Source organism: Poecilia reticulata, chromosome 19 (assembly GCF_904066995.2).
Source record: "Poecilia reticulata chromosome 19, P_reticulata-male-v2, whole genome shotgun sequence".
NCBI classification, from domain to species: Eukaryota; Metazoa; Chordata; class Actinopteri; order Cyprinodontiformes; family Poeciliidae; genus Poecilia; species Poecilia reticulata.
The window spans coordinates 5,975,726-6,220,905 of NC_088848.1; the positions used below are offsets into that span (position 1 = coordinate 5,975,726).

At 37.6% G+C, this 245,180-nt stretch overlaps 14 protein-coding genes and 1 long non-coding RNA gene across 25 annotated transcripts in view; 4 read left to right on the plus strand and 11 right to left on the minus strand.

Moving 5' to 3' along the window:
* Positions 1–2,447, minus strand: part of LOC145549189 (alpha-tectorin-like) — a 23,136-nt gene extending 20,689 nt beyond the window's left edge. The window contains exons 1-2 of the mRNA XM_081601015.1: positions 2,418–2,447; positions 2,151–2,212 (exon numbers count right to left, since the gene is read on the minus strand). Coding sequence (XP_081457141.1) covers positions 2,151–2,196 — 46 coding nt within the window. The 5' untranslated portion in view covers positions 2,197–2,212; positions 2,418–2,447. The remainder of the gene's footprint in view (positions 1–2,150; positions 2,213–2,417) is intronic.
* A 6,269-nt stretch (positions 2,448–8,716) lies between these two features.
* Positions 8,717–23,319, minus strand: LOC103481802 (alpha-tectorin-like). The gene is made up of 24 exons (XM_008437563.2): positions 23,245–23,319; positions 21,002–21,025; positions 20,360–20,475; positions 19,957–20,235; positions 19,744–19,839; positions 19,453–19,618; positions 18,066–18,466; positions 17,405–17,981; positions 16,742–17,325; positions 15,443–15,995; positions 14,754–15,352; positions 14,390–14,544; positions 13,822–14,222; positions 13,508–13,704; positions 12,046–12,441; positions 11,680–11,963; positions 11,296–11,573; positions 11,069–11,188; positions 10,685–10,869; positions 10,436–10,596; positions 10,006–10,257; positions 9,763–9,922; positions 9,570–9,675; positions 8,717–9,479 (listed from the first exon to the last, which is right to left on the minus strand). Exons 1-24 carry the CDS (start codon positions 23,288–23,290, stop codon positions 9,358–9,360), a joined length of 6,258 nt encoding a protein of 2,085 aa, XP_008435785.2. The 5' UTR covers positions 23,291–23,319; the 3' UTR covers positions 8,717–9,357.
* A 12,211-nt stretch (positions 23,320–35,530) lies between these two features.
* Positions 35,531–39,613, plus strand: LOC103481351 (neurexophilin-1-like). The gene is made up of 2 exons (XM_008436755.3): positions 35,531–35,929; positions 37,704–39,613. The coding sequence occupies exons 1-2, from the start codon at positions 35,879–35,881 to the stop codon at positions 38,433–38,435; spliced, it is 783 nt and encodes a 260-aa protein (XP_008434977.1). The 5' UTR covers positions 35,531–35,878; the 3' UTR covers positions 38,436–39,613.
* A 2,063-nt stretch (positions 39,614–41,676) lies between these two features.
* LOC103481352 (speckle-type POZ protein) lies at positions 41,677–59,260 on the minus strand. The gene is made up of 10 exons (XM_008436756.3): positions 59,048–59,260; positions 51,858–52,082; positions 51,423–51,544; positions 48,636–48,787; positions 47,826–47,953; positions 47,574–47,751; positions 47,096–47,151; positions 45,976–46,098; positions 44,661–44,803; positions 41,677–43,239 (listed from the first exon to the last, which is right to left on the minus strand). Exons 2-10 carry the CDS (start codon positions 51,933–51,935, stop codon positions 43,095–43,097), a joined length of 1,125 nt encoding a protein of 374 aa, XP_008434978.1. The 5' UTR covers positions 51,936–52,082; positions 59,048–59,260; the 3' UTR covers positions 41,677–43,094.
* A 1,402-nt stretch (positions 59,261–60,662) lies between these two features.
* LOC145549052 (uncharacterized) lies at positions 60,663–70,938 on the minus strand. Of its 3 annotated transcripts, none has more exons than XM_081600235.1 (13): positions 70,852–70,938; positions 67,322–67,442; positions 67,106–67,241; positions 66,921–67,014; positions 66,685–66,821; positions 66,507–66,564; positions 66,285–66,421; positions 65,125–66,099; positions 63,421–63,714; positions 63,243–63,342; positions 62,983–63,150; positions 62,722–62,826; positions 60,663–61,076 (listed from the first exon to the last, which is right to left on the minus strand). In XM_081600235.1, exons 3-13 carry the CDS (start codon positions 67,161–67,163, stop codon positions 60,947–60,949), a joined length of 2,256 nt encoding a protein of 751 aa, XP_081456361.1. In that variant the 5' UTR covers positions 67,164–67,241; positions 67,322–67,442; positions 70,852–70,938; the 3' UTR covers positions 60,663–60,946. The 3 variants fall into 3 exon arrangements, with proteins under 3 accessions (XP_081456361.1, XP_081456360.1, XP_081456359.1); XM_081600234.1 differs by lacking the exon at positions 70,852–70,938 and adding an exon at positions 70,076–70,832 and having other exon boundaries at positions 66,694–66,821; XM_081600233.1 differs by lacking the exon at positions 70,852–70,938 and adding an exon at positions 70,076–70,831.
* Positions 70,939–71,697: 759 nt separating this feature from the next.
* On the minus strand, positions 71,698–80,382 carry LOC145549053 (uncharacterized). Of its 2 annotated transcripts, none has more exons than XM_081600237.1 (12): positions 80,225–80,382; positions 76,917–77,037; positions 76,701–76,836; positions 76,516–76,609; positions 76,289–76,416; positions 76,095–76,152; positions 75,869–76,005; positions 74,757–75,683; positions 74,581–74,680; positions 74,321–74,488; positions 74,056–74,160; positions 71,698–72,412 (listed from the first exon to the last, which is right to left on the minus strand). In XM_081600237.1, the coding sequence occupies exons 1-12, from the start codon at positions 80,290–80,292 to the stop codon at positions 72,283–72,285; spliced, it is 2,172 nt and encodes a 723-aa protein (XP_081456363.1). In that variant the 5' UTR covers positions 80,293–80,382; the 3' UTR covers positions 71,698–72,282. The 2 variants fall into 2 exon arrangements, with proteins under 2 accessions (XP_081456363.1, XP_081456362.1); XM_081600236.1 differs by having other exon boundaries at positions 76,280–76,416.
* Positions 80,383–81,639: 1,257 nt separating this feature from the next.
* On the minus strand, positions 81,640–85,466 carry LOC103481803 (cytochrome c oxidase subunit FA4-like). The gene is made up of 4 exons (XM_081600238.1): positions 85,279–85,466; positions 83,274–83,362; positions 82,072–82,132; positions 81,640–81,912 (listed from the first exon to the last, which is right to left on the minus strand). Exons 1-4 carry the CDS (start codon positions 85,324–85,326, stop codon positions 81,856–81,858), a joined length of 255 nt encoding a protein of 84 aa, XP_081456364.1. The 5' UTR covers positions 85,327–85,466; the 3' UTR covers positions 81,640–81,855.
* Positions 85,467–86,920: 1,454 nt separating this feature from the next.
* On the minus strand, positions 86,921–100,257 carry LOC103481353 (glucocorticoid-induced transcript 1 protein-like). Its single transcript, XM_008436757.3, has 8 exons — positions 99,555–100,257; positions 97,875–98,020; positions 96,132–96,233; positions 95,748–95,864; positions 93,328–93,456; positions 93,084–93,252; positions 92,008–92,170; positions 86,921–89,590 (listed from the first exon to the last, which is right to left on the minus strand). Exons 1-8 carry the CDS (start codon positions 99,676–99,678, stop codon positions 89,314–89,316), a joined length of 1,227 nt encoding a protein of 408 aa, XP_008434979.2. The 5' UTR covers positions 99,679–100,257; the 3' UTR covers positions 86,921–89,313.
* A 4,322-nt stretch (positions 100,258–104,579) lies between these two features.
* Positions 104,580–131,463, minus strand: LOC103481354 (RUN domain-containing protein 3A). Its single transcript, XM_081600640.1, has 11 exons — positions 131,064–131,463; positions 129,115–129,230; positions 128,139–128,266; positions 127,904–127,989; positions 118,558–118,647; positions 118,385–118,465; positions 118,027–118,189; positions 117,136–117,293; positions 108,432–108,551; positions 107,064–107,164; positions 104,580–106,971 (listed from the first exon to the last, which is right to left on the minus strand). Exons 1-11 carry the CDS (start codon positions 131,168–131,170, stop codon positions 106,829–106,831), a joined length of 1,293 nt encoding a protein of 430 aa, XP_081456766.1. The 5' UTR covers positions 131,171–131,463; the 3' UTR covers positions 104,580–106,828.
* Positions 131,464–132,308: 845 nt separating this feature from the next.
* Positions 132,309–138,608, plus strand: LOC145549127 (uncharacterized). Its single transcript, XR_014085090.1, has 2 exons — positions 132,309–132,397; positions 137,968–138,608. It is a non-coding gene; the product is annotated as an uncharacterized LOC145549127 (long non-coding RNA).
* pth3r (parathyroid hormone 3 receptor) lies at positions 134,709–155,867 on the minus strand. 2 transcript variants are annotated; one of them, XM_081600748.1, is made up of 13 exons: positions 155,242–155,867; positions 148,146–148,251; positions 145,555–145,665; positions 144,557–144,681; positions 143,675–143,766; positions 143,413–143,566; positions 142,148–142,301; positions 141,688–141,748; positions 140,900–140,966; positions 140,721–140,815; positions 139,929–140,070; positions 139,803–139,844; positions 134,709–138,533 (listed from the first exon to the last, which is right to left on the minus strand). In XM_081600748.1, exons 1-13 carry the CDS (start codon positions 155,305–155,307, stop codon positions 138,093–138,095), a joined length of 1,656 nt encoding a protein of 551 aa, XP_081456874.1. In that variant the 5' UTR covers positions 155,308–155,867; the 3' UTR covers positions 134,709–138,092. The 2 variants fall into 2 exon arrangements, with proteins under 2 accessions (XP_081456874.1, XP_081456873.1); XM_081600747.1 differs by having other exon boundaries at positions 143,675–143,769; positions 155,242–155,865.
* A 3,534-nt stretch (positions 155,868–159,401) lies between these two features.
* taco1 (translational activator of mitochondrially encoded cytochrome c oxidase I) lies at positions 159,402–165,193 on the plus strand. The gene is made up of 5 exons (XM_008436762.3): positions 159,402–159,935; positions 160,017–160,123; positions 161,536–161,669; positions 163,017–163,179; positions 164,828–165,193. Exons 1-5 carry the CDS (start codon positions 159,665–159,667, stop codon positions 165,035–165,037), a joined length of 885 nt encoding a protein of 294 aa, XP_008434984.2. The 5' UTR covers positions 159,402–159,664; the 3' UTR covers positions 165,038–165,193.
* A 136-nt stretch (positions 165,194–165,329) lies between these two features.
* kcnh6b (potassium voltage-gated channel, subfamily H (eag-related), member 6b) lies at positions 165,330–187,381 on the plus strand. Of its 4 annotated transcripts, XM_081600632.1 has the most exons (13): positions 165,330–167,153; positions 168,458–168,571; positions 171,325–171,750; positions 172,873–173,266; positions 175,043–175,257; positions 175,347–175,599; positions 176,415–176,608; positions 177,268–177,373; positions 177,452–177,769; positions 178,715–178,892; positions 179,118–179,322; positions 180,107–180,445; positions 187,225–187,381. In XM_081600632.1, the coding sequence occupies exons 1-12, from the start codon at positions 167,118–167,120 to the stop codon at positions 180,404–180,406; spliced, it is 2,739 nt and encodes a 912-aa protein (XP_081456758.1). In that variant the 5' UTR covers positions 165,330–167,117; the 3' UTR covers positions 180,407–180,445; positions 187,225–187,381. The 4 variants fall into 4 exon arrangements, with proteins under 4 accessions (XP_081456758.1, XP_008434981.2, XP_008434982.2 ...); XM_008436759.3 differs by lacking the exon at positions 187,225–187,381 and having other exon boundaries at positions 180,107–180,858; XM_008436760.3 differs by lacking the exon at positions 187,225–187,381 and having other exon boundaries at positions 175,043–175,242; positions 180,107–180,858.
* Positions 187,382–195,559: 8,178 nt separating this feature from the next.
* Positions 195,560–231,180, minus strand: erbb2 (erb-b2 receptor tyrosine kinase 2). 4 transcript variants are annotated; one of them, XM_081600519.1, is made up of 28 exons: positions 226,346–226,816; positions 226,166–226,261; positions 219,301–219,452; positions 217,461–217,629; positions 217,211–217,345; positions 216,337–216,402; positions 215,653–215,768; positions 215,431–215,572; positions 215,221–215,349; positions 214,116–214,257; positions 212,275–212,348; positions 212,096–212,186; positions 208,385–208,587; positions 207,897–208,023; positions 207,592–207,682; positions 206,209–206,363; positions 206,072–206,119; positions 205,234–205,372; positions 205,015–205,137; positions 204,828–204,926; positions 203,557–203,742; positions 203,317–203,472; positions 203,162–203,237; positions 201,858–202,004; positions 201,659–201,756; positions 200,606–200,794; positions 199,973–200,348; positions 195,560–199,708 (listed from the first exon to the last, which is right to left on the minus strand). In XM_081600519.1, exons 3-28 carry the CDS (start codon positions 219,433–219,435, stop codon positions 199,350–199,352), a joined length of 3,771 nt encoding a protein of 1,256 aa, XP_081456645.1. In that variant the 5' UTR covers positions 219,436–219,452; positions 226,166–226,261; positions 226,346–226,816; the 3' UTR covers positions 195,560–199,349. The 4 variants fall into 4 exon arrangements, with proteins under 4 accessions (XP_081456645.1, XP_081456641.1, XP_081456642.1 ...); XM_081600515.1 differs by lacking the exons at positions 226,166–226,261; positions 226,346–226,816 and adding an exon at positions 230,720–231,180; XM_081600516.1 differs by lacking the exons at positions 226,166–226,261; positions 226,346–226,816 and adding an exon at positions 230,720–231,179 and having other exon boundaries at positions 199,973–200,345.
* Positions 231,181–234,382: 3,202 nt separating this feature from the next.
* On the minus strand, positions 234,383–244,016 carry pgap3 (post-GPI attachment to proteins phospholipase 3). The gene is made up of 8 exons (XM_081600751.1): positions 243,521–244,016; positions 242,419–242,516; positions 241,557–241,709; positions 240,636–240,698; positions 240,338–240,399; positions 239,519–239,655; positions 238,380–238,584; positions 234,383–237,807 (listed from the first exon to the last, which is right to left on the minus strand). The coding sequence occupies exons 1-8, from the start codon at positions 243,732–243,734 to the stop codon at positions 237,744–237,746; spliced, it is 996 nt and encodes a 331-aa protein (XP_081456877.1). The 5' UTR covers positions 243,735–244,016; the 3' UTR covers positions 234,383–237,743.
* Positions 244,017–245,180: the final 1,164 nt, after the last annotated feature.

The window sequence follows — 245,180 nt, forward strand, 5'->3', positions numbered from 1 at the left end:
CCACCTAGTGCTACCTAGTGCCACCTAGTGCCACCTAGTGCTACCTAGTGCCACCTAGTGCCACCTAGTGCTACCTAGTGCCACCTAGTGCCATCTAGTGCTACCTAGTGCCACCTAGTGCTACCTAGTGCTACCTTGTGCCACCTAGTACTACCTAGTGCTACCTAGTGCCACCTAGTGCCACCTAGTGCCACCTAGTGCTACCTTGTGCCACCTAGTGCCACCTAGTGCTACCTAGTGCCACCTAGTGCCACCTAGTGCTACCTAGTGCCACCTAGTGCTACCTAGTGCCACCTAGTGCTACCTTGTGCCACCTAGTGCCACCTAGTGCTACCTAGTGCCACCTAGTGCCACCTAGTGCCACCTAGTGCTACCTTGTGCCACCTAGTGCCACCTAGTGCTACCTAGTGCCACCTAGTGCCACCTAGTGCTACCTAGTGCCACCTAGTGCCACCTAGTGCTACCTAGTGCCACCTAGTGCCACCTAGTGCCACCTAGTGCTACCTAGTGCCACCTAGTGCTACCTTGTGCCACCTAGTGCCATGCTCCCTTCATAATCATATTAAAATTTTCACCTTGAAAAAACTTGTTGATTAGAGAAGCTTATTCTCTAATCAACAAGTTTGTTCTTGTTGATTAGAAAATAAACTTTTGGGTGTAAGCATGGCAAAAGTTTGTTCTCTAATCATGAAATGTTGTGGAGATATATATGTTTGGTTTTGCTGCACATTCACAATTTTTATCCATAGCCCAATATTTTACTTTATTTTCATTTTGTTGGCTCAGTCACTACATGTTCCAAAATTCAAGTAGATCCACTTTCTAGTATAGGAGGAGGACATACATATTTGTAGTCTGACTAGTCATTAGGCTTATATACTTATCAGATTGTTTCCATCATTTCCTGGTTCTTCCACTCTAAGTGTTTTAGCAGAGGAGAATAGGCCTTCGCTTGGAAGCTTAATCATATAATAATATACTGAGGTAAAGTCAGAGATTATATTATTACTTTGAGTTTTAGAAAAAAGTAACATAACATTGTGCTTAATTAACATATGATTGCAACATGCAGACGCATAGATACTCGCAGCTTACTCAAGAGTTTGAGTTGTCACTCCAGCTATAAAAATACAAAGATATAATTGAACATAAAATTAAAATAACTAATATCAATAAATAATCCTTTTTGTCCTTTGTGTGGCAATGTTCAGGCCACTACTTGCATTGGAATAACATAACATTTTTCAAATGTCATATACACAAACACTTATGGATTAACTATGTGTTTTATTTTCATAATAATACAAATAACAATGTATTATATTATTATAAATGTTTAAAAACATCTAAGAGATTTATTTCATCGGCTGTTTCACTTTTGTGAGTATTAGGATATGATTGTTCTAAAAATCACTTCCTTAGATGTTTTTCATTAATACATGTTTGCTCCTTGTTGTTCTCTAATGTATTTACTAGATTTTTATTATGTATTTTCTTTCCTTTGTTCTGCTGTATATGGAGACATAACATCAAGCAACTTTTGAGGGGAATTTTGTGGGCTTTCTAAAAAACATACATCTTTAGTCTTAGTGAGGAAAATGCTCTAACAGAACGAAAATTATATATTTATAGCTGCTGAGACGATAATAGTTCAAATGTATATTTTCATGTCTACTCCTTAAATGTAAATGTAATAACAATATCCAAACACTGCAATGCTGGTATTTATGCTCAGAGGTTTTGTGTTTCACATCTCTGGATAAATTAATATAGATGCATTGATTTGAGTTTGACCAAATCCCAAGAAAAAAAAAAACCCAGTTATAGCAAAATCTAGATTTATTTCACATGATTGAGGTCAAACTGTTGTGTTCACAGCCAAATAGACTTTAAAAAGAAACTGGAAGAAGTTCAAAGAAATTAAACAGTACAAAAAAATCCTAAGAAAGAAGTGGCAACAATTTATCCAGAAGTTAATATAAACAAACCACTATTATTATAATTATTATTCTTAAAAAAAAAAACAAAGAAAATGTCACATCCAAAAATCTGAGTAACCAGAAAACTGAAAAATTAAGTCTAATTTACGTTCAATAGTCCAAATAAATTGTTTTTTCTCTTCCTTTCGTTCAACAGAAACAGTTACTTACCGATAGCTGACAGCAGCAGGACCAGCAGTATGACTTGGCCTGCCATTTTTCAAATGTCAAACCTGGTTTAAGAATGTAAAAATAAACTATTACAACATTTGAAAATATATAGATCAAGATATGCATCAAAATTTCCAGTCAAAACAATGTTTTTTTTCTTACCCACAGATTTATATGAAGTAAAACATTACTGATAGCAATTTCTCCTCTTTTTACTCAACCAAAAGTTTAGATAGTATTATTATTATCGGCGATAAATAGACCTACCTTGTCTAGTTGCCTCTCTGGTTTGGAAACATCTCGAGTGACAGAACTGGGCTGCAACAAGGCTTTGTACTGCAACAGCTGGCACAAGTCCAATATTCTTGTTTTTCTGGTTTGTGGTACTGAAATCACATCCCACATACATCATCACAATACATCTGCAAGTTCAAGTTAAATAGATTTGTCTGTTTCTCTGTAATGACTGAGGACATGTGTTGTATTTTATGTTATATATTATGGTTCAAGAGTTTCTGACAGTTACCTGGCGACTCCTGGTGACATCGTGACAGGGTGGTTCTGGTAGCTAATTGCTTTTCTTTTTATAACTTCAGTTAGCAGAGTAGTGTAGATATTAGGAGTGAGGAGTCCCAGGACTGAACCTTGTGGTACCCCACATGTGATTCTCCCTGTTCTGGTGAGAAATTCTCTGTTGGCACCAAAACGTCAGTCAAGGTATAGTTCAAATCAGTTTAGTAGTGAACCGTACATCGTAGTCAACAAAGTCTAATGGTCGACGTTGATCTCAAAGTTCTGCTTGAAGTCTTTCATGTTGCTGTTTCCAGCCTGCTTCACACAGGTGAGCCACAGCTGCTGGTTGTAGGTGGTGAGAGTTGGAGAATCTAAACCCTCTATTGTTAACCCTCAATTAACCCTCTATTGTTTTTTTTTTGTTTTTGTTTTTTTTTCTCTTTTAAAAAGTTGGCGCATTCATTGCAGGTCCTTGTTGAGTGACGATCTGTTGCTACAGTTACTGGAGGATTTGTCAACCTGTTAACTGTTCCAAACAAAGCACAAGCATTTTTGATGTTCTTGTTTATGATTTCCGTGAGAATATTTCCCTTAGGGGTTTTAATGTTGAACAGTAGCTTTTCAGGGTCGACGTCAAATTTTATTCAATTTGTGTTCAGCTATTTGACAGAGGCTTCTTTCACTTCTTTCTACTGGAGCATTTTTACGCACAGATTCCTTCTTACCAGACACGATCTTTGCTTTTAGGCCAGGTCGAAAAGTATATTTGGTTAAAAGTTTCAGCTGTGTTGTCTGTAAAGGAACGCTTTGTACTATTTGTTTTGCTAAGTGAGTTAACAGAGTGTCCTTTCATAGATAACAGAGAAATGATCAGACAGGGTGACATGAGTTACAGAGAACTTGGAAATATTGACACCTTTGCTTAATGAAGTCCACAGTATATTTGATTGTTTGTCTGTTTACCATGTTGAATCATCACACAGTTTTTTGATCACTATGTTTTGGGATTCGTCAACATGGGTGTTTAAGTCTCACAATTATTAAATAGTTATAATCAATGCATTTTGAAGTCATTAAAAACATTTGTCACATAAAGTTAATGTCAGTTAATGTTTATTATGAGGCTGGCGGGCCACCAGGCTTTACTTGTGCCCCCACCAGACTTAGCATTTCTTATTTATTTAAGTCTTTTTAAAATGTTTGCATTTTTTTAATACTTTATAGTTGGTGCTCAAGTATGAATCCTCCAATCTTTCAATAACACATAATTATCAAGTGATATTTTCAAATTTCATGTCAACTTTAAATATTTTTTAACTCAAAAACACGACAGGCTGCTGGATGAATGGCTACCCTGGCACCCAACCACCAGGCTTAGCAAGTTTTGTCGGGGAAACCTTGAAATCTTAAACCTGTTTCCCTTTAAGTTCGGCTTTTGATTCAGAACGTCCTCTAATTAACATGCTGAATCATTGGAAAGGCATTCAGTGTATTGTTTCTTTAAAAAAGAAAGTAGATTCATCATGAAGCAGGCTTGTCCCCTCTGTGCCGTGACAACCTGACTGTGTCATACTTTACAGCTCTGGCAGCAAAGCACATAACCAGGTAGAAATATTTTGTTTTTGCAAAAAAGAATAAGGAATCTGGTATTGCAGTTTCAATCTATGTTTACAAGAATTAAAATACAATATTTTATTTGTTTTAGTTTAAAATAATATAACTCTGCTGTGAGGAAAAATAAGAAATAGGAAATAAGATGTGATAAGAGATCAATCTTAGAGCATGTTAGTTTTCTACTTAAGCAAAAAACTATTTCTGCTATGCTGGGTAGCTACTTTAGAGATTTGTATCATAAAATAATAACTAGGTAAAGTTTTTAAAAATGTGGTACATCCATGCAAATTTGTGATAAACAAAATCAAAATACACAACATCCTGTTAAAACTAAAATCTTTGAAATTCATCAGATAAGCTTATCTTATCGGAGAAATGGGAGGAACATTTTTCATACAGCTTGGAGAGCTTTTGCTTTCGGTTGTATTTTTCCACAGTCATGGGACAAACTCAAACATGAGTTTTTCAGTGTCATGAGAGCAAAAAATGTTGCTGCTGTTTGTTTGATTTGGTTCAAATCTCAAAACTTCAAAGCTGTGCAGCGAGTTCAACCAGCTGTTGGCAACTACGTGCTGACATGAATCTCTGCAATGAATCCTGCAGATATATATATATATATATATATATATATATATATATATATATATATATATATATATATATTTTACATCATTCGTTTCCTTTTAACTCTTCCTCCAGTTTCTCTTTAAATCAGGGGTGTCCAAAGTGCAGCCCAGGGGCCATTTGTGGCCCTCCGACTGATTCTGTGTGGCCCTCAACTGGAATTCAAAAATTATGCAAATCTTGAATGCAAATGCAGATGGAGACTTTTAGAGTCGCACAAACAAGGCAGACCTCAGAAAAAATAAAAAGAATTTAAAAAACAAGTCAGCTAACAACAGAAGATAAGTTCATTACAATTGATCTTATTTCTCAACCAGAGGTGGGTAGAGAACCCAGAAATTGTACTCAAGTAAAAGTAAAAAGTGGCAGAAATTACTCAAAACTAAGAAAGTATTTGGTAAAACGTTTACTCAAGTACTAAGTAACTGATCAAATAATTAATCATTTAATTATAAAAAAAATACATCATGTGACAGACGAAAATATAAAGTTAGGTGGAAATTTGGTATTTTAAGGACAATAATTAATATAAGTAACAAAAAATAATAAAATCAGGCAGAAGAAAATGTTTCCAAATCAGTTTTTTTTTTCAATATAAAGTTTATAAAATTTTAACAAAAACTGCAGGTCTGTGTCTGAACGGTGAAAAAAAAAAAAAACATTTTGGTTTTTTAATCCAGAAATTTTACTCGAGTAAAAGCGGCAATGCATCATAATAAAGTCAAATAAAAGCGTAATAAAAATACTCTTAAAATTTCCAAAAAAAACTTACTCAAGTTGATGTAACTGAGTAAATGTAACTAGTTACGACCCAACTCTGTTTTTAAGCAGTACAGTATCCTCCACTAGTTATTCAAATCAATCCAAGACTGATTGAACGCAGTATTTTGCTTTAAAATAAATGCACTTATACTACCAAGTTGTTGCTGACTTTTGTTGTTATTTAATAGTGTTTGCTTTATAGTTGATTCTCAAACTATATGTTCAGTCTTTTGAGCCACCACATCTGATTTGATGTAGTCAGACTCCTGCCAATCAGTTAAGAAAAAGCATTTAATACCAAAATAACAGAGACGTGCTCCATTTGCTGCCATGTTTCAAAGACTGTCTCTTACCCTCAGGCGATAGACAGTCCCACCTGATTCACCTGAACTTTGGCTTCCTGGTTGAACATATTTGAACGAGGCGTGTAGTGTTTCCTTTGAAACGAAAGTATGTGTTAACCAGATGAACAAAACGTAAATCCCATTTAAGATAACAATGTGATTTTCAATCACGCATGCATTACCCACATGCCTCAATGTGACAGACTGACGTCTCTTTGCTTTTTCTTTGCACGCACACAGTTTCAGACATAGATCAGTCAGAATGAAGTTTAGGTTTTTTTTAACCATTTGATCTTGATCAAAATTGACTCTTGTCTTTGTGAATAATACTGAACTTTTCAATGCGGTTATGCAGTTTGGATGCAGTTATGCAGTTTCTTCTAATCTAATAAAGACTTGTTGTTGAATGAACCATTATTAAATGATCTAACCTCTACAACAGCTGACAGTAGATGTATATTTGCAATATGTTGCTGTACGAATGAGTCTAATGTCCCGTGGGTGTAAAATATGTTAAATCATTGCTGCTCCGCTTTTGTTCTGCCTGCAGGTGCAAAATAAACACAAGAATGCTGTGACTCAAAGTGTGGCTTGTGGAGCCCGTGGCCTGACTTTGTGCAGTCCCTGGCTGCAACTCTACTTGATATCTGAATCCATCCATCCATCCATTTTCTAACACCCTTGTCCATAGTGGGGTCAGGAGGGTTGCTGGTGTCCATCTCCAGCGAACGTTTCGGGCGAGAGGCGGGGTCACCCTGGACAGGTCGCCAGTTTGTCGCAGGGCTGATATTAGAATTATTTTATTAAATCTTGGAAAATACAACAAGTGTTTTCAAATAAAAACTTACCAAATTGCTGTTTTTAATGCTGGGAAAAGACTAAATATTGCTTTCAGTCTTCTTTCAAAGCCTTTTTTTGTTAGAGAAACTCCTATAGTTTTGGATTTATAATGACGAACGCATCCCTTTCCTACAAACACAAAATATCAGTTAAATAAAAAACTGGTGAGACTTTATTTAAAGCAGTAAAGCAGTGGGTACACTGCACACCTTAAAGCAGTGTGCTTTAAGGTGTGCAGTGCCTCCATAGGATTCACTGAAGAGATTCACGTCAGCACCTAGTTACCAACAGCTGGTTGAACTCGCTGCACAGCTTTGAAGTTTTGAAATTTGAACCTTAAAGCAGTGTGCAGTGTATTCATGAATACAAAGGAGTCTTCATAAATGTTTATGACGATTGTCATGAATGTCATTTGGTAAACAAAGACAATTTTAATGCAAAGTTCCATTAAAACTTACATTAATAGTGCCACTTTGCATTATTTGGTAAACAATGACACTTTTAATGCAAATTTCCACTAAAGGTGCATTAAATGTCCATTAAAAGTGTCAACATTGCATTATTTGGTAAATAATAATACTCTTCCTGAAGCTACTGCAGCACTGCTCAAATTTAGCAAATCTTCTCTAGAGAATCACTGAAGATTTGTTGAAAGTTGGATGATGTAGACGAGGGGTGCAAACCTTTTGACACATGGGCCAAATTTGTTCAGTTAATAGGCCTGGTGAGCCGAGAAAATAAAAATAAAACCGAAATCACACAAAGTTGTATTGCCAAAGAGCATAAACAAGAAATTTGAATCCATTTTTCTTGTTGTTGTTTGTTTTAAAAAGTATTGGGATTTCAATTTATTCCTGGGTGAGGGGGAAAATGCATATTTTGAAGTAGGAAAAGGACTGTAGTAGACATGAAAACTGACTCATTTGGCCGCTGTCGTCTTAAACTGTTATGCCTCTGTGCAGTCTGAACTCAGCTCGCATTTTTTTTCTTATGGTCACAAGACGGCACAATTTTATTACCTGTTGTTGGTCTCCTCCTCATTTTAAATGTAAATATATTAAGTGTACTTAGATTTTAATACAGTTACAAACTGTTTATTACAAACACAATGCCAAATGTGTTTGTAATAATAAAGTAATGCCAAATGTTTAACACATTTGGCATTACTTTAAGGTGAAACAGAGGTTGATGTTAAAATCTGTTGTCGATATTTCAACACAGAAATGAGAAATTGTAAGTCTAATTTCTGTCGGCTGCAACACTGGCTGTGTTTTGCTAGATGTAAAGAATCTCTTTCAAACTCTCGATGCTCTTGTTTAAATTGGGAGTGAAACGGCGCCATCTGCTGTCGCTGATACCGTATAGCAGTCCTGGGAACTGTGGGTCTGCTCTGCACAGGACTGCTCGAAACCAGGTAAAATATAATATTTGAGTCATGTCAGAGTACTTCAGAACTAAAAGCTATCTATAATATGTTGTGTTTTATGCTTCTTGGTCTGTCTGTTTTAGTCATGCTTCGCTCTTACTTAGTGTTGTATTTTATTGAATATGGCGCAATTTTATATCTATGCATTCTGTTAAGCTATCAGCTAACTGCAGTACTGTTTTCAAATCAAAATGGAGCGCATGCTAATTGCTCCATTTTGATCTCTATCTCAATCTACAACGACTGAATTGTTGGTATTTTGTGCAGCTATGTTACTGTGTACAATTTGGGATGTTATGCAAATGTAATGTGATAATTTTTATAAAGTTTTATTCTTTTGTTCACATGTTTGTTGCACATAGTTTGACATGAAAAACACTATAAAAATGACAAAAATAGATTTTTTTTGGTTTACATTTTAAAATAATTTTGTAGACTTTTGTATTTTGTTTTGTTACTAAAGATTTTATTTTTTTCAAAACACATACACAACTGGCTGATTACCGATCTTTTAAAAGCTCCAAGGATATTATTGGTAATTATTTACTAACCAAATTTTACAACTGCTGAGGTTGAAAGCCATACCATAAAAACAAAATGTTAAGATCCTAAACTGGGGAACATCTAATACAGAACATGTCATACACAAAACAGACAACTTAAGGCTCTTATCATCAGGAAAAAACATTAGAAAATATGAAAACTAGAACATATATCTTCCACCACATACAACAAAAATTAGACAATGACAAAATCATACTTCATTTCATTCAGTTTGACACTTCAAGATCATTCCTTCAAACATTAACTTCACATACTTATATGTAACCTTATGTCCAACAGAGTTAATATTTCATATCCTTTGATATTACCAAAAATGATCTTAAAAAATACCACAAAACAACTGAACATTATATTATTCCCACAAATGGTCTAAACACAACAGTGCTAGATGTTAGAAAAGCAAAATTACTTCTGTTTCTCACCTAATTATGAGTACAAACCAAAACCCAGAAAACACCCCATACTAACATGAATAATAAGTAACATTTATTGGATTTTAAAATCTGACTATTCTTTGATCTCAATTGACCATAATTCTGGTCATCAGCAAACTGACAATCAGGGTAACAATTGATGCCAGGTGGCCTGTACCATCTGACTTCAACATCTTTGGATTAACACCATTTCTTTGGATTAGTCCACCTATGACAAAAAGAGATGCATAAATGTTGTCATTCAATTGGAATATAATCTTTGTAATTACAAAATAATAAAGATGTGATAGAACTTTACCAGTGTTTGGTTGTGCCACAAGCACCAGTGGTCCAATCGACAGAGCTGCAGAGTCATGGTAAGATATGTCCCTCTTGAATAGAGTGTGGTGACCTGGGTAGCAATGCTGGGAAAAAAAGGAAAACAGCAACATTAAAGGTGTGCAACTTAAGTATGTACAATATAGCCACAAAAAGCACACAATAAAACTCACAGCTCTGCAGTTGTTGCTGCTCAAAAGACACAAGTGGACACTGCAGTGCAAGTAAATCTCTGTGTGGTTGGTGAAGGTGAACATCCTGAAGGAGAAACGAGACACAGTGGAGACACCGTTCTGAATCACCTCTACGGTTCCATCTTCTGGATTAGGACACCTGTGAAGCAGACGCATTAGTTAGACTGTCAACAAGAAGACACTGAATTAAATTATGAAGAATGACAAGATGGTCTCATTTACTGCGAAGCAATGAGATCCCAGCGGACAGGGTAGTTTGCTTGGTTGACTGGCGTGGCCCAGCAAGAGTCCAGAACGGTGGCAAATTGGCGCTGATCCACCCCTTCTGTTCGCACCTCCACGTAAAATATCTGATCAACTTCCAGTTCTATGTTTCCATTAGTGCTGAAGGGGGAGAGGAAATCTTCATCCTCATAGGGGATCATCCTCACACTATACGACCCAATGCCAACAGGAAGCTTCTTCCTCAAAATGCTGCAAAATAAACATTTATTTATATTTATTTAAGTGGTACCAACCACTTGAATGAAACTGATAATCTCACAAAGTCACCCAATTTGCCTACAGGACTCCATTGTAAAGAAAAAACAGCCAATAACTGGTTATAGACATAATGGTCAAAGAAACCACAGGGAGAAACTGGTATGATCACCTCTCCACAGGATTGATGCCCACAGCCATTGACAGAGCTTGAGCCAGAGGATAAACACAGCAGAAACGCAGATGAAGATTCCTCTGACGGCTGATCAAACCTCCATGAGGATCCACATTCCCCTGAATAGTGTTCTCATACATGAAGTGAGTTCCATTGCTCTAAACAGTGAAATGACAGAATGCTATCAATCAAGTTAAGTAACATATTGGAAGCTTTAAAGAAGATGTTCCAGTTCATGAACTTTACCCTAAGTGCTGTCCCACACAGATGGTTGTCATTGTCAAAATGGAAGACGAGTCGTCCGTCCTGAAGAGTCCCGTTGCAGAAGTTGTCTTGGAGATGGAGAGCACTGGAGTGGAAGCCCGCTTCAAACAGCTGGCAGCGAGATACTGACATGGTGCCAGAACTGCTGGAACATTCAATGTTTGAGTCTGCTCACCAGAGAGAGAAACATATTCAAATTTAATGACCAACTACACAAACTGATGCAGAAAAGCAGTGTTCAAGTTTGTCTGTGTTCAAAGTTGAACACTGACAGTAAAGCACTGGCGAACAAATCATGTTTGGAACGTGACTATAATTACAGTTCTTCATTTGAAAAACAGAAGGTTTAAAAGGTGTTGCACTTACCGTAGCTCTCATTGTTGGGTCGATGATGGTGCTCGTCACAGAAGCAGCCATACACTCCATTTTTCTTACCACACCACTCATACTCTGCACAGTCCAGCTGTTCACAAGGGTCCGTCTCAGCTGAGTCAAATATATCAGAAAAGGCCAAGAAAGTTAAAAAACAAACATTGCATAAAATCAATCAATAACTCATTGTTGTGATAATTTATTGAGCAAAACAAACATACCACAACGCAAAGGAGAACGCCAGTCGGAAATGCTTAGACCCAAATTGGTGCAGGTTTTCTCATAAGCAGAGATGGCAGAACACAGCATGCCATTGGCTGGCGTATAGAGGCAGAGATCGTAAACACAGGAAGTGAAGAATGGTTGTGGGTCAGAATGCAGGTGACAAGAACTGAATGGGCCGCTGGTGTTGGTGATGACTCTGCACAGTTCTGTGTATTCTTCTATGAAGCGGCAGTCACTTAGTCCATCACCACTTCTCTCATCAGTGGATCCGCATCTAGACAAGTCATTAGACATTTTAAAGATTTTAAAAACAGCAGACATGTGCACAAACATTTGCAATTGTTTAAATTTTATCAGGTAAAAGTGCAGCATGAGCTCACCCTGCTTGGCTTGTCTCTGATCTCCAGCTGTGGCCAAACTGGTTGTCGTTCTGGGCTAAAGTACCATTGGGCAAAACTTTGTCATCAGTGGGATCACCATTGAAGTTCCCACACATCCCACTGACTCTGTTCCGATAGTTTCGGGCCATCCTGACCAGTAAAGTACTGGAGCCATCAAACTGGACTACAACATCAACAGCATCAAACACTATGTAACTTCCCTGCCTCATCACCTGACCAAAAGTTCCTGCAGTGGTGGGAAGAGAAACCTCATCTCCATTTACCTGTTATGATGAGAGTTCAGAGAGTAAGACCAAAGGTTTTAAAACAAAAGGTTTTTCATTTTGAACCTAAAATAAAGTTTACCTTCACTCTCTTGTTAGGTCCGAGCCTGACATTAACTCTCTGATGAGGATTTGAGAGGTATATATCCACTGATGACACAAAAGACACAAGGTTGTTTCCTCTGTGTTTGTTGGTGGCCACGACTTTGTACTGAGTTTCATTGTTACTATGGCTCAAACTCTCAGTGATGATGTAAGAGCATGATCCCTGAAAATGAGCCAGGGCTCCATCGAAGGTGATGTAATGTGGATCACCCCATACAGTACAGGTAGACATGGCATCATAACAGCCCAGATGGCCATCTCTGATGGTGCACTCTTGTGCAGGAGTGCATGATGAGGGACTGCAGATCAGGACATTGGGCGCTTGACATTCACACCGTTGGGAGCAACCGTCTGTCCAGAAGGACTCACCAGCCTGCAAGATGAGAAACAAGTGAAAATATTATGTTGTGTGACAACATTAAGAATATATGAACCTTGAGGTAATTAGGAAAGTACTACAGCAATGCTTCTTTGTCTGAAAGTTGTAAAACTACATCATGTAGAACCTGATTACCAATTTACCCTTGCCAAGTTTCCACTCCTTCCTGTCAGTTAAGGCTTTTGTTAATTAATGGAAGAATTTCCAAACTGGGTGGCCCACAAAAGATTGAGACGATATATATATAGCCTATTCTCATACTTGAGTTTTGACTGGAAAGCACATACCACCCAGTATAGCTACAGAGTACTTAAAGGAAATGTTCTAATGCTAATTTCTGCAAATCTATGAAAACTTCAAAAGGTAAATAGAAAATGACTGAATTGTAGTGTTTCTCTAGTCATAGGGAGCACTCAGAGAGCTTTGCACTATAGCTACATTCATCCAATCACACTAACTAATGTGCATACATTCATGCACCAATTCGAAGATCAGTAAACAACTAACGATCCAGGAGCACATTGATGTGTAAAAGGTGGAAGCTAGAATTGAACCCACAACCTTAAAACCTTCTGGCTGATGTCTGAAAATATATGTTAATTCCACACAAGATCATTTTATTTGGTGAAAGGCACCTGTCATTTCTCATTTGCTTTCCTTTGTTGGGTTGCATTTGAAAACTATATTCTGTCCTTAAGGCCTGGACTATTTGGACTATTGGCTGCTTCTTATCTGTGTGTCTTTAAGCCCATCTTCAGCCAGCATTTTCTTTTGTCTTTGTGAGACAGAACCGTCCTTGCCTATAATTTTGAGAATAGGTGAAAATGATACTTTAAGATATCAAGAAATTTTATCCAAGGAGATTTGTGAAGGTCTACTAAACTCTCTTTTTGAAATGTTGTCTTTTGGTTTTGCTGTGATGTCATACAAGGTGGCATCATGTGTGAGTTGTTTTCTTGAAATGCAACACCTCAATGATGTTTAATTCTTCAAAGCCATTCAGCAAGTGTCTTGACTCTCAGCTAATTTATCAAGAATAAAGTTAACTAAAATGACCTACATTGAAGTAGAATCCATCATGCTGGCAGCCACAACTTTCCACAGGGACACAGCTTGTTCCACTCCTGGAAAAACCTTCATCACAGAAACATCCCTCAGAGCAAACATGGTCACAGGCAGCATCGATGCTGCTGGCACAGGTGTGGCCACAGTCTGTTCCACAGAGCTCATAATGGCTGTTGGCTGGGCAGTCCATTCCTGAGGAAAAAAGGGTGACAAGTGGGTTAAAACAAGTTCAAACATATTTTGAGAGAAATTTGAGGAAGATGCTTGTTTGATTGAATACTTTAATAGCACACTGCCTTCCATACTCACTGCAAGTGGTGTTTTGCCTCCAAGGATAGACTCGGACATTAGCAGACTGACAGGCACTGACATATGTCTCTAGAGCCCTGCACAGAAGATCACTGCCTCGATTTTCTGACACGCAGACATCAAAGACGCAGTCTCTAAAATACGGTGCTGGATCCACCTCCTCATGGCAGAAGCTGAAGGGGCCGTCAGCTGCCTGAATCACCTCACACTGGGCTCTGGCAGATCGATCATCGTTGCATTGTGCGCATGAAGAGCCACAGCCGTCACTACAGGTGTAGTTCCCAGGAACCTTCCAAGCTGCCCCAAAAACATCTGCTGAGTTGGACGATGCTCCACTTGGAGTGTGGAAGTCATCATTTGGATTTCCATTGAAGTTTCCACAAAGTCCACACATGTTTCCTCTGTTCAAGATAAGATAGACTGAATGAAAATGTTGAACACTTAAATAACAATAAAACAGACAATGATGGAATACTATTTTTAACCATCCTAAAAAGGCATTAATACGATAACTATAGGATTGAAGACAATGAAATTTAAATTAAAGCTTTGTTGAAGAGTAGGCTACCTGTAGCTTGGCGGGACAGAAATGGACACTGTGCTACTTCCATCATACATGACACTCAGTCCAAACTCTGTGTTGACAAATGTTTGAGATCCACTTCCAAAAATTGACAGGCTTCCATTGAAGACAATTGGCAGGTGTCTTGTGATTCCATTCACCTGTGAAAAAGAAGAAAAGTATTTCATGGGAGACACATAACTGATATGTTTGGATTATTACTGATGTATATATTTAAGAACTTAATGGTGTTTGTTTGTGATGCACCCAGTTATTTTGGCTTCTAAAAAGTACTGAGTAAAATTTCCAAACTACTGCAGATGATTTTAAATATCTTCAGCAATCTTCTATCAGAGAAAGCTTCACTTACCTCCACGGTCCCCCAGTTGCCTCTCGACATACGCACTTTATAGCCAAAGACATCAACAGCAACTTCAGCCGTGATAGAAACTGGCAGTCCAAACCACGGTTCATTCTTTGCTTTCACAGAAAACTGGTGAAGGTCCACAGTGTCATTGCAAACTGTTGCCAGAACATAGCGGCAGGTTCCCTGGAAGTCGTAGGCCTTGCCATCAAAGGTCAGGTAGTGAGGGTCTCCAGAGGCAGAGCAGGTACCATGAGGATTGGGATGGCAGCCAAACTCACCCCCCACAATATGGCAGGACTCCTGAGGTCCACATGCATTTGGGGAACACTGGACTATACCAGTGACACCATTACAGGTGCAAAAGCTCTGACATTCTTCCCCGTCCCAGAATTGTTCACCAGCTTGCCGGTAGCGTCCATCATGAAAGCATCCACAGGATGTTGGAGGCACACACTGGTTACCACTGAGGACAAACCCATCATTACACTGGCACCCCTCCTGGCACTGAGTGTCACAGGTGAAGGGGAAGGAGAGGCTGGGGCAGGAAGATGGACATGAACTTCCACAGAGTTCATAATGGCTGTTTGATGGACAGGTTAGTTCTGTTGAGAGGCACAAAGGTGAAAGAAGTAAAAAGTAATGCATATGTTCATTTCAAAGGCATCTTTATCAAATGTGGTTCTAGAACTTACCACAGCCTGTTGCATTCCTCCACTGTCCCAGGGATACACCGTTATGTTGGCACATCAGTGCATAATCTCGTAGGACCTCACATAATGTTGATGTTGGATCTCTGGAGCCTTGAAGGATTCCTACACATGCATCTACCTGTTGCCATGGGTTCACTGCAGCCCAACATGATCTAAATGGTCCAGTGTGTGAAGTAAGAACTCCACAGTACTCAGTGGAATTGAAATTAGTGGCAGAGTTACGAGGTCTGCTTTCCACGCAGTGATCTGCCAGGGAGCCATCTCGCCAACTGTCCCCAAACACCTGGGAGTCACTGACCAGAGAGCCATTGGGTGTACGGAAATCATCATGCTGGTCAGCATTGTAGTTTCCACAAAGTCCACCTAATGAACCACTGTAGACACCTGGTGCAGTGACACGGACAAAGTGAGGCCAGACAGTCTGCAGAGTTACACCAAAGTCTGTGCGAAGGAAGACGCTGTGAGTGCTGCTTTGGAAAATGCGGATTCTGTTGGACCCAGAGCTGAATGGCAGTCTGATCAGCTGTCCATCAACCTATAATACATTTTAAAAAAACTTTAGACGTTTTTTGCAGTAGATGTTCAAACATTACAAATGCATGGAGAAATCAAATTTTGCATTGTTTCTCACTAGAGAATGCTTGCATAAATAGTTTTTACTCATAAAAAATGTTTTCAATGAATTCAATGTTTGTAGGATAGCAGAGCTATAAAATCTTGCTAACTTTCTTTCTTACTTTTAACATACATTTGTTTTGTTTTTTTATTAAACAGAGGCTCAAGATGAGTCCACTAAGGGTCACCTCACTATATGCAATATGTACACTAAGTTTGATCAAGAGGTTTTGATAACATAGTTAAATCAAGGATCTTATTCACTCTTCTTTATTAGTTTTTCTTTTCAGACACTCTTGCACAGGCTGACTATCATCATTGTCTGTGAATATTCCATTTAGGATCAAATGCTTTCTCTAAAAATTATTAGCAAAATCTGAAACTTAAACTATGAAGCAAAATTTTGAATATGGCTGAAGTAAAATACAATTTACCTTAATTATGCATAAAAGTTGTGAAAATTATGATAATTGTAATATCCCCGTGTCCTGGTTGTAATGTATTGCAGACTAACTCTAAAAGTTATGCTTTTTATGACATTTGTTTAGTGTTTGAAATTTTATCAAACAATAGTTTGTTGTAATAGTCTTCAAACAAATCTGTTATTACACTTCATTGTATGTTATCTATTTGTTTTATTGGCAGAAAATGATTTCTATCACTCACCTTAACAGTGCTACTACTTGCCATCTCAATAGTAACTTGTGTTCCCTCTGCCTCAAACTTTAGCACATTGGAGAAACCCTGCAGCCCCTGTGGAACCTTTTCCACAGTAACCATGAAGTGCGAATGATTAGAGGATCCCATAACTTTGGCAAGGGTCAGGCGACATGCTCCTGGGTACTGGTACATCACTCCATCAAATGTATGATATGATCCTGGGCCTCTGATCCAACATGTTGCAAAGCTGTTTGGTGTACATCCTCTTACTCCATTCTCCACCCTGCAGGATTCATGTTGACCACAGCTGTGAGAGCTGCAAGTCATGGAGCCATAGCTACATGTACAGCGCCTCCCACAGTCTGCATCCAGTATGACAGTTTCTCCTGAGTGGTAGTAGTGACCCTCAAAGCTGCAGCCACAGTCAGCATGAGGGACACAGACCCCTCCACTCAGGAGGTAGCCATAATTGCAGACACAGCTCTCCTGATTAGGCAGGGGGCAGTTGTCAGTGGAATTGGGGTTGACACATGTAGGTGGACATCCTGTACCCTGGGCTTCATAGTGGCTATTGGCTGGGCAGGGGATTTCTAAACACAAGAAACATTTATTCTCAAACTTTGAATATTTAACACCACTTACTTTTAAAATTGAGTCTGACAGACATACCACAGAAGCCAGAACTTCGCCAGCTTTGTGGCTGGATCCCATTTTGTTGACACTGACTTGAGTAGACATTTAGGGCTTGGCAGAGAATGGGCTGATACCCTCCACTGACACAGAGATCATACACACAACTATCTACAAAAGATCTTGGAGGGAGTTGTTGATGGCATGCAGCAAACGGTCCTGTGCTGTTCTCCAGAATACCACAGTGGGCAGAGTTTCTGTACAGTGTTGTCTGAGCTGCTGTGCAGCCGGCACAGGCCAGACCTGCACAATGAACTTCACAGCCGGGCTCATCATCACCAGATGCTTTCCAGCTGTTGGCAAAAACTACATCAGAGTTCACCACTTCACCTTGACGGGTTCGAAAGTCATCTCCAGGGTGATTGTTGAAGTTTCCACAGAGTCCACATGTGCTATTTTGGTAAGTGTAGGGCACACTGATCTGGACATATGAATACATGTCATAAGACACCATCAGGCCAAAGTCAGTGCTGACGATCACAGAGAAACCTGACTGATAAACCTGGATAGAGCCATTTCTGAGGGAAAATGGAACTGTTGCAAAACTTCCATTAACCTGTAAGGATGGCAACAAAAATAGTTACAAATATGAACAAAGGAAAAATACATGGCATATAAGTAACTAAGAGACTCTTGTTACCTTAGCCTCTCCATAATGCCCTTTAACCAGCTCTACAGTTTGATCATGAACAAAGACTTTGACCAATCTTGTCCATGAAACATGAGTGCTGCCGCGATGCTCATTTTTCCCCTCCACTCTATAGTAGGGCAGTCCGTTCTGACACTGCTCTGACAGAACGTAAGTGCATGTGCCTTGAAAGTGAAACACTGAGTTGTCAAAGGTGTAGTAATGTGGATCTCCACTGATGCTGCAGGTTCGTCTTTGCACTGTCTGGCAAGAGTACTGAAAGGCAGCTGGCCGACAGATTTTGGAAAAGGAGCACCGATTGTTGGAGCATTGCAGCCCTGCTCTGGTGCAGGTGCACTTCTGTGCACAGGTGCTGTCACTCCAGAAAGAGTCACCAAGTTGAACAGGCTGACCTTTGAGCAAAAAGAAAAGAGCAGAGGTCATTTAAAGGCTGCTTAATAAGTTAGTTTTCAATGTTTCAAACATTGCAATTCTAATTATTATAAAAATGAAGAGGTTACACAGTGTTTCTCAACGGGGGCGGTACCGCCCCCCGAGGGGCGTTCAGAGGACAGCAGGGGGCGCTGGTGGAAATTTTTACAAAAGGAGGGCACTGGGATTCCTTTGGGGGGGCTTTTGCTCGAAGGTAAACCTTACTTCTTAAATGCACAACAATACCAGTTTAGACTTTGAGCAACTTGCTAAAACTGTATTGTGTAACATTAAATGATGCCAGGCTACAACTGTATCGATGGCAGCTCTTCTTCTCTTCAGTGTTTGTTAGCTTTTGGCGCAGCTTCGCTCCTGCTATTCTAACTTCACCGCATCAGTTCAGCGTTACACCGGCTGATGACGTCGCTGTGATTCACTTATCTGGTGTCTGATTTTCAAATATTTTATGTTTTGTTGAGGATTTCTTTACATATGTTTTCTTCCAGTGCTGTGTTCATGTCAAAGCATCCACTTACATTAGAGTGTTTTAATGTTCGTCTGGATGCTGCATTCTTCAGAAAATCGCTCTTATAAACATGTCATAACACCCTCACTGTGTATCCGTCAGAAATGAACCCATTTAAATAAAGAAATCCCTCCATGGGTGGTATAGAGAGCGTTCATTTTATAGAGTTAACATCGGTTCTGTAAGTGATCTGGTATGAAACGTAGCACCACAGTGTAGCAGTGTGATGTTTTTACACTCGATTGTCAAGTGATAAGCGGTAGGAACTCATATGAGCGCTGGCAGCTTTTATTTTGAAAATACGACAGATCCATTGCAACAACACACTTATTTTAAGAGCCGTATTGTTCGACCAGGAGACAGATTGAAGTTTTCCCTTATTTCCATGATACATGGGCTCATTTTTACAAAGAAGTACCCTCAGTGAATCTGTTCTCTTACCATTAAAATGACATACTAATGATCCATGATCGACTCGGAAGGCCCAGCGACCGGGTACGTTGACATTACTGCCGAGACTAAAAGCTGAGTTAGGTCCAGTTGCGTTACTAGAGAATGATCCAGGGATGGTGAAGTGGTGAGAGGAACTGACTGTATCATATCCAGCCTAGAAATTAAATGTGCATAGATGAATAAAATTTGTTTATTTTTCAGAGAAATATACACTTGCTGGGACCAAGACAAGGCAAATAAAATATATATTTATAGCAAGCATTTATTTGAATATCTAACCTGTATAGATCTTGATGTGGAGGCTATTGACCCATAATTCATCAGCACAAATGAATACTGGCCATTGGTAGTCAAGACTGCCTGAATGGTTGTTCGCTGGGAAAAATAAAAATAAAAATGTATTTATTGAGAATGAATTTAAAGATTAAACAAAGTTCATTTTATCTCCACACTGCTTAAATATGTTTCAGCAGTTAAAAACAGATCACTTACTGTTCCAGTTGTTGGAAAATAGGCAACTTCATACCATGTTGCTATAAAGATCCAGTTGGCCTGAAAGTTAAGAGCTGGGAAGTACGTGTTGATGTCCTGTGTAACTCGTTGGAGAAGAGAGCCGTTGGTGTACTGAACATAGTAGATATCACCATTGCCTCTGTTGTCTAAATCAGTCCAGAACGGAGCAATGATGTCTATGGTTCCATACATTGGAAATTGCTGAGGAGAAAAACTTGACCATGGATAATCAAAGGTCAGATGTCCGTTGTGGTTCACCTGAGAAAAAGAGCTCTAAATTAGGTATGACTATTAACACACTTTTTATTAATGTTTTCTTTTTGTCTTCATGACAACAGTAAAAATCAATGTGATTGGAAGTACAAGACGTCAAATAACATACGTAAATCTGAGAGTACGACCGTCCGAAATAGTTAAAGGTCCGTAGGAGTGAAATTGCAGGTGAGCTTCCATCATCTGAATGAGAGCTTGTTGTTCCAGCAATTGGGTAGAGGGGTCCTAGAAAGAGATTTTTCCTGATTAAATTAGACTCTTTTTGTGGATAACATCAAACTATATATTTGTCTGTTGAGAAATATATATTTTCTATACAGACAGACAGGCTGACAGACAGATGCCAGATGCCAGATGATTCATCGATCTAAACTTTCAACTTACCCAGATTCTGAAACAAAGATATTTGGACATTAATTTAAGAAAATTAATGTCAATAAATTAGAAATGTTTAAGGTTTAGGACATTATTTTCATTGGAATGATAAACAGTTTTCCAATGTAATGTGCAGGTACACTTGTCCAATAAATAATTAACTTATTAATACAAACAAACAAAATCGTGCATATATAAACACATATATTACACACAGAGGTATATACACACACATTGACATATATTTAAATATACACACAAGGACAAAATTTATTGGTTCCACTCAGTTAATGAAAGAAAAGCCCACGTGAAAGTGGACAAAATTTTAATATAATAATTTCTTGAAAAAGAGCTTAGTCCTAAACTTTCAGCTCACCTTGACTTTGAGTTGATACTCCACCTTTAAAAACACACAGATATCATTAAACATGAAATTGACTTTAATGTTACTACCAATTAAAAATGACTTATTTTGTGTAGCGAGGCTTAAACCACTACTTTCATTGGAACAACTAACATTTTTCAAATAAAATATGAAGTTCTTATTATCTACCATTATATATGTAATAATAATAATAACACATAGATATCATTAATATTAAATTAATATTAATAATATCAATTAATATCATCGATCTATTAAGTTTTAAATCATTACTTTTATTGGAATAACTTCATTATTCCAATAAAATAATGAAACGACTTAGACATTTATGCTAAGTCGTTTTGGTGCATTTCTCCAATCATCCTTGACATTTGCAAAACGGCAAATGCATTTCTCAAAGCAATTCATGCACAGAGCAAAACACCATGAATTATCTGCAAAAATCAATTTATTTCTCAGAGAAAACTGGTTGAGCCAGTGGTTCACAAATATACCTGCCCTGGAGAAACTTAGCATTTATCTGGGCAAAATTCACCAGTTGAGCACAAATTTTGATCAAACATCTAACAGAAATGTATAAAAATATACTCGAGATATTATGACAAGTTATTCAAGCATTCTGTATGTAAAGACTTTACATAATGAACTTATGCTCTGATCAACATGACAAAACCGGTTAAAATGTCGGAAAAAGCAGATACTTGAACATTCTCTCTTGCATGATGAAGAGAGAATGTTATATATCGTAATAATGTTGACAAAAATCCTGCAACTCCTCCGGAGAGTTTTCCTTTTAGTGACCGGGTGTTAAGCCACTTATCCATCATTATTTTTAACCACAATTCTTTGGTTTGCTGACTGTAGCGTCACAATTTGAGCTCAACTCACAGCAAATAAACCGTTGTTTACATGCAGTACCGCGCGGACCACCAGGGGGCGCGCATGGACCACTGATGGTCCCGGGACACAGTTTGATAAAAACAGATGCAAAGACGATGTCGGAGGTTATTTTGTTACTTTGTGTTTTGGAAATTCGAATATTAGAGTAAAATATTGTTATGTTTAGACAATATTTTGCTTTTTGTGAAAACATTCCTGCAGTATTCTGGAACAATTAAAAGATTAGATGGATGGACAAGACAGTCTAATTTTTTAACCTATAACTCCGGCTAAGAATTCTGTAAATTTCAAATTATTCCGGCTTGTTTTCCAGACACATAAAACCCCTTTAACTAACTGCTAGAAAACTGATTTGTTTTTGTTTTTTAAGCACCTGGACGGTTTCTAGAAGCAGCACAGACCCAGATGGACGTATAAAAATCCACAATGAGTCAATTTAAAATAACACCCTGGAAAACTTCTGTCTAAACTCATAAAATTAACCTAATTCTAGGTTAGGATTATCTTCTTAAAAATAAATAACAACAGAGTTTCTGCTCCACTGCATTGCTTCTGCAGAGTTGATAACAAAAAAACGACAAATGTGTATAAATGTGTATAATTCCAGAGCAGGGATTACGTTTCCCTGCTCTGTTTGGAAACGTAATCATGTAATAATATCTAGAGATAAAGTCAGAGATTATATATATTTATATACAGAGAGACAGAAACTTTCAGGTTACATGTAGTTGTTTGTATTGTCACTACACTATAAAACAAATATCATTTAACATAAAATTAAAAATGTCAATAAATAAAAACATTCTTGGTTTGTGTTTCAGGATTGGAATGTAATTACACGTGTACCTAATTATCAATTAACAACGTATAATATAAAATTAGGATATAATTGTTCTATAATTTATTACTTTGGGCTCTTAGTAATACAAGCTTTCGTTTTGTTTTTCTCATGTATTTAGTATGTTTTTATTTGTTTTGTTGTTTTTTAAAAAAGAGAATATAATATATTTATAGCTGTTCAGGATATAATACTTCAGTTGTATATTTTACACCATTATAAATGTCACTTTTAAAGATAAACCCTTTTATAAAGAAAGTTCAAAATTAGCTCTTTTTTCTCTGCAGCAAAAATCATGTTGCGATTACATGATAATATTTAAACTGCTTTATTTGTTATAGTGATGTTCATGAGATCATCAATTGGGTTTAGTAATATAGTAAATGTGTAGACTAGTAATAATAACTAAATACTGTAACACTGATGCTTAGAGTTCTCATCTTTCACATCTCTGAGTAAATTAAACGGATTTCAGTTTTACAGTGTAGTTACTTACCTGTAGCTGACAGCAGCAGTAAAGGCAGGAGGAGTCGACCTGCCATTTTTCAAAAATTCATCAAATCTGTTTTAAAAATACAAAAATAAAAGATTATTACAGCATCTGAATGCATGTCGACCAAGAAATGCATCAAAATTTCCAGTCAAAACTATGTTGTTATTTTTCACTCACAGACTAAATAAAAACATCAATTTGAAGCTTTTACCTGTCTAAGCGCCTCTCTGGTGTAAAAACATCTCGAGTGACAGATCTGCACTGCAACAAAGCTTTAAATACTGACAGCTGGCACAAGTCCAGTTTTCTTTGTTTTCCAGTAAGCTGCATTGAAAGAGTAAAGCACAGCTGCTTCCTCATATTTTAGCACAATATGGTCATCATTGTTACCTCACAGCTTTCAGGTTAAACGTTAATATGAATCTGTTTATTACTTGGTCTTTTCTTCCTCTTTATCTGTGATCTCTGCTATTATAAACTAAATGAATTATCACAAAGTATCTTAGAGTTTGCAGCTGAAAATTAATCACATGTTAAGATAAGATGTGCAAACATATTATGCAGCATAATGTGAGTTATATCTACATAAAGGAGAAAAAAGGTTTTTTGCAATTTGGAAGTAGATTGACTAGAGTTAATATAACGGTGCTAAAAATAAAGTTTAAGCTACACTCAACAGGCTAATCATGTGACCAGATGACTAAATAAGTTTTTGCCCAATATTCATTGTAATCGCTTAAAGCGGGGGTGTCCAAAGTGTGGCCCGGGGGCCATTTCTGGCCCTTGGACTGATTCTGTGCGGCCCCCAATTGGAATTAAAAAATGGTACAAACCTTGCCTGAGATGTTTAATTTATAATGAGGGTAAAAATTGTAGCCAACATAATACAAGACAAAGTATTTGTGTTTTTTTTTTTTTAACAAAAGGTAAAACAAAGAAACTTTTACTGAAAAGCCAACTTGCTGCATCCAGATCAGCTTTTACTCTTAATTAAAGTTCACTAAATATAGCAAATGTTTTGAAACAATGTGAGCCAAATCCTCTTATTACTGAGGATAAATGTATTAAATGGAACCAAAAGAAACTGAAAACTAAACATCTTTCTTTTAATACAGCAAACATGCTACATCTGGCATATTAAGGCCATTGTAAAAAAAAAAAAAAAAAAAAAGTACATTTCTGTCAAAAAAACTCAGAAATTGTCTAGAAAAAACAAGGAAATTACTAAATTTCAAATGTCAAAAATGTTCTTTTGAAAATTTTCTACAAAATTTCTGAGATTTTGGCAGAAACATGCTAAATCAGCTATGGCATATTAGGGCCATTGTAGGGGGGAAAAAAGTAAATTTCTGTGACAAAATCTCAGTAATCTAGAAAAACAAGAAATTTTCAGAATTTCAAATGTCAAAAAATGTATTTTGAAATGTCAATGTTTTTTTTTTTAGAAAATTCCTGAAATTAATCACAAAATTAGATTTGTTTCTATTTTTCTATCTACAGAAACCCTGTTGTAATACTAATACACTGATATACACTGTTGTAAAAATCCCTTTCAAGTTCAGAATCTACCATAAATATTGTAGATTCAAGCAAATATAGATATTTGTTTGTTTTTAGGTCGATACTTGTGAGTCTAAAGTTTTGGTCACGTGGCAACACGTTTGGACACCGGTGACCAAAATGATGCGTCAGTGATTTAAACTCTGTTCAGGTAAAAGTCGAGGAAAAATAATTGTTGAGAAACTTTGACTTGGAAGACAAAGTTACACAATGCAGTGAATATTTAGCTGTTCTTAAATGTTTAAATGATCAAATCTCCACAAAGCTTCTCCCCTAAAGTTCAAAGTACTTCGTCTGTGCCAGGATAATTTTCTATGATAAATTTTAACCTGGGAAATTTGTTTCACACATGAAGCTGGACTATTTCCTGGAAAGGTTTCCTGTAGTGAATCAACATGACTTGGCTAAAATTGATCCTTTAATGGAAAAGAAAAGTTTCTTCATTTATGTTTTTGTGAAATATCTAAATAAAAACTGACATATCACTATAGGTGGTGATTTAAAAGTCAGCAATAAAACAGCAGATGTTTACTCCAAAACGCAGGTGTGGAGCGAATGTCAGACATCAGATACGCAGAGTGGAGATGGTTCTGGAGAACCGGATCCAGGTGGTTCTGATGAAGTATCGCCTGTTTTTGGGTAATCAAAAGAGAACATTTTAGACTCAAAAGTAGACGCGGGTCAAAAAATAACAAACTAAAAATCACACAAATAAAGTTTCTCGAAATTTATTGTAGATTTGAAACCTGAAAGGGATTTTTACAACAATATATCAGTGAGAAAAAAAAGAGTAAATTTCTGCCAAAAACTTTTTGAACTTTATACACTGTAGCTAATTTTGCATGTTTGCAGTGTTAAAAGAAAGACGTCCAGTTTTCAGTTTCTTTTGGTTCCATTTGTTGAGTAACAAGAACAAGATTTAAGTCACTTTGTTTCAAAACGTTTGCTATATTTAGTGAAGTTTAAGAAGGAATAAAAGCTGATCTGGGTGCTGGTTTAATGGAAGCAGAGTGGGAACAAAGCGGCTTACATTATGAACAGTTCCTTAAACAGTTCCCCAGTTCTTCTGTCTTTAAGAACAAAAACAAACATGTTTGTTAGCAGTTTTGATTTTTTTCACATTGAACAATTTACAACAGGTGCAGAAAATATAAACTGTGAAAAAAGAGTTGTGGTATGTTAAACTTCTCAGTTCCTTTAATTTGATCCTTTTATTTTAGAACGATCTCTAGTTAACATGCAGACTCATTGAAACACACCTGATGTCAATCATTTAACGTTTTGTTTCTTCAAAAGTGAAACTGCAGAGTTAAATATGCAACTGTAAACTGACAGCAGAATTATCACCTGAAATGCGATGACATATTAAGGAGTGGCGTGAAAACCTGGCAACGTCAGTGAAGCACATGGACAGTTGGAATATTTTTATTCCGTTTTTAGTAAAGAATAAGGAATCAGTTATTGCAATTTCTATCTACGCTGTGAAGAATTAAAATAAGATGTTTGAATTGTTTTAGTTTAAAATAAAACAGGAATACGAGATAAGAAAACATGCGATGACAGATGAAAGTCTTTGCTTCATGTCCGGGTGACTGCTTTAGAGATTTGTAACATAAAGCTAAATTTAGCTCAGATCGAAAGTTTTTTACATTATGCAAATTTGTGACGAATCAAATAAAAAAATAAACAGCAACATCCTGTTAAAACTAAGAGAAAAAGATTCAAATTGGTCAAGAAATACTACAGTTGTTTTTGTTTTTAGTGTTTTGCTTTCTGTTGCGTTTTTTCCAGAGCCGTGGGAGAAACTCAAACATGAGTTTTTCAGTGTCGTGAGACCAAAACAAAATGTTGCTGCTGTTTGTTTGATTTGGTTGAAAACATCTCAAAACTTCAAAGCTGTGCAGCGAGTTTAACCTGTAACTGCTCAGCTGTTGGTAACTCTTCAGTGAATCCTACAGAGAAAATGCAAAGCAAACAGGGAGAAAAAGAAAATATGAATTAATATCATCAATGACCTGGTAGCACTATAGGTAGCACAGTGAGTCCAGTTCAGCTGTTCTTTTATTAGAGTAAAATAATATTTATTTATTTATTTATTTATTTATTTATTTATTTATTTATAGTAGTTTGCAAACCAGTGATGTGGTTTGCAGTGTTGACTGGTCACTGCATTTCCTTGTACCGGCCCAGAGCAGCTTAGCAGGAGGCATTAGCACTGGCTTATCTGACTAAATGAGCTTTTACTTTAATATAAGTATACAGAAATCCTCATGTAAACTTTCAAATAAAAATAACCATGTTTATTAGTACAAAATAAACAATAAAGATGAAAACAGTAACATGTTTAAAATGTTGACTAATTATGCTCACATTTGCATGAACAGCAGCTCAATCTCTGAAATCTACTCCTTTAAATGCTAAATCAATCTAAGAGAAGAAATTATTACTCAATGAAAGACAAAAGTGCAATGCAGGGAAATTCTTTTAAGTACCTTTCTTCACAAAACGTTACCATATTTTCCGGACTATAGAGCGCACCATACCATAAGCAGCATCTAAATTATTATTTTTTAAAGCTTGCGTGCAGCGGCTCTGCGTTCTGCCAGATCGACAGCCCTCAACTTAAAAGAGGCATCATATGAGTTTGAAAACATCTCTCCGTCGTGCCTGCTGCTAGCATGTCCTTGTTCTAAAATAATTTGCACTTTCTTCTTTGATTTCCAATTTTGACTTCCATTTATTCACTTCCTGCTGAAGAGCCCCCTGGTGGTTGAAGAAAAAATCCACAGAAAAGTCGCACCGGGCTGTAAGCCACATTGTTCGAAGCGTGGGGGGGAATAGTAGCGGTTCATAGTCCGATAAATCCGGTACTCGAGTAAATGTAACCAGTACCACCACTTTTCAACATGAATAACAATACTAGTAGCCTATTCTTGCTAGCAAGCTTAACGTGAAATATTGGCATTAGCTAGTCATCATTTGCCTGCATCCAACAGCATTAATCAGCTCACTCAGCTAGTTTTTTTTGGGGGGGGGAAACTGTGCAAACGTTTTGTGTCTTTGGCCGATTTGCTGCCATGATTGTAAGACACACCCGCGCAGCTCTGAACAGCAGCAGCAGGTCTCCGTCGCTTTTCCTACAGGTGTTAAAATCGGTGGAGCATCTTAGCGCTTGTGTTGGGAAAAAACTGGTTACGTCATGTTAACAATTGACAAAAACAGTTGTAACTAAAAAAAAAAGAGCGTTTATGAAATTGACATAGGAAAGACGGAAAGTTTGCCTCTTTAGATAGAAAGAAAAAGAAAAAGCCTTGCTGTCATATGGTGTGAAGGTAGAGATAAAATAGATCCAGGCTCCTGTTACAAACTGGTGGGAAAATACAACACAATAAAACCAAAGTTGCTGAAGCTGCAGAAATAATAGGGAGAAAAGGATTTAAACAGTAATACAGAGATATGTGCACAAACTAAGATAAGTTTTTTATTTAAGAAATAAACGTATGGGTCAGTAAGGAACAAAAGTATGTTAATGTTTGTCAAAATGTAAAAACAAGCATTATAATGCAGTAATATATTACTGCAGGTCAGAGGCTTCCAGCCGTGGCACTCTGGATCCACTGTCCTGATCGGTTTAACTGTTTCTCACTCCAACTTAATAAAAACTAAAACAGAAGAACCAAAACCAAGACGGCTAACACCTGAAGGTCAGGCAAGTTCAGCCACACAGCAGGTTATTCAAGATGCATTCCAGAAGTAAGTAAGTAAGTAAGTAAGCTTTATTTCTATAGCACTTTTCACAGACCAGAGTCACAAAGTGCTGCACAATTTATAAAAATAAAAACAATTGAAAACAAATTAAAACAAACATACCAACATTAAAACACAATATTACATTAAAAAGCAAGTTTAAAAAAGTGGGTCTTAAGTTGTTTCCTAAAAGTGTCTATACAATGTAGAGATCGAATGGTGCAAGGTAGCTCATTCCATAGGCGGGGCGCCACAGCTTTAAAAGATCTGTCTCCACGAGTCTTAAGAAAGGTCCGAGGAAACGTCAACAAGTTCAGGTTCGACGACCTGAGACTCCTAATCGAAACATAAGGCTGTAGGAAGGCTGTAGAAGGAATCAGAGATTAAAAAATAGATGAAAGATCAAAAAGACATTGTTTCTAAAAGCTTTTTCTTGGTTCTGGTCCCAGAACGAAAGAGTTTGTGAAGAATATTCAGACCCAGGAGGGGCGAGTATATTTAACAAAAATCAGGGAAGTTGCATGAGGACGGCTGAAATGTATGTCAGTTTAATCTGTGACTGGTGGAAGGTGTGAACTATTTGTATTAGACTTGAATCTTATACAAACATTATTTTATTTTAGGTTTGTTCCTCTTGTAGTTTATCCTGAAACTATATGTTCAGTCTTTACACCTGATCTGATGTAGTCAGACTCCTGCCAGTCGAGTTAATGCCAAATTACCAGACGTTCTCCTTTTGCCGCCATGTTTCAAAGAGGATGTAGAAACCACCAGGTGAGAGACAGCCCCACCTGATTCACCTGAAGTTTGATTCCTGGTTGAATGCGTTCGAACGAGGTGGTTAGTGTTTTCTTTAAAACAAAAGTAGGTGTTAACCAGATGAAGAAAATGCAAATCTCTTAAAATAACAATGTGCATTTCAATCAGGCCTTCAGATGAGGGAGCCGAGCTTCAATGTGACAGATTGACATCTTCGTCTCTTGGCTTTCAGTTTGCACGCGCACACAGAGTGTGAGGACGCTTTTTATCTCATGAAGGAATGTTACATATCAGATTTAGATCAATCAGAATGACATTTGCTAAATCATTGCTGCTCCACCTTCATTCTGCCTGCAGGTGCAAAATAAGCTCAGGAATGGTGTGACTCAAAGTGTGGCTTGGGGGCCGTTTGCGGCACGTGGCCTGACTTTGTGCGGTCCCTACTTAATATCAGAATTATTTCATTAATCTTGGAAAATACAGCAAATGTCTTCAAATAAAGTTACCGAATTGCTGTTTTTAATGCTGAGAAAAGACTGAATATTTCTTTATTTTAATAGAAAAAACATGCAAAACTATTACAGTTTTGGATTTATAATGAATCACACCCATTTCCTGCAAGAAAATACTTTTTTAAAAATGAAATATTGGTGACATTTTATTTAAATCGGCGAGCCTAAGACAGAAATGACACTGATGAATACCAAGAAGTAGAGGTGTGCCGATCGATCGGTCACCAATCATAATCGGCCGATTTTCGTGAAAAAGTGCATGATCGGTGATCACCGATCATTGGCTCTTGTTGCCGATACCGATCACCTGCATCTCATTTCGCAGCCTGCCTGTGCTGCTGGTCTCCTCTTTCCTTCACACTGTGCAAACGCACAGCAACAAATCCTAAGCGATGTGGAACTATAACGCACTGAGTGAATAATAAAATAAATAAATAAATAAATAAATATGTTATCGGTATCGGTGATCGGCCCTCATGGGTGATCGGTATCGGTATTGGCAGGAAAAAACCTGATCGGCACATCTCTACCAAGAAGTCTTCATAAATGTTTACGACTGTCGTCATGGAGTTTCATTCAGAAAATAAAGGCAATTTTAATGTAAAGTCGCATAAAAACTTGCATTGAAACTCCATTAAAAGTGTCATTCTTTATCAAATTTAAACACTTCACAACAGTCGTAAACATTCATGACGACTCATTCAGTGTCATGTCAGTCATGTCTGCACACCCTTTCAACCAAAAAAACTATTTTTTTTAATAAAAAAAAAATGTCATGTAAGTTTACTGTATTGTGCACCAGTTTGACTTAAAGCAGTCTTTGGCTGCAGAAACCTCCAGCTGTGAGACATTCCCAGACATTGCACGTTTATTATTGTAGCTCACTTCTCAACATATTTGAAGGAGGTGTGTAGTGTTTTCCTGTAAAGCGAAACTATGTGTTAAAGGGAAGAACAAAACCTTAACATATAAAGTGTGAACAGTATTTAACTAAGCTCTTAAAATAGCAATGTCAGCCCAGCATGCATCATCGGATCGTTTGACGTGGCGTCTACCCACATCTTCGTCGCTCTGCTTTGACTTCGCACACACACTGACGGCGAAAACCTCATGAAGAAATGAGATTAATCAGGCCAATCAGAACGTTTAATACGTTCTCTGTGCATTCACTGCGAAAACATAAAATCTTACCAAGTATTTTTGTCTCATTTCTGGTGTAAATGTATTAGTAAACTTTAAAACAAAACTACCTTACAAGTAACGTTTCAGTAAAAACTGAAGAAATTAAGAAATTATTTCCTTGTTTTAAGGAAATAATTTCTTAACATTGGCTCAAAAGTTCTTGTTCTATTATCACATTATTTCACTTGTAACATGGGGAAATTGCACTGTAAAAAGTAAACTCATCTGCCAATAGAACAAGGACTTTTTCACCAAAATTAAGGAATTATTTACTTAAAACAAGCTCCTGAAAAGATACTTGCAAGCTGGTTTTGTCTTATTTAAAGTGCACAAAGACATTTGCACTAGACACTGGACTAAAAATACTTGGTAAGATTTTGTGTTTTTGCAGTGTTGTGATATTTAGACTGTACTTACGTTTTTAGAGCAGTTTAGACATCATGTGTTGCTGCCAGGGTGAAAAATATGCTAAACCATCCTGGCTCCACCTAATTATTCTGCATTTGGGCCTAATTGAGAGTATTTAGTTTACTGTTGTAGTCATTCACTCCAACTATCACATGCAAAGGCAATTTAACTATTTCCTTTTATTAGTTTGTTTGTTTTGTTTGCTGCAGTCCTAATTTAACACTAAGAGCAGAGAATGTCAGAGGACGGGTTCCCAAACAATTAGAATCAGGTCAGAAAGGATTAAACCAACATGTAGAGCAGACAGAAAATGTTTAAACAACATAAAATTCACAATGTATTTTATAAACTTGTTCAAGTTGTTAACACACACAGGGCATCAGCCAATCAAATGGTAGCAAATGGAAAAAGACAGAGTTGAGTAGTAACTAGTTACATTTACTCATTTATTTTAATAACTATGTTAGAAAAAGATTACTTTTAGGATAATTGTTATTTCTCTGTACTTTTGAGTAATTTTACAAAGTATTTATACTCTTACTTTAGTACTTTATATTTTGGTCCATCTGTTTATGTATTTAAAAAAATATTAAATGATTGATAGTTTGATCGGTTACTCAGTACTTGTATAATTTCTTGGCTGGCTACTTTTTACTTTTGAGTAAAAACACATTGAGTTAGTTATATTCTTACTTGTTATTGGGTTCTCTACCAATAGAAAATCATGGATTCATCCATTGAATCAACAGTCTGGGCTGCAGGTGGAGGTACAGTGATATGGGAGGAACAATAGTTTCTGTCACAAATCTCAGATAATCTCCATCTAGTTCCCCGAACACGATAAGTAGTTTAGTTTTCCAGTAAACTCCAGTTCACGACAGAGCAGGCGTGGCGTGTGGAGGAACAAATCTACAGTAAATGGGAGATGTCATTATTTTAATAAGGACTAATGAGGAATGTTAATGTTAAGCCTTACTGAATCTATGAAAGAAATAATTAAATCAGATCAAAGAAGGTTGGCACAATCTAGGTCAAGCTCTAAGGTGTGTGAAGTTTGATGAAACTGCAAGAATCGATGGCTTGGGGCAATTGAAGATAGAAAAAAAAATGTAACATGTATGTCATTAATCTCAGAAATTTTCTAGAAAAAACGTTGAAATTTCCGAGTCTTGAAAGTAGAAAATTTGCAAGAGAAATTTTAAAAATTTGAATCTCAGACATTTTCTAGGAAAAACTTTAACATTTCTTAGTTTCAAAACCTAATCATTCGAGAGGACAAAAAAACTCATAAATTTTGAGATTAATCTCAGAAATTCTGTAGAAAAAAATATGAATATTTTAGACTAATCTCTGAAATGTTCTACTTTATGAGCTCAGAAAATTTCAATGATTTATTTTAGAAAATTTCTGAGATTAATCTAAAACTGTCCACACATTTTTCCAGCTAATTTTTGACAATCCAGAGCTCAAAAATGTCCAAGTTTTTTCTATATTTCTGAGATTATTGTCAACATTTTGCACATTTTTGGCATTTATTTACCAAAAATATTTTTTGGCACATATTCAGTTACATTTACTTGAGTACATTGTTTCCTAAAATAGTTCCTCAAGTAAATGTAACTGAGTATTTTGACGTGCATTTTCAGCGGCCCTAATACACCATCATATCTTCCAAGTGACTCACCTTCAAGCTTTATTGGTGCAAATAAAAACGATAGAAATTATGAGGCAGTTTTGGCGTTTTTGTAAAAAAAAAAAAAAAAAAAATCTTTCCGCAAATATCAGGTTTTCATGCAGTTGGTTCAACAGCTGAGGAGCATAGAAACCAAAACCTGCAACCTCAATTTGTTCAAACTTTTAAATCTTGATGGTTCGTCCCATTTTTATTTTCCGTTTTGATTTTGATTTTTTCCCACACAGTGTTTTCTGTTCAGCAGGAAAACATCCAGTTCGACCTGAACGACGAGGTGAAGGTGAGTCAGCTGCAAGAAGCTTTTCCAGGTGAGACCTGTAATGGCTGCAATGACCAAGAAATGGAGTCAGATTGCAGTAAATCCTCAAAACAATGCAGCCAGTTTGGATGCGAAACAATCGCTTCATCACGAACGTTGATAAAACGATTCTTTTCCTCCACGAACTCTGAATGATTTTCAGTAAGAGCAGCAGCTTTGGGTGAACCGGGAAATCTCTGTATTGTGGCTGAGAATAAAGGTGGAACCCTTAGTTTCTTTTCTCTTGTGTTTTTTTTTTTTTTTTAAATACAGTACATTCATGAACACGTGGAAAAACGTTCCAGTTCAGAGAAACGCCACTGTCTCAATCACGTTAGTGTTCATTGCTTGTGTTGGCTCACTGCTGAACCGTAACTCTTTATTGTTTGGACTGGAATGAGAAAAAAAACAAACACCTCCAACGCTGCTATCACATGACAAACTGTGAGCGACTGAACTGACAGATGGGCCGTCAAATCCGTCTGGGATCATTTTTACCGCCGTCATTCCTAAATTACGTAACTTTACTGGTGTGAAAACACAACAAATCTATATAGATGTAAATAAAACCTTTACTGTAAACAACATAGCATTGAAATAAACACAAAATCTTACCAAGGCGTTTTGCCTAGTTTATGGTGCAAATATCTTAGTAACTTAAAAATTCCTTTTCAGCAAAATATACCAGCTGGTTTAAAGTAGATCATTCATTTTTGATGAAAAAGTACTACTAGTTTCACCGGAATCAACTGCCGCTTCACTGTTACCTAGCAACACCTCCCAAGCCCAGCCTGTTGCCTAGCAACCGAATTCTAGGTCCGTTGGCAGATTATTTCACTGAAAACATTTTCCTCATGTTTTTAGTGAAATAATCTGCCAGTGAAACTAGTAAACTAGCTGCTACATCTGCTGGTAAGAAACTTGTAATAATAATAACAGATAATAGTTACTGTTATTACAGATTTTATTTTTCATGCCCTTTATATCTTTAACTCTCAAAGGGTAAAAAGAAAACAACCCCAAAGCAAAACAAACAATTTTAGTGGATAAAAATAAATAAATAAACAAATATTTAAGAAATATTGGTTTTGCTAAAAAGAAATGTCTTCAGGCTTTTTTTTAAAACAGCAAGTGGACTGTTTTGCCCTCAGCACCTGTGTAAGTTAGTTTTCTCTCATTTCAAGTGTATTAAAATATTTGCACTAAAACCTACTTGGTTAAGATGTTGTGTTTTTGCAGTGCAGGAGCTCCATCAGAGACCAAAAAGGCCTGCTGTGTTTAAAGTTCATGTCAGGAGAATCAGAAATGAACAAGTACGACTTGTTCAAAAGGGCTGTCGGGAAAAAGGTTCCTCACTCTGAAAAGAATGCAGCAGCTCTGCTTTGCTTTGCAAAACCTGCACCAAAATGAACCAAAACATCTTTGGAACGCAGCCACAAAACAGAGACGTTTCACAAATCCCTCACACTCATTGTGACGTAAGGCAGTGGAGGAGTGATGGTTTGGGCTTGATTTTGTAGGATTTGTGCACTTTACATCAAAAATACAAAATCTTACAAAGTATTTTTGGTCCAGTTTCTAATGCAAATATCTTAATACTATTGAAACAAGACAAAACTAACTTAATAAACATTTTCAGCAAGATATACAAGCTTGTTTTATGTCAATAATTCCTTAATATTGACTAAAAAGTGATAGTTTCACTTATAACGAGGTATTTTCCCCATGTTTTTAGTGAAATATGACAGTGAAACTAGAACTTTTACATCAATATTAAGAAATTATTCACTTAAAATCAGGTCCTTGTAAGTTACTTTAAGCTAGTTTTCTCTTATTTCACGTATATGAATATTTGCACAATAAATTAAACCAAAAATACTTTGTAGGATTTTGTGTTTTTGAAGTGTTTCAATTTTCTCAACCACAAACCCTTCTTTAGTTTACAACAGTAAACAAAGTACATGAAACATAAAAAAAATAAATACAAAAATCCAGCTGTATTGATTGTTTTATTTAAATATTGCAAGTTTAATTCATTCCTGAGCATGGCAACAAATGAAGTTGTGTATTTTTAAATAATTGACCAATTTTGTACTTTTAATACGTTTTCTTCGAGCTCAGATTGCATTCTTTCTTCTGGCCACAAGATGGCAGAATTTCACCACATCTGATCGGATTCCTTCTCATTTAAGATGCAAATAAATTCAAATTTTAATCGACTAATTCATTTCAAACACAGTGGATATTTCAGTATTCAGCTGAAACAGAAGCCAACAGTAAAATCTGTGTGTTTTGGGGATTTCAAGAAAGAGAAGTGTGTGAGCGATGAAGAGGGGGAGGTGAGGAAGAGGGAGAGAAACGTCCAGACCTGAGAGGTTCTCTCAGTCAGAGGCAGCAGCTCGCCGAAGGTTTCCTGCTCCAGAGGTGATCACGTTACGCGTGGCTCGTCCTGAATGAAGCTCAGGTAGATGAGGAACGATGGAGACGTTCTCCTGCCGCTGGATTCTCCTGACTGGAAGCTTTTATTTGGTGAGTAAAAGTCTAATTTTACACATTTAAACAGCTGTGAAGGGAACTTGAGCAGTAAATTGAAATAGACTGGTGATAAAATGCTGAAAAGTAACGAGAATGCCCTTTTTTTTTCACAAACTAGAAAGAAATGTGATGATTAATTTATGTTTAAAATATTTTTTGTAGTGTGTTTTCAGTAGAGGATAAACTGAAAGAAGTTGGCATGAATGTCATTTTAAAATCGAGCTTTTAATGATACTTTTTTACAGATTTTGTTCTTGAGCAACTAATAAAATTTAAATAAGAACTAGGTGCAGGACACTGCAAAAAAGAAACAAATCAGACCAGATATTTTTACTCTAGTTTCTAGTGAAAACAAATTAAAACACTTTAATTAAGACAAAGCCAACTTACAAGTAACTTTTCAGCAAGACATAAAGAGCTCCTTTCAAGTCAATAATTCCTTAATTTTGGTTGAAAATGTTCTAGTTTTACTACAGATTATTTCACTTTAAACACAAAAAAATATTTTTGCTATAAGTGAAATAATTTGCCAATTGGAACTAGCAAATTTTGACCAATATTAAAGAATTATCGACTTAAAACAAGCTCCTATCTTGGTGAAAAGTCATTTCTCATTTAGTTTTGTTTTATTTAAGGTGTACCAAGACATTTGCACTAGAAACGAGGCAAAATGATTGGCCCATTTTTTCTGTGTGGCAAAAATGGATAAAATAATGAAGGAAATCCAACTCCAAATTATTAAACTTCACTACTAATTCAAGCTGATTAATATACAGAAATAATGTACTTGTACTTTTGACTTTTACTTTTGTCATTTTATTATGAGGTATTTCTACTCTTACTTGAGTAAAATTTATGGATTACCACTGAATGAAAAACAAACATTTTTTAACCAAAAATTCACCAGACACAGACACACAGCTGCAGTTTCTGTTAGTTTCATAAGTTTTTTACTGAAATAAACTTTTTTCCTGATTTTATTTTTTGTTATCGATATGGATTATTGTCATTTTGATCCTTAACATACCAAACTTTCCACTTAACTTTATATCTTGGTCCATCTAATGATGCAATTTTTAAATATTAAATGATTGATAATTTGATCAGTTACTCAGTACTTGAAAAGATTTTTTTTTACCAAATATTTTTTCACTCTTACTTGAGTTATTTCTTGGATGGTTACTTTTCACTTTTGAATAAAAATATGTTGTTGTTGAAGTAGTACTACTCTTACTTGAGGACTTTTTTGGGGTTCTCTACCCTCCTCTGTTGCAATCAAAAAGAACTGGCTGGATACAAATATTGATTTTGTGAATTTGTGAGCACAAATCATGAGTAGTTGATTTAGCATTTCTTGGTATCAAAACTTGAAAAGTGGATTAATATTAAGTTTCTGGATTAACATTAAAATCTTTAGCCAATAATTAACCTGTTTAAATTAACTTTACCAAATCTGACAAAAACTGAGCTCAAATATCTGGCTAGAATAATGTCAGAAGTTTTCTCACGGCTACAAATACTGTGTGGTTTCTCTGTATCCAGGAAACATTTATTCAGGTATTGGGAAGCAAAGATATCTTTGTATAATTGGATTCCCACTATAAATTCAAACCAGATTTAAAAGTAAAACTCAAAACTACAAAGAACAGAATTGGTAGACACTGTAGTTTGAAAAGGTTGCTAAAAAAGTCTAGTTTGAATCTAGTAATGCTCTTTGAAACTTCCTCTGAGGCTCATTGTTTGTATTTTCTCATCATTTCCCAACTAGCTGGTTCTCTGTCAACATGAGACTCAGAGCAACTTCACCTTCAGGAACTCATCATCACCTCAACCCCACAGAGACCAAGAGGAGCATCTCCAGAAAACCTGGGGCCTTCAGTCCAGGACTGCCGTCCAGAACTCCCAAGTCCTCAACAATCCCTCGGTTCCTCTATCAAAGCAGAAGCTTTGGGAAATCCTCAAGTCCAACTCCAACCCATCGGTTAAAATTAAGCTCCAGCCCATCATGAAAGTTCAAGGACTCTCCAAACTATCGAGGTTGTTCAGCTGGGGCGACTTTTACTCCAACATCAAAACCGTAAAGCTGAATTTGCTGATAATGGGGAAGATTGTAGATCACGGCAACGGCTCTCTCGGCGTCTACTTCCGTCACAACTCCACGGGTGTTGGCAACGTGTCGGTCAGCCTGGTCCCGCCCAGGAAGGAGGTGGAGTTCGACCTGGAGCGCCAGAGCGTGGTCCACCCCAAGGAGTCGAAGACGTTCAACTGCAGGGTGGACTACGAGAAAACCGAACGCAGCAAGAAGGTGATGCTGTGCAACTACGACCCGTCGAAGACGTGCGACCAAGAGCAAACCCAGAGCCACATCACCTGGATGTGCTCCAAACCTTTCCAGGTCATCTGCGTCTACATGTCGTTCTACAGCACGGACTACCGGCTGGTCCAGAAAGTCTGTCCAGACTACAGCTCCCAGATCCCCCCCTACCTGCCCACAGGGTAAACATGGGGCCAGGTGAGGAGGATGAAGGGAAGATGCAGTTTGAGACTTTCAAAACTTTGTCCTAAAATATATGGAATGCTGTTTGTACCGTAAGTGAGTCAAATATTTACAGCAATAATTTGGATTATTTAGCCTTTTATAAGCGGGAAAAATAGGGTTCATTTTCATATTCACACCAAATTATTCATTCACTTATAAATGTTCCAGTTTCAAATTAAATATTTATTTAACAAGTTGAATATTTAGTTTACTAACAAGAAATTTAGCCCCAAACTAAAGATTTAGCTTGCTAACATTTTAATATTTTGTTTGGAACAAAATCTTAAATCCTAAATATAAATTAAATATATAGCTTGCAAGTTAAATATTTAGCTAAATAGTTTGTAAACTACATATTTAGCATGCCAACTTGCTAAAATTTTGTTTGCCAACTTGTTATATGTAGTTTTGAGCTAACTATATAGCTTGGGAGCTAAATATTTAGCTAGCTAACGTACGAGTACTTAGTTTTGAGCTAAATATTTAGATCCAAATTAAATATTTAGCTAAACTAAACAGTTTGTGAAGAACATATTTAGCTTGTTAACTTGCTAATATTTAGCTCGGAGAAAATATTTCACTGGTAAGCTAAATATTTAGCTTACTAGCTTAATAGTAAGCTAAATAATTAGTACATTTTAGTAAGCTAAAAGTTGGCAATATTGAGAGATGTAAATATTACTGAATATTTAGCTTACCAACTAAATTGAGCTAAATATTTAGGTTAATGTTAAATATTTAGCTTGCTAGCTGAGCTTAGTTTGGATCTGTAAACTTTATAAATGAATGAACATGGTGAAAATGTGACTTTGAGAAATTAATATAATTCCCTCTTATGACAAACTAAATGTAAACTTTTTGCTTTTAACTTTGATTTTGAGAACATGCTTTATTAAACATAGTAAAATATATGTTTAGGTGATGTCTCCTGTTTGTATTATTTTTCAATAATGTATCAAAAATGGTCAAACTGGAAGGAACCAGAATGATCCGGAGTTGAAGATGTACAAATATAACCTTCATAATAACGCTTTTTTTTTTTTCAAACTTTTGCAGTTTAAGTTGTCTGGTGACAGATATTTTTTGGAATAATTTGTCTTTTTTGTGATTTTAAAATAAATTTCTACCATCTGCTCATAGTGTACAATAAGAAAATGTTGTATAATTCTCTGGAGTCATATTTGCAATCAGAGTTATTGTGGTTTTAATTAAGAGTTCATAATGTCTGATTCAAACGGAAACCATAAATCAACACACATTCAGTGCACATAAACCTTAAATGTCAAAGATAACCAGAGCAAAAAGCTGTTTTTTAACACTGATTTCATTTAATACAAGGGGGAAAAAACTTTAAAACTAACATAGTATTATGTAAAAAAGTTATTTGTTATTTAATTTCCCTTTGGGAGTCAAAATATTTTTTGTTTTAACTTAAAATTAACATTTTATGCAAGAAAATGAAAAATAATAGTAATATTTCAGCATTATTAAGGAGTAAGGAGATGCTAAATACATAATGGTTAATCTTTCTTACAGTCCAAGATAAAAGGTTTAGAAAAAGTAGCTATTTACTGAAACTGAAAGAACATCTTTAAATAAACTCGTCAGCTCTAAAAGCTCTGAATTAAATATTCACACAGAATCGGAGGGAAGTGTGAAGCAACAAACTCAATGACCTTTCACCCCAAGTCAATGGAAATCCTCCAATTAGCACCTCGGCTCACTGATGTTTTTTAGAAGGAAAAAGAGAGAAACTCTCAGGCTGCAGTGGATGTGAGAAAACAGTTAGTCAGGGTTGCAGAGTTGACACATTTCCTGCTGAGAACCTGCCCACAGCGACACTTTTCTGCACGAGTTCCCCGCAGAAAACGCCAAAGTAAGGAGCTTTATGTTATTTTATTTCAGCACGTTCAACGCTTTTTTTCCCCCCCACTATTTTCTCAAACCTCACGTGGGATCAGATCAAGTTCCAGGTTCAAAATCTAAGGTGTTTTTGTTTTAGATCTTTAAACTTTTACTCAAGTAAAAATAAAAAATAAAAAAAAGAGTAAAAAATATGGTAAATCGTCGACTCAAAATCTGAGCAACTGATCAAAACATCAATTAATTAATATTTAAAAATTGCATCATAAGACGGACCAAAATACAGTTATGTTGAAATTTTGGTATGTTAAAGATCAGAATGCAAACAATATATTAATAAATACAAAATAAGGCAAAATAAAAAAAAAAATACTAATTAGTTTCTTTCAATAAAAAAAATTAACAAAAACTGCCGGTGTGTGTCTAGTGAATTCTGTTTTTCATTCAGTGGGTTGAAAATCCAGAAATTTTACTTAAAATGTTTTTAATCCCAAAACGACATTAGATGTTGTAGCTCATTTTATCCAAGTTTTTTTCTTTTTAAAAGAAACATTGTATGGTAGAAATGATCTACTGTAGCAGTCAGTGTTACAGCGAGATCAGATGAAGCCTCTGACTGAACTCTGTTGGATAAATATTAATCCCTCCAGTTTTTTTTATTCTATAATCATGGGAATTCAAGAAATTTTTAAAAGATTGCCTACTTTTTTGTGCTAATGCATAATTGTGACTTTATTGCAAATTTTTTGCAAAAAATTGTCCAAAACATTATTCAGGTGATGCCGACTCCCACCAGCAGGTGGCAGTACTTCTTAATTCTACTCCACTGCTGCTTTTGCAGCAGTGGATCATGTCGATCAAGACTTTGATCGACATGATCAAAGTCTTGATCATGTCGATCAAGACTTTCATGTCTTGATCGACATGAAAGTTACTGTTAAGCATAAACTTAATTTCCATGCAAATATTTCTAAAACAGAACCACAAATGAGTCATTTTTGAAAACAAATTCCAAAAACAATCAAAATCCTGAAGGGATTGAACAGTTTGATGAAGAGGGTGCTAAAGGTCTTCATTTTATTACCACTTCCCATGCTGCGTTCATGGAAGGTGCAAATAAATAGAAATGTGACCTTTGTTAATAAATTAACTGTTGTAATGCACTACCTAAGGTTTTTGGCAGGAATGTGATGCCATAGAACGTCCCTAATTCTTTGGTAAAACATTAAAATGCATTTAAGGATTTGCAGGCTCTATACCAGGCGTTCTGATAAGCAACAATCAGAATATTTTACATCATTTTTGTTCATAAAAACACTCAGACGACGTCAGGACGGCGTTCAATACAAAATAGTTGTGGTTTATTTTTTTCTGGGAACAAAAAAATGGCAACAACTAAGTGTCACTTCTCAAAATCAGAAATATCTACAGGAAAAGAAACAACGGTTCCTTCTATCATTACAATTTTCCAACAGTTTGAAATGAACACTTCAAATGTACAGTCATGGCTAAAAACAAAAAGAAAAGAAAAACAAAGTACAACCCCTTAAATTCGAGGGTTTTACCCATTTTGTACATAGGGGGTGTACTTAATTTTTTGTACCAAACTTTTTCCATTTTAATAAATAGTGGTGGAATCTGTGGTTTGGTTTAAATAATTTCTTAGCCTGTTAAAAACAGGACATTTAAACATTAAAACCCAGGAACTGGCAGAGGGTGTACTTTCTTTTCACAATGACTGTATTTTCTGTGGTTCAGGACGTCCTTTTTGTTTTGTTTTTTTGTCTACAATTGATATATTCTGAACATTAAAACGTGTTCATTGTAATCTCATTTCCCTTTAGTCTTTATGCTGCAAAGAAAAACGCTCTCGGTCCTGAAACACAAATATATATCTGCGCTATTTCCTATGGAAGCGAAAAAACTAAACAGCGTGTCTGATCGAACCCTTCGTTGTTTTTAAATATCCGTAACCATTTCCAGACGCTGTTCTCAGACGTCACCAGAAATACCAACGACATCTAGTTGTGCGTTGCTCTCATTTCTTTATGCTTCCTGGCGTTTAGAAGACAGAAAAATGGACGCCGGTTTGTTTGAGTCACTTGCAGGCAGATTTTCTTAAAGGGAACTTGTTGTTGTTGGTTGTGGTCCAGCTGGGTCCATTGTGTGCTTGCCTACAGTATTTCTAGGTTGCCGCTGGTTACGGGTTGGCGAGGGCTGATCTGTGGCGTTAGTGCAATTTTTTTTCTCCCACGTTTAACTGGGAACTTTTCGATTTTGACTAGCCCTTGGTTCTCTTTTCGGGGCTTCCGGTTTGAAACCAGATCCTTCCCTTCAGAGTCCTTGAGGTGGATGGCGCTATTCGCTTTACGATAAAACAGACACTTTATTTGCCGCCGCGCTCCAAATCTGCTAATTTTGAGGCGGCGCTCCGCTCTTCCTCGGATACACGGGAAAAAAATAAAAATTAAAAAAAATTAAAAAATTAAAAAAGGAGAACAACGTCAGAACCGGGGAGCAAGAAGAAGAACAAGGTGCTGCGGGTTTTATTGTAAACTAAAAGATCCACGTTACAATGCCCTCCTCCTCCTCTTCTTCTTCTACTTCTTTAAAAAGACGGGATACAGCAGGTTCTGGGTGGTAGTGTTGTAGGTAACAGCAAGGGGAACGGTTATCCCTGTGTGTCTGGGAGCTTTTGTTTGTGCGTGTGTGTGTGTGAGAGAGAGAGAGAGCGAGCGAGGGTGTGTTTTGTTGCGTTTAGGACTGTTTGAGGCGCTTGCGGGGCGGTCCGAGGAAGGGGCACTGGGCGGACGCCAGCGAGCGGTAAGCTTCGGCCACCAGGTGCGGATGGGAGGCGACCATCGACTTCCAGCCGGCGGTTTCCATCACCTCCGCTGCGTGGCTGGAGGGGCGAGAGACAGAGGTCACCAGAGGTCAAACTAAACTGCCTGGCACATGGAGGAAAAATGGTTTTCATAGCTGGACGTTCAGTTCAGATTAAAAAATACTTTATTGATCCCAAAAGGAAGTTAAATGCTGTTTATTATAATCATAATAATAAGTTAAATTTTTTTTTATTCTGTTCATCTTAAAAGTTTGCAATAAAATCCAGATTCCTGATTTCTGTAACTTACGAAAAAATCAGGAAAAAACAATTTTGTAAAAAATGTAAATAAAAAATAAAAAAATCAATAAATAAGAGAATTTAAAAGAAAAACAGTTGGAATACCAAAAAACGCAGGATGAACCGATCGATATCAATATTGATAACTGATAACTGATTTTTCTGAGTTCAGCTTTTTCCATTCCATCATAAATATGGTTTTGGAGCGAATGAAAACATCCACAGATAAATGTTACTATTACTAACAAACAGATCCGGCAGAACATTGAATGTTTTCTTTTAAATAATTTATTTAAATAAATAACTATAAAAAATAAAAAACTAGAAATTTTACACAAAATTCAAATTGAAAATAAAAAAAAGTAAAAATCAATAAATAAGAGAAATTAAGAAAGGAAATGGGAAGTAAAGTTGCGGTAATCCCACTTTCAAACATTCGTTTTTCCATTATTGAATTTCCAGAGAATATCAACATATTAATAAATATCCTCCCCAAAGTTTACCTGAAAAGGTCACTTGAGTAGTTTTGGGTAGAACATATTTACAGACAAATGTTTGGGTTTTTTATCCTAAATGCAAAATATTTTAATTTTTTGAAGTTTTGGCTTAATTGCTGTGATGTCCTTTCAGAAATGTGTCTCTGCTTTGAGTTCTCCATTTCTCAATTAATCGATTACTAAACGAATTCAGTTACTTCAGCAATCGATTAATCGCAATTAATCATTTCACCCGTATGTGAATCCTCACAAAAAACAAACATTTTCATGATGAATCAGTAAAAACTTCTAAAACATTCAGTATTGAGGAAGAGGTAGTGCGTTTCTTCATCATATTTTGTCTCTTTGTGTTTCATTTTTGTGACCCATCATCGGCTCCTACACAAAGTCTGTGAGAGCCAGAAATCTGGAAACACGTGATCGATCTCTATCACACGTCCCGTCTCTGCGGCAACAGAGGAGGTGCCAACGGGGCGCGGCGAGGAGTCAGGATGCCCCGATCCTTCAGGAACATTCGGCACGCTTTAATCACATCCAACCCGCCACTTCACCGAGACACATGTGAAATTAAATCAGCAGCTCTAACAAACCTGAGTCCTGGTGCCGTCTGGGGAAAGAAACGAGATTAAAGGAGCCGACGCGACGCGAACACGGCGGACCTGTGAGGCGCGACGGAGAGCGGCCGCCTGTGTGTGAACTCACTAGTTGATGAAGTCGACCGCCTGCGTTTTGAGCTGGTCGGCGCTGTGCAGGTCGGCCAGGATGAGGATCTCGGCGGCGTTCTCCACGGACAGGCTGGTGCACAGCGCGTCTTCGCACATGACCTTGAGTCTCTCCAGAGCGTACTGAAAGAAGACAGAGGCTTCAGTGTTCCCGTAACTCCATTTATAGCAGCAACATTTAAAATCTAACATCTGACAGAGATAACAGGTTATAAGAGGAGGAAGAGTAGCTAAAAAAAATGTACTCAGGTAAAAGTAGCACTACTTGAACTGGAGGTGCAACCCTGTGAATTATGAATCAACTTTAAAGTGTGTTTAAACTGAGCGTCTCCTATTTGAATGCTGCATGTTCTTGTTTACATTTTAAAATTTCATAAAATTGGAGGGAAAAAAGACGATTCTTTTGCTTCCCATCCATTAACGCACTGCGGCGATGAAACAGCTCCGTTAGCAAAACGACCCCTGGAGGTCCGGGTATTATTATTAGTTTAGTGCAAAAGGAAACAAGAAGAACACAGAAAACCACTGAAGAATAACTCAAATCACTCATGATCTTCTTTTTTCTCGCTTTTTGTGCCGACTTTGCTACTCGCAAACTTGTTGCCGTAGCAACTGACAACAACCCCACTTAATGTTTCAGGATTCACCAAAAACCACTAACATTTCCCACATGAAGAACCGAACATTCAGTCCGTTACAGTTTTATGTTTTCAGGCTCGATGTTTGTCTTCAGATTATTAACATCAAAGAGGTCGCCTTTTTTTTGTTTTTCATCTGAAACGAAACACGCCGAATTCCACAGCACATCTACATGTTACGGTTTTCAAAGTCAAGCTAGCATAGCTGAACTGCTTCCCTCTCCCTATATATTTTTCTCTTTAATAAACTTTTTCCTGGCCTTTATATCTAGTTGTTGCAGTGTTGACAATTAGTAGCAAAGCACTGCGTCCCTCTTTCATTTTATATTCAGGCGTACAATTAAGATTTACCGCGTTATTGTGACAACTTGACAGCTAAAACCAAAGCTAGTCATTGTCAGCTAACAGCTGGGTGGCCGTTTTCCCCATGGTATATATTTTTAACAATAGCCAGGCAGAAAATCATAAACAACTGGATATAATAAACATTGCATTTCGAAATGCTCTAACTGATATATGTGACCCGAATCACACTGGAAATATTTACAAACGACATGTTTTCTACCTGCTTAATGAAGAATATAATAAAATACCAACTGCTGAAATGTCTTCATTCCAACCTACAATGAACCCATGAACAGGAAGTGAGTGCATTACCTTATCGGCTGCTGCTAGCAGATCGTCGGCCATCTTGTCCAGGTTGGGAGCCTTGTCTGTGTAAATGAAGCACATCATCTCCTTGAAAACTTCTGGCTCCACGTCGTTGATCTCCACACGATTCTGACGACGGAGGAGGAGGAGGAGGAGGAGGAGGAGGAGGAGGAGGAGGAGGAGGGTTCATTAATGGGATTTATTAAAACACAGCTTGTGATCTGTAAAATTTTCATTATTCCAGCGAATAAGGGGATTTCATTTTTTCACAGCTATGCAACCTTGACTTTTACTACTTTTCACTGATAACAGATGCTTGAAACACAGTTTGTGAAACATTCACTTAAAATGTTAATTTTGTTCTTGTGTTCAGACTTTTTACACATTTTCCACTTTGAAATTTCATCCTTTTCCAGATTTTTCCCCATCAGTTTAAACAACAAAAGAAAAAACAACATTTACCCGCTTAGTTTTTACCTATAATTTCTGCAGCAAATCATGCGGGAACACCGTACTAAAGAAAAGGAGGTGAGGAGCTAATTTGCAGGGGTTTTTCTTTTCCTTTTTCTGGTATTTTTTAAATTCAAAACTGGTTCATTTCAAAATGTGTTATTAAATCTTCACTTAAATTATCCTAAATATACAATAAATCAATTAAAACAAACGTTGGGACATGTCAGCCCTATTATTGTATTTGTAAAGAAATCAAGTTATGAGGTGCATCAAAGATAAATTATGCCACTTTAGTGAAAACCAATGTAAATACGATCTAATTGTAAATTTTTTTCAAATTGATTCAAACTAATAAATTTACATTTAAAATTTAAAGCATCTCTGCAGGTCTGACTTTAAACAAAATCTCAGTGTGGCTGTAATTTCATCTCGTCGTCAACAGAAGGGCAGAAAAAGCAATTCTCTGTTTGTGTGGCTCTGACAGTGAGGGATGAGTCCCGACCCCCGACTGAAAGCGGGACAATTGCGTTTGGGTTTCGCTATCATCCAGTTTCTGCAAACACCTTTGTGTTGCAGCTGTTCGGCGGCACGCAATCCTTCAAAAATTGGAAAATTACAGCCATCAAGGAACAAAACAAATACATTTTTTAGGAGAGGGGCGGTTCGGACTCACCTTTTTGCTCTCCTCCATCTCGTGCTCAAACATGGCACTGAATACAGGGGATCGCGCTGAAACAGAGAAAACAACATCAAGTACTTTTAAACACATGCAAGCTGGTTTTAAGTCAATTATTCCTTAACCAGACCGAACAGCTCAGCAACGACGCAGATAAATTTCCTCCAGACTTTGTGTCATCTTAAAAATTCTAACGGTTTTTGAAAGGGGAGACGTTGCGCTTTCCAGCCAGTATCGGGTTATTACGGTAATTTCACTCCCACTGTAGCAGGAAGTGAAATTAATCTGAGGTAAATTGCAAAAATAACTTCATAGATATTGAAAGTTCTAGTCATTATGGATAAATGGGCAAATATATTTACTCACAGGACATTTAAAGAACTTTGTAAAATCAAAATAAGCAAAAATATCCAGGAGATTTGAAACTTAGGACTTAAAGGGTTTCAGGGTTAACCTGATAGGTGTGTTTGTTTACCTGCCAGGATGGCTTTGTGGGCCTGAAACTCCTGTCCAGCCACACACAGGGAGCAGTCCGTGAAGCGCGAGTTCTCCCACAGGCCGCCCAGCTCGTCCGCTAGCCGACAGTCCGGCACCTTCACCATGTTCATCGTGTTCTGACCCGATATGTTGACCGAGTCCTGCACAACGCTCACCTGAAGGAAGCAAAGCCACCGCTGAAACACAGCACAGTAAACACTCCACCGCGATGGAGAAACATCGGCGTTACCTCGCAGAACAGCGTTAGCTTATCGTCAGGTAGGAGACCGTTAGCCTCGTCCAGGAGGAAGTCTCTCCGGATGAACTTCTTAAAGCCCCAATCTTTTCCCTGGACGAAGCGGTACGCCCTCTGGCTTTCTGTAGACGGACGAAGAAATGGTTCAACATTTAAAAGAGATGCACTGTAAAAAAAGATACCATTCTAAAATATCACCAGAGCTGGGAGGATTACCCAAAGATGGTACTCAAGTAGGAGCAGCACTATGTCAACATATTTCTACTCGAGTAAAAAGTAGCTGTCCAAGAAATCACTCAAGTAAAAAGGTACTTGAGTACCTTTTTACTTTACTTCATCAGTTTTTACTTAACTGATGAAATCATAAATCATTAAATTTTTTTAAATTACATCATCAGACGAACCAAAACAAAGTGGAAATTTTAGTATTTTAAAGATGAAAATGACAAGTAACAAAAATAACGAAATCAGGCAAAAGAAAAAGAAAGAAAACTTATAAAACTTTAACAGAAACTGTAGGTGTGAGTCTGATTCTGGTTAATTTCTGGTTACAACATGTTTGTTTTTCACTCACTGGGAAGAAAATCCAGACATTTCACTCCAGTAAGGGTAGAGATACTTCATAAAAAAATTACAGTATAGTAAACAAAAAAGTTACTCAAGTTAATGTAACTAGTTTCTACCCAGCTCTGAATGCTCCATAATGTTAATTAAATTTCTTGTTTTCTTCTTGTTTCCTGCCCTTTGATATAAAGGAGTTTATAACTAAAATATATTATTATTATTATTAATGTTTTGGCTCACCCATGGCTTTGGTCTCCTCTCCCTTGGCGTTGAGGATGGAGAACTTGAACTTTGCTCGCACCTCTGCTTTTGGACAGCTGACTAGCAGCAGGTACAGCGACAGGTAATCTTTGCTTTCCTCATCCAGGCCTTTGGGATTCACTCGCAAACACCTGAGGTCAAAAAAACAACAACAACAAAAAAAAAACTGTTAAAATCTGCCGTTAACACTAACCAACCCAAAATGTTCTACTGGAAAAATACTTCACCTATAAAATGGGAAAATGTCTTAGTGTAAGTCAGTGTTTTTCAACCACTGTTCCGCGGCACGAGTGATCGTCAGGTGTGCCGTGGCAATTATTCAATTTCACTACGGTACCGTATTTTCCGGACTAAAAGCTGCTACTTTTTTCCTTAACTTTGTGAAGCCCGCTGTGGCTTTTCTGTGGATTTTTCTTCAACCACCAGGGGGCTCTCTAGCAGGAAGTGAACTGAAAATTGTAAATCAAAGAAGAACGCGCTAATTTTAATTTAGAACAGCCACATGCTAGCAGCCATGCTAGCAGCAGGCACGACGGAGAAATGTTTTCAAACTCGTATGATGCAGCTTTTAAGTTGAGGGCTGTCGATCTGGCACTACAGGAGGGAAATAGAGCCGCTGCATTTAAGCTCGGTGTGAACGAAACCATGGTTCGGCTTTGGAGACGGAGTGCTGCGTCCAGCAGATTTATTAGGACGAGGCATTCTGCTGGGTCCTTATGAAAAACCGAGAGCAGCTTCCAGTTTTTATTTTATTTTATTTTATTGAGGGTGCTAGTATGGTGCGCTCTATAGTCCGAAAAATACGGTAATTGATTTTAAAAGATTTTTTGAAAATGAATTATCTGCAAATAATGCCATCTTCGAGTATCTGCTGTAGCAGTGACTGGCGGCGTAATCATGTAATGTTCTTACCACTAGATGGCAGCAGGTACAGAGCATTTTACATTAAAACGAGAATTAGTGATGCATGAATGTTACAGGTAGCGGTGAGAGCATTTTATCTAGCAATACTGTGATGGAAAAGACAGTGAAGCTCAACAGTAGTTGGAAAGAGCATGGGTCCATTTCCCACAACATATCTGTGTGAAGTGAGCTTCTCTAGCCTGGTTACTATAAAAACTAAAAACAGAGAGAGACTGAGATGTTGAGGAAGAGCTTTGTCTTTCTTCAATTTCTGCCAGGAAATCAGATCTGTTTTCATCCAAACATGCTCAGGTTTCACACCAGGTGGGTAAAATATACAGATATTGACATTTTGTACATGCAACTCTTCATATTGTAACAGTGAATATGAAGTGAAATGTTTCCCAAATATTATTGCTTCTTTCAGAATAAGAATTATTTTCTGTATTCTGGCTATAAGATGCTTGTGGATTAGTTTGTAAAACACTTTGAAGTTTTCTACAACTTCTTTAAATTTAACACCACAGTGTTGTGGCTGTTCAGGTGTATTTTTGAAGTGGACATGTTAAGTGCAATTTGAAATAAGAAATGTAAAATGTGATAATACATTTTTGTGTTTATTTGATTCCTATTCAAGAGACTTTGATAAGAATGACTATATATAGGCGGCTACAGAGTATCTTTATTTCCATTTTTAGTTGGTGGTGTGCCTCGGGATTTTTTCAATTAAAACAGTGTACCTTGACTCAAAAATGGTTGAAAAACACTGGTGTAAGTGAAAAAATCTGTTAGCGGAACTAGAACTTGGTTGCTAGGTGACGGGCTAGGCTTGGCAGGCGTTGCTAGGTAACAGTTGTGAAATAAACTGCCAGTGGAACTGGCACTTTTTCATCAATATTAAGGAATTATTGGCGTAGAAAAAGCTCCTATTTCCTGCTGGAAAGCTACTTGTACTTTATTTTTGTTTCATTTCAACTGTGCCAAGATATAGTCAGAAGAAATTAAGAGCAAAAAAAACTTGGTAAGATTTGTATTTTTTTGCACTACGGAGAATGGTTTAGCTCAAAGCTCAATTCTAATTCATAATTTCTAGAATGGCGCCATTCATGGAGCAGCTCCATCATGTTTGCTGTTTTTTTTTTTTTTTTTACTTCTGATGGTTTGTTGCATGTTTGGACAATTATTCCCTCAGGTTTTGGATGCTGTTCGCATCTCATCACCATTCTTTGAGGATACTTCAATGATACGAGTTACGACAACATTTAGTTTCTCTTTGGGGTGGATACGGTAATTTTGAAGTGAATACTCTTATATTAGAACTGCCTAGTCAAAGTCCTGACTTAAATCCAACTGCCAATCGCTGGCAAGATTCGAAATCCAGCTAAATTTAGCAAAGAATTGGAAAAGAAATTCCAGACCTAAATACTTGTAGATTAAATTACAGCAAAATATAAATTTAAGGGATTAAACACAACAGCAGAGATATGCAGGTTCAGGGTTTCACCCAGGAAACTATCCAAACGCGGTGTTAGGGTTGTCCTACGATGTTTTTATGTTTAAAAAAAGTTGACAGGATATTTTGGAAATAAAACATCAACAACAAAGAAAATACATTAATAGGTTCTCCCATTATCGTTTTAAATAGGTAATTGTCTACTAAAGATTTATATTGCTATTACTGCTACTGTTGTACATATTTAAAAAAATTATGATTTAAAATAAACAGGTAACACTCAGCCTGGCGGGGGAGGAAGTAAAGCCTGGTGGCCCGCCATGCTTACAATACACTGGGGAATAAAAATAAGAGGTTTGATTTCAAGCCTGTATTTAGTGTTTTTGTACATTGTTTCCTGTGATTCTCACCATTTGAGTTTGTCGTTGGCCCCAGAAGAGAAGGTCGAACTCTTGATGACCTCGCCCATTTCCTCACGACAGAAGCTGAAGTTGTTGATGGTCCACATGTAGGAAAACTTCACCACTTTGATCTGTTAAAGAGACGACGCAGCAGAAGATGGTTTATGACGGATAAACGCCTGAATTTATTTAGTCAAGAACTTTTTCCTTTCTTAAGGTAAGTTTTCAAACTTTTCATATACAACACATTTATCAATAAGCTCCTTTTAAAACTATTTTCCGAAGTTTTATCTTTGCATTGAAAGTTTCATGTTAGTCTTTTGCACAACCCTTCAAATAAAGTATTTCTGTCTCTTTTTATTTGGGGTAAATAACGTTTAAAAGCGACGTCACAGAATTTGAAATCGTCTGATTGGAACCGAAGCGTTTTTTTATGCATCTTACCTGCGTGTAGCACCAGCTCTCGGCCACGGGCCCGCTGGACATTTCCGCGGGGGGCGGCGGACTCGGGACCCTGGACATTGCCAGTGTGGCAGAGGGAGGAGTGGGACGCGAGGGTGAAGAAGAAGAAAGAGAAGAAGAAGAGTTGGAATGTGACACTTCCTCTAGTCAGCGTCGGTCCCGACGTCCATCTGCATCGGTGAACAGCAGAGGGAAGCAGGGCGCCCCCTACAGGCAGAGCCAGACAGAGCAGAGTGAATATTATTAATTATTATTATTATTCAGTTCATGTTGCAGGATGAGATAAACTGCCTCTGCGTATCGTTTTAATGTCGGGATGTAAATAAACGAGGATCCTGGTTCACCTGAATAGAAAGAATCGAGCTTAAAATTAATTTATTTATACAATATATATTAATAATATAATTAAATAAAACTGAGAACAAGTTTTACCAAGAAAACAGAAGAAAGAAAGAAACAACAAAGAAAGAAAGTTGCTCTTATTTGTTCTGTGCGATCAGGAAATCTTCATTATTTAAAACTGATAATTTAAAACCGATATTGTTTCAATATTAATTTTTAGCTTTTTTTCTTTTATCATGCTGCCTTAATCTGGGGTCATAATCTGTCATCAATATTTTATATTTCACTTTAACGGGATTAAAGTGAAATATAAAATATTCAACAAAAAATAAATTAGATTCAAAGTTTGTAGAACAAATATATAATTAGACTTTTAAATCAAAGTTATTCAGAAAACCCTGAAATACTGAGGAACAAATTAATCAATCCAGATTTCCATCCATCACTGAACCTCAAACCATCATAAATCATCAGCAGCAGGTTTTCTTATCCTCCACCAGGTGAGATGAAGAGAGAAGATGACCAGCGGAGAAAGCGCAGAGGGACACGATTAAAGGAAAAGTGAAATGAAAAATCAAGCGGCGGATGAAGGATGGAGCCGCATCTGTGGAACCATTCACCAGGATAAATTGGAAGAAAAAGAAGTTAGATGGAGGCGCCAGAAAATCAAAGAAACGCATGAAAGAGAAATCAAATCCAGATCAGGAAATTGGAGAGGAAACTTTAAACCTGCAGGTGGGAAACGACACGCAGAGCTGGTAAAAAATACTCAGGTTAGAAAGTCCTGAGTAACTGACCAAGTTATCAATCATTTAATGTTTAAAAACTACATAATCATATAAAGTTAAGAGGAAATTTTGGTATTTTAAGGGTTAAATTGACAATAATTCATAAAAGTAACAAAGTCAGGTAAAATAATTTTTTACAAATCAGTTTCTTTCAATAAAAAAAACTCTTAAAAAATTTATAAAAACTGAAAGGGTGTGTCTGTGTCTGGTGAATTTTTGGTTTGTTTTTCATTCAGTTTGTAGAAAGTCCAGAAATTTTACTCAGGTAGGAGTAGAAATACTTTAGAATAAAATTACTCAAGTAAATTATAGTAAAAGTACATTTACTACCCAACACCTGACAATGAAATAAGTAAGATGTTTTAAAAAAGCTCAACAAAATAGTAAATCGAGACTCAAAAACTTTGAAATAATAAAAAATAAACATAAAATATCCAGAAAAGTTATGAAACAGAATCGGTTTCATTTGCTGCACAGAGCAGATAAACAATTATGATAAACAAATAGGTCTGTCATAATAAACAATAAATCAATTAATCACACAGTAAATTAAAACAAGATCATTAAATTTCCATTTAATTTATCATATCAACAAACACTACAAATTTACAAAGTACTACACAAAGTACTACACTGGACTCTTTTCCAATTCCAACACCTGTATTTTTTTATTTATTATATCACAATATTTTACATTTAAAAATATTTAAATGTAAAGAAGATAATTCTGCTCTTGATACCAACAAACATCCATAAAAGATGATTCTGTAAACTTTGGTTCCCAAAATAAAAGGAACCGTGAAATTCAAACACATGTTCCACATTAAATCAGAATATTGATGAAATGAAACTTTAAATTGCTAAAATTCACCCTGAAATATTTGCTTTATGCACCAAGATATTATAATTTATCAGCACATTTTGTTGAGAGCAAATATCCACAACAGTCAGTCTTCTGACCCGAAGGTGAAAAAAGTGTGAAATTTGAAAACATGTGGGACAGAAAGCTGCGGTTATGTCCTTTTCATCGACATTTCACATAAGAAAGAAGAAATCAATCTCCGCTCCAAATTAAAGACTGAAAGTATGAAGGCATTTCACAGCGCAATTTCCAAGAGAGATGAAAAAACTGCAGCGCTTGTCAAAGTGTCAGCGAACACAACGTCTGTTTCCAAAGCGCCGGCCTGTGAGGACGGCGGCGAGCCAGAGACGAACCTTAAAGCTGTAATTGGTACAGGAGCCCGGATCGATTGCAACGAGCGCGCTCGGCCTCAGTGGAAGCGATTTCATATTCTGCCCTCGGTCACGGCGCTTCTCCTTCCCTAAAAACTCAATCTCAGTGAGGTATGAACTATTGATTCTGCTGCAGCGACCGGCTCGCCTCGCTTTCATCCCCCCACCAACAACAGCCCTCCGACTTTGTGCGGACCCGCAATTACAGCGAAGGGCAAAAAAAAAGAAAGAAAGAAAGAAAGAAAGCATTAGCAGCCGGCCTTCACCTCCTCCCATCTGCGGTTCCCAACAAAAACTCTGCTGTTTTCTCCTCACCTGGGAGGTTAAACACAGGAGGGACCCCAATGCATAACTAATGCGTCCGCTCACCTCGTTCAGACAATTCAAGAGCTACACTTCATTTATTTTACATTGAAACCTGGCCTGCAACTAACAATTATTCTGACGATTAATAGAATAATCAAATAAAAAAAATTACCACATTCTGCAGATTCAATAAAAGATGCAAATAAATAAATATTCGATTTCTTTTAAACATTTTAAAATGAAATAACAGCGTTTAGTGAACGCTGAATCATTTGTAACATAAGATACATCAGCTCAGCCTTTTCTTGACTTCTCATAAACAGTTTATTATCTCTTGACTTTTATATTTGTTTTTTTTATTAACCAATTAATACCTGGATAACAAAAGTACTCAATAGGTGATTTTGTACAAAATTTAAACCAGGTGCAGCTAAAACTGTCACGTGAGGAAATCTTGATAAAAATATTTACCGACAAATGTGTTCTTTTTATATCTTAAATGCAAAATGTCTATATCTGTGTTATGTTTTTATATATTTATACTCCAGTCAATTATTACATTAGTTGGCTATTATTGATAATTGTATTGGGGTTCATTTTTGGATTAACCAATTAGTAAAATTACATTTTGTCTTATATGCAGAATGTATAGAGTCTGCATGCTTAATAAATGATCAATCATTTACTACAATGGTTGCTGATTATTTCAATAATTGCTGAATCACAATTAATCAATTCAGCTCAAATTTCTGTATGAAAATTTGAGAGCAGATGAAATTTTCCTTTTTCTCCACATTCATGCATTTTGTGTTGATCCATCCCATAAAATCCCAATAAAAAGCTTTAAAGGTTTATGGCTGTAAAGTGACAAAATGTGAAAAAGTTCAACAGGTTTAAATAAGAGAAACAGATGAGCCTGTTCTTCCAGTCACGGCTGACTGTAGCTGACATGTTAGCTTCTGGCTAAGGGTTTAAACCTTTAAATAACTACTGCAGCAAACACTGCCGCAAAGCAAGACCCTGACACCGGGGCAAAATTTACATTTTCAGTTATAATAAATAGAAACTCTGATTTACTGTGTGTCACATTTAGGTGAGCCCATTTATTCCTTACAAGCCGCTTCAGATCCAAGGCTGGGAAGGTGAAGGATGACTGAAAAGTCCAACTGAGAGCAAAATACATTTCACTGCTGTTTGCATAAAAACACTACAATGTTTTTAACGTGGTAAACTGTTTAGCTGAGAAGATAACAACAGACTGCTGCGTTGCCAAAAAGCACAGCAAGTCGACATGAAAGCTATTAGCCTCTGTGTCCGGACAATGTTTATACCAACCGAGAAAAAGACATTAAATTTCACTTTGTTTTAGAAGTATTTTAATATTATGTAACTGAAACAGGTGATATGCATTGATAAGTTCTGCTAAATAAAAAAAAAAAGACTTTCAAGACATTAAATAAGCTTAAACGTGTAAATTTGACTTAATATTTTAAGGAGACTGAAAGAAAGGCTCACCAAAACATACAAAAACAAGAGTAACTCAAACACAATGTCGTTTCCTAAAAGCAGGTTGAAAACAAGCAAAACATCAGTTAAATAAAACTCTTACAAACTTTAAGTTTGTGAAGGAATGATACACATTTTTTCTTCAGAAATGTTGATTCACTTCTTTGTTTTTCGTCAAACTTTACCAACAATAAAAACAAGTAGTGATGGGTCCAGCAACACCGATGCGTCGGCGCATGCATCAAGCCCACAGACCAAAACCCGTGTCGGTGCGCGTCTTGGTTTCAGCAAGTCACGTGACCAATACAGGAACTGTTTCGAAATGACATTAACGCGCCAAACTGTGTTTATAAGGAAGCGGATCTATCAATCTGTCAAATGCATTTGCCAAACGAATTCTTGATCTTTTACAGCGTCAACTATGGAGCAGCTTCAAAGGAAAGGTTTCCTCAGTGTGGGACCATTTTGATCTTATATTGGAAAAGAAATTTGGTTTTCATTTTTGTCATTTCATCCGGTTCTTGTCAGTTTCTACTTGATCAATCTGAATCCAAATTTAGCTGAAACTGACTCTTAGTTTACTTTCATATTATGTTCTGCAGGTTAAGTGTCACATATGTTTAACTAAACCGTCTTATTCAAATAAATCCACCTTTTCAATGCTGAGGCATTATGAGGCCAGGCATGAGAATGAAGTCCCAGATTCACCCAGATAAACTCAAATATGCAGCCATTCCACAAATTACTCAGTTGCTTTTTATAAATTATTTCATATACAGTGAACCCTCGCTGTAACGGGGTTCACTTTTCACGGTATCGCTGCTGCTTTGCAGATTTTTTTGTTCAGTTTTTTTTCCACAGTGTTCTTCGTCCTAATTGACCATATGATTGGTCAAAACAGTCTCTGCGCTTCTTCTCTACCAGAGTACCAATAACGTTACGGTGTTTAATACAGATTGGCCATTCAGGAGATGGAAACTGAAACTTTCAATGTCTGCTGGAAAAAAATAAAAACTGTGGCCAGAGGCAGCAGAACCCGACCGGAGGCTCGCTTGACGAGATCCATCGCTTTGCCGTAGATACAGCTGTGAATCTCTGGGGGCAGGTTGGAGGAGATGCTTTAAATGATATGACTGCGGATCACATTAAGGCCCGATTGATGCACACGCAAATCCGCTGACCTGAAAACAGGTTTTGTTCTTTGGTTTCAATGTAGAGTATTTATTTATGCTGTGTAATAACTGTAAAAAATAAAGGTAACTACTTCACGGATTTTGCCTATCATGGGTTATTTTTAACGCCACCCCTAAGAAAAACAAGGGTTCGCTGTAAATGTAGTGTTTACTTAATTTTTTTCTACAGCAGGAGAAGTTTTGTCAAAAAAGCATAACAGACTAAATTTCAAAATGTTGTAAAAACTTTTTTTTACATTTGTGGAAAAAGAAACAGTCCATGCATCTTCATTCCAAACACATTCACTTAAATTTTCACTTTATGGTACATGTTCACATTCTTTATTGACTGTATATCAAATATATTTTAAATTTAACTGAAGATATGACATAATACAATATATAATATTCAATAAAATACCAAGACTTATTGCATAGACTAGGTCATCAAATCACTACGTAGCCTGTAGGAATTTTTAATGTCCAGCAGGTGTCAGTATTGAGTGACACAGTGTCGACACAGAATCGACACAGTTTTGCTATGTGTCGAAACGACATGACGCCTCATCTACCCATCACTAAAAACAAGTCTTAAGAGTTTATGTGGATATTTTTCCATTCAGTCTACTTTTGTCAATGCAGGTAAATCTTATAGAGAAACGAGGTGAGACACATCAAATAAAAGCAACAAAATGTCAACAACAAGAATGATTATCATGATTAATGCAACAACCATTTCTACAACTTAACAAATGTAAAGTTATTCTAGGTAAATAACTTACACTGGGTTCCAAAACAAAGCTTTGTTTGTTGTAATGCTGTTTTCATGTTTTATATTGAAAATAATTATTTGAAAAAGTGTTTTTTCTGTTTATTTTTTCTTTATTTTGTAAATATACCAATTACTAGTTTTTGTTTTCAATCATTTTAGTCTTAAAAATACCTGAACTAGAATATTACTTCATATTTTTGACATATGACATTTTAAAAAATAAGTCAGATGTACTTGAGTAGCTTTTGTACGGAATACTTTTTACTCGAGTAATTTCTTGGCTGCTACTTTTTACTGTAGAGGAACAATATGTTGAAGTAGTGCTACTCGTGTTTGTCTGGTTTGGTGGTGTATCAGTAATATCTTACTTAACTTTATCATGCCATCTTTGAAACAACAATAAAACCAGACAGCTGGTGAGCCTGTCAGTATCTGAGCTGCTTCGTTAAACATTACTCAGGAGGTGAAACAATACAAGCCCCAACATAAACCACTAACAAATATGCTGTAATGAATTGAGTAAAAGGTCGTAAACGATACGTATAAAAGGGACACGACACAAAAAGTCATATTCTATATTTTAAATATGAACCGCAAATTTACTTTCATTTCAAAATGACCAATTTTGCATAAAGTCAAAAACTCTTTAGATGCTGTGTGTAAACTGAAACACTTTAGAGTTAGTCATTGTAGGCGGAGCAGGTAGTTAACCTGCTAACAACACACACAGCCTGCACCTGACTTCATTTAAATTTAAAACACTCAGGAAGACGAAAAGGACTCTTTAACATGACGAATGACGGCGTCCGACCCTGCTAAAACTACAGAAAGCCCATCAATAATCCATGGTAATCTAACGGTAACATGGCAGCTAATTCCACCAAGCTGGTCTCGGTTAGCTTCACTCCTGTAGCAGCTAACCCGAGACAAACAAATAACACCGGGAATTTAACGCCAATTGATAAATAAAAGCGACACAACTGTCCCCATCGTCGGGTTACAAGTTATTAATCCTAATATTATTCTTTTTTGGTTCATATGCGACAAACTCACCTATATGTCGGGTCCAATTAAAACGTTTGCCGACCGGGATTTTCTGTTGTTGTTAGCTAGTGACAGCTCTCCATAGTCACGTCACATGAACAGCGACCCTGGTGTCATGGCGTGGAATTACAGCCCAGTTACAATATAAGCTTTTCTCATATTAGAAAAGCTTATAAATTGGTTAGTGACTGGTTAATAACCAATTCATGTAACCAATATAAGTTGGTTATATTTCCATCCTACTGTATTAAAAAAACTTAAATTTAATACCTGTTGTAGTTAGTTGCAATCAGTGAGCAATCATGGACATATTGCACATTAATTAGCAGAAAGCATTTCCAATTGGACTTCAGCGTGCAATAAAACAAAAGGACAAATATACATTAGTTTTGGGACTTAATTTCAGTTCCTTTAATTGAAGAGAAGAAAGCTGTTGAGCTGGACTAGTTCAGGTGATTTGCGCCATCTAGTGGATGGTGAAAAAATCTGATAACGTTCAACCTAAAATCCCCCCCAAATAAAAACCAAAAAAAAATGTAAAACCAGTTTTAAGTTCAGCTACAGCTGCAAGTTGCTTCATTATACCTAGCAGGTAATTTAAAGTCTAAAATGATTTCTGTCATGAAGGTAAATCTTTATTAATCGTTGAAACTATTCCTATTTTTGTTTACAATATTTTAGCCACGCCTAGATGCTTTCTCTGGAAGAAAAGGCAAACCTTTTTCTTAGTACATATACAGTGAATATAAGTGATTCCTGTTCCATCAAAAACAAAGTATGTAGTTGCTCTCCTGTTATAAGCCGTTTCTATTACAAATGTGCACAAAACGTTGATATTCCATCCCATTTTCTTTCACCCTTGTCCCTTAATGGGGTCAGGGGGGTTGCTGGTCCCCATCTCCAGCTAACGTTCCGGGCGAGGGGCGGGGTCACCCTGGACAGGTCGCCAGTCTGTCGCAGGGCAGAGCCCACACATGCACGGGAAGAACATGCAAACTCCATGCAGAAAGACCAGGGCCGGGAATCGAACCCAGAGCTTTCTTGCTGCAAGGCAACAGCTCTACCAACTGTGCCACTGTGCAGCCCTCTGTTGATATTTCGCAACTGCAGTGTTTCTACTAAATGAATAATACAGTTAAAGTAAGTTTGTTCACGCTATAAGACATTAAAAAACATGCTCATCAATCAATCATCCTCCCAACACTTCCTGTAGTTTTCGTCATTTCCGCCAGTAGCAACATCCGGTTGTTGATCACGACTCGTGACGGAGACACTTCTTTTGATTCAGCCGGAAAACCACCTCGTTTTTATAAACAAACATTCCCTTTTTCGAAATCAGCGTTTCGAAAAACTCAAATTATCGTTAAATAAACCCAATTTATTTTCTTAAACGCTAATGTCGCTGTTTAGCGAAGAGAAGAACGTTGAGCTGGACTAGTTCAGGTGATATGCGCCATCTAGTGGGAAGTGAAGAAATCTGACAACTTTCAACCAAAAATCCCCCCGAAATAAAAACCAAAAAAAAAAAAGTAAACCAGTTTTTAGTTCAGCTACAGCTGCAAGTTGCTTCATTATACCTAGCAGTTCATAATACCTGGCAGGTAAAATAATTTAAAGTCTAAAATGATTTGTCATGCAGTAAATCTTTATTAATGGTTGAAACTATTCCTCTTTTGGTTTTCAATCAGAAAAGAGAATGAAAAAAATATTCATACAATCCCACTTAGAGCACAACCCTATCAACATTTACATATACACAAGAAAAAAAACAATACAATGATAGAAAGAATATCTTGTCAGAAACATTTACATATGTACAAAAACCTTTGTACTATGATTAACAGATCCATATAGAAATCACATTTATTAAAAAAGGTTAATAGAAAAAAAAAGGTGCTTTAACAGTATTCACTTCCGTATTTTAGGGGTCACAACGTTTCCACTGGTTGCGATGGGGATTAGCATCTTTCGCTGGTCCAGGCGGAGATACTTTTCAATGAGAACCTCCACTGGCACCTTGTCGTTTATGTATCCCTGCCTGCAGAATGCAAGAAAAAAAAACAACAAACATGAGTTAAAAACTGACACAGTAATGCATGCAAACTGTGAATGTTTACTTATAAAGAATCAATTCATAAATGTTGCGTTCCCTGGCCTTTTCTTAAGCACAAACGTAAAACTCAACCATGTATGACTGAGCTTTTCAGTCAGGAAAATTTTATTTTCCAACAAAGAAATGGACGGTCAGAAGAAATCAAGAAAAAAAGAATAAAATGTGATGGGATTAATATAAAAATATTGCATATTTTATTATCAAAAGAGGTGGAAAATTTTATCTAGTAAAAGGGTTGAGAAACACTGGTTTGATGCAACACTCTACTTTTAAATGTAAAGTTTTTATTCACTATAAATGGAAAATCATCATGACAGAAATAAAGGTTTTCACACATCCATCTGTGTATAACTAATCTACATAATGTTTTCACAGAATGATAAAATAAATGGACTTTTCAATAGTATTCTAATTTATTGAATATGTCAGGATTCCTTTGAAGATGGTGGTTAAGTTTTATGTCAAATCAGATCAAAAAACAATCTAAAAGTTATAAAAACTGGACGATTCTCCCCGATTCTTAGGGGAAAAAAACAGAAAAACATTTTGTGAACACAGCAAGCAGCATGTAATCCAGTAAAGTTTGGTGAAAATCAGACACATTTTGATAAATAAATTGACAGAATAAAGCACATCCTTTAAAATGTTTGCCTCCATCAGGAAGTTGTGTTTAATGTGTCACATTTAGCCGCGTAGTGAATACAGAGATCCAAAGAACCAGTAGAACCGGTAACCAGTATCAGCCTGCAGTAGCTGATCGGTGCGTCTCCAACTATAATCTCTGGAATCAACATGAGGAAATCTGTCTGAATATGAATGTTTTAAATCACTTTTTTTCCATCTAAAAATATAAGAAAACCCGTAAATTAACATTAAAAACTCAACAGAATCTGCACTGGAACAGAACACTAAATCCTGTTACCATAGCGATTAATCAAGATTTGAATAAACCAAGGGGTTAATCCCACTTTCCTTCATAATTAGAAAAATGAATGACTAAATCAGGAGCATCAAATTCATTTAATTTTGGGAAATAAAAAATCTGAATGTTCTTAAGGGGCCAGAACGTGTTGATTAAACCCATTAAACTGTTGAAATGTCAGTAAACAGCTGCTTGTTTCAGCATTCGGTGGGTGTTTCTTAAAATAATATTAAAACATCTTTTCACCAGGATTTTGTGATTAATTTTGTGCTCTTTTGCAATAAAAATCAACAATTTCATAATTTAGAAATATTTGTAAGGAATTTATACGACTCTTGTGCTAATGTATGACATTAAATGTGACTTTTTTCTTTAATTAATCGCCATACAGATCACGGACTATTATTATTACAAAGTGAGGCAGCAGTCACTTAAACCCAATGTTTTTGGCCAATTTTGAGAAAAAATTACAGTAAAATCTGAAAAAATGTGGGGAATCTGTTGATTTTGTGTGAATTGTGCAGATTTGTGAAAAACTGGAGGAACTTATTGGTGTAATTTGGAGTCCAGGGCCACATAAAAAGCTGCGACGGGCCAGATTTAGCCCCCGGGCCTCGAGTTTGACACGTGCGGTAAAATCAAACGTACCGTCTCAACAGAAGCTTAACATCTTCCACTGTGATAGTTTTTCTCTTTGCGTGGGCCGCGTACGTCTCCAGGTCCTCAGCAACACGGTCGAAGAACTTATCCAATCTGCCACAAAGTCGATAAGCATCAATTACAAAAGTGAAAAAACGTTTGTGGTTATTTCTGCAGGATCAAAATCTAAAAGAATGGGAGTAAAAACATTTTTCAGAATGAAGTCACTAATTTTTCTTGTATAAACAAAACAAGTATAATTTTTGTTACGTCTCATTTAGGACGGGGAAGACATCTGCAGAGACTTTTGTTTTGGCGAAGTGCTTGAAGACACTCATCACGTAGGACTTTGGTAGGACCGTTTTCGTCTTGGGCACCCCAGTTCGCCGCCGTCTCGCCTGCTTTGGTTTAGCTGCAGGTAAAGCTTCGCTTGCACTACTGCAAGGATAAAAAACCAGCAGTAAGTAGGAGAAACGTTAGATTTCACCGGGGAACGCTTGTTCAACGCTGCAGAAAGAAATGCAACTTGCCTTGCTGGGAGATTTTTAGAAACTGAAGGCAATGCTGGAGGACTGGAGGTAAAAAACTTTATTTTCTCTCTGACAAAAGCTGGCATCTTTCCTGGGAAATCTGGATTTTAAAGAATCCCAATTATGATCACTTTTTAAGTATGAAGAATCACACAAACTAAAAGGTACGAGCCTTCACCTTCATCATCCTCCTCCTCCTCCTGATTCGACTTTTCCTCCTGTTCTCCGGCTTCCTCTGAAGCAGCTTCAGCATCCTCCTGCTGCTTGCTGACCTCTGCATCATGGCTGACATGGAGGAGGTGGAACGAGGCGTTTTTTCTGTCCGTCCGATCGTTTTCATCCCCGAAATCTTCGTCCAGATGTTGGAGCGAAGATTTAGTCCAGTCTGGTTTTCCAGTCTGATTCTGAATTCTTTCCAAACTGGTGTTCAAACCCAGAGCGCTGTAGCTTTTGGACTTCATGAATGAGTGAGCTGTAAAAATAAAACGGCAGAAATTTGGTTTTTAAAAAGAAAAACACATTTGATTCTCCTTTCTTCATCTCTTTTCATCCAGATCCATAAGCACCTGTTCTAAAAGATGTTTTCATAAAGTTATGGAGCAATACGACTAATTCTCTATTAATGGTATATTAGATTAAAATTAGTTCCAATCTTTTGACCAATAACGTCGGCTTTGACCTTCTTTTAGTGTTGTAGTTTGACCGCCATCTGGCAGAGGGCGCCGCTGGTACAGAATCAAAGATGGCGCCCATAAGGGAATGGTAGAGTAACGGTCCAGACAGTCCGGTACAGGATGCAAAGTACACTTTCTATGGGTCGGCTTTGAAATAAAAACACACAAACTCCTTGAGTTGTTTTGAAATATAATCACTCCACAAAATCCTTTAGTTTTCACCTTAATAGCGCTCATTTAGCCGAGCTGTGTCAATTACTTATTCAAAACTGATCGACGTGCTACGAAGGGAAAGGCGGAGGATCCAACAGAAAAATGTATATTCATCAACAAAAATCCTAACATCCAACTGTCACCTTGCTCACTCACTGCTTGCATCGCAGGGAGAGTGATTAGGTCATCAGGCTTAGAAAGATTCCTTCAGATGTTAAGTGTCGAGGTTAAAAAGGTATCAAACTATTCAGAGCAGGTACTTGGTGCACTTTATTTACTTTACAAATGCATGTAAGCTACAGTTTGTACTGTTTCAATTAAAAGAAACATGTTTTCTCACCACTTCTTTGAATCATTTTGTCCAGCTGTCGATTTTAAGTCTGTGTCCAACCAGAGCCACATATTGTGTAGTTGGTCCTTTTAATCAGTTTTCAGTTAAATTAATTAAATCCAACTCTATAACAGTCAAAAAATGTCACCAAAATCACTCTGCCCCTCTAAAATCTTTCAGAAAATCGCAAAAGTTTATTGAATTGTATAGTTCGCTGAATATCGCAATATATATTGTATCGTGAGCAGAATATCGCGCATCGTATTGAGAGATTATTGTATCACTACAGCCCTACTTTGGTGACCGTATCTCTGTTAATGGGGGCTTTAATGTTTAACATATTTAATTTTGCTATTTAGCAACCTAAGAGGTTCCTGTTTAGTTATTTTATAAATATGCTTAAGTTTAATAATGTGAAAACAAAATTTTCAGTTTATTCCGTCAGTATTTAATACAGCTGACACAAAATAATGTTAAATTAAGTACATTAAGAAAGATTTAGGAAAGAGTCATCCCTGTTGATACCAGAGGTTTTTAAGAAAATGGCCGCCTATCGATAAATCAATATTCGATCGATAATATCAACTTTAGATAAATTCGTAAACTGATAACTTGGGTAAGAATCTGAGTTTGGGTTGTAAAGGTTACAGATGAGTAGCTGTACCTTCCGTCGCCGTGACGACGGGCAGAACGAGGCCGCCCTCTGAGCGAAAAGCCCTGCGACTGATGTGTTGCTCTTCCTCCCGATTCCTCTCTTCATCGTTATCGTCTTCGTCAGTCTGACAATCGGCTCCGTCCGACTTTTCCTCGTCGTCACTTTGGAGTTGATAAACTTCTTCTGATCCACCTTCATCCTCGGGATGGGAGCCAGCCGCAGCCTCCTCTTCCTCAGATGAAGAAGCTGCTGCAGTGTCTTCAGGAGGACAGTCCTCTTCCTCAGTCTGAGATTGCTCCACATCTTCATCCTCGGCTTGAGAACTCGTTGCAGCCTCATCTTCCTCAGACTGAGAATTGGCTGCAGTCTCTTCCTGAGTTGGGGATTGCTCCACACCTTCATCCTCCTCAGCTGCACCCTCCTCTTCCTCTTCTTCAAAACGTCCTTCGACATCTTCAGACTGAGTATCGGCTGCAGTCTCTTCCTGAGTTGGGGATTGCTCCACACCTTCCTCCTCAGCTAGAGAACCCACTGTGGCCTCCTCTTCCTCAGATCCTCCTTCGACGTCTTCAGACTGAGAGTCGGCTGCAGCCTCAACTCCATCATCCAGATCAAAAGTCTGGAATCCAACTGCATTGTCCTTTTCCTCAGGTTTTGATGAAACATCTTGTGTTTCATCAACATTTTCTTTGCCTTCATCTTCCTCCATGTTGGTCACAACTTCTTCTTCAGCTGATTTCTGCTCCTCCTCCTCCTGTATGTCTCTCTGGAGCTGAGTCGCCATGACGGTGGGTTTGTCCTCAGTGGCTGTGATGGAGAAGTTGGAGGTCATGGCGTCATGATGGTCGTACAGAGCCGTCTGGCAGTTCACGATGTCGACCGTGAAATCAGGCTCGCTCAGTTTGCTCAGACCCAACGTGATTCCCGCCAGGTTTGTATCTTCGCCGCCGACCTCTCGCCCCTGCAGCGCCTCACGGTTCACATCTGGAACACAAAAAGAGCCGAAATAAAAAGGGAAGTTATTGTATTAAGACTAGAGATGCAAAAAAAAAAAAAGAAAATCTACGACCGACCAGATTTGGTCCCCGGGCCTCAGGTTTGACAGTTTTGCTGGAAAGAATCAGAAAAATGAAACGGTTGCTTTAGTTGCAGTGAAAAGACAGAATCACCTCCCATCTGCTGCTTGCTGAGGGCAGCACTAAACTCTTCCTCTGTGATCTTTCTGCGGTTTGAAACCCGTCTCTGAAGGCCTCTCTTCTCAGTGTGAACGTCAACAAACGGGGTTTTCAGACTCAGGGAGGAGGAGCTGAGAGGCAGAAGGAACATGCAGATAATTTTTTACTAAATAAATACAGGTATTTCACTTGGAAGTTTGTTTTTTTTTTATTTACCTTGAGAGGGAAAGAGATGAATGATCACCCATTGAATTTTCTGGTTCTTCTTCAGCATCTATAAACATGAAAATCCCCAAAACACATAAATATGATGACTGTTAACTCTAGAGTCTGTATCAGCACTGGGTAAAAATGCGTACAATCTTTCACAGAAAAATATAAAGCTTAACTTTACCGTTTTCACCTTTAAGTCGTTTTTCAAAAGCGGTGACGTTGAGGCTCCGACGCGGTCTCTTCCTGCTCAGGCCCTTAGGGGCGCTCATAATGTTCCCCATCGTTACATCTGGCAGATCCAAACCCGACAGCTCAAAACTGGACACAAAAATAAACACATAAATGTACAGTCAACATAAAGGTGCTGAGAAACAGAAAAAAGTTAGATTTTACACCAAACAGTCATCTTGAACACACCTAGAGTCACTTCTAGTAGCTGTATTGTCTTCTGAAGGAGGCTGCAGCTCTGCAGGGGCGACTTTGTCATGAACCACTGGGGACTTCACAGGCTCTGAAAAGCAGAACCAAACGACATGGATGTAGAAAGGAAAACAAAAACAACAGCCTCACTGAGAACCAGAGAGGCAGATAAATCCACTCACCTGTCTGCAGGATCTTCCTGAGTAAATGTCTGGGAGTTTCTCCATCGTCAAACATCATGGAGGAGGAGGGAGCTTGCTGTCTGAGAACAGCGGAGGCGGTTCTTCGCTTGAGAGGCAGGGATTTCCTGGTTATGTTCTGAAAACAAAAACACGGTCAGATTTAGTGGGTTAAACTGACGCCACCTTACACAGCCGAGTCGTTTCTGTTCTTCTCACCTCCTGGACTTTGTTCCTCAGGCTGCGTCGCAGGATGTTTTGTGGAGTTTGGGGTTCAGCATCTCTCTTGCTACGCCTGCTGCTGCGCCGCAACTCGCTGCTACCTGCTGCCTGAGGCTCACTGACATGCAGACAGAAGAAGAATATTATCAGTTTTCAAATCAAAATTCTTTTTTTTTTTTTTTGCACCTTTCAATTCTTAAATTTAAGTGACTTCTGAGATGTTTGCACACTCATAAATAAATACACTGGATTGGAGTCGATGTCGCTTCACTAGTCAAGACATATGAAATGCTTTTCATACAGCAATACATGGATACAATCCGTCTCTGGATGTTGTCTGCTCTCCACAACAACATGCACACTTGCATACAGAGTCTTTTTCCTGGTGCGTTCACTGACAGTCTGTAACATAAATGTACAGGCACTGCTGTATACATTACAACTTCCCATTTATTAACACAACTAACGCATCTATTTCTATTATGTCTTTATAAGACTGGATATGGCGACAAAACAAACAAACTCTTAGCAAATTGCAGCAAAGTGTAACATCTTAAAGTCAAAGTGTTTTTTTACACAACATGTCTGTCATAATAAATTAACCACATAAATTAAAAACTCAAAATTTCTATTTGTAAAATTAATTATTTTCCTGTTTTTCTACCAAAAACTGGAAGACAAAAGTCTTCAGTCTGCTGCTTTGGTCTCAACCAGCTGTTTTGTTTTGGGGTTTTTTTGAAGGACAATTTTGTTTACGGAGACTGTATAATTTATTTTATTTGCAGTTTCTGTTTTCTTTATTTTGGATACTTCAAATTTATTAGAATTTAAAGTTTATTGGTGTTTTGAGAATGTGTTCTTGCGTTATTATGCAATTTTCTTAATACTTGAAAATGGTCTCAAAACAAAGTTATCGTTTACCGCAAAAAATTCTAGTACAATTTCTCGTGTAGTAAATGAACATTGTTGTCAGACTTTTTTCAATAAATGAGAAAATACAGAAATAAAGTCTATACTGCCTCTTAAATTTAAAGACTCTGTAAAATACCAAAAGGGTTTATTACAAGCTCATGGCGACGAAGCTGAAGTTGGTTTCCAATAGCTAAAGGGCGATTCCACTTAATTTTTCACTACTTTCAGCATCTCGAATCAACTCTAGTTTAAAAACTACTACACCTAGACACTTGAAACTTGGACTGGATTATTCTCCTCTTCAAGCTGGATATTTAAATCCATGTTTGGGATTTGTGAAAACTCAGTAAAGTCAGATTTCACCATTTGCTCTAATTAAAAAACTACTACAGCTAGACACTTCAAATCTGTACTAGATTATTCTTCTCTAGTAACAGAATATTTAGACATAACACTGGACCTGAAAAACTAAATAAACAAAACAACCAAAAAGAAAAATAAAATGGATTCTCAGTCTCAATTAACAAAAAAACGTACTTGAATAAAAACTAAGCAACATAAAGCCAAAGTGGAAATAAATACTGCATTCAACCAAAAAAGTGCAGATTATTAAGTCTGTATGTATATTGCCCTTCAGTAATCACTAGATTTAAATGGAGAACATGGGCACATCCGACTACCTAATGCAGTAATCAGTGGCAGAAAGAAACGGGGCAGAGTTTCATTCAGTCAGGACTTTACTGACTCTAGCCACATGCACAACAGGTACATTCTAGTAAAGCATTGATTAATGCCTCGTTTTAAAATTAGTTAACTGGACTTGTAGCCATTATTTTGTGCCCATGTGGTTGGACACCACACGGCACGACGAACGCGATCGAACCGTTATACCTAGGATTTCTGTGGTCTCTCATAGTTTTGTGTGGTCTCTCAAGAGTTTGGGCCGACAGTCGGCGACAACTCGTGTAAAGTGCGCTGGACATTAGACTAAGGAAAGAAGGAAGGGAGGGTCAGTGGAGAGCACCAGAGCTGAACCTTTTTTCATTCAGTGTCATCAACAGAAAGAATAAGAGACGATAATTAAAATGAGGTCGATAGGTTTAATTTATCGTGCTATTAATTGATTTATCGTTTATCGCGACAGGCCTAGATCTATGGCAGGGGTGTCCAAAGTCGGTCCTCGAGGGCCGGCATCCTGCATGTTTTAGTTCTCTCCCTAGTGTTTGTAACAACCTCCTCAGCAAGTCAATGTTCTCCTTACGCCTCTAATGAGCCATCATTTGATGCAGATGTGTCAAACCAGGGAGAACTAAAACATGCAGGATGAGGGCCGACTTTGGACACCCCTGGTCTATGGTGATCCAGATGCCAAAAAAATGGTGAAAATTGAACTTCATTGAGTTTTCACAAATCAGATAAAAGTTTCACAAATCCCAAACATGGTTTTAAATATTCAGCTTGAAGAGGAGAATAATCTAGTCCAGGTTTGAAGAGTCTATGTGTAGTAGTTTTTTAATTAGAGCAGTTCCAGTGTGATCCAGATGCCAAAAAATAGTGATTATCGAACTTTATTGAGTTTTCACAAATCAGAAAAATGTTTCTCAAATCAAACATGATTCAAAATATTTAGCTTGAATAAGAGAATAATCCAATTATAGTACAATGCTTTCCTGGCAAAAAAAGGGTACAAATAAAAGGACATAGTAACGATAATAGGAGTCCCAATAATTGTGGTCATTTGTTTACAAGGCAGGGTGTTGTGACGGGGTTTTTTGTCATTTATACTTTGAAACTGTATTTTAAAAAAACACTATTTCTCCCTGAAAGAGAAGACAGTACCTGCTGCCGACCGGAGTCCTGGGCGGCTCGGTGATCAGAATTTGCTTGAGGAGAGTTCGAGGGGATAAATCCTCCGTAGAATCCATTAGCCTGCCGAGCTAAAACCAGCTAACAAACCTCAGAGAAACTCCGTCTGACAACAAGCTGAAGCCACAGACAAACTGTCACGACAGCGCGAAGTTTTACCAACCACAGAGAGCCAAAAACGGCGTAAATTACTGTCGCTAGCCTCTAAATTACCATGATATTCGTATAAGTGTTTTCTGGTTCAACATCAATGTTTTACCAACGGTCCCGCGTTATATTTGAGTGAAGTCTCGCGATAAGAAAGTTTTACCTTGCTTCTTCTTCAATGTGGCGTGCTTCGATTGGTGTGTTGCTGCCCTCTAGCGACTGAACTGAAAAAATTAGCTTTTTTTTTTCTCTTGCATATTCGTCATGCCAGAAATATATTCTAATGAGACTACACTTTTCAATTATTCCTCATTAAAATTAGTTATTAAACCTACAACATACTGTTCAATCTAATTTAATTGAACTTGTTTTTAATTGTATTTGTGTTGCATTATTTATAGTTATAGTGTCCATTCTTTTTAAACTTTAATTAGCACTTTTTGATTAGTTTTAGGGAATTATTGACTTAAACCAAGCTCCTATATTTTGCTAAAAAGATACTTGTAAGTTAATTTTGTCTTATTTCAAGTGTACTAAGATATTTGCATAAGAAACTAAACTGAAAACACTTGGTAAGTTTTGTGTTTTTGCAGTGCAGATACTTGCGAGACGTCGGGATTCTTCAGAGCCAGTCTGGCCAAGTACAACATGCTCATCGCCGCTCCGCCACCGATGAAGATGGGAATCAGCTGTAGGAAACAAACAAGCATAAGCAGATATGATAATAAATCTGTATTACATTGAATAACAGATAACATAAACCCATATTATTTCACATATACAGTCTTTGCGACGTAAAACAATAAAAAAATGTATGTTTTCCACCTTTAATAATACATACAATTAAACTTAAAAAACATTGAAAATCCCAGATCATAATAACACCCCCACCATGTTTTACTGTCAAATTGAAGAAATGGTAAATGGCTTTTACTTGTATGTTTTACCAAGTCAAAGGACTCCAAAGCACTTTAATCTACATTTAGTAATTTATAAATTTACACAGAGGCTGAACGGATCAGGGATTCAAACCAGCAACCCAACGGTGCCAGTGGCAATTTCAGCCCATAAAATATGTTTGGTTTCATCCAACAAAGCTTTTACAATATTTTAGCCACGCCTAGATGCTTTCTCTGGAAGAAAAGGCAAACATTTTTCTTAGTACAAATAAACAGTGAATATAAGTGATTCCTGTTCCATCGAAAACAAAGTATGTAGTTGCTCCCCTGTTATAAGCCGTTTCTATTACAAATGTGCACAAAACGTGATATTCCACCAACATAAAAAAATAAAATTCGCAACTGCAGTGTTTCTATTAAATACAGTTAAAGTTAGTTCACGCTATAAGACATTAAAAAACATGATCAATCATCCTCCTAACACTTCCTGTAGTCTGTCATTTCCGCCAGTAGCAACATCCGGTTGATCACGACTCATGGTGACGCGGAAAGACACTTGATTCAGCCGGAAAACCACCTCTTTTTTATAAACATTCCCTTTTTCGAAATCAGCGTTTCGAAAAACTAATTTTTGAATTATCGTTAAATAAACCCAATTTATTTTCTTAAACGCTAATGTCGCTGTTTAGCGAAGAGAAGCTGTTGAGCTGGACTAGTTCAGGTGATATGCGCCATCTAGTGGGAAGTGAAGAAATCTTACAACTTTCAACCAAAAATCCCCCCCCAAATAAAAGCCAAAAATATTTAAACCAGTTTTTAGTTCAGCTACAGCTGCAAGTTGCTTCATTATACCTTGCAGTTCATAATACCTGGCAGGTAAAATAATTTAAAGTCTAAAATGATTTGTCATGCAGTAAATCTTTATTAATGGTTGAAACTATTCCTCTTTTGGTTTTCAATCAGAAAAAAAATTCATACAATCCCACTTATCAGAGCACAACCCTATCAGACTTAAGAATGAAGGGACACCAAGGCTTTTAGAAACTTTTAAACCGCGGCAATTTATCAGATCCATATAGAAATCACATTTATTAACAGAGATAAATAGGAAAAAAAAAGGTGCTTTAACAGTATTCACTTCCGTATTTTAGGGGTCACAACGTTTCCACTGGTTGCGATGGGGATTAGCATCTTTCGCTGGTCCAGGCGGAGATACTTTTCAATGAGAATCTCCACTGGCACCTTGTCGTTTATGTATCCCTGCCTGCAGAAGGCAAGAAAAAAAACAACAAACATGAGTTAAAAACTGACAGTAATGCATGCAAACTGTGAATGTTTATTTATAAAGAATCAATTCATAAATGTTGCGTTCCCTGGCCTTTTCTTAAGCACAAACGTGGTAAAATATGGTAAAACTCAACCATGTATGACTGAGCTTTTCAGTCAGGAAAATTTTATTTTCCAACAAAGAAATGGACGGTCAGAAGAAATCAAGAAAAAAAGAATAAAATGTGATGGGATTAATATAAAAATATTGCATATTTTATTATCAAAAGAGGGGATTGTGGTGGAAAATTTTATCTAGTAAAAGGGTTGAGAAACACTGGTTTGATGCAACACTCTACTTTTAAATGTAAAGTTTTTATTCACTATAAATGGAAAATCATCATGACAGAAATAAAGGTTTTCACACATCCATCTGCGTATAACTAATCTACATAATGTTTTCACTGAATGATAAAATAAATGGACTTTTCAATAGTATTCTAATTTATTGAATATGTCAGGATTCCTTTGAAGATGGTGGTTAAGTTTTATGTCAAATCAGATCAAAAAACAATCTAAAAGTTATAAAAACTGGACGATTCTCCCCGATTCTTAGGGGAAAAAAACAGAAAAACATTTTGTGAACACAGCAAGCAGCATGTAATCCAGTAAAGTTTGGTGAAAATCAGACACATTTTGATAAATAAATTGACAGAATAAAGCACATCCTTTAAAATGTTTGCCTCCATCAGGAAGTTGTGTTTAATGTGTCACATTTAGCCGCGTAGTGAATACAGAGATCCAAAGAACCAGTATCAGCCTGCAGTAGCTGATTGGTGCGTCTCCAACTATAATCTCTGGAATCAACATGAGGAAATCTGTCTGAATATGAATGTTTTAAATCACTTTTTTTCCATCTAAAAATATAAGAAAACCCGTAAATTAACATTAAAAACTCAACAGAATCTGCACTGGAACAGTACACTAAATCCTGTTACCATAGCGATTAATCAGGCTTTGAATAAACCAAGGGGTTAATCCCACTTTCCTTCATAAATTAGAAAAATGAATGACTAAATCAGGAGCATCAAATTCATTTAATTTTGGGAAATAAAAAATCTGAATGTTCTTAAAGGGCCAGAACGTGTTGATTAAACCCATTAAACTGTTGAAATGTCAGTAAACAGCTGCTTGTTTCAGCATTCGGTGGGTGTTTCTTAAAATAATATTAAAACATCTTTTCACCAGGATTTTGTGATTATTTTTGTGCTCTTTTGCAATCAAAATCAACAATTTCATAATTTAGAAATATTTGTAAGGAATTTATACGATACTTGTGCTAATGTATGACATTAAATGTGACTTTTTTCTTTAATTAATCGCCATATCGATCACAGACTATTACAAAGTGAGGCAGCAGTCACTTAAACCCAATGTTTTTGGCCAATTTTGAGAAAAAATTACAGTAAAATCTGAAAAAATGTGGGGAATCTGTTGATTTTGTGTGAATTGTGCAGATTTGTGAAAAACTGGAGGAACTTATTGGTGTAATTTGGAGTCCAGGGCCACATAAAAAGCTGCGACGGGCCAGATTTGGCCCCCGGGCCTCGAGTTTGACACGTGCGGTAAAATCAAACGTACCGTCTCAACAGAAGCTTAACATCTTCCACTGTGATAGTTTTTCTCTTTGCGTGGGCCGCGTACGTCTCCAGGTCCTCAGCAACACGGTCGAAGAACTTATCCAATCTGCCACAAAGTCGATAAGCATCAATTACAAAAGTGAAAAAACGTTTGTGGTAATTTCTGCAGGATCAAAATCTAACAAAGAATGGGAGTAAAAAAATGTTTTTCAGAATGAAGTCACCAATTTTTCTTGTATAAACAAAACAAGTATAATTTTTGTTACGTCTCATTTAGGACGGGGAAGACATCTGCAGAGACTTTTGTTTTGGCGAAGTGCTTGAAGACACTCATCACGTAGGACTTTGGTAGGACCGTTTTCGTCTTGGGCACCCCAGTTCGCCGCCGTCTCGCCTGCTTTGGTTTAGCTGCAGGTAAAGCTTCGCTTGCACTACTGCAAGGATAAAAAACCAGCAGTAAGTAGGAGAAACGTTAGATTTCACCGGGGAACGCTTGTTCAACGCTGCAGAAAGAAATGCAACTTGCCTTGCTGGGAGATTTTTAGAAACTGAAGGCAATGCTGGAGGACTGGAGGTAAAAAACTTTATTTTCTCTCTGACAAAAGCTGGCATCTTTCCTGGGAAATCTGGATTTTAAAGAATCCCAATTATGATCACTTTTTAAGTATGAAGAATCACACAAACTAAGGTACAAGCCTTCACCTTCATCATCATCCTCCTCCTCCTCCTCCTCATCCGACTCTTCCTCCTGTTCTCCGGCTTCCTCTGAAGCAGCTTCAGCTCCGTCCGACTTTTCCTCGTCGTCACTTTGGAGTTGATAAACTTCTTTTGATCCACCTTCATCCTCGGGATGGGAGCCAGCCGCAGCCTCCTCTTCCTCAGATGAAGAAGCTGCTGCAGTGTCTTCAGGAGGACCGTCCTCTTCCTCAGTCTGAGATTGCTCCACATCTTCATCCTCGGCTTGAGAGCTCGTTGCAGCCTCCTCTTCCTCAGACTGAGAATTGGCTGCAGTCTCTTCCTGAGTTGGGGATTGCTCCACACCTTCCTCCTCCTCAGCTGCACCCTCCTCTTCCTCTTCTTCAAAACGTCCTTCGACATCTTCAGACTGAGAATTGGCTGCAGTCTCTTCCTGAGTTGGGGATTGCTCCACACCTTCCTCCTCAGCTAGAGAACCCACTGTGGCCTCCTCTTCCTCAGATCCTCCTTCGACGTCTTCAGACTGAGAGTCGGCTGCAGCCTCAACTCCATCATCCAGATCAAAAGTCTGGAATCCAACTGCATTGTCCTTTTCCTCAGGTTTTGATGAAACATCTTGTGTTTCATCAACATTTTCTTTGCCTTCATCTTCCTCCATGCCGGTCACAACTTCTTCTTCAGCTGATTTCTGCTCCTCCTCCTCCTGTATGTCTCTCTGGAGCCGAGTCACCATGACGGTGGGTTTGTCCTCAGTGGCTGTGATGGAGAAGTTGGAGGTCATGGCGTCATGATGGTCGTACAGAGCCGTCTGGCAGTTCACGATGTCGACCGTGAAATCAGGCTCGCTCAGTTTGCTCAGACCCAACGTGATTCCCGCCAGGTTTGTGTCTTCGCCGCCGACCTCTCGCCCCTGCAGCGCCTCACGGTTCACATCTGGAACACAAAAAGAGCCGAAATAAAAAGGGAAGTTATTGTATTGAGACTAGAGATGCAAAAAAAATAAAATAAAATCTACGACAGACCAGATTTGGTCCCCAGGCCTCAGGTTTGACAGTTTTGCTGGAAAGAATCAGAAAAATGAAACGGTTGCTTTAGTTGCAGTGAAAAGACAGAATCACCTCCCATCTGCTGCTTGCTGAGGGCAGCACTAAACTCTTCCTCTGTGATCTTTCTGCGGTTTGAAACCCGTCTCTGAAGGCCTCTCTTCTCAGTGTGAACGTCAACAAACGGGGTTTTCAGACTCAGGGAGGAGGAGCTGAGAGGCAGAAGGAACATGCAGATAATTTTTTACTAAAGAAATACAGATATTTCACTTGGAAGTTTTTTTTTTTTTTTTAAATTTACCTTGAGAGGGAAAGAGATGAATGATCACCCATTGAATTTTCTGGTTCTTCTTCAGCATCTATAAACATGAAAATCCCCAAAACACATAAATATGATGACTGTTAACTCTAGAGTCTGTATCAGCACTGGGTAAAAAGTAAAAATGCGTACAATCTTTCACAGAAAAATATAAAGCTTAACTTTACCGTTTTCACCTTTAAGTCGTTTTTCAAAAGCGGTGACGTTGAGGCTCCGACGCGGTCTCTTCCTGCTCAGGCCCTTAGGGGCGCTCATAATGTTCCCCATCGTTACATCTGGCAGATCCAAACCCGACAGCTCAAAACTGGATACAAAAATAAACACATAAGTGTACAGTCAACATAAAGGTGCTGAGAAACAGAAAAAAGTTAGATTTTACACCAAACAGTCATCTTGAACACACCTAGAGTCACTTCTAGTAGCTGTATTGTCTTCTGAAGGAGGCCGCAGCTCTGCAGAGGCAACTTTGTCATGAACCACTGGGGACTTCACAGGCTCTGAAAAGCAGAACCAAACGACATGGATGTAGAAAGGAAAACAAAAACAACAGCCTCACTGAGAACCAGAGAGGCAGATAAATCCACTCACCTGTCTGCAGGATCTTCCTGAGTAAATGCCTGGGAGTTTCTCCATCGTCAAACATCATGGAGGAGGAGGGAGCTTGCTGTCTGAGCACAGCGGAGGCGGTTCTTCGCTTGAGAGGCAGGGATTTCCTGGTTATGTTCTGAAAACAAAAACACGGTCAGATTTAGTGGGTTAAACTGACGCCACCTTACACAGCCGAGTCGTTTCTGTTCTTCTCACCTCCTGGACTTTGTTCCTCAGGCTGCGTCGCAGGATGTTTTGTGGAGTTTGGGGTTCAGCATCTCTCTTGCTGCGTCTGCTGCTGCGCCGCAACTCGCTGCTACCTGCTGCCTGAGGCTCACTGACATGCAGACAGAAGAAGAAAATTATCCGTTTTCAAATCAAAATTCCTTTTTTTTTGCACCTTTCAATTCTTAAATTTAAGTGACTTCTGAGATGTTTGCACACTCATAAATAAATACACTGGATTGGAGTCGATGTCGCTTCACTAGTCAAGACATATGAAATGCTTTTCATACAGCAATACATGGATACAATCCGTCTCTGGATGTTGTCTGCTCTCCACAACAACATGCACACTTGCATACAGAGTCTTTTTCCTGGTGCGTTCACTGACAGTCTGTAACATAAATGTACAGGCACTGCTGTATACATTACAACTTCCCATTTATTAACACAACTAACGCATCTATTTCTATTATGTCTTTATAAGACTGGATATGGCTACAAAACAAACAAACTCTTAGCAAATTGCAGCAAAGTGTAACATCTTAAAGTCAAAGTGTCTTTTTACACAACATGTCTGTCATAATAAATTAACCACATAAATTAAAAACTCAAAATTTCTATTTGTAAAATTAATTATTTTCCTGTTTTTCTACCAAAAACTGGAAGACAAAAGTCTTCAGTCTGCTGCTTTGGTCTCAACCAGCTGTTTTGTTTTGGGGTTTTTTTAAGGACAATTTTGTTTACGGACACTTTATAATTTATTTTATTTGCCGTTTCTGTTTTGTTTATTTTGGATACTTCAAATTTATTAGAATTTAAAGTTTATTGGTGTTTTGAGAATGTGTTCTTGCGTTATTATGCAATTTCCTTAATAATACTTGAAAATGGTCTCAAAACAAAGTTATCGTTTACCGCAAAAAATTCTAGTACAATTTCTCGTGTAGTAAATGAACATTGTTGTCAGACTTTTTTCAATAAATGAGAAAATACAGAGATAAAGTCTATACTGCCTCTTAAATTTAAAGACTCTGTAAAATACCAAAAGGGTTTATTACAAGCTCATGGCGACAAAGCTGAAGTTGGTTTCCAATAGCTAAAGGGCGATTCCACTTAATTTTTCACATCTTGAATCAACTCTAGTTTAAAAACTACTACACTTAAGACACTTGAAACTTGGACTGGATTATTCACCTCTTCAAGTTGAATATATAAAACCTTGTTTGTGATTTGAGAAACCTTTTACCGATTTGTGAAAACTCAAAGCTTGATAATCACTATTTTTTGGCATCTGGATCACCATAGATCTACTCTAATTAATAAACTACAACTCCTAGACACTTCAAATCTGGACTAGATTATTCTCCTCTTCAAGCTGGAAATTAAAACCATGTTTGGGATTTGTGAAACATTTTTCTGATTTGTGAAAACTCAGTAAAGTTAGATTTACCTTTTTTTTTCATCTGGATCATTTGCTCTAATTAAAAAACTACTACAGCTAGACACTTCAAATCTGTACTAGATTATTCTGCTCTAATAGCAGAATATTTAGACATAACACTGGAACTGAAAAACTAAATAAACAAAACAACCAAAAACAAAATGGATTCTCAGTCTCCATTAACAAAAAACGTACTTGAATAAAAACTAAGCAACATAAAGCCAAAGTGGAAATAAATACTGCATTCAACCAAAAGAGTGCAGATTATTAAGTCTGTATGTATATTGCCCTTCAGTAATCACTAGATTTAAATAGAGAACATGGGCACATCCGACTACCTAATGCAGTAGTCCACAGGTGTCAAACTCCAGTCCAGGAGGGCCACTGCCCTGCAGCTTTTAGATGTGCCTCTGCTGCACCACACCTGAATAGAATAATTAGGTCATGAGCAAGGCTCTGGAGAACATATCTATACAAGAAGGAGGTAATTAAGCCATTTCATTCCAGTGTTTTGTAGCTGTGGCACATCTAAAAACTGCAGGACAGCGGCCCTTGAGGACTGGAGTTTGACACCCCTGGTGTCCAAAGTCGGTCCTCGAGGGCCAGCATCCTGCATGTTTTAGTTCTCTCCCTAGTGTTTGTAACAACCTCCTCAGCAAGTCAATGTTCTCCTTACGCCTCTAATGAGCCATCATTTGATGCAGATGTGTCAAACCAGGGAGAACTAAAACATGCAGGATGAGGGCCGACTTTGGACACCCCTGGTCTATGGTGATCCAGATTCCAAAAAAATTGTGAAAATTGAACTTCATTGAGTTTTCACAAATCAGATAAAAGTTTCACAAATCCCAAACATGGTTCTAAATGTTCTGTTCTTAGTTGAGAATAATCCAGTTGAGGTTTGGATAGTCTAGGTGTCGTAGTTTTGGAAATAGAGCAGTTCTCGTGTGACCAAGATTAAAAAAAAAAAAAGTGGTGAAATCCCCCTTTTTTCAAGTTTCACAAATCAGAAAAAAGTTTCACAAATACCAAACATGGTTTTAAATATTCAGCTTGAAGAGGAGAATAATTCAGTCCAAGTTTCAAGTGTCTAGGAGTTGTTTTTTTAATTAGAGCAGTTCTAGTATGAAAGAGATGCCAAAAAATTTTAATTATCAAACTGAGTTTTCACAAATAAGGAAAAGGATTCACAAATCACAAACAAGGTTTTAAATATTCAGCTTGAAGAGGAGAATAATCTAGTCCAGGTTTGAAGAGTCTATGTGTAGTAGTTTTTTTAATTAGAGCAGTTCCAGTGTGATCCAGATGCCAAAAAATAGTGATTATCGAACTTTATTGAGTTTTCACAAATCAGAAAAATGTTTCTCAAATCAAACATAATTCAAAATATTTAGCTTGAATAAGAGAATAAGCCAGTCCAAGTGTCAAGTGTCTAGGTGTAGTAGTTTTTAAACTAGAGTTGATTAAAGATGCGGAAGGTAGTGAAACATTTAGCTATTGGAAGCTGGAATTGGAAACAAACTTCAGCTTCGTCTTATGACGTTTGTTAGAGAAGTGAAAATAGGTCGTATTTATCAAAGATAATTGTCCAAATAAACACAGGAACATACATAAATCTATATTTTTTACTACTTAAACTACACAGAAAATCTGTGTCTAAGCTGTAGAAAAGAAAAAATTATAGTACAATGCTTTCCTGGCAAAAAAGGGTACAAATAAAAGGACATAGTAACGATAATAGGAGTCCAATAATTGTGGTCATTTGTTTAGAAGGCAGGGTGTTGTGACATGGTTTGTCATTTATACTTTGAAACTGTATTTTTAAAAAAACACTATTTCTCCCTGAAAGAGAGGACAGTACCTGCTGCCGACCGGAGTCCTGGGCGGCTCGGTGATCAGCCGAGAGGAAAAATCCTCCGTAGAATCCATCACGACAACGCAAAGCTTTCTGGTTCAACATCAATGTTTTACCAACGGTCCCGCGTTATAGTTAATTGAAGTCTCGCGGTAAGAAAGTTTTACCTTGCTTCTTTTTCAACTTGGCGTGCTTCGATTGGTGTGTTGCTGACCTCTAGCGGCTGAACGCTGAACTGAAAAATTTTGTTTTTTATTTTTCTCTTTCATGTTCGTCATGCCAGAAATATATTCTAATGAGACAACACTTTTCAATTATTCCTCATTAAAATTAGTTATTAAACCTACACATACTGTTCAATCTAATTTAATTGAACTTGTTTGTTTTTAATTGTATTTGTGTTGCATTATTTATAGTTATAGTGTCCATTCCTCGTGTAAAATACATTTTTATTAATCTGTGTGGGAGGTCCATTGTGTACACCTACTTACTTATTTATACAGAGTCAATGACTCCATGTAAAATAAAATAAAAAATATGATATGACAAAAGAACCAAACTCTATTTCAGCTCAATAACTGTGTTTAATTTTTCTTTATTTGCAACCCTGCAGTTTTTCAGTAGAGGTAAATTTTGCCGCAGATAGGAGATGAAGCTCTGTCTCACAGGTTGTTTTTCCTATAACCGTCACGTCTTGCTTCACTTCCAGTTGCTCTTTGCTCCACTTTTGAGTGATATTTCCCAACTCCTGCAAGTCTTCCAGGCGGGTTCAGTTTCCTGTTCACTACTGATAATGTTTTATACTAGTAATATAAATCCTCTGCTTCTGACAGGTCAAAGTTTGCTTTAAAAGTCACAGCTTCCACTGGGCTGGCAACGCTGTAGTGCAGCTCACTGCTGAAATGTAAATATTAGTGTGAAAGCAGAAGCAGTGACATTTTAACTTGGAGAAGAAACAGCTCCATGGTTAAATACTCAACCTTAATGTTAGGTAAAAACCAAGTGATGTCAATATTGTTAGCCTTTAATGGTTAGATGGGAATTTTTAATGACAAAATCTGTCCAGTTCTATGTGATTTACTAAGAGCTGCAGTTTTAGCTCAAAGGTTTTGCTGAAGCAAATGCAATTTAACACATTTGAAGGAAGAAATCATTTAAAAAGGATGCAGGTAATCAAAATACAAGAAGAAGAGTCTAAATATCTCTGATTCGTTGCCTTTTGTGATTTAAACTTGCTTTGGGGAGGGACTTATTTTTAATGTTGATTAGATAATTATTTACAACAAAATGCAAGACAAACTGACCGTGACGTTTTCTGTCTGAGAAAAACTAATTGAGAATTCAAGTATAAAAGTTTGAATAGTCGCCCGACTACAGTTGTGATTATAAAATCTTTGGTTATGTAAAAGAAAACATACCAGTGAGGTTAATCATTTTAATTGTTTTAATAATTTACAACACATAAAAGAAAAAAACTGAATTTCTCAATAAAAAACAGGTGGTAGCCTGCTTTTATTCAAACTTGTATAGGTTTATGATCCCTTTCATGATAATCAACTGTTAAATGACCAACATTCAACTTGTACTTTGGCGAAACAAAAAAGTGCATAAACTCGGCATCCCAGTTGTGAAAGGACTTAGAAATCTGGCCGGTCCTTCTTCAGTTTGGAGTAATCCATGTTGACTCTGAAAAACTGGAAGAGTGAGAAAAAGAGACGTGAAAGGACACAGTCAGGGTGAGGAAGGCAACATGGACTTTGACACATGATAAGACCACAAGTTGTGCTTTAACCTGATATGATATGAAGAAATAACAGCTATTAACGAGCATGTGTTTTATTTTAATGTCTTACTTTGTACTGCTCGTTGGGCTCCAGCTTGTTCCAGGGCTCTGGGTTGTTTGTGCGATCCCACCTGAAGATGACATATTAGAGGTTAAAATATGATGATTTACAGAACAAAAAAATCTTAAAGTCACACTACATATGGTGTTACACTGCAAAAACACAAAATCTTACCAAGTATTTTTGTCTTGTCTCTCGAAATAAGACAAAACTAACTTACAAGTAACTTTTCAGCAAGACATAGGAGCTTTTTATAAGTAAAAACTTCAACTAATAAGTTTGGAAAAATGTATTGCTATACATGAAATAATCTGCCAGAGGATTTAGTATTTTGTCATCAATATTAAAGAAATATTTACATAAAACAAGCCTCCATATCTTTGCACTACTAACATATTTGCTCTAGAAACTAGATAAAAAAAACTTGGTAAGATTTGTATTTATGCTGTTTTGCAGGGTATCTTTAATGCATAAACATGACATTACCAAGTATTTTTACAGTGGAAATATTTTTTTACACTTGAATTAAGACAAAACTAACTTACATGTAACTTTTCAGAGCTTGCTTTGTGTCAATAATTCCTTAATATTAATGAAAAAGTGGGAAAATGTCTTGCTATGAGTGAAATAATCTGCCAATAGAACAAATAATTTTGATCAATATTAAGAAATTATTTACTTAAACAAGCTGCTATATCTTGCGGAAAAGTTATTTGTAAGTTTGTTTTTTTATTTCAAGAATACTAAGAGAATAAACTAGGCCAAAACTACTTGGTAAAATTTAGTGTTTTTGCAGTGTAGAGACGATTCTTCCTGGGCTTCACAGCAGAAAAAATAAATAAATAAAACCACAAAAAAGACATTTCAAAATACCGCAAAACATACAAACTATATCAAAACACAAAAGTACAAAACAACAGCCTCAACACTTTCAAAAATAAGTCAAATACAAACCATATATAATTTCCCATCCAATCAACTCAAAATTATTTCATTATCTATTATAGATTTTAAATTTTCTTTTTAAACTTTAATTAGCACTTTTTGATTAGTTTTAGGGAATTATTGACTTAAACCAAGCTCCTATATTTTGCTAAAAAGATACTTGTAGTTAATTTTGTCTTATTTCAAGTGTACTAAGATATTTGCATAAGAAACTAAACTGAAAACACTTGGTAATTTTTGTGGTTTTGCAGTGCAGAGATGCTTACGAGACGTCGGGATTCTTCAGAGCCAGTCTGGCCAAGTACAACATGCTCATCGCCGCTCCGCCACCGATGAAGACGAAGAGGGGAATCAGCTGTAGGAAACAAACAAACATAAGCAGATAATATGATAATAAAGATTTATTACATTGAATAACAGATAACAACATAAACCCATGTTATTTCACATATACAGTCTTTATGTGACGTAAAACAATATAAAAAAATTCATGTTTTCCATCTTTAAAAGTACATACAATTAAACTTAAAAAAGCATTGAAAATCCCAGATCATAATACCACCCCCACCATGTTTTACTGTAAAATTGAAGAAATGGTAAATGGCTTTTACTTGTATGTTTTACCAAGTCAAAGGACTCCAAAGCACTTTAATCTACATTTAGTAATTTATACATTTACACAGAGGCTGAACGGATCAGGGATTCAAACCAGCAATCCAACTTCAGCCCATAAAATATGTTTGGTTTCATCCAACAAAGCTTTTACAATATTTTAGCCACGCCTAGATGCTTTCTCTGGAAGAAAAGGCAAACCTTTTTCTTAGTACAAATAAACAGTGAATATAAGTGATTCCTACTCCATCGAAAACAAAGTATGTAGTTGCTCCCCTGTTATAAGCTGTTTCTATTACAAATGTGCACAAAACATTGATATTCCACAAAGGTAAAATAAAAAATAAAAAATTTCGCAATTGCAGTGTTTCTATTAAATAAATAATACAGTTAAAGTAAGTTTGTTCACGCTATAAGACATTAAAAACGTGCTCAGCAATCATCCTCCTAACACTTCCTGTAGTCTTAGTCATTTCTGCCAGTAGCAACATCCGGTTGTTGATCACGCGTGACTCGTGAGATGCGGAAAAAAGAGACTTCTTTTGATTGATTCAGCCTGAAAACCACATCTTTTATATATATATATATATATATATATATATATATATATATATATATATATATATAAAAATAAACATTCCCTTTTTCAAAATCAGCGTTTTGAAAAACTCAAATTTTCGAATTATCCTTACATAAAGCTAATTTATTTTCTTAATTAAAAGCTATTGTCGCCGTTTAGCTAAGTTATGCAAATTGAGGGCTGAGTTTTATTTTTGGTATTTTGGGGTATTTAATAAGTATCCAAAAAGTTATTGAAATTGTATCAAAAGGTTCACAAAAACAAAATATATTAATCAGTTCAAGTGGGTGGAATAAGGGGTTTTGAAATAATTTATTCGTGAATTTTCTGGGGGGGTTATTCTTCTGAAGTCGATTGAATTTTATTTCCAGGTTGGAGATTTGGTGTGATAATCAAACATTTCACGACAAAATGCCCCAACCAGCTAAACAAACTGGCAAATGAGTCACCGACCAGCAGAGGATATAAACATATCAGTGGTCTATTTATATGGTCTCTGCCGTAAAGCAGACCGTTTCACCCCGTCGTCCTTGGAAAAATAGACTTCAGTCAGGCCTGTATGGATATCATACGTGCTTTGGCGACCACCATGCATGGCTGCGGTATAAATCCCCTCATCTGGATCTTTTCTGGCTGGGATCTCCAGAATAAATCTGGCAGATGTGGCTCCTGAGTGTGAAGTGCAGCAACTCCCAGCAGGTGAAAGGAAAACAGCAAGAAAAATCAGCGCAATTTGTTTGTTTTTACTAAAGAAATTAACCCAATTTAGGGGCGGTCGTGTTTTAATCATTCATTCTTTTCATTTCTTGGTTTTTGTATATAAAAAATGAGCCATTTAGGTCTAATTTTAGGATTTAAGGTTATTGTGAGGGAAAAACCTCTCAAACATTTGGGTTCAAATTCCAATAATGTGGATACGTTTTTATTTTTATAATAGTATTTAATAAGTGATCGCCCTTTTCTTTGTAATTTACGGAATGTTTCAGCAATCGGGAGCGCGCCTCCCCCTCAGCGCGCACTTCAATGTCAAATAAGGATAAGCACAGATAAAAAAATTAATCACAGCATTTGAGACTTACAGAGGGGTGACTCTTCATTTGCTTCCGGACGACCGAGAACATGGACATGGTGGCGGGTCTTAGGCAAAAACAACTGGCGTCTGTTGGGTTTTTAGGAATCTGCGGACAAACAGGCAGCACTGCTGCGGATCTTCTTTCTGCAGGCCTGGAGGCACGCAGCGCTGCTGAACACCCTCCTCTGCTGCCAGCCAATCCCAGCCGGGGACGAGAACCCCGGTTACACCGCGAGGCTGTGGACCTCTTAAAGAAAAATCACCTGCTGCCGCCCGTCACTGCCTTCACGATCACATTCTCACATTTTGCCCGTTACAAACAACAAGTTCGATGCATTTTAATAAAAAAATACTTGGTTTTTATTTTCAAATTAAATCACAAAGAATTGAGCCAAAACTCCCATCAAAGTACTCCTTTATATTTGTGCACCTTTTCCTTCCACTCAACTTTCCATTCATACACTTGGACATAAAAATCTCTTTATTGTACTTGTACAACATTCTAATTTCTATGATGATAAATACATGAAATATACCAATTTGGTCAACTGAATTACTAATAGAAATTAACTTTTAACTATATTATGATTTACACTTAGTAACGTCAGGGTGATGTTTAACATTTTCTTTACATACAACTGGAAGGGAATGTTATTACTCGTATTTACTTAGAAGGAAAAAAGCTCAGACTAAATTTTATAAACCCTCAAAACGCCCGCATGGGTCACGCACCGGCAGAGGGCGCTAAAGAGTCGGAGTTTGCATTTGCGCTGGTCAGATCTGAAAACTTTGGATTCAACATGAAATGCAGAAGTTTTAATAACAGCTTTTTTATTTTTTACATCTGTACATTAGAGACCCAGTCAGGGGTGTCCAAAGTGTTGCGCGGGGGCCTTTTGTGGCCCTTGGACTGATTTTGTGCAGCCCCCTCAAACTGCAATTCAAAAGTGATGCAAGTTTTTAAATAAAGGGTTAAATAATTACCAACATAATTTTCTGACAAAGTATTCATCGTCCTATAGATGAATACTTTAAACTTTAAAAGAGAATGAAAATCTACAGTTATCCAGAGACCTTTCCTGAAAAAACTAATTAGCTTTTCTTTGCTAAATTTAGCAAGTTTTTTAAAGTCACCAAAATTGTGTTATTAGTGAAAATAAAGTCAATCAAGCCAAAAAAGAGAAAAGTCAAACCCTACAAGACTTTCTTTTAATACAACAAATGTGCAAAATCTACAATCATGTAATCGTAAAGAGAGAAAAAAGTAGGAAGTAGTAAATTTCTGCCAAAAGAGTCCAATTTTAAATTAATCTCAGAAAATTTCTTCGAAAAAAATTAGGAAATTTCTGAGTTTCAAGTGTTGAAAATGTTTGACTTTTGAAAGTGTTTGTCTAGAAAATTTCTGAGATGAATCACTAAACTTCTGAAGATTTTGGCAGAAATTTATTTTTACTTTATTATTAAAGTAAAAGGCGGCGTATTTTATTTGCAACTTCCCTAATCCCTCTTAACTTTTGGATCGACAATAAATATCCATTTTGAAAAATGAAAAAAAATGGGCTACTTTATTTGCTTGATTCTAGCTTGCTTTTCTTTTGACAGATGTGGTAAAAAATTTGAGCGAAGTGGAGAAATGACAGAAACCAGAGTTTATCGTCACACTGTTTATGTGGACAGAACACAGAACCTGAGAAAACAGCAAATTCCCAACATCCAAACAGAAAGGAAGCATTTTGTATCAAATGGGAAACAACAACTCTATTCTGTATTTTTAATAATAATAAAAAACCTACAAGTTAGTCAAAAGATCAATCAAGTTTCCATCACCATGCTCACACTCTCACACACACACACACACACACACACACACACACACACACACACACACACACACACACACACACACACACACACACACACACACACACACACACAAATCTGTCAGACACTTTACCCAGAAATATGTAAAAAGTGGGGAAAAAAACAAACATCCTCTCCTGGAAGTGCATAAAACTCCACCCGATGATGAAAAACCTGCCACAAACGAACATCAACAAAACTAGAAATAACAGGAGATTTTTTTTTTTTCCTTTTAGCTTATGCTGCAGGTAACTGATAAAGACGTACAAAATACACTTTACTACTCTTAAGATTTACAATGAAGTACAAAAAGTATGAATGTAAATAAAAAAAAAAAAAAGAATTGCAACTCGAAGGTAGCAGTTCAATCTGTGCAAACATGTCTACCGGAAATAAAACTAGTTGATCGACTTGTCAGCTTGGCAGAACGAAAACATATCAAAGCAAACATGAAAGGCGACACATCTATACCACTAAAACTGGTTAGGTAGTCAACTAGGCCGTAAAACCTCAAAACTATCAACATGGCGTCAAAAACACACCTACCTGGTGTGTTCTCGATACACCAACATCGAAAAACAACATCTTTAACTACCAACTCATACATATTTCTACAAAAACAACAAACTACCTTAAAGCAGGAAGCTGAAGCTCTTGGGTATAAATTCTACCCAACTCCAACAAACGGAAATTTCCCTTCAGCTAAATATAATAATAAAAGGGATTTCATTGTCTTCTCTTGAGTCAAGCAAAGATTACCAGCTGATTTGTCATGCACTAGCAACATCCAGTTACACATAAATATCTTAGAATACCTAGAAAAAGGAAGAAAATTCAATTTAATAATAGGTGAGTGTTCTCAGAAGACCTAGACTCCTGATATTTTGGACAAACGTAAAAAAAGAGGAGGATCTAGGCAGGAAGTGAAGTCAGTAAAGTCAAAGCTCTGTTCTATGTTTCGTTTTTGGCCACAAATTTCTTTGGAAAATAAAACTGATTGACCCAAATTTAAACGTTTTGAGTTCTTGGATGCAAGTTGTAGCTTATTAAGTCTTTCCTTTGGGTTTCGACTGAGCTCAGAAGTGTTCATACCCCTGGTAAAATGTCGTTTTTTTAAAGGAAATCCTGATAAATAACCAAAACTTTCCACTTTTAGAGCAACAAATTCTGAACTGATCTGTTAAAGAGAAAAGATTTTGGGGGAAAAAGCAGCAGTGACCTCTTGTTTTGATTACGTTCAGATTTTCTACCATCTTTCTAGTGAATCTGTTAGCTCATTGTTTAAAGGTACCAGTCATAAGAAGGCTACAAATAAAATTCCTCAGCATTATTTTCCATAACATTTCACCAGGAGAAAGTTATCCAAAAACAATAAAGCCAAAACAAGAATAAAGCAAAAATGTGAACCCGTCAGGAAGGCAACAGCAGCACTGATTCTGTATCAGACGATATATTCTATTATCCATATATCTAGACTAAGAAGAAGGGAATCAAGACATGGTGGTGGTATCATTATGCTGTGGGTTTGGTTTCATTTTTATGATAATGGTTGATACATTTCTGACAACTTTCATGAATTTTTACGCAATAAAAATTAGAAGTCCAAACATACAGTTAAGCACAAAATTATTGCATCAAATTATATTATTTAAATTTTACTGGGATGTGAATGTAATTTGAATGTTTGTGAAGCTCAGCCAGACTCTCAAACCGATTACTGATATAAATAATTTGCAACACCATTTTTTATGGAAATGTAAATAAATACAGCGATATTATATTTTTAATATAAAAGTATTTTTACAGTTTTATCTTGAGAAATAACTTTTTGGTTTAAGGTGAGATTTAAATTCAAATGTGTCAGGAAATATTAATAATTCGGGGCTTAAATGTAGATTTACAAACACGAATGAATTTGGATTAAATTAAATTTGACTGAAAGTGCATTGGACTTAAAGAAGAAGTCACAATAAAAGGTGGAAAGAGTTGATTTATCAGGAAAAACACCTAAAATTTCACCAGGGGTGTTTTACACTACCACGTAATTTATCTGCCCTCCTCCAGAGTTATTCATAAATCAGATTATTTTATATCTAAAGAAGAAGAGCAGTCCAAACACACCTGTCCTGGTCCAGGTAAACATTTGCATCATCATTTTCACAGAAAAGAGCTGCAGCTGCGATCAGAAGGCGAGCGCCTCTCCCGAAGCGTCTCCCAGCACGGTGGAGGCGGCGGCCGGATCCGGGGAGGCGCCGCGGTTCCCGGCGGACGGCGCTCCCTGGCTGGAGCAGTTCCCGACGGGAGAGACTGTGAGGCTGCGGATCAGCAGGTCCATGGAGGGGAACAGGGGCTTCAGCAGGCTGACGGGGCAGAAGGCCGAGCCGCCGTGGGGCGTGAAGTTCACCTTGTTGGGGTCGGGGCAGGAGGAGACCGGGGCCTCCTTGTGGTGGTGTGGGATACTGCAGGAGAGAGCAGGACTTGGAGTTGGATCGAGGTCATCATCGTTAACTAAAATATTTAACTGAAACATACTGAAATTATAGCGATAACATGTTTATTAATATATTCATTAACCTTCAAACTGATGTGAAATTCATTTTAGTTTACGTTTAGTAAACATTTTCCTCCTGGTGGCAAAACGATGACAGCAAAAGTTGAGAGAAAACACCAGAGTTGGGAAGTAACTAGTTAAATTTACTTGAGTACTTGAGTATTATAAAGTATCTCTACTCTTATTTCAGTAAAATTTCAGGATTTTCTTCCCATTGAATGAAAAACAAACATGTTTTAACCAGACACAGACACACAGCTGCAGTTTTTGCTAAAGTTTATAAGTTTTTTATTGAAAGAAACCGATTTGGAAACTTTTGCTTGATTTTGTTAATTATGTAAATTAGTGTCATTTGTGTCCTTAAAATACCAACATTTCCACTTATCATTTTTAAATATTAAATGATTAATAATCTGATTAGTAACTTGGTACTTGAATAAATTTTTTAACAAATACTCTTTAACTTGAGTAATTTCTTGGATGTATATTTTTAATTTTACTTGAAGTAAAAGTAAATGTTGAAGCAGTGCTGCTCTTACCTGGACAATTGATTAGCAATAAATCAATAAAATTTTTTAAAAATTAGTATTTTCTGTTCAGTATTCGTTACCCAATCACAATAACAAACTTCGACATTTTTGAATTTTGCACCTAAAATTAGACCAAAGTATGAAAAAACTAAAACTATCACTATAACTACTGAAAACTAAACAATATTTAACAAATAAACAGAATCACAATCAAAACTAAACCTCAATGAAAAACCTAAAACTTTTATAATTCTGGTTTAGAGTCATGAATGTTCAGATTACCAACAGATTATCAAATTATGTGCAATGTGCCTGAGAAAGGAGCTAAATGTTGTCACTGTAAACCAGAAGCTGTTAGTTTAACTCATGAGTCAGAGGGAGTGAGAGACTAAAACCAAGACAAACAGGAATAAAGACGCAGCTTCACTTCCTATTAGTGATTTTACACTTAATAAGTTTCAACAGTTCAGCTCATTTTCAGTCAATAATGCAAAACAATTTCCACACATAATGAAAAGTGGAAATGAAACCAGATATTCTCCCAGGCTGAGCAGGAACTACGATAAAAACATTTTTTTCAGTTTATTTAAATAAATAACTAAAAAATAATCCAATTTTACGCTGCTCATCAGAAAAGATTGATGTGTCAGACTCATCTGAACCTAAACCGTTTCTGTTAAAGGATCAAATAATAATCCTGCTGTTATTTGGACATTTTGTTCATTTCATGTAAACATTCAGTTGTTTTTTATGCACAAATATTCATATCAATCACTTTATATATATATATATATATATATATATATATATATATTTTTTTTTTTAAATCAACATACGAGTCATACAAGTCAATGTTAGAAGTATTTTTAGATGCAGATTAATCCTTTGCTACATTTCAGGCAAAATAATGTTTATTTTCCTATTTAAAACATTTATTTTTTTATTTGGATGTTTTAAGCTTAAAAGAAAAATCTACAGAATGTGCCATTTTAAAAAGGATTAAACGTCACAATAATCAATAGATTAATCGATAACTAAAATTAATCATTAGCTACAATCAGAGTAGGGCAGTAACTTGTCACATTTACTCAGTTACATTTACTTGATTAAAATATTTTTTTAAATGTACCTTTAAGAGTATTTTTACTACAATTTACTTTTTACATTTACTTGAGTAAAATTTCTGGATTTTCTACCCACTGAATGAAAAGCAAACATGTTTAAGCCAAAAATTCACCAGACAGACACCTGCAGTTTTTGGTAAAGTTTTTTATTGAAAGAAACTAATTTGAAAAAAATCTCTTTTGTCTTATTTTGTTATTTTTTGTTAATTGTATGAATTATTGTCATTTTTGTCCTTAAAATACCTACATTTCCACTTAACTTTATATTATTATGTAATTTTTAAATATTAAATGACTCAGTACTTGACTAAACCTTTTATCAAATACTATCTACTTTTACTTGAATAAAGATACTTTGAAGTAACACTACTCTTACTTGAGTATAACTTTGTTTGCAACCCTAAAACTTTAGATTTACTTTACCCGTTTCCTTTTCTAATTAAAATTTATGAGCTTAAATATAATTTTATCAGTCAAATCAAAACATTTTAACTGTATAACTGCCAAATAAACAACATAAGCAGATATTTATTAATTATTTCTACAAATATTTTGTTAACCGGTGGTTTTATCAATGCATTTTGCTACAAGCAGCCCTTTCAGGACATCTATGGTCTTGTTGCTGCCTAAACTCAGATTCTCTGGATGTCCCTGCGGCAGCAGAACGGTACCTGAACTCCTCCCAGACTCGGACCTTCTCGCAGCCCTCTGGAGGTTCTCGCTGGAAGCAGAAGCTTTTGTTGAGTCCTGGAGAGGAGGAGATTTGTGGCGGCTGGTTGAGCTCGGCCTCACTGTGGGAGGACACTGGAGACAGCGGACACTTCTCTACTGAGCCTGAAACAAAAGGAAAAAAATGGAAATGACGTATTTGTTTGCTGCTTCATTAAAGGAGTCACATTACTCTTCCTTTACCAGGTTAGGATGAGTTTATACAAAACAGTTTCATCATATTTTTTAGTCAAAATCATTCTTAGATAATGAGAATTTAGTCCATTCAGTGAATGAGCCGTTTTAGGGCTCTGTCACTTTAAATCCAAACAAACAGCTTCTGGCCACATGAAAATGGCTGCAAACTGATGCATAATTATACAATCGTGCATCTTTGAAAAGCAGAAGTGGAACCTCCTGCACAACCAACAAGAGTACAAGGAGTATTTTCTGGATGAAAAGTCAACAACAAAGCCCTTTTCTTTTCCAGCAGCCATTGTACAGCACATACGGCAGTAAAACAGATAACCAAACGTGACAAAATTAAAATGTATTGGTTTTGTCTACCAAAAACTGGATGCCAAAAGTCTTCAGTTTGGTGCTTTTGTCTCAATTATCCCTTTATTTGAAGGAATATTTTGTTTAAAGATACTTCAAAAATAATTTTACTTGATGTTTATTTTGAACATTTAAAATGTCTTCCGTTTCCAGTGTTAAATGTTCATTACAGTTTAAAGTTCATTGATCTTTGAGAATGTATTCTTGATTTATTTACTTGAAAATATTCTCAAAACAACAATATTATCATTTATCGCGACAAGTTCTGCATCAATTTATTGTCCAGTAAAATTAGTGGTTGCAACAGACAGGCTTAGTGAGCGTTGAATGAGAGCTAAGGTTTTTGAAACGGCTCGTTTTCCAGACACCAAAAACACATTAACTTATTTTTAAGCACTTGGGCTGATTTTAAAAGCCAAATGCAAGTGTAAAAACATCCCAAATTTTGATTTATTTTGCATAATAAACTATATAAACTAGCCTTGGTGAGGGTCCAGAGGAGCATCTAGAGCATTAGATGGAGGTGAGGTGCATGGGGAGGAGCAGTTGGAGGAGGAGGAGAAGGGTGTGGTGGCGCGGTCGCTCTGCGAACCGCTGCTGCAGCTGTGCAGAGGCACCGGAGCGCGGTGACCGTCTGGAACTTCAAGCAGCTGACGAGAAGGAGAACAAAATAAGTCAGGCATCACTGTGATTTTCTGAGGACAGGAGACATGAGAGACACCTACCCTGTGCTGTGGGGGAGGAGACTGGCTGATGAACATGCCCTCCAGCTCCTGGTTGAGGCCCTCCACGCTGCAGCGCAGGCGGGGAACCAGAGTAGAGAGAGGGGAGAGGGGGATGGGAACCGGCTGGGTCTGTGGACACAAACACAAATCCACTTAACTTTTAGTAAAGGCAGCTCTTGACTTCAGCTCAACAACCACACAAATTACCAGTTCAGCTATTTGATATAGATTAATCAATCAAGTTTATTTGCAAAACACATTTCAGCAACAAGGCAGTTCAAACGCGTTACATCGTAAAAACACACAAAAAAACACAGTTATAAAACACAGCCAATTGTCAAGTTTCGATTCTACACAGGTGGCTTCTTAGTCTCGATTTAAAGGAACTCATCTGCAGATGTGGCTCCACCCACTAGCCTCTTAGCTCCACCCACTAGCCTCTTAGCTCCACCCACTTTGTGCATTTGGATATGCAGAAAAACCATTTTTGTCTTTTTTGTCTTACTCAATATATCATAATGTAATTTATCCATTTAGTTTCACTATTTAATTAATTGTAACCGGTCGTTTCAGTAAATGTCATTTTTAAAGTATATGTGCAATTGCGTAAAAATGTAATGTATGATAGCTGTCATTTAATTCATGTGGATTTTACATAAAAACTCAAAGGATTTCACGTATCGATACTTGCAGATGAAAAATCGATACTTTGAGGAAAAAAATCAATATCGTAGAATTGATAAAATTACACAGCCCTAATAACATATTCTAGAACAATCAACTGCTATAAAAAGGGATTGGAAACAAAAAATGGAGAAAAGGTTGTACTGTAGCAGTTTAAAAAAAAAAGTAAACATTTAAATATATGAGATGAGAGTATTTTAACTTCTACTCATATCTAGAAATTATAAAAATACTTGCTACAAACTAAACTTAACTAAACCTAATCCTGCTGCATCCTTCTGTACACAGAAGTTGGGCCAGAACTGGGTCATCACCAGGACAATGAAGCCATGTCTTTCTGCTGAAATGTAACCGAGTTGTAAAGAAGAATGGGACAAAATTCCTTCACAACATTGTAAACGACTGAAGCATCCAGAACACCAGCTAATGTTTCTAGTGGTGGTTTTGAATGCACGTCATTTTCCCCGTGTCGAAAAAGATCATTCTTTCATCTTTCAAGAAAAGAAAATGAAAGGTTCACACGAAAATGTCCAAATCCAATAAGGTCAAAAGTCCAGAAAAAGAAAAACTCAATGCATGTAGCCAATATCTGATATTAAACTGTAGGAAATTGTTCCAATTTTATCAGAAATTTAGCTTGAAACAATGATTAGCTTAATAGTTTTTCATGCAATTAAGCTAATTTCTTCAGTGTAAATAAAATTTTATGATTTGCACTAAAAAAAAATACAGATTACAATGGAAGGGGTGAGAAACGGCTGCAGAATGAATGTGACATTTTATTGAGCAAAGACTGGATTTCTAAGCCACGCCTCTTTGGTTCCACAATCCCAGCTTCTCATTATCGAGTGCTTGGTCTCAGTATACTCAAACGATGTGAGAAAAAAACAACATCAGAAAAACGGATTTGCAATGGCCGTTGCTGCACATTGCAAAACTTTGCAATATAGGAATGAAAAACTTTAAAAACCCAGAGAACTGAGTTTGAGAAAGCTGTTACGTTTCAATTATACTTCCCCTAAAAAAAAACAACTTGTTGCTTAATTTTTCTAACAGATTAACTGACTCGGCTAGAAAAACTCTTCAGTAAACAAGCATCCAACTCTGCTAAGAATCTTTGCACAGGAAGGAGTTTGCTGAGATGCTAGGCTAATGCTAGCTTGTTTGCTCTCGGTTCTGATACAACTTGTTGATAATTCAGCTCATATCGATGTTTCCTTGTGGGTTTAAACCATTATTAGCAGACAGAATTTAAAGAAACAACACTTTTGTTGCATCAGGAAGTAAAAGCTATGGTTTAATTTACTAATTGTTGTTATGAAAGTGTGACGTGATGCATTTTTAAGTCTTTCCCACAACAATAAATCATGAAATGAGCCTAGAATGCTCATGACTGCCTTTGTTACGCTAAAACAGCCAGTAAATACTATGAATTGACTTTATTTTAAACAATTGTGACCACAAGCCTCAAAAACCAAATCAAGCATGCAATTACCAAACACTACAAAATGACCAGCTGTGCTCAAAAGCAGAACTATGCCTTTCTTCCTAAGAAGAAGAAGCACATGTGATGTAGTGATCTTCCTGTTGCTTCAGTGTTTTAATTCAGTCACTTCCTGTAAATAGTTGCACACTCAACGTATAAATTCAAAAATTGGACACAGCAGACAGTCGTAGTAGAAGACTGTGCAGTCTCAGAGGGCCGCTGTGTTTGTTTGGTGATGATGGTAAAGTACCTGAGTTGCTCCTAGGCTGCAGCTCCCATGAGGATAACAACACTGACGATCTTTGTCATGCACCCCAGAGGCTGCAGGTTTGCTGCCCTGCTGCAGTTGTTGTTTCAGTTTGGCAATCTGCAAAATAACACAGGTTACAGCCAATCACATTTGTGCATTCGTCGGCATTGATAGCTTTAGTCATGCATATTAAAAAAAATAAAAATCATCTGCAAATAACAGTTGAAATATGCTGAAACCAGACTTTTATGTGCATGTAGGTGAGAAAACAGGAAGTTTCCGAGCAGCAGATGAGATCACTGCTCAGAAAAGTGTTTTTTTAATGAGCCTGGCCACTTGAATCCAGAGTTATAAACCTGCTGAGGAATAAAAGCAGAGACTGACCTCTCGAAGATGCTCAGCGCTGCCCCACGATGCCGAGCGTCTGTGGCTGCCACTGGTGCTAGCTCGCCTGCTCCTGGACTTCTCCACCCATGACTCCGGAGTCTACAGATAAAACACACACAAAAAAGTTTTTTTTTATGTGAATTTTTAACTCAGATTATCACATCATCCGAGTCTGGTCAAAAAACAGCGACAAGAATAAACCTCACGTTACATCAAAACCTCTGGTCTGGATCACACAGATAAGGTGGTTTTATCGTGTTCTTGACTTGATATTTTAAACAGTTAACACCCACAGACATGCTCTTCACACTTCTAGAAGAGCAAAAGAGCAGGAGAAACTGAAAAACAGAGCGGGTGGAGGATGTGGGCAACCGAAGAGCAGTGGCGAGGGCCTGCACACACAGAGCAGAGAGGATGGGTGCAGCCAGAACAGCCTCATCAGCTGACTTCAGTCACCGTTCTCATGGCTGTGGTTCACACTATGTAATAGCTGTGCAAGCACCGGACACTGCCTCCCCCTCTCTCGCTCTCCCTCCCCTCCTTCTGCTCACCGTCTCACTTCTATCTTTGCAGAAAACTGCAAGGTAATAAATAGACACCATGACTCAAACCTATCTGTCCATTTAAATTAAACTAAACTGTAAATCCATGCAGAGCTTTAACAAAATAAACTCAAAGTTGTGACAAACTTATTCCTCTTACTCACTTTTAAACTCCTACAATAACAAATTCTGCAGAAGTTGTTGCGGTAAATGATAATATTGTCATTCTGAGACCATTTTCAACTAGAAATAAAAACATGTTGATGCAGGTACAACATCTCAAATGTACATTTCTACAGAACATTTAACACTGGAACTGGAAAATATGTTAAATGTACAAAAGGAACAAACAAAACAACAATAATTAAAATGGATTATTAAGTCTCAATAACCAAAACTGCATTTCAAACAATTATAATTCAGGCAAAAGTGGCAGAAAGTGCAAACTAGCTACTTCTCACTGAGTGTCAAATGTAGCAAAAAATCAATTAATCACATTATAAATTAAAACAAGATCAATAATTTCCATTATTTGTTTTTTTTATTTTCTCTCTCTGTATGAGAAAAGTTTTCATTCGGGTGCTTTGGTCTCAGACAGCCCGTCTTTTGAAGGATAATTTTGTTTACAGAGATTATATTTGTTGTTTATTTTGGATATTTAAAATGACTTCCAGTTCCAGAGTTAAACGTTCTCTAGATTTTAAAGTTTATCGATCTTTGAGAATGTGTCATTATCATTATATTAATTGAAAATGATCTCAAAAACAACAATATTGTTTATTGCAATAACCTCCGGGACGATTTATCGTCCAGTAAGATTTATCGAGTTTCAAAATGGAGCATTTCCGTTGATATTAAAGGGAAGCTTCTCTTTAACGAATGGAAATGATCACATTGTTAATTTACTATGAGACTAGTCCAGAGGTGGGCAACTCCAGGCCTCGAGGGCCGGTCTCCTGCAACTTTTAGGTGCATTTCTACTTCAACACACCTGAGTCAAATAATGAGGTCATTAGCTGGACTCTGGAGAACCTGGCTGCACTGAGGAGGTGATTCAGCTACTGGATCCAGGTGTGTTGGACCAGGGAGACATCTAAGAGTTGCAGGACACCGGAGGTCGAGGACCAGGATTGCCCACCCCTGGACTAGTCAATTTATTGCTGATTAACTCTCACACTAATCTCCATCTAGAGCACACCTGGGTTGATTTGTCCTTGCAAGACGGACCGCAGTGGACTTCGGGTTCTTTCGGCCAATGTCCCTGTAGGTACGGCCCGATGATGGCGTCCAGCGACATCGTCCGTCTCATCCCCGAGCTCAGCTGGTGCAGCCTGGGCTTTCCAGCTACAAACATTGCAGATAAACGTAATGTATTTTTTTAAAAAGGCAAGCAAGTTAGACATTTTACCTCAGAAATTCATGTTTTCGTTTAAACATCCGGTTTTGTAAGGGAATCTGAATATTTTGGAATCATTCTGGACAATGAAAAGATAAATATTTAAGTTCCTTCTATGAAAATCTGCATCTCAATTTCCTCATCAAATCTTAAGATGACCAGTGTTCAATAAGGACATCAGAACTTTTCACAGAAACATCGCCAATATTTAATCAATTATTTTGTAGATATATGGATGTTGTACATGGTTTTACAACACTGCCCCTCCCCTACCTGTTGCTGTAAAAATCTACTCAACTTCACTGCCCAGAAACAGACGATAAACCTAGACAGTCATGGTGTGAAAACTGAACGAACCACACCCATTGAGGTTACACAGGCTGACTAATTACCCAGCAAATATCAGTTTGTTACATTCATAATGTTACACTATAAAAAAACACAACAGCTCCTATTTTAAATTCATGCGTACAAAAGAATAAATCAATGTTTAAGACTGTACTAACAGGCTATGTACAAATATTGTTTTCCCGTTTCAAATAAGAGCAGTTTTTTAAAAGCTAGTTTGATGAAACTAGTTATTCTGGTGGTCGTATCTAAATATAGTGCTACTGGGTTAAAAACCAATAACTTTTTTAAACCACCTGATGAATACATTCAATACGACAGGAAAAGGGTTTGGTTTGTGAAACTGCAGTAACCTTTAAGCTACTTCTGCCCTTTTGGAGGAGAATGAAACTTCTCCAGATCAGAAAAGAAATTAAAACTTATTTTGCAAATAGAAAAATCACATCCAGACTCTCAGTACATGTTACTCACTTCCTATTTGTTTACCTAACATTTAATGCAACATGAAGAGTCTAAATTAAAAGCCCATTAGTGTTTGATTATTGATATAATCTTATTTATTCCTATGCAAGGTGTTTGTTAACAGTAGTGTGCAATAAACTTTCATAATAAACAACTTAAACTAATAATAAACAAGTTAAAAAAAATTTATCTCAGTGCATTTCCACAATAAAATGATAAATAGCAATAGTTTTTAGATCAATATTTTCCACAAATATCAACCTTCTTGACTTCTTTTTCTTCACTTTAAAGCGTAAAAATAGATATAAAATGGTTGTTTAAAAAGTGTAACATATTTCCTCCAGTAGACATTTATTCAAATTATAAGTCGCCCTTTTTCTAAACATTTGCAGCTCTTGACGAGTTTTATTCAGCTGTACTGAGAGCAAATATGGCTCTGATCTAGAATTACAGATCATGTCCAGATTACAGTTAAATAAGTCAAAAATATTTTGCATTTAAAGCATTAATTGTCTGGAGTAATTTTCCTATTAAAAAATAGTTTAGGGGGGATAAATGTGACACCTTTCCGGAGTAAAAGTTGTGTAAAAAATCCTCGTCATCCTTGACTGATGTGATGTTATACAAGTTTCTGTTTCCAGTCAGAGCTTAACAGGTGTTTTGAGTCCATACCTGACTTCCCATCCCTCCGGTTCGGTCGCGGTTTGCTGGCCAGCCTGAAGGGAACAGTCGCCTTGAGGGGCTGCGGACCCAGAGAGCCAGGCCGGGGATGTCCAGCTCCACTTCGGCCGGACATGTCTGCGGGAACCAGCTTGAACTAATCACCTAAAAACTGGCAGCCCAGCTTCAGATGTATGAGTTGGGCTGCTGCTCGTAGCTTGGCTAAAGTTACCCACTGCAGCTCTTCCTCCTGTAGTGATGATGATGATTACTCGAAACCGTTACAAACTTCTCCCCTGAACCGCACACATAACACTTTCACAGTGAATTAAAGAAGTTAACGTCACTCAGCTCGACATATAAACGTTTTATTGTGCAAGCGCCGTCGCTAGTGATACTTTTTTTTGTTGACTTGGTCGTTTTCGAGTTAGCAGCCTAGCAAAGCAAAGTTTCTTTGTGAGGATGTTGAGATGTTTCACCCCTCTGTCGAACGAGGAAGCAGCTCCAGCTTCAAAAAAAGTCACTCTAACGTCAACTCCTCCGTCTTCAGAGCTCATTTAGAGGCCTGTTTCATTATGTGTTTTTCGGGCCGAAGTGTGTTTTTGACGGCCTTGAAAGTTGCGAAAGTAGACGTGGTTGTCTTCCCCCTCCAGTGTTCTGGCTTTAATGGCAAACTCAAAACACTTCCACCGCAACCACGCTGGAGTGGATTTAATTATGCCAAACTTAGACGCAGCTCTGACTTCTGATTGGCTGGTGGGGACTCGCTCTTGAACCCTATTGGTCAATGCCCCATCAATCCGTCAAATCTCAAACAATAAAATTTTCTGTCTCCGCCCCCATTCATACGTCGCATTAACAGATTTACTACGTTTAAAATCATCCTAAATGCTAAATTTAATGTTGTTGGGGCTGTAAATTCTCATTTTTATTGATGCCCACCTCATTATAAATGAACAGGCTGCTTTCAAAAAAGGAAATAATTATGACAGTAAATAACTTCTGGCAAGTTTTTAAAGCTACTAGCCAAACTCCTCTGTAAAACCAAACATTGAAAGGAATAAACAAGTTACAATTGTGATGGTTTGCATCTCATTAAATCAGTTGCAGACATTGAACTATAAAATTTCTACTTGTCAACATATTCCTTTCATAAAAAACATAAAATTGAGAGAATTGTTATCATATTTAATTGCTAACAATAGTTAGCTCCAGACAGTCCAATTAGCAGATCCCAGAGTGAATGATAAAGAGCAGATCCTCATATTTGAAAGTTGTTGATTTGTTGTGCCTCAAAATGTTTGCTGCAACCCTAATTTGAGGTTTTGTTCAGGTGAATTTTCTGTCACAATGAAGGGTGGAAATTTCTTGCAGACCAACTAAACAAGAGCAAAGTGAAACCATTGTCACACTCAATTTCCATTTCATTTTATACATTTCCTTCTTGTTTTTATTCATTTAAAATACATTTTATTGTTAATTCGTTGCATAGAACAAAAGGCAGAGAAGTGAGAAACATAATAAAACACAAATATATGGAAACATACAATTGATAAACACATGTACAATAAATTGGTAATATGAAGAACACTATCTTTTAACAGCTTAATGCAGAAACCTGTATTAACCTGTCTGGTTGTTGTGCATTTCATGTTAACTTTCAAACAGTTCACAAAGATGTGAGGAGTCTCTCATGGTCCAGTGCTCTGTACTTTCTCAGACGCCCTCCCTAGATTCTGCAGGGCCGTCAAGGTTCAGTTGTTTATCTACTACTACTGATTCTGGTCTCTTAGGAAAAAGAGGGCACAGCTGGATTTTTAAAAAGTCTATAAATCAAAGCAAAAGGAGAGAAAAAAATCAAAAGGACATCATAAATCTGCAGGATTACTTGAGTACATTTTAGAGTACTTTTACCCTAAGGTGTGTAGAGTATCCAAACATTGTCCTCATGTAAGAGTAGCACTACTTCAACATATTTTTACTCAGGTAAAATGTAAAAAGTAACTGTCTAAAAGAGTGAAAAGTATTTGGTAACAAATCTATCTACTCAAGTACTGAGTAAATGATCAAATTATCAATCATTAATATTTAAAAATAACACAATGAGACAGACCAAAATATAAAGTTAGGTGGAAATGTGTGTATTTTAAGGAAGAAAATGACAATAATTCATATAAGTAACAAAAAATAACAAAATCAGGCAAAAGAAAATATTCCCAAATCAGTTTCTTTCAATAACTGCAGATGTGTGTCTGTCTGGTGAATTTGTTTGTGTTTTATTCAGTGGGCAGAGAATCGAGACATTTTATTCAAGTAAGAGTAACAATACTTCATAGTAAAATTACTCCAAGGTACAGCGTAGTAGAAATACTCCTAAAAGTACATTTTTCCAAAAAAGTTACTTAAGTAAATGTAACACCCAACTGTGCTTTTACCTATACAAAGTTTGACTTTCTCCAAGATAACATATAATCAAAATATGTCTCCATCGTCGTCATTTGTTCAACCAATAACTGCCAGCTGGGTGGTGTTGGTGGGTGTGCACGCGCGTGTGTGTGTTAGTGGGACAGCGTGCTTTGTATGAGATAAATGTCCTGCCTCTGTGTGAAAGGGAGTGCCATCGGTGGGGACAGGGGAAGAGGTCAAAAGATAACGTGACACCGCTTTCTCAAGCTGATCCCAGACCAGCGCCAAACCTCAATGTTTCCCCTCATGAAAACCACACAGATCCAAAATTGTGCCCTCCTCGAATGGATCCATGCCCCCTAACACAGCGATAATATGTTTCCATATGGCTTCAGGTGCTTGTTAGGGTATTATAATTAACTACAACTAGCAAAACTGAAATGGAGAAAACATTTTTGTTTATTGAAATAAATTAAAACGGTAATTCGTGAGATAAAAATATAACCAACTGGAACTACATTGCGCGTTTATGTAGCTAAAGCATACTGATATTATAGCTATAATACCCTTTGTTTTTGTGTTTTCCTCCAAATTACTCTTTACGTCATTTGTCGGCATTTTACGACACTCCATACCCCTCCTGGTAGCATTTAAGCTAGTCCAATAAAATGGCAACAGCTAAAGCTAGGTTAAAACGCCACAGTTTATCCTGAATAACTGAATAACTAAATTCTGTTTTAGAAAAGTATACCTTCTGTTGAGTATTCATTACCTAATTATAAAAATCTTCCACTTTTTAAATTCTGCCTCTAAAAATTAACCAAAGTAAATAAAAAAGTATAACTATAACTAACAATATCCATCCATCCATTTTCTTTACACACTTGTCCCTTAGTGGGGTCGGGAGGGTTGCTGGTGCCTATCTCCAGCTAACGTTCTGGGCGGGTACACCCTGAACAGGTCACCAGTCTGTCGCAGGACTAACAATAATTAACTAATCGTTATAAAAACTAGCAAGCACACAAAAAATTTAACTAATTGAATTAGCCACAATGAAATAAACAAAACTAAACTATAATGAAAACACTATCCAAGAAATGATGTCACACATGCAAAGAAACTCTTCACAAAACCCACTGGCATCCATTCATTTACAGCCAGGGAGCTAATTGGACAGTACGTCAATCAGGAATGCATGCCCCACATAAAGCATTTCCAACATTTACCAAAGGACCTTCAGCTAATGTTTGCTTAGCTTTGTCTATTTGTCCGAGGTAATGGATAGATGAGCCTAACCTTTGACCTCACATGAACTATTTCAAACCTATCTGAACCGAGAAGATGTCATGCAAGACAAAGTTAGCTTTGCAAAGGGAAACAGTGAAAACAAAGTGGAGCAGGGGGGGAAGAGGGTGGCTTGGTGGGTTTCTTAGTATTACAGTAAATGACACTGAAGTCAGCAGATTCTGTGGTGTGGCTTTCTTCTGGTGTTAAATCGACAGAATAACTTGTCAGTGTTGTGAAAAGGAAGTTGAATGTCAGAGCAGTAAGATAAAAATTAACACTAAAGTCTCCTGTGCAACAAGTAACCTTCATAATAATGAAGATTTTAGTCAAAATGAAAAAGTTAAAACTTATAGTCATTTTGGGGGTGGGAACACCCCCAGATACACTGCAAAAACACAAAATCTTACCAAGTATTTTGGTATAGTTTGAAAGCCCATCCAGTGAGGCTAAATTAAACAAATTTTGCAAAAAAAAAAAAAGGACCAGAATTTCTTCATTGTGACACAAGAGTAATTTTCAGTTGTCATAAATGCTTCAGTTTCTCCAAGGGTTGGATGACTTTTCCTCATTTCATAAATAAAACCCAACATCTAGTGAACTGAAAAACACAAAAATGTACAAAGTAATGTCTAATTACTAGTGTAATTCTCTCAAATTAAGAAAAAACTAACACATAAGTAACATTTCAGCAAAATATGAGCTTTAAGTCAATAATTCCTTAATGTACATCAGACCAATTTCTAATGTGGGAAACATTTGTCATGTTCATATTTGGTAGTTATTTACAGAAAAGAAATAGTAATAGGTGGTGAGTCAGGAATTAACATCCTGAATGAAACATGTGCTAACTGCCTACAATGCAAAAAATACAAATCTTACTCAGCATTTTTAGTCTAGTTTCTATCTTAGTACACTTGAATTAAGACAAAGTTAACATATAAGTAACTTTTCAACAAGATATAGGAGTTTGTTGTAAGTCAATAATTCCTTAATATTGATGAAAAATGTGGTAGTTCACCTGTAAAATGAAAAAAAAAGTTTTATAAGTGAAATAATCTGCCAGCGGAACTTAAACTGGGTTGCTAGGAGACAGGTGGGCCTGGCAGGTGTTGCTAGGTAACGGCAAAGTGCCAGTTGATTGTCAAATAAGTGACATTAATGTCAGTGGAACTAAAAAAGTTTATAAAAACTCAGGATTCATTTTATTATTTTTATCAATGGCTAGACGTTTATCTCCAATCCATCCAGCAACTTTAGGAATAACCCCATAATCGAGAAATTTAAAATCTTTATCTGACAGTGAAATGCTTATCTGGAGGAACAACAACATGTACACACCAGCAATTACTGTTTTCAAAAAAAGGCAGTTTTTATTGCAGTTTTAAGTAATGCGATGATTTCCAGCTTTCAACCACACGGCATTAGATTGAAATGTTGATAACAGCATCCTCCATTTTTACTGAACATGACGTTAAAGATGTGTAAAAGTTTAAAATAAATTCATATCTTACTGCAGCAGCGAAATCTAACACCGGATTCAATGGGGAAAATATGTTAAATTTGTTTTACAATTTAAATCACAACTTCCTGGTTTTGAGGGTTTTGATTCCAGTGAAAATATCTTAGTAAACTTGAAATTAGACAAAACTAACTTACAGGTAACTGTTCAGGAAAATATAGGAGCTTTTTATGGCCATAATTGCTTGATATTGATGGAAAATGTACTGTATGTATAAGTTCCACTTACAACAGGGCATTTTCCGCATATATTTAAGGAATTATTGACTTAGAAAGCTCCTATATTTTGCTGAAAATTAACTTTTAAGTTAGTTTTGTCATATTTCAAATGTACTAGGAAAAAAAACAGGATAAATATAAAGATAAACAACTAAAATTTACTGTTAACCATGATGGAGGATCTGTGTGGAACTTTGTAATCACTGAACTTTTGACCTAAATGTTTCAAAACATATGCTACTTCAGTGAAATGTGACTTTATTTTCACCTTTTTTTTTCATATCTTTACCAGGTCTTACAAATAAGTACGGAGGGCGCCAAGAAAGTAGTCGGGAAATGAAAACAAAGGGAACAAAGGCACACAGACACGTGGCAGATTCACTAGTTCTCATCTACTCAAACTATTTCATCAAGCGGGTAGAAAAACACAACGAAAACATTCATCCTGCATAGTCCCAAAGCATTTTGTCTTTTTATGCAACAGGTTTACAGAGGCAGACTCACACGTCATCCCTAAAATCAGCATCTAATTGGATTATTATACTTTCTCTGTTACATTTTAAATAATATTCAGATCACTTGGCTCACTGTAAAAAGCCTCAGCTCGCTCTGATCTCTGATTATATTGTACTTAACTATGGTAAAATGCTGTTTTATATCCGAAAATGTTACAACAGCTGAGCCAGACTGCCTGTTAGGCAACAGAGAGAAAACACAGACGGACTGATAAAGACACGGCGGACTCAACGGACAGGGACGCACGGTGGGGACGGACGGTGATGTGGGACTTTATCTGCGTGAAGCGTAAACCGGCTCTGAAATGCAGTGGAGATGAAGACGGAGGCAGTACAGCAGCTATTTCTGCATCCATGTTGGAAAAGTTCAGGACATGCAGGATCTTCCTTCACTCAAGTTTGATTCAGGAGAGAGAGAGATGGGCTCAGAGCGTAAAGGTCAAGGGTCAGATGAAAGCGCACATCAGTGAGGTACGACGGCATGCCACGGCCGGATAAAAAGGAGTAGATTTCCGACAAAAAACTCAGAAATGTTGCGGATTAATAGCTGAAATTTTCTAGAACAAAACAAGTAAAATTTTTGCTCCAAAAGACGAAAGTTTATGAAAAAAAAGTCAAAAATTTTTAGATTAATTTCAGAATTAAAATAAAGAAAATCTGAGCTGGAAAAGTTAAAATTTGCAAGAGAAAAACTCAGAAATGTTGGCATTAATCACTATAGAAAATTTTAGAACTCGTCTCTTGGAATTTGTTTCAGCTTCATATGTCCAAAATTTTTGACTTTTCCAACTCAGAAAGTTCCACATTTTTTCAGTAAAATTTCTGACATTTATCTTAAATTAATCTGAAAATTTCTTAGTTTCTTGTAAATTTGTTTTACTTTTGGAGCTCAGAGAAATGTGATTTTCCAAGAAAATTTCTGAGATGAATCTCAAAATGTATGAGTTTTTGCTCTCACAAAGTTTCAACTTTTGGAGCTCAGGAATCTAATTGTTTTATTCAGAATATTTCTGAGATTAATCTGAAAATTTCTGATTTTCTTTTCTTGCAAACTTTTCAAACTCAGAAACTTGAAAGATTCTTTAGGAAAAATTGCAAGATTAATCTCAAAAATTCAAAAATAAATTCTTGTAATTGTTTTTACTTTTGGAACTTATAATTTTTCTTGTTTTTTTTTTTCAGATTATTTCTGAGGTTAATCTAAAAATTTCAGAGTTTTGTTTTTCAGAAATGTGCTCCTTTTTTGTATCTATATAGGCCCCACCAGGCCATCGCAGTGAGGAGCAGTCACTTTGTTTAACAGTTGAATTGTCTGTTTTTCCAGTGCATCTTTGGCGCCCCCTAGCAGGGAGATAGAGCAGGGCTGTTCTCTGTGCTGATGTTGACCAGACATTCACTTGATTTGAAGCTAGCCAGAGATTTGGTGCTTGGAAGAGAAGCCAAAGACCCACACAGACCCATCATGGAAGGGGTGTAGTCCTTTACTGTAGGGGAAACAAAGCAGCCATTTTAAATCTTCAGGGTAAATAATCATTTAGGGTTTTAAGAGTAAACATCTCAGTGGCTGCAGCGTCACCTGTGCACCAGGTTCCTCCGTTCTGTTTGCCCTCGATCCTCTGGGAGTCGGAGTCCAGGCTGACCTCCACTGACAGCAGCTCGGTGCTCGGGAAACTCCTCCTGCAGGTCAACAGGAGGACAAGAGAGGGAGACGCTCAGCAGCCGCCCCGGAATCGTATTAATCTGAGTTAACTGACAGACAAATTGAATGCAGTCAATATTCCTGTTCGCAGTGAGCTCTGCTTCTGGTTTCAGTGTGTGGTAGTAAATTTCGTTAAAACAAAGAAAGAAAACTTCAGCCAGTAATTTTAATATATTTGTAATTTAACACACATTTATCCAGTGGAAAAAAAACTAAATGAAACTTTTTTTAAATTATTTTTTCACCAAAACTTTTAAAGATGGTTTGTTAAAAAAAAAAAAAATAGAATAAAAATAAATATTGTGCCAATTTTATCTAACAATTCCCAGAATTCATAGCTAAAAGTGTTTAAATCCTTAATCCATGACTTCCTTTATCCTTTAAATCCATAAATATAACGTGACAAAAAAGAGAAGAAAATGCAAAAAAAGAATAAAAACAGAAAGGGCAATAAAAGAGATTGGAAAAAAAAACAAAGGAAGAAAAATAATGGCATCCCCATAATAGCAAAAATAAATAAAAACTATTTAACTAGAAACAAACAAACATAGATTACAAAACCAATGTATGAAAAAAAATCTGTGATTTTTAACCAAGCAAACCTAAACCATTTGTTTCAAATTTTGCAAGATAAATTGTAAATAAACACGACCTTTGAATTATTCAGACTTCTCATATACAGGTCCTTCTAAAAAAATTAGCATATTGTGATAAAGTTCATTATTTTCCATAATGTAATGATAAAAATTAAACTGTCATATATTTTAGATTCATTGCACACCAACTGAAATATTTCAGGTCTTTTATTGTTTTAATACTGATGATTTTGGCATACAGCTCATGAAAACCCAAAATCCCTGTCTCAAAGAATTTGCATATTTCATCCGACCAATAAAAGAAAAGTGCTTTAATACCAAAAAAGTCAACCTTCAAATAATTATGTCCAGTTATGCACTCAATACTTGGTCAGGAATCCTTTTGCAGCCTTCAATGCGGCATGGAGGCAATCAGCCTGTGGCTCTGCTGAGGTGCTATGGAGGCCCAGGATGCTTCGATAGCCTTAAGCTCATCCAGAGTTTTGGGTCTTGTGTCTCTCAACTTTCTCTTCACAATGTCCCACAGATTCTCTATGGGTCTCACATGGTGGGACTGTATTGTGTTTTCAAATCTCAGTGAAGTAAAGATTGTTGTTCCAACAACATAATAATAAACTGTTGTATTTAGATGAAGTTTTGCCAGTCGAACCTGCGGAAAAGCTTCATGTCCTCTTGGATGTCATAGGGGTCAAGGGTCGGCCACTGGTTGATGAGGGGGATCGGCAGATCTTTGGCCAGGTGGTTGGAGTCGCATGGAATCAGGCTCGTCCTGATGCACAGCAGGGGGAGACATGACGGAAATATTACGGTTTATTTTTCTTCCAAAGACCAAAAAGAGAAAAACCTGACATAAAGCACTTCAAATTAAAGCTGACCTATAATGCAAAATGAACTTTTTACACATTTTCATACTTCCATTCGGGTCTCAACTCATTCTAAAAACAATCCAGGCGCTTAAAAAGACAACAAAACATCCAACTGTTTTTGGCAATAAGTTAATGTTTTCTGTTGTGTGGAAAATGACAAAACTGCACCGTCAAATGCAACCCAACTGGAGCTCCAGCATGTTTGATTTTACAGCTGCATGCTGTGTACAATGGCTGCTGGAAAAGACAAGTGTTTTGTTCTTGTCTTACCATCCAGAAGCCCCTACTATCTGCATTCTTGTTAGCTGTGCAGGAAGCTCTACTAATGCTTTTCAAAGCTACACGGTTGTATAATTATGCGCGTTTCCAGCCATTTTCACGTGCAGCAGTTTATTTGGATTTAAAGCGACAGGACGCCCTAAAACTGCTCATTTTGAAAAGAGCTCAACAGGGAGAACTGCACAGACTAAAATCTCATGATCTAAAAATTATGTGTTCAACAACTGAAATAAACATGTTTTGTGAAACCCAGAAACCTTCAAAGAGGCTTCATGGGTCACCTGTACAGATTGGTGGTTAGTTAAATGGCCTGCAGCGCCATTTAACATAATACAAAGAGAGGAACAAGTTAAATAAAAATAACAGATACTAATGCATTTTTTCAGATGTACTAAATAGTTAGCATGTGCTACTGTTGCGCAGATCTGCTCATTAGTTCAGATGTGGGTGCATGAATAGACATTTGTGTGTGCACGCACACACACACACACACACATCAGTGTGCCACTCTGCAGCACTTCTCAGCAGGTGAAAGAAATCTGACCCAATCAGCAGCACCCTCAACTCAGGTAATATAAGGAATTCACAAACCACTTTACTGGTTTTGCAACAGAGCTGAGGAAGGCAAACACAGCCTCCAAAGCAGCATTTCATGGGAAAGGACTTATAAGGACTACCGGTAAGCCACTAACTGGGCTCAATTGAATGTAATTTGACTGTAGTTTCACATTTGAGAAAAGGAATGCATAATTTATTGAAGTAAAAGTTTGCACTGCTAGCTTTTACAGTTTGGTTCCACTAAATGTATGTTAAGATATCTAATGTAAAAAACTTATGTCCTAAGAAACAGAAAAAAAAGGTAATTCTAAAATGTTTGGATTTGTTTGATTCAAATTCAACCAGGCATGGAATTTAATAATTTAATACTTGAATTTATGGTTAAAATTGTAAAATAAATGCATGTTCAAGGTTAAAAATGGAATTAATTGAGATAAATTATTAACTTTGAACCAAATGTCTAAAATGTATGTTAAAATATTTTGTATGTGTGTTGTAGGTTTTTCACCTGTTCATTGATTCTCACTCATTGGTGAAAATAAAAAAGATTGAGTGAATTCCTGAAGTCTCCAAGTCCTCCTTTTCAAGTGTAGGAAGCCATGAAATTATAAGACACTTGACAGTGAAAAACCGCTCCAACCAGAGGAGATTCCATTCTGCAACCAGAGACTGAAATCTGCTATCTGTCTTCCAAAGGAGGAAAATGGCTGAATTAAAGTGCCTTGATGACCTTAAAGCAGAGAGGACAACAGTTAAAAGACTTTTCTCCCGTTTTGCAAATAACATTACGAGGACCTACATGGAAATGTCTAAGGAGGAACTGGAGGAGAACTACAAGAAGCTTACACTGGAGAGCTCCAAAGTTATGGAAGCAAATGAGGATGTGGAGGCTGCTTATATGGCTGAGTGCAAAGCAACTGCAGCAGAGGAGCTGAGTAATCTTCAGAAAGCCGACATAGAGAAGACGGAGAAAGAATGTGAACTAAAGCTTAAAGAAGCCAAACTCCTTATCCGAGAGACAATGTGGACCACATATGGAGAGAAGGAACTGTCCCTGGCTCTACTAGTTGCAGAGGATGAGTGCAAGAATGTTTCCTCCATCGGGCCAGACACAACTCTGGAGGCATACGAGTTTATGCTCACCCATTTGGAGAAATTGATCCAGAAGGCAAAGGAAGCACACCAAAATTGGAACCGTTGGGCCCCATCTGCCGAGGAAAAGGATTTTAACTACCGTTAAGGGAGCTAGAGGTGTGCCTCCTAGGCTGGTATCCCAGAAAGCTGTCTTTATTGACGCAGCAAGTAAGAAGGACACAACAGAGGCAAAAGCCTTGGTCCACAGTCTACCTCCAGTAGCTGCAATAAAGCTGAAAGCCACAGCTTTACCAAAGTTTGGTGGAAGTAAACGAGACTATTACAGATGGAGAAAAGAATGGGAGGCTCTCCAGAAGCAAGGTGAACCATCTGGTTCGAAAGAGGTAAAGAAATTTCAATTGCTTGATAGTCTCGATGAAAAAGTGGCTAGAGATTTACGCCTGTCAACATACAATTCATCAGATGAGATCTTCAGAGTCCTGGACAATCGTTTTGGGAACAAAGCTACCATTGCTCTTGAGATTATTGAAGAATTACAAGCAATTCCACCAGTGAGAAATGGTCAACCTAGACGAATAATAGAACTTATCCAAGCTTTGGAGAAGCTCTTAGTGACTTAAATGAGCTAGGAAATGTAGATGCCATAAAGAACCCACTGGTGACTAAATCCATAGAGAGTAAGCTTCCAGAAACTTTAAAGAAAGACTGGCTCACCCATAACGCAACTGAGAAAGACACTAGTCACCAGAATTACTTTGACAAGTTTATGGTGTCCTTAGATCACAAGAATCCATTTATGAACAACTAGATCAACTGAAAGATCTCGTTGAACCCATCAGAGAGAAATCCAAGTTCTTAAAATGTGCCAGAACCAAAACAACCAAGCACAGCAGTGACATATCAGGCTGCATTGTTTGTGGTGATCCAAAGCACAGGAAGAAACTGTATTTCTGCAGAAGGTTTAGGATCAATCTAAAGCCATCAGAGAAGAGAGATATAGTTCAGCAACTCGGTGCCTGCAAGAGATGCCTTGAAATCCATAACGGTGATTACTGTAAGAAAACTGATTACCTGTGCAAGAACCCAGAGTGTAAAGACCAACATCACTTTCTTCTCTGCTTACTCGCTAGACCACAGTCCCAAAGAACACCTAAATCTAGTTCAGAGAAAGCAGAGAGCAAAAGACATACTGAAGCCCAAGAAGAGTTTCTTTCCAAACTCCCACCTGAGCTGGCTCAGCAATGTAAAGATGCCTTTTGCAATGTTGTGTCAAGAGCGCACAACTCCACTTTTACTAACACAGGCCTTCTAGAGGAGAATGGCTTAAATGAGTTTCCAGTTATCCTGATGATTCTTAACGTCACAGCCAATGATGGACAAAGAATTGGAACCCTCATTGACCTGGCATCAGACACAAACTACATTACACATAAAGCTGCAAGTAAGTTGAATCTTAGAAGTGAAGATGTAACGCTTGTGGTCCATGGTGTTGGAGGGATGCAGGTGTCTGTTGAAACGAAGCGCTATCTCCTTAAGATACGTGTCAATACTCCAAGAGGGACCCTCAAATCGCATCAACTGATCTGCTATGGGCTTGACAGGATCGCAGAAGTTCATAGACATGTCCCTGCCACAAAGCTTCAGAGGATTTTCCCAGATGTCTCCTTGAAAGACCTTACAAGACCTAAAGAGATACAGCTCCTGATTAGCCATAAAGAAGGTCAACTTGTACCTCAAAAAGTTCGCTCTGTCGGGGACCTGGTGTTATGGAATGGACCACTTGGCAAAACGATTGGAGGCACACATCCGGACCTCTTTGAAGAAGTTACCTTAATGGCCCATACATCAGAGACACACTTTGCAAGATCAATGAGGACTGCAGCAGTTAAATACAGTGAACTCACCTGCAAATCTTCAGCTTCCTATCAGTCTCCCAAGCATCCTTTCATCCAATCCAATGCAGCCACTACCAGCAAAGACTTTCTGAAGTGGTGGGAATGGGAAAGCATCGGAGCAGCCTGCGTGCCAAAATGTGGAGGATGTCGCTGCGGGAATTGCCAACCTGGAGGGAAGGAAATGTCTTTGGCTGAGGAGAAAGAGATGGAGATGGTGAGAAATGGCTTGACATATGTCAATGGTGACCACCACACTCCTGAGCCACACTGGCACGCCAAATATCCATGGACAGAAGATTTGGCTTCTCTCCCTAACAATAGGAAAGCAGTAGAAGCTACATTCCTCAGGACGGAAAAACAGTTGGCAAAGGATCCAGAGTGGAGATTGGCCTATGCTTCACAAGTCCATGAAATGGTCGATCGCAAAGCTGCAGTGAAACTGTCCAAAGAAGTACTACAAAGCTGGACTGGGCCAGTGTGGTATATAAGTCATCTGATTGCACTAAATCCACATTCTATATCTACTCCAGTGAGGCTAGTGTGGAACAGCAGCCAGAAGTACAGAGGTCTGAGTTTGAATGACATGTTGATTAAAGGTCCTGATGTCTTAAATCCGATCAGAGCTGTCCTCCTGAGGTTCCGAGCTGGTGTCTTTGCTGCCCTTGGAGACATCCAAAAAATGTACAACTCTGTGTGGTTAGAAGAGAGAGAGGTTCATCTGCACAGGTTTCTGTGGCGTGACGGTGAGGATGCTGAAATAGAAGATTTTGCCATAACAAGGGTCAATATTGGAGATAAACCTGCTGGCTGTATAGCACAAGTTGCCATGCGGGAGACTGCCAGCTTACCCTCATTCACACAATTCAAAGAGGAGAAACGTGTGCTGGAAGAAGACGTCTACGTCGATGACATCTTGACATCTCACAACAACCTTGACCACCTGAAACTCCTCACATCCAACATTGAGCAGATCCTTAAAGCTGGAGGATTTTTTATGAAGCCCTGGGTCTACTCTAGTCAAGGTGGGAGGGAAGAGTCAAGAGAAGTTAACATGGAGTTAAAGACCATGATCTTGCCTAACCAGCTCGCTGAAAACGATAACAAAGCCCTCGGTCTGGGTTACTGTGTTGAAGATGACAAGCTGCATGTCATGGTTGCAGTGAACTTTTCCAAGAGGAAGAAGAAAATGCGCCTTGGTCAGGACCTGCTAAGAGAAGAAGTAAAAGGACAAACTCCAAATCCTCTTACCAGAAGAGAACTGTTGAGTCAAGTCTCTGCTCTCTATGATCCACTTGGTCTTGTGACTCCTGCAAAGCAGAAGGGAGCCATTCTGGTTCGAAGGGCTTTCAAGAAGCAAAGCTAATGTATTGCACAAAAGACACCTGGGATGCAGCTCTGTCCAAAGAGCTCCGAGAGGATGCCATAAAGCTGCTAGAAGAATATGCTGACCTGAGCCAACTCAGATTCATCAGATCCCTGACACCACCAGACCCATATGCAGGTCCAATTGGCATCACATTTTCTGATGGCAGTGAGCATGCATATGGTGCTGTGTTGTACCTACGTTGGGAATGCACTGATGGTGTAAGTGTGAGGTTGGTTGAGTCTAAGGCCAAACTGACTCCTCTCAACCGCAGTGGTGACCCCGTGAAAGCGGAGATATGTGGAGCAGTCTTTGCAGCCCGGCTAAAGACCCATTTCCAGAAACATTGCCGAATCAAAGTTGAGAAGTGGCTCCATCTCGTTGACAGCCAAACTGTCTTGGGCGCAATACAGCGAGAGAGTTATGGATATCAGACCTTCTTCGCCAATCGGGTTGGAGAGATCCAGAGTAGCACTAATGTCCAAGACTGGTGGTGGATTCCAGGATCAGCAAATATTGCAGATATTATCACTAGAGGGGCAAGTCCTGCTTGCTTAACCGAAGACTCAGTGTGGCAGTTGGGTCCAAGTTTCCTTCAACTTCCTGAACGCGAGTGGCCAAAGAAATCTGCAAATGATGTTGCTGTGCAAGCAAGAGACAATGTTATAAAAATACAGAAGAAAACATTTGTTGCTGTACTTACCCGAAGTCAACTGAAAGAACAAAATTCAATCAGAGTCCAGAATAAACTGATCATCTCTAGGAGGCCGCCTACAGCAGCAGTAGTCCAGCAACTAGTGGACGTGAGGCACTTCAACAGTTGAGAAAACTGATAGGGGTAGTTGCATGGATTTGGAGAGCAGCAAAAAAGTTCCTGCATGTCAAGGTCACAGATAAAGAAAAGTGGGAGGTGGTCCCTTCATCTGGTGTCATAACAGTTGGCGAAAGAGAAGATGTGTTCAGAGACCTATGCCTGGCAGCACAAGAAGGTGTACAATTTCCAACTACAACGACTGATAGACTGGTTGTCTACAAAGATGGAACAAGTGGACTCTTGATGTGTGGCGGCAGAGTTCAGACTTTTAAGGAGGACCACAGAGCCGTTCCTCTGTTGCCCTTCCAATCTTGGATCTCCACCCTTCTAGCCCGAGCAGCACACAGTGAAGGACATGATGGAGTGGCAGGAACTTTGCTGCGTATGTGGAAGAAAGCATGGGTCATCAGAGGACGAGTCATTGCCAGAAAAGTTGTTGATGAGTGTGTAGTGTGCAAAAAGGTGAGAGCAAAAACCTGTCAGCAAATAATGGGGGATCTGCCTGAAGAAAGGTCTAGTCCAAGTGCACCATTTCAGTTCATATCTGTTGATTTGTTTGGCCCTTACCAAGTGAAAGATGACGTCAAGAAAAGAGTGAGCATGAAGGTTTGGGGTGTGTTGTTCTGCTGTATGTCAAGTAGAGCCATTCATGTTGAATTGGCAAACACACTATCTACAGAGAGCTTCATACTTGCCTACCAGAGGTTTACATCCATCAGAGGTCATCCCCAGAAGGTGTGGTCTGACCCAGGTACGAACTTTATTGGGGCAAAACCCATTCTGCAAGAAATGTATGCTTACCTGAGACAGCAAGACAAATTCTCACTTGAAGAGTATGCTGCAAAAAATGGGACTCACTGGACATGGAAAATTCTTCCAGCCGATTCACCACATCGCAACGGCGCAGCTGAAGCTGCTGTCAAGGTCATTAAAAGAGCGTTCCAAAGTCTTGGCAGAGTGGAAGGCCTTACCTTCAGTGAGTTTCTTACGACGATTAAGCTAGCTGCCAATCTAGCCAACGAAAGACCTATTGATGCTAGAGTACAGAGCCATGAAGATCGAATCCAGTACATCACTCCAAACACCCTGTTGCTCGGTCGAGCTACAAAAAGTGGAGATTTCAAGACATTTGACTATACCACTTATCCCTTTAAAAGGCTGCAAGAAATACAAACTCAAGTTGACTACTTTTGGAGGTCCTGGAGTCAACTTGCAGGTCCCAACTTGTTTGTCCGTGGCAAGTGGCATACTGCTGAAAGAAATGTTGCTATTGGCGATGTGGTTTGGCTCTGCGACCAAAACGCGCTAAGGGGACAATTCAAGATGGGTAGAGTTGTTGCTGTGAATCCTGATTGCAAAGGCATAGTCCGGGATGTTTATGTGAAAGTTTCTCCAAGTGGGTATAGTTCGGGAAATACACCAAAACCTCCTGTGAAATGTTCTGGATTGGTGAAGGAGGTTCAGGGCACCATACTCCATCGGGATGTCCGGCGCCTTGTAGTGCTCATCCCAGCAGAAGACCAAGCAGAGGGAACCAGCTCACTTAAAAAATGCGATCTTCCCAGGTAAAACCTTGCAAGATCGAGTGGGAGGTGTTGCGCAGATCTGCTCATTAGTTCAGATGTGGGTGCATGAATAGACATTTGTGTGTGCACGCGCACACACACACACATCAGTGTGCCACTCTGCAGCACTTCTCAGCAGGTGAAAGAAATCTGACCCAATCAGCAGCACCCTCAACTCAGGTAATATAAGGAATTCACAAACCACTTTACTGGTTTTGCAACAGAGCTGAGGAAGGCAAACACAGCCTCCAAAGCAGCATTTCATGGGAAAGGACTTATAAGGACTACCGGTAAGCCACTAACTGGGCTCAATTGAATGTAATTTGACTGTAGTTTCACATTTGAGAAAAGGAATGCATAATTTATTGAAGTAAAAGTTTGCACTGCTAGCTTTTACAGTTTGATTCCACTAAATGTATGTTAAGATATCTAATGTAAAAAACATATGTCCTAAGAAACAGAAAAAAAAGGTAATTCTAAAATGTTTGGATTTGTTTGATTCAAATTCAACCAGGCATGGAATTTAATAATTTAATACTTGAATTTATGGTTAAAATTGTAAAATAAATGCATGTTCAAGGTTAAAAATGGAATTAATTGAGATAAATTATTAACTTTGAAACAAATGTCTAAATGTATGTTAAAATATTTTGTATGTGTGTTGTAGGTTTTTCACCTGTTCATTGATTCTCACTCATTGGTGAAAATAAAAAAGATTGAGTGAATTCCTGAAGTCTCCAAGTCCTCCTTTTCAAGTGTAGGAAGCCATGAAATTATAAGACACTTGACAGCTACCATTAATTTTGTGAATGAATTCCTGTCCTGCTGAGTAAATCTGCTATAACCTTCAAGTTTGGAAGATTCCCCTGATCTGATCTTATGACAGACACAATGAAGAGTTCATGTTTAGAGACTCACAGTTGCTCCTGCAGCTCCAGGATTACAGCCTCCAGCTCCTTCTTCTCTTGTTGGCTTTGGCTCTGAATTTCCTCCAGCTGGGATTTCAGCTTCTTGTTCTCCGTCTCCGTGTTCTTCAGCTGAGATTCACGCAGGCGTACCAGCTCCTCCAGGTACCCCTGACAATGTTTTCCAAATTTATGTGTTTGATTTTTTACCAATAATGCACTGGTGATTATTTAGTAATGTGTTTATGACAGCACATTTTTAAACAAATTGCAACGTGTAAGAAAAGGAAATAAACTGGAGGAGTAAAAAAATCTGACTGAGATTAAACTGAGAAATTTTCTAGAAAAAACATGGACCTGTCTGAGCTTGAAATGTCTAAAATTTGAGAGAAAAATCTCTGAAATTTTGAGATTAAATTTCTAAAAGAATTTAATTTCTCATCTTGAAAAGTAGAACATTTGCTAGAAAAAACTCAGGTTAAAATTAAAAACTGTCTAGAAAAAACTAGAAAATTCCTGAGCCTGAACAGTCAAAAAATTATATAAATTTCGAGATTAATCTGAAAAAGATTAGAGCTTTTCAGAGCTTGAAAAGTTTTTTAAAAAAATGCTAGAAATTACTAACTAGAACTTTTGAGATTAATCTGAAAAATAAAAAAAACTTAGAACTTTCAGAGCTAGAAGAGCAAGAGAGTAATCTCAAAATGTTAATGTGAAACGCAAACATTTCTGAGTTTCAAAACTTGCAAATTGTCAACACACAATTCTTGACTTTGTGGGAATTTCTGAGCTTAATCTCAAAATTTCTGAGTTTTTTTGGCAGAATTTTTCCCCTGTTTTTCTACCTACACTGTTTCTAAATTGAGAGGCTGCTTGGTGATGAAGCAGTGAAATGTGCAAACACCTTCTGAGCGTTGACAATCTTGAACCTCTGCTCCATTTTGCGGCACTTTGTGCTCCAACTCTCATCGTCGGTGACCAGTGGGACGTACGGATGCTCGGGGATGCTGTCGTCGCTGGCGCTGCTGTCGACGCTCCGCCGATCATCATCACTCAAGTATTCATAGCTGCACAGAAAACAACTACTGCACTTCCTCTCTTTCTCTCTGTGTGACTGTTTTACGGCCATCTTGTTTTACTGCTTAAAGTAAGATGGCCGACCTGACTGATGCAGCTTCTTTCTCATTTTAAACTCCAGAGTGAAACACTGAACATTCCTGCTGCTGTCTAAACAACCTTATCTGCTGCTTCGCCGCCGTTACCTCTGTGTGAATTTCAAGTATGGAGTGTAGTCGATCACCGCCGGGGATTTCCCGTCCAGGGCCTCTCCTTTCAGGCAGAAACTGTGATAAGGAAGATGCTCTAAATTAAGACTGTAAATTACAGCAACAAAAATATTACTCTCTACAGAAAGGTCAAAGGTTAACCCTCGTACCTGAAATCTATGGCTCCCACGCCAATGAGCATCCCTGTTAGCACTGTGGCTTCTTCTCTCAGCATTATGGCTCCTTCTGAGTAAAACCTCCTGAAGCGCAACGACAACAACAGATACAGAAGAACATGGTTACTGAAAAGGACAGGCAGCCATTTTAAAGGAGAGTCAGCGCCGAGGCGGCCCAACAGCGGCCCACCATGTTTTTATATTAAAAGATGTTAAGAACACATACATGAGCTTTACAGCCCAGACACAGAGCCACTCTGAGCAGCATGTTGAGATGTTAATGAAGCACATGGTTCTTTGTTCACAAAGATAAATCATTCTCACCGCTTGCTCAACACGCATCTCTTCAAGCGCAACTGCATGTTCTACCTGCAGTTCACATAGAGCTGCACAAGCAGAGCCAACGTGGTGGAGTTTAATCTCTTACGTTGATGTAGGTGGGCCAGGGGCTTATAATACACTGGGGGAAACCCTGTATAAATGTATGACTCCTGGATTTCTGGGCTTCTCACCCCAGCTCTAAGGGAGCCCAGAGACCCTACAGCGAAAACAAAATGACCTCCTCATACATACATATATATATATATATATATATATATATATATATATATATATATATATATATATATATATATATATATATATATATAGCATTATATATATATATATATATATATATAATGCTCTTCAGTGATTGGAAACAAGCTAGCTAACCGTCACATGAAGTGATGGTTAGCTTGCAATTAATCAGCGTTTCTCTACCATTTGCACCATTTTCTGCTTGTTCCATGCTTGTGTTAAAAAATTGAATTGAGGTGGTCATTGCATTTACAAAAAATAACATGTTATTTTAACAAAATAATGTTATGCTTCAAAGGCAAACGTGATAAAATCTTGTCAGATAAACATAAAATTCAACAACCTAGCATTAATAAAATGTATTCAAGTTGCGATAACGTGATTCAATTTCGTCAGACTGATCTCCCGCCGAAGAGGGTCTGGCGAGATCAGGAAATCACGCGAGATGCTAGCGAGATTACGGAAGCTCACTGTTTTGCGCCTGGGAAAACTTCATATTACATATTAAACTACAGATGTTTGTGCAAAGGCAATACCTATTCTTAAATTATGTTTCTATGCTTTACTTAAGTTTCACTAAGCTGTTTAGTCAATTCAAGTAATGTGAATAATGTACATGTTTGTCCTGAGAAAGGTACAAGACCAAGTTATTTTGAGTAAACTGTATTTGAATATTTTTGTCACTGGAGTGAAGGCGTCAGCCCAGTAGTGCGCATGCGCAGTAAAGTGCGGGGACACTTCCAGAATGTTTGTGGACTTGTACGTTGGAAGAAGCAGAGCTTCGCTAAAGGCAGGTTATTCGTCTTCATTATGTTTTCATGTGACATGTATGCCTTTACTATTCGCATATAAGGTTACAGGTTGATTTTTCTTATAAAAGATTGTGCATAAAAGTCTTCGCAGGCTAATATGCTAATGTTAGCATGGGCTCATGAGTCCAACATTAGCTAAAACTGCCATGACTTTTACTTGAGTTTTTGTCCACGATAAGATATCTGTCTAATAATTACCTACCTTTCAACTACAGCCCCTTAGCATGATTTTAAGGATAAACCAAGCCAGCTAACGTTCATGTTGCACTAATATCACTCGGCCATGCTGAGTGTGACGTGGCTTTCAGGAACAATCCGATTCTTTTATTACAGCTCTATGCCCTGAACGGGAGAGCTCAAGTCTCAGTTAGTGAGAGCCGTTTTTTGTTTTTTATGACTTTACTAATTTTTTGCCTCCGAGTGGTGAACTTTATATAATTCGTAAATTGATTTCATACAAAAAGTGCTCCCGCACTTTCCATATACATGCCCTCTGTCCACCGCACTTTTTCAGCAGTTACAACAATTTCATCTGTTACTTACATTTAGTGTTTTCTGAGCCGCCTTTAAATGCAACATTACCGTTAAGATGCTCGCACCAGCGGGTTCGTGACAGAGATGTGTTCCTGCGCAGAGGTACTTCTCTGCAGGACACTATTGGCACTGACGAACTGTGGTAGGCTGAACTATTTTGATGTTTCTTGTTACTAATTAAACACCAACGTTAAAGGTTTTGTTTAAACTATTAATGTAAAGTAGCTTAAATGGATGTTCAAATGGGTTGCCATATGGCAAGAGTTTATACCTTTTGCAGTAAAGTGCCTGCACTGCACACGTAAAAGAAAATGGATAACAGTTTTGAAAATACAGTTCTGTTGTACCTTTTCTAATTGTTCTTTCTACCCTTTAACCCACTGCTGTCTTAAAACACTTAATTTAATAGCACTTAAAAAAATGTCTTTGAATTAACGTAATTTAATCATGGAAAGATTTTCCGCACGATTAATAGCTTTCTTTCAGCATGAAGCATGTTTGTTGAGCTAACTTACATTTCATGAGTTGGATCAACTTAATTAAGTAGTGTGAAGGCATCACTGTAAAATAAGTTGGTTTCAACTAAATTTGCATTCATCTTAATCAAGTAAAGTCAATTATTTGGTTCAAAACATTGCAACGAGTTGGGCTGGCTCTATTAAATTACATTGGGTCCAACTAAAGTAAATGAGTTGAATCAACCTCAAAAGTTAAGTTGAGCCAAAACATTTGCTTTAAATTGGAGTAACAGAATTAGATAGTGCTGAAATAAAGCAAAGTAATCAGGTGGAAAATCTTTCGTTAATCCAAACAGTTATTTCTTTGAGTGAATCCGTTTCTAACGGTCGTTTTCATCATAAGGGATGTTTGGGCTGCACTTGGTCTGGTTCCTCACCTGGGATTGTCTGCATTGGGGGCATGAAGCCCCAGCAGCACAACTCCTAGGATCACTGGGACACTCAAACCCCCCCACCACGATAAGGTGGTACCCCATGGAGGGGACGTGTGCGTGTGTGTGTGTGTGTGTGTGTGTGTGTTAAGTAACCTATTAATTATGTAAGAAAGAGAGAAAATGAGAGAGAGAAGGTTGAACAGGAATTGGGAGGAGAGAGAAGGAATGACATGCAGCAGATTCCCCAGGACTGGGAATTAAATCCAGGTTGACAAACAAAACCTACAAGCAACATCCTAAACAAAACTTAATTTGCAGTCTTGTTGTAAAGCTGGTTAAAAGTGTAAGTGAATTAGGCATTTCCTAGCCCCTTCCTCCTTTACTTTTATAGCAGCAAACACATAAGCTCAACAACACAAAAGCTTCATATTTATTACAAAGTATTCGTCTAAGAATCGATTTCTTCCTGAAATAGAAATGATTTCTGATCAAGTTCTGTTTTCATACTTTCATGGATTGTTCTTCTTTTTTCCCTTTTCTACAGTTTTTTATGTTAAATTTAACTTTTTTGTTAAGTTTGTTGACTTTTGACTTTTCAAATTTGCTCTTGGAGCGTCGCACCATTCAGAGGCTGCAACCTCCGTGGGTTTGGTTCCTTTCCTCGGTTCCTCTCTCACTGTCAGGATGGGGTGGTAGGTGATGGTGAGGAGAGACGCTGAGACCCAGATAAGATGAGGAATATGATGATTTTAATGAATAATAAAGCTCAAACAGTCCAGGAACAGGCAGCACGGCAGAGAGTAGCACACAGCTAATACCGGTAGCAACTGATAACTAGAGACTGAAAACAAGAGCTAAGCTAACCAGGACTTATCAGTTCTACTGGAGAGCAACAACTCACATTCAACGTATGTAGGACAGCAATAGACAAGGATCCGACGAAGAACAGAGACAACAGGTGAGACTAAATACACATGGGGTAATCAAGGGAACGAGACACACCTGGGAGACAATCAAAGGGGAAGACGCAGAGACAGGACTTACAGGGAACAGAATCACACAGAAAAAATAAAAAATAAACACACAGAAACATGGATCATGACACTCGCACGTCTTTCTCCTTCTCCAAATATTAAAATCATTCTCAGGCCTTATCTTCACTCTTTTGTTTTCTTTTTTTTCTTAATCGCAATGTGTTCCAAATTCTTTTCCAAATAGAAATTTTGGATTTTTTTCTTTTTACCATCCTGGAGGGTTTCAGTGCCTGGATCGACCAAATCCTCCAGGATGGTTTCTGCAGTGATCTCAGTCTCTTCCTCAGATTCCGGATCCGAGGAACAACCTGCTAAGGTTTCTCCTGATAGATCCTCCTCTGGGGAAACCTCCTGACTTACAGCTTTGACCAGGCTGACTGGGCTCTGCAAGTTTTCTTCCTCCTGCCCTTGGAAATCTTCTTCCTCACCTCTCAGAGTTTCAGGCATCAGTAGATCTTATTCTTTCCAACTCTTTCATACAGCTCATCTCCTTCTGGTATTTGTCTACCTGTTGTTCCAGAGAGGTTACATCGGATTCATACTGACAGGTTAGCTGCTGGTACAAAGCTTTGACTTCCTCCAACTCAGCCTGGGCGTCTCTTTCCTTTTCCTTCAGGAGTTGAATGTCTTTTGCAGCGTTTTCAAGGAGGACGGCATTTGTTGCTCTCATGTTGTCGAGCAGCGCCACGTCCTCCTCCGATTTCTGCTGATGAGCTTCTCTCTCCTGAATTAGCTGGAGCTCAAGGTTTTCTACTTTCTGGTGCAGCGTAGTAGAAAACCTGCGCTCTAACTCACGGATAAACTACTTGCTCTGTTCTCTCAGATGAGCCGTTTCCTCCTCCTTTGTCTTCTGCGTGTATGTTTCGAGCTGCTGCTGTAATTCCATGATGTCTGTGTTATACCTACTTTTTAGCTCATCGTTTGAAAGGTGAACCCGATCAAGATCCTCTAGCAGCAGCTTCTCCGTCTTTTGCATAATGGTGATTTCTCTCTACATTTTTTGGAGGATCTCCTTCTTCTCAGCTCTCAGTTTGTCGATGAGCTGCACGTTCTCATTGGCTCTTTTTGAGTTGGCCTCTTTCTTGTGGTTCACCTCCTGTCGATATGCTTCCATGTCTTGTTTGAGCCCAGAAACTTTGATTTTATGCTTGTAGATGAGATAATTGTAGGAACGTTTGATCTGATTCAAGTCTTCCTTCAAAAGTTTCTCACGGTCTTGCAGGAAAGCGATGTTTTTTGACATTTCCTGAGACATTTGGTCCTTTTCAGCTCTCAGATTCTCCAGGAGTCGTCATTGCTCACTAAGCCTCTCCTCACAAAACTTCGCTTAACAAAGCTTTTGTGTCCCGGCCTCCTGCCTCACCTGGGAAATGTCGGTTTCATACTAAGAGCGCAGCTCCTTGTAGGAAGTCTGGAGTCCGTCCAGTTCTTCTCAGAGGGCATTACTTTTCTCTCTCTCTGCCAGTATTTGAGCTACAAATGATTCCTTGTTGAGGAGTTGAACCACCTTTAGCTCCACAAAGTCTTGCTGCAAGTCCTGGACTCCCCTTCTCGTGGCGTGATGGGGCCCCATCACTCCACTCTGGTTTGTCGGCGTACGATGAAACATTTTCTCCGAAATACAATCACTAAAATTGTCGTAAACTACCTGAACGGTCGATTCGAAAGAGCTTTGCGAATGTCTGAACGGGTCAGTGATATTGCAAGCAATGAAAAATATGCAGAGTTGCGTTGCATGCAATTCCGCAGTTGATGACACTGAATGAAAAAAGGCTCAACTCCTGTGCTCTTCCTTAGTGTAATGTCCAGCGCACACTACACGAGTTGTTGGCAGACTGTCGGCCCATTTTCAAAACCTGATAGAAATCCTAGGTATAACGGTTCGATCGTGTTCGTCTTGCCGTGTGGTGTCCAGCCACACGGGCACAATGACTACAAGTCCAGTTAACTAATTTTAAAACCAGGCATTAATCAATTATTTACGAGAATCTACCTGTGAAGCATATGGCTAGAGTCAGCGTAAAGTCCTGACTGAATGAAAATCATAACTAGAGGTGTGCCGATCGATCGGTCACCGATCATAATCGGTCGATTTTTGTAAAGAAGTGCATGAACGGTGATCGGCGATCATTGGCTCTTGTTGCCAATACCGATCACCTGCTTCTCATTTCGCAGCCTGCCTGTGCAGCTGGTCTCCTCTTTCCTTCCCACTGCGCCAATGCGCAGCAACAAATCCTAAGCGATGTGGAACTATAACGCACTGAGTGAATGGGGAAGTTTGCGTGTTGCGGCGGTAAATTGAAGCACGTCAAAATGCATCAACACGATGAAGCTAATACGACATAAAAACAATGGCATACTTGACGGAGTTTGGCTACATCGAGGCTCACTGCAGTAAAAAAGACATACGGAGGATCAGATAGCAGGTAAAGCAGCGCACAGCTGCAAACACTCACCCGGATTAGCATGACGGTCAGAAAGCTAAACAAATAACCCGCAAAATTATTCAAGTCTTCGAGCTGCGATGTAAGACGCTGGTTCTGTTCTCGCTGTTGAACCGCTGCTATGTGCTACAGGTAGTAATATTTCACAGACGGAGCGCCGCTTCTGCTCCACCTGGTAGTGACTCTCACACCGAACCTCTGCTTAAAGCTGCAGCATCTAACCTAAGAAAATACATTTTACATATGTATTGAAACTTTCGCTGTCCTAACATGAGACAGATAATCTCTAAAAAAAATAAATAATCGATCTCATCTCAGTCAGAAACAGCCACTCAGAACTAGCAGTAATCAGCTAGCCGCCATGCTATCAGGAAGTTTTCATTCAGTAATTCTGGATTGTTTATTGTAATTGAACCTGTATTTGCCTTTGAATGTAAAGTTTTAAACTTGGAATTTTTTTGGCAATGTTGAGAGGTTTTATTTTGGCTCTTTGCATTATTTAGCGTCTTCAGAGCCTTCATATGTTATCAGTCTGTTAAAGATAGTGTTACCGATAGCAGTACAATTTGCAGAATGCCTGTTTTGTTTAGTTTTCTTCTTGGAAAAAGTTATTAGAAACAAGTTTTTGTCTAAATTGAGGTGAATTCATGGTTCCTTTTTCCACATAATGTAACCGGTAGTGTTTATGAAAAAAATAAAAATAAAAAATAATTATGTGATCGGTATCGGTGATCGGCCCTCATGGGTGATTTGTATCGGTATCAGCAGGAAAAAAACCTGATCGGCACATCTCTAATTATAACCTATTTATGACACGTAAATAGGTTATAACATTATAACATGTTATAACATGTTAACAATGTTATAACATTATTAACATTATAACATTATAGTAGCTGAAAAGTTACCGGGTTCATCAATTGCGGTAGCAATTTAGCTCCAGTTCCTCTCGTCATTTCTATATTCTTTGCACGAAATAAATATTAATGTTGTTTCTACATATCATCTCCAATGTCCGCTGGACTTCGGGTTGCGCCGTGTCGGCTGTTTGGGATTCCCCTCCATAATTTCCCCTCAGAAAGCGCAGAGGAGAATCCGCGCTTTCTGATTAGCTACCTGTCACATTCAACGGGCTGCATTGACGCTTCCAGACGGGGGAAATACCTGATTTAGATCGGAGCGGCCACGACGATCCACCGTAACACACCACACACTGCAGGATGATCGGTTACAAAATCACCAGCGGCCAACAATCTAAGATTGTCATAAGGGGGAAATAAGGGCAAAAAATCGTGTAGTATGAACTACTGCATTAGGTAGTCGGATGTGCTCATCTTCTCTATTTAAATCTAGTGATTACTGAAGGGCAATATAGTATACAGACTTCATAATCTTCACTCTTTTGGTTGAATTTATTTCCACTTTGGCTTTATGTTGTTTAGTTTTTAATCAAGTACGTTTTTTGTTAATGGAGACTGAGAATCCATTTTATTTTTGTTTTTGGTTGTTTTGTTTATTTAGTTTATCAGTTCCAGTGTTATGTGTTTTTTTGAAGATAAAGTGTATCTATCTATGGCAGGAAATCGCGTGCATTTATTAGTCATTTCCATTAAATCAGTGTCAAAAGGTCTTGAAACAATATTATTGTTTATCGCAATAATTTTTTAGACATTTAACCGTCCAGCAAAATTTGTTATCGTGACAGTCCTATTGATGACATCACAGACCTCATCGCCAGTGACATAACAGAGTCTGTGACATCATTTTACCACTAAATATCTGCTCTTTATTCTTATTTACATTCAAAATTGTCCACGATTCACTTGTTTTTATCCCATATTTCAGGGGCATCAAACTGATTTCCATTTTGGTCCAGATCAAAAATCTGAATGTTCTTAAAGGGCCAGATCGTATTGATAAAAACCAATTAATTTGTTAAAATATCAATAAAAAAGGTGTTTCAGCATTCAATAAGTGTTTCTTAAATAACATATTATTGAACATCTTTTCACACCAATCAGTCCGTCCAGGATTGTTTTTGTGGTTTTCTGCAATCAACATCACAGATTTTGTGGTGCTAATTTAGAAATATTTGGAAAGAATATTTACGATATTTGCGCTAATATGTGATGTTAAATGTGACCTTTTATTAGTCGCTCTATCGCTCATGGACTATAACTGAGACAGCAGTCACTTGAACCCAAATGGTTTTGACCAATTTTGAGAATAAAATGTTGATAAACTCAGAAAAATGTGAGGATCTGTTGATTTTTTTTTTTCTCCAATTTTTATACATTGGGAAGTTAATTTTGCTTATTTAGTCAAACATTTATTTTCTTTTGCATAGTGGAAAAAGAGAGTGGGAAAAAAGATTTATAATAAATAGATGTAAACATCCATCCATCCATTTTCTTGCACCCTTTTTCCCTCAGTGGGGTCGGGAGGGGTGCTGGTGCCTATCTCCAGCCAATGTTTCGGGCGAGAGGCGGGGTCACCCTGGACAGGTCGCCAGTCTGTCGCAGGGCAACACAGAGACACACAACCATGCACACACACACTCACACCTAGGGGCAATTTGGAGAGGCCAATTAACCTGACAGTCATGTTTTTGGACTGTGGGAGGAAACCGGAGTACCCGGAGAAAACCCACGCACACACAGGGAGAACATGCAAACTCCATGCAGAAAGACCCCAGGCTGGGAATTGAACCCAGAACCTTCTTGCTGCAAGGCAACAGCTCTACCAACTGCGCCACTGTGCAGCCCCTAGATGTAAACATGAAAAAGTAAAATATAAAAACTATTAACTATTGATTTCTAAATGGATTAGGATTGATTAAGCCTCGTTTTTAATATCAGGCTAAAGACTCAGAAATTGTAAATGAGTAATAGTTGTAATGTACTAGGATTCGGAAAGGTTAAAGTATTGCAGGGTTTCCCCCAGAAAACCTGCTAACCCTGGTGGTCGTAGCCTGGGGTGATGGATGGCTGACTGACAGTCAGGTGATGGAGGACAGTTAGTCATTTAGACTACAGTCAGTCTGACCTGGTTGTCCTGCTGTCCCGCAGAGCAGTGGCGATGTACTCAGACAGCCTCTTCTCCATGAGGGCGACTCTCATCCAGGCTCGACCCTGAAAGCATCAAATGGAAACACGGCTGCAGGTTACACCCACACCGCTATGGTGCTAGCTGCTGTGCTGCTAACTTCTAGCTGCTATGCTACGCTGATAGCTATGTTCCTCTAACAGATAGTTACTCAGGTTGGATTTTTGTGACTCACTTTTGCTCGAGATGTGTTGATGTTTTCCATGCTTTCAATGCTGCTGATGCAGCTGTTGGGGACTTTGGCACATGCCAGGCGGATGTAGTCCCAGTAACTCCTCTGACCGTCAAACCAGCTACTAGAGCCTGGAAAATAACAACATTTTAACAACAAAAATTATCTTTAGGTTTAAAACAGCATAACCACCTATAGGCTGTCAAAATAGCAGCAATAATTTGGGTCATTTGGTCTGTAATAAAGTATTTTCATGCTAACTAAATAGCATGCTAACTAGACTAAATTTAGTCTATTCAGCCTAGACATTAAATATTTAGTTTACCAAGTAAAAATATCTTGCTAGCTTGCTAATAAAATGTCTAATTTGGATTCAAATATAGAGCTGGTAAATTAAAACTTTTTCTCTAAACTAAATATTTAGCTTGCTAGCTAAATGTTTAGTTTGGATTCAGTTGCCAAGCTAAATATTTAGTTGGTAAACACAATATTTATCTTGCTAACTAAATGCTTTGCTAAACAACTGAATATTTAGCTGCTAGCTGAATACTTTGCTCCAAATTAATTATTTAGTTTGCTTGCTAAGTATTTATTATTATTATTTATTTTTTAAATTTATTTAAGTATTTTTTTGCATCTAAATAGTTGCTAAGCTAAATATTTAGGTGGTAAATTAAATATTTAGCTAAATGTGTATTTTACACCTTAATTCTTAGCTAGCAAGCTCAATACTTTGTTTGGAAATAATCAGTTGATAAACTAATTATTTAGCTTGCAAAATTAAATTAAACCACATTTTTTTACTCTCATTGCAGTCTAAATAATCCAAATTATTGCTGTCAATTTTTAACTGTAACTTTTATAAATGGCGCATCATAACCACAAACCAGTTAAATTTAAATCCAGGTAACTTAATGATTGCCAGCGTCTCATTATTTTGGTTTTCAACCTGAAGTTGGACTCTGACATTCGGGTTTACCTTTAAAACGGTGGCTGAGGATGTGTTCAAGGACTGCTGCAAAATTGATGAACTCTTCGGATGAATCATCGATGGGCTCGGCGGTGTATTTCTCTAGCAGAGTCTTAACGGAAAACCTGCGTGGGAGAGAAATAAAAAAGAAAGTGACCAGTGAAAATGGATTTTCCAACAGGAAACTTAACTAATCAAAATATGGCAGCACTTTACTGGTAAAAATATTAAAACCTAACATTATCTCAGCGCTTCTTAAAAATATGTAGAATTTCTACTTGATATTTAGAACCAGATTTGTCTCTAGGTGGCAAGGAAATGGAAGTGAAATGATTTAACCCTCCATGTTGTTATAACACTGGTGACTACTGAGAGCATCACCGCTGATGGATCTTCCTTTCCGTAATCCGGCCTGATGTCATCCACTTCCTGCGAAGACAACCTGGTCATGCCGACTTTCAGGAAGCTCAAAGACTTTACTGAGAGCTTTTATGTTTCTGTCCACACGCAGACAGACATCTATTCACATTTTAAAGGTTAATTCTCAAAAATATTTTTTCAACAAATATAATTATTTGTTGAAATAAAATAATTAAATTTTTTTAAATTTACTTTTAGGAGTATTTTTACTAAACTGTACTTTTTACTTTTTCTTATGAAGTATCTCTTCTTTACTCTTATTTGAGTAAAATGTGTGGATATTTTACCCACTGAATAAAAAAGAGGCATGATTTAACCAAACATTCACCAGACAGACCTGCAGTTTTTGTGAAAGCTGTGAAAGTTTTTTATTGAAAGAAACTGATTAGGAAACATTTACTTTTGCCTGATTTAATTTTTTACTTATATGAATTATTGTCATTTTGGTCTTTAAAATAAAATTTTACAAAATGGCGTCATTGCACTAATGAATTTAGTGCAATAACAGCATTTTATTAATGGTTTTGTGCTTTTCTGCAACAGAATAAAGACTATTTTGAAACAATTTTCAATTTCAGCAAATAAATTGAAGTAAAACTAATCTGTTTTGTATAACTTTAAACCACAGTCTGTCCATTTTCACACATCGATAAGACAAAGCTTAACTTAAAGCGATTTCAGCCTCCATTGTTCCCAAGACAACAATGTCTCATTCAGTTTGGGCTGGACAATAATGGACGACTGTCCTCAAAGTGAGGACATTAGCATTACGGTCACAGCAGCACGGAAAGCAGGACGAATTATTCTCCACTTCACCGTATGATGGGATCTGAAAATGAGCCCAAAAGTTTCTAACAGACATTTAACTGGAGACGACCTGCTAATTCTGCAACTGCAATCTGCAATCAAAATAATAGAAATAGGTTTTCAATCTGCAAATGTATTGTTTTTTATTATTCTATTTTATTGTAAATATTTATATTTTTATTATGCTAGCTTGGCAGAGGTGGGTAGAGTATCCAAAAATTTTACTCAAGTAAGAGTAAAAAAGCATTTGGTAAAAAAAAAAATTACTCAAGAACTAAGTAACTGATCAAATTATTCACAATTTAATATTAAAAATTTACATCATCAGAGGGACCAAAAAATAAAGTTAAGTGGAAATTTTGGTATTTTAAGGACCAAAATGACAATAATTCATATAATTAATAAAAAATAATAGACAATTTAATATTTTTCATTCAGAGGGTAGACAATGTAACGAGTTACTACTTTAGCTTGGTGTTTTGGGGGCTGCTGGAGGTGAAGCTGCTTAACTTGCATATGCCTACGGCCGGCCCTGCCTCATAATGTGATTATGCTTCAGTCCCTGGGGCGCCAAGAAGCTCATGGTAACCAAACCATCAGCGTTCACAGAAATAAACTGCAATTCATCCCTCAGAACCTTCACATGTCCTCCCTTTGGTTACATTTATTATAAATTCATTTTAACACAACAGAAAGGGGAATATTACAGTAAAACATTGAATGAAACTGACCTGCAGACCGTGAGGAGGTTTTTCCTCTCCACCGCCACGTTTCGAGCCGACACCCTCTTCGACACTTCTCCCATCGCCATCGCTGCCTGCACATATCCGGGCTCCATGCGGATGAAAAAGCCCCGGGATGGAGGGACCCCTCCCTGTCGGCCGCGCGCGGCTCCCCCGCGGTCACTGCCGGCGGAGGATGCTGAGGCTGACGGGCCGCATCATCACGTCCGCCGTCCGGCTCCTGCAGCGCGACTGCGTGTTTCTGAGGCAGCGGGAAGGAAGTAAAACCCCGAAACTCATCGGATCATCCGATGATTCGGGTTTATTATGATTCCTGCGTTTAGAGGTCTCAAATGCGCCCGTGTCGTCTCGCGATTTCTCCCCCCTAAATGGTGACTTCATCGTGACGTAAGCGGGGGTGCGTCATCTTCAATCATACAGACGGACATGACGTATTGACTCCAGTGTTTTTTTTGTTGTACATTTTATTTCAACAGATAACATTACATAGAGAATTTTTAACAATGATAAATACTACACTGTAAAAAAAACCCAACTATCTAATTTACGATAAAATTCGGCAGCAGTGTGGCCAGAATTTACGCTAAAATTTATACTGGAAATTTTACTGTATTTATTTGATAAAATTCGCATTTACATATTTTTACCATACTTACGTGGTAAAATTCTGGCAACCAAAGAATTTCACCATGGATTTTACCATATTTATACAGTAAAATCCTTACAGGTGGTAAAATTTGTATATGGTAAAATTCTGTCAATATTTTACCGAAAATTAGACAATTTTTTCTTACAGTGTATATTAAAAATAAAGAAACATGGTACTTTTTATATCTTAACAATCAGAAAATAACCTTCCTTTTACAGAAACTTTGATATAGATTTTTATCATTTTCATTTAATTGGCCTCCAGAATGTTTGTTACCTTGAACAGAAACTATTTGTGATCTATAATCTGCTACACTTCAGTTTTCTTTAAACCAACTTTTAAAACGTACTCTAATTTATTACAGCTAATTTGCCCAGGCTATAATTCAATTATTTTGAATCAGAAAATCTAATAAAACAAAAAATTCTACAGATATTTTTGGTTTTCCTCTTGTACAAACTATTCATCCACTGTAGCTTTATGTTTATATTTATGTGGCTGGAGCTGCCTGGAGCTACAGTTGTTAGCACTGTTGCCTAGCAACGGGAAGGTCCAGTTTCCTGACCTTTCTGCGTGGAGTTTGCGCATGCTCTCTGGTGGAGCGTGCGTGGGCTCGCTCTGGAGGACCCGCCACCCAAAACACAGAACCTCTCAGCGCAATCGACCTATATAGGTATAGCTGTCTGTTTGTTGTTTATTTTTCATTAAGGTCTTCTGTGTGTGTTTTAAATTACTCCCATTTTGTTCTTGCCGTGAAGCGTCATTCTGTGCGCAAAACTTTGTCAATATACCGCTACTTTCGAAATAGCAATTTCGAAATTACAGTAAAAACAGCTTTAAGTAAAAGAAATATTAGATATTGATCATTTTGTGTACTATATGAAATTAGAAGGGTTTTTTTAAACTACAATTTCAAAGCATGTTGCTTGGATTGTACCAGGGTTTTATTTGAAGAATATTTTAGATGTGAAGTTTGCCATAATTGGTTTATGTATTCATCAAGTTAATGTTCGTTTCGGTAAGTTATTTTACGTCACGCTACCGTTGGCGGTTGGTGGTTACCATAGCAACCGGTAACTGATAACTCCTCCCGCTTTTTCTGTTGCCGTTTGTTTGTTCGTTGCGCTAACTCTGCTCTGTTTTTGTCTTTACACGTATTACAACTTAACATATAGCTTAGAGCAACGTAATTATATACAGGGTTTCATTTTTTTTGCATGTTTCTTTTTAGCTGTTATCTTAATTAATGTTTTCTATGTCAACCGCTGTCAACTGTTCAGTGGGAGCCTTTGGCTAAATATATAAATCTCGCTGTTTCCACTTGAAGAATAGCACAAACATGTGTCTGCTTTGTTGCTCCAGACATCATGATTACATGTTGTTGGTCTGAAAGTTGGTTTCCAGCACAAAAAGGACGATGACGCAATCAGAACCGTCACCACAGCCATCCTGCCAGCTTATTTCACCGTTTTCTTTTACTCCTCCCTTTCTCCTTCCTTCTCATTAAATGATTGTAAATGCTTATGCATGTGGCCGCTGGTGTCACATTTCGTCCTTCCTCTCCAACGAGCTGACAGAGGATTGCCACCATGTCTCTGGTGAGTCTTACAGGAGATTTGTGGGCTTCTTGGTGTTGCTGCAGCAGTAATCACTATGCGTCCTTCTGTGCTGGTGGTTCTGTGGGATTTTCTCACATACCTCCGTCTTGTGATGACATTTTTCCAGCAGTCATGTGGTGAGAGGCGGAGGTGACCCCTGGAAACGTCACAGCACAAAAACAAAACAACATGCTCGCACTTGAAATAACAAATTAACCTTACATAAAAAGCACAAACACTTTATTAATTCGTAATTCTTACTTGACTAAACAAAAAAAGTACCACTTTAACATTTTTACATGAAAAAGTACAAACGTAAGTTCTTGCATTAAAAATTTTTTTATGTCCAAATTATGGTATTTTAAAGACAAAAAGGAAAAAAAACAAAAGTTGTATTCAGCTTCTGTTCAAATAAACAATTATAAAACTAACATTGTTAATAATGGAAATATATTGCATCATGCTAAGTGATGCAGCACATACACTGCAAACAACACAAAATGTTATCAAGTATTTATCGTCTCGTTTCTACTGCTAATATCTTAGTTCACTTAAAATAAGACAAACTTACACGTAACTTTCCAGCAAAATAGAGGAGCTTGTTTTAAGTACCGTAAGTAAATAATTCCTTAATAATAAGAATGTGCTCTACTGGCAGATGTTTCACTTATAAAAAGGGAAAAATAATCCAGAACCAGTCATTTTTAAAATCAATATTAAGGAATTGTTGACTTAAAACAAGATCCTGTCTTACTTTAAAGTTTTTTTTAAAAGTTTGTTTTATTTTATTTCAACATATGCGTTGGAAACTAGACCAACAGCACTTGGTAAGATTTGTGTTTTTTTCAGTGCGCACCGTTTAATCTTTTCCAGGTGTTAAAATCACATTTTTAAATGTATTTTTATTAATGGAAATATGAAAAGTGTGTTTATTCAGCCCTCCTGAGTCAATATTTTCCTAAAAACATTTTTACTGTCGTTACATCTGCAGCTCGTTTGAAACCAGAGGAACATTTTCTAAGTCAGTTTGGAGGGAAGCTACTTTGAAACATCAGCTTTTAAATCTTTTCAGGACTTGGAATTGATTATTTTAGTTCATAAATTTGCATCTCATCTATACCAGGGACTGTTTAATATTTAATGATAATTAGTAACTATAGCAATAATAATACAAATACTTTTTCATTTTACTGCAAATGTTGAAAAGTTGCTTCTCTTTTAGCTTTTAAATGAACAAAGATGAGCTGGGTGTCGCAGTACTCTTCTTTTACGACAGGGGGCGCGTGAGCTTCCTTGACCAGTTCAATCCATTTCCTTGCTTTTCCACAATACTGAAGTGAATTATAGACTTTCAATCAAGTCTGCAGTTCATTAGAAACACCACACTTTACTCCAAAAACATTTATTAAATAATCAGGATTTTCTCTTTTTTTCTTATTACAATTAACACATAACACTACAATAGCGCTTTAGGACCAGTGTAGATTGAAAAAGAACAAAATATATATATAGGAGTAAATTTCTGCCACACACACAAATTTTGAGATTTAGCACAGAATTCTTATTTGGAAAAAGAAGGAAATTTTGAGTTTGAGAAGTTTAAAATGCTCTTTCAAAAAAAAAAAAAAAAAAATCTTGGGATAAAGTTCTCAAAGATTTTCTAGAAAAACTTGCAAATCTTAAGAATAATCTCATACATATCCTGGAAAAAACATGGAAATTTCTGACTTTTCAAAAAGCTTTGAAGACAAAACTTGGACATTTCAAACATCAACATTTTTTTATATATTTTAACTCGGAGAGTTTCCAATATAAACTCTATTTCCAAAAGCAGAAAATCTGTCATTTTAAACCCAGAAATTGAGTTTTTTCTAGCAAATTTTCAACTTCTGAAAGTCAGAAATTTGCGCTTCTACAAAATTTTGTATAGAAATCTCGAAATGTAGTTTTCTAGAAAAACATTTTTTTTTTAGAATATCAAAATGTGTTATTTTTTTTCTAGAAATTTTTACTTTTCAAACGGAGATATCCAAGGTTTTTTCTAGAAATTTCTTAAGATTTGAGATTAATTTCTGACTTTTTTCTAGCAGGTTTTTCACTTCCAAAACTGAAATTTCTATGCTTCTTGTTCAAAATCTTGGAGATAAATCTTAAAATCTCTGAGTTCTTTCTGGAAAATATTAGAAATGTTAAACTCAGAAATTTCCCAGGTTTTTCTTATAAAATTTCTAAGTTTAATCTAAAAAAAATTTTTTTGTTGCTGAAATTTACTCCCGTTTTGGCCCTGAAACACAGAGTAAACGTCATACAATATTTACAGATGCAGTCCTTTTGTCTGTTTACCTGGTGAATCCTGGCGGCTCGCCCTGCAGGCTTCTCACTCGAGCTCCAGCTCTCCAAAATAACTCCGGTGTCTGTTGCTCCGAGTCGCGGCCTGAAGAGAACGTGTGAAATTCTGGACGGTGTTGTGAGGGAACTCGGGGCAGAGGTCACACCGGAGGAAGGAATCAGGGGTAAAAAGTGCATCGGCCCTGTGATTCCTGACAGGTTGATAAATAGGACCGTTCTGAGCGCTTGGGCAACAGCAAGGGAGGGAGATTTGTCTAGACACGCCGTCTAGACTCCAAAAAAATCCTGAGATGTTGATGGATGGGTTGTTAAAGTAGGAGCTGGAGTTACTGTATGATGTCCTTGTAATAAATACCATGTGGAGGTCTACTTTTGGAAAAGGGAGCGTCGTCGGAAGTACGATTGGACTGAGGGTCCTCCACAGGGGCTTGGAAAACCAAACACAGGCAGATGAGAGCAGGGAGAAGGATCACACTGGAAAATATCGCACTGTTTATACACACACAGTGTCCGTGGGTTTCACCAAATCCTCCCCAGCACCACATCTTTCCACTATTTGCACATGAACCTGCTCAGATTACTCTCGCATGAATGAAAAAAAAAAAAGCAATATTACAACTCATACGGTGAGAGAAATTAAATGAGGCACCATAAATCAGAACCAGAGCTTAAATAACAAAAAATATACCATGAATGGTGAACATGTTTGTCTCAACGTTTACCTGCAAAAACCACAAAATTTATCAAGTATTTTTGGTTTATACATGCAAATATCTTAGTGCACTTGAAATAAGACAAAACTAACTTATAAGTAACTTTTAAAATATAGGAGCTTATTTTAAGTCAGTAATGCCTTAATATTTCTATAAAAGTGTAATTTCACTCATTTTCCCTTGATACATAGTGAAATAATCTGCCAGAGGAAATATAATTTTTTTAATCCATATGAAGGAATTATTGACTTAAAACAAGCTCCTACATCTTGCTGAAAACTTTTAACTTTATTTAAAGTGCACTAAGGTATTTGCACTAGAAACGAGACAAAAATTACTTAGTAAAATTTTGTGTTTTTGCAGTGCAGTAAAACACAAACTTCAAATTGTTGACAAGACACACAGCCTTACAAAAGTATTCACACCCTACTCTAATTTAGTGCTGAAGAACAACCCATGGATTAGATCAGGAATAAAATGAGACCTGGTCCAAAAGGTATGAATACTTTTGGAAGGTGTAAACGGGTTGTACTTCTATTTTGTCATCATTACATAAAATATCTTTAGTTATTCAGACTGTTCCTATACCTCACTGTAAACACTTTACAAACCACTGACTGTCATAAGTGTGTGACTTTAAGATCGGGAGCCTCTCCTTATTTCTTCTTCTGTGGTTTTGTTAATAGTTTGTCCCTTTCATGTAAGTTTATTTCTATATTTATTAGTGTATTTGTCTTAGCACAATTGTAATATATCCATCCTGTAATGTCAATATATAAGCGAACTTGTGATTATAAAGTCGCAGTTATTGGCTTTAGTTTTGCAGCTCATTGTTTAGATCCGTAAATGTCGCGCATGCGCACAACACTGGAGGGCAAAAAAAGGCGATTCTTTTACGTGTCATCCATTTCCGCGCTGCCGCCGTAGAACAATCCGGTTCCCGTTAATAAAATCTGTAGTAATTCAGTGCAGTGCGACGCAGAAAAACCACTGAACAACTCAAAACTATTCCTATTCTTTTTTCCCACTCTCTGTCGGCTACTCTTCGTTGCCATAGCAACTAACAACGCCACTTAAAATTTCAGGACTCAACTCCGAAAAAAACACGCAAACATTTCCCATGCAAAAAACAGAACATTCAGTCGGTTACAGTACCATGTTTTCAAGCTTGATGTTTGCTTTTTTATTATTAACAAGTGATCGTTGTGGTAGATTAGCTATCGCTGCTATTAGCTTAGCTAGCACAGCGAGGTTGGTTAGCTGATTTAAACTCCGGCTTTACTAATGATCTGTCAGAGTTGATGTGTGGGCTGTTTTTTTTTTATTTAGTAAAAATACATCACATCTACATATTAAGGTTGTCAAAGTCAAACATGAATAACTGAACTACTCCCTTCAGCGCGTTATATTGATAGTTTAACAGCTAAAATCAATGCTAGTCATGGTCAGCCAGCAGCTTTTTGCCCTCCAGCAGGGAGATGGTGGTGGGATCTAGAGCTGCAGCGGGTCTATATACTTTTGTGTAGTTATTGGAGCGGGAAGCCCATAATAGGGTTGTATTCAATTTTTTTTTTTCTTGTCAGAATAAAAGGAGAGACCATCAATTTGTCAGACAGTGAAGATAGTGAATCCCTCCCTGTAACCATGACGACGACACAGAAAGGATCCAGTTACAAAGCCACTGTGTCCTGGCAAGGACCTGTGAAGATTATAAAATGGTTTCCAGCTCTTTCACAGGTACGGAGCAGTCAGGATCTGCTGCTGCGGTGCTGCTGCTGTTATCATGCTCTTTGTTGGCTCTGGACTCGGCCCTCCCTGGCTTCCACACCGCCGTGTCCTGCTGGGAGCCTGAGGCCTCAGTGGTGCTGGGAACGAACACACACACGCTGCTGTGGTTGTGGTGGAGCGACGACGGGGCAGAGTGACGGGGCGGCCTGACCCCTGACCCCCCAGCGGCCCCTCCTGACCCCGCTGTGAAGGAGAAAGCCCTGGGATGAATGGCGGACATGCAGACGCTGTGGGTGGTGGCGTGGGACATCATGCCGCCGTAGTAGCAGCTCCCGCCGCCGCTGCTCGTCATCCTGGCTTTCTGCTTGAGGTCCAGCACCAAGCTGCGTCTTAACCAGGCCTTTTTTACCTCTGCCTGCACCTGATTTAAATCAAGAGATACAAACTCATCTCTGACACCTGGAAGCTTAATTTAACAAAACTACAACTGAAACGATCAATTGAATTAATTCTGATTAATTGATAGTTGAAATAATCATCAAGTGGAGAATACAGACTTACAAATGGACAATTTCTGAAAGAACAACATTCTTAGAAGAGCAATTAATGCAGAACTCTACAAAATTCAAAATAAAAAAAAAGCTGTCTACACTGCAAAAACAAAACCTTACTAGGCATTTTTTTTGTCTAGTTTCTTAGTGTATTCAAAATAAGACAAAACTTAGAAGTAACTTTTCAGCACAATATAGGAACTTATTTTAAATCAATAGTTCTCCAATACTGCTGAAACATTTGTTGTAAATTAAATAATCTGCCAGTGAAACTAGTACTTTTCATCAATACCGTGTTTCCCCGATAGTAAGACACCCCCTATTGTAAGACGTATCGGGGGTTTCAGGGGGGTCGGCTAATATAAGCCGTATCCCGAAAGTAAGATATGTCTTACTTTCGGGGAAACACAGGGATATTGCCGCCTCCCTCTCATTTAGCGGCGCGCCGCCTCCTGCCCACATCCGCACCGTCCCCCTCTCCATACGTCACCGCGCCGTCCCCTGCACTTGTCACTGCCGCCTCCTGCTTAAAATACGGTAATCCACACAGGAGACTGTGATACGGAACCACAAGCAGTGCTCATACCGTATGCTATATTTTTGCCTCTAGACATGAGCGCTTCCGGTTCCAGTGGTAAAAGGAAGAGTTCCATTCGACAATTTTTTTCCAATATAAGACATACCCCAAAAGTAAGACATAGTGGGGCTTTTGGGAATAAAAAGAAAGTAAGACACTGTCTTACTTTCGGGGAAACACGGTATTAAGGAATTACTGACTAATACTTAGTAAGATTTTGTGTTTTGCAGTGTATAAATGTTAAACCCAGAACTCTCCAAGTGGCATAGTTTTAACTTCACCTGGTTCAAATTCTGTTTAAAATATCTCATATTAAGCACCTTTTGTTATACAATAAAAAAATAAAAATAAACACAACAGCCCATCGCTGTTTTGATGTTAAGTCAAATAGAAAAGGCTGAGTTTTTCACATGTTGATGTTAGAAATATTTTTTGACTTTATTCACTAAAGGAAGGGTATGTTATTCCTTTAGTTAAGATTGTATAAGAAAAGCTTAAATGAAAAATCTGCAGAAACAGCACATTTTTAATCAATAAAAGTTATTGTTAGCTGCAGCTTTACCTCGCCATTGCAGAAGCAGTAGATGAACGCCACAAAAAATCCCTGAAAACACAAATTTTAAAAAGACAATTAGCATAAATAGTTAACTCGATAACCATGCTGAAACCAGTCAGGTTGGGCTCTGACCTGAGAAGAGTTGAAGAACATCTCATAATGCATCTGCACCTGCCACAGCAGCCCAGTCACCTCGGTGTAGGGCAGGGCCATAAAAACTATGTAGTGGACTCCGAACAGAGGCATCAGGACCAGGGTGGACTTCAGGAGCTTCCTGCAGAGAACAATACACGGGAGAAATTACCAAGAGAGAATGCTCAATTTCAGCTTTTATAGTTTTAGAAATATTTAAACTTTTATGTAAATTTCAGCTCCACCGACATACATTCTGATGAATGAATTCCACAAGATTTTGTGCTCTTTGACAGCTCACCACTTCTGCCTACGTTAGCCTAGAAACTCAGTTCAACTTTTAAATAACTCACGAGATATTAAGCTATCTTCATGTGATTCAGCTTTTTGATATCTCTTACGGTTTTTCTAAAAATCACGATTTGACTTTTATGTAGATTTTTGGTCGTTTTCACATTTGCAATGTAAACCAATGACGGAATTCTTTAACTGCCAGAGTGCGTCACTCTGGCACTGACACTTTTTCAAACTTTACTGATTTTTTTTCACAAGCAAAATGTTGCTGTTCGTACAAATTTCACTCTAGAGAAATGATTTATATATCAAAACACAGCCACTGGAGTCTGCTTTGAGGGAATATAAGCATGACTGCTGTAGGTTTTGCGGTTTTCTTTAAAACACTGTAAAACCCCAGGTATGTCACCCCTTCGTCCTTTGATTTCCATATAAAATCTTTTCAGCTTTAATTAGCCAACTAATAGTTTATTTATTTTCCTTCTAGGAAACTTTTACCTGTACTGCTGCCGAGGATCCAGTTTTCCAGTGTTGGTTTCCCACAGTTTAGAAGCCAGAACACGGATTATGTTTAGGAAAAGGAGAAAATTCACCTGTGTGGGCAGAGATGTAAAGTCATATCATCCTTATATTAAAACCATCAATAAGGCAATTAAAGGTAAAAGTATTCTGATTACAACAATGGCTGCCAGAATGGGAACTTGGTAGATCCACTTCAGGTTTCCGGCGCTGATGTCCCAACATCTGGAAACAGGAAAGAAACAACTGTAGTGAACATGATGGAAAAATATGGGCTCAAAAGCCAGAAAATAACAAAATGGCATCTTTTCCTACTATGTAAGATGTGTGTTCAAAGTATTTTTTGTTTAGTTTCTACTGCAAATATCTTTGTTCACATGAAATGAGACAAAAACTAACTTACAAGCAACTTTTCAGCAAGATATAGAAGTTTGTTTTACGTTAATAAATCCTTGATACTCATAAAGTACTAGTTCAACTGGCAGATTATTTCACTTTTAACAAGACATGTTTCCCATAAGTGAAAAAATTCAATTATAACATGAAAAAAAGTCTTGTTATAAGTGAAATAATCTACCTATGGAACTGGTACTTTTAATCAGGATTAAGTAATTATTGATTTAACACAAGCTTCTATATTTTGCTGAAAAGTTACTTTTAATTTTGTCTTATTTCAAGTGTAGAGAGATATCTTTACTAGAAGCTAGACCAAAACCACTTGGTAAAATTGTATTTTTGTTGTATTCATTTAAAAACAACTATTACATTGTTTTGTAATTCTGTGAAAAATGGTAATTATTTTTTTCACTATTGTTATATCTTGATTCCTACAATTTCAATCACAGTTTCTGCTACTGCAATTAAATAAAGGTTGCCAGTAGAGCCAGGTATTGTGGAGGGAGCTGCTTTTACGAGTATAAATATTAAGTTGTATCAGTTAACTCACTGAGTATCTGCCAGCGAAGCTCGAGCGCTGACCCAAATGGACACAAACACAGCAGGAACTCCTGGACCAGCAGAAAGACACATCACAGTCAATCCTGATGGAAATTTTTCATACTTTTTAGCTATTGGTGTGGTAAATACTAACATGCCGCCACATTAAAAGGCATTTTCAATTATGTAAAGTCATAAAACTAATAATAATAAAAACATTCTCATCCTCTGATAATCTGATTAATCTCAGATATTGCCTTAAAAAAAAAACGGGGACATTTTTGAGTTTGTAAAGTCAAAAATTTGCTAGAAAATAACTAGAGATAACTACATTTTGGGATTAATGTCAGAAATTGGATGGCTACTTTTTACTTGAGTAAAAATATGTTAAAGTACTGCTACTATTACCTGAGTATATTTTTTGGGTACTCTGCTCACCTCTGGACCTGTGCAGCCTGTCTGCCACTTACCCCAGCCCATGATGGTCAGAGCCCACAAGTAGTTCTTGTCAGACAGGAACGCCATGAAGATGAGGCTGTGCAGGTACAATCCCTCCACCAGAATCCAGTAGTGATTGGTTGCCAGGAAGTACAGGAAGAGTGTAACCGCAGCTTTACACCCAGCCTGATGGCACAGAAGCAGCCATTACCGGAAACAAATCAATCCATTAGTGGAACTTTTGTTTGAACACTGGGGGCTGGTCTACTGGCTTCCATTTTTAGTCAGCCATGGTGTGTGCACTCACACAAATTCCTGCTGAGATCTAAACACAGGATAACTTTGCAAGCCTGAGCATAAAGGCTGGAAAGATATGGATGCATTTAGCCTGACTCTGTCCAGTGAAACAGAGGGGCCCAATATTTGCAACCAGAAAAGTAAAAATTTTTACTCGGTTTTAAAAGTCATAAAACAATCCTGATTCTAATTTAAGCTAACATGTCAATTTTGAACACTGTTCCTATGATTTAAACACCATGTTCAATAAATATTTTTACATCATTTAAACTTAGTGTGAACTGTTTAAAAGGGACCTATAATGAACATGTCCCTTTTTTATTTCCATTTTGGTTCTCAAATGCTTCTAAAAAAAATGCTAAAGAGCTTTTTTAAAAAAATGACCCAGCTGTTTTTTAGTGTCTTGAAAATGAAAAAAAAAAAAACACTCAATTGTTGAGTCACAATCACCTGGCATTCTGCCGTTACCTAGCAACCCCAGTAGAGTTCCGCCCGTTACCTAGCAACCCAAGTGGAGCTCCTGCACAGTTGTTCAGTTGGTTTTACCGCTGTATGCTCAGGACAATGGCTGCTGGAAAAGACAAATGTTTTGTTGACTTATTTAGAAACTACTTGCTGTATTCTTGTTGGTTGTGCAGGAGGCTCTAGTTCTGCTTTTCAAAGACGTACAGTTGTACAATTGTGCATCTATCTGCAGCCATTTTCAGGTGTGAGTATAAACATTGGTTTGAGGGACGTGTCCAGCAGCAGCTTATTTGGATTTAAAGTGACAGAGGCCCTAAAAAAGATTCATCTGACTAAAATCTCATTATATAAGAATGATTTTGTACAAAAAAAATGTAATGAACATCTTTTGTTTAGCCCACAGACATACCCTAACTTGTTCAAGGAAGTATAATAGGCCACCCTTAAACAAACCGTTGGGCTTAAGCTTAAAAAAATACTATATATGTAGCACAGTAAATGAGGGTGTAAAAACAAAAGAAGTTGTGTTATTTACCATGGGCTGTTTCACAGCCGTGAACTCAGACTCGGCTCTGCTGGCGTCAGATACGGAGTAGAGCACAGCGTCCTTCACAAAGATGCTAACAGCTCGACAGATGAAGGAGGTGAAGAGGTGAATGTGAATGTAATTGCGTGTGCAGTGGAGGCGCCTGGAAAGAGTTTGTGTGACAAAAAGAAAGCGTCAGAACATATTTTATCATGTTAAAGGTTAAATTCCTCATTTAAACTTGAAATTGCATAATTTTGGGTTTTCGTACTTGAAATAGCAAAGGATGGAGATCGCCACCAACAAAGATGCCAGAGAAATGGAGTAGCCAATGGTGTACATGAGGTGAAGGCGCTGAAACACCTTCTGAAAAGAAAACCAAGCATTTATTACATGTAAATCTACGTAAAAATATATATACTGGAAGGACAATGACTATTGGATGCTGTTTGTAAAGTTACACAAAATTAACAGGAATAATTTCAGTTATTTAGCCTGTCATAAGAGGAAAAAAATGGATATTAATTTTTTAAAGTCATATTTTCACCATTATTTCCTTTATAAATGTCAGTTTCAAACAACAACAATAATAATAATAATTAACTAAATATCCAGTTTTTATCTAAATATTTAGCTTGAAACCAGAAATTTAGCTAATGAAAATTCACTTATCGATAACCGGAAGTGGACTGCCTAAATAAAGTCGATTGCAGGTGCTAGTGAGTTGATTTATTCGCTTTAGTTGTTGCTCACGTCACCCTTAATCATTTTTTTCTCTCGACGTTAAAATGTTCAGCTTAAATATGAGATACGCCGATTTAACGCCAAAACAGACGTTTAGCAATGGATCTACAGCAACGGTGACTGCGCCAGCTCACCGTCAGTTTATAGAACACCCAGCTTTTATTTTGATAGTCCTATTCCGGTTATCGGCACGTAACTTTCCATTCTAGCTAAATATTTTGCTAGCTAGCTAAACATTTAGCTTATTTAGCTTACTAACTAAATACTTCGAATTATTAAGCTTAAATCTAAATATTTATCTTCTAGCTAAGCTAAATATTTAACTTGAAACTGTGGCACGTAAATATTTCAGTCATTGCTCGGTGAGACAAACTGAAAGAAGCCAAACAGAGCAAGTTCTTGTACTGACCTCCTCCAGGTTTCTGTGGTTGGAGGTCAGGTATCGGGTGCACTCCGTGTAGTTTGCCCATGTGCGGTTGTTACTGGGCACCAGCTCCCAGTTCCCTGTCACGTCACACTGGCGGTAAGCTCGCCCTGATTCACAGGTGCACAGGAGACAGTGACCAACACAAGACAAACAGAGTCCATGCAAACTGCCAGTCCTGCTATTTGTTTTTAAATCAGGCATCTGATGTTTCCTACATGTTAGAGCCATTGTAGATAAAAAATTAAAAAAAAGCTAAATGTCCACCAAAAAACTAAGAAATTTTAAGATTAATCTCTGGAATTTTCTAGAAAAATCAAGGACATTTATGAGCTCCACAAGTTGAAAATTTGCTGCAAAAAAAAAAAAGAGAGATTAATGTGAGAAATTTTCGAGAAAAAAACATGAAAATCCGTGAGTGTATAAAATTGAAAATGTTCGATTTTTGGAAAGTTTTCTCTAGAAAATATTTGAGATTAATCTAAACATTTCTGAGTTTATTTTCTAACGAATATACCACTTTTAAAACTGAGAAATTTCTTAGTTTTATCCAGTAAATTTCAGAGATTTATCTAAAATAGATTCTGAGTTTTTCTAGAACATTTTTGACTTTTTAAATTCAGAAATTTATGTTTTCTGTAGAAAATTTCTAAGATTAATCTCAACATTTTTGAGTTTTTCTAGCAATTATTTGACTTTTCAAGCTGAAATTTTCCCTGTTTTTACTAGAATGTTTCTTAGAATAATCTCAAAATTTCTTAACTTCTTTTAGGAAATTTCCAAAATTTCTTTGTTTTTTGTATAAAATTTCTCAGAATAAGCTCAACATTTCAGATTTTTTTCTGGCAAATTTTCAACTTTCCAACACAGAAACTTCCTTTTTATCCATTTTCACATTTCAGAGTTTTTTGATAGAAATTTCCTCCCATTTTTCTCTCAGCTGCCCCGTCGTAGTTTGTTGGTGTGTGTTTCTGCTGTGCTACCTCTGTGGTTGAAGTCATAGATGTATGCTGGACACTGCACTGAGACCAGCTGGCCCGCTCGGCTCCGGGGCCAGCAGATAATCCCATCCCACTCTGGAGAACAGTCCCCGTCTGAAAAATGATGAGAAACAGGAAGTAGCCACATTAGTATAAATAAGAAGCAGGAAAAGGTCTGATTATCTTAATGCTAATTGTTCTGGTATATCCCCATGGTACAACTGTTTTGATTTGCACATAAGCAGTTTTTTACTCATCGGTCTAATATTAGACAGCAAACCGAGCTGGCAGGGCCTTTGGGGGTTACTGGGTCCTGGACTGAGAGGCTAAAATAAATTTTAGCCTCTTTGGTCTGGTTGTAGGAGCGTTGCAGATCATCCTGCCACCCAAAATGTTTCCACCCAATTTAACGGTTGTTTTTTATGCCCCACAGTTATTGGCAACTTGAGTAAAAATGTGCAAGAAGCCTGAAAAAGGGCAGCTGTGGCTACAATGTAGCTTAGCTAATCCCTGGTCTTCCAGTCTTTAGATTGGAAACATATATTTGTTTTACAATGTAGCTCAAATTATTTGCAGAATTATTTGATGATGTTTTTGTAAAATAGTCTAAGAAAATGCAGTTTAGGGAGCTGAAACCAGGTGCAATGCTACAAGACATGCAATTTGGTTGAGCAGAAATGAGAAAAACTGGAAATTAGTGTCTAAACTTTTTGCCAAATTCATTCAACTAGAAATGCAATAATGTGTTTATTGTGATTTTTTTATTTTTACCTGCTCAACAATCTACAGTATTTTTATTAAATCTTTATATTATTAAACACCTAAAACATGAAAAGGTCTTCGAACTGTTGGATAATTAACAGAAAAACTGATATTTGTGAAAGTTTTTGGGTCGTCAATTATTTTTATAATTCTTGATTTGTGGTAAGAGGCCGATCAAAATCATTTCAAGGGCCACAAAAGGCCCCCGTGCCACACATTGGACACCCCTGCTGTAGCTGTTAGCTTCTGCATGGGTGCTACGACGGTTTCCACTGTGCATGTTGGTACATATTAGGGTAAATTTGGTGATTGAACCACTATAATTAATTATAATTCAAGGAACTTAGCTAAAATATTAGATATTAATTTCTATTAACAACATCATTAGACATAATTATAGTTTATCGTTTCGTTTATCCCAATTAGCAGAGGCTGAAGACACATCATGCAACAGAAATCATTAAAATACTTGACAGATGACAGATTTAGCATTTAAATACTTTATAATGGTTCATATAAAATGTTGATAAATGTATAAAATGTACAATAATTAACCATAAAATAAGTTAGTTTGTTTTTATGCTGATGATGTGAAATGTTTTCCCAAATAACCATCAGGACATTTCAACAGGAAAGTTTTATTTTTCCGGCCGTTGAGAACTTTCTGTCTTTTCCACCAGGTCACAGCTGTTAATTTTAAGACTTTAATCCTTGGATTTGTGACTTTTTGTAAACGCCTCTTGTGTTTGAGTCACGATCCAGCTGCAAAGTAACGAACTGCAAGCAGCAGCTGCAGAGCGATCGCTGCTTTCCCCTCGTTTGGAGCCTGGATTCCGAAATGTCCTCCAGTCAGAAAACCAGGTCATTTCTGAGAGTCGCCTGGGAGCCACACAAATTAGATGGAGGAGAAGTTTATCGCAAAACGTCGCCTTGTTTGATTGGTCGCCTCAGCGAATGGTTCACTAATGGGTTCAAAGTGTAAATGACTGTTAAATGAGACGTATTGCTCCTTTTAATGTAAAATAAACAGAATAAAGCAGCTTGACATGGGTTTAGTCTAAAGTTTGACACTATTAAAGAGTTTAACACTCATTTACTCTGAATTTATTGTGTTTAAACAGCCAACAGTTTAAAGTGTAAAGTGGATTATGTGCTTTAACATGAAACTGTTGGGACTTCAGTCGACTTATGAGGCTTTTTGGAACAGCTGCTGCTTTTCTGATGTGAAAACTAAAATTAAACTTCATTTAAAATCTGAGATGAACAAAAGTCATAAAAAAAGAAGAAGGTTCAACTTGGAAAGGTGAGGATATATTATCCAGAACTGGAAAAATATGGAATAATAATAATAATAATCCCAAACTTTATCCATCCATGTTTCTCTCTTGCTGAGTAAAAGTTTCCTTTTTCCTCTCTGAAAGTCTCAGTGTTGTTCGGGGGTCTCTGCTGAGAACATTTAGATCTCAAATTAGGAACAACCCAGTAAATCTTTCTACACCAGTACAACTTTGTATAAACTCGCGCTGGGAAGACTGGAGCAGCTACTTAGAGCCACTTTACTCTGACACAGTTTTCCTCGTGTTGCTCTTCGTCTCAGGAAATCCTCCTCCTAAGCCAACCGTAATTCATCGGCTCTGACACAGCCTCTGCTTTGGAGCCCAAATTAAAATTTTCCCATTACAATAAATCTGCGCTGCAGCCGCAGATAACCCTCAGGAGGATATTGGTTGGATATTACATCTGATACAAGATAATTAATACAAGCCAGGAGTTGTTGTTCCACATTTAGACGGCAGATATCCCCTAAAAATGAAAACAAGCAGCACACGGACCTTCGACGAGGGCTATTTGTGCGCGGATGCTCCTCTCACACCGGGCGTGTGCACCAATCAGAACAAAGATCTGCTCGTCTCGAGTGATGACGTCATCGGCGTCTATCTGCAACAGACGAGATAACGTTAAGCCACAAATATCTCTGTTTACCTACATATTTTTATTAAATGACAATAAACCGAATTTATTTCAAACCTGACAAATTGGTGATTATGTTCAAATGGAGGAAAATTATTTATTTTACTTCGTTCTTTAAAACAGGAAAGTTCAAGGTGATCAGTTAAAATCTACACTGCAAAAAAACTAAATCTGACCAAGTATTTTTGGTCTAGTTTCTACTGAAAATATTTTTAGTACACTGGAAATAAGACTACACTAACTTACAAGTAATGTGTAGGATAGGAGCTTGTTTTAAGTAAATAATTCCTTTATATTGCTTTTTAAAAAGTACTAGTTCCACCGGGAGATTATTTCACATGATAAACATGTTTTGTTACATGTGAAATAATCTAAAGCAGATAATTTATTTACTTATCTAGTTTGTAAACTTTCAGTTCCTCGTCTGTATTGAAGTTTTAGTTATTAACTGTTTTGAATTCTTAAGGTAAATGTTTATACTCATGCTCTTATTTTGAAGTTGGTGAAGACTGTTTACAAGCCAGTTCTGTTTCCTCACATTCCGTTTTTGATTTCATGAAACTTTGAGAAAATGGCACTTATGTTGTCAGAATACACCACTTTCATGAAACAGAAATGCAAAAACGTGCATGTATGAATTGTTTTGAGAGCACTAATTCAGCACATTAGGACGTTAGCATTAGCTTCTGCTAATTACCATGTTGCTGCAACGCTTTAGCGTTAGCAGAATTAATGTTTATGACGCTTAAGGGTTAGCAGTGCTAACCGCCGGCTAAAACCTGGTCTGTGCTGGAGGTGGACAGCACAGACTCAAAAACTGTACTCAAGTAAAAGTGGCAATACTTCAACATTTTTTTACTCAAGTAAAAAGTAGTGGAGTGGAGTAAAAAGAAATTGAGCAGTCATTTAACATTTAAAAATTACATCGTCACATGGAAAGAAAAAATGGAGATGAGTGAAAATGACAATTCATGTAAGTAACAAAAAATAACAAAATTATTGTTTTTCAAATCAGATTCTTTTTATAAGAAACTTATGAAACTTTAACAAAAACTGCAGGTGTGTCTGTGTCTGGTGAATGTTTGGTTAAAACATGTTTGCTTTTCATTCAGTGGGTAGAAAATCCAGAAATTTTACTCAAATAAAAGTAGCAATACTACATAGTATTATTATTTTTATTTTTTTTCCAAAAACGTTACTCGAGTAAACGTAACTAGCTGCTACTCAAATCTGGTCTGCACTAAAATCCAGTCAGTTTGAATGAATTGTGTCAAAGTTTACTGATGTCTAGAAAAACCATATTTCCTACCAAATATAAGTGAGGGTAGTTTGCACAAATTGTCTTTATGTGGAGAAGAGAATATCTGGAGTCTTCGATCTTCTTCGTACAAGAAAGGCCTGTGAACACCTTGAGCTCTAACCTGTCGGTTATTCCCACAGCAACAGAGACGTTTCTATTAAAAGTCAGAAGTCTCTTTCCGAGTAAAGCGATCCGTCAAGCCGCTCAAGGAGCTGATGTGCTGCCTCCAGGTGTTGTGAAATTTTTGTGCGAGGGTGCGGTATGTGATGAAGCCCTGCTACCTCGCCTTGCTCAGCGGCAGGGCAGCGGGTCCTCAGCACCGCGGCGGCACCGGTCAGAGCTAAGCTACACAAACAGCTCTGTGTTCCCGGGAACATTTCACAACACAGCAGCAAAACAAGCTGCGAGTCAACCGGAGAACAAGAGGTGACGGAGATGTCAATCAATCTCTGGCTATCTGGAAGACTGGAGAGGGTTATTTTTAGCTTTCTTAAGAGAATAAATGTTTTGTTTTTACTTGTAAATGGACTTTTGTAGGGGTACTATTATGTAAAAATCCACATTTTTTTCTCAACTGATTCTAAAAACAACCCAAGTTCTGAAAGAATCAAAAAAACACACCCAGACATTTTCAGGAAATAACTTAATGAGCAGTCAAAGTATTCTTCATAAAATCAAGAAAATTCATGAGACTGTCCTGGGAAAACTTGAGTGTCTTCAGTCAGAGGCTTCTTCAGAACCGCTGTAAAGCAGACTGCTACAGGAGATCTTTCCTGCCAACAGCCATTAGAGTTTGAAATAATGAGCTACAACAATGTTTCATTTCCTTTTGGGATCAGTAAAGTATTTTTTTATTTGAATTTGACAGGCCTTACACTGTTGCCAAGCGACCCTGGCCAAGCCCAGCCCGTTACCTAGCAACCGTGGACATTCGGGAAGGAACTCCAAACAGGCAAAACTGATTCTCTAAGATTGATTTTGTGGGAAAAGAAAGTAATAAATATGTTTTGTATAGCCCATAAACTTATCCTAACCTCTTTAAGAAAGCGTAATGGGTCATCTTTATAGAAGTTTATAGCTGTAGTTTTAGGCAGTCAGAACTTTTCTGTATTTGGGTTTATGTGTCAGCTGGAGTGAAGGATGTGGGCTTTTTCTTTTCACAGCTGCCTTCCTCAGAAGCCAAACAAAATTCTTGTTAAACAGACGAAATCCCAGCTGGACCAGGTCATATAACTTGATATGTGTTAAGTGACACTCTTGGCACGGGCCATAAAAGGTAAGCTAACGGCAGTGAGCTGCGTTTCTCATTCAGAGCGCAGAGTGATGCTGGGGGTTTCTCCTCAAGTCCAGGATGAAGGAAAACCCTTGTTTGTTCTCGGCCAGTACTGGGCACGTTGCATACGGTGACAACTACACTAGAAAAAATAACAAATCTAACCAAGTATTTATGTCTAGTTTCTAGTGAAATTATCTTAGCACTTTTAAAAGAAGAAAAAAATGAAGTTACGGGTAACTTTTCAGCAAGACAGGGATTTGTTTTAATATTGATGTAAAAGTTCCAGTTTAACTTGATATAAGTGAAATAATCTGCAATTTTATCTTAAAACAAGTTCCAATTTTGCTGAAAAGTTACTTGTAAGTTAGTTTTGTCTTATTTAAAGTGCACAAAGCTATTTACACTAGAAACAAGACTAAAATAATGTTGTAAGATTGTGTGTTTTTGCAGTGCAAACAAAGTATAAATGCAAAATATTACAAAGTATTTTTGATCTAGTTCTATTGCAAATATCTTAGTGCGCTGGAAATAACTCAAAACTTAGAAACAAATTCCTTAATACTGATAAAAAAGTGCTTACAACAAAATAGTTTCCCCCTCAGACGAGTGAAACAATCTGCAATTTGTACTAGTACGTTTTATCAATATTAATAAAATTTGGTTTTAAAACAAACTGTTGAAAAGTTACTTATAAATTAGTTTTGTCTTAACTCAAGTGTACTAAGATATTTACTCTAGAAATTAGACTAAAATATTTGGCATGATTTTGTATTATCAAAGTATAAATGCAAAATATTACAAAGTGTTTCTCATCTAGTTCTATTGCAAATATATGGAAATAAGACAAAACTAGCTTAGAAGTAACTTTTCAGTAAGATGGGAACTGACTTTAAGACAAAAATTCCTTAATCTTGATTAAAAAAAAATTGCAGATTATTCATAACAAGATGTTCTCTCCATGTTGTAAGTGAAATAATTTGCCAGCGGAACTAGAACTCGGTTGCTAGGTAACGGGCTGGGCTTGGCTGGAGTTGCCAGATAACGGCGTTAGAGGAACTAATACTTTTACTTGGTAAGATTTTGTGTTTTTTTTGTTGTTGTTTTACAGTGGGAGGTTCTTGCAACACATTTGCCACCATCATACTTCAACATGCATCGATTTTGTGCTTCAGCAAAAACAATCAACATCAGTAAAAGGAGGCCCTTCACATTTTACTCTTGTACCGAGGGGTTTTGCTCCTGACAGATATTGCATTTAAGCAAAAACAATTAGTCTTTACATCCATTCCCTGTTGACCTGTGAGAGCATTAACCCTCGCGGGACTCATCTTCCAGCCAAGTGATTTTCAGGCTGACTGGTCTTGAGATTGTAACTCTGTCAGCGGGCCGGCACTCCGAATCGACCCGAGGGGAGATTTAGTGATCAAGACACGGAGGTGCATGTAGCCGTGTGCTCACGATCCGGCCAGTGAAAGCTGGAGGATCTGTGACGCAATAAGCAGCAGACAGGTAATTTCTAGCGGAGAAGATTGAAGGGTTGCAGTTCGGTTGGGTTGCGTCATCGCTTTAAGTGCTGCGCTTTCAGGAGAACAAAGAATCGTGATGAGCCAGGAATGCACTTTCTGAGAGACGCTATCTATAGACGGAGCGGTCGCAGAAACAGAAAGTCCTCCAAAGAGCACATCCGACAGTTCGCTTGGGAAGCCGCAGAGGATCTGAAGGAAACATGAAAGAAACCACGGCCTCTCTCACCTCATCAGAGGCCGCGGCGTCTGGCTGTAGTACACTGCAAAAACACTAATTTTACCAAGTATTTTTGGTCTTCTTTCTAATCCAAATGAGAAATAAGGCAAAACTTACTTACAAGTAACTTTTTAGCAAGAAATAGGAGCTTGTTTAGAGACACTAATTCTTTAATATTGATGAAAAAGTTGGCAGATTGTTTCACTTAGAACATGGAAAAATGTCTTGTCATAAATGAAATAATCTGCTTGTGGAACTAGAACCAATATAAAGGAATTATTGACTCTAACAAGCTCCTATTTCTTGCTGAAAAGTTACTTGTAACTGACAGATTAATTCACTTATACCGTGGGATAAATGTCTTGTTATATGTGAAATAATCTGCCAGTGGAACTAGAACTGGGTTGCTAGGTAACGGGCTGGGCTTGGCTGGGGTTGCTAGGTAACGGTGCCAGTGAAACTAGCTCTTTTTCACCAATATTTAGGAATTGTTGACTTAAAACAAGCTGCTATATCTTGCTGAAGAGTTACTTATGTCTTATTTCAAGTGCTATAAGATATTTGCACTAGAGAATAGACCAAAAATGCTTGGTAAGATTTTGTGTTTTTTGCAGTGTGTGAGTAAAAATGCCACCCAAAGTCACCCTTAAAGCCTTCCTGGAAGAAAGCTTCGAAAATAAACCAAGTATTTTTGGACTAGTTTCTACTGCAAATGTCTTGGTGCACTTGAAATAAGACAAGAGTAACTTTTCAGCAAGATGTAGCAGCTTGTTTTAAGTCAATAATTACTTAATCCTGATTAAAATAACTTATAACAAGACATTTTTTCCGTGGTACAAGTGAAATATTCTGCCAGTGGATGTAGTGTTCTGAAAAGTTACTCGTACCACAAACATACTTGGAAAGATTTGTGTTTTTTACAGTGTACGAGTAAAAACAGCATCTAAAGACACCCGTAAGCCTTCCTGGTAGAGCAGATAACTTCAGGACTGATAGTGCGGTGGGCGGGAAAAGAAAACAGAACAAAGACACATAATGTGCAAAACAAAAGAAATAAACATCTAATGGTAAAAGTCAGTAAATGAAAGCTGAGAAAGAGCAGAGAGTGTAATTAGATTGAAAGCTTTTTGAGTGGCTTCCAGCTGAAACCTGGATTATGAAGCAGCATGTGTGTGAAAACGCTTCCCTGCTCGTCCTGCTGAGAACTGAGGCTGTAATAAATCACAGAGATATGACTGCTGATTGTTTTCGTCCCGGCTACATACTTGGACCAGCGTACATATTTGGTCATGTTTAAACACATTTTTTCCCTGCTCTGTTATTAACTTTTTTGAGATTTTTGTTGTTTTTATCCGTTGATTAGTTTAATTTATTATTCCAAGCATGCTGGGGTCTAAATTAAACATTTTTTTTATGTATTTTTAGCTACTCTGTTTCTGATTAAAACAAACTTTGTGTGTTTTATTTTTATGTGTTTCTAGGTCAAAATTAGGCTTAAATGTTCCTATTGTTGTCCCTGTGGGCTGGATTTCCTTAGACTTAAACTTTTTTAACTACTTTGAATAATTAGTTCAGCTTATTGTTCTGTTTGATAGGAACAATTTGAATATAACTGGATTGAAATTATTTCTTAGAAAGTGCCTTTAGTTGACATTTGTTGTGCTGTATAAATAAATAATAAACATTTTTTTGCTTAATTTAATCGTTTTGTGTTTTAGTTTGACAGTTTCCACGTTTCTTTTCACGGTTGATTTGTTGAGTTCTTGTCCGTTTTCAATAATCTGTCTTAAGGCTATCTGCATTATACGCCTCTGTTTGTGTCATATTGTACTTTCTGTAATAAAGCAGATGTTTGTTTTTTTTTGGGTGCGGTTCATGCATGAGGAACAACAAAACCGTGCGATGGAACCAGAAATCAGCAGCTTTGCAGCTCCGTGTCAGTCCTGCTGAGTCGCTGTTGATAAATCCAGCAGGTTTATCAAAATTGGTTCCAGTTGTTGTTCCTGAAGCTGGCCCCTCTTCACCTCAGGTATTAGATAAGCCTTTATGTTATCATTTAAAAACTATGTTTTGTATTTTCCCACTTTAGAAACCAAACAAAGCCAAAGTTTGTTGCTCTTCTTACATTTTTGGATTGATTTTTTGCAGTGTTTTTCCTTTAAAATCTATAGAAAACGTAGGAAAGTAAATATCAAATATCAAGGCTTTGATATGTTTTTTCTTTATGTATTCAGAATAGAAATAATTAGTTTAAGTCACAAATAAGTGAAATGTTCCACCTCTGGGAACACTTTAAAGTTATATTATTCTATAGGAATCAGAACCTGTTTGAATAATATTTATTAGAAATTTCATAAACGGCTCCAAATTAATAATATTTGCAAAAAGCACAGAGAAATTTAAACAAATAGCCACAAAGGCAGTGCAAATAAATAAATAATACTAAATAAGCACATTTCAACAAATATATGTAACAAAATATTGTAGAAATACAGAGAAAATGAAGAAGTTCATCAAAATTACAGGTAATCAATCTGAAAACGGATTTAGTGAAATCAGTTACTTCTTCAATCAGTCTTGCTGATAAAAAAAACCCAAATACTGAGTAACTTGTGTTCTTTGAGATAAATAAACTCACCAGAGCAGTAGCTGTCATCATGCAGTGAAAAAGAGCCGCAGCATAAACTCCCTGCAGAGACGACATGATTTATTTTAAACAGCCTCAGAAACGCACAACTTTCCCCTGTGACGACGCGCCGCTCCTCAGGTTCACTGCCCACTTCAACTTCTGCAGGTCTGTTGTTCTCCTGTGTCCCATCAGAGCTCACATTTTGTTAATAAGTCCAAAACAAAAAGTTAGTTGTTTTTTTTTCTGACATGCAGGAACAAGTTTAAAAAAAATAAATAAAAAAATCTTATTTTCCCCTAATGTTTAGACATTTCAGTGGGACGCAGAGCCATCAGACGAGAGCAGAGGATGAAAGCTTCAGGTTTTCCGGCTCTCTGGACCGTCGGGCTGAGATGGGTTGGCCTTTATTGGCTGAGGTTTTAACCCTTTCCACTCCTCCTCCTCCTTCTCCTCCTCCTCTTCCTCCTCTCCTGTCATCTGTCTCTGGTTGCCTCTCGCCTGCTTGAACTCTGTTTTCCAAACCAGGCAGTGGAGTAATTATCTTTTTAACTGCCGCCACTCAATTTAACGTTCACATCACATAAAGTCTGGTTTACTACCACGCTGGTAAGTGCCCACATTATAACCCCTGGCCTTCAGCTCCCCTTACACACACATTTATACAGGTTTTACACAGAAAACAGGTTTGATTTTTGATAAAACTTCATTATTCTCATATTTGTCCTACTTTTAGACGCCATATCATTTAATAAAAACAATAACATTTCCCCTCAGTGTTTGGAAGTCAATGTTTTTTTAGGCCACAAACAGGTTTCACAGAGACTTTTGATGTTTGCATAATAGATAAATGTTTATCTTCAGCGCTAACTTCTAACCTTCTGACACTTGCAGAGACAGCAAAAGCACGAGTCGATGATTGGGTTTGGATTATTTTTTTTTTGTTTCCCACACGTTTTATGAATCAATAAATTGCTAAAAGTAAAGAGGAAAGCATGAATAAAAGTTTTTACATGTGTGTCTGCAACGCAAAATATCTTACTGACCTGAATTAAATGAGAAATCAGCACCATTTCATAAACTTTGTTCATAATTTTTTTACTTTTTTAGACAACTATTCCGTCTGGGTTTGGATGTTGTGCTCTTATTGTTTTCTTTGGGGAAAAAAACAACTCGCTGCGACTAATTAGCATCTAATTAGCATCTCAAAATCTCAATTAATACCTGACCTATGACCCCAAATTTCAGAGACTGCATGGATGCAGAGGAAAGAGCGGAGAGGAGGAGGAAGTTCAAAACATCTCTACCGTCCATCATGATGGGCAAAGTTCATTTCCCCGACTCCAAGAGGAGCGGCAGAAGCAAACGAGGTGGATTAGCAGAGCTTCCTAAAAGCTGACAATGTCATCCAGGAGATGTTACTGCTGAAGAGATACTAAGCTGTTAGCTTCCCATGACAGCCATAACAGTGTAATACAACAGTCTTAAGTCAGAGGCTTATTCAGGTTCGTTGTGAGACTGACTGCTATAGGAGATTCTTCCATATAAATTGGATAAAAAGACACAACCATTTTCTCACAGTGTGGCTTCAATCAAACCAGGTTTCTCCTTTTAGGTCAGTTGGGATTCACAAATTATTTCTGTTTGGTAAATATCACACTAACTATTGTTTTCAAGATCTTTGCAAAACATTTTAAATTTATAAATTTAAAATCTCTGCAGAATTTGGTGGAACAGATTTTTAAACTGATAAGCTTGGATCAAATGTTTTCTTCTTCAAACTTCAGATTAAATTCAGGGATTTATGATGCCCACTGCAAGACTTTATCCTGAATCCACTTTGTTTTTTTATTCTAATTATTATTCTTTAAAGCTTCTGTGTGTAACTTTAAAATAAAATATTTTGCCTAGATATTTGTTCAAACTGTTACTGTGTTGTGACAGTACAGCATGAGAGAAAATCCAGATCCTCTGATTCTCCCACTGCGAACTAGAAACAACCAATCAGAGCCAGGGGGCGGGTTTTAACACTGTCAATCACAATCTTGCCCTCCTATCAAAAGTCAACAAATCCTAACCAGAGCTAAGGCTAGTTAGCATGGCCACTGATGTAGCGGTAAGTTATTGTTCCATCAGCGAGTACATGAGGATGATAGACAGCGCCAAGAACCTCCTCCAGATTCTGATCGGTCGCCGTAGCAGCAGCCGGACAAGGCGCTAGATTTTTTATAAATTATCTGTAACAAACTGTCACATGAGTTTTAGTGAAAACATCTTTTTGTAAAAGTTGCATACTGCAGCTTTAAGCCTCTTTGTTTTTATAACACTAATAATTATTATCCTATAAGCTAATTTGTGCCTCATGTGGCTGAAGGCATATTTTCCGTTTCTGCTGATGTCTTGAAATGTTGCTTCAGTTTTTCACATGATGTTCCTTCCTCATCACTCCTACTTGCCCCCCAGCATGATGCTGCCTCACAGCTTCCACTGATTTACTCTAAATGTATCAACTGACATTATGATCAAACATTAAATGTAGATTTCATCAGACCAACTGTAATCTGCTGTTAGAGCAGCGGCTTCCTCCTTTCTGCGTGGCTGTTCAGCCCATTCAGGACACAGTATGACGACACCGTCCGACCAGCGACAGCCGGAGTATTTTCCAGCTTTGTTTCGTTTTGCAAGTGGTCTTTCACAGATTTCACAGAGAAACGTGTTTTTCTCTGGGAGCTGGCAGAACCTGCCTCCTTCCTCGGTTTTATGGTGGCCGGACATCCTCACGGTGTTTGTACTCGTGTGTAATTACTTCAGCAGACGAACCAGGAGCTTTCAGGCATCTGGACAGTGTCCAAAGATGAAGCAGACGAGTGGAGATGATGACATCCTTCAACTGCTGACACTTTGATTACTGCGACTAATAATACTACTACAAATCTAACTATTACTATTACTACCATTGCTAATGATTGAAACTACACCATTACTAAAACCTTTAGTGTTAATCAGACTATCAATTATTACTAGTATTTCTATAAATTAGCATTACTACCAATTAGTGCCACGAGGCACTAATGTGGCACTAATTAATTATTACCACCACTAATATTCATATTAGTATTAGTGCCATAATACTAATGACACTAATACTACCACTAATACTAATATTAGTATTAGTATACTAATACTAATTAGTATACTAATACTAATTTTCTCATCCAATTAGTATACTAATTAGTATACTAATTAGTATTAGTATACTAATTGGATGAGAAAATTGGGGGTAGGATTTATTAATCCTACCCCCAATTTATACCACCACTAATACTAATATTAGTATTAGTGGTGGTACTAATATAACTATTCGTACCACCACTAATGCAACTACTGTTACTATTATAAGATCCACTACAATTAGTAACAACTGTAAATAGTTACAAATACAATTATTTGTACCATTAGGAGTACTACTATTACTACCCCTCGTATTATTACTAATAATTTAACTATGATTAGTTCTGCTATATTTATTACTATTGATATTACTACTGTTGTATTAGTGCTCAAATTACTACTACTAGTAGTAGAAATAAGGGATTGTGTTTTAATTCCTCTCCTTCATGTTTATAACCGTTTACATTATTATTGTTAATATCACCATTATTTTTTTACTCTTCAATTTCTAAATAGTATCTCAAAAGTCCTGTTCATAAAAGCCCCTCTAATCAAATGAATTTAATGCATGATACAAATAATAAATTACTTAAATATTTATTTCAAATAAGTAAAATGTAAAAAATAAGGTAAAGAAAATACAAAAATATATATCATAACAATAATCAAACACAAAAAACCTTCCATATACAGTTTATAATGGAGTAGGAAGAAGAGGAAGTTTAATAAATTCTACCCCCAATTTTCTCATCCAAATATTTACCATTTTATACATATTTACATTTTTGACATGTCACAATTTCTAGTCTTTCCAAATTATATAATAAAATCTGCACCATGTTGACAGCTGCATTCATCTTTAACAATCAAAAACAAAATATTTTCCTGTTCTATATTATCCATTACAAATGTAACCGAAAGGTTTAGCTTTGTGTTTTATAAAAATTAGTTTTCTTTTCTTTTTGTTTGTTCGTTTCAACACTGCTTTTACTTTGACAGGTCAGTGTGCTACGTCACTGGGACCCCGGAAGAAGTGGCTCCACAACAAGGGCAGCTGCGCTCCAGAGCCGTCATAGCTGTAAATCAGAAAACTTTGGGCAGTTTCATCCAGTACTTTAACTAAAACGGTTCATTGTAGTTGGCTGACTGATTTAGGGAGGCAGAGTTGCGGCTGTATGAAGGAAGTCCGCCCGCCTCCACATGTGCAGCGGGATTAGTGGACCTCCGCGCTCACTGTAGCTGTGGTTGTGTGGGTGTGAAGGGCATGCTGGGGCTCACTCTGCTCAGGGCTTTGCGGACCCAGCCCCCACCACGGCTGGTCGGGACGGCTCCGGTGCGGCGTGTCCCTTTATCGGCTTCATGCTGGCTGTCCCCGCCGTGCTGGACGTGTCCCGTCCGCACGCTGCGGCTGAGCACCGCCTTCTGCGCAGGTCACAACAAGTGGTCAAAGGTCAAGCACATCAAGGGTCCGAAGGATGAGGCGAGAGGAAAAATGATCTCGAAGTTTGGGATGATGATAAGAATAGCTGTGAAGGGTGAGTTCAGGCTACCGTCATGTTTTTGGTTTTTTTATTCTTGTAATTGTAGCCATTTATTTTTAATTTGTTAATCTGCAGAAGGTGGATCCAACCCGGAACTGAATATAAATTTGGCCAACTTAGTGGAGCAATGCAGGAGCAAGAACATCCCCAAAGCATCCATAGATACAGCAATCAAGAATGCGGTAGGCTCATAATTTCAATATTGGTGGTGATTGAGGTGGTAGACATGACACACACCCAGGGTGGCAGGTCAGTGGGGGTGGCAGAATCACCTGCATCCTAGCAGAGTCTTCAATTAAGTTTTCAGTTTGTTTATATAGCCAGGTTGCATGTTATTGTTTAAATCTGGAAATATTGCACATGCGCACAGCGCTGGAAGGCAAAAAGGTTATTTTTTTTACTCGCCATCTGTTGCTAACGCCGCTGCAGAGCAACTCTTAAAATTAAATCTGGTTGTATCTATGCTACACACAAACTCAGCCATAGCAACTGACTGACAACAACAGACAACTAATGTGTCTGGATTCAAATCAAAAAACACGCAAACATTTCCCACACAAGCCTGAAAACATGTTTATGTTACAATTATTAATAAGCGATCGTCTGAACACAGCAATGATTGATTAGCTAATTTAAACACCTGCTCTACTGAAGATCTGTCAGAACGTTGGTGTGGGGGTCGCCTATTTTTTATTTTTTACCTGAACCGAAACACACCGAATTCTGCAGCACATCTTCATGCTAAGATTCTCAAAGTCAAGCTAGCATAAATGAGCTACTTTCATCTTCCTTGCTATTTTTTTTAAATTAAAACTTTATTTCAAAAGGGGCAATGCACTTTACAAAATATGCCAGAGTTGGCCATGAGGCCAGTTTTCATATGTGGATCCTCTATAAACATAAGCAAAATACATTGTAGTGCAATAAAGACAAGTTAACAAGCTTTTTACATTCAAAAAGAGAATAATAATAATAATAATAATAATAATAATAAAGTATTTTTTAATCTAAAAAAGCAAATCAGGTTTTTTGTTTAAAATTAATAAAACAGTTTACCACAGTACAGACAATAAATAAAAACCTTTAGAATAAAAAATTAACTTTTTTTTTTTTTTACACTTTTTGGTATTTTATTCCAGAAGCTTTTTCTTAATTTTAATTGTGACAGAGTGCGATATATTTAATATTTTACTAGGGCTGGATGACTTGGCGAAGAAACTAATCACGATAAAAGCGTTTCCTTTCAATCGATATCAATAATTATCGATTAGTTTTCTGTTTAAAATATGTGAACTACTACTGAACTCGTGGCGTAATATTTCCTACCGTTGGTTTTTATTTTTAAGCAGCTATAAGGCACAATGGAGAAAACTTAAACTGCTGCTGCACCAGTCACTCTACAGATTGTTGCTAGGTAACCAAAGAACGAGCGAGTTGCTAGGTAACGGAAAAGCGAGCGAGTTAGTTAATGCCACTAACTTCGCTTTGTAGCATATTTATTTCATGTAAAAATAAATACGATTTAAAGCAGTTTTTGTTCCATTAGAACCATGTTTGCATGTTTTGCTCTGATTTGGCTTCTTTCTGCAACCAGGAAAAAGCCAAACCCGCCTCCCAGCACATGTTCGAGGCGCGGGGGCCCGGCGGCTGTTCGCTGCTCATCGAGACTCTAACTGACAACAACACACGGACCCACCAGGAGATCAAACGCATGCTCACCAAGAAACGGTCAGAACCTCCCGCTGAGCCACCGCAGCGTTCTGTACCGGCTTTGTTTTCTGCTGGTTCTGTTCATTAGGCTGTTACTCACACATCTGTCATTTATTGAGCATTTCTGTTATTGACTGAGGTAATCTAGTGAATACTATTAACATTATTAGTCGGTCTGTTATTGCAGAAAACGTGCTACAGTTTTTTTTTTTTAACAGCAACTTTTGAAGATTGTTTTAATTTCCTTAACTATTTTTCTCACTACATGGAATTGGTCCAGTTGTTTTGAGCTTTTTAATTGTTGCTCTGATTGTAGAGGTCAGCTTTAACTGAAAATGCCATTTTTCTTTTGGACTTTTACTGATTTATGAAGATCAGCCCACATTAGCTTTACTTAAATGTCATTTTTTCTTCCCATTTTTAACAGAAGTTGTGTTACATCATATTTATTCCCCACAGGATGTTTTTAATTCCTGTTTATAAGTTCCTAATTTGATTTTAAAGCACTAATATAAAGTCATAGCAGGTTCTCCATATTTTTAGAACAATTATCACCATCTTGACATATGTTATAGTATTTGCCACCATATCTGGATATTTCAGTTTTGTGTTGTTAAAAACAAAATAAAGACAAAATCTTTCATCCATTATGAAAGTTGACAGATTGAAGGATGATATTTAATAACTCTGATGTTTCCAATGATATAGTTCCATAAATTTGAGAGGATGTGGAAAATATAAGTGAATAATTCAGGAAGAAAAACATCAAACAGATGCTGTTATGTGTAATAAGGATAAACACCAAACTGTATTTAGGCGATAACAGTTCAGCTGGACGATGAATTGTTCCAGTAATGATTTATGATAAGCAATATTATCGTTTAGTTACAAGTAATATATTGACATTAGTATAATAATGCAAGTGTGTACGGAAGAGGACGAGGGCCACTTCAAACAAAATCAACCACGACAAACAAAAACGATAAAACGGAAATAAAATAACACGCACAACAAAAAACAATGAATAAGATGGATTATGATGTCTTTGTAAACAAAATTTCCTTTCAAAAAATATTAACTATCAGAATGGAAAATACCACTTTTCTTGCAGCCTTGTATTGGTTTATGAAGATCGGTACACATTAGACTTATTAATTTCAGAGGATGCTGAAAACCTAAATGAGTCAAAGAAGACAAACACAACATTATGTCATATATTTGACAAACCTACTATATAGATTTTTCTCCACAGAACTGGTGATGATCAATAACTCAGTATTTATTTAGAATTTTCCGATCAATAAAACTCTCAGTTTGTTGTTAACTTCTGATAAAAACCAAGCGTTTTCACTCTGTTGTCTTCAGCGGGACGCTGTCTGACGGAGCTCGTCACAACTTTATCCGGATGGGCGTGGTGACGGCGCCCGCTGAGGACGTCTCCGCAGAGAAAGCGCTGGATATGGCCATCGAGGCCGGAGCTGAAGACGTCCAAGAAACCGAGGATGAGGAGGAGAAGCTCCAGCTGAAGGTCAGACTCCAATTACCTCAACCCAATACTCTCTAATGGGTCACTGATGGTGTACTGAACAACTACAGCATCATTTTATACATCAACACATGCAAAATGTTTGTGTCTATTTAATCTGTGCTTTTTTTTTGTTGGAATATTATATTTGAGGCAAATAGTACAAACTGAAAAAACGCAAAGGTGCGAACACTGCCCTCTGGTGGACAAAAACGGCAATTCAACCTGGAGGCTTTAGGAAATGGGAGTCACAATTACACTGCAAAAACATAAAATTTGCAAGTATTTAAAGGCTTTTTTTTCTAGTGCAAATATATTAGTACACTTGAAATGCAATAAAACTAACTTATAAGTAACATAAGTAAGTTTCAGGAAAATTGTTTAAAGAAAATAATCCCTCAACGATGAAAAAGTGCTAGTTCACTAGCAAATCAGTTGACAGTCAACTGGCACTTTGCCGTTACCTAGCAACATTATTCAAACCCATCCTGTCACCAAGTTTTACTTCTAGTGGCAGATTATTTCATTTATAGTAAAACATTTTTCCCATATTATACGATCAGGCTCCTGTTACTTGTTGAAAAGTTACTTGCAAGTTTTCAGGAACTTCACTAAGATATTCGCAGTAGAAACTAGATCAGAAATACTTGGTAAGATTTGTATTTTTTGCAGTGTAATTTGTGATAGAGTCTTTTGTAATATGACAATATGACAATATTTATATGACACATGATATATTTTTTTAAATGTTTTTAGTAGTTGGACAAAAAATAACGAGTAACGTGTCCAGCTATTTACTGGAATTAAATTTTGCATAAGCATAGATCTTATAAAGTGAGAAAAATCTTCAGTTTTATATGTTCATAGTTTTTACAGTTAAGTAAAATTCTACTTGGATTTTATGTTTTTGTCTGATTTATGACCCAATGTGTCACAACACTATGTCAAAATTAAAAATATAACTTAAAATTCACATATGTAACTTAAGATTGTGCTAAAACAATTATGGCAAATAGTGAAATACAAACTGTTTTTAATTAGAAATATAAATGTGAGATCTGAATTTGCCAAAAACAATCAATAAACCCTAGAGTAGAAGTCTTCAACCTGCAAGTTTGTTTGAACTCCCACAGTAACTAAATACTTATTAAAAGTAATAATGAAAAATATGCCTGTGTTTAAATTTTATATATATGCAGATTTGAGCACTTTTTGATATTTTCATAGAATAATTGCATTGAATTGTTACGATGATATTAGAAGCATCAACAATATTGTTTTAGGTTGATTTTCCTTATCAGGTCTTAAACTTTGTGCTTTTTTTAACATTATTTTCCACAAATATCAACATTCATTAGGAAAAAAAATGCATCCAATCTCTTTTTGCAAAAGGTTAAGTGTTTCTTTATCTTAAAACTTCCTATAGTGGATATTTATCAATCTTTCACTGACCTTTCAGTTTTTGTGAAGGGTCAGGTAAATTAGTTTTATTTCGCTGGAAAATGTCTGTGCATTGTAAAGGTTGCACCCCAGCCCTGGAGGGTTGCATGACGTTTGTTTCCAGTATATATACTGTAATCTATTTAAGAAAGATCAACGTTTCCCGGTCTCAGTAAGACGGTAACATCTGGCTGTGCGTGTCTCCCTGCAGTTTGTCTGTGCGGTGTCAGACCTGAACAAGGTGCGCGGCTCCCTGGAGGGGCTGGGATTACACATCACATCTGCAGGCTTGGAGTTCGTCACTCGCAATCACTCCTGCCTGGATCAGGAGCAGATGGAAGCTGCTTCCTCTCTCATAGAGGCCCTCACTGACCTCCCAGATGTAGTGAGAGTGTGGGACAATATCCAGGCAGACAGCTGAGACGATCGGGGCGACGCTGCATATTTGGAGCGACCCGAGGATTTGCCATCTGATAGCTTTTATAAGAGCTGGAAACTGGGCATGTTGTGGCAAAGAAGAGACGCTGTTGGGTGTTTTACCTGTGGAGAAAAAAAACATTAAAAGACTCAAAATGTGGTTGCCATTAAGAGAGAGAATTGTTTTCCATCCAGCTCTGATGAAGAGCAGTTTTAGTTGGAAAAGTGTCAAAGTAGCAGATTTAAAGGAAAACGTTTCCATTATATTTAGAAAACACATTTTTCTCTCCATAATTCAAAACCCATCAACTGGTTTTCAGTCCCAGTCTTATTATGCTTCCTTGAACATAAAGAATATGTGTACAGGCGACAGCAGGGGTGTTCAAAATGCGGCTTGGGGGCCATCTGCGGCCCTCTGGAGGACTTTTAGTGGCCAACCTCAATTCTAGAATTGAGCCAAGCAATCGGTTGCTGCAGATGGACATTTTTTCATCTTTTACAGATAAATAACATCTTTAAGAAAAATATTAGGTGGAAAAAATAGGTTCCTATTTATTGACAATTTGTTGACCTGCTTTCAGTCAAAAGCAAATCCTGCAGCCCAAGTCAGAAACCAATCAACCCTAAAAAATTTAGGAATTGGATCTTTTTTAGGTTTTGCATCTGTAATGATTTACTGATCCGTTTTCTACAAAAATCAGGCTAGTCTGTTGAGTTCAATAAACCCATCTGTGGGTTTATTGAACCATTGTGGGTTTCAATAAACCCATCTGTGCTCAATACATTTTTTTTGTATTGAGCACATGAAATAAAAAAGGCACAAAAAGTTTGTTTTAAAATTTTTGTGGCCCCATGTGCTGTTAACTGAAACATTTTGACACAAACCCAAATACAGCAAAGTTTATGGTGCGTAAACTATCTTGAAGGTGGCCTATTATGTTTTTCTGAACAGGTTAGGATAGATCTGTAAAGAAATCATTGCTTTACTGCAGAGAATCATTATTAGATCATCAGATTTCAGTCTGCTCTGTTCTGCCTCCTGTCACTTTAAACCCAAATAAGCTGCTGCTGGCCACGCCCCCAAACTCAACTTTTACACTCACTTGAAAATGGCTCCAAACAGATGCAAAGTTATGAAACTGTACATCTGTGAAAAGTAGAAGTGGATCCCGCTGCACAGCCAACAAGAATGCAGCAAGTGGTTTCTGGATGGTAAGTGAGCAACAAAACAGGCATCTTTTCCAGCAGCCATTGTACAGCAGTAAAACCAGCTGATCAAACGCACTGCAGTTCAGCGTGGGTTGGTAGGCAACAGGCTGGTGTTTGATTGAATGAGATAAAAAGCAGCAGCGTTGGAAGTGGTTTCTTTCTGCTTGTTTATTCACAAGGCAGCCATATTGGACTTTAACTTTCAGTTTTTGGGGTTCCTTCAACTGTGAACCAAAAACTTGATGAATGACACAAAAGCATAATGTGATACAAAATAAAAATGTTCTGTGGAACGTTCTTCCATTTACATCAGATATATAAACTCCTAAAGTAGTTCATGTTGATAAAATTAATTTTAATGCCACTGATGCTGAAGGGTACAGCTGAAGGACACTTTAGGATAACAACATCATGGATCATTACATACTGCCGTACTGTCAGTCAGTCAATAGCATCCAACATAAACAACATGCATCCAACAAATTCTAATGTAGCAATACATTACAACCAAGCTTCATGTTTTTCCAACACTGAATCGCAAATAATAAAACTTTTTCTCCCAAATCAAACTCCCTTCTAGACCGTCGCCATGTTGACGTGATGCTAAAAGGGAAACCCGGTGACTGTCTCCCCTTCGCTTTGTTATCAATGCCCAGTATTGATCTTCCCGTCGCTTCCTGTCAGCTATAGCGTGGCATCGATTGGCTTCCGATGTTGGTGTGCTGCAGGGCAGTCCTGCACTCTGAGCCAGCCAGGCTGGGAGGTCCGACATCGACAACCGCAGTCACACAGCGCTAGCAGGAAGAGCGCTACTTTCGCACAAACATGGATCCAGAACAAAACACTTCGGAGCGCGACGAAGGATCCTACCAGTGATGGTTAAAACAGTCCAAGTTTCTGGATCAAATCAGGTTTGTTCTACTTACTTTTATACTTTTAATGATTTGATGAGCTAGTCAGATAATTATTTTTTTTACCACCCAACAAGAACCATTGGTTTTTACCCAAGTGTTACTATTAAGTGTGTAAGAAAAGTATATTAAAAATCAATATAGCACCAGTGCAATTAGATTACAAAGTCTTATGTAAACATTACGGTGAATAATAAAAAGGTACAAACTAAGAGTTAAGGCTCATACATTTTTCCCCACTCTAAAATTCAAGCACTTTTCAATCATTTTTAGGTAAGTTTTCAAACTTTTACAGTCCAACAAGTTTAAATCTCTAGTGATAGTATTCGACAGAAGGGCCAAGGTAAACTAAAATATGACAGTTTGAAGGTTTCAAATAGGGCTAGACAATAAATCAATAACATCACAATAGACATGTGATCAGGATCAATACGTCTGATAAAATACCCAATATTCATTATAATCACTGAAAGACTTTAGCCACTCACAGGTGGTTGGTGGAACCGACTACCTGACTCACTCTTTGGTTACCTAGCAACTCATTCACTCTTTGGTTACCTAGCAACAGCTTATAGAGTGACTTGTAGCAGTTTCAAGTTTTGCCACTTTGCCTCATAAGTGCTTAAAAATAAATAAAACGGCAGCATTGAGTGAAAACTGTGGATAAAACAGAAAAGATCACACAACCAGATTGACGTTATTTCAGATATTTAAAACAAAAAACTAATCAATTATTATTGATACTGACTGACAGGAAAAGCTTGTATATGTTTTTCAGCCATATATCGCCCAGCTCCATTGAAATGCCTCTCTCTTGACTGGTCTCAGAACAAAACACTAATTTAAATAATGTTGTTTAACCTATTAAATGTTAACCCAACATTAATTTCAATTACACAAATTAACAAGTCACTGAGAAATTAGGAAAAATAAACACCCAAACAAATCATGTTAAATTACCTTCCTGCTCAAGTTAAAATTAAATCTCTAAAAAATGTTCTCGCTAATTTGCCAGTTTGCCAATTCTAACTGATGTAAAACAAGAAAGGTTTGGTCTGATTTAACTTCAGATAGTGAGAAAAAAAATGTGTTTTCTTATTAGGTGCATGAAAACATCTGGTTTCAACTGCAAATACCATTTTCCAAATTTAGGCTTCTAAGCAAGCATCAGATTGCAATTTATTACCAAACTGTGCAGTTTGAATATCAAGCACTTTCAAGGACTTTACACAAAAACCAAGCGCTTTCCAAAAACCTAACTGAAATTACAGGACTGAAGGTTAAACTACGCATCGTTCCTCCAGGTGAGGTTTGGGTTGGGCCCCATGAAGGGCGAGGATCCGGCCATCAGGATGGAGCTGCTCAGCCCGCCGCAGGCAAAGGAACGGGCTCAGAACGTCACAGAGAAGGTCACGCAGGTACGGCCAGAACCAGAACCACATCAAGGCTCGAATGCCGTCCAATCTTAGGGTTTTGAATATTTACTTTTTTTAAAATCTGGATTATTTTTTTTTTCCCCACCAATAAACTCCTTGGGTTTCCATAATTCAAAGTTATGGCGGCCATCTTGTTTGACAAATTTTACAGCTTCTGTTTATCTGAACTTTTAATTCAGATCAACTCCACAACAAAGTATGACAGTCAGGCCAAAATTGTTTTTTTTTACAAGAATAAAGTCCTATTGTTACTAGAAAACAATCGAAATAATACTAGAATAAAGTCTTAATATCAACAGAATAAAGTCGCGATATTAGGAGAATGAAGTAACTTTACGAGAACTCGAGGTTATTAGTGCCATATTAAGGAAAAATAAAAATAAAAAATTACAAGAATAAAGTCCTAAATTCTGAGATAAAATCTGCACCGGAATAAAGTCAACATATTAAAATATTAAAGCTGCACGAGAATAAAATTGAAATAATACAAGAATAAAGTGAAAGTATTACAAGACATCATAATAACATTTCGACTTTTATGAATTTGTTCTCGTAATTAAGTTTTTCTTATTTTCTTGCCATGGCCCTAATATTCTGTCATATATCATATAAAACGACAAAAAATTTCTCATTATAACAAAAACAAAAAATCTCGTAGTCTGGCAGTGAGATCCTGTCGTACAACTCAGGGTAGGAAAAAACTGGAATAAAAGCCACTTTTCTATGTTTTTGATTTGTTTTAGAAAAGAATGCAACAACTTATTTTTTAAATCAGATTTGGTATTAAAAGAACAAAACCAGATTTAATTTTTAAGCAGCATTGCTCAGCCCTGCTGTTGTCTGCAGGACATTTATTCCGACTGATGAAACTCACCAACCAGCTAAATTGGTGGTGAAACAAATTAAAATATAAAAACCCTTTAATAATCCCAAAGGGAACTTAATATTATCAATTATTATAATTAAGAATAATTACTTATTGTTGTTTAATATTAAATATTGTTTCTTAGTAATTATAAATTAAATAACCCTCTAACTTTAAACATCCAGAGCAATGTTTTGTGAATCCTGGTTTTGTTGCAGAGCCAGGAAATGGTCTCTGAATGAATGAATTCACTCAGTCACCAGTAAAATTCATCCATCTTTCTGTGACTTCACGTCCCAACTCTGCTGCCATGATGGAAAGCTGCTACTAATTAACCCTCTAATGGAAAAATCAGTGGGCGGCTGATGAAGATGCATCGTGTGGCAGTTCAACTGAGAGCTGCAGTTGTTACCAGCGCAGCCCTCAGGCTCCCAGTTCTGCACCACTGGACCGCGGACGGTAAACAAACGCCAAACGTTGAGCGAGCACCGACCTGTGACCTTCCAGCTCCTGTCTGTGGGATGATCTATCTGTGCAATAGTATGGATTCATATGGCTAACAGATATGTCAGGAAGGTCAGGGGTATTTTTCAAGAAGGTTCGTTTGAAATTAGGCAAGTCAATAGCAACAGCACTGACGGGGGAACGAAATTAACTCGGTGCAACATCCAGTTCATCATTTCAGCCCCGCAGATGGTCAGTCAGCCTGGACAACATTAATCACAGGAGACATGTTCTTCAAAACGTAGCCTCTGTGACGTCTTAATTAATAAAATGACAGAAACGTCTTCTAGAAAAACCGGTTTGAGGCTCTGTTCAGCGAGAGACAAGATGTTAGGCCTTAGAAATAAAATCTGATCAATTCACATCAGATCCAGTTTCAAATTTCAATCGATTTTCACTTTCTTTTCTAAAAAAAAAATAAATAAATAAAAAATGAAATATTTCAAAAAGTGGCTTATTTGAGACATTCATTCATTAGCTTAATTACAAGATCATCATAAGATTAGCAGAATGTAGACAACATTTTACCAGAAAAATGTCTTAAAATTAATAGAAAAAAGTTATTTTAATGAGAAATAAGCTTGGATTGCTTCAAAGTCAGTTTAATTTTTTATTTTTCTCGTTGGCATACTCATTCAATTACTTATTTATTCTCCTAATATCACAACTTTACTTTTGCATTATTTCAACTCTCTTGTTGTACAACTGAAGTCTTTGTAATATGATTTTATTCTTGTCATTAAATAAAATATAAATCTTCTTTAGCACTAATAGTTTGCTATACGGTTGATATGAAGTAAAAAAAATGTTTTAATTTAAATTTTACAAAAATGAAACCTTCAGAAACCAAAACTCAGATTAATTGATAGAATTGATTTATCACCTGGCCTTAGGTCAAAATATTTTACACGCGGAAGAAATGACTAAAAAGTGTTTATAGGTTAGAAATACATGACACCATATTAGGGTCATTGTTGACAGTAATGGACTAAATTAAAATAAAAACATTTTTGAAATGTTTATATTGATCTCAAAATCTTTCAAGAAAAAACTTTGACATTTTCTGAGCTTGCAAAGTCAAACATTTTAGATTTTTTTAAATTTTTTTTTTTTTTTTTTAGCTTTAACAGTCAAAGATTTATTTATTTTTTTTACCTTTGGCTCTGAGAAATTTCCAAGTATTTTCTAAAAAAATTTCAAGGATTAATCTCAACATTTCTGATTTTTTTCTCTCACAAATTTGCAACTATTAGAGGTCAGAAATTTCCACGTTTTTTTTCTAGAAATTTTCTAAGTTTTTGGCAGAGTTTTACTCCTGTATTTGCCATCTGTGGTCATGGGATAACGTACCGTTGTCCGACTGCAGGTGCTTTCTTTGGAGTCGGACGTTCTGCCAGAATACAAACTCCAGGTTCCAGATACAACATGGTGGATCCTGCTCCATTACAGCCCCTTCAAGGCCTTTTGGGACTGGATCATTCTGCTGCTGGTCCTCTACACGGCCGTTTTCACCCCGTACTCAGCCGCCTTCCTGCTGGACGAGCACGGCAACCCGCGGCAAAGACGATGCGGCTACACGTGTAACCCTCTGAACGTGGCCGACCTCATGGTGGACGTGCTCTTCATCGTGGACATAATCATCAACTTCCGCACCACGTATGTGGACCACAATGACGTCGTCGTGACGCAGCCGAGCCGGATAGCCAAGCATTACATCAAGGGCTGGTTTCCGATTGACATGCTAGCAGCGACGCCCTTTGACCTTCTCATTTTCAGATCTGGGTCTGACGAGGTGAACATTTCTTTGCTGCAATCTGTTGTGTTGGACCAAAGTTGTAGTGTGATAGTTTTCATATTTGTAATTCTTAGAGGTTTCGTGTGATTTTCTGGTCATCTTATCTCTCTTCATTAGTCCATCTGGGTCAATCAGCAGAAGAAAAAACTGAACTATGACGTCAATTTTCGGCAGTCTGCAATTTTCTGGTGAGAACCAAAAAAAGTCACTACAGAAATACAAAATTTTACCAAGTAATTTTGGTCTAGTTTCGAGTGCAAATACCTTAGAACACTTTTAATAGGACAAAACTTATAAAACATTTTCAGCAAGATACAGAATCTTGTTTTAAGTAAATAATTACTCATTATTGGTGAAAAAGTTCTAGTCACACTGGCAGATTAATTTTCTTATAACAGGGAAAAATGTCTTGTTATAAGTGAAATAATCTGCTAGTAAATTTAGTATTTTTTCATCAAGTTGTTGACTTAAAACAAGTTCCTATATCTTGCTGAAAAGTTACGTATAAGTTAGTAAGTTAATACTTGGTGATATTTTATATTTTTGCAGTGAACAAACTCTGGTTCGCCTATAAACTTAGGTCTTGGTTTGGTTAAAGTGAGTTCTGGTGCACTTTGAATGCGTATGTGAACGCCAAGCGGACTGGAGACCGCTCCAAAAGCAGGAAGCGGACTACATCACAGGGCATTCTGGGTAAAATCAACCAAAATAAACCAAAGAACAAAGAGAAATTCTACAACCGCTAAAATCTGACTCCACTCCATTTTTGTTTACGCTTTAGCCAAGGAAGAAGAAAATTGCTTCAGTTTTTTTTTTTTTGTCATTTCCCTCAGTGGTTATTCATGCAGCGCCACCACAGGCGAGGAGGGGAACAGGTTTTTCAATTGGTTTGGTTCTTTGACAATGCAATATGAAAGCGAACCAGCCCATAATATTGCTATTTATTGGTGTGAAAACACACTTAGATTAAGTACTACTTTGTGTCTGTTATGTAAAATCCCCCAAAAAACACACCAAGAGTTCAAGAAGTAGGAATACTTTCCCAAGTTATTGTATTTTAATTCTGATTGTCTAATTTTGCATGACATTTTTCTCTCCTGTTGCCCATGGAAACTAAAGATGGCGACCTTAACCAGCCTGCTCAAAACAGCTCGGCTGCTGCGGCTGGTCCGCGTGGCCCGAAAGCTGGACCGGTACTCCGAATACGGCGCCGCCGTCCTCTTCTTGCTCATGTGCACCTTTGTGCTCATCGCCCACTGGCTCGCCTGCATCTGGTACGCCATCGGCTTCGTGGAGAGGCCGTACACGGAGACCGGCTGGCTGGACAACCTGGCTGAACAGCTGGGGAAGGCGTACAACGAAAGCGACTCCACCTCCGGGCCGTCGGTGAAGGACAAATACGTGACGGCTCTGTACTTCACCCTGAGCAGTTTGACGAGCGTCGGGTTTGGGAACGTCTCGCCAAACACAAACTCCGAGAAGATTTTCTCCATCTGCGTCATGGTCATCGGATGTGAGTTGGATTCAAAGAACACAAAAAGCTCCGACCAAGCATTAAATGTTTTTTTCTTAAATTACGAGACTAAAGTCATAATATTACAAGACTAAACTTGAATGAGAACAAAGTCATAATAGTATTTGATAATTCTAATATTATCAAATATGTTGATACGATAAAGTTGTAACATTAGGAGAAGTTGTACAGAATAAAGTCAAAACAATACGTGAATAAACACGTAACAATATGTGAATAAAGTCAAAATATTTTTGAGAAGTCATATTACTAGAATAAAGTCGTAATATTATGACTTTGTTGGCATTATTTGCTAATTCTCATATGTAATAAGATTTTCGCATCACATATGATAATATGACAATAGTTATAACACTACAACTTTATTTTACTATTATTTGCTAATTCTCATGTTATTAGCGAGAATCCAAGAATTGTCAAATTATCAAACATAATGCAAAATATGAGAATAAAGTTGTATTATAACTTTGATGTTGTATGTATGATAATTCTCCTATTATGAATAATTATAATACAAGGTTATTGTATTATCAAACATGATAATGCGGTAATAAAGTCGTAACATTACGAGAAGTCTTACAGAATAAAGTCAAAACAATGAGAATTAACTCCTAACTGTAATGCTCAGAACTGAGGACCCGAAATTTCAGTCAGACACAACGTAAAAATTAAAGTTCTTTGAGGATCAGGGTATGGGACAGGCAGCCACGAGCAATGGAACAGGAACCTCTGAGGACAGAGAAACAGGTTAGAGGGTTGTATTCTAGGAGGGGAAGGTCAAAAGTTGAATAGAAAAAAAAAAATCACTAACCTTCTTTGTGTTGGGCAGGACAAAGCAAAACTTCTCTGAGGGTCAGGCGAAGAGCAGTGGTCAGGGCACGGAAAAAGGGTCCAACACTTGCAGGCAATATCAGGCAGACAAAATCCAAGGGCGAGGCAGGAGGCAGAGGTCAAAAGGCAGAAACGGGGTCGAGACCAGAAAACAGAAGCCAGTGAAGAATCCGACGTGGGCAAGACAAGGCAGGAAAATCCAAGGGACAAAAATGTGTTCGAGATCGTGGTCAGGTCAGGAAGAAATGCTGGATATCTACTCACTCTGAGGCTTTCAAAAATCTGGCACCGTCTGCCTGCCTGAGAGCTGAATATAACTGCTGGTGAACAGGTGGAAGACATGAGCCTGATTGTGCTCCAGCGCAGCAGCATGCAGGTGAACCAGATGAGCTTGATGAGAGGAGTACTGAGGAGAAAAACATAGCAGGCAGACGGGCCAGAAACATGACACTAATAATGTGAATAAGGTCACAATATTTTGAGATGTCATAATCTTACCAGAATAAAGTCATAATATTATGACTTTATTGTCCAGGGATGGACAGAGCTAGGAGGGCAAGTCATAATATTATGACTTTATTCTGGTATTATTTGATAATCTCATATTATCAATAGTGATAATACGAGATTATCACATTTTCGAATATGATAATACGAAATATGACTTTATTAATGTAATACTACGACTTTATTGTAGTATAATTTCAATTTTATTCTTGCAATTTTTTATTTTGTATTTTCTTAGCATGGCTCTCAAACTCCGTTAAGATACGATAATAAACTTAAGATTGTCCATTTCAGGGCTACAACTAATAATTATTTTAGTAAACCGATCAAGCTATCGATTATTCTGATGACACATATTTGATTAAGGATTTTCTAGTTATAATTGCTTATTTTCTCCTCTTTTTTAATCCGTCGCAGCCCTCATGTATGCCAGCATATTCGGAAACGTGTCGGCGATCATCCAGAGGCTTTACTCCGGCACGACTCGCTACCACACCCAAATGCTGCGGGTCAAAGAGTTCATCCGCTTCCACCAGATTCCTGGCGGCCTGCGCCAACGGCTGGAGGAGTACTTCCAGCACGCCTGGTCCTACACCAACGGCATAGACATGAATGCTGTGAGTAAAGCAAAGGTGTGTCCTCCAGTAGCTGCACTGTCAGGTACCAACGTGTTACATTTAATCTCTGATGTGAGGATGTGTTTGTTTTGCTCCTTTTAAAGGTGTTGAAGGGGTTTCCAGAGTCACTGCAGGCAGACATCTGCTTGCACCTCAATCGCTCTCTGCTGCAGAACTGCAAGGCTTTCCATGGAGGCAGTCAAGCCTGTCTGCGGACGTTAGCTATGAGGATCAAGACGGTCCATGCTCCTCCAGGGGACACGCTCATCCACTGTGGAGACTTCCTGGACTCCCTCTTCTTCATCTCCCGTGGCTCCATCCAAGTCATGAGGGACTATGTTGTTGTGGGTTTATTAGGTACAGGTAGCTGTGTTTCTATTGGCCCCTTTGCACGTGACGTCACAAATGCACTAGCAAATACTAGCAAATGCTACTTATTGAAAGACAAGTTTTTTCAAAATTGACGTGCTTCCATGAAGCAAATGGAAACAGCTAGCGTTGTAGTACCCTACACCAGTCTTGGTCTCAATACTGGTCTTGGTCTCGGACCCTAAAAGTTTTAGTCTTGTCTCGATGGTCTTGGTCTTGACTTGGTCTCGGGTTTGGTGGTCTTGACTACAACACTGGAAACAGCAGCTACTGTTTGACCATAGCTGCTGCTTCAAAAGTAAAACATTTTTGACTCAAATATTTCCAAATTTTTTGCGAGAAATTTCTTTAAATTTATCTCAGTATTTCAGAGTTTGTTTGTTTTTCGTCAGAAATATACTTTTTTAATATCTACAATGGCCCAAGTACACCATTGTAGGATTCAACACGTTCGAATGATAAACAACTTTTAATGAAATGTGTGATGCTGTGAGAGCCAGCTGCACGTTACACGGAAAAAAACAAAACAAACATCATCCTTCTACTACTTCCTGGCATCTCTGTCGTTTTTCGCCTGTAGTTACATCCACCTGTTGATCATGTGATTCAGAAAAAAGTGTTTCCATTGAAATTTTTGTATTGAAAAACATTCACTTTTTTAAAAGATGGTCATGTTTCACTTTTGCAAATTTATTTTTGTTAATTCAATTTGTGCAACTCTAATGTTAATGGAAATGCAGTTGTTGGCGTGAAAGAGAGTTAATTCTTCAAATAAAAATTATTATTTCTTTTTTTCCCTGTAGAAAAGAACGACATATTCGGCGAGCCCATCCACCTGTACGACGAACCGGGTCGGTCCAACGCGGACGTGTGCACCACTACCTACTGCGACCTGCACCGCATCCCCAGGGAAGACCTGCTAGATGTGCTTGACATGTACCCAAGCTTTGCCGACAACTTCTGGAGGAACCTGGAGATCACCTACGACCTGCGAGACGTGCGTTGGAGAATCTCGGCAAAGAAATGATTTGATGCAACTTTGTTTAAAAAGAAAGAACCAGAAATGAAAACAAAAGATTACGGATTACAACTACCATCTCCACTGCAAAAAACACAAACCTTACCAAGTTTTGTTGGTCTAGTTTGGTCACTCACTCTTTGGTTACCTAGCAACTCACTCACACTTTGGTTACCTAGCAACAACCTGTTGAGTAACTTGTGCAGTAGCCATTTAATGTTTCTTAACTGCGCCTCATAATTACTTAAAAATCCACAACAGCAGCATAGAGTGAAAACTAGATAAAATGGAAACTTTGGCAGTATTTCAGATATTTAAATAAAAAGACTAATCAATAATTATCAATATCAACGGATAAGAAATGCTTATTTTTTAATACTTTTTTCTAGCTATGTGGTCTAGCATTACTTTAAACCCCTACGCCCTGAAAACTGGCTGAAAAGTACACTGAATATAAATACATAAAACACTTTATCATATATTAGAATATGTATCGTTTTCCTTTCATTTCATAAATACGCATTTGTTTTCGTCTTTCCCTCCAAAAAAACCCACTGAGAAAAAGTCGAGGCAAATCAGGCATTTTGAAAACTTGTGTACGTTACGTCTGAATATTAAATGTGATTTTTGATCTTCAGACTGATCAAATGCCACCAGTAATAATCAACGAATCTGGGGATGACGGTGAATATCGGCACAAAGCGCGGCACCGAGTCCACCCCCTGGACTGCAGAATAAGACCAGGTAGGAAACGAGGCTTTAAATCCGACTCTAATCACGTTTAGGCAGGTTTACATCATCCAGAGATTTTCCTTTGATCAGATGGAATCGACCACGAAGACTCGTTCCCCCATCAGTCCTGCCACTGTTCGCCGCCTCAGGACGGCTGGGACGACGTCTGGAGCTCCTCCTGTTCCCAGTCCAGCGAGGATCTGGCAAAGCCTCCCACTCACACCACCAGACCGGGCCCCTTCCCCAGTGACGACCCCAGACTGGGCCCCGTCCCTACCGACGACCCCAGACCGGGCCCCTTCCCCAGCGACAACCCCAGACCGGGCCCCTTCCCCACTGCGGCCCCACAGCTGCCCCAGAGCGGCGCCTTGGTGGGGAGGGACGCGGCGCTGAACCAGGGCCACCAAGGTAGAGATGAGTCTTGCATTGCATTGCATTATCGACATAAAGCAACCGATAAAATCAGTTTCACTGCAGTAACGTGAAATTCCTTCAGGCTTCAGATCAACCTTCCTGGACACCCTTTTTTATTTTATTACATTTTAACTTTTTTGTCTTGTTGTTTATGGAACCTACACACAATTCGGTCAGGTTGTTATAGATATTCACTTTTTTCACTTCCGATACCGATACAGATATCTGAGGTTTAGTATCAGCTGATACCGATACAAAGAAAAACATTTCGTTTCTCATATTCTGAACTACAAGTGGATAACGCTGCACCAGTACGGCTCACGTAAATACACCGCCACAAGCTCGGTCAAACAACAAAACTTTAATTTGTTCCTTCAGTAAACTGAGTACAACGCCGTATTTGGGCCATTGATATATAGAAAGGAGCAAATTTCCACCAAAAAGCGCCAGAAAAGGAATTTTCTAGAATGTATTTTTACACTTCTGAGCATAATATAAAAGTTTGAGTGTTTTGTCAGGAATGTATTTATATTGTAGATATTTTACAGTTTTCTACTGACGTTTTTACAAGTGTAGTGTAAACTGATTTTTTTGGTCATTTCTGGTGCTAAAATCTCTTCAAAATGGTATCCTGTATGATTTCTAATAGGTTAAGATATTTAAAAAAAATTATTTTAAACTCCTACACCCATAAAATGGCATATATTATGAAGTAATTAAACTTCATAATTTATTTTAGTAGCAGGGCCTAAAAAATTGAGGAAAGGGGAATATTTGTTATGTAGAATGAGGATGACGTTTTTAATGGCACTAATGGAAAAAATGTAAAGAAACTTGTTGAAGTGTATTGTTTCTCAGGCAGGCAAATTGTTGTGTCCAACTGTAACAATTTACTAATACTACTGATATGGTAATGATCTTTACTCTGTGATTTCTTAGCTTCATCGCTGAATCTGCCAGGAATGTATCGATTCTGGCCAGATCAACAGCAGCTGTCCAATCAGGTTTTACAATCTTCTTCCATTGGTAACCCAAACCCAAACCCGGCTCTGATCCCAGAGGAAAAGCCCAGTGAGCTCGAGTCGCGACTCGAAGTCCTGCAGTCACAGCTCAACAGGTATCTTCAGTATTCCCTGCTGCTTTGGCGTAAAGTATCCAAGAAGTGTTTTTACAGGTACATTGTATTAAAACATTAGAGATGATTGGTTAATGCATAGGAGCCTAACTCTGACCTAACATGTAAATGTTAGATATGTCTTGCATGTATGGATGGATGGATGGATGGATGACAGACGGATGTATCTAATGACTCGTCATCACTTCCTGTCTCTCTCCCCTCCAGGCTGGAAACTCGAATGACGGCTGACATCAATGTTATCCTCCAGCTGCTGCAGAGGCAGATGGCTCCAGTTCCCCCAGCTTACGGCTCCGTGTCTCCCAGTACGCTTCCCATTGACTCCTCTGCCCTGTATGGGACTGGGGCTCCAGTACTGGACAGCAGATACCCAGTTTCCCCAGTTCGGATGGACTGCAGGACTTCCAAACAGGTGGTGTGAATCAACGTACCAAAGAACTAACTAGGGATGCAAACGATTCATTTACAAATTGTTAATTAATTTCTCAAATTAAAATTTGATTAATAACGTCGGTTTAGGTCTTCTTTTAGTGTTGTAGTTTGGCTGCCTTCAAGCAGAGGGCGCTGCTGATTGTTGCTAAAATTGCTAGAAAAAATTTAGTTTATTCTTGGAAAAGAAACTGAAATTTGTGACATTTTTCAAGATTTATGTCAAAATTAGGAATTTTCTAGCAAATTTTTGACTTTTCACACTCAAAAATGTCCTTTTTTGCTAAACATTTCAGAGATTAATTCAATATTTTTGAGTTTTGTAAGCAAATTTTCAACTCTAGAAAATGTCTAAGATTAACCTCAAAACTTGAGTTTTTTTCTCAAATTTTTGACTTTTCAAAATCATAAATTGTCTTTTTTTAATTCAATACTACAGGGATATTCCTCAATATTTCTGAGTTTTTTCTAGCAAACTTTCAACTTTTCAAACTAGAAAATTTCTGAGATTAATCTCAGTATTTCTGAATTTGGTGGAAATTTACTCTCCTCCTACAACGGCCCTAATTTGCCGTTTAGAGAAACGGTTGATGCTCTTAATGCAAGAGAAAAATCAGATTTTTAAGAAAACGGCCACATTAATTAATTGTCAGTTTATCGATAAGAACAATCAACCTTAGATAAACTCAATAATAATAACTTGAATTTCTAATTTTCACCTGAAATAATGTTTTGTAAATTTCACGGCATCTTTTTCTTTCCCCCAGAGTTTGGACCAGATGGATCTGAAATCCTCCAAGAAGTCCCAGGAGTCGTTATCCAGCGGGATCCACATGACTGCAGCCTCTGACGACACCATGTCCACGACTGTCACCCCCGACACCGACACCCACGCCGGCTTCACCCCCACGTTACCACAGCAACCGCCCAGATCGACCCTTGAACCTGACGTGAGCCTGTGTGAGACGGTCCGCTTCCCGTCTTTACCGGTGAACCTGGACTTGAGCTCAGAACCCACTGAGATCCAGAAACACGCCTCAGACCCGGCGCTGCCCGTCTTCACCTGACCGGCCGGCTTCACCTGGACAGAACCAAACGCCTCTCAGGTTTTGGACGAGATTTTATTTTGTTTTTGAACAGCTATCAGGAAAAACATGAAGCAAAAATCACATGCAGTGCCTTGCAAAGGTATTCATAGACTTTTCCACGTATTTTCATGTCTTAACCTCAAATTTTTATGGATTTTATGTGACATACACACATAAAATCCAATTTAACTATGAAATGAAACAAATGCATGGTTTCCCAATTTAAGAAAATAAAGTCTGAAAAGTATTTCAACCATTCTTCTATACAAAATACATCAAGTTGCTTTAAAACAAATGACAAATGGTCCACATAGTAGTTTTTAAGTGCAAAATTGTCTTACTTCAGTAACAAAATAATTTAGCAGTAAATTAAGTTGCTGCAACAGAAATAAAGCTGGAACATGAGACAGCAGGAAACAGACAAGTTTCAATATTTTGTAACGTCTTTTGTCGGGTTTTGGCCAAAAACGTGACAGTTGTGTAATTATTTGAGGTTTAAATTGCATTGGGTTATGATTTTTCACAAATCTGGAAAATTTCAGTTTGTCACGAGGGAAAGCAGCACTTAAGACTATGTAATGTTTATTTATTTAGTAGAGGTGTGCCGATCGGTCACCGATCATAATCGTGCCGATTTTCGTGAAAAAGTGCATGATCTGTGATCATTGGCTCTTGTTGCCGATACCGATCACCTGCTTCTCATTTCGCAGCCTGCCTGTGCAGCTGGTCTCCTCTTTCCTTCACACTGCGCAAACGCGCAGCAACAAATCCTAAGCGATGTGGAACTATAACACACTGAGTGAATGGGGAAGTTTGCGTGTTGCGGCGGAAAATTGAAGCACATCAAAATGCATCAACACGATGAAGCTAATACGACATAAAAACAATGTCATACTTGACGGAGTTTGGCTACATCGAGGCTCACTGCAGTAAAAAAGACATATGGAGGATCAGATAGCAGGTAAAGCAGCGCACAGCTACAAACACCCGGATTAGCATGACGGTCAGAAAGCTAAACAAATAACCCGCAAAATTATTTAAGTCTTCGAGCTGCGATGTAAGACGCTGGTTCTGCTGTCGCTGTTGAACCGCTGCTATGCGCTACAGACAGACGGAGCGCCGCTTCTGCGCCACCTGGTAGTGACTCTCACACCGAACCTCTGCTTACACACCGAACCTCTGCTTAAAGGTGCAGCATCTAACTTAAAACAATACATTTTACATACGTATTAAAACTTTCGCTGTCCTAACATGAGACAGATAATCTCTAAAAAAAATAATCGATCTCCTCCCTGTTCTGCATAATTACTCCGCTCAGTCAGAAACAGCCAATCAGAACTAGCAGTAATCAGCTAGCCGCCATGCTATCAGGAAGTTTTCATTCAGTAACTCTGGATTGTTTATTGTAATGGAACCTGTATTTGCCTTTGAATGTTAAGTTTTATACTTGAACTTTTTGGCAATGTTGTGAGGTTTTATTTTGGCTCTTTGCATTATTTAGTCTCTTCAGACCCTTCATATGTTATCAGTCTGTTAAAGATAGTATTACCGATAGCAATACAATTTGCAGAATGCCTGTTTTGTTTAGTTTTCTTCTTGGAAAAAGTTATTAGAAACAAGTTTTTGTCTAAATTAAGGTGAATTCATGTTTCCTTTTTCCACATAATGTAACCGGTAGTGTTTATGATAAAAAAATAATAATTATGTGATCAGTATCGGTGATCGGCCCTCCCGGGTGATCGGTATCGGCAGGAAAAAACCTGATCGACACATCTCTATTATTTAGTCATCGTCCTGAATAGTAAGAGAACATGGACAGATATTCATTTGATCGTTCATAGCTGAGAAATAACATGTTTATTCCAAGTAATAAGTTCTGTTTTTTTATACACAATATTTGTCAATATGAACCCAGAATGAGTGTAAAGTGAATGTTTATTCATGAAAAGTGTTTTCTCCAACAAAATACTGACCTTGATCATTTTTCCTAATGGCTTCGTGTCTCGTTTGAGCGCCACGCCTCAAACTCAGAGTATTTCCAAGCTGTTACCTTATTTAGGTTCAGTGGGCTCTCTCGGCTGTGTGAGCCGGTATGGGGTCCTCCATGCTGGATGATTTACTGTGTTGCAAATTAAACAGCTCCCTCATCTGCTCAAAATTAGTTACTGCATCAAATTTAGGGCGTTTTCACAAGTTTTCAATTTACTGATATTTATTGATGCACTTGTGGAGCAAACAGTGAATGACAAAAAAAAATTCTGATCATACTATCATTAAAATTTATCATGCAAATGATAAATCAAAATTCTTAATTCTTTTGTCAAGACAAGTGATAAACGATACAATTAGGCCTGTCACAATAAACTATAAATAATTTAATCACATGATAAAACAAGTTCAATAACTTTTATTTGCATAATTTATTGGGGGCGGAGGGTTTTCTACCAAAAACTGGATGATAAAAGTCTGGTGTTTTGGTCTCAACTACCCCTTTTTTTTAAAAGAATAATTTTGTTTACAAAGACTTCATAATTCATTTTATTTATTTATTTATTATTGTTGTTTATTTTGTATATTTAAAATGTCTTCCAGTTCCCGTGTTAACTGTTCACTAAAATTGAAAGCTTATTCATATTCGAGTGTTTTTGCATTAGTGTGCCTTTACCATTATATTGCTTGAAAATAGTCTCAAAGCAACAATATCATTTATCGCAGTAACTTTATATTGATCGTTTATCGTCCAGGAAAATTTATTAACAGGCCTAATGCCCACTCCTAATATACATAAGATCAGACTATAACATATAAAAACACCTTATCCTTTAACATTTTAAGTCTTATTTTTATAGTAATTGAAGCATAAATAAAATGTTGGACAGTCAACAAATCCCCCCAGTTAAATTTAATTTTGGAAATCAGGGAATGAACAGGTTCCGCGAGCTTACCTTGTTGTATTCCTTCTCGAAACTACTAGCAGCAATCGGAACCATTTGTCCGTTCGGACAGTCCAGTTCGAGGCGTAAACCGTTCACGGCACATAGTATATGTAGATTTCCTTATTTCCCGTGCAAACATCTCCGAAACCGGCAACAAGTAATTACCGATAATAACGAGGACCCTGAACGCGTCACCAGTGGCGGAGCTAGACTTTTAAAGTTGGGGGGGCCAGGACTACTCCACAAATAAGTTTGCTTAACAAAAACAATCACAGAGACATGAGACATGAGACTGCTGTTCATGAGACAAATGTGTGATTTAAATGTTTAAAAAAGTTTTTTTAAGCAAAACTTAGTAGGCTTTTCTCATGGTGACATGCATTAACAATTCAATTTTTGCTTTTGTTTTTTTCTTTGTTCCGCAGTTCCACCTTAAAGTTTGATATTTCTCTGCGAGAACGTTTTTGAAATCAGGTAACATTTCCCAAAATGACGTGATTAGAAGACGGCAGAACTCTGATCGTTTCCTGATCCCGCATCACTTCCCTCTGCGGGAGAAAAACCAGCAGAAGCGGATCAGCTGCGCTAGGCGCTCCAAAGTCTCTGGTCCGTTAAAGCGTCCAGATCAGAGATGATTCTCTGACAGATATTGTTCTTAGTCTGATTAATAATGAGCTCCACGATGTTCTCTGCGCGTAAAGTTGAAACTGTCTGAGCACCAAGTGGTCAGCTGATCACAGTCTGGACAGAAACCAGCGAACTGCTCTCTGTTCTTATCAAAATGAGGCTGAGGAGGGAATCTGGCATATTAACTAGGTTAAGTTTTTACTGGTTTTGTTTTTAAAACATCATTAACGTAAGCAGTGTAACTATGTATTGTATATTTGGCGTTTGTCATCTCATGTGTGATTGATTGGAGCATTTACGCGCATTTATTGCCCAGCGCTCTGCGCTTGTTTCTGCCTAACGGATCTGCACTTTAATTTCTTTCCTCTCTCAACAGTCAGCTGTTATTCCTCTACTTAAACTATAATAAGTAGATCATAAAATTCTCTTTAGTTTTTCTCTGTGTGCTCCAAACTCATTAATGTAAACTCATCAGAAGCCCGAACCACCATCAGGCTAATAATTCTGGTCCGACCCGAACTATTGTTACCTGTCCAAACAGAGCTTCCTAAAATTTTGCCCCCCCGAGATTTGGGGGGTGCAAGGGGGAGCCAGGACTACTCCTGGCCCCCCCAACTTTAAAAGTCTAGCTCCGCCACTGGTTGTGAGCAGGGCCTAAAATCACAACAAAAGATTCATGATGTGTGCAAATAAAAGTTTATGTTTGGCAAATAACTTTAAGTTCACAAGACAAAAATTAGTTATTTAATTATTTTTTTTTAAGTTTTTTTAAAAAAAACAACTTGTTTTTAAAAAAGAAATCATTACAATTCCAAAAGTTATTACAATTTTATTTTACTTAACTGAGGTCAGTTTTTTTTCCCATTGGGAAAAAAAATGTAACTTCATGCTCTGCAAACCAGACCCTAAACTAAAGTCTGGGTTGAGTTTTTTTCCCCCTTCATTAATGAGACACACTATATCTATTATGGTAATTCAGGGCGAGTTATTTTTAATTCTAAATGAATATCCTTGTTATTTAAGTGCTATTCTCCTTCAAGATACATTTACCTAACGCCTGAATAAATGCAATGTACATGATGCAGCAAAGAAAATTAGAAGATTGGACATATATCCATAATGGAGATGATAAGTTTTGGACGGGCGATGTGCCTCATACACAGGGAAGAAGCTTTTTAGTTATCTAGTTTTGCTAGCAAAGTCGTTAGCTATCAGCTAGCTAATAGCACAACAACAACAGCCTAATGTCTATATGATAAAATAGTGAATTGATAGATAAGAACAGTTTTCCTCACCTGGCTGTCTCCTCCCGCTCAGTAGTTCTTCAGAGAAAGGCAGACGCAGAGGCCTGTCAGTGTCTGTTGTATTTCATTACCTCTCTGCTTAAACCGCGACTCCGAGCTGAAGCAGAAACGATACTTCAACGTTTTCCGTCATCTGACACGTAGCAAGTTACTCCACTTTATTCACCAAAAACGTTTTTTTATAATTCACCAAAAACTGTTTTATAATCTGGAACGTTCACTACGTTGAGCTCCAGTTAGCCGCCTCATCTCACTGCGCGAAAGGCAACTGCGTCATGCGTCACGGGCAAAAGGTCAAAGGTAACAAGGTGACCGGAGGGCTTATTATGTTGTACAAAAAAAAAAATTCATTTTAGTACATGTTATTATGTGTCAGAAGAGGGCTTAGAAAATAATAATACAAAAAAAAAAAATTAAAATTAAAAATTGACCAAAAGGGCACTTGGGGGCACGGAGCGAAAAGGGCAGGTGCTCAAGCCCCCCCAGGCCCCCCTCTGCACGTGCCTGGTCTGTATTCATCAACTCTGTAGAACTTTGAAGACCTTTGCACACTTACCCAGCTCAGCTTTCATTGACCTCACTTCTTGATTTGACTGACCTGATAATTTGTTTCCAAGTTGCTGTAGTTCCCAATTGCTTTCACTTCGTTATAACCCCACTATTCCAGCTACTGGTGGAATATTTAGTTGCAAGATCATTCCACAACTGGACTCACTGCTGGATTTCACACGTTTGTGGACATGGAAGTGACACCTGAGTTCAATGATTTAGAGGGGTGAATAAAAAGCAAAAAAGTATTCAACACCTCCACCAGACTTCAACAAACGTCTTAAAGTGAACTGCAGTAAAACTCCAGTAGCGGAAAAAAAACCCAAAAAAAACAACGTAGAAGTAATTGGAACGATACTTTCTAACTAATCATAACTTCCATGGTAATATTCCATAAAAACTGTTTAGCATGAGGTTCATGTGTACTGATGCAGAGGTGCTGAAATTTTTACATTAAATACAATCGCAACGCTACCAGATTTAGTGCATTCATCAAACATGACCTGTTGACTAAAAACTAAGTGGGCACTGTACACAAAAATGCAGCTCTTTATGCTAGTACTTTAAACATTCAAGTTAGGCTGAGATTTAATCTTTTATGCTAAAACTCATTGGCATACATAAAATCAACTACTGAAAAGTCACAGTAGAGTTCAGGAAAATGTTTTCTGTATGACATTCTTACAGAAAACCAGTTCTTACAGTTCTGCACAGTAGCGCAGGGCTGCACAGTGGTGAAGTTGGTAGAGCTGTTGCCCTGCAGCAAGAAGATTCTGGGTTCTGGGTGCATGGAGTTTGCATGATCTCCCTGTGCATGCGTGGTTTTCATCGGGTTTCCTCCCACAGTCCAAACACATGACTCTCAGGTTAATTGGTTTCTCTAAATTCTCCCTTGGTGTGTGTGTGAGTGTGTGCATGGTTGTGTGTCCTGTCTGTCTTTCTGTGTTGACCTGTCCAGGGTGATCCCGCCTCTCGCCCGGAACGTTAGCTGGAGATGGGCACCAGCAACCCACCCGACCCCATTAAGGGACAAGCGTGTAAGAAAATGGATGGATGGATGGATGGATTACAATTACTAATTATTCACATGTTGTATTCAATAATTTACACATGAACATGAAAGGTACAACACAACATGTCAAAGAACATTACTAATAAATTGTCAAACAAAAACTTAGAATATGAAGAAAAGATTTATGACATGCACAAATAAGTTTGTTTAACAAAAACAATCACTGAGACATGAGACGGCTGTTCATGAGACAAATGTGGGATTTAAATGTTTAAAAAAGTTTTTTTAAGCAAAACTCAGTAGGCTTTTCTCATGGTGACATGCATTAACAATTCAATTTTTGCTTTAGTTTTTTTCTTTTTTCTGCAGTTCCACCTTAAAGTTTGATGCAGCTCTGCTTTCCTGATTGGACCGTCTTCATCTCCACTGCAGCAAACAGGAAGCTCTTTTTATAGATTACAGTCCACTAATCTGTAATCTATAAAAAGATTACAAGGGCATAAAGGTTGCTTTGTGCCCTTGTTTATATTTTAATAGTGTAATTCTGTAAAGACAAATATGTAAACCAGAGCTAGACCACCAGCTCTGATTTACAAAATAGATCTGCAGAAAGAAATTACTAATAAAATATCTTACATATGCATAGTGTTATGCTCTATGTAGAGATTTCCTTTAGCTCTGATTGTATGTCTCACAATTTTGTAATTTATCATTGTTTATTAAACTCTGAAAGCTGAGAGGCTGTTAATATTCTGTCCTAGAAGGCGGTTAGATGGGCCCTTTTTTGTTGTTGAGCACCTGCCCCTGTAGTGGTCTCTGTACGGCCCTGGCCATATATCTGCCGTAGCTAATACTAGGGACATTCTGTCATATGTGCATGGTTGTAAGTGAGGAAGACGCCGGTAAACCCAGGTAGTAATGAGGAAATTATGTATTTAATAAAGAATCAGGAACAAACTCAGAAAGACATGCGGCACTGGAAACGGACAGACGAACGATGAACTAATGACGAGGACCCGACGAAGGACAGAGACAACAGGTGGGGTTAAATACACAGGGAAGCTAATCAGAAAGACATGGACACGCTGGAGGACTACGTCTCTCGGCTGGCATGGGAACGCCTTGGGATTCCCCCGGAGGAGCTGGAAGGAGTGGCTGAGGAGAAGGAAGTCTGGGCCTCCCTTCTGAAGCTGAAAACCTATTGATCGTTTTTGTAGGGAAACTGGAGCACCCAGAGAAAACCTATCCATCTATCCATCTATCTATCCATCTTCTATCTATCTATCGATCAATCGATCGTTTTTGAAATGAAACTGGAGCACCCAGAGAAAACCTATCCATCTATCCATCTATCTATCCATCTATCTATCAACCAATCGATCGTTTTTGAAGGGAAACTGGAGCACCCAGAGAAAACCTATCCATCTATCCATCTATCTATCCATCTATCGATCAATCGATCGTTTTTGAAGGGAAACTGGAGCACCCAGAGAAAACCTATCCATCTATCCATCTATCTATCCATCTATCGATCAATCGATCGTTTTTGAAGGGAAACTGGAGCACCCAGAGAAAACCTATCCATCTATCCATCTATCCGTCCATCCATTTTCTTCAGGTCATGGGGGCAGCAGCCTAAGTAGGGAGGCACAAACTTCCCTCTCCTAAGCCACTTGGGTCAGCTCCTCCGGGGGATTCCCATCACATTCCTTGGCCAGCTGAGAAACAGATATTTATCTGGGACTGGAAATGGACGGGAATTTTACTCTTTTAATTTGCTGTTGGTGATCCTCAGCAAAGTGCACAGAGGTGGATTTGAGTAAAGGAAGTGTGACAGGCTTCCTAACTTTCTGACTACTCAGTATAGGTCTGTTCTTTGTGTCGTCATGTTTGTCAGCAGTTCCCACCGATCTTCTTGCAGATCTTCTTGCAGACTCTGCCAGGGAGGTAGTTCTCCCTGGCAGAAGTACCTCCCTGGCAGCTCCACACACTCTGTCTAATTCCATCAAGGTCTGCATGTTTTTCCTTTCAATCTCACACTGTTCCTTTTTCTCCTGCCGTTTGAGTTGAACTCGGGAATCCCAAGAATTGGTCAGACTTTTTATAGCTGCAGCTTTTTTCTCTTTCTCCAGTTTTTCACGCTTTTGCTCTGCAGATTCCCGCTCTTTCCTTTCTTTCAGTAACTTTTCCTCCATAAAAGCCCGTTTTTAGCTTCTTCCTTCTTTGTAAGTGACAGTTGGTCGTACACTATTTTTTTACGTATTTCACGACTTCTGTCCTTATCAGGAATGTCGCAGTCCATCAAGGAATCAGACCCTTTATTTATGATCTTGTCCATTTCAATCTGCTTTTGCCGTTTGTATTCAACTTGATCATCCCATGCATCAGTCAAATACTTTTGCATTTTGACTTTCTTTTCTTTCTCCTGTTTGTCAAGTAACTTTTGGGCAAACTCCTGCTTAGCTTTTTCTTGATTAAGCTTTTTCTCCTCAACAGCTTCTTTGACATATTCTTTTCTCCTTATATTCTCTATATTTTCATAGGCCATCTTCTTACATTTCTCTTGAAATTTTACCTGCTCGTGAACATTTTTCTCCCTCTCGTCATGTACATATTCTGACCGTTTGCCTTCACTAACTCTGGGTGTTTGCCTTGGCTTTACCAATCGTTCCTCTGCCTTCTCACTAACCTGTTTGATGAATTTTTGTTCATTTCCACGTGACAAAGACTTTTTAAACTGTATGCCATGTTTGTCCTTTCCAGAATCCTCATTGGAAAGGACAATGAGTTTTGGACAAGCTCTCAACTTGTCAGCTTTAAACTTGTCCACATCCGTGGACAAGTTGAGAAGTTTTTGCCCATCTCTGTCAATTTGCAGCAACGTTTTTGAAGGAGTTTTCTCCCGCTTGTCTCTCCAGTTTTGCACATCCCGTGCGTAGGCATTCGTTGGTCTTGGCTTCTTCTCCTGTAATTTACGAAGAGCAGCTTCGTGTCTTTCTTTCATCTCCTGTACTTTTCGAAATTCATTACGCTGGTTAATGCGTGCCTGAATATCAATTCCGTCTACCAAACTTACAAGGAAACCTGAGCTTGTGCTCGAGTTGGAATCACTTGAGGCGGAATTCTCCTGAAAATCTACGCAATCCTCCCGAATCTCTACTTTTCGTTGCGGTATGGGGGTAGGATGGATATCTTTTTTAATTTTAGGTAATTTTAAAATCGAGTTCCTTAAAGCATGGTCCTGATCCTCAATTTTGACGCTCTTCTTGAATCCAAAATCACATGGGAGGTCTGGGTCAAATATCTTTCTCATCATAGGCATAGGTGTATCAGGCCTCCTGGGGAATCGACGGGGCTCCATCTTGCGTTTCAGTCTCTGGGTGAAAAATTGCACTTCTCTATAAATCTGTTGAGTTCTGCGCATCTGGCTTTAGAACACACGTAACAAGATATTCAAAGGGTTCAGAGCTGATGTCATAGAATCTATGACACAAAGCCTGGGTTCCTAGTGACATCATCAGTTGGGTAGAAGTATAACAGTTGCTATGGTAACCAGGAAAAGCTCTGAAGTGATTCACACTTCTTAGTGAAGGAGATGTTTCAACCCATCAAAACATTTCCAAATAAACTCATTCATATTAACACAAATGTAACTTTTTCCAACAATTTAGACAAGATTCAGCCAATGTGGCTGTAACTGATTTAGGCTTTACAATGTGCAAAACACAATCACCTGGTTTCCCATTAAATCTGCTCAACAGTGTTTTCCTCATCAATACATTTTTTGATGAGGAACCTAACAATAGTTTCTAATTTCTTTTGCTGGCCGCTATCTAAGCTACGGCCTAAAGACGGCGTTCCCAGCGTGTCATTTCGTTCAACCTTAGCTTCGAGCGCATGGGCGTGTGAAAACCACCACGTATGTACGAGCATGCAAAGAGCTGAGAGAGGTAGAGGAAAACAGAATGATTTATTCCTGACGCTCTCTTCCAAGTGACCTGCACAAGTTTTGACTCTCCACTGAAGACTCCATCAACAGTCTTCATGCTTTTTTCATGTGGTTTTGTATGTTTTCCTCCCACAAATAGCTTAATACAGAAAACTTTTCATCAGAAACAACTGATGGTCAAGCAGGTGATGAGCTTTTTCAACCAAGTTCCATTGAACAAGTGGGTAGTTTAAGTATTTCCAATTTATTAGTAATGTTCTTTGACATGTTGTGTTGTACCTTTCATGTTCATGTGTAAATTATTGAATACAACATGTGAATAATTAGTAATTGTAATCCATCCATCCATCCATCCATTTTCTTACACCCTTGTCCCTTAATGGGGTCGGGTGGGTTGCTGGTGCCCATCTCCAGCTAACGTTCCGGGCGAGAGGCGGGATCACCCTGGACAGGTCAACACAGAAAGACAGACAGGACACACAACCATGCACACACTCACACACACACACCAAGGGAGAATTTAGAGAAACCAATTAACCTGAGAGTCATGTGTTTGGACTGTGGGAGGAAACCCGATGAAAACCACGCATGCACAGGGAGATCATGCAAACTCCATGCACCCAGAACCCAGAATCTTCTTGCTGCAGGGCAACAGCTCTACCAACTTCACCACTGTGCAGCCCTGCGCTATGTGCAGAACTGTAAGAACTGGTTTTCTGTAAGAATGTCATACAGAAAACATTTTCCTGAACTCTACTGTGACTTTTCAGCAGTTGATTTTATGTATGCCAATGAGTTTTAGCATAAAAGATTAAATCTCAGCCTAACTTGAATGTTTAAAGTACTAGCATAAAGAGCTGCATTTTTGTGTACAGTGCCCACTTAGTTTTTAGTCAACAGGTCATGTTTGATGAATGCACTAAATCTGGTAGCGTTGCGATTGTATTTAATGTAAAAATTTCAGCACCTCTGCATCAGTACACACGTACCTCATGCTAAACAGTTTTTATGGAATATTACCATGGAAGTTATGATTAGTTAGAAAGTATCGTTCCAATTACTTCTACGTTGTTTTTTTTGTTTTTTGTTCTTTTTTTCCGCTACTGGAGTTTTACTGCAGTTCAATTTAAGACGTTTGTTGAAGTCTGGTGGAGGTGTTGAATACTTTTTTGCTTTTTATTCACCCCTCTAAATCATTGAACTCAGGTGTCACTTCCGTGTCCACAAACGTGTGAAATCCAGCAGTGAGTCCAGTTGTGGAATGATCTTGCAACTAAATATTCCACCAGTAGCTGGAATAGTGGGGTTATAACGAAGTGAAAGCAATTGGGAACTACAGCAACTTGGAAACAAATTGTCAGGTCAGTCAAATCAAGAAGTGAGGTCAATGAAAGCTGAGCTGGGTAAGTGTGCAAAGGTCTTCAAAGTTCTACAGAGTTGATGACAACAGACCAGGCACGTGCAGAGGGGGGGAATGGGGGGGCTTGAGCACCTGCCCTTTTCGCTCCGTGCCCCCAAGTGCCCTTTTGGTCAATTTAAAATTTTTTTTTAATTTTTTTGTATTATTATTGTCTAGATGTTAAAAAGGTAAGGGGACAGTAAACTTCCCTGCCTTACTCCGTTACCAACTTTAAACGAATCAGACATTGTGTTGGCCCATTTTACAAACATTGATTGATGACCATACCAGTAGACCAGAATTCTAATTAGATATTTGGGTACACCTCTGCTTTCTAACTTGCCGAACAGTTTTTGGTGATTCACACGATCAAATGCTTTAGAGGCATCAATAAAACACATAAATACTGTAGTGTTGTGCAAATTATACAAGTCTAGAATCTCCTGTAGTGCAAAAATACATATTTTATATATATATACACATATATATATATATATATATATATATATATATATATATATATATATATATATATATATATATATATATATATATATATATATATATATATATATAAAATGTATTTATTAATTTTTTGTCATAGTACCCCCAAGAATTTAAAACTACTTTCACCCCTGGCGATATACCACATTAAAGAGTAACTAAAGGTAACTGTAGGGCTTTAAAATTTAGCAAACTACACAAGCGCAGAACAAAAGAATGAGTAAAATATGATAAAATGTCAAAGATACGCAAACGATCTCATACTCTACTGAAGCCAAATCATACAATTTAAGGTTTATAAACCTAAGAACACCGTACCAGCTGTCATATTCATGGCAGCATCATGCTGTGGGATTACTGTTTTTTCTGCCATTGGTCCTGGTGCATTACACAAACCAGGCAAAATAGTGGCGAGGATTTTATTCTTACTTCCTCTTCCAAATTCTTCAATTCCACATCAAATCAGCATCTAGATGTCTGAGACGGGGGAAAGCTGCCAGTTCCAACAGGATATGATCAGAAACACAGATCAAATCTGGGTTTGCAGCAGATAAACTTTAAATTTATCAGTTTAAACATCTCAACTTCACTCCTAATAGAAAAAAAAACGAGAAACCATTCAGAAAAGCTGAAAAACAACAAATCCCACTCTTAAATATGAATCATTAAAAGCCCCTAAATAATTTGACACTAATGCAGATGAGTTTCTGACTGGAACTGTCCAGATTTAGTAAAGTTTTGAAAACATAAACAGTGTCAACATTTTACAAATTTTTAAAGGTATATATATATATATAGGCCCCTCTGTCATTATCTCATGGACACTGAACTAAATGCGTCTTTCTGACCGGGAGCTGACAGCGTGTTGAAGAGTTATGGACACCTTGGTTAGGAAGCTCTGTTTTGACAGGTAATTTGACAGGTAACAATAGTTCGGGTCGGACCAGAATTATTTGCCTGATGGTGGCTCAGGCTTCTCATGAGTTTACATTTAATGAGTTTGGAGCACACAGAGAAAACCTAAAGAGAATATGATCTACTTATTGTAGTTCAAGTAGAGGAATAACAGTTGACTGTTGAGAGAGGAAAGAAATTAAAGTGCAGATCCGTTAGGCAGAAACAAGCGCAGAGCGCTGGGCGATAAATGCTCCACCGTTACGCTCCAATTAATCACACATGAGACGACAAACGCCAAATATACAATATATAGTTACACTGCTTACGTTAATGGTGTTTTAAAAACAAAACCAGTAAAAACTTAACTGAGTTAATATGTCAGATTCCCTCCTCAGCCTCATTTTGATAAGAACAGAGAGCAGTTCGCTGGTTTCTGTCCAGACTGTGATCAGCTGACCACTTGGTGCTCAGACAGTTTCAACTTTACGCACAGAGAACATCGTGGAGCTCATTATTAATCATACTAAGAACAACATCTGTCAGAGAATCATCTCTGATCTGGACGCTTTAACGGACCAGAGACTTTGGAGCTCCTAGCAGCTGATCTGCTTCTGCGGGGTTTTTCTCCCGCCGATGGAAGTCAGTGCGGGATCAGGAAACGATCAGAGTTCTGCCGTCTTCTAATCACGTCATTTCGGGAAATGTTACCTGATTTCTAAAACGTTCTCGCAGAGAAATAATAAATGTTTCGTTTGATGACTACAAATTGGAAATAAAATGATTTTTTCTTTGACGGTCAACGAATAAACTCCAGCGCAACCTCTGCTCTGAACTATGAACATTGTCGGCCCCTCTTCGGTTTTTTCTTTTTTTTTTTTGCGGAGGATCAATAAATAACTTATTGGTGTTTTACCATCACCACCAGGTATGAAGTGCTTTAGCCTTTGAGTTGCACCACAGCGCAGCACAACTGAAACACCCAGGAGAGGAATATCAGCTTGTTCTTATGAGTATAAAGGAGGCTGGTATCGTGCCTGATCTAAATCTATTTATTTATGTCATCACATGGACTTATATAAAGTTTTATACATTTTCTTTTAATATATTTATTATTGTTTTTCTTCTTTAGATATTAGGTTGACTTAGAATGATTCCAAATAATGTGCAGGAATAACCTGGCGCTGTTACATGTCAATCATCTGGGGGGGCCACTAAGGGGGCCAATCAGATGACTGGGGGGGCACTGGCCCCCCTGGCCCCCCCTCTAGCTCCGCCACTGCGCGTCGCAGCAACCGCTTACTTCGATAATAAACCTTGGTGTCTCCGCTAAATGAACGTTACTGCGGTCAAAAGTAAGCTCAACAGTTGACTTCTTGTTATTAAAACCATTCCTTACTGGTAGAAACACAACTGGGATGAAAATGAGTGGTAAATCTTTCAAATTAAAGGCAGCAGGACTGGGTTCAAAAATATGGCGGCGACCAGAAATGAATGAGCGTCATGGAGACGGCAGGTGTTGCCTTCTATACACCAAAATAATGTGGGAGTTAAGAGTACTGGAAAATTGTTTACAAGAAAGCAGTCCAGAAAATGTATTTAAAATGAGGTTAAAGATTTTGTTTTTATTCACTCATATTTTAATTTCTATTGGTTTACATGCCTGAAAAGTTCTTGCAAACAGCGACCATTTATCAGTAATTACGGTTATAATTTGAAGAAAAATATAATTTTTTTTAGAAATTCTTAAAGTACGCTTTGTTTACACTAAATAGGCTCTGAATATTTTTTTCTGCCATTTTAATGTACAATTAGTGATACTCATGTAAATTGCAGATTTACGACATGTTCCTGAAAACAAGCTTGCTTTAACACTTTCTCGTTTACTAGAAGTAAAAGAAAGGATTTAGCAAAGGAATACTAAGCAAGTTTGAATAAATTGGGCCGTTTCCATCAGCTACCACTGTGATCAGTTTATTTCTATATAGCTTTTCAACATTTACATTATGGTTCAATGTACAAATCCCAACAAACTGGTTATTTATACCCCGTCACAATCATAACAACCGTGAAAGGTTAAAAAACAAAAACAAAAAAATATATATATATTCACAAAAAGTCAAAACAGATTTTCTTCACAATGCAAATGATTGATTTTAAGTGTTGGAAAAACTTCAACAAACTGTTAGCTGCATTTTTTTTTTCTTCTTGTCTGATTAGATTACAGATGTCATGTTTTTGCCCCGTTTCGGTCCTTCTGTGGAAGTGTAAACACGTTAAATAACCGGTCACAGGGCTCATTTTTACCTGGTTAATGTTTCCTCTGTTCTGCATACATTTAGGCTCTGTACTTGTTCTGGTAAAACAAACTAAGGATGGTAACATTTCTGAGGTAAATCCTCAGAAATGTTTAAAGTACAAAACGGACCACTACAACAAAACTCGTGATTGAATATCCACCCCGTGTTGTGATTTTGCAACGACCTGAAATGATTGTTAGCTGCAAAAAAGAGACAGAACCTTTGAGATTTGATTTAACGCAATCCAAAAAAAAAAATACTCCACGTCTGCAGCACGAGTGATTTTCAGCCCAGATTTAAACACTTTTCAGGTTGTTTAAAGATCTTATATTAGCAAACTTTAAATAAAAAGTCGCAGAGAAATTACGTACCTTTAAAACTTAACATGAGCAATCCAGAAATGCCGTTTACACTGCAAAAACAAACTTATTTTTGGTCTGGCTTCTAGTTCAAATATATAAGCACACTTTAAAAAAAAGACAAAACTAACTTGTAAGTAACTTTTCAGCAAAACATTATTTCACTTATAACAAGAGAAAAATGTATTAAGTGAAATAATCTACCAGTGTACCTAGTACTTTTTTAATCAATAAATTATTTACTTAAAACAACCTATTATTTCTTGCTGAAAAGTCACTTGTAGGTTAGTTTTGCATTATTTCAAGTGTACTAAGATATTTTAACTAGAAACCAAATCAAAAATACTTGAGATTTTGTGTTTTTGCAGTGCAGGTCTTTCAAAATCAGAATAAAGTTCACCTTTATAGAAACAAAACTCCCTGGTCAAGATGTGTAAAAAGCTTTCAAATCATGTTCTCTTTTATTGCTGTTGTAACACTGAATTAGTTGTTTTTAACAAAAATCCCTGGTGCAAAAAATTGTGGATACTCCTTTAAAATAAATGTAACCATTGCAGTTTTTGAACACCGTCTACAGGTGATGCTGTGGGGCTTATTGTATTTCAAAAGTGCATTAAATTTACTTTATTAAATTAGTATCTAAAGTATCAACAAACACCTGTGATTTTATGAAAAACTATTTCTAAATATGTTTTCTCCTTGAATTTATTTTGACTTTTTAAGTTGTTTTTACACATCTTTACCAAACGAGGAAACACATTCTTCTGCATCTGTATGAAGTCTTTTTCCTCCCTAATTAATACATTGTTTATGTAATATGTTTTTTTTTTAATTGTAAAAACTGAATGTGTTAAAGTATATATATATATATATATAAAACCTAAAGTATTTAGAAATCTTAAAGACGTAATTCTGGAACGAAACTCTTCAAAACCCGTATTAAACATGAAATCTGATGCAAACATGGTGGGTGAGATACATTCAGGAAGGATCTGAGCTTCACACTGACGACATCCTTTAAGGATAACAATCACCTCAGTGGGGTTTGGAAAGGCCACAGATCAGTCGTCATAGTTGTACAGTCAGTATGTCGCTACTTTTTTCTCCAAAGACGTGAGGAAGGAAAACATCGACTATGAGAACAACAAAGGCTCCATTGACCGAGTCAAAAACCAGCTACACTGCAAAAACACAAAATCTTACCAAGTATTTTTGGTCCAGTTTCTAGTGCAAATATCTCAGTTCACTTGAAATAAGACAAAAGTAACTTAAAGTAACTTTTCAGTAAGTTATAGGAGCTTTTTTAAGTCAGTATTTGCTTAGTATTGATGAAAAAAGTTCCAGTTACTTTGGTAGATTATTTCACTTATATCATGGAAAAACGTCTTGTTATAAGTGAAATAATCTGCCAGTGGAACTAGAACTTTTTCATCAATATTAATGAATTATTTACCCAAAACAAGCTCCTACATCTTGCTGAAAAGCTATTGTTAAGATAGTTTTGCCTTATTTCAAATGTACTAAGATATTTGCCCTAGAAACTAGAACAAAAATACTGATGCTAATTTAAAAATAATTAGCATCAGTATTGTAAAATGTAAAATGTAACTTTACATTTTACAATGTTAAATGTAACTTTTTGTTTCTCATCATATCGATCGTGGTTTATATCAAGGAAGGCATCAAGCAGTGTAGTAGAAGTGAGAAATACTGCCACCGGCACACAGCAAAAAACTCAAATTTTACCAAGGATTTTTGGTCTATTTGTAATGAAAATATCTATGTGCATTTAAAATAAAAAAAACTAATTTACAAGTAACTTTCCAGCAAGATATAGAAGCTTGTTTTAAGAAAATAATTCCTTAATATTGATTGAAAAAGTGCTAGTTCCACTGAAAGATTATTTCACAATCAACTGGAACTACGCCGTTACCGAACAACGCCTGCCAAGCCCAGCCCGTCTCCTAGCAACCAAGTTCTAGTTCCGCAGGCAGATTACGTCATTTATAGCAAAACCTCTTTCTGTGTTATAAATGAAATAATCTGCCAGTAGAATTAGTACTTTTTCAACAATGTTAGGTAATTATTAAACTAAAACAAGCTCCTATATCTTGCTGAAAAGTTACTTCTAAGTTACTTTTGTCTTATTTCAAGTGAACTATGATACTTTAACTAGAAACTAGACCAAACTTACTTGGTAAGATTTTGTGTTTTTGCAGTGTAGAGCGAGAAAAAAAAAAAAAGTCGAGTATTAACTGGCTGTTCTCAGCGGGTGGAATTTGAACCATGCATTGATTATCCAAATGGAGCAGAGGGGCGGTTTCTGTCCTCTATGAAGGCTTTTCTGCATCCTAACGGAAAGATCTCCTCCAACTTTTTGTGAAATATCCTTTCCAACTTGAAGAGAGTGGCTCACTGGCTTGGAATATGCAGAGATTCTTGGGAAAGTGTTGACTTTAACATGCATTAGCTTATGAAGTCTACTCGGAGCCCACAGAGTAGCTGCGGTCCGATACATCAGAGCGGCACAAAGCTGCTGTCTTCGCCATACAGGACGCCTTTCTTTCAGGGAGCAAACCCAAAGGCCAGATGGGCTGCAGGGGCCTTCTCTGTTTGAGACAAAATGGCTTTGAGGGCACTAGAGACCTTCGTCCAATGTGACCAGAATACTAAACACCATCCTCAATGCGCATCTTGGGTTGTTTTGTCTGTGGCAGTTGAGAAAAAAAAATACAAAACCTACTTCATATGTAGTGGAAAAAACTCTGAATGTTAATTAAACGGTGAAGAAAAACTGAAAAACAGTCAAATGGTTCTCTGATCGTCAGACTCTCGTCGTACTGGGATGAGTTTTTCACCGAAGCGTCCCAAGCTGCTGATGAATTCACACGGTGTCACAGACACCATATTAATGCTACACTGTGCTGGAGTCAACAGTGAGTTTTCTGATAGTCGGCCTCAAATCGATGTGCTCACATTCAAACAAAGACCCCACTCAGATCCGTCACAAAACAAACCGGCTTCCCTTTCTCTCATTCCTCCATTAGAAGAACTCGATCTGCAACTCCTACAGTTCCTGCTCCTCCTCCTCAAGTGTGACCAGTCCAGGTGTCTGCAAGTCCGAGATACTCTGGGTTTTCCGCAGTGGGGGTGACGAACCCGTTGACGTGCCTGGTGATGTTTCCGTTGCTCTCCTGAGTTGCGGCGCCGTCTCCCGCCGCTCCCGGCGGAGCGACGTTGGCTTTGTCCCCGAGGTCCAGGTAGTACGGGTTGTCGAAGGCGGGGCAGGCGGAGTTGACGGGGATTAGGTACCCTGGGTTCTCAACGCTGTGGCCGGACCCGAGGCCGTTGGGGAGCCGTCGCTCCACTCTGGAGCCTTTGCGCGGGAGCGTAGTGGGTCGCTCAGGGATCGCTGGTCTGGGATCCAGCATCTCCTGGTTGACGTACTCTGAACGATGAATGAGGAGAGTCAGAAAATCAGAAAAATCTTTCAAGGCCGTTGACTATGGCTGCAAGTTAACGATTAATGAGTTAATCCAAAGTTGATTGATCTTATCCATCAACAAACGGCAGCCATTTTCTTAAAAACCCGAGTTTTCTCTTGTGTCAGTAGGGCCGACTATTTTTTTCAGTGGAAAAGTAAAACACTTAATTCTCCATGAAGTCTGTAGTTGCTCTTGAGGAAATGTTAAGACTTTCCTCAACACTTTACCTGGCATAGATGGCCTCTGACTGTGGGCATGACTCCTCCTGGGCAGGGAGTGATGGAGGTGATTAGGATGATGGAAGCCGTCCGTCTCATCAGTTTCCAGGTCACACTGGCTCCCTCTGGGGTAGGTGGGGTCTTTGCAGTAGCGTCCAGGGCTGGACGGCGATAAGAAATGTCCGTCTGGAGTCGCATCCAAGAAGACGGAGTCAGACTGGCCTCCTGCTGAAGTGGTCCGAGCCAACTGGGGCCACAGGCCGTTGGACATGTTGGCTCCCGCTGGCAGGGTGGGGCACTGGCTGCGGCCCAAAGTACTCAGAGACGAGTACATGCTCTGAGGTCCGCCAGCGGCCAAGGGCTCAACATCCAGATCTTTGCTCTGCTGGTGCAGGAAAGAAACAGTTTAAAGGTGATGAAAATAAAACTGATATGTGTTTACAAGTGAAGACATTTACAGCTTCGATAAACTCAGAAAAACAGAAACAATGGAGTTTCATCATCACCATTATTCACTAGAGACAAACAGATTCTGAAACAAAGGCGGCCATGTTTGGGAGGGAGTGAGGGAGGGATGGATGGAACCAACCAGTAACCGTTCTGACTAAAACTGGGATCCAGTTAGAGCAGGTCCCCACTGACCCGGTAGGACTGGTGGCGGGTCGGCCCGTTGGCCTGGGCCTCGTCGGCCCTGGTTCTGGGGAACAGGTTGGGCTGCGGTACCAGGTACTCCTCGGCGTCCATCATGTCCCCCATGTTCTCGCCTTCCTCCAGAAGCATCCGGTAGAACTGGCTGTCCACCGGGCTGCAGGAGCTCATCTGGTCGTCGTTCTGGAGGAGCAGAAGGTTCTGGTCAGGACTCAACAGAACCTCAGGAATATTACAGCTGTTCTTTAATTTCAGCATGGAACATAAAGCATCAATTATTTAGAGAGAAGTTTAAATTTATTGTGATTTTTGTCCAGACGGTGCAACTGAAACCAGCCAGCTCTTGATTTCAAGGCTAAGTATTTTAGTAATTGATTATATTCTATTATTCTCACGATTAATTGGATAAAAACTTTGACACATTTTCGGCTTTTCATCCAACCACGTTAGTCATTTCTATACATTACAAAAACATTAAATAATTAAATTCCTTTTTTAACAAAGAAAATAAACATTTTATTCCTTCAAAAGCAACAACATAGCATTTTTTCAGAATTTTAATTGGGTTAAGCTAAAATTACCACTTGAGAATTTAACACAACGTTTTTTTTATCTTAAATACAAAATGTTAATATTTTTTGTACAGTGTAGGCTCAATCCCTGCTCTCAATATGTTGGCCTTTTTTGAGTCTGTATAGGCCAGTAAACGATTAATTAATTACTAAATTAGTTGACGATTATTTTAGTAATCACGATTAATGTTTAGTCGATTAGTGGGGCTGTAAATATCAGTCTATATTTATAATACTAATTCTGTGTGAGAAAATCCACAGTAAATTCCAACCAAATGTTAATTTTTAAAGTCTTTGCTGTAGTTTGTTATCCTGAAAAAAAGGAAGATTCAATCAAATACTTTTCAAAAACCTTAAAGTTACTAACAAACATTCGTATTACGTTTACTGCATGAACACAGCAACAAAACACAAGATGCATTAAGATAATACAGACACCCAGAAGTTAAACATTTGCAGCCTTAGTGAAGTTTACCTGAATGACCAAGTAGCGAGACGGATCTCTCGCCATGGCGCTGAGGTCCTGAACCAGATCTTTGAACTTGGGCCTGCTGTCTGGATCAATCATCCAGCCTGCAAAGCAAACAGAAAATTATTAGATTTTCTGTTTCAAAATCAAACTCTTTTTACCCCCCAGGGCAGTAAATGAACGACTGGGCTGGTGCCGTACTCACATTTGACCATGATCATGTAGACGTCTATGGTGCAGATCGGGGGCTGAGGAAGCCGCTCTCCTCCCTCCAGCAGATCTGGGATCTCCCTCGCTGCAATGGTGTCGTATGGCTTGGAGCCGAACGTCATCAGCTCCCAAACCGTCACCCCTGAAAACGACAGAGTTTGGTTTGTCATCTGACGTCTCTGGGAAGAATCCACTTTGAACAAACCTTGGTCACATGTAAGTAGTAAGTAATAGAAAGTTTGCAACTGAACTCTGATGCGGACAAAAACACAAACTCTGGTCCGCCTACAAACCTCGGTCTCCTTTTGGTTGAAGTGAACTCTGGTGCGGTTTGAATGCATAAATGGGGTCTCTGGTCCCCTTTTGGAGGGGTCCAGAGGCCCCTCCAAAAGCCAGAAGTGGACTAGAGCGCAAGGCATTCTGGGTAAATACAACCAAAACAAACGTGCGAGTCTAACGATAACGGCAGAAATGGCTCCTGGTCTGTTGCTAAAGACAAAACAGAAATCCTACATGTACTAGAAGTTGACGATTTCGTGAAGAAGGAAGTTGCGCTCTTGCCTTCTTTTGAGGTTTTTGTGTCATTTCCTTCAGTGGTTCTTGGTGCAGCGCCACCACAGGTGAGGAGGGGAACAGATGTTTCAATTTTTTTTTTTTTGTTTGTTTGTTTGACAGTGCGGCGTGACAGAGAACCACACCAGCTGAACATGTAACAAATGTTGTAAATTTGTTCCCCAATCAAACTGAGTCTGGACCATGAGCTGTGAAAATGCCTTTACTCTAAACTACAACCAAGAGTGCATTCACAGCAATCCTGTTTAATCCGCTTTAATCTAACTCTAGTGTGTTTGCGGAGGTGTGAATCCACAATTGAACTCTGGTCCGCCTAAAAACTTCAGTCTTGATTCTGTTGAACTGAACCCTAGTGCAGGTCAAATGTGAACGCCAAGCGAACCAGAGGCCACAGCAAAACCAGGAAGAGGATGAGAGTACAGGGCATTCTGGGTAAATACAACTAAAACAAAACAGTTAAGGGAAAAAATGGCTTGTGTTTTTTTACCTACAACCACTAAAATCTAATACTACTCCATTTCTGTTTACATTTTGTAAAAAAAAAGGATGTTTTTATGTCATTTCCTTCAGTAGTTCCCCCCATTCGAGGAGGGGAACGGGTTTCTCAATTAGTTTGGTTTGTTTGACAAAATGTAAAAACGAAACACACCAGCTGAAAATGTAATAAAAGTTGCATCTTTGGTCCCCAGCCGAACCAAGGTGTGAAAACATCCAAGTATCACTGACCATAGCTCCAGACGTCACTCTGATGGGTGAACTTCCTGTGCAGAATAGACTCCAAAGCCATCCATTTAATCGGCACCTTTAAATCCAGAAACACCAGTCAGGCAATGGAAGCTGAAGTTCTGATGTTGTGGTTTGGTGTCGTAGTCCAGCCTCACCTTTCCTCCATCGGCGTGATACTCCGTCTCGTCTATGTCCAGCAGACGGGCCAGGCCGAAGTCGGTGATCTTCACATGGTTTGGGTTCTTCACCAGAACGTTGCGGGCGGCCAGATCTCTGTGGACCAACCGAATGTCCTCCAGATAATTCATCCCCTATGCCAACACACAGATCCATCAAGCTGAAGCCGAAGCAAAGGGCAAAAGCAGAAAAACCAGAGAGTCGTTATCCAGAGGTACCTTGGCAATCTGGACACACCAGTTCAGGAGGTACTGGGAACCGATGCGATCCTTGTTCTCCCTGACGTAGTCGAGGAGGCAGCCGTACGGCATGAGCTGAGTGACCAGCTGCACGGCGGACGTCAGGCAAATCCCCAGGAGGCGACACACGTAAGGGCTGGTGACCGACGCCATCACAAACGCCTCCTGGGAGCAAACAGACAGGAGATGCTGTAGGACTCTGGTCCGGAAACACATTTTCATTTTGGGTCACATCAGGATCATGATGACCCCAAAGAGACGGTTTTATTGGTAAGACCCATTAACATAATCTTAAAATATTAATAAATAGCGGTCTCTGCATTCTATAAGTAGTTCTTAACATTAAGTATTGAACATGTTTTCACATTGATCAGTGCCAACAGCATATTGTGATTGTTTTTGTGATTTGTTGTGCTAAATTAGAAATATTTGCAAGAAATTTTGCTATACGTTTTGCTTACGTTACATGTGACAATAACTTGACATCAAGTAAGGCTGAAGAAGCAATGTAGTAGAAGTGAAAAATACTGCAGAAAACTCAAATCTTACCAAGTATTTTTGATCTATTCCTAGTGCAAATATCTTAGTCCACTTAAAATAAGACAAAACTAAAGTATAAGCAACTTTTCAGCAACAAGTAGGAGCTTGTTTTATGAAAATAATTTCTTAATAGTGATGAAAAACTACTAGTTCACCTGGCAGATTATTTCACTTATGTCACAATCAACTGGAGTTGCGCCGTTACCTAGCAACACCAGCCAAGCCCAGCCCATCTCCTAGCAACCCAGTTAAGACCGTCTCCTAGCAACCCAGTTCTAATTCCAGTGACAATTACTTCGTTTATAGCAAAACATTTGTCCATGCTCCAGTGGAACAAGCACTTTTTGATCAATATTAAGAAATCATTTACATAAAATAAGCCCATATTTCTTGCTGAAAACTTACTTGTAAGTTAGCTTTGTCTTATTTCAAGTGTGTTAAGATATTTTCACTAGAAACTGAACCACAAATACACAAGGTTTGTGTTTTTTGCTATGCAGATGGATGCTAGCTCTACTAAACCCAACAATTTTTACCAATTTTTGCAAGCATGCATTAGCGATAAGGCTAAAAATGCGGGAATCAGTTGAATTTTTCCCAAAAAATGGAAGGACTGATTGATGTAATTTGGTGTCTAGAGTGTAGAGGACCTCATAAAAAGCTATATTGGTTGAATTTGACATATTTGCTTTAATCTGTTTTTAACTCACATCAAGAATGTCTTTGTTGCCTTTCGGTGAGGTGTTCTCTCTCAAGACTTTAATGGCCACCGGTATTGTTATGTGTTCTCCTTCTGGAGCCCACACCCCCTAAAACAGCAATTATTTTTGGAAAAAAGAAAGTTATCTTAAATATATTGGCAGAAAAAGAAAAACACAAAACATTTAGTGTGCATACCTTATAGACAGTCCCAAAGGCCCCTGCACCCAGAGGCCTGAGCTTTTTCAACTCCGTCTCTTTCAGGATTCGCATCTGAGCCTGGTTCGGAGACGCGCCGCTCGGCGTCAACGGCTCCACCAGCTGGAGAGAGGAAACACGGCGCAGATTAAACACAATATCAGTCTGATAAAAACAAAAACCCAAGCAAACTGTGATCCAGTCACTGCCAGCGCTCACCTCCTGCTCCTGCAGGTACCTCCTCATGGTCTCCTTCCTCTTCATTTTCGTCTGTCTCTTCAGATAAAAGACCAGCAGACCCAGCAAGATGAGGAAGAGTGCGACTCCACCGACTGCAGCAGCGACGGTTGTGCCCGAACTAAACAGAGAGGAGACGTTTAGGAAAAGTTCTGATATGGACATGTATTGTGGTGCCTCAAGGATCGGTTTTAGGTCCCAAACTGTTCATATTGACATGTATATTTATATCATTTGAGGATGATACCAATATTTTATGTTCTGGTGAGAGTTTACATACAGTTTGCATATGTAACATGGATTTATTTTAACTTAAAATATGTTTATTTATTCTTTAAATTTATTTTGTTTAGTCAAGTTGTTTCTCCAGACATTTATTGGTGTAATAAGTTAACGTTGCTCTTGGCAGTTGGTGGTTGCCATAGTAACCAGTAACTGAAATCTCCTCCCACTTTTTTTCTGTTAGTGTTTGTAACTGAGGTATGTATTAGGATCAGCTCCGTTTTCTTTACAAATGTGATATTTTAACATATTTTTAGACAAATTTAATATTATACATTGCTTCATGAGTAATGTTGCTGTGTTTTGTGTATGTTTTTAACTGTTATTAACATTATCCGTTTTAGCCTGGTTTAATTTTACAGTTGTTAGCTAGCAGCTAACTGCCGTTAGCCAACAGCAAAAAAACACAAAAATCTTTTAGTTTTAATTTCAAGCACTTTATTCAGTATTCTTGCAGTGCTACTTAAAAATATTTGAAGTTCAAGTATTTTCAGGGATTTCAGTCATTCTTAAAGCAGCATCAAAAGTGTGATTTTACCCAGTCTTGGTGTCAATGGGGCAGCCTCTCTCATCCATCATGGTGCAGCTGAAATTAGAGGGTCTTGGTGTGAGTTACTGTCACATGTTCAGTGTGTTTGCTTGGGTTTCTCAGACAGCATGTGCGTGTTCACTCACGACAGTGTGCAGTTAGTGTTGCAGGGCAGACAGTGTCGCGTTTCATTGCTGTATTTCCACACAGTTTGTTGATCTTCCTTCACTCCGCTGGGACAACGTTCCACACAAATCTTTTCATCCTGAAAGTGCAGACACTCTGTGCAGTGGTCTGCACCCTGGAGGCAGAGGAAGGTTTAAAGTGAAACGAGAACTTATTTAAAAACATAACCTCACTTGACCACAAACATGACTTCCCAACGGAGGCTAAGTGCCTTACCCCCCAGGCAAGGATGCCCATCAATCTGGGTATTGGTGTATAAATGTGCGCTCGTTTGTGAATGTCACTGGGTGAATGTGGCTTTGGTTTAAAGGACATTTAATGGCCAACCTTTTTATCACTGCGGACCGGTCAAGACTTGGAAATGTTGCTGCGGCCCAGGGGAGGGGTGGGGGGGAGGCGGGGGCTTTCTGATTGGCTGAACCGTCAGCCAATCAGAAAGCGCAGTGACGTAAGAACATAGAGGAATCCCAAACAGCTGACATAGAGCAACTGAGAGTCCGGTGGATATCGGAGATGATATGTGGAAATGTTTATTATTTTATGTAAAGGTCATTATTATATATGTTTATGTTTATTCAGTTAAAAATGTTAACCATGAAAAAACATATTCACCTCCAAATCATAGTGCAGCAAATAGAGCGGCTGCTCCCGTCGTCTTTTATCCACCGCCTTTTCTTTTTGTTACGTCTTTATTTTTCTTAAAATGAGTCCACAAACTATCACTATTGTTTCTACATCATTATCCATGTTTGGTTATTCTAAATTCCGGTATGCTATGCTGGGAGTTTTATGGATTTTCTTCTGGAATCGCGATGTTCGTGACTGGAATCAGTTAGTGTTGCTCCTGCCTTGGAGACACGAACCGATCGAACCTGTTGTACTTTTATCAGCTCTGTGGTCACAGAGGTTTGGAGAATCGGCCGACTTGTAATGTGGGACTTACCTAACCGGTCCGGGATAAATCCATTCTCCTGTCTCTTCGTGGGGCCTTTTCCCCTTTGCAAAGAAACTTTCCAAAATCATCTGATCTGTTTCTTACTCATTTTGCTGCTTGTGGGCTCAGCGTTGGTGCGCAAGTAACAGAGAGAATCCGGTTAAAGGATTTTCAAAATAAAAGATCCTCCAGACTCAAATAATACATAAAAAGGAAATATTTAATTATTTCTTGCGCGGTCCACGGACCGGTACCGGTCCGTGGACCGGGGATTGGGGACCACTGCCCTATGGCATGGTATGCTATGGTATGGTAAATGGTGTTATGGTATAGCGTGTGGTATACATTATGATACATGCTGTTTGGTAAACAGTGGTATGTTGTGGTGTTGTACAGTATGGCATCTTACCGGGCCGTGGCAGGATGCAGAGGCGTTCAGAGGTCGACACTCATCATGACAGGTTTTGCACAAAGACCCATCAACGTATTCAGGAACAGCTCTGCAACAGAACGGATGCAAAAGATGAAATATCACATCCCAAACCACAGTCTGGCTTCAGCTGCATGATGTCATTAGACGTCTCAACCAGAGTTAACTACGTTATATAGAGAAGGTAATATCATCATTACCTCATCATGTTTTTAAAACAATTTCTATTAATGTACTTGAATGTTAAAGTGTCAAAGCAGACGTGATGTTTGGACGACCTTTACCCCTGATAGTCACACTGCTCCACACACACGGTGCCTCGCTGGAACGTCTTGCATGACACGCACTGGCCGGGCCCCGGGCCCCAGCAGCCCCCCTCACACAGCGGATGGCAAACAAGCCTCTCCTTCTCTGGAAATACAAACAGCAAATGAAGCACATAACACCTTTTAATATGCGATTTCTGTTGGCTTAATATCATGTCAGCAAATCTTGAGAATAAAATTGTAATATCACAGGAATAAAGTCACAATATTATGACTTTATTCTTGTAATTTTATTATTTTTTATTTTCTTAGAATGGTCCTAATACCCCATCATACTGTTGCTCTATTGTATAAAATCCAAGTAAAACACGCTGAAGTTCATGGACAAAAAGTTTTAAAACCTTCCAGGGGTGTGAATACTTTTTGCAATGACTTGTGAGCGCCGGGCGTTGAGCTCCAGACCAGCCATTTTGGTTTCTACGTTTCCCGTCTGAGCGTTGACCTACCGCACACGCTGGGTTCCTTGTTGAGGCTGACGATGCGCTGCGGCCCCTCGGTGGGGTGGAGGATTGACGCCCAGGGCAGAGAGTCGGTGTAGCACAGCTCCGAGTTGTTGTACAACAACACCAGGCCTCCGCTGACGCTGCGCAGCGAACGCAGCCCCAAAGACTGGATGTGCAGATTCTGGATGGCCAGTGAAAACACGCCCCTAAAACAGAAAACACATCAACATCAACCCAGGTATGTTAACGAATAACACACCTGACTTATTTGGCTGCGATAAAAACGCTTCCCAGAGACTGTGGCATTTCCTGATGGTCAAAGCGTCAGAGCTGGCTAATAATTAGCATTTATTACCGTTACCAGACGGAAAAACGTGCAAACAAAGAGACACTGTGAGTGGATGGACTTTAAAAGGCAGGCATTCAGTGCATTCAGTGTTTCTGGGTCTCCGTTTAACCATTTAGGCACAAAATGGCCGAGCGTCGCAGTTTCTGGGTTTCTAGTTGCAAAGAATTCAAAAGAAGAAGCAGAGATACAGCAAGAATAAAAATAATAGGAATTTAGAAAATGGATTCAGTCTTATTCACTTCAAGATGTGGTTCATTTTTACATACCATAGAAGAAGACACAAAGTTGTTAATCTTAAACATTATAACTCAGAATTGAGAGAATGTAAGTATAGAGCCGGCCTAAGGTACAAAAGAACTATGTATCTTCACAAACTCCACCATAAATTCTTTAGTTTTAAGTTTCCTGTTGGAAAATCCACTTGGTAAACTAAATATTTAATGTCTAGGCTAAACAGACTACATTTAGTCTAGTTAGCATGAAAATACTTTATTACAGACCAAATGACCCAAATTATTGCTGCTATTTTGACAGCCTATAGGTGGTTATGCTGTTTTAAACCTAAAGATAATTTCTGTTGTTAAAATGTTGTTATTTTCCAGGCTGTAGTAGCTGGTTTGACGGTCAGAGGAGTTACTGGGACTACATCCGCCTGGCATGTGCTAAAGTCCCCAACAGCTGCATCAGCAGCATTGAAAGCATGGAAAACATCAACGCATCTCGAGCAAAAGTGAGTCACAAAAATCCAACCTGAGTAGCTATCTGTTAGAGGAACATAGCTATCAGCATAGCATAGCAGCTAGAAGTTAGCAGCACAGCAGCTAGCACCATAGCGCTGTGGGTGTAAACTGCAGCCGTGTTTCCATTTGATGCTTTCAGGGTCGAGCCTGGATGAGAGTCGCCCTCATGGAGAAGAGGCTGTCTGAGTACATCATTGATATCATCAACTGCGGAATTGCATGTAACGCAACTCTGCATATTTTTCATTGCTTGCAATATCACTGACCCGTTCAGACATTCGCAAAGCTCTTTCGAATCGACCGTTCAGGTAGTTTACGACAATTTTAGTGATTGTATTTCGGAGAAAATGTTTCATCATACGCCGACAAACCAGAGTGGAGTGATGGGGCCCCATCACGCCACGAGAAGGGGAGTCCAGGACTTGCAGCAAGACTTTGTGGTGCTAAAGGTGGTTCAACTCCCCATGTCTTGATTGTCTCCCAGGTGTGTCTCATTCCCTTGATTACCCCATGTGTATTTAGTCTTACCTGTTGTCTCTGTTCTTCGTTGGATCCTTGTCTATTGCTGTCCTACATACGTTGAATGTGAGTTGTTGCTCTCCAGTAGAACTGATAAGTCCTGGTTAGCTTAGCTCTTGTTTTCAGTCTCTAGTTATCAGTTGCTACCGGTATTAGCTGTGTGCTACTCTCTGCCGTGCTGCCTGTTCCTGGACTGTTTGAGCTTTATTATTCATTAAAATCATCATATTCCTCATCTTATCTGGGTCTCAGCGTCTCTCCTCACCATCACCTACCACCCCATCCTGACAGCGAGAGAGGAACCGAGGAAAGGAACCAAACCCACGGAGGTTGCAGCCTCTGAACGGTGCGACGCTCCAAGAGCAAATTTGAAAAGTCAACAAACTTAACAAAAAAGTGAAATTTAACATGAAAAACTGTAGAAAAGGGAAAAAAGAAGAACAATCCATGAAAGTATGAAAACAGAGAACTTGATCAGAAATCATTTCTATTTCAGGAAGAAATCGATTCTTAGACGAATACTTTGTAATAAATATGAAGCTTTTGTGTTGTTGAGCTTATGTGTTTGCTGCTATAAAAGTAAAGGAGGAAGGGGCTAGGAAATGCCTAATTCACTTACACTTTTAACCAGCTTTCCTAGGAAAGCTGGTTAAAAGCTGGTTCCTAGGAAAGCTGGTTCCTAGGAAAGCTGGTTCCTAGGAAAGCTGGTGATCCTAGGAGTTGTGCTGCTGGGGCTTCATGCCCCCAATGCAGACAATCCCAGGTGAGGAACCAGACCAAGTGCAGCCCAAACATCCCTTATGATGAAAACGACCGTTGGAAACTAGAGATGTGCCGATCAGGTTTTTTCCTGCCGATCACCGATACCGATCACATAATTTTTTTTTAAAATCATAAGCACTACCGGTTACATTGTATGGAAAAAGGAACCATGAATTCACCTTAATTTAGACAAAAACTTGTTTTTAATAACTTTTTCCAAGAAAAAAACAAAACAGGCATTGTGGAAATTGTACTACTATCAGTAATACTGTTTTTAACAGACTGATAACATATGAAGGCTCTGAAGAGGCTAAATAATGCAGAGCCAAAATAAAACCTCTCAACATTGCCAAAAGATTCAAGTATAAACAATCCTGAGCTACTGAATGAAAACTTCCTGATAGCATGGCGGCTAGCTGATTACTGCTAGCTCTGATTGGATGTTTCTTAGGATTTGTTGCTGCGCGTTTGCGCAGTGTGAAGGAAAGAGGAGACCAGCTGCACAGGCAGGCTGCGAAATGAGAAGCAGGTGATCGGTAACAAGAGACCGTGATCGCAGATCATACACTTTTTCATGGAAATCGGCCGATTATGATCGGTGGCCGATCGATCGGCACACCTCTAGTGGAAACAGATTCACTCAAAGAAATAACTCTTTGGATTAACACAAAGCATAACATTTTTATATTTGTTTATTAAGAACAAGAGTAAATTTGGTTTGATTAATGCTTTCTGCATAGATTAATTGACAGATTTTAAACAGTTTAAATTATTGGATCTAAATTTAATCTCAAATATTGCTGAAAAGTTGCTTGTAAATTAGTTTTGTCTTATTTCAAGTGCGCCAACATATTTGCATTTGCAACTAGACCAAAAATACTTGCTCAAATTTGAAGTAAAAAACCCCCAAACTTTTCTTTTACAATGCAAAAACGCACAAAAAAAGTATTTTTTGGTCTAGTTTCTAGTGCAAATATCTTTGCACACTTGAAAAAAAAAGACAAAAATATTCAACTAAACATTTCAGGAAGATATTCTAGCTTCTTTTAAGTCAATAATTAATTTAGACTGATGTAAAAAATACTGGCTACACTGGCAGATTATTTCATTTACAACATGGGAAAACATTTGTTACCATTAGTTGAAAGTTTTTGTCTTATTTCAAGTGTACTTACATATTTTCACTGGAAACAACACAAAAAAATACTTGTATCTTTTCAGTGTACTTAATGTATTTTTCATGAAGTAACAGAAATAGTGTTCACTGATTGCTCTGGTTGTTAAAGTCGACAGAAAATTTGCTTGACTTGAGTCATCAGTTAGCGATGCTAGCTGTGAACTTACATGTAGAGCATCCTGCCTCTGATCACCTTGAGGTTCTCAAACACTGAAAGGTTGCTCCATTCCTCCGGCCAGGCGTCGATGTACAAATAACCTGCAAACAAAAAAATCACAACACTCAGGACTTTTGAGTGGCCTTGTCCAGGAACTTTAAAAGCTTTGCAGATAAAAGCCAAACATGCCTGCAATCTCCTCCAGCTTCCTGAAGCCTTTCAGCTGCTCCAAGGTCAGGCCGGATGAGTTGGTCACAGGGTCCCTGAACGAAGACAGAGAGACAACAAAAAATAGAAATATCCTTTATTAGAAACAGATTCACAAGGATGGAATTTAAAATATATAGAATGTTATACAGAAAGGGCAACATTTCAACATAAATACTAAAGTTATAAGTCCAGAGCAATGTGCAACCGAGTTGTTTATGTAAAAAATAGAAGGAAAAAAAACACTTTTATTATAATATAATGTCAGAAATAAAAAGGTTTCCAGTTACTAAATGTTTACACTGCAAAAACACAAAATGTTTCCCAATAATTTTGGTCTAGTTTCTAGCATAAATAGACTTGAAATAAAACAAAGCTAACTTACAAGTAACTTTTCAGCAAGAAATATGAGCTTGTTTTCCTTAATATTGATGAAAATGTCCTAGTTCCACTGGCAGATTACTTCACAGCGAACTGGCACTCTGCCGTTACCTAGCAACATCAGGCAAGCCAAACCCGTCACCTAGCAACCCTGTTGCTAGGTGACGGTAAAACAGAGTTTCCACTGGTAAAACAGAGTTTTACCAGTGGAACCCTGTTCCACTGTGTACTATCTTATCTGAAAGTAAGATAGTAACCTATCTTACTGAAAGGTTGCTTTTAAGTTAGTTTTGTCTTATTTCAAGTTTACTACAAACTAGACCAGAAATACTTGGTAAGATTTTGTGTTTTTGCAGTGCGTTACATTTGTATTTATTTCCTTGCCTGTGTACAAGGTTTGTACATTTTTCACACAGTAAAATTCAAGCACTTTTCAAGCATTTTCAAGGCAAGTTTACAAACTTTTCCAGCAGCAGACTTTAACGATCGAAACAATACAAATGAACTAAAGAATACAGTTTAAATTCACCATTTTATGTCATTAATTATGTCTCGTGAGCAGAGAAAGTAGAATACTGAAATTTTATGTTTTGAAATGTCTCTCTTGCACACTTTCTTGAGAAAGTTACAAAAACGTTCTTGTTCAGTTCTTTATTATAAAAATAATTTAGGTAAATGTAACTTTTACAAAAACAACAGCGAAAAAATGTGTATGTATTTTTGTTGTAATGCAAAAATACAAAACCTTCCAGAGTAATTTTGATTCATTTAGTGCACTTAAAATAGGGCGAAAGTTAGTTTCAAGTGACTTTTCAGCAAGAAATGGGAGCTTGGTTTAAGAAAATAATTCCTCAATATCGACTAAAACGTACTCGTTCTATTAGCAAATTATTTCACTCATAATGTGGGGGAAATGTTTTGTTAAACAAGTAAAATAACACATTTTACTTGTATTGCTTAATGTTTTTATCAACATTAAGCAATTATTGACTTAAAATAAGCTGTTATGTGTCACTGAAAGTTACTTGTACATTAGGTTTGTTCTAAGAAATTTGCACTAGAAACAGCACCAAAATTTCTTGGTAGGATTTTGAGTTTTTGCAGTGCATTTTCAACTGTAAATAATATTTTCCAAATTCAATCAAACAGAATGGACTTTATTACTTTCTACCAATATTTATTTGCCTTTATGCAACTAGATACTCTTAAACTATTGTTAGTGAAGGTAAAAAATAAAAGTTTAGATCGCACTTTATTACAAAACTGAATATCAAGAACTTTCAAGGACTTTTTACAAAAATCAAGCACTTTTCCAAACCTTGAAAACAAGCATTTCCAAGCAAGTGAGGGACTTCCTTGTTCTCTTCAATCACAGCTGCTTTCATTTCTGGTACTCACTGATAAAATCAGTTTCATTTCATTGTCGTGTTTTTGTCCCCTACCTTGCGAAGCTCTGGGCGCGGAAAGCCAGGCTTCCGAAGATCTTGGAACACTTGGTGAACTGACCCACGTTGGCAGACGTTACCACGGTAACGCTGTGGTTGTCCACGACGCCCAGGTTGTCCATGCCCAGGCTGTAGCAATCTGTGGCAAAAGTTCAACGTCACCCAATTAGACAGAAAAACTAATAAATCCAAGCAGATTCACAGAAACGACAATGATTAACGTCTGTAAACACGGTGGCAGAACGTTGGAGCAGATTTTTGCTCCTTTTGACACTTTTTATCTTTTTTTTACTTTGGCTGAGGCAAAGTGTGTCTGAAAAGTTATTCCAGCTGGAAGGGTTTTTCTTCTCATACTTTTGTCACAATGCGCAGAGTTGGGTAGCAACATTTACTTGAGTTTCTTTCTTCAGAAAAAATTTACTTTTAGGATCATTTTTACTTCCTTGTACTTTTGAGTAATTGTATTATGAAGTATTTCTACTCTGAATTGAGTAAAATTTCTGGATTTTCTAATCACTGAATGAACATTCTGTGTGGAACACATTTCCAAAGATTTTTTAAAGATTTATTTTAATCTTTAAAAAAATTTATATATTTTTTGTACAATTTTACCTCAGTAGCTGCTCCATTTTTGAGTCTCAAACTATTTTACTTGTAGCATGGGGAACATGTCTTAAAAGTGAAACAATCCGCCAGTGGAACTATAACTGGGTTGCTAGGTAACGGGTTGGGTTTGCCTAGTGTTGCTAGGCAACGACGGAATGCCAGTTTCTTGTGAAACAAGTCAAATAATCTGCCGGTGGAACTACACTTTCATCAAAAATAAGGAAATATTTACTTTAAACAAGCTTCTATATCTAGCTATAAAGTTACTTATTAGTTAGTTTTGTCTTATTTCAAGTATGTGCACTAGAAACTACACCAAAAATACTTTGTAATATTTTGTGTTTTGGCAGTTTGCCAAATACTTTTTCACTCAAATAATTTCTTAGACGGCTGCTTTTTACTTTTACTTGAATGAAAATGTAAATCTTGCTTTAGCACATTATCTTTTTTCCACTCTACCAATGAGTGTTAGCAAAACAACACGTTAGCGTCCCACCTTTGGCGCAGTCAGCTTCACACTTTTCGCATTTCTGCGTCTCAGTGCCATCCGGCTGCTTGATGATGACTTCCTTGTTGGATCGGGGACAGTTCAAGGTGCAGGCCACTTCCATGGCCAGGTAGTTATCTGAACAGAGAGAGACAGAGTTCAAAGGGCAACCCAGAGTCTCTGAATGTCTTGAGCTGGATTTCTAATCTCAGTTCGTACAGGGACACGTCTTGACGCAGGTGGCTCCAAAGCTCAACTTCTTGTTGGGGTTGGGTTTGCTCTGGTAGGTGACGGAGTCGTAGAAGTTGGGTGGGGGGCAGTTCTCTTTGCACATTCCACTATCGTTGAAGTGACGACACGCCTAAGAAGAAGAAGAGGGGGGAAAACGTGAAGAACTGGCTGCAGAAGTAAAACAAAAGAGGTGAAGACGGTGTCATTTACCAAACAGTCCGAGTCTCTGGGTCCGGTGCACCCAGCCGCACACTGCGTGTGACAGCAGTCGCTAGGAAGAGGACCTTTGCATCGCTGACAGCCAGACGCACAGTTTATTCTGGTCACTTTGAACAAGGGGAAAATCAGGAAAAAGCAACAGTTTCATTACCCACTTGTTAAAATGTTGCAGCGTCGCCATCAACACCGAGCATTTTTGGTCCATTTTCTAATCCAAATATTTCAATACATAAAAAAACTAACTTATAAGTAACTTTTCAGCTAAATGTAGGATCTTGTTTTAAGTCAATAATTCCTTAAAATTGATGAAAAGGTTCCGATTCCACTGGGGAGATTATTTCACAAACAACTGGAGCTCTGTCGTGACCTAGCAATACCAGGCAAGCCAAACCCGTTACCTAGCAACCCCGTTCGAGTTCCACTGGCAGATTATTTCACTTGTAGCAATACATCTTTCCCATGTTTTGGAAGAAATAATAAGCTCATTAAATTAGAATTTTTCATTAAAGTTAAGGGATTATTGACTTAAAACAAGCTGCTGTATCTTGCTGAAAATGTACTTAAGAGTCATTTTGTCTTCATTCAAGTCTATTAAGATATCTGCTCTAGAAATTAGACCAAAACTACTTGGTCAGATTTTAGATTTTACAGTGAAGACTGAAGAGAGAAACTCACGTGTTTGACAGTCCTGCTCGGTTTCCCCCCAGCAGTTCTTCCCACATGCAGGATGACAGCTTGGACCTGAACCGGAGAAAAACAAGCAACGGCGGAAAAATTAGCTCACAATTATCACAGTTTCAACAAAAAGACAAAAAACGATTCTGCAAAGTTTCTCAGCCAATCACTGAGAAACGATACTTGAGTAGCAGAAGAAAACAGAAAGTCACAGGATAATGTATCAACCTGCTGCACCAGGACGTTTGATAAAAAGTACTATAAAAGAACAAAGCAAATGTCAGCTGAAAGAATGAAAAAGGTTTTAAACTCCTAGAAGACGGCAGGATAACACAGAACGTTACAAAAATGCTGGATTAACCTGTGAACCAAGAAAGACGTCAAAGACGGAAAACGAAAATGAACTGGTTTTACAAGTTGTGGATTACAGTACAGCCGAAACGATTAATCAAATTATTCGTGATTAATCGATTGCAGAAATAATTGTCAACTAATTTAGTAATCGATTAATTGGAGCATACAGACTCAACAAAAGAGGTTTTTCTAGCAAATTTTGACTTTTCAAACTCAGAATATGAACAGGTTTTTTTTTCTAGGAATTTTTACATCAAAATTAAACTTTTTTCCAAGAAATGTTTTTAATCAAAAAATTTTTAGATCTTGATTAATCTCAGAATTTCTATTTGTTTCTAGCTAATTTCTGACTGTTTATATTTGGATGGAAAAAAAAAATCAAAAGTTTTTGGAGAATTTTTTTTTCCAAAATAAAAATTTTTGAAAATGTCTGAGCTTCTTGGCAGAAATTCACTCTCTCTTTCCTATCTACAATGGCCCTAATCGTCTCACTGCAGGAGTATTATAGTGAGCAGCTCACAGTTGGGGGCTCGGGCCTGCAGGCGGTGCGGTTTGGTGTTCTGTTCGTCCATAGTGTCCGTCCATATGATGTTCTTTGGGTCCGGGAAGCACAACTGGGGGTTCCCCAAAATAGACACCCCGCCCAACAGGATCTCTGCAGGACAAACAATACCAGAACTATCAGACATAACTTTTCAAATCTCATAGTGAACATAAGCAAACACAGGTCACACAAACGAGAGCTTGAGCAGGTTTTTCTTTCATCCGACCTTTAAGGCTACGAAGCCGAAGCGTCTTCAGCCCCTGATTGTCCAGCACAGCCAGCGAATAGTTGGAGTTGTAAAAGTGGCTTCCTCTTATGATCCGAAGGTTGTCCAAAGGCACCAGGCTCACCGAGACGTGTGCAATGAGTACATAACCTTGCACCTCTACGATTTCCTGTGGAGTCAGACGACAGACAGGAAAACTTACTAAAAAAATAAAAACAACAAAAAACAATCTGAGACCATTTCTTCTATTTTTGATAAGATGTTCAGAGAAATCAGCTGATGACTCAAGCTGACTGTGTTTGAAAGCTAAAAAATGTTATCCTTCTTTCCAGGCATTGAACACACCACACACTTGTTAGCTCAGGATAACAACAACACTCTGTCTTCAGTATGGAGCTAACAAAGCTAAGATTTATCAATTATTATAAGCTAATGGCATTATTAGCTAGTTAAGTTTGTTCCTAGAATATAGATTGTTCACCACAACATATTAGCTACCCAACCTTTTTTTTTTTTTTTAAAAGTCAGGTATTAATAAAGTTATTCAAAAACCTAGCTCCATTACCATGACAAGTGGTAAAGCTAATGTTAACTTGGCATCTTTTTGGCTAACAGAGTTAAAGATGGTTGACATTCTTTATGGAAAACAGACACTGGCAGCAATGCTAACTGTGCTAATCATGCTAAGTGCTATAATAAGTCGCTAGGGCAGTTTCTACAGAGCCCAATAATACCAACCAAAAACAACTTAAAACATATCTGCCAGGTATGACAACATGTTTGGGCCATATTTGAAAAAAGCTAAAAAAGATTCATTTCAGAAATTTTCAAGAGAAAACTTGGAAATTTCTGAGGCCAGAAAGTTGAAAATTTGCAAGAAGAAAATCTGAAATTCGGGAGGGACTCAGAGTAGAGCCGCTGCTCCTCCACGTCGAGAGGAGCCAGTTGAGGTGGCTCGGGCATCTGTAAGGATGCCTCCTGGACGCCTCCCTGGTGAGGTGTTCCGGGCACGTCCCACCGGGAGGAGGCCTCGGGGAAGACCCAGGACACGCTGGAGGGATTACGTCTCTCGGCTGGCCTGGGAACGCCTTGGGATTCCCCCGGAGGAGCTGGAAGAAGTGGCTGGGGAGAGGGAAGTCTGGGCCTCCCTTCTGAAGCTGCTGCCCCCGCGACCCGACCCCGGATAAGCGGAAGAAAATGGATGGATGGATGGATGGAAAATCTGAAATTTTGAAATTCACCTCAGAAATGTTCTAGAAAAAACTTGGACATTTCTTCTCTAGAAAATGCAACATTTTCTAGAGAAGAAATCCGAAACAGAGATAAATTTCAGAAATTTTCTAGGAAAAACTTCGGAAAAGTTTTAGATTTGTAAGAACAAAACTCAGATAAATATAAGAAATTTTTAGAAAATATATGAACGTTTTTTAACTCAAAAAGCATAAAATGTACAAGAAAGAAAATAAGAAATTTTGAGAATCATGTCAGAAATTTTCTAGGAAAAATTTCTAAGTTGAGTTCAGAAAGTCAATTACTAGAAACCAACTTTCTAACTTTCTGAGATTCATCTCAGAAAGTTCCTAGAACAATAAATAGGCAATTCCAAAGTTTAAAAACTAGTAAAAAAATAATAATAATCCTTTTGAAAATCAGAACATTTTCAAAAGTCCAAAAATTGTATACTTTGCAAACTCTGAAATTTTTGCTTTTTTAAATTTCTGATTAATATAAAAATTTCGGACTTTTTTGGCTGAATTTTACCTTTTTTAAAATCCATCAACAACGGCTCTACTACACTGTTGTACAAATCTGTTTTTTGTTTCCTAAAGACTCAGAGTACCTTCAGGAAGGAGAGGTCCGGGTTCCCGCTCAGGTGTGTGATCTCCAGGTTGCCGTGGACGACCTGGCAGCCGGTGTAGAGCAGTCTCAGGGTCTCATAGTGATTTTCCAGGCTGGAGGGCAGAGCTAGCTTCATGTCCGTTCCCAGACAAACTGCAGCACACAGACATCATGACCACAAATTAACGACACACAAACTCTTCTGTAAAATGTAAAAAGAAAACATTTAAAATGACCAATGGACTAGTCAAATCCTTTGTTTTGTCTTCCAGAAACACAAACTGAAAGCGGTAGTTTTTCCATTTTAACTTAGGTCTACATGACGAAGACATTGACTATATCAACTGCCAGGTGGCTAACGTTGATCTTTCTATGCCCCGACAGAAAGTCTCCACTCCTTCATGAGGGACATGATGGGACATGAGGGACGTGAAGAAACGCTGGAGTCCATCCAAATCTGACAAATATATAAGTGATATTAAGACCGAATCTCTGACAGTTTGAATATAAACCAAATCATATATCTGAATAAAATAAAAACCACACAGATTGTATGGGAGGAGGAACAAGGAAAAATGATGAATGAAGGAATGAATGGTTGGATGAACAAAACAGACCAGTTTTCCATCTGTAGTGAATGTGTGCGTTTCTAATAACCATATCGGTTCCATATTATGTTCCTCTCTTCTCTCTTGAACCGTCTGAACGACCGTTGTCTAAATTGGGTGTAGCACAGCGGGAAGGGAAGGGGAGGGGATTTTATCGGTTAGTCCAAATATATTTCTGGCACTGCCTGCATCGCACTGGAAACATAATATCCAACTATTCACTGCAGTCCAAGCAGTCATGTGCCGCTGCTGACGCCTCACACTCTCACATGCTAACAAACTGACTGGCATCGTTACATCCTTCTACGGTTAGCATGCATCCATCGCTGCCTCTGCAGAACAGAGAGTCACTGCAGGACGGCTGTGTCTCAGAGCACAGATTCCCCGCAGAGGGTCACATACTGCGCCGCCTTCAGGGTCATGCAGCGCTGCAATCCTCTGGGGCTTTTGAAGACGCATAGCTGCCATGCCTTAGCAGGCAGTCACTCAGTGGACAGTCCCTCCTCCTCTTTGGAGGTTATAAATGACTTCCTCTGGCAAGTCAGTCGGCCCACTTTTCTATCTGAAGCCCCTCACCCTTCCCACCACTGCAGAGCAGGAAGTCTTTGACACTGCAAAACATTAAACTTAACAAGCAGTTTTGGTCTAAATGTAGAGGAAATATCTTAGTTCACTTGAAATAAAGCAAAACTAACTTACAAGTAACGCTTTAGTAAAATATAGTAGCTTGTTTTCACTAAATAATTCCTTAATATTTATGAAAAAGAACTAGTTCAGTACTTTTCATGTGAAAATATCTTGTTATACCTGAAGTAATCTGCCAATGGATCTAGTAATAATAATTGCTTATTTAATTTAAATAAGTTTTAAATAAGTTAAATTCTTGACTTTTCAATTAAAAATTAAGTTTGTAATTTTTTTTCTAGAAATTTTTACATTAAAATTCCGCATTCATGAAATTTAATTAAAATTTTGAGATTTTAATTTAAAAATTTTATTTTAATCTCAAAATTTCAATTTTCTCTCCAACAAATTTTTGACTTTCTAAATAGAAATTTCCACTTTTTTCTACAAAAAAATAAATAAATACATAAACTGCCAGTGAAACTAGAACTGGGTTGCTAGGTGACGGGCTGGGCCTGGCTGGCGTTTCTAGGCAACGGCGGAATGCCAGTTCATTGTGAAATAATTGTTTTTTTTCCATCAATATTAAGAAACTATTGCTTTAAAAGAATCTATGTCTTGCTGAAAACTTACTTTTAAGTTAGTTTTGTCTTATTTCAAGTGTATTAAGATATTTAGACCAGAAACTGGGCCAAAAATATTAGTATTTTTTGCGGTTTGCCACTTTTCTCCAGTGAATCGTGATGGCTTCCAGTACTGTCATCAAAACGATACTTGTGTTCTTCAAACCACATTTTGAATGGCATTTTCTTTTTCTTGTTGTGCCTCGTCCTCGGTGACTCAACTTCGCTCACAACATTGTTGTTGGATGCATCCATCTCAATGATAAGCTGGTTTGACCGCATCCTTCTTTCACAGTCAGAGATAAATCAGTTTTCTAGTAGATTAGGTAAAGATTTCACACAAGCTCAATGTCAGTCGAGTATCAAGCAAAGTTGAAGAACGGTGACATGATCTCCAGGTGAATGTGTCACAAACGGCTGCTGTCCGGTTGTGACATCATTTGATCAATGTAACCAACCTAAATAAAAGTGTGATGTCACAAAATTCTGCCTTTGATATGGTATTGTGATGTCACACATTGTGACATTACACTGCGGTGATGTCACGTTGCCATGGTTTCCTTTGAATTAAAATTCAAATATATCTTATTGATCCCAAAGGGAAATTAAATATTGTTGTAACCAGGGGCGCCATAGAGGGGGGAAAGTTAGGACAATTCAAAGGGCCTCTGACCGACAGGGGGCCCTCCACAAAATAGTTTTGTTTTTATTTTTTTTCTTCATAGAAATAGAGAAAAAAATTGGGGCCTTGTCAATTACAAAATTTATTATATCGTGTTTTTTAAATTATTTTTATCAGTAAAAAGTAAATGTTACCACTCCCAGACCAAAATGCACACCTTCAAATTTACACTGAACCCCCCTTGAATCTGCATGAAATGGTTCCTTCCTGCTTAGCGTGATGACAGCAGCAGCCGTCAGTAGAAAACAAGAACGACTGTGGCAGTTATAACGCTGCTAAGAGAAATAATAGTCAGATTTTCAAAAGGAGAGAAAAAAGACAATAGTGTCAATTTGTAGCCCAGTTTGTCTCCAAGAGAGGCGAGTACACTGTGTGAGATTATCAATCATTTAGCATAGTTAGCTAAGCTACAGACTGTTTGCCTCCATTTCACTAGCATTTACAGGTACACCTGTACCTTTTGCAACACTTAACAGACGAGTCAGTCAGCAGCAGCTCTAACCCCCTATCAGAATAATCCAGGGAGGAGGCCCTGTCCCAGTGAAAACAGAGAGCAACACTGATCAGTGACGAGCTAGTTAGCATCATTCCAGGGAGTCTATGTAGATTTCTCCTGTCTCACCGCTCTTTTTACAATTACACAACAAAACAATATATTTATTAGTGACAGAAATTCAAACAATCTTTATAAAATTATAATAAAAAACATCCTCCTGTCAGTCCAGATAGCCCTGCCTTAGCTTGCAATTAAATTACAGATACATGTTGCCACATCCCTCCTCAGTGAAATTAAAGCTGCAGTATGCAACTTTTATTAACAAAAAGTACATATTTGTTAAGACTGTCAACATGATGAGAGAGTATCTGACAATAATTTAATTCCTCTGCCTACTCCCAGTGCTCTGTAGAAACAACCAATCAGAGGCAGGAGGTGGGTTTTAACGCTGTCAATCAATCTTTAGCCGTCAGTCGTAAGTCAGGGAGGAGCTGGAGGAGATTCATCTCTTCGCAGATCATCCGTCTCATAACAAACTGTCATGACAAGAAAGCAAGGCAGCTGCATGCCTTTAAAATTGTGCCGCTTTTTATGGGTCAAATAGACTCAAGAAATTATAACAGCAGGGGGGCCCAATTAAATTTTTTGTCATGGGGCCCAAGTTTCATGGCAGCGCCCCTGACCACACATACTTGGTAAAATGTGTGTTTTGTGCAGTGGACTCTGCCGTTTGTTTGGTTATTGACTGATGTGTCGGTGATGTGTAAAGCTTCATTTGTGACGCCTCAGTGCTCACTGCATGTCAGCTTTGCTAAGACGTGTTTCCCAATAAAGCAGAAATTAGAGCCATATTAGAGCCTGGCAGCCGACTGCAGCAGCAAACAGTCTGTGATTAGTGGCGCGTCTGCCAAAAACACACACCCAGTAGCTGCAGCTTACGTCAAAGAACAAATTAAACATCTTGTTCGTCGGCTTGTTCGGTGAAGTCATCGTGGAAAATCATTTTGCATGTTCAGCCAAGACGAGAGCACCGTTTTTTGTTTTTAATCATTTTTATCAACATGGATGAGAGAAAGATTGCGACACAGATTCAAACAGACGAAAATAATCCTGGGATTAGGTGAAAAAGCAGAATTTCTCTCATTTCTAAAAAGTGTGTGTGACTCCAGTTTTGGGCTTAACCTTCCTTTATGCCGTCATTGTTTGCTCTCCAAAAGTCTCTCAGCAACGCCTGGGTGTTTATATGCGGCCTTGTGAGGAGCCGAAAATACCCCCTCGCCTTTATCGCTCACTGTGTCCCGATTGTCCGCCGTCAGGTCGCTGAAACATTCACACTGCGCTCAGATCAGTCGACCCAAACTCGTTCCACCACTCCTCCTTTCAAATTTGTTGCCTAACTCTTTCAGACAGAGTAATGTCCCAGAAACTGCTCTAGAAGTTTCCACTTCTTGTTTCAAAAGTTTCCTGCTTGGCCAGGATTCACTTGCAAACGAGATTTTTAATCTCATTGGGATTTTACTGGTTAAATAAGATCCATAAATAAAGTATGCTTGTGTTTTGTTTCTTCTGGGATAAGATTTAGGCTACTAAAACAAATAAAACTTTATTTGAAGAATTTTATCTCTTCTCAGAATTCCGACCAATTCTCAAAATTCCGATTTTTTTCCTGAGAATTCCAACTTTAATCTTCTGAGATCAAAAGTCAGAATTTTGAGTTTTAGGAGCAAAGTTGCAATATTTGTTACATTTTCAGCTGTGGTTGGTCGCTTCCACATCGTACTGAGTTAATCGAGTCAAGCCAATTGAAAAATCAGTTCCCCTCCTCGCCTGTGGGGGCGCTGCACCAAGAACTGCTGAAGGAAACAAAAACTTCTGAAGAAGATACAAAAGGTAAACCAAAATAGAGTAGCCTCAGATTTTAACAGTTCCTCCTTTTTTTCTTAGCCAAAGACCAAAAATAATTTTTCCAGCTTGTAGTAGTCTAGTGCGTTTATTTTGGCTGTATTTACCCAGAATACCCTGGGCTGTCATCCACTTCCTGCTTTTGGAGCGGTTTCTAGTCCGTTTGGCGTTCACACCGAACAAGAGTTCACTTCAACCAAACCAACATCAGAGTTTGATTGTGAACTTTCTAGGCAAATGAACTAAAGTTCAATTAAAGCGAACTAAACAGGGCTGGTGTGAATGCTTTGGATATAGTCGCTCTTAGTTCTGTTTCACTGAGCTCTGTCAATTCACCCTAAAATCATTTTAAAGCGATTTGACAGAGCTCAGCGAAACAGAGCGTCTAAATAAATCTGTAAGCACCGGTCTGATGACTAAGACAAACTTATATTTGTTCTGGGTTCGGTTGTTGAATTACACACTCATTTTGTCTCGCTTTGTGAATCTTGTGAAAACTCTTTTGGTTCCAGGCTGTAACTTGCTTGGTTCACTTCACATGTGTTTAAATCTGTTGATTTTATGGAAGGTTTTCTTTGCAGCATGTGTGTAAAAACCTAAGAAAGTGGGCAAGTTAAGACATATTTGACCTAAAAAAGAAGAAATAAATGTTGAGTAACAAAGAAAAATTCAGAAAGGCCACATTTCAGCTCTTCACTAATAACCCATCTGGCACTGAAATACTATTTCATGTGTCATCTTCTGTCTGATGAAGCTGCTTCAGGTCTGGTTTAAAACTGGTTCAGTTATCTGATAAGTTTAGACATCACACAGGCTCGTCCCTTAAGAGCTTCCTCTGTCTGCATGATTCACAGGTCAGAGTCAGGAGAGCAAAACAAAAAAGAAGAAATAATCCTCTGAAAATGGTCAGACTGAAAAGGAGTGAATGAAAAAGCAGATAAAGTCCAACGAAAAACATTGAAATACCATAAATGTGGTACTGGAAAACTAATTTTTTAATTAAAATTTTTAATGGGCTGGTATTTCAGCTGCTTTCTGTTCATATCACTAGTATGTATACCACTGCGTTTATTATAATAAAAGGAGAAAAAAAACACTTTTTGGTAAAGAAAAAAACTCAGATTTCAGCACCAGTTCAACATATTTTTACTCAAGTAAAAAGTATCCGTCCAAGAAATTATTCAACTAAGAGTAAAAGAAGTAGTGAGTAAAGTTTTCTTAAGTACTGAGTAACTGATCAAATTATCATTTAATACTTAAAATTTACATAACTTGATATTTTGATCTTGCTGTTTAAGTGGAAATTTTGGTGTTTTAAGGACCAAAATATCAATAATTCATATAAATCACAAAAATATCAGTCAGCCTAAAAAGAAAATTAAAAAAACTCATGAAACTTTAACAAAAACGTCTGTGTGTCTGTGTTGTTGGTTAAAACATGTTTGCTTTTCATTCAGTGGGTAGAAAATCCAAATATTTTACTCAAGTAAAAGAAGATATACTTCATAATAAAATTACTCAAGTAAAAGTAAGTAGTAAAACGTAGTAAAAAATACTCCTAAAAGTGCATTTAAAAAAAAAAAGTTACTCAAGTACACGTAAATGAGTAAACATAACTAGTTATTACCCAATATAAAGGATATTTATGAAGGGAAAACTGGAGAATTCAGCATGAATCAGACATTGTTTAGATATTTAATGTATTTAAATTACTTTAAATGAATCAGGGAAATAAGAACATAACTGCAATCCCTGATAGAGTTTCTTGAAAATGCTAATTCTGCAGTGAGAGCTGTGATTGTGACCTCATAGGTTGTTTTGCTTGTGAGCTGAACTAATGAACTGCATGAAAACTGAAAGCCAGTTTGAAGCCACACCTGTGTGTGGCAGCGTTCCAGTTAGCACAAGGAGTGTGCCTGCGCGTTGTTTACCGGAGCGAACGCGGCTGGCGACACAAACATCATGCAGCAGCTCCAGTCAGAACACCAGGTAGTGTGACGTAACAGACAATCAGATCTGCATTCAATCTGCAAAAACAAACCATACTGATCCGACTGGACTTTCCCTGCCAAGATTATCAACTCACAAATTTAAAATCTCACCGTGCATACCTGTTACCTGCAGGATTGGGTCTTGCATAAACGACACAACCTCACTTCTGGTTGATGATGAAGAAGAAAACAGGTATTGCTCAACAGACAAGCAGAACAGGATTTGTTCTGTACTGTACGCAGTGGAGCAACAGATATGAACTTCTTGCTCATTCGCACTGACGTGCAAAGACGACAATCACAACAACACACAAAAGATCGCAGCGCTGGAAAACCTCCCGCATTATCCCGTGAAACAAAACGCACAGCTGGACGGATCTGCAGCTGGATTTACACAAGCAGAGTGAAAGCAGGACAGGATCTGCAGATAAAAGAGTCTGAGGAAAACTCTAGTTATTATCGTTTACCACACAGTTAATTGGTTTTTAAGAGTTCGGAACCAATAATCGCAAAAAGTTAAGCCTAGCTGGGAAATTATAAACAACCTTTTTCACCAGAAAATAGTCCTATATTTGATTTTTCTCAGACAGATCACCTGCTATTGGTATTATAATCAGAATATCTCAATTTTATGAGTTTAATCACTTAGAGCGGCAGTATTTTGTAAAAAAAAATTATTATATATTTTTAAATATTTGATAAAACTGTCACCATGTCATGACAGTGTAATATGAGACAGGTAATCTGTGAAAAGATGAAGCCAGAGGTGCTGATGTCAATGGCAGAACTGCATAGTCAAAAACAACAATCAGTGTCAGGAGGAGGGTCTTAGTGCTGTTAATCAAGCTCATACACATGCCGCTTACTGTGTTAATGGCAGAGAAACAAGTTACCATTACAGGAAAACTGCTTATTAGCCATAATTGGTGGCTATGCTAGCTAGAGTTAGCATTCCTGGCAGACTCTGCTATTGGGAAAAAGCTACCTATAGCGTAGCATAGAGCCGGGCGGGAGGGTGTGTACATGAGCATGACTGACAGCTATAATACCCTAAAAACATATATTTTTCTTTATAAAAGTTAAATACTGTGGCTTTAAGAAAGTGCATGTTTTGCTGCACTAAATGCTACTAATTTTCAACATTAAGAGAACTAGATGAGGAGGTCAGGAAAAGTTTTGATCGAGAAAGTGAGGGAGAGAGAAGTAGGTTATGCTTGCCTGACTTTGACAAAAAAAAGTTTAAAAGTTGTTTTTGTTAATGCAACCTAAACCCCAACTGACAGATGTCAGTAAAGCACGTGTTTAAATTAGCTAATCAATCGCCGCTTGGTTAGCTTAGCTAATAGCAGCGGTAACTGTGATAGCTTAGCTAACAGCAGCGGTAGCTAATCTACCACAACGATCATTTAATAATCGCAAAACAGCCTAAAACATAAAACTGTATCGAACTGACTGTTCTGCTCTTTGTCTGGGAAATGTTTGCGTGCTTTTTCAGTGTTGAATCCTAAAACATTAGTGGCGTTGTTGCTATGACAACGAGTATGCGTATTAGGATACGAGTGGCTCTGAGTTAAGTTGTTCTCCAACGGTTTTTCTGCGCCATTTTTCCCCCCTTTCTGTGGCGCCCCGCACTAAATTCATAACGCCTTCGTGTCCAGGTTTCATTTTGTTAACGGGATCCTTCTACCGCGGAAACGCGGCCGTGGACGGCACGTCAAAGAATCGTCTTTTTGTCCTGCAGTGTTGTGCGCATGTGCAAAATTTCCGGACGTAAACAACAACATTCACAAAGTCTATTTTATGTAAGGAGCCGAAATGGGACCCTGAAATGAAGGCTGTTTTGCATGCTCGGACTTTTTCAGTCATAATTTCCAACTTTTGGAGGAAAAGCATCTTTAAATGTTCCAAAAACAACCTGAGCTGCATTAAACCGACCCCACAGTGAAACAGGTGGTGGCAGCCTCATGCTGTGGGGAGTTGATGGAAAAATGAACACGTTTCTGTTCAGAAACCTAAAGGGTTCCTGTTTTGTTATATTTTATTAGTATGTCTTAAGTCTATTCATGTGAGAAAAACAATTTCCTGTTTTCTCAGTTAGTATTCGATACAGCTGACAAATTAATGTTAAAATTTATTTCAGCATGTTATGAAAAAAAGAATAGCTCTTTATGATACAGAAAGATGGTCGGCTGTTTTGATAGAAGAGAAAACTTTATTAGGAAATAAACTTAATCAACAACTTGCATTCCTAAAACTACAAACATCTTTATTTTTATTTTTGCTGCAGTTTTTCAACCAGAGTGAAAGCAGAAAGTTAATTTCTCCAAAGCAGAGAAGATTGAACAGGTTGAGAAACAGGGTCACAGTTTCAGTGGAAACTGGAGCTTTGACCCAAACTGGAAGTCGCCTCACTGACCCTATCCAGACTGGTGAGTCTCTGCTCAGAGGAGAGAGAAACCAGTAACTGTGGGAACCTTTACTGCCAGTGAGGCTTGATCCTCGCAGCGTTGCCCAACTCTGGGAACCAGTCGGAGCGCTTGTGTTGATCTCCGATGCTAGAAAGATAAACACGACAGGCTGAAGTTCACCAACCAGTTCCTGTTAACAATGCGGTTTTATTTGGATCGACTTCACCTGCTGCCTTTGTTTGTGTTTGTGCAGCTTTTTTTGGATGCAGCAGAAGGTTTTTTTTTCCTCCGACCAGCTAGCCTTTAAGCTTTCAATGTTTAACTCTGCATGTTAATAAAAAAATTGACGAGTGTAAATCAATAACATTTGGAAAATAAAATGGCGAAAAGGTTTAAAAGCTTTCGAATTGATCTGACTCGGCACAATATTGACTTTTCTGATTCAGTCCGTGCAAAAATCGAAATGAGCTGCTTTGTTTTTACTCCATAAATATCCAAGAAACAAATATTACTTTCTAAAAACAACTAAACGAGGATATTCTGCAGATGCATTTCCAGTAAAAATGTCAAAAACAATAAAAATCAGGAATATTTAGGACTACATCCAGTACAATAAGCAATGGGTCATTAATTTTGCATTCAGAAAATATTTGGAGATCCAACTTTTTACTCCCCCTACTTTGCACATTTAAATATAAAATATTTTGATAATTATTCATCAGACTGGATGGAGAGAATATCTGGAAAACTATTTTTAAGTTTTGCCACATATGATCAAGTCCAACTGGACGTTTCTAGAGTCTTTTACTCAACTTTAACCTTTAATTACTCAAGAAAAGCATCTTTAATTATGAGAATATGGATCGTTTGAACATTTTTAAGGAATTGCACCAAAAAAAAAGTTTTTTATGCCAGATTTGCACAACTAACATCTCTCCTGACATCAAAATTTTGATTTTTGATTCACTTTCTGCACTAGTTTGTCGTTTTGCACATGCGCACAACACAAATTGTCCCAGAAGTTTCTTCCATAAACGACGATATTGTTGTTATGGGATCATTTTAAAGTAACATGATGGTTAGAAACACATTATCAGCTTTAAATTCTAAAGAAAATTTAACACTGGAACTGGAATATACAAAATAAATAAATCAATAAATAAAATTAATAAAAGTCTGTAAACAAAAAGGTCTAGTTGAGACCAAGATGAAGAAATATGCAAATTTTAATTATTGAGCTCGTTTTAACTCTTAATGCAATTAATTGATTCATTGCAGCAGGCCCACTTCTCTCAGATAAAATCCTAGAAATAAAATTGTAAAAAAAAAAAAATCACTTGTTTTTCTGAAAATCTGCGCTTCCACTTTCAGTTAGCTCCTGTTTTTCTGGCTGGCACTCAAGCTGCAAGTGTGACAAGTGGCCCTCTGTCAGACAATGTCCCCTTCAGGGCCAGAAGTGAATAATTGACATCGTCATGATGTTGAGCGACACAATGCACCGCCTGTTAGTGTTGTTGGGATGTTGTTATTTACAAATCTAGCAATAAAAAAAAACAGCCTGCAGCGGAAAACGTAGCGAAAAGTGATCAGATTTCTTGTGTTTTGCAGAAAAATAAGTAATTTTTGTCACATTTTGTTGTTTATTTTGGGATTTCATCGAGTAAAACGTCACAAATTGGTGCGTAATTGTGAAAGTGCAAAGAAAATCGAAATGATGAAGTATTAGTTCTGCAAATCTGGCATAAAAACAGAAGCTTTCTTTGCAATTTGATGCAAAACTATCAGATAAAAATTTCTAGAGGTTTTCATTTGTGTCCCGCAGCGAGCTGCAGGGTTTTTTGTGTCTCTAGTGGGACTTGCAGCGTGACAGGTGTGACTTTCCTTCCCGGTCTGCTCTCCCTAAACCCTGCGAGCCTCAGCAGAGACCGCCTGGCTGTGCGGAGTCACGCAGGAATGCGGTCCGGACCAGAATCCACCTCGCTGCGTTTCGTAGGAAACTCTGACACCAACTCCCAACCGGTTCCGACTCCACCACCGCCTTCTTCCCGAACAGCGGAGGCGCTGGAGTGGATAAAAAGTCACCCACCTTCCCGGCTCCAAGCTCCGGTCGCTCCCAGCAAAACGGCCCCGACCAGCAACAAACTTCTCGCCGCCTCCATCTGCGCCACTCAGTCCATATTCCCAAACTTTGGATAATTAAAAAATATAGATATGTAAATCCCACAAAGTCTCCTCCACGTCTCAGGTTGAGTTTAGTTTGGGTTTTTGTTTTCCCGGTTCGGAGTTGCAGCCCGTTTCCCAATCTCAGTAACTTCCTCCCACGGAGTCCGAGCCCGTCGGTAGTAAAAGCGGGAGTGCGCGCAGGAGTAAAGGCGCGCTCCCGTGAAGGCCAGAGCGGGGAGTGGCAGCATCAGCCCGCCCTCACTGCAGGCTGTCTGCACGATGGAGCAGAGCTGCTGATGAAGAGGAGGATGACGATGACGTCACAAAAATGCTACAAACCCAAGGCAATGTACGACGGAATGTTAGGGTCACCGTGGACAGACAAGAAAGGGAAATAGAGTAAAGTTCCAGCTAAAAACTCAGAATTTTTCTAAAAACAAAAAACTTGGAAATTTCGAGATTTTCTGAGTTTGAAAAGTTTAAAATTTGCTAGAGAAGTGAATTTGAAGAAAATGTTTTATATTTTTTAGCTCCAAAAGTTGAAAATTTGTGTAGAAGAAAACACCTGAAATTTTTGGGATTAATCTCAGAAACTTTCTATAAAAATAACAGAAATTTCTGAGCTCCAGAAAAAAAATAAAATAAAAATAAAAAATTGGCAGAAAAAAAACTAACAAAAAGAAAAACTGGGATTAATCTCAGAGCTGTCGATAAAATATATTTCTGAGCTAAAGAAATAGTTTCAAAAGTTAAAAACTTTGAACTTCAGTAAATATTCAAAAACCCAACATTTAAATATTTAAAAACTCAAAAATTTCCAATTGCTTTCCAAAACATTAAATAAATCAAAACATTTCTGAGTTTTGGGGCAGAAACCTCCTCCTCCGTTGTTCTCTATCAATAGCCCTAATGTGCTACACTGCAAAAATAAAATAAATATATATAACTCTTTTCAAGTATTTTTGGTCTAGTTTTAAGTGAAAATATCTTAGTACACTTGAAATGAGTCAAAAACTAACTTCAGCAAGAAACAGGAGCTTGTTTTAAGAAGATATTTCCTTAGTCATGAAAAAGTTCCAGTTCAACCGACAGATTATTTAAATTATAATGTGGGAAAAAAATTTTTTAAGTGAAATAATCTGCCAGTTTAACAAGTATTTTTCACCAATATTGTTATTTAAAACAAGCTTCCTTTATTTGCTGAAAAGTTACTTTTAATTTAGTTTTGTCATCGTTCAAGTGAACTAAGATATTTACTAGAAACTAAATCAAAAACAATTAGATTTTGTGTTTTTGCAGTGCGTGGGATCCATTTAGGAAACACGGGACTGTAAAGTGAAGGCCGTTCAGTTACAGTTTTATAAATTAAAACTGAGTGAGGTATTCCTGAATTAGCTTCAGACAGTTGTTCTCCTGGCGCTCAGTTCACACAACATGCCTTCGTCTTGGAGCATCTTCACATTTCCATCAGCTTTCTCAGGCTCTGCAGAGATCTGCAAGAGATCAGGAGTCGGAGGAGGAAGAATAAACTCCATTCATGGCAGGCGGTCCGCTCTGCCCTCCCACCGCTGGCCGGGTCAGAGTCCGGCCTCCTGCGCAGCTTCCAGAACAAAAAGCTCCAGTCTCTCCACCACACAGGAGAACAATCCTGCTGCTACAGTTATTCTGCAGAAAATGTGGCTGAATTATGGCTTTAGATCGTCTTTCAAGCAGTGAACTGATTTACTTGAGCTTTACACTGCAAAAAATGAAAATATTACCAATCATTTATGTCTTGGTACTCTTTAAATAAGACAGCTTGTTTAAAGTCAGTATTTTCATGCTAGTTCCAGATTATTTAACTTCTAACAAGATATTTTTCCTTTTTTTCATACTTTCTAATTTATCATTAGTAAACAACAAAGAAAGAAAAACAAAAAGTAATGCTAAATCTGCCCCCCACTCTTCTTGGCAGAATTGGTTTCGTATTCAAGCATTAGCAACATGATCACTGCAAATAATTTCTAGTGAAAATATCTCAGTACACTGAAAATATGACAAAACTAACATTTTATCAAGTTATAGCAGATTGTTTTATGTAAATATCGCATTAATATTGAGAAAAACGTCCTAGCTCCACTTAAAAAAAAAAAGAATGCTTTGTTATAAATTAAATAATCTGCCAGTGGGACTAGAATTCGGTTGCTAGGCGACGGGCTGAGGTTGGCAGGAGTTGCTAGGTAACGGCGAAGTGTAAAGCAAGTGATCTGCAAGTGGAACCAGCACTTTTTCATCAATATTAAGTTATTTACTTAAAAAAAACTACTATATTTTGCTAGAAAGTTACTTGTAAGTTAGTTTTGTCTTATTTTTGTCGTACTATTACATTTTCACAAGAAACTAGACCAGAAATATTTGGTCAGATTTGTATTTTTTGCAGTGAACACGTTACTATTGCTTGAATACGAAACCAATTCTGCCAGGAAGAGTGGGGGGGGGGACAGCTTTAACGTTCAATTACTTTTTCACATAAGGTCAGCTGTTTTTCTGAGAAATTAAATAATTTATCTTTGCACTGCAAAAACACAACATTTTACCAAGTATTTTTTGCCTTGTTTCTAGTTAAATTAAATTAATTCACTTGAATTAAGATCAAACTAACTTACATGTAGCTTTTCAGAAAGATACAGGAGCTTGTTTTAAGTAAATAAATCCTTAGTAAGTAGAAATTTTAAAATATTAAATTTTATATGTTAAATGAACATCCTTTATAAAACATCTGAGTTGATGACAGGAAGAATCACAGACTAAACTTTAAAAATTTCCACAGAAATGTCAGGATTAAGTAACATTTTAAGATTTCATGTTAGTTACAGGTGTGAATGCATTCAAATATCACTGAAATTATTCCAGTAATTAAATTCAAAAATGGAAATTTGTGTATTATTCAGATTCTAAGTGAGACATGTCAAGAGTTATTTTGTGTTAATTTTGTTTCCTTTGGCTCAGAAAAAGTCGTTGCTGACACTAACAAGCACTAAAGAAGCTAATTGTTGACATGTTAATGTATCCAAGCATATTAATGGGAAGTTCAGTGGAAGGAAAAAGTATGCTTATTTTAAAAGGAAACGTTGCAAAAGCAGAAAAAAACAGGACTGTGAAGCAAAGAGTTGATCTTAAAAATATGGACTCTAAATGCTGAATTACACGTTAAACCATATAAATAAATGCATTTATTTTCTGTAAGCCACCAAAATGCCTTTTTATTTGTCTTATGTAATATTCTAATCAGTTTAATATTTTATTTTCTGTAAGCCAGAATCATCAAACATAAACACATGGATTATATCAAATCTGTTTGATATGTTTATGTTTTGAACAGAATTACTGAAGTAACTTTTGAATTATATTTTAATTTGCTTAGATGCTCATGCATCACCTTTCTAATTTTTCAATAATATTTAGTGAAAGAAAATCAGTAAATAAAGAGAAATTGCACTTATTAAAGCATTTTAAACTTACCGTCTTTGTAAAGTTCGGCCAGAATCTCACCATTAATCAATAATCAACAGTTCCTAATTATTTACAGAATAAAAACACAACTCTGTTTCTTATCAACAAACTCTTTTTATTTAAACCACATCCACATTTTTGTAGCTTTTTGGTCAAATATCTGATATGAGGTTGTTGAAAGTGCGCTCAGTGGAAGAGGTGATGTTGCACAGGGCAGCAGGCAGGGGGCAGCAGAGAGACGCGTTTACTACTGAGGAAGACCGAGATGATTTATGGGAATTACCTCAGAGGCGCTTCCAGGGGTTTCACCTTTAAAAACAGATTTTTTTATTTTACTATTTATTTATTATTTTACAAATACAGCTATATATTTTGAATAAAGTTCGATTTCAACAAATATTTATATAAATTTCTTTAATTTCGACATTCAAATATTGTTGGCTCCAAGTTATGGATTCACAAAAGTGACAATTTTCTCAGTAACTTAGCTGTTAAATAAATATGTGATCATTTAATTTAAATAGTAATTTAAATGTCGTCAACTCATTCACTTCTGGACAAATGTGGACTTTTTTATTGATTATATTTCGTAGGTTAAGCACTGCTATCCAACTGACTTCTGATTGGTTGACTTACAAAACCTTTGACCAATCAGCTCAACTTATTTTAGCCCCGCCCACATTCAAGAGACATCCTTGATGTACTGAAGCAGAAAATTTTAAATAAGCAATTAAATAATTACAAAAACAGTACTACTAATTCTAAGTAATCTTTAAGATAATTAAGGATTTCTTAAATTATGTCCCTTAATGATATAGAAGGTAAATAAACACTAAATTAACTTGTTTAGGTTAGCCAATCAGATGTTAGAGTTCTCCTGTAGCTGCGTTTCCATTACAAATGTGAGAAAAACTTTGGCAATATTCAGCTAATGTTGAAAAAAACATTTTTACAATTTCATCACATAAGAAATGTACATGTGAATAAGTTTCTTACGTGATAAATCATTAAAAATGATGCTGCACCGTCATCCTCCAGCTACTTCATGTTTCCTTCTTTGTGGTTTGTGCCAGTGGAAACATTCGGTTGTTGATCATTTGATGAAAAAAAAAAGTGTTTTCATTGCAGTTTTGTAAAATAAACAATTTCAATACATTCAAAATAAATAACAAAAATTTAATAATCACCTCTTCACCAAAACGTATCAAAAAAACAAGTTTCCATTAAGCAAATTTATTTTTGAAACATCAAATTCCACAATTAGATTGTCAACAGAAATGCGGTTTAATTCATTTAATGATTCACTGATCAACAAAAACAAAATAATTAAAAACAGAAAAAAAAAATAAGATTGTGAATATTCAATACAATTACTTTAATTTTAAAGACGTTTCTTTTCAGTTTTATTTCAGTTATCACATATTTATTTATTGTGCTGAGGCACTTCCAGCCATCCAAAGGATCTAATATTTTCTTTTTAACCTTTGAAGCAGTTTTTGATCAGCAGCTCCTCTGAGGTTTTCTTTGGCTCCCACAGTTCAGCTGATCGCTCTCTTACACACAAACAGGCTTTAAATGGCAAAAACAACAAAATGTCCAGAAAAGGCAGCATGTAAACACACCTGCACTCCTCTCTGTGTCTGTTCTCACAAAAAGGCGTTTAAACGGCTCGGCTCTTAAAGTGCACATGTGGGAGGGGGTGAGTTCACTTTTTCAAATGGGAAAAAATAAAAGGTAAAGATGCAAGAAGCATGCTGATGGAGAATTGTGAGGCAAACATGAGTGTAGCAAGGAAACATGCACTGCAAAAACTCAAAATGTTACCAAGTATTTCTGGTCTGTTACAGTGGAGTCCAAACGTTTTACACAGAGAGCTTGGAAAAGCTCCAATTAAAAATGCAAAAATATTATTGTGAATTTTTCCTATTTGCCTGATGTAATGCATTACATTTGCCTTACCGTTTACAGTTATTTAACTTTTTCTATTTTATAAACCTATAAAATGTTTTCATTTAATTCCCAGCAACAAAAATAATTATTTTCTTTTACAAACTTTGCTGTATTTAGCTAAATGTAATGGACATAAAGTCTGTATTAGAGGAAAAACACACAGGAAGTTTGTGGTACAACCAATAACAAAATAATAATTAAAAAAGAATAACTCAAAAAAAATGTTTGTGTTGTGCTTACCATTTTCTGTTTAAGAAGATATAAACTTGCAGTGGAAAAGAGCCTAAAAAAATTACAAAAAGTGTGGGATGGTCCAAATATGTGCCACAAAAAAAAAAATCAATCCAAGGACCAGAAATGGCCCCCGGGCCACAGTTTGGACACCCCTGGTCTGGCATCTGGTGTTTAGCAAACTTGAAATAAGACAAAACGCACTCATAATTGGCTCTTGCAAGATTTAGGAGCTTATTTTGAGTCAGAAATCCCTTAATATTGATGAAAAAAATGAGTTCCATTGGTAAATTATTTCACTTCTATCAAGAAAAAATATCTTATTAGTGAAAAATCTGACAGTGGAACTAGCGTTTGTTTTTAATAATATTACAGACTTATTTACTCAAAATAAGCTCCTATATCTGGCTGAAAAGCCATTTAAAACTAGCTTACAGTTTTGTTATTTGATATACATTAAGATATTTGCACTAGAAATGCTTGATAAGATTTTGTGTTTTTGCAGTGTGGAAGCAATAAATTAAAAGAAAAACATGAAATAATAAATCAGAAAATAAACACTGGAGCACTCGGCTTCACTCACACAATCTAAACCACAGAATTTGGTCAAATTCACAGCAACTTTCTTCCCTTTTTGTTCTCCCACATCAACCTTTCCTCACTCTAAAAGGCAGTCCAGGTGAATGACAATATATCCCACCAAAAAATAATAAAAAAGATCAAAATAAAGGCAAAACTGAGCGAAACACTGGTCAAAATTAAACAAGGCAGATGATAAAAAAACAGAAACAAGAGCAAACAAAAGCAGCTATGGAAACAAGAGAGGCACAAAAGTAAAGGTGTGACAGTGAGAAAAAAAAAAAAGCAGTCAGCTGGAACGGCCTTCCCCGCCTTTCCAGAACAATCAGCAGCTCCATATGAGGGAACCGCTCTGAGTCCAGTGGCCCATTTCAGGCACAGCGCTGATAAAACCAACCAGACGCCATTTTTGGTGCTGCAGTTTTCTCTCTCAGAGGTGAAGGGATTCGTTTCATTCATTCGTTTCAGGCATTTCTTTCACTTTTCAAGTATTTCCCCCCTTGAACGCGTCTCAAAATGTGCAGTTGTGATAAGACTGTAGCACCCATGGCAGTGCAAGGCAAAGTAAAACAAATATGGATGTCAAATAAAGAAAATGTAAACAAAGTGTACTTTGATGCGAGTCAGAGGTGTGGTGGGCGTCATCTGGGAGGCGGAGCGGCTTCTGTGAGCGATGAAGAGGCGCTCCGCTCCTCCTACTCAACTTTAACCCCCAGCTTCTCTGTGTTCAGTAAATAGAGGCTGTCATCTATCAGGAAACTGGGAGAAAATCAAAAACAAAATCAGGTAATTATTAGAATTTTGATTTCAACTAATATTCATATAAATCTTGACATTCAAATATTGCCGGTTCTAAGTTTTGGAGTCACAAAAGTGACAAAGTTGAATAAATAAGTTGTTAAATAAATGTGTGCTAATTTAATTAAAATAATAAGTAATGATTTATTAATTGAATTTATTAACTTCAATATATATGTTGACATTTTTATTGATTATATTTCATAGGCTATGCACTACTACCCAACTGACCTCTGATTGGTTAACCTGCAAAACTTCTGACCTATCACCTTGACTTATATTTTAGCCCCGCCCACACTCAAGTGACATTCCTGAAAATGTGCAAACTGTTAAATGAGTAATGAAATTGTTATTTTGTAGTTTAAAACTTAATCACATAATTAGTGTTATTAATCTTAAGTACTATTTGAAAACTTCATGGATTTATTAAAATGTTCACATATTATTATTTTTAAAGAGAAAATGCTGTCAGAAGGTCAACAATTTTAAAAGAAATTGAGCCCAAACTTTCCTATGAAGCTCTAAAAACCGACCTGTAGAAAAGGAAGTGCACTGGGATGGTGCTGAGGTGCCACACAGCGTGGGCGTCCAGGATCCAGAGCAGCGGCGGGAAGTCCAGCAGCTCCAGCAGGGCCAGGCCGTGAAGCAGCAGAACCACCAGGCCGCACTTCCACCAGTATGGGAGAGTCCGCCGGTTCTGCCAGCACCAACAGAACCACCACAGCATGTTCACCATGCCTGCAGAGTCAGAAAAACCACACAAAAAAAACTACAAAATGCTGCTGCGCTACAGTCATTCTCCAATCAATCAATCAATAACAACATATTATCACAATAGACACATGATCAATATCCATACATAATACATCTGATAGAATATTCAATAACAAATGAAACATAATCAAAACGCTGGCTAGCTAACATAGGTTGGTAGAATCAACCTAGCTTACTCTTTGGTTACCTAGCAACTCAACTGATTCTTTGGTTACCTAGCAACAACCTGTTGAGTAACTGGCACAGCTGCAGTTTAATGTCCCGACACTTTGCCTCATAACTGCTAAAAAATAAAAAACAATGACGTGGAGTAAAGTTGGGATAAAACAGGAAAGGTCATGTCACTAGTTAGATATTTAAAGCAAAAGCTACAAAAGTCGAAACAATAATCGAAAAATAATAAAATAATCGGAAATTTTGAGATTAAACTCGGAAAGAAAAATGGGGGGAAAAAATGCAGAAAATTAATCTTGAAAAGTAGAAAACTTTCAACTTCTCAAACTCTGAAAATTTCCAAAAGTCAAAAACTTTTGAATTTCCAAGATTTTGCACAAAATTTGTGAGATTAATTTTAAAAATTCAGATTTTTTTATTCAAGGTTTTGAAGCTCTGAAATTTCCCAGTTGCCTCTAGAAAATTTGTAAGTTTTTTGAGAGAAATGTACTCCTTTTTTTTCTACCTACAATAATCTTAATACACTGACGTAAATTTGGTATGCTTTTTAAAGCCATAATTGTCCTCCCAACTAAAGTCCAATTTGTGTTGATCTATCACACAAAATCCTAACAAACCCTTTATAAAACCATAAAATGTGGAAAAAATCCAACTAACAGTAGTAGAACCAGAACCACCTCATGAAACTCTCAATGGAACCTGATTTATTGGGTGTTTGTTGTACCGATGGACACGTTGGCGGCCATGTTGTATCCGTAGTCAAATCTGATAAACGTCAGGTAGGAGACGTGGGAGGTGAAGACCAGGATGAGCAGAGCGCCCACCATGCTGGACACGCCCGGCCGCCTCAGACCCAAAGTCCTGGAAAGGAGGGAGAATGTGAGCAAATATACAGTAACTACTGAGATAATATTAACAGCAGATATATTGGAATAAAAGATCTTACAATACTTTCAGGCTAGTTCAAACTGGGTTAATGGCAGTAAAATTCAAACATTTTTCATTCGAAGTTAAATATAATTTTAAAAAACTAATAAATATAAAATATAATTTATTGCTGTTGTTAATAATGTATTGTTATAGATCGTATTTTACATTCCTGGGTAAACTAAAAAATAAAAACTACGTTTCATGGTTTGAAATGTCTCTCACACACAACTGTCTGGTCCAAGAACTAAAGACAAACTTAACAAAAAAATATCCCAATTTAATTTGTTTAACACATAAAATACAAGCTAACTTTTATTTCAATTACATAGATAAATAAACCATTAGCCATTAGAAATAATAAAAACTAATTACATCGAAACAATCCAAACAAATTGTGTTAACGTACAGAGAAAGTTAAGAATAAAATCTCTAAAAAAATTCTTGCCAAGATTTGTGGTATTTAGCATATATAAATTAATTCCAACTAACCTAAATTAAGAGAAGTTCAGCGTAATTCAACTTTCAGGACTTAGAAAAAAATGTTATTGAAACACCTAATATTGAAATTCAAGCAATTTCAAGGACTTCCTGCAGAATTAAACCATCGGCTCACCTGACGCAGCACAGGTAGATGGAGTAAAGAATCACTGCTGTTGCACAGAAATAGTCCATTTTCTGAAATAGAAGATGATTTTAAATTAGTAACATTAATTTTCATACCAGGTAAATATCAAGATGTGAACTTTACATAAAAACAAACAGGAAAGACCTCAAGTGAAGATATTAGGGTGCTAATGATTAGCTTAGCATTTAAACTGAATAATTTTTATGGATTCTTCCAGATAAATGCTTTAACAACGGAAGTTTTATATCTATGTTTTAACATTTTAATGTATGATTTCAAGCATTACCTCAGTGAGAAATGTGTCCCGGGTGTGAAACACTGTAGACCAGAACCAAGCATTCAGTGACACCTGAACAACAAAACACAAGAAAATGAATCAATTTAATCTGTTCCACTTTCAGCTTTTTATTGATTTATTTATCCTAAAATAATAAATTGGAAATATTTTCAAAAAGACGCTTTTATTTCAATCATCCCTTTTGTGAGTTGTATGACGGCCTGCGAGAATATTTATTTAATTATGAGAATAGTAGCAGAGTAAAGATGCAATTTTACCAGAAAACTACAAGAAAGTTGTTTTAATGAAAAAAAGCTTCTAGTTATTAAGATCTAACATGAGCAACTCAAGAATCAATAGACTCAGTTACTCAAATTTGAAGAATTGCCTTTTCTGTAAGACCGAAACCAAACAATAACTTCATAAAATGTTCAACATTCTTCATTTTATTTACTGCTATTTTTTGTGTAGAAGTTCGGATAGAGTTATTACTTTATTCACCAAATATTACCATTTTATTCTGGTAATATTTACGCTTTAATCTCGATTTCGACTTTATTGTCATTAAACTTTATTATGGAATTACTATGACTGCCTTCTTGTAATATTATGAAGTAATAAAAGCTGTAAAACAGTTGTAAAACAAGATGGCCGCCATGGGCGTGGTGACAAGAAGCGAATAGGTAAAAATAAAAAATTCAGATTTTTCAAAATTAAAATCTTCAAAAATGTTATTAATTTATAAAATATTTCAGTTTTATGTGTAAAAAATATTTTTTCCTTCCATTTCACAATAATCCTCTACTTTGTGTTGGTGTAACACATAAAATCCATATTTTCCAGAAACTAAAATTTCAAAAACAAAAAATGTGATAAATGGATCAAATCGTTTTACGGCCCGGCCCTGTCTGTAGTTTTCCCGGGACTCACCAGAGAGAAGGCGTTGATGGTGTGGTACATGGGGCTCTGGCGTGGCACCGTGCTCCGGTAGCGCAGCATCATCAGCAGGCAGGCCAAGCCGTTCAGCAGAGACGCCAGCGCAGATGCAGGTTCCTCAAAGCACAAGATGCGCACAAACGGCCACTGCAAGGAAGAAAATCTTAAATCTGACTCCATAATAATAGCAATGATGATCCAGAAGGATGTTTTGGTTAAAAAGACGATTCACTACAAAAAAATACAAATATTACCAAGTATTTTTTATCTACTTTCAAGAGTAAATATCTTTGAAAACTTGAAATAAGATAAAACGAACGTAAAAGTAACTTTTCATCAAGATATGGCAGCTTGTTTTAAGTGAATAATTCCTTAATATTGATGAAAACATTCTAGTTCCACTGGTAAATTATTTCATAGTCAACTGGCACTTCGCCGTTACCTAGCAACACCTGCCAAGGCCACCATGTTACCTAGCAACCAAGTACTAGTTCCACTGGCAGATTATTTCACTTAGAAAAACAAGGGAAAATGTCTTATTAGTAAAATAATCTGCCAGTGGAACTAGTTGTTTTTTAATCAATATCAATGAATTACTGCCTTAAAACAAACTCCCCATCTTGATGAAAAGTTACCTGAATGTAAATTTTGTGTTATTTCAAGTTTTCCTATGGATAAAATAACCTGCCTGTGGAACCAAAACTTGTTTTTGTGACTCTAAACAAGCTCCTATATCTTGCTGAAAAGTTACTTGTAAGTTATTTTTGTGTTATTTCAAGTTTTCCTAGATGTTAACAGAAGAAACTAGAACAAAAATACTGTAATATTTACAGTTTTTTGCAGTGTTGAGACAAACCTTTCCGTGGAACTGTGGGACTCTGTATCCCTCTGCCTGGTAAAGACCAACAGTGGTCCACATGCACTGGTATTTACAGTCGTCCCGACACGTCCAACCTGCGGCACAGAGAGGACAATGAAGAGCATCATTCTGACAATTAATCACTTAATTTGATTTTTTTTTTAAATGGCACATTCTGCAGCCTTTTTAAATTAATTCTAAACGCTTTTAAAAATGTCATATATTCATTTTTTTGTTTAAACCCAATAAAAGGCATCTCATTGTGGCCCCTGCCTAAATACATTTAATACATGTTTTAAATAATTATTAATTTAACCATTTTTTGTATTTTTCTCAATATGATTACTACTTTTATTAATACAGTACGTATTACTTTTATTCCTAACTTTGCCCTCATTTTAGACGTCGTAAATAAACTTATATTTTGCCAATTTAACTCAGCTAGAGTTGGGAGTAATTTCTTTTGTTTTCTTGGTTATTAGTTATCAGATTTGGGTTGTAACTAGTCATATTTACTCAATTACATTTACTTGAGTAAGTTTTTTGAAAAATACATTCTTTTAAGAGTATTTTTACTACACTGTACTTTTTTTTGCTCGAGTAATTTTATTATGAAGTAGTGATATTTTTAGTTGAGTAGTTTTTGGGTTACTGAGCCCACCTCCCTTAATTATATTTTTTTTATTTTGAGCGACTCTGGCGTATTTTAGGTATCTTGTATGAGGATTCCCAAAATATTTAACCAAACTTATACAATTTCCAAAAATAATCATATCAATTTTAAGAAAAAATAAGGTGAAAATGGTGATAAATCCTGTGGAAACCCGTTTAAAATCGGTCAAGGAACACAATAGTTGAACAGTGGTGTTTCTGTAGCAGAAAAACAAGTTTGTCACGTTTTGTAGTGCGAACCTGCTAGATATTATCTGAAGAAGTTTAGGGGAAATGAAAAGGATGAAACTAACAAAACAAGTGAGGAATGAATAAAAACCTACTTGAACTAGTTTATAAATTGTTAAATCATAGTTATAATGCTGCTGAGTGTTAGAAAGCTAACAAGCTAAGCTAGCTTCCCCATCACCTGCCAGCAACCGCTCACCTGTCAGCGCCATGTAGTGCGGCTGGCTGGACTCGAAACCCAGCAGCCGGGCTCCGGTGCAGTTCGTCCGGACACACTGCTTCACGCAGTCCCGGTACACCGGCTCCTTGTCCCCTTGGGAGGACTGCACAGCGGTCACCGACATCAGCAAGAGGATGACGGCGACAGACATGGGGAGTCTGACAGATGTGCAGCGGGGGAACGCCGAGGCCATGGCGGGTGGTTCGGGCCCGCCAGGATCACGAAGGCACGGCGGGGTGACGGCGGCTAAACGGGCCCGGCGACGGACATCAACACTGGCTCATTCCGAGTCGGAGGGGATGAACCGGATAAACAGCACCACAGATACGGTGCAGTGTTTTCCTCCTGTCTTCTGATAAGAGCAGGTTTTACAGCTACACAGCTTCCGGTTACAGCTTCAAAATAAACGTATCTTTTTATTAAAATTGTTTAATTTATTCATGACAACCCTCTGAGTTTATTGATAACAGTAGATTAAATCGATATACAAATAAAATGAGGAAAAAAGAAGATGTTATTAAGGTACTTTTTAAAATGAAGTCATTCTTTGCGCCATAAAATGGGGTTACTTCTGCTTTATTTTGAAGGCAGGGATTTTTGTCACAGCATGGAATTACATCCTGTAACAGAACATTTATTATTACATTTATTCACATTTATTATATCATCAATATTATTGTAGTAGTAGTGCTATTCTACTAACTATAAAATAATAATAATAATTATTATTATTATTATTGTTATTATGATATAAGTATTACTTCTAATCGAGGAATCTTATTATTAGTCATTATTATTACTAATAATTATATTATTTTATTAATAACTATTTTTATTATTATTAACAATAGCTATATTGTTGTTATTAGTAATAATACTTATTTTGTCTGATTTTATTTTTTACATATATGAATTATTGTCATTATTGTCCTTAAAATGGCAACATTTCCATGTAACTTTATATTTTGGTCCGTCTGATTATGTAATTTTGATCAGTTACTCAGTACTTGAGAAATATTTTTACCAAATACTTTTTCACTCTTGCTTGAGTAATTTCTTGGATTTCTACTTTCTACTTTTACTTGAGTAAAAATATGTTGAAGTAGTGCTGCTCTTACATAAGTAAACGTTTTGGGTTCTCTACCCTCCTCTGCTCACCATCAATTTAGACTGTTGGATATTTACTAAATGGACTGAGGTCCAAAAGGGCAGCAGGTTTTTCATAACGAGTGATCTTCTGGTACTGTCTTAAGTTACTTTAAGAATTGAGGAAACAGCTACCCGACAATGTTCTGCTATCTCATGGTCTTCCTCTGCTCTATTTTTGTTATCAGAGTGTGAAGTTGGTGTTCAGAGGTCTATTTGTTGATTCTGCATTTGCAGAATTTGAATGTGCAATAATCTCTAAGAATATGCATTTGTAACCTTTCTATGTTCGTCTGAGGTCTAGTAGATTGAATTCACAACAGACACACTCAGGTTCACTGTATTTATTCTAACAAAAGAGGAAATCAAGTTGGTGAACTGGTGGTTAACATCAGTAGCTTCTGCCCCTATACATTAAGTAAAATATAATAAACTACAGAGCAATAACTCCCAATGACCAGCTAACAACAGCTAGCACCGGCTAACAATTGTA

Bases quoted from the DNA above. Each gene is read 5' to 3' on its own strand.
- LOC103481802 (XM_008437563.2), bottom strand. From the start codon at position 23,290: ATGGCAGGTCGACTCCTCCTGCCTTTACTGCTGCTGTCAGCTACAG. The intron at 14,545-14,753 runs GTAAGTGAAGCT...TCTTTTTCACAG, and splicing joins GCAACTGGGGGACCGTGGAG to GTGAATGGAATCACAAGACA. The intron at 10,597-10,684 runs GTAAAGTTCATG...TTCACTGTTTAG, and splicing joins TGTGTGGGACAGCACTTAGG to AGCAATGGAACTCACTTCAT.
- LOC103481351 (XM_008436755.3), top strand. From the start codon at position 35,879: ATGGAGACGTTCTCCTGCCGCTGGATTCTCCTGACTGGAAGCTTTTAT. The intron at 35,930-37,703 runs GTGAGTAAAAGT...TTTCCCAACTAG, and splicing joins TGACTGGAAGCTTTTATTTG to CTGGTTCTCTGTCAACATGA.
- LOC103481352 (XM_008436756.3), bottom strand. From the start codon at position 51,935: ATGTCCAGGGTCCCGAGTCCGCCGCCCCCCGCGGAAATGTCCAGCGGG. The intron at 46,099-47,095 runs GTGAGTCCGAAC...CTCCGTCGTCAG, and splicing joins AGATGGAGGAGAGCAAAAAG to AATCGTGTGGAGATCAACGA. The intron at 44,804-45,975 runs GTAATGCACTCA...GTCTTCTTTCAG, and splicing joins TGCTAGCAGCAGCCGATAAG to TACGCTCTGGAGAGACTCAA.
- LOC145549052 (XM_081600233.1), bottom strand. From the start codon at position 70,161: ATGGATTCTACGGAGGATTTATCCCCTCGAACTCTCCTCAAGCAAATT. The intron at 66,422-66,506 runs GTAAATAAAAAA...TCTGCCTCTCAG, and splicing joins TCATCTCTTTCCCTCTCAAG to CTCCTCCTCCCTGAGTCTGA. The intron at 63,715-65,124 runs GTACAGCTACTC...TTATTTTTACAG, and splicing joins CGTCGTCACGGCGACGGAAG to CTCACTCATTCATGAAGTCC.
- LOC145549053 (XM_081600236.1), bottom strand. From the start codon at position 80,292: ATGGATTCTACGGAGGATTTTTCCTCTCGGCTGATCACCGAGCCGCCC. The intron at 74,489-74,580 runs GCAAGTTGCATT...TTATCCTTGCAG, and splicing joins TCTAAAAATCTCCCAGCAAG to TAGTGCAAGCGAAGCTTTAC. The intron at 74,161-74,320 runs GTAACAAAAATT...ACTTTGTGGCAG, and splicing joins TTCCCCGTCCTAAATGAGAC to ATTGGATAAGTTCTTCGACC.
- LOC103481803 (XM_081600238.1), bottom strand. From the start codon at position 85,326: ATGTCCATGTTCTCGGTCGTCCGGAAGCAAATGAAGAGTCACCCCTCT. The intron at 82,133-83,273 runs GTAAGCATCTCT...TGTCATCTTCAG, and splicing joins CTGAAGAATCCCGACGTCTC to GTGGGATCGCACAAACAACC. The intron at 81,913-82,071 runs GTAAGACATTAA...TCACTCTTCCAG, and splicing joins AGCCCAACGAGCAGTACAAA to TTTTTCAGAGTCAACATGGA.
- LOC103481353 (XM_008436757.3), bottom strand. From the start codon at position 99,678: ATGTCCGGCCGAAGTGGAGCTGGACATCCCCGGCCTGGCTCTCTGGGT. The intron at 93,253-93,327 runs GTAGGTGTCTCT...CCTTCTCGTCAG, and splicing joins CTCCTCCCCCACAGCACAGG to CTGCTTGAAGTTCCAGACGG. The intron at 89,591-92,007 runs GTACCGTTCTGC...TCTCTCCTGCAG, and splicing joins CGAGTCTGGGAGGAGTTCAG to TATCCCACACCACCACAAGG.
- LOC103481354 (XM_081600640.1), bottom strand. From the start codon at position 131,170: ATGGAGCCCGGATATGTGCAGGCAGCGATGGCGATGGGAGAAGTGTCG. The intron at 118,190-118,384 runs GTAACGGCGGCG...TTTTCTGTGCAG, and splicing joins TACTTGAAATTCACACAGAG to CTATGAATACTTGAGTGATG. The intron at 106,972-107,063 runs GTGACGCTGCAG...TTTCCCCTACAG, and splicing joins CGGAGGAACCTGGTGCACAG to TAAAGGACTACACCCCTTCC.
- pth3r (XM_081600747.1), bottom strand. From the start codon at position 155,307: ATGTCGTCTCTGCAGGGAGTTTATGCTGCGGCTCTTTTTCACTGCATG. The intron at 142,302-143,412 runs GTAAATAACACA...CTGTGCCATCAG, and splicing joins CGGCTGTGAAACAGCCCATG to GCTGGGTGTAAAGCTGCGGT. The intron at 141,749-142,147 runs GTAAGTGGCAGA...CTGCTGGTCCAG, and splicing joins TCTGACCATCATGGGCTGGG to GAGTTCCTGCTGTGTTTGTG.
- taco1 (XM_008436762.3), top strand. From the start codon at position 159,665: ATGCTGGGGCTCACTCTGCTCAGGGCTTTGCGGACCCAGCCCCCACCA. The intron at 160,124-161,535 runs GTAGGCTCATAA...TTCTGCAACCAG, and splicing joins ATACAGCAATCAAGAATGCG to GAAAAAGCCAAACCCGCCTC. The intron at 163,180-164,827 runs GTCAGACTCCAA...GTCTCCCTGCAG, and splicing joins AGGAGAAGCTCCAGCTGAAG to TTTGTCTGTGCGGTGTCAGA.
- kcnh6b (XM_081600632.1), top strand. From the start codon at position 167,118: ATGGTTAAAACAGTCCAAGTTTCTGGATCAAATCAG. The intron at 175,600-176,414 runs GTACAGGTAGCT...TTTTCCCTGTAG, and splicing joins TGTTGTTGTGGGTTTATTAG to AAAAGAACGACATATTCGGC. The intron at 177,374-177,451 runs GTAGGAAACGAG...TCCTTTGATCAG, and splicing joins GGACTGCAGAATAAGACCAG to ATGGAATCGACCACGAAGAC.
- erbb2 (XM_081600515.1), bottom strand. From the start codon at position 230,792: ATGGAGGCGGCGAGAAGTTTGTTGCTGGTCGGGGCCGTTTTGCTGGGA. The intron at 216,403-217,210 runs GTGAGCTGCTCA...TCTCCGGTTCAG, and splicing joins GCAGGCCCGAGCCCCCAACT to GTCCAAGCTGTCATCCTGCA. The intron at 205,138-205,233 runs GTGAGCGCTGGC...TCCTCTCTCCAG, and splicing joins GGTACCTGCAGGAGCAGGAG to CTGGTGGAGCCGTTGACGCC.
- pgap3 (XM_081600751.1), bottom strand. From the start codon at position 243,734: ATGGCCTCGGCGTTCCCCCGCTGCACATCTGTCAGACTCCCCATGTCT. The intron at 242,517-243,520 runs GTGAGCGGTTGC...TCTGTGCCGCAG, and splicing joins GCACTACATGGCGCTGACAG to GTTGGACGTGTCGGGACGAC. The intron at 237,808-238,379 runs GTCGGTTTTTAG...ATTTTCTCCCAG, and splicing joins GTGCACTTCCTTTTCTACAG to TTTCCTGATAGATGACAGCC.